General features: G+C 39.3%; 11 protein-coding genes and 1 long non-coding RNA gene across 17 annotated transcripts; 5 read left to right on the plus strand and 7 right to left on the minus strand.

Moving 5' to 3' along the window:
* The first annotated feature begins 1,798 nt into the window (after positions 1-1,798).
* Positions 1,799-8,354, plus strand: LOC134309191 (coiled-coil-helix-coiled-coil-helix domain-containing protein 5). The gene is made up of 4 exons (XM_062990829.1): positions 1,799-1,850; positions 3,140-3,280; positions 5,384-5,535; positions 7,153-8,354. Coding segments are annotated over exons 1-4 (321 nt in total). The 5' UTR covers positions 1,799-1,848; the 3' UTR covers positions 7,179-8,354.
* Positions 8,355-14,880: 6,526 nt separating this feature from the next.
* lmx1al (LIM homeobox transcription factor 1, alpha-like) lies at positions 14,881-47,303 on the minus strand (the record flags this gene model as incomplete). The annotated part of the gene is made up of 8 exons (XM_062990830.1): positions 14,881-16,123; positions 16,227-16,382; positions 19,157-19,277; positions 19,378-19,455; positions 19,533-19,696; positions 21,148-21,380; positions 44,884-45,064; positions 47,198-47,303. Coding segments are annotated over 8 exons (1,197 nt in total), but the record flags the coding sequence as incomplete, so codon positions are not given.
* A 325-nt stretch (positions 47,304-47,628) lies between these two features.
* On the plus strand, positions 47,629-55,284 carry LOC134309193 (uncharacterized). The gene is made up of 3 exons (XR_010011010.1): positions 47,629-47,707; positions 51,489-51,630; positions 54,965-55,284. It is a non-coding gene; the product is annotated as an uncharacterized LOC134309193 (long non-coding RNA).
* A 4,908-nt stretch (positions 55,285-60,192) lies between these two features.
* Positions 60,193-92,679, minus strand: gmip (GEM interacting protein). Its single transcript, XM_062986347.1, has 22 exons — positions 92,569-92,679; positions 85,382-85,472; positions 83,769-83,844; positions 83,618-83,681; positions 81,883-82,008; positions 77,016-77,080; positions 76,778-76,885; positions 74,151-74,231; positions 73,870-74,031; positions 72,709-72,846; positions 71,492-71,682; positions 71,309-71,379; positions 71,131-71,193; positions 70,747-70,833; positions 70,471-70,631; positions 69,306-69,482; positions 67,763-67,900; positions 67,461-67,663; positions 64,112-64,388; positions 61,720-61,822; positions 60,862-61,038; positions 60,193-60,614 (listed from the first exon to the last, which is right to left on the minus strand). The coding sequence occupies exons 1-22, from the start codon at positions 92,609-92,611 to the stop codon at positions 60,436-60,438; spliced, it is 2,781 nt and encodes a 926-aa protein (XP_062842417.1). The 5' UTR covers positions 92,612-92,679; the 3' UTR covers positions 60,193-60,435.
* An 11,587-nt stretch (positions 92,680-104,266) lies between these two features.
* Positions 104,267-133,291, minus strand: colgalt1a (collagen beta(1-O)galactosyltransferase 1a). Its single transcript, XM_062990831.1, has 12 exons — positions 133,086-133,291; positions 123,999-124,109; positions 123,142-123,259; positions 122,022-122,156; positions 121,717-121,921; positions 116,343-116,462; positions 116,183-116,259; positions 111,374-111,480; positions 110,116-110,248; positions 109,914-110,041; positions 109,619-109,825; positions 104,267-107,034 (listed from the first exon to the last, which is right to left on the minus strand). Exons 1-12 carry the CDS (start codon positions 133,289-133,291, stop codon positions 106,767-106,769), a joined length of 1,815 nt encoding a protein of 604 aa, XP_062846901.1. The 3' UTR covers positions 104,267-106,766.
* A 2,365-nt stretch (positions 133,292-135,656) lies between these two features.
* pgls (6-phosphogluconolactonase) lies at positions 135,657-147,209 on the minus strand. 3 transcript variants are annotated; one of them, XM_062990833.1, is made up of 7 exons: positions 147,151-147,207; positions 143,786-143,929; positions 143,308-143,578; positions 141,539-141,646; positions 141,348-141,449; positions 136,860-137,000; positions 135,657-136,088 (listed from the first exon to the last, which is right to left on the minus strand). In XM_062990833.1, the coding sequence occupies exons 3-7, from the start codon at positions 143,572-143,574 to the stop codon at positions 135,942-135,944; spliced, it is 765 nt and encodes a 254-aa protein (XP_062846903.1). In that variant the 5' UTR covers positions 143,575-143,578; positions 143,786-143,929; positions 147,151-147,207; the 3' UTR covers positions 135,657-135,941. The 3 variants fall into 3 exon arrangements, with proteins under 3 accessions (XP_062846903.1, XP_062846902.1, XP_062846904.1); XM_062990832.1 differs by lacking the exon at positions 143,786-143,929 and having other exon boundaries at positions 147,151-147,209; XM_062990834.1 differs by lacking the exon at positions 143,786-143,929 and having other exon boundaries at positions 147,156-147,196.
* A 1,623-nt stretch (positions 147,210-148,832) lies between these two features.
* On the plus strand, positions 148,833-153,052 carry LOC134333444 (zinc finger protein 239). Its single transcript, XM_063015429.1, has 4 exons — positions 148,833-149,274; positions 150,230-150,305; positions 150,488-150,626; positions 152,055-153,052. Exons 1-4 carry the CDS (start codon positions 148,973-148,975, stop codon positions 152,708-152,710), a joined length of 1,173 nt encoding a protein of 390 aa, XP_062871499.1. The 5' UTR covers positions 148,833-148,972; the 3' UTR covers positions 152,711-153,052.
* Positions 153,053-155,714: 2,662 nt separating this feature from the next.
* Positions 155,715-169,118, plus strand: LOC134333454 (zinc finger protein 8-like). Of its 3 annotated transcripts, XR_010015385.1 has the most exons (6): positions 155,715-156,087; positions 160,884-161,008; positions 161,402-161,519; positions 163,093-163,269; positions 167,217-167,385; positions 168,464-169,118. XR_010015385.1 is itself a non-coding variant. In XM_063015450.1 (5 exons), the coding sequence occupies exons 1-5, from the start codon at positions 155,805-155,807 to the stop codon at positions 168,484-168,486; spliced, it is 726 nt and encodes a 241-aa protein (XP_062871520.1). In that variant the 5' UTR covers positions 155,715-155,804; the 3' UTR covers positions 168,487-169,118. The 3 variants fall into 3 exon arrangements, 2 of the variants coding, with proteins under 2 accessions (XP_062871520.1, XP_062871510.1); XM_063015450.1 differs by lacking the exon at positions 167,217-167,385; XM_063015440.1 differs by lacking the exons at positions 167,217-167,385; positions 168,464-169,118 and having other exon boundaries at positions 163,093-163,931.
* Positions 169,119-174,330: 5,212 nt separating this feature from the next.
* Positions 174,331-179,443, minus strand: LOC134333472 (zinc finger and BTB domain-containing protein 6). Its single transcript, XM_063015462.1, has 4 exons — positions 179,011-179,443; positions 177,049-177,188; positions 176,869-176,947; positions 174,331-175,593 (listed from the first exon to the last, which is right to left on the minus strand). The coding sequence occupies exons 1-4, from the start codon at positions 179,264-179,266 to the stop codon at positions 174,740-174,742; spliced, it is 1,329 nt and encodes a 442-aa protein (XP_062871532.1). The 5' UTR covers positions 179,267-179,443; the 3' UTR covers positions 174,331-174,739.
* Positions 179,444-189,885: 10,442 nt separating this feature from the next.
* On the plus strand, positions 189,886-199,010 carry trim35-13 (tripartite motif containing 35-13). The gene is made up of 6 exons (XM_063015474.1): positions 189,886-190,347; positions 190,874-190,969; positions 193,241-193,471; positions 193,572-193,594; positions 196,064-196,182; positions 198,342-199,010. Exons 1-6 carry the CDS (start codon positions 189,961-189,963, stop codon positions 198,878-198,880), a joined length of 1,395 nt encoding a protein of 464 aa, XP_062871544.1. The 5' UTR covers positions 189,886-189,960; the 3' UTR covers positions 198,881-199,010.
* A 1,416-nt stretch (positions 199,011-200,426) lies between these two features.
* slc27a1a (solute carrier family 27 member 1a) lies at positions 200,427-231,411 on the minus strand. 2 transcript variants are annotated; one of them, XM_063015493.1, is made up of 13 exons: positions 231,258-231,411; positions 230,969-231,124; positions 215,657-216,051; positions 213,053-213,217; positions 212,072-212,141; positions 210,693-210,784; positions 209,972-210,081; positions 206,561-206,770; positions 206,213-206,339; positions 205,980-206,117; positions 204,048-204,212; positions 203,804-203,950; positions 200,427-201,588 (listed from the first exon to the last, which is right to left on the minus strand). In XM_063015493.1, the coding sequence occupies exons 2-13, from the start codon at positions 231,121-231,123 to the stop codon at positions 201,431-201,433; spliced, it is 1,932 nt and encodes a 643-aa protein (XP_062871563.1). In that variant the 5' UTR covers position 231,124; positions 231,258-231,411; the 3' UTR covers positions 200,427-201,430. The 2 variants fall into 2 exon arrangements, with proteins under 2 accessions (XP_062871563.1, XP_062871556.1); XM_063015486.1 differs by lacking the exon at positions 231,258-231,411 and having other exon boundaries at positions 230,969-231,172.
* A 4,445-nt stretch (positions 231,412-235,856) lies between these two features.
* Positions 235,857-242,141, minus strand: ptger1c (prostaglandin E receptor 1c (subtype EP1)). The gene is made up of 2 exons (XM_063015506.1): positions 241,260-242,141; positions 235,857-236,105 (listed from the first exon to the last, which is right to left on the minus strand). The coding sequence occupies exons 1-2, from the start codon at positions 242,139-242,141 to the stop codon at positions 235,857-235,859; spliced, it is 1,131 nt and encodes a 376-aa protein (XP_062871576.1).
* Positions 242,142-245,408: the final 3,267 nt, after the last annotated feature.

Consider the following 245,408-nt stretch of genomic DNA (forward strand, 5'->3'; position numbering starts at 1 on the left):
AAATCAAACAGAAACAAAAGAAGACGAGTGAAAGTGCTGAGTAAATAAGAACGTTTTAAGAAGAGATTTAAACTCGGCGAGAGAGGAAGAGAGACGAAGAGAGAGAGGAAGAGAGTTCCACAGTGTAGGGGCAGCAACACTAAATGATAGGTGAGGTAAAAAAAACATATTCTGATACACAGTTAGCAGCGTAGGGTTTTATAGCAGCAGATATATTAAAAGAGTATACACATTGTACACAATGATTCATTTGTCAGATCAAAAATGTCATTAAAATGAGCTTGATCACGAGTACCCTTGCGCAATCAAAAATCAATAGCAGTACAGTATAGTTCTTCTTCTTCCTCGGCCTTTGTCCCGTTCGGTTGCGGGGTTGGCCCTTGGCGGGTCATGATCCGCATTGATTTGGCACAATTTTTACACCGGATGCCCTTCCAGACACAACCCTGCCTATTTTATCCGGGCTTGGGACCGGCACTACAATGCACTGGTCTTTGTGCATCTAGCGGCTTGAAACTCAACGTCAATTGGTTCTGGGACTGGCGTTGAGTTTCAAGGTATTTTTTCCCATAAGGATGTATGGGAAACCTGTTAATGCGTTCCATGGTCCCGTAGAACTGCATATATTTTAGGCTAATGGAAAATAATGGGGTTGTTTTTGACGCTTATACACTGACAATAACACAAATATAATATAAAAACACTAAAATACAATTAAAAACAGTTAAATATCAATAAAGAATACAATAAAACCTGCTTTTCACCTTTACTTCTTTATTGTTTCCTTATGCTTCTTAATCATGGAGATTATTATTATTAGTATTATGTTCAGTAAAGGCGCATTTACATGAGAAGTGACAAAATAGCTTTTCCGCTGCTGTGCCGTTATTTCCTATGGAGTGTGGCGGTGCACAAAGCTTAACGTGACTTATTGTACTAAAACAGCGAGCGAGGAATTTCGTTAGTGGAGAGAACTTATGAGCAGTAATAATTAAGGAAGGTTTCGTGTTTCTGTGTCGTACTTTTAATACATCAAGTCACGTTAAGCTTTTTTTTCTTACTATAAGTGTTTTAGACTCTCTCTGAAAAGCTTAGATTCTCACAATTTCTCATTTACATTTTCGGCATTTAGCAGACGCCTTTATCCATTTCAGTTACATTATACAGTCTGAGCAACTGAGGGTTAAGGGCCCAACAGCATCAACCTAGCAGTGGTGGGGCTTGAACCAGCAACCTTTGGATTACAGTCCTGTGCCTTAACCACTTGCCCGAGCTATAAAACGAGTTTAAAAGTGAAACAGGAGGAAAATCCAGCTAAACACAGATACATGTGGAGCTTTCAGAATGAATTTGTTATTCCACACAAATGCAGATTCGTCTCATATTCGCACTTTGACGTTTTACTGCACAACTCAAGCCAAGCGCTGAACAAAACGGCTGTCCATTGTTAATTTTAAATTAAATAAAGAAATCATTTTAAAAAACAAGCTGAACACGTTGAGTTTAAGGGTAACCATTTCTCGACAAAGGGCGTTGAGTTTCAAAGATTCTGACTTTGAGGACGTTGAGTTACAAGGTACCACTACTGTACTATTAGGTGCTGTTTCTCTGATGAGGGCAAGTTTCAAGGGCACATTCGGCTCCTTTAAGTAAACGCGTTACTTTTTAAAGACCCGCCTTAGTGCTCGAGTGACAATCTATCCGCCAATAGAATTCCAAGTTGTTGCAATATTGACCAATCAGAAACGTCGCTAGAGAAGCCGACCTCAGCCGGCTGAGTTAGCATGTGAGGATTCCTTACACCATTCAACCTTCATAAGTGCTGGTCTTAAACTGACTGTGTTAAACATGTAAGTTTCTTTACACATGAACATTGTGGATTTATCAGAAATCTTTGTATATACTGTGTTGTTTATACTATGAAAAAACAGCACTTATTAGCCACGCTTTGCCATTTCTGTATGTTAAAGATGTGCAGTTGTTCTTTTAGGAAACGTTACCTAAAACCAAACACGTGTTCACTATATAATGGACAGTGTAATTAGGGAGGTCAGTTTGTTTGTGAATTCGTGTATTATGTAAACATTTCAGAAATCATAATATATAAAAATGCACTTCTCTGGGTTAGTGTGTTACTGATGAGAGAACATGCTAAACTCCGAAGACAGTATGGGAATTGGCTCGAACCTAAGCCACCACATTTCCAGCTGAAGAAACAGGTTCCAGAAACACTACAATTGTTGCAATGTAACTACAACGCTGATTTAAATCAATCGTGCAACCCACTACAGTGCACAACAATGTAGCGGGTTCATATGGAGACCTGTATTGTGCATGGAGAGTTATGCCCTGATCGCCATTATCTACAGTCTCTGCAAGCAGAGGTCGTAATTGCAGCATGGGTATTTGGATACCCATCATTTGTGGTTAAGGTACTGTACCAGTAATCAGATGGTTGCCTGTTCAAGCCCCACCACTGCCATGTAGCCACTGTTGGGCTCTTGATCAAGGCCCTTAACCCTTAATTGTTTACAAAAGTGTAAGTCGCTTATTTTTAGTGTTTATTTATTGCTACAAACCGATTGATTCAAATCACCGCTGTAGTTTCACCGGACGCAGGGCAGGAGTTCAGCCTAAGCAAGGTGCTAATCACAGAGCACCACACGCACAGTACATGATTATAATATTTCTGTTTTATTTCATTTGCATTTTCCAATTTGGATATGCTCAATTTCCCAGTGCACTGTGGCGACTACTTATTCTACCTCCACCTACGTTGGTGCATCGACCAGTTTATAGGAGTCTCTGTTGCTGTGGCTTGGAGGTGATTCCACATCCAACTGTGACTGTTGAGAACCCGGCTAGGCTGGGGACCGTACCTAGATTTGAGAGTTAAGCAACAGTGGTGGGCAAGTCTTTTAGACTGCTTCACCACCGGAACACCCAACCTCAGTGTTTTTTACATTAGAAAGTCCACTTACTGGCATGCCTTAGGAGATAAGATGGAACAATAGTATCCAAGACAAACCCACATGCCAAACTTCACAAAGTGGGTAAACAGAGGAAAAATAAACCTATTTTGGTCACAGTAACCAGAGACAATAATCCATCATTCATGTATTTTTTCCCTTCTTTTTAGGCAGGCAGCAATGGACATTACCGCCAAATTTTGCCCAAAGGAAATGGAGGAGTATGGTGCATGTGTGTCCTCCAATCCATCAACATGGCAAGAACACTGTCATCACCTAAAAGTGAAGGTGGCGCAGTGCACCTCCTCTCAGTATGTTAATACGTTTATAATTCCCAAACATGAACAACTGCAAATTGTTGCCCAAAGTGAACGATTAATGTTCATTGTCTATTGTATATCATGATTCACCTCTATTGCTGCTGACCTTCACTCCTTTTTGAGGAGGGCCATGTCTAACACCTAGGGCTGGGCGATTTTGAAAAAAAAAAAAAAATCTTGATTATTTTAATATTATTACAGATTGTTGATTACGATTTCGATTTTTTTGTTCTTGTATAATGCAATTGAAAAAAGACTCAAATTTCTTTCTTTTTTTTTTTTTTTTTTGCATTTTAATTTAAAAGACTGCAGAAGTGAAAAATAGTAACAGCACCACCTATAATTATCATTTCAAGAGACTCAAACTTTATAACGATAACGATATAACAATAATTGAAACAAAATAGAAATCTTAATTAGCTATATCCTTTATAAGAATAGCTCACGAACAACCCTTATTTGAAATATTGTGCAGCAGAACCTCCTTACATTAGGAAAAGTGCAAAGCTACAAAAAGTTCTTTACAGGTTTCTTAAAAGGAACACGAGCCTGTGAAGTGAAGTGAGTCTGTATCAGTATCTAGACTTAAGGATTAAAGTCGAGACTGCCGGGACAACGATGCTGCTCCTGTCAGATGTGACGGGTCTGGAGTAATTGCAACGACAAGAAATCACTACAGACTTTATTGAAGACTAGAGCGGATAACAACTCTATTATTATTTAATTGTTTATTTATCTATTTATTACCAGTTATGACTTTTAGATCATTTAATTCTGTGTTCGTATGATTTGTGTAAATCGTGTATTCATTTAAAGTATCCTCCAGGCCACCCAAGAAGGATGGGCCCTGCTGAGTCTGGTTCCTCTCAAGGTTTCTTCCTGTAATTTTCAGGTAGTTTTTCCTTGCCACAGTCGCCCTCGGCTTGCTCAACAGGGGTTTTTGTATCTGTTGGTCCTGGATTTTGTAAAGTTGCTTTGAGACAATGTATATTGTAAAAAGCGCTATATAAATAAAGTTGACTTGACTTGACTAGGCTGGGGGGGGGGGGGGCATCAAGTAATCACTCAACTCAGCTTTGATTTTGTCCTCTTGTGACTCTGGGGGGTGGATGGAGGTCTTAAGTTCTGCTTCTAACAATATAGACTACAATTCCCATGCTCCCACGGACTGTCACGTGACTAGCACATGTCCCCGGTCAGTCAATCCTGATCGCACTCATCGGCTCCGGAGTTGTGATTCAGTTCGGCTGTGTTTGATTCAGTGACTCTTATTTGAACTCTGTTCGTGTGTCTCGTTTTGCCGATCGTGTTTGTGCTCCTTATTTCTGAATCTAACCATTACCGTGTATAATCCTTGTTGTCTTCCGTTTACTGTTTTAGTTTTCGCTGGTTTTGGACTCTACCTGATTTTGTACACTGTTTTTGCCCTTTTGATAATAAACTTTCCCTAATTTATATTCCGCGAGCGTCTGCTCAGTTTCTGCCTTGTGACATGTTGGTATTTTAATTAAAATATAAAGTATGTAAACAATCGCGATTGTCACATTTCTAACATCGGGTGAAAACGTTCATGCGAAATTAATCGTGAAAATCGCCCAGCCCTACTAACACCCCCTCCGACATGTGTGCGGTATCCACCCGCTTTTTTTAACCTGCACCAAACAGGTTCATATGGAGACCCGTATTGTGCATGGAGAATTATGCCCAGAGCTTTATTATCCACTGTCTCTGCCAGCAGAGGTCGTAATTGCAGCAGTTGTAAGGAATCCCTCTGGCCCTCCCTCCATTGGAAAAGCCAATTATTTCTCCTATAGGCACCTACTGTAGTAGCTGAAATGGCTATTGAGTCAAAAAAAGAACAAGATTGGCATACATAATAAGCTATAAAGCAGTTGTTGTGTGTAGCAATAATCACTGAACACCATCTGACATGTTTATCTGTATTGTGTATTTCTACAGTTAATTACCACTCTACAATGCACTTTTCTTACTTTTTACAAGTCATACCTCTGTTTCACTGTGTGCTTTGCATAATTCATATGCTTACACTCGTCTTCACTTATCTTCTTTTGTTTCTCCTTAATTCTGATGCAGTCCGGTGATCAGGAAGATCCGAGCAGACTGTGCCGGGGAGTTTGCAGAGTTTGAACGCTGCCTGCGAGAGAACCAGGCCTCGTCTCAGACGTGTTCATCACACGTTGTACGCTTTCTGACCTGTGCCAACGCTGTCGACATTACAGGATTAAGTAAGCATACGCATTTAATTCCATTTCACATTTAGTTGACTATTTATTACTCACATTGGCCTGGAAATGACACTTACCGATCGTTTGGTGGGGTTCTTCTGTTGATACGTGATGAGGAAGGTGGGGGGCTGATAGATGTGTTACAATCAGATGTGTAACAGTCAGAAATTGCTGGTCCAAAATGGCACTTCTATCGGAGGTGGACAGAACATCAGAATATATATTTTAAGGAGCTAATAGGGAAGTATTGGTAGCGTTTTTCTGACAGAATAGCTTTAACCTTTCTTGTAATGCCAAGAAATGGTAGGATGCTAAAGCATTCTTCAAAAGAAAGATCTTTCAGTTCTTTGAGGAATGAAAAAGCTGGAGATCTACTGTACAGTATGTAAAAACACCATTAATTATGTTGGTGGTTGTCAGGCCCTGCAAAACATCACAACAGTCATTATCCTAAGAATTTCTACTAGTTGGTGCCCATACTATAATGGTTTGGCAGCAGACATCTGTCAGCTGGAAACATATTTCAGCTTCTTTCAAACATTAGTTGCTTAGTGGTCCAGTTTTTGTGCCTCTTACACCATACAAATTATACATTTTTGTACATTATTATGTGGTACAGATTTTTTTCAAATAGTGGCCAGCCATCAATTCCTTTCAAAATATACCGTGGTACCTTGTAACTCAACGTCCCCTAAACTCAAAATCTTTAAAACTCTAATTTGTAAACTTAAACTCAACGTGTGTGCGACTGCTGCTTTGCTCAGCGCTCGGCTTGAGCTGTGCGGTACAACGTCATGCGAACACGAGACGAATCTGCATTTGTGTGGAATAACGTCAAATTTACTCTGAAAGCTCTACATGTATCTGTGTTTAGCTGGATTTTTCTCCTGTTTCACTTTTAAACTTGTGTTATAGTTCAAGGTTCTGGGAAATTGTAAGAATCAGCTTTTCCGAGAGAGTCTAAAACGCTCATCTTTAATAAAAAAATAATGTAACTTAATGTATTAAAAGAATGACATAGAAACACTAAACCTCTCTTAATTATAACTGCTTATTTGTTCTCTCCACTAATTAAGAAGCATAAGAAAACAATAAGGTCGTGCAAGGCAAGTGAAGGTAAAGTGCAGGATTTTTATAGATTTTTTTAATTGTATTTCAGTGTTTTTATATTGTATTTGTGTTATTTTCAGTGTATAAGTGTCCAAAACAACCCCATTATTTTACATTAGCCTAAAATATATGCAGTTCCACAGGACCATGGAACGCATTAACAGGTTTCCCATACATCCTTATTGGAAAAAATACTTTGAAGCTCAGCGCCTTTTAAACTCAACGCCACTCCCAGAACCAATTGATGTTGAGTTTCAAGGTACCACTAAAATCTATAAATTTTGATATTGTGTGTTTTCTAATGTTGTTTCCATTATTTTGTCCACCTGAACATTGCACCTATAAAAAGGTCGATGTGAATAATAAATTGACTTTACTTTGTGTTGGCAGAACAGGGTAGATTAAAATGCACAGGCTGTTTGAAATTAGCCGGACCCATGCACGAATGCTGATTTTGTGTAACTTTAATAATTTTGAACAAACAATGATCCACTTTTCTCTCTGCAGCAAATCCAGCGCCTCAGCCAACATGAAACATGACCTGCCATCAGAACTCTGCACAAGCCAACGGACCTTTATGGCTTCATTCGATCACAGAAAGAAGTGAACTGCTGCATTGTACAGAAACAGGACACGGCAACGTTAAATGTTTGCTCACCTCATATTTCAATTTGTATTTGGAATGAACTGTGGACTGTATGAACACTCTAATACGTTTGGACACCTGTGGTCAAATTTCATGAAAATAAGTTAGCACATCGTCTACAGTTCATATTGTGAAAGAAATATTTTATTTTATTTTACCACTGCATTATGCTGCTCAGGGTCACGGTGGGTCAGTCAGATAATCATGTCTGTATGTAGACGCTTAGTCAGCCGATGACACATTTACATTAGGGGCATTTAGCAGACGCTTTTATCTAAATCAACTTAAAATTATTACATTTTGAGCAATTGAGGGTTAGGGGCCCAACAGTGGCAACTTGTGTATTGACAGGACAGGACCTCATTGGCAACTTAAACCAGCAACCTTCTGATTACTAGTCCAGTACCTTAACCGCCGAGTTACCACTGCTCTAGGGGGTGGCACGGTGGCTCGGTGGGTAGCACTGTCGCCTCACAGCAAGAAGGTCCTGGGTTCAATCCCCAGGTGGGGCGGTCTGGGTCCTTTCTGTGTGGAGTTTGCATGTTCTCCCCGTGTCTGCGTGGGTTTTCTCCAGGAGCTCCGGTTTTCTCCCACAATCCAAAGACATGCAAGTGAGGTGAATTGGAGACACTAAATTGTCCATGACTGTGTTTGATATAATCTTGTGCACTGATGAACCTTGTGTAATGAGTAACTACTGTTCCTGTCATGAATGTAACCAAAGTGTGAAACATGACGTTAAAAATCCAAATAAACAAACAAACCACTGCTCTAGGGATTTAAATCCTGGATCCCATTGGTATTGGGCTAGTGTAATTTACCTCTGTGCCACCTAAACATCAGTGAAATAAAGATATATATTTTTTAAAAGTCAATAGATCTGGCAAATCTAATTGTTTATTTCAGTATGTTTCCTCAATTTTGCAAATAAATGAAAATTGTCTAGTACAATTACCCAAACAAAAGCTTTATTTAGGTTTGTTACCAGCAAAGGATGTGTTAACTTATTGGAATACATATTGGAATTTGACCAGGAGTGTTCGAACTTGTGGATAAGTGGAAATGTGATATTAAAATAAAATCTATTGTTTTGTCATAATCTATAGTTTTGTGTTACTTAAATATGATTCCTAATTTTACTGCTGTTTTTTAATTAGCCTGATATGGGCTGCAGTGCTTAGAGCAGTCTGAGTGTGAGTATTTCAGATATAAAAACATTTATGGATGTCCCACTAATTAAATGTAAGTGCTTAGTCTTGTTTCTGGTTGCAGTGGAGAGCCAATCCTGCAACCACTAGGCACAAGGTGGATACTGCTGGCAATTTAAGTGTATCCAGTTCACATCTTGTCATGCTCTTGTAGAAGGTGGGAGGAAACTGAAGTACCTCGAGAAAACCCTTGTAATGGGGGCTGTGCGTGCCCCATTCATATACACCGATCAACCATAACATTAAAACCACCTCCTTGTTTTTACACTCACTGTCTATTTTATCAGCTCCACTTACCATATAGGAGCACTTTGTAGTTCTACAATTACTGACTGTAGTCCAACTGTTTCTCTGCATGCTTTGTTAGCCCCTTTTCATGCTGTTCTTCAATGGTCAGGACTCTCCCAGGACCACTACAGAGCAGGTATTATTTGGGTGGTGGATCATTCTCAGCACTGCAGTGACTCTGACATGGTGGTCGTGTGTTAGTGTGTGTTGTGCTGGAATGAGTGGATCAGACACAGCAGTGCTGCTGGAGTTTTTAAACACCTCACTCTCACTGCTGGTCTGAGGATAGTCCACCAACCAAAAATATCTAGCCAAAGAGCAGCAATAGATAAGCGATCGCCTCTGACTTTACATCTACAAGGTGGACCAACTAGGTAGGAGTGTTTAATAAAGTGGACAGTGAGTGGACACGGCATTTAAAAACTCCACCAGCATCGCTGTGTCTGATCCACTCATACCAGCACAACACACACTAACACACCACCACCATGTCGGTGTCACTGCAGTGCTCAGAATCATCCACCACCTAAATAATTCCTAATCTGTGGGGGTCCTGACTATTGAAGAACAGGGTGAAAGCAGATAGAATGGACAGTAAGTGTAGAAACAAGGAGGTGGTTTTAATGTTATGGCTGATGTGTATTTATTTACTGCGGCCAATGGGTGTAATGTTAACTGACCTGATGCTGATAGTGCCCATGCAATCAACTCCAGGTCTTCAAGACCCATGTTGCTGTGCAGCATCCACTCTTCTTGGAAAAACATGGAAACCTTGCATCAGATGTTTAAAAATGTTCCATGACAAGAGATTCAATGCATAAAATACTGAATTAATTACATTTTAAGTTCACATAGGGAAAGTATGAGATATATTAAATTCAATATAGCTCCTATACATATTGTAATCATACAGTTCATGTGATATAAGTAATGTTTGTGTAAGGATTTAGACTAGATAAAGACCAGATTTGCTATTCAGATAATACATTTATGTCCTGACGTTAAAGACGTGACAGTTAATCACTTATGAGCTACAGATAATATTTCTCTATATCTGAGCATGTCAAAGAAAATTTCCCTTAGCTCCTTCTGGATTCTTCGTCCTGCTGAATCACTGTTTAATATTAAACTAAGGAATGTGCGCTGTCTCTCCCTCATATCACATCCAGCTACCCACTGGCATGAGGATCAAAAGAGCAAAGGGGGATCTGCTGAGTTACACTGCCTTTGACTACTGATGGGATGAGTGGGAGGACAGAAACACTTTGACTGCCATGCCAGACCAGCTTGTTTGGGTTTTCTCTTAATATTTGATCAGTCACTAGGACAAAAGAGCAGTCGAATGCAAAGTTCTTTCCTGATGCCAATCCCATATAAAGAGCCACTATAAAAGCAGACATGGTATCAACAGCTGGAACCACTGTTTATATTGTAAAACTAAAACGCAAGACACAAAAACATTATACTTTAGATAGATCACAGAACAGAAGAAAACCAAAAATATGTGCCTTAAATTGCCTGTTTAAGCAGTTGTTCTTAAATATGAGAGGGTACTTCAAAAAGTTTCCACACTCTGTTTATTAAGAATTTCAGAAACAAATTACACCACTTTTCTACATAATCATCTTCTGATGCATTTTTTTTTCAGCATCATACCAACTTTTTAATCCCATCAGCAAAAAATTTTTTTGGTTAAGTGAGTAGGCGCTGCTGCACCGCTGCTTTCACATCATCATCACATGAAAATCTTTTTCCCCTTAAAACTTCTTTGAGCGTCCAAAAAGGTGGAAATCAGATGGCGCTAAATTCGGACTATAAGTTCTCTTAGCCATGACCAATTACTACTCCTCCCACCCTCACTGCTTCCAACCAAAATATAAAAGTGTGGAAACTTTTTAAAGATCCTTTGTACTACACAGCCAAATGTTTGTTAATGCGTTGTTAGTGACTTTGATTGATTATAACTCAAATAAGTTATGGCAAGTTTAAGTGCACTTGAATTTGTAAAAGCTATTTTCTATTTTTTTATTTCTATTATTTTAAAAACTGTAAACAAAGTACTGCGTGAAAAAAATTAGACTGTGAACTCAAAATGGACTAATAATGAAAGTCTATGTGCATCCGTTTCCCCTAATCAGTCCAAATGATTCTTGATGATGTGGTTATCAACCATTCACTACAGATGTGGTGTATATGAAGAGCCACTACAAAAGCAGACATGGTATCAACAGCTGGAACCACTGTTTATATTGTAAGTAAAACACAAGACACAAAAACATTATTTACTCAGATAGATCACAGAACAGAAGAAAACCAAAAATATGTGCCTTAAATAGTCTGTTTCAGCAGTTGTTCTTAAATTTATAAGGGTTCTTCAAAAAGTTTCCACACTTTTTAAAACTCTATTTATTAAGAATTTCAGAAACAATATACATCACTTTTCTACACCTACGTCACCTTCTGATGCATTTTTTCTAGTGTCGTACCAACTTTTTAATCCCATCAGCAAAAAAGTTTTGGTTGAACATGTAGCCACTGATGCACCGCTGCTTTCACATCATCATCATCACATGAAAATCTTCCCCTTAAAACTTCTTTGAGCATCCAAAAAGGTGGAAATCAGATGGCGCTAAATCCGGACTATAAGCTCTCTATACTGCTCCTCCAACCCTCACCGCTTCTAACCAAAATATAAAAGTGTGGCAACTTTTTGAAGATCCCTTGTACTACACAGCCAAATGTTTGTTAATGCGTTGTTAGTGATTTTGATTGATTATAACCCAAATACGTTATGGCAAGTTTGGGTGCACTTGAATTTGTAAAAGCTATTTTCAAATTTTTGATTGAAAAACTGTGTATGAATGATTTAATGACAAAACTACATGAAAAAATCACTTTGTGTACTCGAAACACACATGAAAGTCTACGTGTGTCCGTTTTCCTTCTTTAGAAAATAATAAGTCAGGATTATTCTCTGTGGTTATCGACCATTCACTGCAGATGTGGTGTATATGAAGAGCCTCTACAAAAGCAGACATGGTATCAACAGCTGGAACCACTGTTTATATTGTAAAAGTAAAACACAAGACACAAAAACATTATTTACTCAGCTAGATCACAGAACAGAAGAAAACCAAAAATATGTGCCTTAAATCACCTGTTTCAGCAGTTGTTCTTAAATATACTACATAGCCAAATGCTTGTTAATAGCACATTATTATTAAAGGATTCACCTGTTTTAGCCACAATGATTTAAAACAAGTGCAGACAATAAGGTACCCGGTCAGACAACTCTACAGATAAAAACTGACCCTGGAATGGGTCATACTGAAGAGCTTAGTATTTTTCAATGTGGCACAGTTACAGCATGCCAGTCAGCGCTAAAGCTTCCTATTGTGACTGTATGTGCTACGTGCAGTAAAAATCTCTAGTTGTATATTTAAAAATCAGCTATTCTCAGTTGTAAAACTCAGTTCATAAAGTTCTAAACTCCTAGTATAGCTTAAGTTTCATGGACATGCAGGTGCACACAAGCTTGAGGTTATCATGTGCAAGGCCAAGATGTGCACCATCCAGAGTGGCGTAAAAAGTACATTCTACTGGACTGAAGTCAGTGAAATGATATTTTCTGGAATGATTAATGCTCTGGAATGATTAGGTTTATTATTAAGAAGCTTAACAGATAACTCTGGTTTCAGTGGCTGCCAGATCGCCAGCTCTAACATTTGGTGGAAGTAAAATTAATAGTCTAAACTCCTTAGTTCCAGGAAAGAAAAATCATAATGCTAGAGCGAATAATGACATGGTTTCAGCTTTGTGGCAAGCGTAGGGAATGTCATTTCCTGTTTCATCAAGTTCTATGATGAAATGGTTTGCCAGGTTTGGTGTGGAGGGACTAGACTGGTCTACACCCTAGACACATCTTAATTATAAAATGAGATGCAAAACTGTGGGCCAGATCTTATCATCCAACATCTGTTCCTTGACTGTAGTAAGATTCTTGATGCTAAATAGAGGTAACTACGTAGATTCCAAAATCTTAATATTTATGCACATGATGTTGGGTATCCAAAACATTTGGCCATGTAGTGTATTACTAAAATCCTCCTAAAATAGATCAGAATCACAAAGCTGTCCAGTATATTTTCCTTATGATACTTGTTGTGTCCATGGCGGTTTGTGGTTACTCAGTCCAACGTTAGTACATTAGAGATCAGGATAATATTTGACAGTCGTTCCCGGTGAAACAATAAGTGCTCTGTACATTCATACATTTTAAATAAGAAATGCCTTACATATACACTGTATCATGCTGCAACATAAATAATCCAATACTGAAGTTCTGGCACACAGTAGAGGCTACAAAACATCCCACGATATCATACAGATAGACAGTAGTGCTAATTGCAACCATAGTCATGATACAAACACATTAAGCGCAGTACATTACAGCACAGTAACATTTAGCATCACTTTGCCAAGTGCTGCACCCCCAAACACTGAGGCGCCATTTTTCTGTATTAAACACTTGTATTAAAGATACTGCAGATGCTATAATAATGTACCTCTACCCTGTAAACACAAGACCCTAAAAATGACCCTGTTCGCTGTGTAACGACCCTGAACAGTTTCTAACGCTAAGAAAACGGCTTAACATCATTTGGCAATTAGTACACTTAAAGCATACATTTAAAATTCCTTAAATGTGGCCTGACAGAAAGAAAGCTAAACTATCCTTAAAGCATTTCACTTAGACCTGAACTTTTGAAAAGTGTACTATTAAAATCATTTCAAAACTACCCTGTATGCCCTGTATTCTGAGGGTACGAAATTTGGGTCCTGTTGGTCAAAGTCCAGCAAAGTTTGGTAGCTCGTGATTTCCTATATTAGTTGATTAACTTGGTAAGTAGCCGTGATAAATGGGTTCCAGCCCCTGTTGTGCACCTCAGCTGTAAGATAAGTGTTGATTCATGCGTTCGTGTTCTGTCATTTTAAATAATTGATCATTCTCGATTTTATTACCCTGTTCAAGTGTACTAATTTACAGTTGTTTACAAAAATCTAGATGCCGGTCAGATGAAGAGATTTCTGCGACTTTTCTTTTTCTATGACTGATAAGAATTTCATTAGTTTTCTAGATTAGTTTTCTGTTTACTTAATTTTTATTCCTAATTCCACTGCTGTTTTTTAATTAGCCTGATATGGGCTGCAGTGCTGAGAGCAGTCTGTGTGTGAGTGTTTTAGATATAAAAACATTTATAGATGTCCCACTAATGAAATGTGACTGGTATTGGACCAGCAACTGCTTAGTCTTGTTTCTGGCTATGGTGGAGAGCCAATCCTGCAAACATTAGGCACAAGGTAGGTGCGCTAGACAGTGCGCTATACAGTCGCTCATTTATTCCTGATGGCAATTTAAGTATCCAGTTCACTTCTTGCCATGCTCTTGTAGAAGGTGGGAGGACACTGAAGTACCATGAGGAAACCCTCGAAATGAGGGCTGTGGGTGCACAATCCATGTATTTATTTACTGCTGCCAATAGGTGTAATGTTAACTGACCTGACACTGATGGTGCCCATCCAATCAAGTCCCATATTGCTGTGCAGCACTCACTATACCAGCCACCCTGCCATACAGTTTTTGTTTGGAAAAACATGGAAACTTTGCATCAGATGTTTGAATCGCTGCCAATGGGTGTAATGTTCACTGACCGACACTGATGGCTGATGACTGATAAGAATTTCATTACTTTTCTAGATTAGTTTTCTGTTTACTGAAAATAACAGCTACTTAGATTATCCGTTTGATGGTGAATAATCACTGTACGCCATTCAGCTTTGTGACACAGCCTCCTTATTTGTGGTTAGTCATTTTAATTGATTATAGCCCAAATAACTTAAGGTGAGTTTGGCTGCACTTGAAAAACTTGTAAAAGTTATTTTCTATTTTTTTTTAAGAATGACAGAAGAATTACAATTTTAGAAATCACTGAAGTCTGCTTCCATTAAGACTGCTCTGTGCAAGTGTTTGACTTCATCTATAGTTAATAAACAGTATAGAAATTCAACTAGAAAAAAATTTTAAATGTTCACTCAAAACGCACCTATAATTAAAGTCTACGTGCGTCCGTTTTCCCTCTTACAAAATAATTAGTCTGAATTATTCTTTGTGGTAATCAGCCATTCACTACAGATGCGGTATACAGAGATTAGACTTAAAAACTCTGGAGTATTCCTTTAATCATTTAACCCTACACAAGGCCACCTTATGGTGGACGTCCCCCTGACCTGTATCATCGGGTGGATTTGTGTTTGCCTTGTCTTAATCACTCTGGTATGCCTTTTTACTTTGCTCTCTGATGTCTACCAAGACTCCCTAAGTCAGTGGTGCACAGCTGCAGAGGAGGAAAACCACAGTTTAGCCTTTTTATTTACTGGTGTTTTTTCTTGAAGTGCCAGGTCATTAGCTTGTAATTAAGTAAGGCATTAGTAGGGAAGACACTGAGCTATGAATATCTAAAAATGGATTTCTAAAAATTCTAGAGATTCTTAAGCACAGTTTCATTTGTTGGCCATAACAGGATTAAATGTATTTTAATGAATTTATAATGAACGAAATCCTAGGCACCATTTATTTTAGTTTAATAGTTTATACAGTAATTATTCATTTTTTTCCATCTTCATATCTAAGTTTGGTTAGAAAATACATATTTTTAAATGACTTATGCTCTGGCTGTCTCCCTGGCCGCTTCATAATTGCTAAACCTTTTATTTTGAGCTGTTTTCGTCAGTAAAATGGACAGACAGTGAGGTAATAAGTCAGTAATCAGCTGCCTATTCCTATTCAAAATGTGCCTATGACTTTAAAATGTTAAGATGTATGTGCATGCTACCATCATACACAATCATTTCAACATTGGTTAAGCATGAGGGTACAATTGTCATGTTCCTAATCTACCTGTATAATTGACTGTATAATTTTCTCCTCACTCTCTACATCAATAGATTAATTTACTCCATCTGGTTCATGATTGGCACAGCTTAAGTGTGATTGTTGGATGTGAGATTCTCCGGCTGGGTGGGCAAACGTCTGGTTTAGAGCAGGACTTTATCTGTTTGTTTGCTGCTTCTCTTGAGGGCTGAAGTGGAATTAGTCTGGGGTCGGAGGTGAAGAGGGGTCACGAGGTGAAGTAGGAGTTTTGCATCGAATAAAGACGATCAATCGGATTTCCCACGCGCCCTGCCAACACCCCTCCCTCTGCCGTCGTCAGGAGACAATCGCCGAGATGACCCAGACTTCCATCGCTGTCCAAGTCATGGAAAACTGTTTCTGACTCTGAGAGAATGGGAATCAAGAGGAATCAGACAGAGATATAACTATAAGAGCTGAAAGTGACAGGCTAGTGTAATCATGCTGTGTTGTAGCTCTTATTTCTTACCGTAAGTGTGCATCTGCTCAGGACCTAACTGAGGAGGTGTGAGGCCATGCCGGAATTGTTCACCCCCATATAAGTTTGGGTCAAGTGCCAAAAGCTGCTGTCTGGGCATTGAAGAGTAAGTGAGCATGCCGTCTAATCCATGACTGCTGGAACCGTCTGTGAAGAGAGAGTGTGAATAGAGCACAAAGATACTTGAGAAAAAGAAAGATTCAGAAGGAGGTCCTTCACCAGCTGCTCACATGTGTGAAAATGCTCTTGAATTTGGAAATCAGTAGGTATTTAAAACTCTTAAGATGTTCAGAGCAGGTCTCTGATACTCAGGACTCAGGATTTCTGTTTGGCACCAACAGAAAATAATTTAGACAGAGTTGAGTTTACTATAATCAATGCCTTTTTCACTCTCTTACTCACACATCAGTGCTTGGTTTCTTGAGATTCTCTGTAGTGGTGCCTCATATCACCTAAACCAACCTGGATGTTTTAACCTTTTTGTAAGTAGTTTCATTTTGTTTTACCATCATTTTATCCTGTTCAGGGTTGCAGTAGGCAGCAGGTCCGGTTTCCCTGAATTCACTGAGCGCAATGCAGACACCGTTTGAGTGTCCATATCTGTATGTGGACACTCAAACGGCTAATAGCACTGCTGTGTTCCAAGGTTCGAATCCCCAGTGGTGCTATCAGCTAGTACGCTAGAGTAATTTACATCTGTGCCACCCGAGCATGCTAGATAGGTTCAGTTTGTTTTCCTATTTTTCTCCCCTAATCTAGTCGTACCCAATTACCCTAATTGCGTTACGCTTCACCTCTACCGATACAACCCTCCACTGCTAACTGAGGAGCTTCGCAACTGACACACGCCCCCCCAACACGTGAGCAGTACCGACTGCCTCTTTTCTTCTGCACGAGGTGAGTTCATATGCAGACCAGCCTTGTGCACAATCAAGGCAAGGCAAGGCAAGGCAAATTTATTTGTATAGCACCTTTCATACACAGTGGCAATTCAAAGTGCTTTACATAAGGAAAAATTAAAAGCATTAAAACATTCCTGAGATCTAGAACCTCAGAAAGACTTCTTGCAAACATTTAGTTACAATTAAGAGATCATGAAATTCAAACAAGAGAGATAAAAAATTAAGAACATGAAAAACTAAAAGAAAATATAGTAAAATATACCCTACAATTTAGGGAATATGAAATTAAAACAAGAGAGATAAGCAATTAAGAACATGAAAACTAAAGGAAAATATAGTAAAATATACCCTACAGTTTAGAGAATATGAAATTAAAACAAGAGAGATACACGTTATTATAAGGGTTAATTATACATATTAACAGGTAAATTACAGTACTAAATACTAAGACTATCCCACAGACTGACAGCAGACAAAGTAACTTATACTACCGGTCGTCACCAATAGTACAGTGTTCCAGTTCTACTGCCACACAATGATGCTCCTATAGCGATTTCGTCCATGGTGATATCTCTGTCTTACATAGACAGGCGTCCCAGACGTCTTTACTGTTTATCCTTAAACTACGGGTCAGGTGGAACACACAGTGTCACCTTTTCTAGTACTATGGGCCAGACGGTATCACACAGCGTCGTCTGATTCCCACCGGGGTGGAACACACAGCATCACCTAGTACTGATACAACACAGGTACTATGGGGCAGACGGTATCACACAGCCTCGTCTGATTCCCACCGAGGTGGAACACACAGCATTACCTAGCATCACCTCAGCATTATTCCCCAACCCTGCGCAGGCCCCATCAATCCGCCAGCAGAGGTCGCAATTGCACCAGTTATGAGGAACCCTGATCCGGCTTTCCCGTCCCTGAACAACAGCCAATCGTTGTTCATGTGGCCGCCCAGCCAAGATACGATGTATTCGAGATCCCAGCTCTGGTGTGCTAGCATATTTTACCACTGCACCACCTGAGCGGCCAGGTAGGTTCAGTTTTGAATAAAAATCTTTATGCATTTATTAGCTTAATTCTGGGAGGCTAATTATCAAAATTTTCAGGCCAATCAAAGATGCCTAGCAATCCTAAAGACAGCAAGGTGTTCGAAAACCACATACTCATGTATACTTAAGATGTCTTAATCTTGACACAGTTTGCAATAAGTGTAAAATGATGCAGAATGAATAAAGCTAATCTAAAAGCTTCACATACTTACATACATCAGCATCATTGCTTCAGTGCCACACTGAAGAGACTAACAACATAGACTAAACATCGTAGCTGATCGACTACACTTGGTGTAATAGGGAAATAGAATTATTTCATTTTTGGCTGAAGTATCACTCCAAGTTTCCTAACTTAATTTTCACTACAGCAACAACTGGCAATGTTCACATTGATGTTATTATAGTGTCTAGCCACTGGATATGAGACTGTTTCATCTCTATTTCCTATTCTACCCATATGTAGCTATCACTATGAAAATACAAGGTAGCACACAAACATCTTAAAAAACAGACATTGTAATGAAGCCTACACACTTGTGTAGACGAAGTGCTTCTCAATTTGTAGGAGATGAGTCAAGATAATATTTGTGTCTCAAGAAAATCAGAATTAGGGTACTTGTGTGGCACAGCAGTCTATTACTCTAGCCTAGTCTATTACAGTGGTGCCATCAGCCAGCCGGGCATCTACACGGACATGGTTGGCTATGCCTGTAATGGATTGGCACCCTATGTGGGGTACACCTGCTTTGCACCCAGTGTTTCCCAGTGGAACCAGACCACCATGACCTTGACCCTAAATATTATACGTGAAATAAGTTTTTCAGAATTTTCCCCCTGCATATGTGCATTGTGGTTATGCTGTGTGTCTGCGATCCAAATATGTCAATACAAAACAGTAAAAATCCACAATTTAATGAGCATTTGATTGTAGCGCTAAGTATCCGAGTTCACATCTTACCTTCACTGTCATCATTACTCAGTCGGCCTCCTCTGCTCGGGCCCCTCCGGCTCCCACCGATCTGCTCCTGCTCTTGTTGCTGCTGCTGCTGTTGCTGCTGCCTGCGAGCAATCTTCTTCATCTTAACACATATAATTAGCACATGCATGTACTGACTTCATTAAAGCAATGCATACAGACACAATCAAAATTGTAAACACGAGAAGTACATATTGGTGTACCTTTGCTCTCTGGTTTTGGAACCAGACCTGCACGACTCGTACCGTCAACCCTGTCTCAGCTGCCAGCGTCTCTCTCACCTACAAAAACGGAAGCATTAGGCAATTCTTCAAAGAAAAGTCGCTGTGTGTGTAAGATGGATATGGGTTTTGCTCACCTTGCGGCAGGGTTTGGACGACACCTCGAACGAGGCCTTGAAGGCGCGCCGTTGCTGCGTGGTCAAGATGGTGCGCGGCCGCTTTGATCTCTTATGTTCTTTACTGTCATCACCAGCCTTTCCGCCAACTGAGCTACTGCCACCCTCCTCATCCTCACTTTTTACTGCACGGGGAAAAGCAGCTTGTTTAATGGTATTATAATAAATCGTACTGACCCTACTAGTTTTTGTAGGAGTTGTATTGTAAAACTATTTGATTTGTCCATAATCATGAAATGTAGCATATAAATAAACAGGCTTGCTTGCTTTGTCTATTATCAGTATCAGACAAACTCGATTTCGCAAGTGATGCTTAAATATCAAATTAATGAAAAAAAACAAAACATTGCAACCTAATAATCCTTTAATAATTTGACCGCTCAGTTGGAATTAAGTAAACCAACGTGGCCAGTGTTATTTATTCTACTAAGCTGTATAATGGAAGGTATTTTATACTGAGGGCTCTTCAAGAAGTTTCCGCACTTTTATATTTTGGTTGAAAACGATGAGAGCAGGAGGAGTAGTGATTGGTTGTGTCTGAGAGACTGAGAGAGAGCTTATAGTTCAGATTTAGCACAATCTGATTTCCACCTTTTTGAATGCTCAAAGAAGCTTTAAGGGGAAGAAGAGTTTCATGTGATGATAATGTGAAAGCAGCGGTGCATCAGTGGCTACACGCACAACCAAAAACATTTTTGCTGATGCCATTAAATGGTATGGTATGGTATGGGAATGGTATGACGATGGGAAAAATTCTTAATAAATAGAATTAAAACAGGTGTGGAAACTTTTTGAAGAACCCTCGTATAATGAATCAAAACTTGCCAAATAAAATGAGGGTAATGGTGAACAATGCATTTATTACCTCAGTAAAGAACAATAACTATTAAATCAAATAAATTTAAACAAAACAATGTTCCTCATACAAATTATACAACATTTTGAATGGAGGCTGAATAACCATTTCTCATGAAGCTAAATAATGTAGGACAGTTTTTTTGGTTTGTCCATTTTCATTTAAATATATATCTAACTATACTTAAGATACAAGTAAGGTGAATAAAAAAGTTAAGGGAATGTGTAAATCATTTATTCAAATAAGCAACAACTATAAATTAATCATACAAAAGGCCCTTAAAATAAACCCCTTGTTTATTCTTTATCCCTGAAACACCACTAACATTCAGAATAATAGTGTTTCATATATTGATCCTAAATGCAGTGCGGCATCACGGTGGCTCAGTGGTTAGCACAGTTGCCTTGGAGCATGAAGGTCCTGAGTAAAGAGGTACTATTCCTTAATGTGTGGAGTTTGCATGTTCTCCCCATGTCTGTGTGGGTTTCCTCCGGGAGCTCTGGTTTCCTCCCACAGTCCAAAGACACGCAAGTGAGGTGAATTATCCATGACTGTGTTTGACATTAAAGAATTGAACTGATGAATCTTGAGTAACGAGTAACTACCGATCCTGTCATGAATGTAACCAAAGTGTGTACAACATGAAATTAAAATCCTAATAAATAAATAAAGTAAATGCAGTGCATTTTGTTCCACTCTATACAAGGACTTTACTTTTACCTGACTCAGTGGGAGCTGGGCTGATGGCAGCGAGCATCTCTCGTTCCTTCTCATAATCTCCACGGCAGAGCAGCTGGCCTTCCTTGAGCACAAACTCATCACCTCGCTGGAGTCGGCGCTCACACTCGCAACAGCTAAAGCAGCCCAGATGGTACACCTGACCCAGCACCCGCATGATCAGCTCTGAACGCCCAATCACCTGGAGGCATGCACTGCACTTCCTAACAAAGAGCCTAATACACATACACACAGAGAAAAAAGCACTTTTAGATAACCTAAGCCAGCATGGTGGTGCAGCAGGTGGATTTGGAGTGTATTTCTGTTTTGTCCCTAAACCAGATAAAAGGTTATTAATGCAGGATAGTACATTTTAAGACTGAATTAAATGACATAAAATCAGTCAATACTATTCACCTACATAAAGGCTCTTACTGGAAAGGCTATGCAGTGTTATTGTTAGACACTGGGAGGCAGCACTTGACAACAGACAAACTGGTACTTAGCTGACAGTAATGTATTAATTCAACCTAACAGTTGACAGTCCAGAATTGGTTTTAAATAATAACAGTCCACAGGGAATCCCAAATACGTACATGCTGCTGACCCATCATTTGTCTGGACATATTAATATACCGTGCAGCCTGCAAATATTTCCCTTCTAAATCCCCTTCCCAACAAGTCAGGTCTTTTTAGGGGCACTTTGCATTCCCTCGTAAATTCTTCCCAAATCCCCTATTCTTTCCCTTTCTGTGCCCTCCCTCCTTTATTGGTATTTTCTGGCAGTATTGCTTGTCCTGCTTCACTCCCTCCCTCTTTCCCTGCACAGCTCAGCGAAACTAATAAAGATGGGATTAATTAGATTGTTGTTTAAACAGTGCAATGCCCAGACAGATGCTATAAACTCATAAATGAGGATTGAGAATAGCATGGGGTTAATCTCTCGTCTCTCTTTTTTCACACACTCAAATAAACACAGATTACTCACTCACTCACACAAACAAACAAACACATGCACAGGAGCGCATTTATACGCTCAAATGCATGCAGGTATATGCAGCTGTGCTTGTTTGCAGCCAGAGAGGGCAATGCCAATCTAGGTGCATGTGCAATTACCTTTCATTATTGATGCCCTTTAATACAGACAGTAAACTTTGCACAAGCCAGAGCATCAGGCGGTATACTGGGCACCATTCACAAGACCATGTAAAGTCCACAATAAGGTCAAGCAGAATTATACTACCGTACATTTGACATTAAATTAGAGTATACATTGCTCTACAGGACATTGCCTTAGGTGCAGGCGGAAGCAGACACGACTGAGTACATTTTAAACAAGAAAGTTGCGAGAGCACAAATTTGAAAGCAATAAGAAACACCACAGAGAGTTTGTGAATGTGGGGTGAAGGAAAGAACGAGAGATGAAAGCAGAAAAGGCAATAATGTAAGGGAGCAACATAAAGCGCAGAGCGATGAAAAACATTTTTACTAAAATAGATCCTACTTACAGAGAGGCACAAGTAGATTTGTGTTGTTATACATGAGTATGTGTCTCTGTGTGTGTGTTCCAGAACCCCTGCTGAATTAGTAAGAAGGTGTTAGTCCCTAAATCTGGTGAAGGGAAAAGCAGCCAGGTCTGCACATAAAGGCGTCTGATCTGCACGAATGTGATGATCCTGTCCGAAAGGCAGCTGCTACAGCTAATCTGTCTCAATCCATCTGTCGAACGTGCCAAAAAAAATTACAACACCACCTACTTAACACACCCATACCAAGGAGGCTGAGCCCTCTTCACTTTCACCCAGAGCAACATATCCTAGGACCAGGATCACCATACCAAATGAGCGTACTTGAGAGTGCCGATGGTGAGATAGATGACAATTGCACCTTACAGCTGATCTTGTCTTTACCTGTTTGTTTGTGGGAGTGTTTTAAGATGTAAATGATATATTTCATTTTATTTTCCACATGAGTCAGGGTTTTAGTGGGTCTAATTCCCTTTGGAAATTCTGGACAGGGAACCAATCCATTGCAGGTCTGCGGACACCCCCCAGGTCCGCAGACACAACCAATCATGTCTGTATAGACACCCAGCTGACCGATAGCACCACAAACCTGTATTTTTGCAGTGGAGGGCTAGCGTCATAGTTTGTTGCGCAATCTAGAGCCACCTAAATTATGAACAGAATGTCCTAATGGTATTAAAACAGGCATTTACTGATATTTATTCAATTCAGTGGTACTCCAATAAAATAATTATTACAAATATATAAACAAATAAACAAATTCAATTTATGTAACAGCCAACAGTACAAACAGTAATTAGATATTAGCCATCCTCAAATAGCTTATATACTCCGGGCAGTCAGAAGCACTCAAACAGAGCTAAGCAGTAGAGTTTTTTTTTAATGCTTTTTCCCCCTTTTTAGCGCGTCCAATTGCCCGATTGCGTCATGCTTCCTCTCCACCAATGCCGATCCCTGCTCTGACTGAGGAGAACGAAGCTAACCCACGCCCCCTCCGACATGTGGGCAGCATGCCGTATGCATCTTATCACCTACACTTTTTAACGAGTGCAGTGCAGCTCAGCGTTGTGTACAGAGAGACACACCCTGAGAGCACTCTTTTCTCATCTCTGTGCAGGCGCCATCAATCAGCCAGCAGAGGTCGTAATTGCACCAGTCATGGGAGAGAGATCCCATCCGGCTTAGTCCCGCCCATATCTGAACAACAGGCCAATCGTTGTTCATGTAGCCGCTCAGCCTTAGCCGGCAGGCAGAGCTGAGATTCGGTAGGATGTATTCGAGATCCACTGTACCACTGCACCACCTGAGCGGCCATCAGTAGAGTTTTTGAAAGTAAATCTGATCTGATCTATCTGATTGTACAGCAGCCAGGTAAACTTCAATAAGATTCACATAACAGTCAGAAGTCCTCAAAAAGCAAGTAAATAGCAGGCAGTAGTACTAAAGTAGCATTTATATAGCAGTCTATAGTCCTCAGCCTGGACAGGCCATTCACTCCCTCAGACACAGCCAACTGTGTCTAGCCAATAGGCTGGCTGATAGCGAGCTGATAGTGTCTGGTTCCTCTCAATGATTCTTCCTTGTAATTTTAAGGGAGTGTTTTTCTTGCCACTGCCCACAGATTGCTCAACAGGGGTTTTTGGTTTTCGATCCCTGATTATGTAAAGTTGCTTTGAGACAATAGCGGGTTCAAATAGTAGTGTGTGTGTGGGTACAACAATTACATTAACATACTTAAATTTGTTTCAAAAAGTGGTTTGCTATAGCAGCCAGTAGTAAATGTAATGCATTTGCCTGTCAGTAGTACCCAAAAACAAACATAGAAGTCCACTGTCCTTAAATAGCATGTAAATATAGTACTATAGTACTTAAATGGCATTTGACACTACTCACATAGCACAGTAATATTATAACCACATACAATTTAAAATAAATTCTAATTGTTAAATAACATTCAAATAGAAGCCAGTAGTACTCAGCATTCATTAAGCAGTCAATAGTACTAACATAGCATTCATAGTCGATATAATGCTCAAGTAGCTTTACTCAAGAAGTATTCATATAACAGACAGTAGTGCTCAAACAGAATTCAAGTAAAGCCAATGGTACTCAGTCAGCATTTGTATAGCAGTAAACAGCACTCAATGATGGTTCATAAAGCAGGAAACAGGTATTTAAATAGGATTTAAAAATCTGTGTTAAAGATCTGTGTTGGTCTTTATTGTGTAATTAATCTGAGAAGGGAGGTGCTGGTGCACGTGAACCAACAAATCAGCTGTATAGAAATATTTAATGTTGTTATATTGTAATTTATGTAAATGATTCTGTAATGAAAGAACTGGGAATTTGCTAGTTTGTTTCATGTTTATTTAACTCACATAAATGAATGAATAAATAAATATGCTAATAGAATTGAAAAGCAAAGATTTCCTCTTAATATTCTGGTGTTAATTTAAAACTAGTTGGAAAATGTTATATGCCATGCATAAATCAAGTCAACCAACCTTATTTTTTTAAGGTCTATATTGACAGGTAAAGCACTTACGATTACCAGCTACACACCAACCTAACATCTTAAACCAATTTACTCTTCCAGTTGTTGGGTTAACCAAAATAAACTTGATAAGCACTTACATGTTACATACAGTATATCACATATATTATTTAAAAATATTTTAAAAGCATCAATACATTGATGTTACTGAACTGTATCTGGCATGCAGAATGCTGTGTTTACCCTCACACAGTAAAATTCTTACTGAACCTGAGTAAATGAACTACCTTGTCATCATGCTGGACTTCAATCACTCCTAGAGCTTTGATCTCTCAGATGTAAAGGGGTTAACCGTGTTTATGACCTCTGGGAAAATGGGACCAAAGCTCACTTTACCAGACACTATGTAGGCACACATCTGACATACTGTCATTCTGATCAATCCTAACATTAATCTAGAATTAATCATTCTGAATCTTGGTGTGTTTGGTGTGTGCTGCTTTTACAACTTCAGGGCATTTTTCAGACCTTTCTGCATTGTCAGAAATATTGTCGGCTTTTGTGCTGGTGCGTTTGTGTTTATATTAGGAATCAATATGTAAATCATGCATGTAAATATAATTGCATGGTTTATATGTGTGTGCGTGTATAAAAGACAGTTTGTATGTGTGTGTGAGCGGATATTGCTGTGAAGCAAGGTGGCTCAGCGCCAGGGTTCAGTAATCACATCATCTCCTTTTATTAAATCTCACTGCACTGCTTCTGCGTTATTAAAATCTCCCAGCATTCCCCACGCTCGCCTGCTACACCCCCAACACACACACACGCGCACACGCCCACAGAAACGCAAATATCCTCAAAAGACAATATGCAAACACCAACAGGTAGGTGATAAATGTATATATCATTCCACTCACTGTCAAATAACAGGTCAGAGAGAATGACAGAGTGTGCTCTGCCATGACATATTTTATATAGATGCATAAATAATAATAAATAGAAAATAATAATAATCAAAATATTTTTCTTTTATTTTTTGAATATAAAAAACCAAATTATGTTGATTCTCATATATATATACACGGTATATGCGTGTTTGTGTGTATATACACTGATCAGCCATAACATTAAAACCACCTTGTTTCTACACTCATTGTCCATTTTATCAGCTCCACTTACCATATAGAAGCACTTTGTAGTTCTACAATTACTGACTGTAGTCCATCTGTTTCTTTACATACCTTTGTAGCCTGCTTTCACCCTGTTCTTCAATGGTCAGGACCCCCACAGGACCACCACAGAGCAGGTATTGTTTAGGTGGTGGGTCATTCTCAGCACTGCAGTGACAATGACATGGTGGTGGTGTGTTAGTGTGGATCAGACACAGCAGTGCTGTTGGAGTTTTTAAATACCGTGTCCACTCACTGTCCACTTTATTAGACACTCCTACCTAGTTGGTCCACCTTGTAGATGTAAAGTCAGAGACGATCGCTCATCTATTGCTGCTGTTTGAGTTGGTCATCTTCTAGACCTTCATTAGTGGTCACAGTCCACTGCCCACGGGGCACTGTTGGCTGGATATTTTTGGTTGGTGGACTATTTTCAAATTTTACAAAATCTTTTTAGTCCAGCAGTGACAGTTAGGTGTTTAAAAACTCTATCAGCGCTGCTGTGTCTTATCCAATCATACAAGCACAACACACACTAATGTGTGTGTGTGTGTGTATATATATACAGTATATATACAGTATATATATATATATATATACAGTGTATCACAAAAGTGAGTACACCCCTCACATTTCTGCAGATATTTAAGTATATCTTTTCATGGGACAACACTGACAAAATGACACTTTGACACAATGAAAAGTAGTCTGTGTGCAGCTTATATAACAGTGTAAATTTATTCTTCCCTCAAAATAACTCAATATACAGCCATTAATGTCTAAACCACCGGCAACAAAAGTGAGTACACCCCTTAGTGAAAGTTCCTGAAGTGTCAATATTTTGTGTGGCCACCATTATTTCCCAGAACTGCCTTAACTCTCCTGGGCATGGAGTTTACCAGAGCTTCACAGGTTGCCACTGGAATGCTTTTCCACTCCTCCATGACGACATCACGGAGCTGGCGGATATTCGAGACTTTGCGCTCCTCCACCTTCCGCTTGAGGATGCCCCAAAGATGTTCTATTGGGTTTAGGTCTGGAGACATGCTTGGCCAGTCCATCACCTTTACCCTCAGCCTCTTCAATAAAGCAGTGGTCGTCTTAGAGGTGTGTTTGGGGTCATTATCATGCTGGAACACTGCCCTGCGACCCAGTTTCCGGAGGGAGGGGATCATGCTCTGCTTCAGTATTTCACAGTACATATTGGAGTTCATGTGTCCCTCAATGAAATGTAACTCCCCAACACCTGCTGCACTCATGCAGCCCCAGACCATGGCATTCCCACCACCATGCTTGACTGTAGGCATGACACACTTATCTTTGTACTCCTCACCTGATTGCCGCCACACATGCTTGAGACCATCTGAACCAAACAAATTAATCTTGGTCTCATCAGACCATAGGACATGGTTCCAGTAATCCATGTCCTTTGTTGACATGTCTTCAGCAAACTGTTTGCGGGCTTTCTTGTGTAGAGACTTCAGGAGAGGCTTCCTTCTGGGGTGACAGCCATGCAGACCAATTTGATGTAGTGTGCGGCGTATGGTCTGAGCACTGACAGGCTGACCCCCCACCTTTTCAATCTCTGCAGCAATGCTGACAGCACTCCTGCGCCTATCTTTCAAAGACAGCAGTTGGATGTGATGCTGAGCACGTGCACTCAGCTTCTTTGGACGACCAACGCGAGGTCTGTTCTGAGTGGACCCTGCTCTTTTAAAATGCTGGATGATCTTGGCCACTGTGCTGCAGCTCAGTTTCAGGGTGTTGGCAATCTTCTTGTAGCCTTGGCCATCTTCATGTAGCGCAACAATTCGTCTTTTAAGATCCTCAGAGAGTTCTTTGCCATGAGGTGCCATGTTGGAACTTTCAGTGACCAGTATGAGAGAGTGTGAGAGCTGTACTACTAAATTGAACACACCTGCTCCCTATGCACACCTGAGACCTAGTAACACTAACAAATCACATGACATTTTGGAGGGAAAATGACAGGCAGTGCTCAATTTGGACATTTAGGGGTGTAGTCTCTTAGGGGTGTACTCACTTTTGTTGCCGGTGGTTTAGACATTAATGGCTGTATATTGAGTTATTTTGAGGGAAGAATAAATTTACACTGTTATATAAGCTGCAAACAGACTACTTTTCATTGTGTCAAAGTGTCATTTTGTCAGTGTTGTCCCATGAAAAGATATACTTAAATATCTGCAGAAATGTGAGGGGTGTACTCACTTTTGTGATACACTGTATATATATATATATATATACTGTATATATATATATATATATATATATATATATATATATAAGTTATGTGGTTGTAAGCAATCGTATAGGTCCTTTCATAAATACTGGCACCCCTGAAACAGAATAGGCTGAAATAGGACTGCAGAACACATGGCACACAATTGTTCTATGTATAGGTGAGGGGACTGAGTTGGCACCTTAATTCTGTGGTCAGTGAACCATTTTAATTAGTGTTAATTTTGAGAACTGTTCAAATCAACAAGGCCAATATTGAGCAGAGAAGGCTGCTTCTCAAATTTGCCTCAAGGTGTGTGTGAATGTGAATTTATTGTATTCCTGCCTTGTGGCTAGTGTTTAATAATAATATTATAATAAAAAAGATGATACAAATAAGATCAAGAATAGCTGAGAGTAGCTACCACACAGAAACAAGGGTTTGATATGGTACATGCCTCTGCGGTCACTGTTTGTGAAAAGCTGATTTCTCCATGTCAGAGTGAGTTCTCTTCTGGTTCTTTGTGGTCCCCACTTAATTGTGTCTAGGTGTAAATGGGTCAGTAAATGGGTCAGTGTGTTGCACCTAAATTGCGGATGTCCTGTCAAGGGTGTATTTTAACTATGACCAGGATAAGTGGTTAGTAACGATGAATTAATGAATATGAGTTGTCATAAGGTTCTTTTATTTTTGCAGTCAAAATCAATTAAAAACTCAAAGTCCTTGACACAAGTGCATAAGAGAGAGTCAGATGGAAGAACAAAAAATACAAAATAAGAGATAGGGACAGACAGTTTTTCTCTTCATTGTTTTTATCAGAAAATCCACGTTTGTCTGTAAAGGTGGGAATTTGAAAGCTACAAAACACTATAAAATACCTGCTGTCATAGTAAATATTACTAAGCACACTTCAGACTATGGGTTCAATTGTAAAAAAATTTAAGGAATGTATTGGAGAGTTCAGCCACCACCTTTTTCCCCAAAACCTCATCATAACACAGTCTAAAAACCTGGCCAATGTACTTTCAACATAAAACAATGAATGATGTGTCTTACTTAAACAAAAAAAAAATCATTTGAACATAGTAGGGGTTATTTCTTAAGAAGGGGACTCATTAAGTCAGTGTAAATGTTTCAAGGACAACTATAAATGAAATCTTACTTATACTGAGATTTATACATGAGAGTTACTATATGTTTAATAAGATAAAAGAGAAAAATGAATAGGCCAGATTAGAGAAGTGAGTTTTTAATCTGATTGGTAAAAACACATATAAAGCTGGATCTCCTGGTGTAATCTGCAAAACTACATACAAGTTTAAGGGCTAATATGAGAAATAAATCATTCAACATCTGAGTGGCTTTGAGGCAGCCATTCATACGTAACTGGATTAATCCAATTTGATACCTAATTATTGTGGTTTATCCGATAACTGAGTGCTAATGTAAATACTCCAGTCTCTTAAATCACACTAAATCCCTAATCTGTTTTTAATCTGACAAAGCCACTAGATGTTCAGTGCCTGTCCTGTATATCTGTAATCAGATATTTTCTATTTGTACAACTGTGTACAACTTAATCATCACAGAAAAACTAATCCACATCCCAAACTGCCTAATAAATAATCACCAGTTTGTAAGACTGCAATCAGGCCATCAATAATGAGACAGTTTTTCATACTATCCCTACTACTTAGTGGAGCAGTATGCAGTACAGAAAACTTTCCTTGTCCCTGTCTGTGGCAGCACTGTGAGCAATATGCAATCAGTCACACTCTGAAATGAATATTTCCCAGTACAGCAGACTAAGAATTGCTGTCAAACATTAAATGCATAACAACAAAATAAAATGATTTAATTAATAAACAAAATACAATAGAAATTCATATTAATTATTGCTTTAATTGATAAATTTATATTGCATATGTCAAGATAATTAAATAAAGTATTGTTCATCAAAGCTTCATTCACTATTCTGGTACTTGGTCAACAAAATCTTTAATTTATTATATTAAATATAAAGTAGCTTCTATATAAAAATATGAATATGTACAGAATCTGTACTCATGTACTCACTTTTACATGTTTTTGCATTAAAGATTGAATTAGTTAACATAATATATTATACGTTATTTTATAATATGATATATTATATATCATATTATATATCATTTTATATATAATATATATTACTTAATTTCCTTAAGGGATCAATAAAGTCTTATCTTATCTTATAATTAAATTGTACATTTTATGGGCGTATTGTACAGTCCATTTGAGCAAGTGTTTTCATTGTGGCAGGCATGGCATTGTCAGCACATATAAATCAGTTAAGGTGCATTAGTTTAAAAGCTGCATGAAAGAAATCACAATAATGTCAAAATAATTAACACTGGGTACTTTCATTTAATTTACGTTTGCTCAATTAACATAGCAGGCTGAGCATACTGAGCTCTTTAAATCTATGCCAAGTCACCCTTTTGTGTGACACACACTCACACACGTAGACAAGCAGTGGTATAGATTTGTTTGTAGGAAAGACCAAAGTATCCAAAACCATCCGGCAAAGAAACATCTAGAAAATTCTCTGGCCAAGCATGAACAGTTTTTAATTGTTTTAACATAGGTGGTTGCTAAACGATTTGTACCAGGCATTTAGACACAGCCATCTATACATATATATATATATATATACACCGATCAGCCATAACATTAAATCCTTGTTTCCACACTCACTGTCCATTTCATCAGCTCCACTTACCATATAGAAGCACTTTGTAGTTCTACAATTACTGACATGGTGGTGGTGTGTTAGTGTGTGTTGTGCTGGTATGAGTGGATAAGACACAGCAATGCTGATGGAGTTTTAAAACACATCACTGTCACTGCTGGACTGAAAATAGTCCACCAACCAAAACTATCCAGCCAACAGCACCCTGTGACCCCTGATGAAGACCTCAAAGATGACCAAACAGCAGCAATAGATGAGCAATCGTCTCTGACTTTACATCTACAAGGTGGACCAACTAGGTAGGAGTGTCTAATAGAGTGGACAGTGAGTGGGCACAGTATTTAAAAACTCCAGCAGCGCTGCTGTGTCTGATCCACACATACCTGCACAACACACACTAACACACCACCACCATGTCATTGTGACTGCAGTGCTGAGAATCATCCACCACCCAAATAATACCTACTCTGTGGTGGTCCTGACCATTGACAAACAGCATGAAAGGGGGATAACAAAGCATGCAGAGAAATGGATGGACTACAGTCAGTAATTGTAGAACTACAAAGTGCTTCTATATGGTAAGTGGAGCTGATAAAATGGACAGTGAGTGTAGAAACAAGGAGGTGGTATAAATATATATATATATAAAATATTAAAATAATAATAGTTTTAATGATATAGTGGATATATATAGATATAGATATAAATAAAAATAGAGCATCTGCTTTATTTAGATTTTAAAAAGTAGCTGCACTAACACCGTACCTGGAAAGTAATTAAACACTGCGGTAATCACTGCTTTCCTATCATCAGATCATGTAATACCATTGATTTAATTACATACCCAGATTATATTAGACACATATTAGTCCAATAATGTGGACACTCGCTGTAACCTTTTCGATTTGAATGTTATTTTTTGTTTTATTTGTCTAGTTGTTAAGTAAGAAAAAAACAGTGCACAAAATACAGTTTCTAAATGGCAGCCAATGGACACAAAGCCATAAGGGACACAGAGCTGTGTCAGTTGCATTATGCATGTTGTGAATGATATATAGCATTATTGTCCTATCAGACTGTCCCTGTTTATGCCCTCTGGACATTTTAATTTTTCAGGGTATAAGAAATCATCTCTAAACACATTACTGTTGTGATAATAACATCAAAACAGTGAGGACCTTTCTCTTGATTAATTGATGTAGAAGAGATGACAGGCGTCACTGAGGACAACAGGACTGTAGTTAGGTTGTGTGTACATGTGAAATGTTGCATGAGTAATACTATAACCTGCTCGTGATTTACACAAGCCAAATCACCCGTGCAAGGTTGTTTATGTAGCGTAAAAGATAGTCGTAGGTGTACAGATTAAATATGACAACAATGGAGGGGTGTGTCTGTGTGATGTGTGCGTAAACCTATGTGTGTGTGTATGTGTGTACACGCGTATGTGTTTGGATAAGGCAGCTAATCCCCAGGCCACCAGAACGCAATATCCTGTCGGCCGGATTCTCATTTCCTGTGTCTCCCTGGCAGAGCAAGACGAGGGGGGAGAGGAGCGAGGGGGGACCCGTTGCCCCAGAAACAGAAGATACGGAGGCCCTGTTTGAGAATGTCTATGTCGTTCTCCATATCTCCTTCCTTCTACCCCCTCCTGCTCTCGATTTCTCCTTTTATTATCTCAGATTTAATAAAGCGGAGGCGAGCAGCTTGTTCTGCCATGAAACATTTATTAGCCGCCTGTAATGAAATTGTTGTGGGGGAGCCGAGATGATGAGAACTCATCACGCATTATGCAAAAACAGCGGCAATATCGCAGGAGACACCTCAGAGTCATCCTGGCCACCTCCGCTCTGTCTCTACTCTCTGCTCCTCTGCAGTCTCTCCTGACCTGGATGCTCTGCCCTCCTGGCCTCCTGAGCTCTACTTTATCCCCGTACTTTATCTTTTTCCCTTTTCACTCCATCTCAGCCTGCCAATCTCAATAGTAGATTTCTAGAAAAGTTGGGACACTTTTTAAAATGTAATTAAACTGAAATCTGTAATTTGTTAATTAACTTTAACCTTAATTTAACAAACAAAAGGACAAAAAAAAGATTTTCTGTGTTTTCAATGACAAACTCACTGTCCATTTTATCAGCCCCACTTACCATATAGAAGCACTTTGTAGTTCTACAATTACTGACGTGTGGTGTGTTAGTGTGTGTTGTGCTGGTATGAGTGGTTTAGACACAGCAGCGCTGATGGAGTTTTTAAACACCTCACTGTCCCTACTGGGCTAAGAATAGTCCACCAACCAAAAATATATCCAACCAACAGCGCCCTGTGGGCAGCGTCCTGTGACCACTGATGAAGATCTCAAAGATGACCAACTCAAACAGCAGCAATAGATGAGCGATCGTCTCTGACTTCACATCTACAAAGTGGACCAACTAGGTAGGCGTGTCTAATAGAGTGGACAGTGAGTGGACACGGTATTTAATAACTCCAGCAGCGGTGCTGTGTCTAATCCACTCATACCAGCATAACACACACTAACACACCACCACCATGTCAGTGTCACTGCAGTGCTGAGAATGATCCACCACCTAAATAATACCTGCTCTGTGGTGGTCCTGGGAGAGTCCTGACCATTGAAGAACAACATGTTTTAATGTTATGGCTGATCGATGTATAAACACACAAACAAAAACACTCAAAAAAGCTGGGCAACAGGCATGTATACCACTGGGTCACATCACTTTTTCTTTTAATTATACTTTTTAATTGTTTGGGAATTAAAGGTACTAATTGTTGTAGTTTTGCAAGACTTGTATACAAGACTTGAGCTGCTCAACAGTCCATGGTTCCTATTGTCTAATTCTTCTCCTTATCATGCACCATATGTTTTTATTAGGGGACAGATCTGGACTGCAGGCAGGTCAGTAAAGCACGCACACTCTATGTCTATTGAGCCACGCTACTGTAACTCTTGCAGAATGAGGCCTGGTATTGTTCTGCTGAAACAGATAAGTTCCAAGATCAATGGTACCTTATATGCAGATCACCCATGCTGTGGGCACTGATGCATCTCTATGCCATTATACATGCTGTTTTTTTAGAATTTTAAAACCAAGGTGAACCATTAACTCATCTGGCCAGGGAACATGTTTTCACTTTCTGTCAGTCCATCTCTGATTACTTAAGACCCAAAAAAACAGTTTCATGTTGCATTTCTTTATGCAGCGACGGACTGTGTTAAGTAACAATGATCTTCCAAAGTACTCCTGAGCCTTTGTGGCTGCGTCCATCATGGTAGCATGACAGTTTCTCAAACAATGCCGCCTGAGGGCTCAATGGTCACATAGATGATATTGATATGACTAATATAAATATTGTTGTATGTGTTTAATAACAGCATGTAAACCTTATATCATTCATCAATCCAATAAGGGTAGAGACCCTACTAAAACATTAGGTGCAATGCAGGAACCTTTCCTTGGACAGGGTGATCCATTGCATTGCATCAACCACTCATCTCATACACTGATCAGCCATAACATTAAAACCACCTCCTTGTTTCTACACTCACAATATAGGAGCACTTTGTAGTTCTACAATTACTGACTGTAGTACATCTATTTCTCTACATACTTTTTAGGCCTGCTTTCAGCCTGTTCCTCAATGGTCAGGACTCCAACAAGACCACCACAGAGCAGGTATTATTTAGGTGGTGGGTCATTCTCAGCACTGCAGTGACAATGACATGGTGGTGGTGTGATAGTGTGTGTTGTGCTGGTATGAGTGGATCAGACACAGCAGCGCTGCTGAAGTTTTTGAATACCGTGTCCACTCACTGTCCACTCTATTAGACAATCCTACCTAGTTGGTCCACTTTGTAGATGTAAAGTCAGAGACGATCGCTCATCTATTGCTGCTGTTTGAGTTGGTCATCTTCTAGACCTTCATCAGTTGGCTGGATATTTTTGGTTGGTGGACTATGCTCAGTCCAGCAGGAACAGTAAGGTGTTTAAAAACTCCATCAGCATTGCTGTGTCTGATCCACTCATACCAGCACAACACACACTAACACACCACCACCATGTCAGTGTCACTGCAGTGCTGAGAATGATCCACCACCCAAATAATACCTATTCTGTAGTGGTCCTGGGAGAGTCCTGACCATTGAAGAACAGGGTGAAAGGGGGCTAACAAAGCATGCAAAGAAACATATGGACTACAGTCAGTAATTGTAGAACTACAAAGTGCTTCTATGTTACAGAATGTGCAATGTGTTTTTTATACATTCCTCTGTAAAGGTCATATACATTAAATATAGCCCCACAACTTTCAGGCTCAAGGCTTTCTATGCGTAAAAATATGAACAGCCTGATAAAACTAAACGGGTCAATAAAGGTTTGTGTCTCTCAAACAACATGACAATTTTAGAGGTTTGCTGCAAACACTTGCTTCAAAAAATCTAAAATTGTACTTAAATGTGCAAAATAATGCATTTAGGTGCATAAACCACAGACAATGCCAAGGCTAATCAGTTAATGTTGACCACTTTCACACAGTTGTTTTATGAGCTAATTAATTTGGTAGTGTAGATAGTTATATTATTTTTACCTTTGCTGTATGGCCTCCTAGGTGACTATGTTTGGCTACAACTGTTGAACTATCTTTTAATAATCATAGAACCACAACTCCTTTGAGACGATCCCCCCTGAACCCTTAAACAGCCCACTAGGGTGCCCTCATTATCATGAGCATACCAAAACCCTAAACTAGAATTTTTTTGTAGATCTGCCTCATTATTGGTAGATTTTGGACCAATAACACACAACTAGTTTAGCTAGCTACATGTAGAATTTAAAGGTGTCTGTTAACTTGAGAGGTGTATGTATTGCTGTACCCTCAGCACAGCAAGAAGACTTGTCTGAGACCATAATTAGCATTGTTCCCATAATCAAGGCAGCCACCCCCCACTTCCCTAGACACCCAGAGCCACAGAGAGGGGAGATGATTAAGAGAAAACGGGCAATAAACGGCGAGATAAACTGATTGGTGTCATGACTGCTATCAATCTCAACAAGCGCACAATGAGGTTTGGTACAAAGAAATATTATTAGAAACCAGACAGTGATGAATGGGTAATGGTGAAAACCACTGGAGATGGGAAAAGAGAGAAAAACATCTCAGTCTCAATCTCATGCTTAGAAAAATCTTATTAATGCAAGGTGAATACAGATGTGCAATCATGAGAATATTTCACCACTAATCCTTGATGGTTAGAAAACTTAACAGGCAGCGGCATAACTAAAGACAGAAGTATACTGTGCTTTTATTCCAGCTTTGACCTCCAGCATAGCTGAACCTGATTTAATCTGGAGGGGGGGTGTTGGCACCCTCCACCCGACACAGAGTGTCCCAAATATCTGCTCAGATCTTCCTGGATGGACAGCGCTGATGCTGTGGGCTGTAAAGGGGCCTGCTGGGCCTCCAAGCCCCTCACTCTGACTCATTTTCACCAGGGTCCCAGGCGCCATGCCCCAGGGCTCGCTGCCTTTATTGATGTGGGACTGGATTGTGCAGGAAGGGCTGGGTGACTAACTGTCTGCTGCATACAGGGAAGCACAAGGGTATGACAGAGATGGAGTATGTCTGTTTAGCTCTGTGACACTGTACAGGTATGAAAGACGGAGTGTATGTTTCAAATGTGTTAAGGGTTTGCTGCAACAGTTTAAAGATAACCACGGATAAAAGAAAACACAATGCAAAAACACTGATGAAGGGATAAAAAAGTAATGTATGAGATGTCACTCCTGAAATCACAATTCAAAATCTGGATTGGCTGCTCTGAAATGGCCAACAGATGCAAGATGCCACTGAATTTGGTTCTGACCTATGCCTATATGGAAGAGTTTTGTGGTTTGTCCACACCGACCAAAAGTGTGTTTGGAGCAGAAACCTTGAGGCATTCAAATCCAACAACACTTTACCTACTGTCAAGCATAGTGGTGGTAGTATCATGCTCTGGGTATGTTTTGCTGCCAGTGAAAGTGGAACGTTGCAAACAGTGTATGGAAAAAAGAAGAAAGCTTTCTGGATGCAGTAAATAAGTGTAAGTAAACTTTTGACTTCAACTATAGTATTCTTATAAAAGCCAATTCATTGGCATGTGACACAAATTAGGTTAAGCATAAAAATGATTATACTTAAATTCCTAAATTCCTTTTATCTTCAATGTCAAGGGTTCATTGGCATCCCTTAAATGAAACACACACCTGCTGGTTTTGAGGGATGGAGGAGGAGTAGGGGGGTTAAAAGGTGCTAGGTGCTGATGGACAGACCGTAGGGAAAACAAGGAGTTATTGTTGCTAATCCACTCAAGGTCATCAGCACCGGCGTGAGCCAAGTCTCCTCTGAGGATACATTCCTCTGTATACAACTCATATACTGAAGACACACTCAAATGCAACCTCACCATAACCTCTATTGATCAGTGTGTACTAAGTCTGCCTTTATAATCTATGTGTGTTATACCATGGCTTACCTCTCTATAACATACGTACAAAGCATACAATGACTTTCATATTTGAAAAAAATAAGTTATTAACTTTTTGTTTTTGTTTCTTAATATATGAGCAGTAAATGTATCAATTTCGTACCTAGAAATATGAAATATATGTATTTGTAAGCATAAATGTTAAGAAACAGGAGAAAAATTTTACTATATTAAATGTATGTGTGCAAAGGTTTCTTAAATACATCAAGGTTTAAATATTAATGCTGCTGATAAAAAAAAACATAATTTCATTGCACTCTGATCCATTACAAAAGATGTTTCCACTGGCTGGAAAAAAATCCACTCAGAGTAGCAATTATAGGTAAGATGATGGGGCTTCTTAAGTTTGATTGGGTAGCAAGCAAGATTTCACTACATACTCAGGCTAATAATTCGGAAAGTACGAGTTTAGCTGTCAGTTACTCGAAAACAGAACTCTTTGGTAGTAATTTAGCTTGTCATGTTTGTGGAAAGAAGGGTTACCAAACCCACAGTGAAGTATGAGGAGAGAAATTCTTGATATGATGCTGCTTCTCTGTAAATAGTAACTTAAAAAAAACTTAATTTGGATATTCCAACAAGACATCAATGCCAAACATGATACATAAAAAGCCAAAATAATCCAGGACTAGTGTCTATAAAAGATGGTATGGGTGCCAGGATTCTTGGCTCGGATCACACTAAAACTAATAGAGGATTTTGATTTTACTAGTTCATTAAAAGACTCTTGTAACATGGACAGAACCACAATGCTACAAAAATCTAAGTATCTATTACCCTAAAATGTTAATATTATTAATTTCAACAATTTTTTTTACATACAACGTATAACCACACTGTTGTGCATATATTCAAAAGAACACTGGACATGTGTAATAAAAATGCACCAAAAGTATGTTAAATAACAAAATGTAGTTACAAATCTTCCCCTTACAATATTAGCATTATATACTAATACTGTTAGAAATATATACAGTATAACAACTCTTACAATTGTCACTCACATCTTGGCATGTCTGGCAGATATCTCATCATGGATGTCATCTCATTGTCTTAAACTTAACCCCAGCAAAACTGCTATACATTCCAGGATCTTGTTATACCTGCTAACATAACCTGACCATGTAGGTTCTTTTTATGCAACATCAGAGAGATTCAACTTCTGTTCATGGAAGCCACTCAGATTCTTGTCATAACGAGACTAGACTACTGCAACTCCCTTTTGTCAGGTCTTTCCATGTTCACTGTCAAGCTGCACATCTGGTTTGAAATCTAACCAAACACTGCCACATCACCCAACTGCTGCATTGTCACTGGCTGCCTGTATCTGTCCACATTTAACTGAAAACAATGAAGTTTGCCTACAAAGCCAAAAACAAACCAAGTCAGACCTATTTTAACACACTTCTCGAACCCCAATCTGTACCTCATCACCTTTAAACCACAATCAATGTGTTTATTCACATAGACGTATTTGACAAGACAACTCTGGGTCTGTAAGGCTGGTTAAAGGGTAAATAGTGCATGTCTGACTTCCTTTGCTATTCCATATTTTAACACTAAATAAATGTCTGATAATTCAACAGTCAACCAGGTACAACCTGTTACTAATTAAAAGGAGGAATAGTTTTTAATAAGCATGTTAGATAACCTTCTTCCTTAAATAAATTAAAACATATTTTACAGTGTGTTCCTTGTGTGCAATATAATGATTTGTTTAATGACTTTAATGATCATTTGAAGTAGTTTCATGTGACAAATAAGCAATAACAGGGGCAATCAGATACAAGAGCAATTACTGTTCACTGCACTGTACATACATCATTTGTTAATGACATTGTCTTTATTACCACAACATATGCACCTCCACCGCAGATTTACAACCCAACAATAAACCCACTGGAGAAGAAGGACTTCACATAAAATTCAAATTTCCTGTCCCACCCCAACACACACACATATAGGTTATAAACTGGCAAATATAAATGTAGGAGTTAATTGGCTGAAAATTGTCTCTAAAGCAACAAGAAAATCAAAATGAAGTCTATACATGACCTTAATACACAGGATACTGGATTGGAATACCTTTTGGACAAAATGCCAAACCATCACTGGGCATCACAACCTCAGCATTTATGCATATTTTGACTATTTGTATTGGGCAGTTCTTCTACTTAGTGTGGGTGCCACACAGCTCCAAGAGTCATTTATAATAAAGGAATCGTTACTTTTAATAAAGTATGAGTATTGAATGCTTTAAACAACATGAGATCTTGATTTTGACTCAGTCCAGTTGATGACTGTATGACCTCTCAGCTATGATATGTAACTCAAGCATTTGACTGTAAAAAAATATCACTCTGTAAATGCTTTAATCCCTGCACATTGAGGGACAAAAGCTGCTTTTTTTTACTAATAATTAACTAATAATTTTACTGCTTTTTGCTGCATAGCATAAAGATGCAGCAATCTGATTAGTAAGACGGCAAAGTAAAAAATGTTGGATTAGTGACTGATCTTACCATGCTAGAATATATTAAAGGTATACTAAATATTTTCAGCTAAATATTCTCATTTGTGTCTATTTTTATTTCACAGTCAGACCAAAATGATGCATGTGCATTAATCGTTCCACCCCACTGCTGCTATCTGTAGTTCCACTGAGAACTGTGCCAGGCCACATATCAAAGAAGCATGTATTATATAGCTAATTTATTTAAATTCAAATGATGACTGAGGACCCATCTTTTCACTAAGTACCTACGTGCACACTAACCTAATTATGTGAAGACGAATATAAAAACCTTTCCCATTCTTTCTAAAAAAAATTACAATACAGATGAAAATGTACATACACTGTCTGGCCAAAAACAAAAAGGCACAGTGTAATATTTTGTAGGACTGTGTTTAGCTTTGATTATGGCGCACATTTGCCGTGGCATTGTTCCAAAAAACTTATGCAACATCCCACATTTATTTCTGTCCAAAGCTGCATTAAATTTCGGCTGAGCTTTTGTACTGCCAAAGGGAGATCCTAACCACTCTTATCCAGCACATCCCATAGACTTTTAACATGTGTAACGTCAGGATTCCAGTTGTGGTGGCCAATACATTTGGAAATGATTCCTCGTGCTTCCTGAACCAGTCTTTCACATTGTATTTTGGCATTGTCATCCTGGAATCTGCCCATGCCATCAAGGAAAAAAAAAACTCCATTGATGGGATAAACCTGGCCATTCAGTACATTTAGGTAATCAGCTGACATTTTATAATGTTCCTAAACCTCAACCTGACTAATTAAAGCAATTTCAGATCATAACATGGCCTCCAAAGGCTTGTACAGTGGCCATTATGCATGATGGGTGCATCGCTTCGGTGCTTTTTTTTTTACCCTGATGTGCTATAACTCTGAAATGGGGTAAATCTAAACTCCAACCACATGACCATTTTCATTTCCCTAGAGTCTACTCATTATGCTTCCTAGCCTTTTCCCCACTCTTAGCCACACTAACAAGTAACCTTCTCTATCAAACATAGCCATGAGTTTAGATGTTGATTCATTTTTATGGTCTTTAATTACACATACATTCTTGCTTTTGCAGGAAAAATGGGACAAAATAACACCTGAAACAATTCATCGCTTGGTATCCTCTGTGCCACAATGTCTTATAAGTGTTGTGAAAAAGAATGACAACATCATAATGTGTTTTGTAAAGTTGTGTAAAGGGATTGTGTTTGACTTATGTGCATCTTAATACAGTAATTCATTCTAATGAATGAATGAATGAATGGATTGATTGATTGATTGATTAAATACATTTATTATCTTTTCAAGAACTGGTTTATAAAGGTCCAAAAGCAGATTTCAAAAATGATGGGTAAAAGGCAGACATCCATCTTGAACAGGCAGCCAATCAATGCAAGGCAATTTCTATTACATATTCACTTAATTCACTTTCGCTTATTACCAACACTACCTACTGATTTGGCTCGGTGGGTAGCACTGTCGCCTCACAGCAAGAAGGTCCTGGGTTTGATTCTTTGGTGGGCCGGTCCGGGTCCTTTCTGTGTGGAGTTTGCATGTTCTCCCCGTGTCTGGGTGGGTTTCCTCCGGGTGCTCCGGTTTCCTCCCACAGTCCAAAGACATGCAAGTGAGGTGAATTGGAGATACTAAATTGTCCAGGACTGTGTTCGATATAACCTTGTGAACTTAAGAACCTTGTGTAATGAGTAACTACCGTTCCTGTCATGAATGTAAACAAAAGTGTAAAACATGTTGTTAAAATCCTAATGAACAAACAAACAAACCTACTGAGTATTATGCCATCTTGCAAGGCAGTTATTATAAAAGATGATGTGAAATTCTCCTCATATTTCTTCTTGTTCCCCTGTATCTCATCTTCTTCTTTTGCCTTTGTCCCACCATTCACTTTCCTTTCCTCCCCTGTTTACTCTCTTTCTCTTTCACTTGACTCCAGTCCAGATGTCAGTTGCTAAAGGGAGTGCTGCTGTCCACCACTGTCTGACACTCTTCACAACAGTGATAGCGGTCAGCAGGTCTGGCCTTCAGATCTCTGTGAAGACTGTACTTGTATATGGACCTTTTTTAAAAGTCACACTTTTTGTCCATTTAACAGATGACAACAATCACATGTGAATCAGTATGCCAGGCAGCTGTGACTTAAATAAATGCAGGGGTAGTGATGATATTTTAAATAGTTAATAATAATAATAATAATGTAAGTGTTAAATACAACGATCACCCTCACAGCCAGTACTGTGCTTGTATCTAGGAAAGAATAAACCCAGAAGACAAATAAGTCTCCTGTTTACCCTTTTACTTAATATTATTACAGTCATCAAGGTGTTTTGGTCTTAAATGAGAGATGAGGATTTATGTTCCTCTTGATTAGCAGTGTTTTCTAAAGCCCTGCAATTCTTTAATAAATGGCAGTTTGCCCAGTCTCTTTCTAATGGTGGCATTATTAAAGCTGCTTTTATTGGAAGCAAGCAAGGCCAGCAGTCCCTTCGAGATTTGTCTAGTTTTTTGTGACTCAATGTGCTTTTGAGGAATCTAGGTTGGTCATCCAGTGTTAGCTAAATTTACCACTGTTCTAAGTTTTATCTATTTGGAGATAAAGCCATCGTTGTTTGCTGAAGTTCCATGAACATTATAACCCTTTTCTGACTGATATATTTCATACATCTTTTCTTAAGTATATTTCAATCTTTCTATAGTTTTAGCATATTAGCCTACTTTACATTGCTGAAATGGTTCACTTTATGTAACGTTTAGATTAGTAGCAGTGGCAGCCATTAAACTGGGAGTGTGTGGCGTAAGTGAACCTAATTACTAATTTAATTTACTTTGTTGGTTAATTGAGCAGCTAAGTGAATAATTACTTTTTTCTTTCAATAAATGACTTTATCTGTTTTTCTTTTGTGTGTTTACTAAGATTGTCTGTCAGTTTTTGTCTGAATATTTGAATCAATTAATATGACATGCAAAAATCTAGCTATTGCACTGTATGGATATGAAAAAATTGTGTATGTTATATATTTAGTTTTCAATGTGTATATTATATATTTTATTTAATTTTTAATTTAATTCCTGACCGGCCGATAGCACTGCTAGGGATTGGAACCCTGGATCCCAGTGGTACTGGGTTAGTGCAATTTACTAGTTTATTAGGATTTAACGTCATGTTTTACACACTTTGGCTACATTCATGACAGGAACGGTAGTTACTCATTACACAAGGTTCATCAATTCACAAGGTTATATCAAACATAGTCTTGGACAATTTAGTGTCTCCAATTCACCTCACTTGCATGTCTTTGGACTGTGGGAGGAAACCAGAGCACCCAGAGGAAACCCAAACAGACACACCCAATCAATGTATATTATTATTATTATATAGTTTTAGCAAACCTTTTTGCACCCCTGGCTGAATTACATATACATACTGATCCATGAAGGGTTAAGTCCAACTGTATGTTGCTTTGGATAAAAGCGCATGTTAAATGCTATAAATAGAAATGGAAATTGCCTCACAATGTGTCAAATTTAACTTTGTAAGTAAGTTTGTATTGCACATGTGACACTCGGGAATAAATATATTGCATCATAAAATACAGAAGTCTGTTGTGTTTCAATGTGGAGTGGACACAAGTAGGTTTGGGGGCATATTAGCAGCCAGTCTGCATATTCATAGAATTTGTTTGAGTTAGGGAATGTGCTAATGACATTTATGAAACTGCCACATTATGCAGTGCATATCATTTACAGCATTTACTAGATGCTTTTAACCAAAGTGAATTACAATTGTGACAGAATAAAGTGCAAGCAACTGAAGGTTTAGCAAATTGATGGCCCTTATACATGGTTGCACTTGTGTAAAAGCCCAGACCTGGTGTAAACTGAACCATTTATCAAGGTGAAAGAACAATAATTTTGCATCAAAGATGATAATAATAAGCACCAGTATAAAGATGTGTGTAATTGTTTTGACGTTACATAAAGAGGAAAACACTATTATTGGACCCATATGATTGTAAAACAAAATCAGTGTCATTGACTTAATAAGAAACTTAAGCTTTCCAACAACCTTATTTGATACATTAGTACAACAGTCTAAACTGGTGCTGAAAATGCACTTCACATTAAATACAATGCCTAAACTATATGATCCAAAGACTTAGAGAAATAACATTTTTTAAATCTAATTATGCTTTCAATTCAGTCCAAGCCACTAGAATGTTCTAGATATCTCCTGATCGCTACTAACCTGGAGGGACACATAAAGCAACAGCCACTATTTTCCTTTCTTCAGCGTACACATAATATTATTTTGATAGACCTGATATAAATTACAGATTGATTTCCTAAAATCCAAATCACCCTCAAACAGAGATGTTTATAATTTAGTTTTATAAAAGCATTGCTGAATTTACACAAAGATGATACTAAGTAGTAATGACAGGCATGAAAAGTCTTAAAGTATTGATGTGTGTGAATTAAACTGAGATTTTGACTTACTTCTCATAGTCGTGTTTGCAGTAGAGCAGACGGTCACGACAGTAGCATGTCCCACTGAGAGTGCTCAAACACACTGCACACTTCACACACGTCTCATGCCAGGACTGTTCATTCACACGCAGGAGGAATCTGTCTGCGATGGGCGACTCGCAACCTGCACACACCTCACCTCCACCCACATCTGTGAAAACACATTGCATATACTGAGATTTATTATGATTATAAACAAAAATGCACGTGTAAAAGTCTTCAAAATGAATGCAATGAATGAATACATCATGATCAGACTAAACATAATCTGCTTTTCAAACACAAGGAAAAAGAACTGCAGGTTACCAAAATCACTAAGCTGTAAAAAAGTAATAGTCTTCCTTCTGATTGCTTTTGTCATTGCATATTTGTCACACTGAATTACTTCAGACAGTAAAACAAATCACACAAAAACGGTTGACTTTGTTGATTATGTTTTTTTATGCTGCATTGGCTTTTGATCAGGTGAGATACTTGGTGTCCAAAAATTTTTTAGTAGTTGTCAAAAAACATCCAGGCTTTTTGTGCAAATGTCATACTGATGTTTTCTTTGTTAGACATTTTTCTTCATGCATCTGTACTTGCTTTTGTGACACAAAATTCATTGGCCCCTAGAGAAAAAAAAAAAAAAACTGGCAACCCTTGTTCCATGTTTAATATATTATAACACAATGACTCTCAATGGAGTCTTTGAGCCTAAGACAGGTGAGTTTTTTTCTCAGCTTCTAAGAATTTCTACAGATTTTCCTTCTACTTAGGACATGGCAAAGTGTTCCTATAGAAACTATAATGTGACTAATTTACTCTGTGGCTCAGTGTGAACCAAGTTGAAGTTGTGTCATTCTGCATTGCCATTTTTGGCAGGCAGATGGGGCACTAAGGTGCAGATGATACAGTAGGTTCTTTTTAATTAACAGTCAACTGTGCCTTGTTAGCATCAATTCGCTTCACAATTACTCTTTCACAGATTTGCCAGTTTCTCTGTCTGGTATACTTGCTTTTCTCTAGAATCATGATTCTGAGCTTGTTCTGGTGTGGGCAGCAAAACTAAAGCAAAAAACCAACTACCATCAACTGTCGCAGCCCACGCCCAGTGTGATTCTACGTTATACAGCCTCTAGGGCAGCTTGCCTATTGAGGGCAGTTCCAAACATGACATCCCCAAACTGCCCTGACTCCAGATCAGTTAACTGAAATTAAATGCCTTGTATGCTAGCAGAAAACCGGGCTCAGACAGACATCACGGTTCTATGGTATTTTACCCTTCATAAATCATGAAATAGCAACATATCTGAAAATGTCCATATCCACTGTTAGGACAATTATGGAAAGGCATTAATGGAATAATGTTTTTATTCCATTTCATGGAATTTAATTTACATAATTTACAAAAGTACATTTTTGAGTCTTCAAATCCATAGATTTCGTATCTAATCACAATATATAGACACCTATAGTGCCTATATATTATCCTACTGGAACTTTAACTAGAACTGGACGTTTTGGTCAAACATGAAGCTTGGCACAATATACTCAAGGTGGGCTCAGATGTTTTAGCAGGACAGTGATCAAAAAGATATGACCAAATTCACAGAAAATGGTTTAGTGTCCAAAGAATCAAAGCTTTTTTTTCATTCTGACATTTCTTGGTCTGTATTCTCTAATTGTATTAAGCATTAAAGTGCAGCTATGTTGGTAATAGAAGTTTTACAAACTGTGATGGTAAATCTATATACAAGTCCAGTCCAGTTCAGTGATTCAGTGAATGCACCTGAGATATGGTTTCATAGAAACCTAACACATGGAACACAGTAAGGCTTCCTAGTATATAATTACCACCCGAGTAAACAAATAGTTTGTTGCAAAATCAAAGTTAAGCATGTTCTACTTTCCCAGACTGTATAAGTTTAAACTGATATATTTTCTGTTTACAGTTAGTTTTTTGTATCATTAAAAAAGCTTATTGTAAAATAGAGGGAACAGTTACAAATTCAATTTTAAAAATAAACCATTTTTAGCAATTCTCTTCTGAGGACGAGGGCAGAATGTCAAGTTATGCTATACTTGCCATGTTGTGATTATCTACAAAATTGTGATTTGAAGCTGGTATCTGTACATTAATTTGAACAATTACTAATAACCCATTTTAAATACTGGAGAGCAGCAAGTCTTGGCTGATGGACTATTAGCCTATTTGGTGCTTTCTCTAAATTGTTGCTCTTATTTTGTTAACAAAATAAACAATGAAATGTTGTTAATGATCTCTGGTCATGCTTGTTCTCACCAAAAGGAGTGGAAGATGGAGCCTGTTGGAGACATGACTGGTTTTCCTCTGTTTTCATACCGGTTTTGCCTCCCTTCGAGTGCTGGCTGAAATGAAAACATAATAACAACGATTACACGTAAATGTGAGAAGTAGCAGGTTGTATTAGTGATTAACAAAGAGGCAATGAATATGTGGACAGTGTTTTTCATCTATCAAAGCAATAATAGAAGGTACGTCTTCGAAGTACTTTAAAACGGGTATTATGGGATGTGGTAACATTTAACCGTTAAAATACAACCACGTTGTTATAGTGAAAACGTCATTATCATGTCCAAATAAAATAGAACCATATTATTTACACCCGACACAATAAAATGGGCATCCTCCCAATGACCAGACAGGATTTCTGAGCAGTTGGCAGCAAAGAAACTCTGTAAACAAGGAAAGCTCCGAAGGGAAGAGGGCCATCAGGACTGGGTAACCCAAAAATCCCTGGCATACTACTTTATCAAGTGGTATGTTAAAATAGTAAGAAACTACTGTATATATATATATAACGATATATTGACGTCCGACACTATAATAAAGTAGCCTATGAACTATTTCCTAATTTTGTATTAAACAAAACGTCAAAATAGCGCTAACAAACGCGGATTGGGATGCGACTGTAGATCACTTCAGGAGTGGACCGTTACAATTTAAATTTAAATAAGAAGTAAGTAGCACGCGCGCGCACACCGTGTTTATTTATATCCGTCTGTCTTATTGTAAAGTAATAATGTTTTTATTCAGACTGACTCTCCCACTGTAAATATAAAGTAAATATAGAGCTCTGTTAGTTTAGCCCGGTAGAAATGTGATATAGAAGCGGTAAAGGTGCCAGTATAGAAGAAAGACGTGAAACTACATAAATAACTTTATAATCGTTTTAATCGCTTATATTAAATATGTATTTTGGCCTATACAAATAGGTATCCAGGAAGCAGTGTCGTTTCTTCCTTAGTAGGTGATAACCAAGGTGGGTAGTAGCCTAATCTTTTTTTTTTAAAGAAATATTCAATATATTTTTTAAATTTTAAATACATAATTTGACCACGCCTATAAGTGGAAGCAAATGCAATTTATTAATGTTAATTATTATTAATTCTTATTATTAACGTCTATAGCATACACGATTTTTAGGGGAAACATCAGGCAGTAATTGAGACTTTCAGAAGCTGAAGACTGTATTAGGACCAGTGTAAAAAGGGAGAAGTAAGTTCTTGTTATAGAAAATAAATAAACTAATTGCTTCCCTACTGAATGGGTGTAACGCGTGTTAGAAGTTACTTAAACGCAGGCGCAAAAGCTAACCGACTATTTCATTTACAATACCTGATGTTCTAAACCTTATTATTACCAACACAATAAACATTATTATTGTTGTTGTTATTATTATTATTGTTGTTGTATTGTTAAACCTAACATCGTACTTGTATTTCCTTTTTGTTTCATGCTCATCCAATAAAATAATTGTAATTTTATTATGAATAAAAACGTTACAAACACATTTTTCTCAATCCAGCCTTAAGTCAGATTTTGTCTGTTTTTTTTTTTAAAACAGTGAATGTTATAACCAGACAGCCGCCTGCTATTTTTTCCTTTAGTCGCAGATCTGGAGCTGCATTAACGGCCCGAAGACTCGGCAACAAAAACATCTGTTACAAGCAAAATGGACTTGCTTGCCTTTTTTTTCTTTCGTTTAATATTAATTACACATATTTTTAAAAATACATTTAAGTATTTTTTATTTTAATTCCCTGATAAAACTAAAGAAATTTTTCTTGATAATTTTTAAACAATAAACACGTATTTACATTAAAATTTTACTTGGTTTGTGAATTTTGGTGTTTAAAATAATATATCTAAATAAAAAATAGATGACAGTTTCCAAATTTGGAGATTAGTAAACGTAAATTCCATGTAAAGTGCTATGTTGCATTTTAAAAATATATCACAAATATATTTTTATAATAAAAAAACGAATACTTTTTTAGACTCAATATGAACAGTTGCCACAAATAAAGGCACATATTGCTCAGAATCTAATAATATATAGCTTGAGGGCATTATGTTAGATGTGGCTTAATTTAATTTAAAAGATAAATCATCTAAAAAAAATTTATGTGAACATTAGCTTCGATTTATGGATTTTTTAATGACAGTGCTACTATTTCTACAAATCAAACAAACGGCTTGAAGTAAATAAAGTTAAGTTGGAAAACATAAACCTTCATTGTGCTACAAATGTATTAAATTAAAAAGAACTAAACTTAAAAATGTACAAGCCTTTTTAGACTTAGATTTTCAGACGCAGTTTTGTCTAAAAAACGTTATAATGTGTTAAATTGTCTAATTACATTGAACCAAGATTACAGAATTTTTGTTTTATATTTTTATGGTAGACTATTCTTCATATTTAGTTTTTAGATTGGCGCTTGTCAGGGTAACCCGTTAATTCTGAATTCTTGTTTGAATGCAAATGAAAAATAACAACCAGTTGAAAACTATGACGGGTCATCTGTCATTAGATTGTTTGCATTTTATTGTCTGATTACACTGACCTAAATCTGCATGATTTAAATTCCAAAAGAAGTCAATTTATAAACATTTTTGTTCGGTTTTATACAGATCATATACCGACTTACGTAATGATTGATAATTTTTAGTTTTTGTAGGTATTCCAAGTTGTTTTTAATAACGTCCGTTCATCCTGTACAAACAATAACACAAACAGTCAGCGGTAAATCGTTTAGGTGGATTTGCCATCACCACGGCCACTTCTAGAAAGAGAAAATGTAATAAAGTCCATCTGACAGAATGGCTATTTAGCAGAAGGCGTTTGTCGGTTAAGTAAACAGACGATATTTTAAATCATCATCATTATTATAATCCAGGTCATAAAATAATAACACAGTATATTTCCAGATTTAAATCTAGTTCAGTTAGTGTTGGATTAAAATTATATTAACTTACTTGATGTTTTACATAAATACGATTAATTGCCCAAATGAACTGGAATATAAAATAATGATGCAGGTTTGGTCATATGGAAATAATGTACTTCTTTAAATTTAAAGCATTAAATGTTGCGTTATATGGTGTAAATACCACCAACCAAGAATCATCATTACTGGAAATTTTGCAGTAATAAAAAATACATTGAATATTCAGAATAGCCAATCAGAAAAAAATGAGGGGTTAAGGAGTTAGCAAAGCGTCCACAACCAAGTCAAATGACATTAAGTTAAACTGCATTAAGTAAAATAACATTTTGAAGTTTAATAAACAGATGTAGTGTTAAATTTGTCATCTATAACACCGAATTGTGCTGAAGTTCGATTAAAGTTTATTCTACCTTATTAAAACATCCCAGCAAACATTACTATGATGTCACATTGTGAATTTCCCTACTGTGGGACGAATAAAGGATTATCTTATCTTACACCATTGGTGTAATACGCTGCTATTTTTAACATTTGCAACGTTGTATGTATGTAGTTGTTTATGGGTTTTAATCATGTTCTGCAATTGTATATACAGTGGTAACCATCTAACAACTGTCTGCCAACATATCAGGCTGCTTTGCTTCTTTAGCTCAACATTGTAAAAACATTATGCTTATTTCTTTTTGTTACCTGTTATTTTGTTATTAATTTGTCAGTAATTTTAGTTTATCGTTGGTGCATTTTATTCAATAACAGGTAAAGAAATAAATGTAACAGAGAATATGTGGAATGTTAGTACCCACCTGTCCGACATACTTATATCATTACTTATAACAATCTCTACTTAACTATAACATAAAATGTTTTCTAATAGCCTAACAGCTCAATAAAAACATTGTTATATTTAATAACATTACAATGACAAATTGATTATAACGTTTCAATTGATTTTAATAGCTTTTAACTTGAAATAAATGACAGACAAATCTGCCAAACTGTAAAATTTACATTTAACATGCTGATTTAAAAATACTGGAATTTACCATACAGGTGAACACAGAGTTAAAAGTAAAGCAGAAAAGGTTGTCAGAACGCCATTTTTGGTTAACGTTTGCACCAACATTAAAAACAACATAAATACAACCTTGCGCGGTGATTGTATATTTGCAAAGGTGCACATATGGTTTCAACCTAACCGAGTCAGTTAAGCAGAATGTGTCAGTTTAGCATCAGATGTCAGTTCTGGTAAGTTCTGCTATGTATGCTGCACGTACTGTGTGTGACAGTGTTGTTACCTGACGGTGAAACACACTCCTCCCGAGCTTTCTGTAGGTAACATCAAAACCACTGGGGATCAGGTTCTCTCCTGATGATGAGGATGATGACTGTGGTGAAGATGAGGAACAACGGTGGCGGGTTCAACTCCACACACTGACACCAAATATGGCTGAACGGGAGTTGTAGGTAAATCCCACACTCCTCTGTCCAAGAGTCGAGATCCACAATGGAGACAGAGACAGCTGGAGGTGCTCATATATCTCTCCTCCCTCTACTCTTACTCTCTCTCACTCTCTCTCTCCCTCCCTCTCTCTCTCTCTCTCTCCCTTTCTCACCCATGCAATTTCTTCTTTACTCACTTATGGCTTTTAGAACACATTTGTAATAACAATAATAATAATAATACGTTTAATGTATATAGCACCAGCATTAGGAGATATTTTTATCTAAAGCAAATGACATTTGTGACTGAGTACAATGCAGACAATTGATGGATAAGGACCTTGCTCAGTGGCAACAGTGGCATCTTGGTGGTGGGACTTTATCCAGCAACCTTTCGATTACTTGTTCAGTACCTTAACCAATGAGCTTCTATTGCCCTCAATTGCTTGGATTGGACTCAATCACCCCCTTCCCCCCCACACACTCACTCCATAAAATCAGTGAAATGTACTTGAATTATTTGGCTTAGATGCCAGACCGTGCCCCTAAGTACAAAACAAGGTCCATAAAACATGGTTTGGAAAAACAGGTGTGGAGGACTTCCAGTAGTCTGTGCAGAGCCCTGCCATAATGCTTTGTACACCTTTGGGATGAAATGGAATGTTGATTGTGAGTCAGGTCTTCTCACCCAGAATTAGTGCCTGACCTGACAAATGCTTGACTAAATGGGTGCAAATATTTTTGGAAAGTCTTCTCAAAAGAGTGGAGGCAGTTACGGACAAAAAGGTGCCGGAAATACTCCATACTAATGCCCATGGTTTTCAAATGGGATGTCCAACAGGTACTATGCCTTCATCGTAGCTTTGTCCAGTTCACTCTCTACCTCACTCTGCCTTTCCCTTCTCCTCTCTCCAGCTCACTCTCTACCTAACTCTGCCTTCCTCTCTCCTCTCTCCAGCTCACTTTTTACCTCATACTGCCTTTCCTTTCTCCTCTCTCCAGCTCACTCTCTACCTCACTCTGCCTTTCTTTCTCCTCTCTCCAGCTCACTCTCTACCTCACTCTGCCTTCCTCTCTCCTCTCTCCAGCTCACTCTCTACCTCACTCTGCCTTCCTCTCTTATCTCTCCAGCTCACTCTCTACCTCACTGTGCCTTTCCTTTCTCCTCTCTCCAGCTCACTCTCTACCTCACTCTGCCTTCCTCTCTCCTCTCTCCAGCTCACTTTTTGCCTCATACTGCCTTTCCTTTCTCCTCTCTCCAGCTCACTCTCTACCTCACTCTGCCTTTCTTTCTCCTCTCTCCAGCTCACTCTCTACCTCACTCTGCCTTCCTCTCTCCTCTCTCCAGCTCACTCTCTACCTCACTCTGCCTTCCTCTCTTATCTCTCCAGCTCACTCTCTACCTCACTCTGCCTTCCTCTCTCCTCTCTCCAGCTCACTTTTTACCTCATACTGCCTTTCCTTTCTCCTCTCTCCAGCTCACTCTCTACCTCACTCTGCCTCCCTCTCTCCTCTCTCCAACTCACTCTCTACCTCACTCTGCCTTCCTCTCTCCAGCTCACTTTTTACCTCATACTGCCTTTCCTTTCTCCTCTCTCCAGCTCACTCTCTACCTCACTCTGCCTTCCTCTCTCCTCTCTCAAGCTCACTTTCTACCTCATACTGCCTTTCCTTTCTCCTCTCTCCAGCTCACTCTCTACCTCACTCTGCCTTCCTCTCTCCTCTCTCCAGCTCATTTTCTACCTCATACTGCCTTTCCTTTCTCCTCTCTCCAGCTCACTCTCTACCTCACTCTGCCTTCCTCTCTCCTCTCTCCAGCTCACTCTCTACCTCACTGCCTTCCTCTCTTATCTCTCCAACTCACTTTTTACCTTACCACCTTTCTTTCTCATCTCTCCAACTCACTCTCTGTCTGACTGCCCTTTTCTCATCTCTCCAACTCACTATCTACCACACACTGCCTTCCTTTCTCCTCTCTGTAGCTCACTCTCTACCTGACTATGCCTTTTTCTCATTTTCTAGCTCACTCTGTACCTGACTTTGCCTTCCTTTCTCATATTTCCAGCTCACTCTCTACCTCACACTGCCTTCCTTTATCCCCTCTCCAGCTCACTTTCTACCTCATACTGCCTTTCCTTTCTCCTCTCTCCAGCTCACTCTCTACCTCACTCTGCCTTCCTTTCTCCTCTCTCCAGCTCACTTTCTACCTCATACTGCCTTTCCTTTCTCCTCTCTCCAGCTCACTCTCTACCTCACACTGCCTTTTTTATCCTCTCTCCAGCTCACTCTCTACCTCACTCTGCCTTCCTCTCTTACCTCTCCAACTCACTTTTTACCTCATACTGCCTTCCTCTGTTCTCTCTCAAACTCACTCTTTACCTTACTCTGCCTTCCTCTTTTATCTCTTCAACTCACTCTCTACCCCACATTGCCTTCCTTTCTCCTCTCTCTAGCTCACTCTGTCAACTCACTTTCTACCTCACACTGCCACCTCTCTCCAGCTCACTTTCTACCTGCCAGTTCAATTTCTCCTCACCCAGCCACACTCGTTCTCTCTAGCTCATACTATCTTATGATTTCTTTTTTTCTGTAGCAACTTTACTCTTTCTCCCTCAGTTTTGAATTTCTGAATTTCTTCTTGTCTTTCTACTTCTCTCTTTTCGTACCTATTTATAATGCACTCTCTCTGCTCTCTCTCATCCTCACTCTCTCTTCCAGTCTCTTATTGCCCATCTTAACATAATCTCTTCTCTTTTTTGCTATTCTGTTTTTTCTTTCATATTGCACATTTATCTTCTCCTTGATGTGCCTCTTTCTTTTTCATCACTTTCCTTCTTCTACCACCTTCATCCCTAGCTTCTATGTATTTCAACCCAGTTATTTTTTCATTTTCATTCCTTTTCTGCCTCTCTTCTTATTATCTTGTCTTCTGTTCGTTCTTCCATTATTCTTGCCTTCCTGGTCTCTCTTTCTCATAGTTCCCACCCTCCTCAAACCTTACTAATAGTTGAAAGATTCCGAACGCCCCCATTAACTATATTTTCTGTATTTGTGGTCACTCTTTCCCTTTCCATCTTCTACCATCTTCATCCCTAGCTTCTCTGTATTTCAACCCAGTTATTTTCTCATTTTCATTCCTTTTCTGCCTCTCTTGTTATTATCTTGTCTTTTTTTCCATCTTTCATTATTCTTTCTTTCCTGGTCTCTCCTTCTCATAGTTCCCACCCTCTTTCTACCTTACTAATATTTGATTCCTAACACCCCCATTAACTATATTTTCTGTATTTGTGGTCACTCTCTTCCTTTCCTTCTTCTATCTTCCTTTTGCCTTAATCTGTGTCTTTTCTCTCTTGTGTAGCCTCGTGGCACAACACAGCAGGATAGATCTTGGGGACCTGTCTTCAATCAGCACCTCTTGTCAACCTGTAAGGAGTTTGGTATGTTCTTACTATGTCTACATGGGTTCCCATTCATCTCTCAAGACATGCAGAAAGTGGATTTGCTACTTTAAACCGCAGATAGGTGTAAGTCAGCATGAATGAGTGTGATGCCCTGTGATGAATCTTCATTTGATCCATTTTATTCCTGTCTTGTGCTCAGTGACACAGATGGTGCTGGACTTGGTGGTGGTGCAACCCTGACCAGAATAAAGCACTTAAACAAATGGCTTGACTTTCTCTTCTTTTTCTTATCTAGATGAATCTTTATCATTCATTGTAATTAAATTCACATTGATCTTACTTTTCTTTCTATTTTTTCTTGTTTTGCCCCTATACGTGTATCTCTCTTATTTCTCTCTGCTTGACCTTTATCTAACCTTTTATATATTTTTTTTCTTCTCTCTCTAATTCTCCTCTCTTTCTTATGCTTTTTCTCATTTTTAACGTGACTCTGGAATCCTAGCGGGACAAGATCTCAGTCTCTCATATCTCATATCTTGATCAACTGACCACAAAACACAGACTGTCAAGGGAGAGTTGCCTGCAGACAACAACTTTAAATCAATACATTTCCTCACTTCTGATTACAGTCTTTCAGTTTCAAGCTATTGGTTTTGGACCTTTGTTCCCAAACAAGTTTATTTACACATGCCATCATATTATCTGAATAGAGTTGACCAGACATAGTTATTACAGCTACTGTTGGCATGGTGTGGATGTTCTACACTGAAGTTATGAGAGCTTCATTATTACATCAGGGGCTGTGGCAGTTCAGTTTAGTCCTGTACTAAAGGTTGTAGGTTCAAATACCAGGAGTGCCAGACACTCACGGTTGGTCACTACCTTTAAAAGCTCAGTGGACTGAGTATTTCCTGTTTAATATGGTCATTAGGAAAGCTTTGTAATCAAATGTATTGCTAATGTTTTCTAGATAGTTAGCTAAAATTTGTGTCAGTTCCTAACACATTACTCACCTGACCATAAACTCATCCTATGTCATCCTAATTAATCATCCTATGTCAAAACTAAGACATTTATGTAAATTATGATAAGGAGGTTCACAAGTACATCACAAGCAGTTCACAAGAAATTTTGGTCAGGCACTGATGTTGGATGAGAAGGCCTGGCTTGCAATCACTGTTACAATTTATCCAAAAGGTGTTTGTTGGGGTTGAAGTCAGGGCTTTGAGCAGGCTAACAGAGTTTCTCAGCAGCACTCCATGTCTTCATTGACCTTACTTCATACGCAGGGCCAGATTTATGCTAGGACATGGAAAAAAAACTGTTGTGTTTAAATACACAAAATATTTATGTTATGACAAAATGTGTGAGTGATTTGGGCCTTGTTTAAAAACCCAACAGTTGAAGCTTCATATAGGTTTTAGTTGGTTTCATGTGTCTTGGAGGAAGCACATATACTGGCCCCAACATTTTTTTATTGGTAGCTGTTGGAGATAAATTATATCTATATCTGTAACTGTTGGAGATAAAATATATCTGCATATAATTAATATATCTTTTATTAATATACTAATATATAAGTACTTTCATTTTGATGTTTGCACAGCATGTTCATATCAATCATGTCTGTGTAGGTGCTCAACCAGCCAATAGCATCGCTGCAGATTTTAACCTTGGTCCCCAGTGGTAGTGGGTTAGAGTAATATACATTTACATTTACATTTTCAGCATTTAGCAGACGCCTTTATCCAAAGCGACTTACATTACAGTTACAGTATACAGTCTAAGCAATTGAGGGTTAAGGGCCTTGCTCAAGGGCCCAACAGCAGCAACCTGGCAGTAGTGGGGCTTGAACCAGCAACCCTCTGATCACTGGTCCAGTACCTTAACCACTAGGCTACAGCTGGCCCACAGCAATATACTGCTGTGCCAGCTGATTGTCTTCCTGACATAGTCATAACAAAATAATCTGGAACATACTAAATGCAAACTAAATGCAGCAAAAGATTCAACAACACACTCTCATTTTCACCTAATAAATAAATAGTAGTCAAATGTGTTAATTATAATAATTCGCTTTCAACATACAATAAGCCATTACAACCCAATGAATTACTTTTTCACTTAAAATATGAGTAATGCTGTAAATGCAGTTTTTTTTTAATGAGTTTACAGTTGTATGTAAAAGCTTAAAGTAAAATGTAAACACTACTTTAAAAATACCATTTAAATTCTTTCTGCAAAAGAAATCTTCATTCAAAAAAGCATGTGCAAAAATGTGAACATTCTACTAAGCCAATGCCTAACACATCCCCGTTTGGCAAATGACACAGCATGCATTTACACATGCTTTTTGTTTAAGCCCTATTTGAACCCTCTTTCCCGTACATAATGCTTCTAATTTAAGATATTCTTTGTTTACAGTTCAATGTTTTAGCATTAGTTACTTGGCTGAAGTGCCAGTTGATTCTGGAATTAAAGTATAATTCATATAACCCATTCATCCATCTACCTGTGTAGTATTTCCTGTGCCACTGGCTGCCACACAATCCCAAAATAAAATTGATCCAGTCCTACAATAGGCAAGCAGTTTGGTGTGAATAAATCAACTGTGGGAGCAATTGTAAGAAAATGGAAGACATACAAGACCATTGATAATCTCCCTCGATCCCGTGGGGTCAAAATGATCATGAGAACGGTGAGCAAAATATCCCAGAACTACACGGAGGGACCTGATGAATGACCTGCAGAGAGCTGGGGCCAAAGTAACAAGGCTACCATCAGTAACACACTACGCCGAGAGGGACTCAAATCCTGCAGTGTCCCCCTGCTTAAGCCAGTACATGTCCAGGCCCGTCTGAAGTTTGCCAGAGAGCTTATGGATGATCCAGAAGAGGATTAGGAGAATATCATGTGGTCAGATGAAACCAAAATGGAACTTTTTGGTAAAAACTCAACTCGTCGTGTTTGGAGGAAGAAGAATGCTGAGTTACACCATATCTACTGTGAAGCATGGGGGTGGAAACATCATGCTTTGGGGCTGTTTTTCTGCAAAGAGGACAGGACGACGAGATTTTAGCCAAAACCTCCTTCCATCAGTGAGAGCATTGAAGATGGAACGTGGCTGGGTCTTCCAGCATGACAATGATCCCAAACACACCGCTCGGGCAACAAAGGAGTGGCTCCGTAAAAAGCATTTGAAGGTCCTGGAGTGGCCTAGCCAGTCTCCAGACCTCAACCCCAGAGAAAATTTGTGGAGTCCGTGTAGCCCAGCAACAGCCCCAAAACATCACTGCTCTAGAGGAGATCTGCATGGAGGAATGGGCCAAAATACCAGCTACAGTGTGTGCAAACCTGGTGAAGACTTACAGGAAACGCTTCACCTCTGTCATTGCCAACAAAGGTTATGTTACAAAGTATTGAGTTGAACTTTTGTTATTGACCAAATACTTATTTTCCACCATAATTTACAAAAAAAATTCTTTAAAAATCCTACAATGTGATTTCCTGGATTTTTTTTTCTCATTTTGTCTCTCATAGTTGAAGTGTACCTATGATGAAAATTACAGACCTCTCTCATCTTTCTAAGTAGGAGAACTTGCACAATCAGTGGCTGACTAAATACTTTTTGGCCCCACTGTATATTCTCATTGTAATTTCCTGCTTTGTAAAAACCTGTAAGCTTTATTTTCATATCCCTGCTTTGAGGAGCCCTATTGTTGTTAACACAGAGATTCAAGAGTTAGAAGAATAATTGGGTTTTGTTATTGTCATCAGATATCAGCTGACACATCCTAACAATTCTTAATTTGACCAATAAGCTTAATTAAAGTTTTAAAACTTTATAAATGGAAGGATGTGTATGGTCAAATTTAAATAGTTGTGCATTAAGATTAGCCTGGTGTTAGGCTAGGTGTGCTTTGCAAACAACGACAACTGTACCTTTAACCTGCTTTATGTGCTTTAACAAATCCTGACTGTTACAATGTTTTACCAGTGTTATTGACCTCAGTTTTAGTCTTACACAGATTTATGTATATCTATGTCATTTTTGATTATTTATCATGTTTACTGGCTGGCCAATATTCAATATTTACTGATAATCTATATCTGGATCCAGCGCATTTAAACGATAAGATACTTTTAAATGTAATGGCACATCTGCCCTCTAGTGGTAAACATTAATATCTTCTTTTTCAGTTTCATTTATTCATTCACTTCTTCAATGATTCATTTATTGTCTGATTTAAAACAGTTTTATCCTGATGGTACTGATAGATTGGGTGAAATAGTATGTTATTGATAATTGATAATGATTATTATCATTATTTCTTTTATCCATGAAACTATACTTCATTTATTCTGGTGAAAGTGGTAATTCTTGGATAGATAAATCTTAATTTTTTAACGTTGTGAAACAACATACATGGATATGTTTTAAGGTAAGTATGGCTTTGGGGTAGCATACATGCTGTTTTTAATAAACGTTAATAGGCATTAATTTATTAAATACTTTATTTGAAATAGACTTTTGTTATGTTAAAACAGATTGTGTAAATGATAGAATAAAATTATACACAGCAATTTGTCCAAGATCATCTGCTGTACCACCTATAGGGGTGTTTTGTGTGCCACAAGTACCACAAAACAAGTGATCATGTGGGAGCTGATGGTGCTATGGAAAGAGAACATGGAGGAAGCTCATGAGAGAAAGCTGGCCAAGGCTGGCGGGCTCTTTGCATGCCAATTGAGGTGGGCTGTCAGGGGTTTGCTGGGCACTCACTCTGTAAAGCTCTGTCAGGTCTAGGACTAACTGGAGCAGCGAAGTTAAGGGCCATTCGTTCCACCACAGAAGCCGCAGAGAAAGCCACACGGTGGCTTTCGATAAAGAGGGCAAGCTCGTGGACCGCTGCTGCTGGGGTGCAAATCGGGATTTGATCAACCCCGGATGGGTCACCTGGGCAAGGGGGTCTGATGTTGAAAGACCCAAAACCCCCTGTGACCCCAGGAACATCACTGATGATGCATCCCAGCGCATCCAAGAGATGTATCTTGCAACCTACCACTAGAGCCACTTGTTTAAAGCTAGGAAATGAAACATACATAAAAATATGCAAGTTTTAAACGATTTATTGCTGACATTTGCCTTGAATGTATAGTTATAAAAATATATTTGATATCACCCATGAATATCAGCATTTGTTTTTGTATTATGTTCTAAAATACAGCTAGAACGAATTTAACACAAAAGTCAACATAGCAATTTAACATACATTACACAAACCTTTATAAAAAACTGTACATGCTGAGCTGCACTTGATAATTTACACAAATAAAGCTAAGCATAATAAGTAAAAATCATATTCCAGTCAGTGCTCATACATAGTATATTAACTATGAGCCCACTTGAGTTCTGCACCATTCAGTCTCACACAAAATAGAGCTGTTCAACTTTCCCTAAGTTACTGCGTCTCAGTTTTAGTCCAGACAAAGCCACTTGGATGTTTCTGTCCATTGCAGGGGGTCTCTGGATCCATTTGGTCAACTCACCCTCATTTGGTGTGTTATTGGTTGTTCTTTTTATGAACCATATTGCCTCCTTTGTTCCTTATTTCCGTACTGATGACAACTTGAGAATTAGGATTGGACATAACAGATTCTGACAGGTGGACTGCTCTGTCCAGTTGGGTCCCTGGTTTAGATTCACATGTAGATGGATGAGCCTGAGAGGCGTAACTAGTACTGTCCAAGCTACCAGACTGTGACATGTTTATTTTTGGGGGTGTCTGTATAAGGATTTCTGTTGAGACACTGGAATTACAATATGCACTTTCTTCTAGAATTCCTATTTCACCCACAGTGACGTACTTGTTCCCCACTGGCTGGTAGTCTGCCATGTGCACCTTTGTTGTTGAATGCCTGAAATGCTTTACAGTCTGTCTGCTGAAATGACTCCTTTGAGTGGGCACATAAGCATCTAATTCATCCAAGTGATCTAGTGGAGCAGCCACTACATTTCTTATAGCCAGGACTGAGAAAGAAAGACAGAAATTACATGAAATAATAGCTGCTTAATCATTTTTATCAGTTTCTTTACTGTATTTCTCAGAAATAATGATAGTTTGTACATTTGGTATTAATTAATTGAGTAATTAATACATAAATTTACTCAGATACATTTATAACAAATATACTTAGATTAAAACATTAACATTAATATTCTTCTTTTATTATTATTATTATTATTATTTGTAGTAGTACTAAATACATTCATTTTTATCATAGCAATACTTTATCATAATAGTACTATTATAAATATACATTCTAAATTTATAAATTTACATAAGTAAAATGCAATAAAAATTATTATTTATTGAAAGCAATCTAAAGAGTAGCATTAGTGATTTTCTGATCATATTAACTTTGCATTATCAGTCTGGGTGCTAAGCCATAAAGAACTAAATTTGATGTTTATTTAAAACCATGTATTTATTATGTGTGTTTAAGGGCAGTCAGTGTAGATAAGCAAAGCAGTGGAGTTTATGAGAAGTAAATAGTTTACTGAATTAGAAAACTAAAGCATGAGAGCAGGAAGAATAGGCAGAACAATAAAGAACCACATGAAGCACATGGAACTAGTCAACTGCAGTCTAAGTAGTAAAATACTACTAACTAATAACTGTCTATCAGAAAATGTCTATCAGCGTCCTACCTGTCTGGTCATTGAATTTAGGGATCAGCTGGTCCACTGCCTCACCGAACGATGTTGTACCAGAAATATAACCCTCATTTGAGACTCGCTTGAATGTGCGACTCTGTTAAAATGATGCAAATTCTAAATAAGGGCTCAGACTACTGAGCTGTTAATAGGGATATACAGTAGTTGGGGAAGGTGGTTGCTTAGATTACTGGACTTCTGATTGTAAATTTGGGGGTTTAAGTCCCACCTGTGCAAACTGCTAGGGAGAAATTAGGGAGAAAATGGTGTTCCCCTTCGGCATTGAGACTAATAAGATAATACCATGGTAGTAATGTGATGTTCTGGTATGAGTGTATCAGGTGCAGCAGTGTTGCTGGGATTTTAAATACTGTTTGAACATACTGGCCTCTTCATTAGGATCACATGCCAGCATGTATCTTAATCTTCCTCTGGTCTTTTACCAGTGAACACTTTCTAATCACAGGACGATTAAAATCCCAACAACATTTCTGCACCTGCTACACTTATACAAGTACAACACATTATCATATAATCACCATGCTAGTGTCATTTCAGTGCTGAGAACCACACAAACAACATTCGGTCAGTGGGGGTCTCTTCATTTTGGGTTGTGTGTTTCACAGGTGAAGCCAAACCCACTGCAGCCTGGTTTATGATGAATTTGTTATTTAGAAGAATAGATGACTTTCATTTATTCATTTCAAGTGCTTCCTTCTGGTCAGGGTCAAGATGGATTTGGTGGCACTTGGGAACACCTGGTTCAAGACAGGAATACACTCTGGGTAGGGCACTAATCCACTGCAGGCCACACACACTTACAAACAGGGGGAACTTAGGAATCAGAAGGAAGAATAAGTAAATAGTACTCATAGATAGTGACTATATGATCAACCGCAGGTCCCCAGGATCCAGGCTGTTGTGAGGCTGTGCCAACATACTGCCCTTACTCTGCCATATTATAATATACGCTATTTATATACACGTGTGTGATGTAGGCTTTAGTGTGAACTAAGGGCTGTAAGGTTTTTGTACCGAGCCTCATTAATGGTGCAGTACTGGCATCCCTACTTGCATTCTGACTGTCTAGCACTAGCATAGACTTAATTCAGTACAAGCAGTTGCAGCAGCCAGGATCAAGCAAAAGCAGTGCACTCACACAACCATGCTGCCAACATGCTTAAGCAGGTAGAGAAAGAGGTCAAACCACTCAGCTCAGAACAGTTCAATGGAAGCAAATCAGAGCATAATAACCATCCACGTTAAATCAAATTTGAAACTGAAAGGTTCAGCAAAAAAAATAAAAAATAAAAAATGGTTCAGCAATGGTTTAGCAAAAAAAAGCAAAAATTTTCCACTTATCTCAAATTTAGTTGATTAACTAAGGTGCGTTTTGTCCAACATAACAGCTTGGACTTTGTATTTATTTAAAAATGAACGAAAAGTATGTATTTGTAAGCATAAATAAAAAAACTTTTCTCAAATTAATAGGCGAAAAGGATCTGCTTTGGATGAGTGAGTGAACCCAGAGATGGTGTGATGACCACTTTTTTTCCTAAGCAGTCCACACAAATGGAGCCATGCTTGGTGTGAGTTGGTGCTGTTGGCTTACTGCTTGTGTTTTGTTGGCCCCAGCTTGGGTTCCTTAGCTTGGGTATTTCTTCCGAGGGCTGGTTTGTTGGGGACAGCTGGGATGCACTGTCCCTGTTCTGTCCTTTTTTCCTTTGTGGGCTTGCGGAGGTGTTTTTAATTTTTTACTTAGTTTCCAATTATGTTGTCCACACCCCTTACTTTTAGTTAGTGCATTTAAGCCACAGTATTATTCTACCCTAGTTATACATCTGCAAATGAGTTCTATCTTCTTTTCTACCAGGTGTGTGCATATTAGCCTTGCCCTCTCCAGAATGAGTGTGCCCAGCATCGTTACATTTTCCTTAATGCCATGTAAAGTCTTTGTACTATTTAAAGAGAAGAAACCCAATCATGATGATCTCAAGAACACCATTCTCGTTGTAACGTATAGAGGTGGGGACATGAATGTAACCCTTCTTTCTTTGATTGTGACAAGCTGAATTTTTGAGTTCCACTTCCCCCAGCATTATTCCACCCACAACCTTAAAATATATTCCTTTCTTGAGTAATTTTACACAGACCTGACAGTTTAATCAGTACAAATAGAACAAAAATGACCATGTAGTTACTATTTACAGAACTGTATTTACCCCAGTTGGTTTTAAACAATGTCAATAACTGTTTAAAACACAATTTGTTGTGCTTTATACAAGAAGGAAATAGGGGGACTGAGTGTTTTACAACACACCCAATTTCTTTGCTGAACCCTTTAAGTCAAACTAAAATGTTAATTTTAGCAAGTGAACTGTCCTACCTCTAGAGACCGTGGCCGTTCTCGTGTGTTGGCTTCATGCTCATCAACAGTATCAGGCTCCTGTGCAGGTGAAGGTTTCTCACTTTGTCTCTGTACAGGGCTAAATATGTGATCGTAGTTGGAGATCATGAACTCTACCAAGAGAGCCTGGTAGCTGCTTTCCAGAAGAGCTATCATGGAAATATCACCAGACACCAGGGGGCGCAGAAGAGTAGGTCCAAACACAATACCCAGGTTCCCTGGGGACATCTTATTCTCGTCAAAACACTCGGATATCCTGAGGAGAAAGAGGAGAAATGCAGAGCCATGATAAAAGCACAGATATAACTGTATGTACAGTGTATAGTGGTATCAGTCTACAAAGAGGGTACAGTCAAACAACACCGTACATTCCAAAGTGTGTTTACCAAAACTAGGCTATCCTCTCTGTAGCTCTTGTAGCAGGTGATACAGAGGGGTCAAAAAGTATTTAGTCAGCCACTGATTGTGCAAGTTCTCCTACTTAGAAAGATGAGAGAGGTCTGTAATTTTCATCATAGGTACACTTCAACTATGAGAGACAAAATGAGAAAAAAAAATCCAGGAAATCACATTGTAGGATTTTTAAAGAATTTTTTTTGTAAATTATGGTGGAAAATAAGTATTTGGTCAATAACAAACAAGCAAGATTTCTGGCTCTCACAGACCTGTAACTTCTTCTTTAAGAAGCTCTTTTGTCCTCCACTCATTACCTGTATTAATGGCACCTGTTTGACCTCGTTATCTGTATAAAAGACACCTGTCCACAGCCTCAAACAGTCAGACTCCAAACTCAACCATGGCCAAGACTAAAGAGCTGTCGAAGGACACCAGGAAGAAAATTGTAGGCTGGGAAGAGTGAATCTACAATAGGCAAGCAGGTTGGTGTGAATAAATCAACTGTGGGAGCAATTGTAAGAAAATGGAAGACATACAAGACCATTGATAATCTCCCTTGGGGTCAAGATCTCATCCCGTGGGGTCAAAATGATCATGAGAACGGTGAGCAAAAATCCCAGAACTACACGGAGGGACCTGATGAATGACCTGCAGAGAGCTTGGACCAAAGTACAAAGGCTACCATCAGTAACACACTACGCCGAGAGGGACTCAAATCCTGCAGTGCCAGGTGTGTCCCCCTGCTTAAGCCAGTACATGTCCAGGCCCGTCTGAAGTTTGCCAGAGAGCATATGGATGATCCAGAAGAGGATTGGGAGAATATCATGTGGTCAGATGAAACCAAAATGGAACTTTTTGGTAAAAACTCAACTCGTCATGTTTGGAGGAAGAAGAAGAACCCAAGAACACCATACCTACTGTGAAGCATGGGGGTGGAAACATCATGCTTTGGGGCTGTTTTTCTGCAAAGGGGACAGGACGACTGATCCGTGTTAAGGGAAGAATGAACGGGGCCATGTATCGTGAGATTTTAAGCCAAAACCTCTTTCCATCAGTGAGAGCATTGAAGATGGAACATGGCTGGGTCTTCCAGCATGACAATGATCCCAAACACACCGCTCGGGCAACGAAGGAGTGGCTCCGTAAAAAGCATTTCAAGGTCCTGGAGTGGCCTAGCCAGTCTCCAGACCCCAACCCCATAGAAAATTTGTGGTGTCCGTGTAGCCCAGCAACAGCCCCAAAACATCACTGCTCTAGAGGAGATCTGCATGGAGGAATGGGCCAAAATACCAGCTACAGTGTGTGCAAACCTGGTGAAGACTTACAGGAAATGTTTGAACAACAAAGGTTATGTTACAAAGTATTGAGTTGAACTTTTGTTATTGACCAAATACTTATTTTCCACCATAATTTACAAATAAATTCTTTTTTCTCATTTTGTCTCTCATAGTTGAAGTGTACCTATGATGAAAATTACAGACCTCTCTCATCTTTCTAAGTAGGAGAACCTGCACAATCAGTGGCTGACTAAATACTTTTTGACACACTGTATCAAACCTTTAATGCTACAGCCATATAAGACAATAAATAACTGCTAGATTGTAATAACCAAGTAGTTTTTAACAAGCTGGCATTTGTCCTCATATATTTATATCAGTCTCGATTCATTAGACCTAGTAGGTGTGATTATCATAAGTAACGAAATGTACAGGCCATATGATTTTAAATATCTTAATTAAAAGTGATACAATCAGGGCAAAATAAAGATAATACAATACTACCAGAGGTTACGAATAGTCTAAATATGTATTACTATATATGTACATTTTTGTATTATTTCATAAAACATTTATGCTTATATGCTAGGATTATTGATCAAAGCAAGAGCTATGTCAGATTTAATATTTGTAAGTAACTTGTCTATTTAGACATAATATGGGAGTTTTGAATGTAACTGTCTTATTACAGTCCTATTTTTTATATGAAAACTAAATAAATAATAAATAAATAACATACATTTTATCAGCTTTAACAATTTAACAATTGATTACATTAATATTAAACCAAGCTCTTTCTGTTTTAAACCTTAAATAAAAAATAAATACTTTTAAAATTTAAAGCACATTTCGAGTAGCTAAACAATCACATTCGTAAGTACTGTAGTTTACTTTGAAAAATGCCTAAATACTGTAAATTCAGTAGCAGAGCATCTTTATTAATGCCACATGGCTTTTAATAGCCTTATATTATGAGAGCACATATAAACATTGATTGTAATCTGCTATTACTATTTTTATATTACTATTTTTATTATAATACTATTAATATTGTACAGTATATTAATATTTTACATTAGGATTTATTATTATTATTATTATGCTTAAAGTTCCTTAACCACAAAAGTAATTTTCACCACTAAGGGGTATTTTATATTTGAATACACTAATTTACTCAGATATATTTATAATAAATATACTTAGTGTGATTAAAAACATGTAAAAACGTTTAATTTAGACTAGATTATTATTATTATATTATTATTATTATTATTTTTGTAGTAGTACTGAATTAATTCATTTTTATTATTTACTCTATCATAACAGTACTATTATAATGATAATCTTTATTTTTATAAGTAAAATAGCCTAGCAAATAATCTTTATTTAACCTTTAGTATAAATGAGAAAATGCACACTGGGTACATAAATGACACATTTAATATTCAGCACTTCACCATCAGCCTCTCCTGACTCATAGTGTTTCTCATGTAGGTTTCCAATTGATTCTAATCATACTCGATATGAGACATTTCTTGAATTTAAAAAATCAACAGGTAGTAACTGGGATTTGATACAGTAATGACAGAAAATTACTACTCTTTATTTGATAAAAAATAACAAATGATAAAAATTTTTTAAAACTAATCTGATACCTGTTCAGGTGGGCCATCATATACTGCAGTGTGCTGTAATTGCACAGAGGCAGTCTTGCAAGAACCTGTTTGAGATTGGTCACTACACTCTCCACTATTTGAGCCGCCGCATCTGAATGATTCTTCTCACTGAGACGCTGAATCTCTTTGCCAATTCCGATAAAGTTGTTATAAAGGTCAAAGGTCATTAACGGTTCTGGAAGCTGTAAAGATATCATGGGAGAATTATTCACATGGGTGAAACACTACATTATTTTAATGCCTTGTTTACCAAACCAAAGTTAAAAATCTGCAGGACATACGTCTTTGAAGAAGAGCTTGAGAACAGAGGTGATGTCATGAGGAGAAAGATCAGAAAGTTCAACCTGGTCCCTTTGGGTCTCAAACGCATGACACAGCTTTAGTATTCGAGGTTTGGACCCGCTAACCCGATAAATACCCTGTAAGACAGAGAGAACAGGATTTTTGAAGTTTATTTGAAGGAATTTTATTTGTCCATTTACCATTAAAACTGAAACCAAGAAAAACAGACGTGTTCATTATGTTGCTATTGACCATTCTTGATTTTTAATAAATACTTATATTTTTTATCAACGTTTAACTATAGCCTATGTGCAAATACAAACCCAATTCTCAGAAAAGGTGGGACACTTTGTAAAATGCAATAAAAAAGAGAATTGTTAATTCTCTTGAACCTTTATTCAAGAACCCTGACAAAAATACACAGGAGAAATGTCAATGTTTTCATGATCAACTTAATTGTATTTTGTAAATATAAACAAATTTAGAAATTGAGGTATGACACACATATGACACATCATATTTTCTATTTTTCTATTTATACACTAAGGACACTAAGCGTCACAGTTTTGCAAATTGATTTTTTGCCCATTTTTGCTTTAGCTGCTAAACAAGCTAATGGTTTTGAGTGTCTAATTATCCTCTTTGTGTTGTGCCATATACAGTATTTTTAACAGAAGACAGATCTGGACTGCAGGCAGGCCAATGTAGCAAACATACACTGTTATAGCACAGAATAATGCCTAGCATTGTCTTGCTAAAATAACCATGGACTTCCTGGGAAAACATGTCACCTTAATAGCCATATGTGTTGCTGTAAAATCCTAATAAATGCTAGTAACGGTTTGGGTCTGGGTGGTCATTTTCATTTTTGGCACAGAGAAAGCAACATCCATTGTTCCCAAAACAGGCTGAAATCTGACCGCAGCACATGTTTCCATTGTCTTTTGGTTTACCTGAGGTAAGCTTGGGCTCAAAAACTAGAATTAGATTATGGCTTTCTCGTAATATAGTTTCAGGTTGTGATTCTTGATGCAGTGGTAGATTGTGTTTAGTGACAACGGTTTTCTAAAGTAGTCCCTAGGCCATGTGGCTATATTTAGCACAGCAGCATGATGGCTTTTCATGCAGGACTCAGGAGCTCAAATTTAATAGTGGTTTCTGACCTTGTCTTACACAGAGTAAGATTTCTTGGGTTTCCTAAATCTTTTCACAATATTTTGTATGCCAGATGGTAAAAGACCAAAATAATTTGCAATGTTGCATTAAGAAATGTTTTTAAAAAATGACTGATGATTCTCTCATGCAGTTCTACACATACTTGTAAGCCCCAGCCCATCTTTGCTTACAAGAATTAAGCCTTAAACACACATCATGACTATCATGATACCAATGTTCATGAATACCCACTATTGTATCAGTGAAACAGCTTCCATTTGCAGTATTCAGTTAATATTCACTTGTGAAGAAATGTAACAACTTTCAGTAAATAAATTTGATCAGTGTGTAGTTTTTCATAATCATGTTATTTTCTGTATACAGTACCTGCACTTTAAGCGCTCGGCTCTCGAGCTCATCCGTACAGAGCTGTACGACGAAGGGAATGTCCTGTGGTTGCTCTCTGGGTAGCATGGAGAACTCTATCCCAAACACATAACCCCTCCTGCGCTCACACTCCGTCTGGCACAAATCCAGGCACTTCCTGTGCACTGTAAGGCCACACTGCAGAAACATATAATACATCAGTCCAACAAAAACTCACTACAAGTATAACTGAACAAAGCAAAGTAAAAACGGGTACATTTCTTCTTACTATAATAATCTATTTTAATATTGATGAAATGATATTGTTTTATTAACAATAAGTTATTGCAGATCTAGTTCATTTTCACAACAGCACAATAAAAGTGAGGGATCCACTTTAGTATTATTCACCCATTGTATGTTACTTTATAAAACAATTATTAGCTACAGTAGCATTGATATCCTTCATAATCTGTCATAAAAATAAAACTATGTTAGTCAGCAACTGTAATAGTAACAAATTATGATTCTATGCAACTATAGTAATAATGCCATATTAACTGTAAATATTGCTAAACACTGGTATAGGTATGTGGCAAAAAAAACTATTTTACATTTAAATAAACAGTGCTATAAGTAAATAACAGAACTATTTCTTTAAAAAACATTTCTAGACTTGTAGGCTTGCAATTGTTGTCTGTAGTCAGTTAATCTTTATTGTCGGAATACCTTACTTCAATTGCTATTGGGAATTATCTTTATGGTTCTACAAAGCACCATTATATATATTTAAAGTGTTTGTAAGCATAGCATAACACAGCATGATATACCACAGACTAGTTGGTAGCAAGTCTGTAATTTCAAGTTTTTTTTACATTTTTGGCATTAAGCAGATGCTTTTTTTTTTTTTTTTTTTATAAATCCAAAGCGACTTACAGTACTGTGACAGTATATTGTCTAAGCAATTGAGGGTTAAGGGCCTTGCTCAAGGGCCCAACAGTGGCAGTCCAGTTACTAGTCCAGTACCTTAAGTACATTAAGGAGGGTATATTGCTGCTAACGGAACTCTTTTCCACTCATGCACTCTGCACAGGCGCCTCTATCCGCCAATTAGGCTCCTTACAACAGCATTTGACCAACCCCACACACACATACACACATATTGGTGGTTCAGATTTTGTCTCACCTCCTCACACTCGATGCCGCTGACCAGGATAAAGTTGTCACACTGTTTGCACTTAGACATTTTGCTCTTGGTTTTCTTGAGCCTGTGAGTGAGGGCAGCACGTGAGGTGGTGCGCACTTTAGAGTAACCTCCATTGCTATCATTTAAAGGATCAGAACACTCTGGATAGAAAAAAGGAGAGTTTAGAGATTTTTTTAGATTGATACCAAAACAGCCAGGTATGTGTGATGAGAGGGAAGAATGATATGTGTATTGTATTAGATTGTTTTCTCTCACCAGCTTCAGTACTTATGTCTTTCTCGTCCAGGTCATCAGAGGAAACAGTTCCAGTAGAGGGAGCTTTCAAAAGCTTATTCCCATGAGCTTCAGGACAGAGTACAAAAAGTAATAAAATAAAACAAATTTTACTTGTTTAATTAGTATTCCAGTACAGTTGAAATCTAATGCCACTATGAGGCCATCTCTAATAATTTATTTCATTTAGTAATCTTTAGTGAATACTTTTTCTGATGATGGTTATAAATAAGGCCCTACCTAATTCACAGCCATGAAACTGGCATTTTCCTGTGAATGTAGGCCCTATTTATAAGTGATGCTGAGTGGATTGAGACATTGAACTATACTATACTGCACAGAGAAGAATAAATAAAGTAATCTCACCTGGACTGGACAGAGACTCCAGGCTCCCTCCAATACTGTCACTGTCACTGCAGCCTGTGCGCTCTGTTAATTAACAGACCATAAAATGAGTCATTTCAAAGGTCTGGTTTTTATAATTTCATAATGTATGAATTATTTTTAATAATATGTTTACAGCAGCAGTGCTGCGACTACATACTTCCATCACTGAGTGAGTCTTGAAGAACCATCAATGGGTTACTCACTTTACGCCGACCCAAAGTTGGTGATCTGTAAAAAATAACACTGTTACTTGTCTCTAGGCTTTTATTAATTTATTAATATGTGGACAAGCTTTAGCAATCAGAGATTATTTGTAGCTGAGCATTAGCATGTAGCTTACCTCTTGCACTGTGGGATGAACTCTTGGAACGTATAGGTCGGGAGGGGCTGTTCGTGACCGCAGTTCTTGAAGACATAGCGGAGATAGGGCTCACCAGGTTCACTTGGCCTGCAGGTCTGCTCCAGGTTTTGGTAGCTCTGAGGAATTAGTTCCATCTGTTGTCTTTGGTAAAAAAACATGTTCACGGTCACCTGTGTGGAGAGGCAAAAAACAGAAGGATAAGAAAAATGGCTGAAGGCTGAAGATTAACATTGCAATAGAAAAAGCTTTGGTGGTCCTTGGATGTATCTGAACACGTACAAGTTTATTCTCCTAGAATTACAGTTTTAGCTTATTTTTAACCTTGTCAAAGAGACCACTGTTTCATGTACTTCCATGTAGTTTTGAACAGTTGTACAGATGATCTTGTAACCTGAGGTTGTTTAGAAATTACACTATTTATTGAATCACAGAGAATTTAGCAACAGTCGATTATAAACACTATTAATGGCAGGAGCTTCAGTAAAATATGTCTATATATGTGATATTTGACCATTTTGTTATTCTATGTGCTATAAATAGTGTTTTTCTTTCAGAAATGATTGACTGCAGCTGGAGTCCTTAAACTTATAGTTTATACACTGTGTGATTTTTGGACATCTGCTAATTCTAATGTTCATACAATAAAGAGATAGCTATAGGCTAAACAGGTACTCACACACTTACTTTTTTAACCGCTTTAACCCAATTAGGGTCGCAGGGGGGTGCTGGAGCCTATCCCAGCTTTTCAATGGGCGCAAGGCACACAGAAACACCATGGATGGGTCGCCAGTCCATTGCAGGGCAGACACACATGCGCACACATACACACACCCTTTCACCTATAGGGCAATTCAGTGTCTCCAATTAACCTGACTGGATGTTTTCGGACTGTGGGAGGAAACCGGAGCTCCCGGAGGAAACCCACGCAGACATGGGGAGAACATGAAAACACTGCACAGAAAGGACCCGGACTGCCCTGCCTGGGGATCGAACCCAGGACCTTCTTGCTGTGAGGCGACAGTGCTACCCACCAAGCCACCGTGCCGCCTAAACAGGTACTCCTGTGTTTAGTTAATAACCTACTGCATCTCACAAGTGTAATAAAAGTGTAGTGTGGATAAATAATAGTAGCAATGTAGTATAACCTGCTACACAAATTATACAAATAAATATGTGTGTGTGTGTTTATTTCCCACCTCTTTTAGTACAGTGTCTCCTTGGCAGATAAGCTTACGCATGTGCACAATAATCATCTCCTTCACTTTCTCTAGTTCATCCTGATGGACTTTGGCTTCATGCACACACTGCCTGTATAACGATTCAGCCTCTGTAACCTACAGTAAGAAAAAATACAGACAAAAAAGATGTTTACTTTAATGTTAACCAATAAATTCATTGTTGTTACTATTTTTGTTATTGTTTTTTGTTTATTGTATTTAAAAAGACTGGTAAGGTAGATGGCTGGTGTTGCCTTTGCCTTCTTAAAATCCAAATAGGACGGTACATCTCTGTACATTGGTGGATTAAGTAGCTGCTGTGCTACTCCACTTCTGTTTTTTTCTTCTTAGCCCTTACCTGAATATTCATAATTTGTTTGATTTTCCCCACGCAAACAATCTCGCCTCTTGCCTTTTTCCTTCGTGATTTGCTGTTGGCTACTTGTTTGCTCTGATTCTGTTCAGGTCACTGCACTTCAGGTGGCGAGTTGCTGCTCTTAGCTTAATATTAACATCAAAAAGCTCAACATCAAAAACTAGCTTCATTATTTTGGAGCAACAAATTACATGTACGAATTAAATTAGTACATTTACCTCACAGGCTCAACTGTGTTACTAAAAGTAAATTGTAACTTTGCAGAGTGAGCAAATTTTACACTGTTTGTGTCTGAATTAAAATCTAATTAGATGTGTACACACACAAACATTTCCAGAGTGTCCGGGTCCTTTCTGTGTGGAGTTTGCATGTTCTCCCTGTGTCCGTGTGGGTTTCCTCTGGGTGCTCCGGTTTCCTCCCACAGTCCAAAGACATGCAAGTGAGGTGAATTGGAGACACTAAATTGTCCATGACTGTGTGTGATATAACCTTGAGAAGTGATTAACCTTGTGTAATGAGTAACTACCGTTTCTGTCATGAATGTAACCAAATTGTAAAACATGACGTTAAAATCCTAATAAACATAAACATATAATACTTGCTCATCAACTATGTGTTGTTTATGCCTTCCTTTTTTAATGTCAGTGTTATGAACCAAATGTAAATTTTCAGATGGCCCATCATACTTACAGACCACTATGCTTATGCTGTAGCCTTTACAAGCTAATGTAAAGTAAAAATTTAGGTTTTGAACCTTTACTTGCCTTCGTCTGTGCATCATCTTGAGACTTCCTTCTCTTGTCAATTGTCTTTGATCCACTTGCCTCGTCCACTCCTTTTGCGGTCATGGCTTTGGCCTTTTCCAGATCCTCACAGCGCTGCACATACTGCTGGCGAGCTCGCTTCAGTGCTGCCACCACATCATTCTACAACACACAAAACACATGACAACCGGGGTATTTAATCATGATGATCACATTATAGTAAATGTTATATAATGTATTAGGGTTACGGTTTGTTTAGTTGTAAATGTAAAACTGCTAACCATTTTCTTCTGCTCTTTTGTCCATTGCTCCTTGAACTCGCGCCGCCACTTATCAATCTCATTCCGCTTGGCAGACAAATACTTAAGAAAAAACAGCAGTGATTGTAAAACCATCACAAATCAATCAACTATCAATTACTTATGTACTTAACTATGAATTTCTTATTTACATTTAATGTGCAAAGAGTAGAATTTACAACCTCCAATCAAAAAAGTTGGGACAGCATGGAAAATGCAAATAATAAAAAACACAAGAGTAAGAGTTTCTTACATTTACTTTGACTTTTATTTGATAGCAGACAGGATGAACCTGAGATATTTCATATTTTATCTGCTCAGCTTCATTTCATTTATTAACAAACATCCATTCAAATTACCACTTTGTAATTTTGCTATTTCTTTTCACCACACTTAAAAGCCGTTTTGGCACCGAGGATACCAAGCGATTTAGTGTTTCAGCTTTTATTTTGTCTCATTCTTCCTGCAAACACGTCTTAAGATGTGCAACAGTACGGGGTCGTCGTTGTTGCATTTTTCATTTCAAAATTCTCCACACATTCTGTATTGAGGACAGGTCAGGACTGCAGGCAGGCAGGCCAGTCCAGTACCCGTACCCTCTTCTTCCACACCCATGCCTTTGTAATGTGTGCAGCATGTGGTTTTGCATTGTCTTGTTGAAAAATGCATGGACGTCCCTGGAAAAGATGAGGTCTGGAATGATGATTCATCTGACCACAATACATGTTTCCACTGTGTGATGGTCCATCCTAGATGCCGCCAAGCCCAGAGAAGTCGACTCTGCTTCTGGACATGGTTAACATAAGGCTTCTTTTTTGCAAGGTACAATCACCTGTTGACATCACATCATCATCGTCTGTTTGGAATCACATCATTATTTAGTTTTTTCACCTAATTACTAGCCCTAAATTGCCCCTGTCCCAACTTTTTTTGGAATGTGTTGCAGGCCTGAAATGCAGGAATATATGTCTATTAACAAATGAAATGAAGTTGAGCAGATAAAACATGAAATATCTTGGGTTCAACCTGTCTGCAATCAAATAAAAGTCAAAGTAAATGTAAGGAACATTTTTTTTTTATTTGCATTTTCCATACTGTCCCAACTTTTTCTGAGTTGGGGTTGTAGAATGAATGGTTACAGGATGAACTAAAGCAACAGATTTATATTGTTCTTACATTACAATCATAATAACATGCTGACCATTAAGTAAGGGCGTTGGCCATAGTTTCATTTGTAAACAGTAAAGATTGTGTAGGCCTCTAGTAGGCATGTTGATAAAGTGGTGATAAAGTGGCTAGTAAGAGAAAGGTAAACCATATGCCTATTGTTTTGTGTCATATGGCACTCTTGCTTTAATTAAATTGTTTCCACAATTTTATATTATTGTGCTCTTTAGATATTTAAAATTATTTGCAATAGTTTAAGGAATCTTTTAAATGCTTGCTCAATGTGGACAATATTCACCTTACAACAAATGCAGTCAATCAGCAAACAGATTACTGCATTACCTGAACACCCTCTCTCTCTATTATGTTTTATATTTATTTCAAATTTTTCTTAAGAAAGTTTTATTTTGATTAATTCATCAATTGCAATTAGGGCAGTGACAGCTCAGTGGTTAAGGTACTGGACTAGTAATTAGAAGGTTGCCGGTTAAAGCCCCAACACTGCAACGTTGCCACTTAACCCTCAACTGCTAAAAAAAAAATCATGTTCAGCCATAATTTTATGTCACTTTGGATAAAAGCATCTGCTAAATGCTGAAAATGTAAATATGTATATATATAAATATACATATATATAAATAAAATTTTAAATAAAAAACGAATATCTGTAGGCACTAGGCCCCAGTGGTCCTATCAGATGTTTGGGTGTCTACATACAGAAATTATTGGCTTATTTTTGTGCAGTAAACTTCATTTGCAGGCTGTTTTGAGCAGGCATTGGGGATATTAGGCAGCAATTTGGACACATTTAGGTATTAGGCAGAATTTTTTTAACCTCACTTAATTATTAGGGTGAAAAAAGAGAATCTCTCATCAACATTTTTTTTCTATTTTATTTATGCATTTTCTCCCATTTTTCCCAATTTAGGTTAGTCAATATGTCTTCCGCTGCTGGGGGATCCATGATTGCAGTTGAGGTGGGTATATTGCTGCTCACGCCTCCTCCAACTCGCGCACAGCCCTTAGCGGAACCCTTTATCACCTATGCATTCTGCACAGGCTCTCTATCTGCTAATCAGGGTCCTTACACAGCGTTTGAAGACCCCACCCACGTAGTCCGGGCATCCCGCCCTAGCAGAAATGCGTCTGCTGCAAGCACTGCCAATTATGCCCGCTAGATGGCGCCCAGCCTACCGGTGGCAACGCTGAGTTTCGAACCGAGGAGTTCAGAATCTCTGCGCTGGTGTGCTAGCGGGATATCCCGCTGCACCACCTGGGCGCCCTCATCAACATTTTAAATAAAAAATGGCTAAAGTGTGTTTTTTGAGTTGTTATCATTTTCAAGCATTGTAAATACATTTAAAATTTATTTTACATTCAATTTATTTCCTGTCCGATTAGAAAGGCATAATTTATCTTTAGGCTTTAATCTGATGAAATACCTGGTAGCAGCGCTGCTGCAGTAACTCCATGGTGTGTTTGGCAGATTTGCTGCTCTTTATATCCTCCTCTAAGGCCAAGCTATAGATAGAGTGCAGCGGCATCAGGTCCTGAACACACATTAAACAGGCTTTACCAAACAGTCAACAGCTTCTTATGATGTGAGAATTTCAACTACATACTGAATGAGGCAAACTGTGTGCTTCTGTATAGTTTCTGGACAAATATGTGCACTAATACCTGATGAGCAATACTGGACTTTGCTGTGTCAGCTGCCTTCATGATATTCTTGGCGAATTCTTGCTCTATGAAGAAACCAACATTAGACGTTAGGTGCAAATATACAGGTCATGGACAAAATAATGGAAATCTGTATCAGTATATTAACACTGCTTACAATACAATAATTATTTAAAAAAATGTTTTCATACATGACCTCAGTCATTTGTGGTGAAAGGTTGCCAAATTTTTTGAATGTTTTGAAATAAAAAATGGAATTTATATTACAGTATGCATTTCACAATATCATATAAATTCAATTACACTTAAACCTGGTGATTGAAGCCGCTCAGGTGGCGCAGCGGTAAAATACGCTAGTACACCAGAGCTGGGATTTCGAATACATCGTATCGAATCTCAGCTCTGCCATCCTGCTGGGCTGGGTGGCTACATGAACAACGTTTGGCTGTTGTTCATCCAGCTAGATAGAGACCTCATAACTGATGCAGTTAGAACCTCTGCTGGCTGATTGATGGCGTCTGCACAGAGTTGAGGAATAATCATGCGTTGATCAGAGTGTGGCTCTCCGTGGACAAGGCTGATCTGCATATGAACTCGCCTTATGTAGGTGAAAAAATGCAGTTGGCTACTGTGCATGTGTTGGAGGAGGCGTGTGTCAGTTCGCTCTCCTCAGCACCAGTAGAGAGGAAGCATAACACAATTGGGTAAAAATTGGATGCGCTAAAAGTCAGGAGAAAAAGGGAGAAAATGCATTTAAAAAAATGTGGTGATTGGAAAATCTGTGGAAAGGACTTTTTCCTTGACATGTATGGAAACACAGCAAATAATCATATTTGTAAAAGTATAACTTGCTGTAAATGTTTGAATTTCCTTGCATACTCTGGAGGTGGTGTTGGGTTTTTTCGGAGGACAATGGGTTTTAATCCATAACCTCTAATAGTAAGTAAGTAAGTAGGTACATTTTATTTACAAAGCACTCTTAAAACAACTTACGTTGACCAAAGTGCTGTACATCGAACAAGCATACATAAGACAACATTATGTTAAAAAAGTAAAACCACATAAAAATACAGAGTAAGAGACAAAATAAAACAGATAAAAATAGACTAAACAATTATAATTACCACGGCTCCTCACTGTTCAAATGCCAGCTTATAAAGGTATGTTTTTAAGAGTGATTTTAAAACAGCGGCCGAAGGTGCTTGTCGAATATTAGGAGGTAGAGTGTTCCATAGCCTCGGAGCATAAACTGCAAATGCACGATCACCTTTTAGCTTCAAACAAGCCCTAGGAACAGTCAACAAATTCTGAGTGGCTGATCTTAAAGATCGCTGTGTGGTTGCGGGAGAAAGCATACCACAGATAAGCCGGGGCTTGACCATTAAGCGCTTTAAAAACAAATAAAAGCACTTTAAAATGAATCCTGTGCTGAACAGGCAGCCAATGTAGTGAGGCAAGGACGGGTGTAATATGGTTTCTTTTCTTGGTATTAGTCAGTAACCTTGCTACTGCATTCTGGACTACCTGTAAGCGCCGCAACAGAGACTGATTAATCCCAATATACAGAGAATTACAGTAGTCAATTCTTGCAGAAATGAATGCATGAATAACTTTTTCCAGGTCAGAATAGCAGAGAAAAGGCTTAATCTTCACAATATTTCTGAGCTGGAAGAAGCTATTTCTTACCACAGAGTTGATTTGTTTATCAAATCTGAGGTCAGAGTCAAAGATAACACCAAGATTTCTCACAGATGTTTTTACACATGTAGACAAGTGACCAAGGTTATTGGAGACACTACTGATGTGATGAGGACCCCCAAAAATGATAACCTCTGACTTGCTTTCATTCAGCTGAAGGAAATTGTCAGCCATCCACCTCCCTATGTCCTCAAGACAACTGCTAAGAGACGTTAACGAGCCATTGTCATTCGGTCTAATGGGAAGATAAAGCTGTATGTCATCAGCATACAGGTGAAAGCTGACATTGTGCTTCCTAATTATTTGACCTAATGGCAGCATATAGAGGGAAAAAAGGAGGGGTCCTAGTATGGACCCTTGTGGAACACCACAAGAGACATCAGCAGAAGAAGAGAAATAGCTGCTAATATTCACTGAAAAGGTTCTATTCTTAAAATAAGATATGCACCAATTCAGGGCCTCTCCCTGTATCCCCACCCACTTTTCCAGGCGACCAACAAGTATGTCATGGTCAACAGTATCAAAAGCAGAACTAAGGTCCAATAAAATGAGGATGGCACAATTACCCTCATCAACAGTAAGTAGCAAGTCATTTGTCACCTTCAGAAGAATATATATACAGTACATATGTAGCAGCCATCAAATTATACAAACCCTTTCTTTCCATAAACAAATAACATAAAATACATCATCAACTGTGAATGTTTATCAACCACTGCTTATTTTATTTGCATTTTACCTACTGTCCCAACTGTTCCTGAGTTTTTTTTTAAATTTTCTATTAAACATAATCATAAACAACCTTTGGTGAATTGTTTTTCTATTCGTTCTATTCAGCAGTTAAATTTTCCTATCTGGTGCTGTTTTACCTTTTTTCTATTTTTCAAACATGAACAACTTTCACTAATTTCAACATTAACAAATACACAAGTAAACAATAAAAATTATTATCTGATTGATACTAAACAAAGAAGATTTTTTCTCATTTTGCGGAAATGTTTATTAGTTATATTGATCTATATATGACTGCACAGAGCACTGTACAAATGATGCCACCTTTTATTACATTTCTTTGTAAATATCCTTTACATGCCTAAATAATTTTTTGTTTTGATTAAGCTGTTTTTTGTTTAAATTTTTTGTTAAAATTTTTCTGTTGATTAAATATTTTCAGCACTTTTCGAGCCCAACACTGATTACACAGCCTTGTAATCTGAAATCTATGCCAACCTCTGTTTAGAACTTCTAGTTCTGGTAGTAGGATGACTGTACTGGATGCTGTTATTATCATTAGCTTATGTACCATGTGCAGTTTGAGCACCTCAGTGTCAGTTAAACATGCCACATCTTCTACACATCATGTACTGCAGGGGTTAGAGGATTATCTTTCTTTTATAGTGAACTAAATCAGGCAATACAAAACTATCTTGACCGGCAAAACCTGCATCAGAAATGGACAGGAAATGTGGTTGGGTGGTATTTACTATTTGAAATTTTAATACTTTGGCACTAGGTGGTCCTGTGAAGGATGACGTGTAATTGCTGACGTCACCATTTAGAAGGAACTTCTACTCAAATAGAGGAACTTCTAAAACAGGCCTGCTTTTTGTGTTACCCCAAATATGAAGTTACACCTACTGTATATGTACCCTGTACATTAGTATGTATCTATATGTTCTTTGATTTATAGTAATACAAAAATATATTAATAAAGTGGTTGCATTATGTTAATAATTATAGAAATATTGTAGTTATACAGTTATTAATTTTTTAAGGTTCTGATGAGTAAAATAATGATTAAAATATCTATGCAAATATGCATTTTTTTCTTTCTGCTGTTCCCGTATTTAGGGGTCATCACAGCAGATGATCCTGGGTCACATAACTGATTTTACATCAAGTGCCTTTCCTGGCACAACCCTCTTTATTTTTATTCCGGCTTGGACTGGCACACTGACAAGTGCATCTCCAAATGGCTAGGCCTTTCGACCATCTCCCTTCCTCAGCCAATTTTGTTCATACAAAAATGAAAAAAGCAATTTTAAAATAAAAATCATCCACATACTTCAAAATTGTATTTTTGATCAAGGCTGACCCTAGCACATTTTGCTCTCTATGCAAGGTTCAACTGGCCTTACCTCTAGTCCGTTTACCCTCTATAACCCTGGCAAGAGATTAACCTCACAGCAGAGCTAAAATCCTAGAGGACAGACCTGAACCTGACCAGCCCCTCCTATGACATGGTGTAAATGGCGGAACCTTACAGATAATTGTGTCCTGTTTAATAAGTTATTTTATTATTATATTTATAGTTCACAGTCCTGCATCAGTTTTTCTTTTGCTTTACCCACGGAACTGGAAAAACCTTCATTCAAGCTTTAAGGTGCCGATTTATATGCATATGCCTTATGGAGGTATAAAGTTTGGGGTCTGGCAAAAGTCCACTGTTCCATGATCAGTCAAACTAGATCTATTTAAATGGGCACAAAGATTTCCCCAACTTTAGTGGAGAAATTATAATAAGAAATTACAAATGACAACCTTAATTTGTACTGGAAGTGATTCTCATTTATTGTGTTAAATTAAGTTACTTTGTGACAGAGATAATAGGTAAACAAAAAGTTGAATAATTACTTTTTTTGATACACTAATTTCACAATATTCATTAATATTAATAATTTCAAAAATAATTTCACACTCTTTTTTTTTATCTCCTGTTGCTTATTCTTAAGCCATTAGTACTTAAAACAAAACAATTTACCTGCATCTAATGATTTATCAGCATTTTTTTCTACACTGTTTATTTGTTCTGACATTACTGTCTTTATTTTAAATTAATAATAGTTTTTTTATTAATTAATTATTTTTTTCAACATTAAACATTTATATAATTAATGTTTTTATTCTGTGCATTAATACAAAGGGCAATTAGAAGATTGTAATTTGGTAGAAAGTGTAATTAGGTACAGCTTTAGTAAATGTAGTCAATTACAGCATACACAATGTGAGCAATTATAAGAAGTAAACAATTTTAATTAAATCAAAATTGATGATTATTCATGATATAAATGACGTTTCTTGAAATAGAATTATTTCATGCTTGTCCAGTCAGAAGAAAGCCACACAGAGATGAAAGTGCCTACTAAGAAAAATATAATTCCACTCTTACCCAGGCTGATTCTCTTGTCCATCCAGGTGAGGAGATCCTTGGCATAGCGGCACCACATCTTGGCGTACTGTAACGCAAGTTCCACGCCACCCTCGCTTCTACACAAGGCCACATCAGCGTCCTGAGCTGAGAGTGAATAAATTGGCATCACTCCTGTTCCATCTGTCCTACTCAAACTAACACAGTAAAATAACACAGTGCCTAATACACCCCAATGGTACCACCATCAAATCAAATCAAATCATTGACCATTGACCCCTTTCACTGCCTACTGATATAAAAAATCTGCAAAGCTTTATCCAGCATGGAATAATAGATACAAATAAAACATAAGAAGAAAACAGAGGGAAAAATGGCAGGAAAGAAGTGGCACAAAATCACTTCGGTCCAATCTTTGTCTTCAGTCCAGAATGTACATTTTGAGCCTGATAATAAAACTCATCTTATCCAAATGATAATCCCAGTGATTGGAGCAAAACCAGAACAGAATTACAGTCATTTCTTGTGTGGGACAGTCTGGGATTGTAGCTAAATATTGTAAACAACCACCAAGTGCCTGTTGGTTTAATCTCCCTTTCTACCTTTATCCTGAACTAATCCTATTAGTGTGCCAGTTTGCCCACGTGACTAATTACATGTAAACAAAAGAAGTTTAGGAGAGGGAATGAAATGCTGTGCTTATCATAGCTCTCATTAAATTCCATCTCAATATAAAATAATAGTCTCTAACAAGTTCATACATTTAGCTTCATTCACCGTATTGTCCTGGTTAGGGTTACAAGACTAAAAGGCACAAAAGGCAGGAATAGACAGCAGAAATGGCTTTATTTAACATGGCTTCACAAATGCACTTAGTGTATTTTTTGGGGAAGGGATTTTTTTAGAAGCATTTTTTTGGAATGTGGAAGAAAACCAGGAGACAGAGGACAGAGGAAGGACAGACATAAGACAGAATGTCTTTAAGAAAGACCTACTGAAGAAACAGACAGCCATAAAAAGTTTGGAACAGGGAGTTCCAAAGCTTGTGAGCTGTAGCACCCATTGAGGATAGTCTAGTATGAGGAACAATGAGAAACCTTCCACCCGAAGACCTAAGGGTGCAAAGGGGTATGTAGGAACTAAAGTTCCTGGGCTTAGAATACGATTTTTAGGCCAATCTTCCTTGGCTGAAGATCCTCAGGTTGTAATTTTTTGCTATTTTTTTCTGGCCTTTGTTTTCTTGGCTATAATTTCTGGAATTCTTGGCCAAAGTTGCTGGACGCTAAACATCATGTATTAATGTTTCTGGGTTTAGAGTTCTTGTTCTTAGGATGCTTGGGTGTGTTAACTAATGTACCTGGGCTTAATGTATTTGGCTAAAATCTGAGAGCAAATGTTCATTGGTTTACATTAATTCAAGGTCAAGTTTCCGGGCTACAGAACTGGCTTTGGTTTTGGGTTTTTAAATTTAGAGCATAGCTGTCTTGGCTTAGGTTTTAGGACTTAGGTTTAAGGGCTAATATTACATGATTCAAATACCAGGGTTAAACTGGGCTTAAGCTTCTGGTCTTAGACTTTAGACCATACTGAGTCTCAAGTTCAAATCTTGATAATACAAGGCCTGATGGAAGGAAAGGCCGGATGAGAAATCACTCCCGCTGTCTGGTTGTGGTGTGGCAGAGAAATGTAAAGAGAGCAGTGGGGTCCTTCTGATACAGTGAAGCTAAAAATATTCATTTTAAAGTTTGAAAGATACCTGACATGCCACCTTCTTTTTCCTCCCCATCATGGCACACCAGTGTGTTTTCCACATCTTCACTCTGCAAAAAGCCACGTAATGTTTTTATATTCCAAGAATGTTTGTAAGAGGCGTATTTAAAAAAAAAGAGCATTAAGTTCTCTCTTACTGCCAAATAATCCAAAGTGGTGTCAGGGGTATCTGTGGACTGACAATCCATGTCTGGAAGCAGCTCATCTACAGACCTAAACCAGTAATACAGAACAGTAACACATGTAGTAAATATGTCATATGATGATCCTGAATAAGCAAAAACAAAACACCAAATTTATATGCACCTGTTTCACTAGACTGCATATATTATTTAATAAAGATCTGAATTAGTTTATGCTTTTATCACTTTGAGCACGCTGGGACATTTCTTTAATTGCAGTTGTTTGATACTGGACTAGTAAGCAGAAGGTTGCTTGTTTAAAACCCACCACTGGTTGCCACTGTTGTGGCATTGAGTAAAGCCCTTAACCCTCAGTTGCTTAGACCGTATACTGTAAGTCACTTTGGATAAAAGCGTCTGCTAAATGTCGAAAATGTAAATGCTTATTAAACAAAAATACAACTTAATCATTAAAAAAAGTGTTTTAGCAAAGCAGCTGATTTTAATAATAAAAATATGTTGGATATCTGTTCCAGACAGTCTAATCTGTTACAGATGAATATGTAATATAATATAATACATGTAATGCAATAATAATTAAACTTGTGATGATAAAAATATAAAAAAAATAGCAATGATAATGAATTGCACAGTATGACTTGTCTAATTACAGGCTAGATAATGGAACAGCAGATAGTGTGAGCTCAGTGATGCTCCAAGAACCGTTCCTCCGTTCACTGTCAGTGTGAACTCCCTTAGTTCAAGTTTCTTTTGGTACACTGGTTTCCCTTCGCCTTCTAAAATGTCAGTAGGTAGATTGGCTAAACTCTAAATTGCCACTTGGTGTATTAGACAGAAGTGGCTACTGATGGTAAATGAATAAAGTAATGATAACAGTAGTACAGTCTTGTTAAACTGCACTAATAGCACCAAGGAAAACATATCTGGCAGATATAACTCTGTTAAGTATATCATATTAAAATAGAAAAAGAAGAAGAAACTTTATTTGTCATTAACTTGCGTGCAACAAAATTTAGTTTCACACTCTCCAAAAAGATAAAAAGAAAGAAGAAGAAAAAGTATTTACATAAACATGTGGGTATTTACACAGGATGAACCATTACATAGGATAACCAGTACAATTTAAGTACGGATTTCGGTGGGTGTGTATATACTGTATGTAAAGTGACTGTGCTCAGATTAGGGTCTGTAATGCTGCTGAAAGAATTGCAAGATGAGAGATTAAAAGTGTGTGTGTGTGTATGTAGAAAGTGATTTTGTGCATGTGTGCAAAATGCAAAGAGATCCTGATTGCCAAAAATGGTTTTATGCTTATAGTATTTCATATTAAAATGGCTGTACTCTGTGATCACTTTAATCTTGGTCCTGTACATTTTGGTCTTGGCCTTTTTTATTTTGAATAGTATGCGTGTTGTACTTGGGCTGACTGAGATGGTCTTGACTACAACGCTGTTGAAAAATACTACCTGGACAAATACTTTCCAAATTATCCAATGTCAAAGTGTCTAATAATAATAATAATTATTATAATATAATTCAACACATGATTATTTATCACTAGCTTTAAATGTCATTTTAAGTAACAGACAGACAACAGGTTTACATACGTGTTCACTAAGGACAGCTCCAAGTTATCAAAATCCCGTAAAATCTCACTGTAGCGTTTAGTCGACGAGTATCTGGTTGAGGTACCATCTTCTGAAAAAGAAAGCAATTAGAAAAAACATGTGACAGATAAATCCTTAAAGCAATAAGGTCCTGGGTTCAATTCCCAGGTGGAGCGGTCTGGGTCTTTTCTGTGTTGAGTTTGCATGTTCTTCCCGTATTTGTGTGGGTTTCCTCCAGGAGCTCCTGTTTCCTCCCACAGTCCAAAGACATGCAATCAGGTTAACCGTTAAAGGTTAACTAAAATTGCCCTTAGATGTGTGTGTATGTGTGTTAAGGTGTTAATGTGTTTGTGTGTATGTCTGCCTTGCAATGGACTTGCGCCCTGTCCAGGGTGTTTGTGTGCCTTGTGCCCACTAAGAGGTGGGATAGGCTCCAGCCACCCCCCCCCCCCCCCCCCAAACCTTATTTAGGAGAGCGGCTTAGAAAGAGGGTGAATCCTGTGTGGATTTTCTGCAACTGTAATATTACTGTGACTAAATGATTAAAATACATACTTTTTTTTGTCAAAAGGGTTTACTTACAAAAGAGTTTTTAATGATGACAAAATCTTTTTGGTCAATAACAGAAACCCCATTTCTGGATAAACTGGGAATTTATGAAAAAATCTATGACTTGGTAATTTTCTTGAATCTTTATTTAATTTCTTGAAATGTATTTAATATTCCCAATGTTTCTACTGACCAACTTAATTGTATTTTGTTAATGTAAACATATGTATACTTTAACGCATATAACATGCTCAAAATAAAGTTGGGATAGGGCATGTTTACCACTGTTATATCACATTTACTATTAATGACCTTTTAATGGTTTGAGAAATGATGATACTATTTGTTGCAATTTTACAAGTGGAATTTTTGCCCATTCTTGCTCAATACAGGACTTCAGCTGCACAGTCTGTCTTTGACTGATTCTCCTCCTCATGATATGTCATACACTGCATACGAGACTGCAGGCAGGTCAGTCAAGCACTCTGTGTTATAAAGCCATGCTTTTATAGCACATGCAGATTGAGGTTTGGCATTGTTTTGATGAAATAAATATGGACTTCCCAGGATAACTCATCTGACCAAAGCCCTCATTTCCACTTTCTTTCAGTCCATCTGAGATTAGTTTGACAGCAATTTGCCTAGAATTGATGTATGTCAGTTCTTGATGCAGCAGCAGACCGTGTTCAATATCAACAGTTTACCAAAGCACTCCTGAGCCCATGTGGATATTTTTATCTCAGTAACATGGTGATTTCTCATGCAGTGCCACCTGAGGGCTTAAAGGTCAAGCACATTTAACAGTTGTTATCGGCCTGCCAGTTCAGGATTTCTCCAGATTCCCTGATTCATTTTTTTTTTTTTTACAATATTATGAACAGTAGATGGTAAAAGACAAACGTACTAAACCTACTAATAAAAATATAGCAAATCATTTCTTTTTTACTGATGTTTTTCACAAGTTTGACTCAATGCTTGCAAAAAGACTGAGCTTTTGGTTTGTGTTCCTGTTATACCCACATCTCCTACCATTTGTTAAATAGTTAAATGCTTACTCGCTTATAGTACTTTAAAAGCCAAATTGGCAGCAGGACATATTCCTTTAGGTTTCCTTCCTCTTTTTATGGAACAGGTAGATTGCCTGCACTTAATTGGCCCTAGTTTGTCAGTGGCTAAATGTGTGATTTCCTGCGACAAAATAACACACTGTACAGTACAATCTGTTTCTGCACTGTGACCAGTGTGTCTCTGTTTAAAATGAATTCGTTATTTAAAATGAATAATTGATAAATGTATGGGAAATGCAATAGGAAATAAGTAATGTTATTAAGGTATTTATTTATTTATTGTTTATTAGGATTTTAACATCATGTTTTAAACAATTTAGTTACATTCATTAGTTAACAAGTTTACTGTCAAACACAGTCATGGACAATTTTGTATCTTCAATTCACCTCACTTGCATGTATTTGGACTGTGGGAGAAAACCAGAGCTCTGGGAGGAAACCCACGCAGATAAAGGGAGAACATGCAAACTCCACACAGAAAGGACCCAGACTGCTCCACCTGGGGATCGAACCCAGGGCCTTCTCGCTGTAAGGGCCCACTGAGCCACCGTGTCTCCCCGATCAAGGTACTTACTTCTGGCTGTAAATGCACTAGATTGATTACTGTCATTAATATGAAATTGTAATTGTTGGAATTGCACAAACCAAGGCTGAAATGCAGCGAAGACCCTACTCTCTATGTTTAAGTTTGTTGGTTTGGCTGTTGTTGTCAAGCTGATATGTAGTTGCAAAAAAACAATAAATGCACTACAATGCAACAAATAGTACTCTGATGAAAGTAATGTTATATAGTGATATATTACTTTGCTGCATGTTGCTAAATATAGTAAAATAAAGAGCCAGGTTTGGACAAAAGACCATCATTTGGTCTTGACTTATCTAGTGGAACATTGTGCACTACAGCACAATTGTACTACCTTTATTGCACTATATTTCAGTAAAATACACTTACAAGATTCCTTCTTATGTTTATATCTATATTTTGTACACATGCACATGCATTAGCAGAGTAGAAACAAACATTATATGGCATATTTAATCAACCTCAACAGTGAACTCCTGTGATACACTATAAACACCTGAAAAACTGACTATTTCTCTCTCTTTCATTGCCTTGCTCCATTTTGGTCAACCACATCCGTAGTGCAGTCAGAGACATGCTGTGCTGCAGGAGCACACGAGGCTTGTTTTCCCATAAAGAGATTTCATTTCAACTTAGTGCCAAAATGATTCAGTCATTTGTGTTTAGTAGTGCCAGACTTTAGACCTGGGGGGTACAGTCCTACATTTCTAGTTCCTTTTAGAATAGCACATAGAGGACTAAAGACCACTGTGATTTGGCTGGAAAATCCCCTACCCTAACTTTGTGAAGTGCCGTCAACCAGGTGAGGTGAATAGCGCCAGTGCCCTCTGCTATTTAAAGTGAATATCGATTCATCTTAAATAAATAACCGATTCGAATTGTGGCACATGTGCACCGATTTTTAACTGTCTTGTGGTGCATCGTTACATTCCTAATAAAAGCTCAACAATTTTGTAATTCACATAAAGAAATCAGTGATTGACAGATTAAATAATAAATAATACATGAAATAGCTGATTATTGATATAAGCTGGTTTATATTTACCTTATACAGTTTAATTAGGTTAGCATATGATATTCTTTTTAAAAGTTAGTTAGCTAGTATTGTTAACTTGTGTATGGAAATACATAAAATAAATATGCCTCCACTTTTGTGGCAACTGTTTGGTAAAAGCCATTTCCTGTTCCAGAATGACACCGAATGAAATAAGTAAGTAAACCATTTACATGGTTTAATGGGGTTGGTTGAGTGACCTGCACAATGCCCTGACCTCAACTCTGTCAAACTACTTTGGGATGAAATTGAACATTGATAGCAAGCCAGGCATTTTGCCCATAATCAATGACTGTGGTTTTCACTGGATGGACCCAAATTCCCATAAAAACACTGCAAAATCTTGTCAAAAGAGCAGTGGAGACTGGTATTGTCACGAAATTGAGATGTAACAAACTCAGTAAATTTCAGGTTTATTCTGGTCTTCTAATATATTTGGGTACTGTTTAATAAATCACATATACACCAATTAGGCATAACATTATGACCATTATTCTAACTGACTGGTCTGGGGTTATGCAGCCCCATACACAACCTACTGTAATGCACTGTGTATTCTGACACCTTTTTATCAGAACCAGCATTAACTTCCTCAGCAATTTGAGCTAAAGTAGCTCGTCTGCCATCACAATTTGGTCCTTGTCAAACTCACTCAAATCCTTACACTTGTCCATTTTTCCTGCTTCTAACACATCAACTTCGAGGATAAAATGTTCACTTGCTGCCTAATATATCCCACCCACTAACATGTGCCGTGATGAAGAGATAATCAGTGTCACTCACTTCACCTGTCAGTGGTCATAGTGTCATGCCTGGTTGGTGTACAATATATTATAAAATACTGTAAAACTGTAATTGCAAAATTTTCTGTACGATAAAGACAGTAAATAAATGAGGATGGGAAATCTACACAGCGGGCCAATCAAAAATCTGAAAGATTTATACTATGGTCTTCTCTGTGGTTCTTTATGGATAAACCATAGATGGTAAACAGTAAAAACAAATGTATCCCCAATCAAATCAAACCTAACCTTTCACCAAATTGGATCCAATTCATTGGAAAAGACCATTATACTTGGAAGAGTGGAGGATAAACAACAAAGAGGAGGGGCAGCAACAAGATAGATGGATAAAATTAGGGGAACAATGAATGAGCCATTAGGAAGCCTCAATATCCTAACAGACAACAGAATAGTCTGGAGAAACACTATCCATATAGTCACCATTAGTTGGAAATGACTTGACAGCAATAATAACAACAATAATAAAGCCAGATTTAGGTTTATGACTCATTTTAGAAAACTGACTAACCAAGGTGTGTTTAAAAGTACAAGCATGTGTGTAACATGTAAAACTGGCTTTTTGCCACTGTTGTGGCTCTATATGGACCAGCTGACAAAAAGGTCGAGAGGCACATTTATGGTTTTACTGATATGTGTATAGAGAAAATGTAGGCCAATAAGCAGATTTGAATAAGCAGGTTGTTTTAAAGGCTGTTTTAATATTTAATTTTTAGCATTTTGCAGTATAGTATTATACAAAATTAACTGCAGATTATTATGATATCTTCTGCACCCGCTATTTAAAAGCATTGTTACACAATGGTACACATGTGCATATGTATTATGACAAGGCCTCCCCACAGTCAGCATTCCAATTTATCCCAATGGTTTTAAATGATGTTGAAGTCAGTGATGCCAGTGAAGTTCATCTACACCAAACTCAAACATTTCAGCATACGCTTTTATCCAAAGCAACTTACACAATGAGCAGAACACGATGAGCAATTGAGGGTTAAGGGTCTTGCTCAGGGACCCAACAGTGGCAACTTGGTGGTGGCGGGGCTTGAACCGGCAACCTTCTGTTTACTAGTCCAGTACCTTAACCACTGAGCTATCACTGGCCCCAAACCAAAAGCCAACAGCAGCTTTATGAAGGCTGTTCTGTACAGAGGGGCACTGTGGTGCTGGAACTGGACAGGACATTTTCCACATTGGATTTATTTATTGTCACTAACTGCTTCATACCAGTCTGGGCCGCAGTAGGTCCAGTGCTACCTGGGTACAACTAAATCACATGGTACTTCACGTCTACCCATTCAACCCCCAAGGGGAAATCAAATAGACGTTTTCTCTTCTGCATGGTTTTGAAAGACAGAGGGGAAACTAGAGAACCCAGGGAAAAGCCACACGGATATGGGGAGAGCAAGCAAACTACCTACAGTGACCCAAGTCAAGGATTAAAGCCAGGTTTTCAGGTACAATGCTGCTGTACCATTGGGTGCCTGTTGAATGTCCCTGTATGCAGTGTTACTGTCCATTTTATCAGCTCCACTTACCATATAGAAGCACTTTGTAGTTCTACCATTACTCACTGTATTCCATCTGTTTCTTTGTATGCTTTTTTTAGCCTTTCATGCTGTTCTTCAATGATCAGGACCCCCATGGGACCACTACATAGCAGTTATTTTTTATGTGGTGGATCATTCTCAGCACTGCAGTGACAATGACATAGTGGTGGTGTGTTAGTGTGTGTTGTGCTGGTATGAGTGGATCAGACACAGCAGCGCTGCTGTCCACTCTATTAGACACTCCTACCTAGTTGGTTCACCTTATAGATGTAAAGTCAGAGACGATCGCTCATCTATTGCTGCTGTTTGAGTTGGTCATCTTCTAGACCTTCATCAGTGGTCACAGGACGCTGCCCATGGGGCACTGCTGGCTGGATGTTTTTGGCTGGTGGACTATCCTCAGTCCAGCAGTGACAGTGAGGTGTTTAAAAACTCCATCAGCGCTGCTGTGTCTGATCCACTCATACCAGCACAACACACACTAACACACCACCACCATGTCAGTGTCACTGCAGTGCTGAGAATAATCCACCACCCAAATAATACCTGCTATGTAGTGGTCCTGGGAGAGTCCTGACCATTCAAGAACAGCATGTAAGGGGGCTAATAAAGCATGCAGAGAAACAGATGGACTATAGTCAGTAATTGTAGAACTACAAAGTGCTTCTTTATGGTAAGTGGAGCTGATAAAATGGACAGTGAGTGTAGAAACAGGGAGGTGGTTTTAATGTTATGGCTGATCGGTGTACATACAATTAGTGCTCTAATGGCATCTGCCAAAACTAGATTCATTTTTACTGCTCAATGCTGGTGTGCATTACATAATTCCTGTTAACACCTAGCAAAAGCATGTTGTCCTTGTTTGCAGCTTGTGTGCAGCTGCTTGGCCAAGAAAACTCAGTCCACAAATCTCCTGATAAAAAGCTGATGTGCTAATGTTGCTTCTACAGTAAATGCAAAAAATAGACAAGCTACTTTTTACTTCCTGTTTTGTGAGCCTGTGTGTCAAATGCATTGTGTCCGAGCTGTTGCTGCTGCTTTACAATAAACTTGTTGGCAGTAGATGTTGATTAAATTGTTGAATTTAGTTGATTTTCGCCATGCAAACGTATCATTTGGAAAATATTTACTAAATAATGGCCATAATTTTCGAAGATATTTGTAGAATAATTGTAATAAGTTCTAGAACTTCTGCTTACTGGAACAAAAATAAAAACACATATTTGCTTTGCTTTTTATATTGTGTGTAAGTAAAAAAAAATGAACCAAAGATTGCTTGTACCCTTGACTATTTCTGTACAAGCAGCTGGTACAGTCTATTCTTAGGTGCAGCTTAAATACAATGTCAAAATGCAACAAGACAGGAAGTGCCAGAACTGATCATGCACTGGTTAAGATGCAGTGTGCTTGCATTCAACACACACACACACACACACACACACACAAACACACACACACACACACACACACACACAAAGAAACAATGACACACAAGACAGTTAATCAGAACATTGATTGAAGGCCACTATTTGTCCAGCTTGGCTTAACATTGTTCGTCTTCACCTCTTGTCTGATTAAACTCACCTTTGGGTTGCCTTAAAGGTGCGGCCCCTTCTGTCTCCTCCATCTAGTCCTCTATCACCACGGTAAACCCTGGCCGACAACAGAGCGTACAGTATCCTCCCTCACTGGTTACTCCATCCACCGTACAGAAGATGCTGAAGGTCACTTCAGACCCAGGAGAACCGGGTCAGATGGGTTAGATTTCTGCGATCATTAAATCAGTCGGATAGTCAGGCTCAAAGTCAAACATGTGACCATTTCTCTTGTCACACATTTGCTCTAAGCACGCTGAGCTTCCTCTGTGCTTCCTCTAAAGCGGAGGTTGGCCAACGCTGTTTCACCATAGTGTAAAGAGGAAGTGTGTCTCGCTGTCACTCTGAGACACACCTAACACCCAGAACTAATGCTGAGCACAGAAGTAAATATGAGCGGCTGCTGCTGCTGGATGAACAGGCTCCATCAGTGGTTGCTGATATTACGAATAAACTGACGTTAAGCATGGAATGAATGAACAACCCCATGTTTACATTTGCTGCATTTAGCAGACGCTCTTATTATTCTCATCCTATCTTATTAAAAGTGACTTACAGTTATGACTGAATACAACTCGAGCAATTGAGGGTTAAGGGCCTTGCTCAGGGGCCCAATAGTGGCACCTTGACGGTGGTGAGGCTTGAACCAGCAACCTTCTGATTACTAGTCCAGTCTTTTAATAGCTAAGATACCCTAGCCTTATGTTTAAGATACACTAATGTTGTATGTACATGTAATTACACACATGGATGAGAAATTCATTCATTTATTTTACCACTTTTTTATCCTACTCAGGGTCAAGGTGGGCCTGATTCACAGGGCGGACAGGTCGCTAGTCCTTTACAGGGCAAACACACACACACACACACACACTCATACCAAGCCCGATTTTAGTACCACCAATTAACCTGACTGTATGTGTTTGGACTTTAGAAGAAAACCGGAGCACCTGGAGGAAACCCACACAAACACAGGGAGAACATGCAAACTTCACACAGAATGGACCCGGACCACCACACCTGGAAATTGAACATTCTTGCTGTAAGGCAAGAGTGCTACCCACTGAGCCACCATGCCATCGGATGAGGAACTAAAGGGAATACAATTTAGTGTCGTATTGTGGCGGAGCTATTTACCAAGAGCTATTTAGGACAGCTTTAATGTGCCTGGTAGATTCTTGGTAAAAGTCTTTGTAACTAGAAGATCCTACTACAAGTATTTGTTTCAATGGGGCATTGATCTTGGGTAATAAATCCTGGCTGTAGTCAGCATTCCAATTAATGTTAAATGTGTTAGATTCAGGTCAAGGCTCTATGTAGGTCGCCACTCAGGTGGAGCAGCGGTAAAGTACGCTAGCTCACCAGAGTTGGGGTTTCGAATACATCGTATCGAATCTCAGCTCTGCCTTTCCGACTAGGCTGGGTGGCTGCATGAATCATAGGTCCTCATAACTGGTGCGACTGCAGCCCCTGCTGGCTGACTGATGGCGCCTGCACAGGGTTGAGGAATAATGCTGATGGGGGTGTGGCCCTCCGTACACAGTGCCCGTCAAGTGTATGAACTCGACTCGTGCAGGTGAAAAATGCAGTCTGTACTGACTGTGCGTACCGAGAGAGGCGTATGTCAGTTGAGAGGCGTCCTCAGTCAGCAGTGCAGGGTCGAATCAGTATAGAGGACGCAGTCAGGGTAATTGGACACAACTAGACTGGGGGATAAAAATGGAGGGGGGGGGAATACATATATATATATATATATATATACATATATATATATATAAAGGCTCTATGTTGGTCGGTAAAGTTCTTCTTCACCACACTCAAAGAGAAGGGGTAAAAGATCAGCAGATAAGTTTCTGGACTATTCATCAGAAGGATGCTGGTTCATGCACCACCATTGCTAAGTTGCCACTGTTGGGCTCCTGAGCAAGGTACCCTCAACTGCTTGCACTGTATTCAGTAACAACTGTAACTGGCTTGGATAAAATCTTAAGTCCATAAACATAAAAAACACTTACATTGTACACAGAAGCATTATTACACTGGAACTATAAAGGGCATTCCCCAAACTGTTCTTTCATTTATTTAATTAGTTTTACTAATGACTTCATTCTTAGATTTACAGTGGTCCTGCGCTCCCCCCCCAAAAAAACAGCAATCATCAGGGTGGCAATCATCCACTCACTCTCCTACTCAGTAAAAAATTTAAAGTAGCCAATCCACCTTCTGCAAGACAAGAGCAGCCACAGAGAAGAGATGCTGTAACATGAAGAACAAGCCTAACACCTAAAAGCCAGTGACTGAAGACAAGGATTAAACCCACATTTCCAGAACCCATGTTTCTGTGTGGCACCAACTCTATCAGCTGTGCCACTGTACTGCCCGCTTTCATGTAATATTCCACTGACCAATGTTAGTGATAATTCTGGGTTTGGTGGAGTTGGCACCTTCACAGCCCATGTGCCACAGGTTATGAGTCCCTGCCCAAAGAGGATAACTGAACCCAAACCATGACAGCTAAATGCCAGGGAGTCAAGAATTCAGACCTATACTGTTCTCTTGGTACATGCCACCCATGTACTACTTACTTCTTGAGAATATGGTGAAGGAGATTCATATTTTTATCACTGTACTGAAGGGTTTCGGGTCAGGGGTTTTGTTCCTGTTTCAGCATTATTGTGCCCTCTGCACAGAGCAAGTTGTCAGACATCACTGCCTGATTTACATTTTTTTTTGTAATGGGTAAAAATTCCCACAGGCACACTCTTGGAAAAGAGTAATCTTGGAAGTGGAGATGTAATAGCCAAAAGTTGGGGTGGGTGGTTTTAACTCCACAATAATGCCCATGGTTTTGGAATGGTGTGTACTAAAAGCTCATGGTCAGGTGTCCATTTACTTTTAGTCATATAGAGCTCTTTCTCTTTCTATGTTGCTTTTCTTGTCAGTGACCTGAAAAGCACATTGTTTTGTTCCCGTCACCTATTTATATCAGTGATATGATTCTGTTTTGATTAATTTCCTTATCCACACTAATGTTTCAGTCTTGTTTTAGTCATGCTTTCTGATGTTTGCATTTATTATGCATTTAGGTGCATTATTAACAGACACAAATTGTAATTACAGTTTTTCTCAATTGCTAATACACAATTTCTGAAACCTTGCTCCATTTTCTTAAAACATTAAACACAAAACCTCAGCAGCATTTACAAAACCTCTGACTCCTCTTGCAAAATCAAACTTTCGCCTCAAAACAGATTTACCTGTGCTCAAAACCAAACACTGCTCTCAAATCAAAAACAAAGCCATCAAAATGATATACACTATCAAGCAGTCAGTAAACAATACACCAAAAAATAGAAAACACACTGTTCAAAACATATAGTTATAGAGAAGTAAATTTTTAATCTCAAAACAAATTTCATATTTTTCCGTCATTGTCTTTTGATGAACGAAAACATGTTCTATCATAGTAGCTCAACTGCAATTCTTGTTCTTTGTTGATATGAACCTGCAACCAGTCAAAATCTATTGAGCAGTCAGTACTGTAAACAAATGGAAAGCACAATGTTCAGGGTCATATAATTTGTTTATTGTACAGTATACAGCCTACAATGCACTGTACTACGTACAGTATACAATACATATATACAAAGGGACAAAAATCAAAGGACTAAACAGCTGATCAATGTGCTTATTCTTGTCTTTGGGCTGGGTCAGGCCAGAGCACTTCGTCGACATCACAAGCAATATTTTCCCTCTTGAGGCAACGGGGGAAGAAGCCTCTTGTGTGCCGTATCCAGCCCTGACATGATTCCTCACCTATATCACCACAGGCTAAAGCCATGGCTTGCAGCAGATTTTTTCTGGTGTAGGGTTGTCGATCATATACTTTCCATCTCCAAGAGGAGAAAAACTCCTCAATAGGATTCAGGAAAGGCGAGTATGGAGGGAGGTACAAGTTCATAAACTGCCCATTGATGTTAAACCATTCCCTTACCCGAGCAGCTCGGTGGAAACTGACATTGTCCCACACTATCACATAGGTGGGAATGGGATTCTCATTTAGCTCTTGACCCTGCAGCTCTTGACCCTGCTGCACAAATAAAATATCTCTTACAGTGGCAAGAAATCTTAGAAGGTGCTGGGTGTTATATGGCCCGAGTATAACATGGTGATGTAGAACACCATGGTTGCTGATAGCAGCACAGATTGTGACATTGCCACCTCGTTAACCAGGGATTTCAACAATGGCCCGCTGTCCAATCACGTTTCGGCCTCTCCTTCTCCTCTTTGTTAGATTGAAGCCTGCTTTATCGACAAAGATTAACTCATGGGGTCTGTCCAAGGATTCCAAGTCAAATATTGTCTGTGTAGAAATACAATATATTGTATGCAGAATTTTGTAAGTCGTACAGAGACAGTGCTATATTGTACAATTAGGCCTACTGTATGCACTTCTGATTCAAATACATTGTATGTACTGAAAAGTAATGTCATTCACATAGTATGTGGCAGTACTGTAGACAATCTGGATTACAGAAAATGTGTCTGAATGAACACTTACTTGCACATCTTGAGCTCGCAGTTCTTTCACCCTTGGTGAGTTGCGCTCAAAAGGTACTCTGTATACTTGTTTCATTCGCATCCTGTTACGATGGAGGACATGGTCAATTGTGGAAATGCTCACACTGTCAATTCACTGGAAGTGTGTGTTGTCTTGTATCACTTGTTTCTGGATTTCTCTAAGTCGTATTGTATTATCTTGAAGGACCATGCCCACTATAACGGCCTCTTGCTACTGACTGGAATATAGCTGTCCTTCCACCTGCATGTGGCAGCCTTGCAATTCTACAAGAAGTAGATGTGCAGTTACAAAAAATATTCATTTAGTACAATACATACAGTGATGAACTTTACAAATGTCTATTGAACAGCTGCATATACTGTAGTACAGTAAATTTGCAATTACAAAAATACAGTTGTATACTGTACCTGTTCTCTTCTCTGAATGTCCTTACTATGGTGGACACAGAAAATCGGCTCAAATTGGGTTGCACTCTAAGTCCTGCTTCCCTCATTGTCAGTCCATGGACAAGAACATGGTCTATGACTGTTGCTCGAATTTCATTGGATATTTCCAATCTTTGTCTTCCTTTTCCTCTTCGTCCTCCTCTTCCTCTTTCTTGCCCTCCTCCTCTTGATCCTCGTCCCCACCTCGCATACGCACTCGTCCTCGTCCTCTCACATAATTTCTTCTATCCATTCTCAGACTTTCTCATTCCCACCTTCAACAACCTGTTTGCTCTCTCAACTGGCTTATATTGATTGTGTCACATCATTTGAAACAAGTGAAATCAATTTTGAGTGGTCGTGTTTAATCAATGACATGTGCACTTCATTTGTATTTACTTGTTGCCACTTGTATTTAGCAGTATGGATGACATGTGCATTAGAGTGAAGAATGTGTTTTGAGAATGAGAATGTGTTTAGAGTTTTGCTGAAAAATGTGAGATCTGCAAGGTTTTACCATGTGAAATGGTTTAATGTATTGACAACAGACTGAACAATTAGCTAAATGAGTTTAGGCAACTGGGAACTCTGTTCAGCCAATAGGATTTAGTGTTTTAGCAATTGAGAAAAACTGTAAAACACCACAAGACACATAACGGCTATCACATTACAGGATACTACCGCTGTTATGCCCTCTTGTGGCTATAATATGAATTACAAGGCTTAAAGGAACAGTTTTACCAAATTTGACAAATTCCTACATCGTGATCTCAAGAAACAATGTTTATCATCATGTTATTCTGAGATTACATTAGTTATTTATTAGGTTTTTAACGTCTTGTTTACACACTTTGGTTACATTCATAACAGAAACGCTAGGTACTCGATACACAAGATTTATCAGTTCACAAGTTTGTCAAACACAATCACGAACAATTTTGTATGTCCAATTCACCTGACAGCATGTTTTTGGACTGTGGGAGGAAACCAGAGCACCCGGAGGAAACCCACACAGACACGGGGAGAACATGCAGACCACACAGAAAGGACCCGGACCGCCCCACCTAGGGATCGAACCCAGGACATTATTGCTGTGAGGCGACAGTGCTACCCACTGAGCCACGGTGGCCCTATCTTGAGACTACAAGATTAAAAAAAAGAAAACACATGGCCTTTGGCCTTTCTGGACTTCTGTACCAATCAGCCTAAAGGGTATCTCTTTAATTTGATGTTCTCCTAAACTGAAAATGAAATAAACAAGTAATGATTAAGGAAACTGCTTTTGTTATTTTGAGATCATGAGAAAAATAAGTCGTGATCTCAAGGAAACAACTTTTGTTTTCTTGAGATCACAAGATAAAAAAATAACTTCCATACCAACCGCCCTAATAATATTCCTTTATTTATTAGGATTTTAATGTCATGTTTCACACACTTTGGTTACATTCATGACAGAGTTCAAGTTTTTAATGTCAAGCAGTCATGGACAATGTTGTGTCTCCAATTCACCTCACTTGCATGTTTTTGGACTGTGGGAGGAAACCGGAGCCCCCGGAAGACACCCACGCAGAGAACAAGGAGAACATGCAAACTCCACACATAAAGGATCTGGACCGTGGGAATCGAACCCAGGACCTTCTTGCTGTGAGATGACAGTGCTACCCACCGAGCCACCGTGCTGACTGGTATTTCTTTAATTTGTTGTTCTTTTTATCTGAAAAGGAAATAAATAAATCATAATTTCAAGGAAACAGGTTTTGTAATTTTGATAGTAGTAAATTGTAAAGTAAAGTAAATTGGTGCTTTCTTTAACTGAAAATGAAATAAATGTGGAAAGTGGTGCCTTTAAGGTGACAGCTTTTGTTATTTTGAGATCAAGAGATAAATAAGTCAAGAAAACGATTGTTATCTTGAAATCATGAGATAAGTTGTGATCTAAAAAAAAACATTTTTATTCTGAGATCACAAATAAAATAAAATAAAAAATAACACATGGCCTTTCTGGACTTCCATACCAATCAGCCAAAAGGGTATCTGTTTAATTTGGTGCTCCTTAAACTGAAAATAGTTTTAATTGTTTCGTCATGAGATTAGAAATAGAACTTTAAAAAGAAATGCTCAAGTGACAGTGACTCAAGTCCAGCAAATCTGGCAAAAAGGTCAAGCCAGTTTCTGGAGAACTAGAAAGAAGTCAGAGGCACATTAGTACAAATATACACTGATCAGCCATAACATTAAAACCTGCTTCTTGTTTCTAATCTCACTGTCAATTTTATCAGCTCCACTTACCATATAGAAGCACTTTGTAGTTCTACAATTACTGACTGTAGTCCATCTGTTTCTCTGCATGCTTTGTTAGCCCCCTTTCATGCTGTTCTTCAATGGTCAGGACTCTCACAGGACCACCACAGAGCAGGTAGTCTTTGGGTGGTGGATCATTCTCAGCTGGTATGAGTGTATCAGACACAGCAGCGCTGATGGAGTTTTTAAATACCGTGTCCACTCACTGTCCACTCTATTAGGCACTCCTACCTAGTAGATGTAAAGTCAGAGACGATCGCTCATCTATTGCTGCTGTTTGAGTTGGTCATCTTCTAGACCTTCATCAGAGGTCACAGGACACTGCCCACAGGGCGCTGTTGTCTGGATATTTTTGGTTGGTGGACTATTCTCAGTCCAGCAGTGACAGTGAGGTGTTTAAAACTCCAGCAGCGCTGCTGTGTCTTATCCACTCATACCGGCACAACACACACTAACACACCACCACCATGTCAGTGTTACTGCAGTGCTGAGAATGATCCACCACCTAAATAATACCTGCTCTGTAGTGGTCCTGGAAGAATCCTGACCATTGAAGAACAGCATGAAAGGGAGCTAACAAAGCATGCAGAGAAACAGATGGACTACAGTCAGTAATTGTAGAACTACAAAGTGCTCCTATATGGTAAGTGGAGCTGATAAAATGGACAGTGAGTGTAGAAACAAGGAGGTGGTTTTAATGTTATGGCTGATCAGTGTAAGATGAACCACCAACATCTTATTTGTAAATACGTATAGAAGAATAGAACACTGAACTCTGTTATTACAGATCAGGCACTTAATAATAATACACATGAATCTTAATTGTTTGGTTGTTGTTCTAGAGGTGATAGTAATTATAACAGGTTTCTTTTTTATTTTTCCAGTTTAACTGAGTGATTAGGAACTCTTTATAGTCATTGTTCACTTCTTGTTTCACTAGAATTTAAATATGATATGACTCAGAGTCCTAATTCTCTTAGCCATTTATAAACATGGGGAAGTGTGTTGACTTTCAGAACTCATGCAATTGATATTAAAATGATATTTTAAATAGCTGCATGCTTGAAAATACAATGAATAAGAAGTAACTAAAAACAGCTGTATAAACCTAGACAAGTTAGATAGGTACCTGTAAGTAATCTTTACCCCCATATACAGGAGGGAGGGTAAAATCAAGTTTTAGGCAGGAAGCTAAAAGTGTGTCATGGTTCAGCCTTACATCAGGACAAAGATTCAAGACATATGTCCGAATTACCAGTCCTATGACCTGAACCCAATTAAAAACCAGTTCAGTGATAGGAGATTGAGAATCCACAAGAGAGGATATACACCGACTAGGCATAACATGACCACTGACAGGTGAAGTGAATAACACTGATTATCTCTTCATCACGGCACCTGTTAGTAGGTGGGATATATTAGGCAGCAAGTGAACATTTTATCCTCAAAGTTGATATGTTAGAAGCAGGAAAAATGGGTGAGCGTAAGGATTTGAGCAAGGGCCAAACTGTGATGGCTAGACGACTGGGTCAGAGCATCTCCAAAACTGCAGCTCTTGTGGTGTGTTCCCGGTCTGCAGTGGTCAGTATCTAAAAAAAGTGGTCCAAGGAAGGAACAGTGGTAAACCGGCGACAGGGTCATGGGCGGCCAAGGCTCACTTGATGCACGTAGGGAGCGAAGGTTGGCCCGTGTGGTCTGATCCAACTACTGTAGCTCACATTGCTGAAGAAGTTAATGCTGGTTCTGATAGAAAGGTGAAAGAATACAGTGCATCAGAGTTTGTTGCGTATGGGGCTGCACAGCAGCAGACCAGTCAGGGTGCCCATGCTGAACCATGTCCACTGCCGAAAGCACCAACAATGGACCACGGAACAATGGAAAAAGGTGGCCTGGTCTGATGAACCACGTTTTCTTTTACATCAGGTGGATGGCCGGGTGTGTGTGCGTTGCTTACCTGGGGAACACATGGCACCAGGATGCACTATGGGAAGAAGGCATGCCAGCGGAGGCAGTGTGATGCTTTGGGAAATGTTCTGCTGGGAAACCTTGGGTCCTGCCATCCATGTGGATGTTACTTTGACACGTACCACCTACCTAAGCATTGTTGCAGACCATGTACACCTGGCATGCTAGCGGGTAGTGTTGCCTCAGCTCATTGGCTTAAATGGCCTGAGGCTAACTGTGTTAGCTCAGTAAGCTAAAACTAAGGTGACATAATCGCTGTCTAAGTAGTGTATGTGAATAATCTGCATTATAAGTCAATGTCTCATTAGAATCCTCTCAACTTAGGCAGCTGCCTAGGTAGGCAGTAGACAAGGGAGCTCACTAGGTTTTCGAACAGACCCATTGACCCATTACTCACACAAAGGGGCAATTTACGTATTGTATTTTTTTTATATTTTTATAAAGGAAGGAAGAAAGACCATTCTGTACTTCATGCAGACAGTAAGCAAATTTAAGAATTAAACTCAGGACAAACATTAGCACTAACCTCAAAAGTGCTCTTTTGACAAAATGAGCACAAATTCCCACAGACTTACAATTAAACATAGAGAAAAGCCTTCCCAAAAGAGTGGAGGCAATTTTAAGTAAATGCCCATGTTTTGTTAAACATGATAACACATCATGATGTGCACATAAACACTACAGACAGCAGTTTGGGGTACAAAAAAAACTGAGATACCACCAGCTAAGTCCATCACTTCCTTTCTAGTTAGTAGTTTTGCACAGCAAACTCAAGAGTTTGGTTTATTGTGTTAGTGTACTTTTAAACCCCACAGAAGCTTTAAAACCTTAGCAAAAAGACATTATTTTTGTAACTTACTGATATATACATACGATTTAAAATTTTAAGGTGTTCATTGGCAGTTATTACAGATAGTAAGGCAGCAAAAACAAAACATAAAGCCTAAAGCAAATCTAATCAGTCTTGATTCTTTTTGACCCATTTGCTGCTATTGATATACTGTAGTAAATCCTTCCCTCTTCAACACTGGAATCAACATCAGAACTGATTCAGTATGACACAGGATGGCTTCTTACATGGAATGGAGTTCTGTTCCCAGTTCTGAAGTTCAGAAACCCAGTTCTGTTCCATGGACAAATCAAGCCACAAGTCTAGCTCATCCTGATCAACCAATCACAACTTGAGAAAGATAGGCATCAAGACTGTTCTGTACCAGCACCCAGATGGTTGAATGAACTTCCGCTGTCTGTTCGAACAGTCCGAGTCTCTCGCCATCTTCAAAAGACAAACATCTTCATCACCTCTACTAAACACTAGTGGGAAAACTTATCTGCGCTTACTAATCTTCTATCCTTCTTAAAATATACTTTTCTACCCAGTCATTTGTTCTAACATGGTTTCAGCAAATTTGTGTTCTTAACCTGTTGTTTGTTTGTACAAAAGTAGGGAACTGATTACTAAGGAAGCACTTCTGTAAGTCACTCTGAATTTTGCCGAATGGCAAAATATGGCAACACATTCTCCTTGAAGTAGCTGTAAATTTCACGAGTAACTGTCCAGGGGGGCGCAACATTACGAGAATTTTACTTCTAAAATAAAAAAGCAAATCATTTTTCACCCACAGGAGACATATTTGATTAATCACGCTGACCACGCACACAGGCATGGTTAATGTTATCCAGCTCAGTCTGAAAAAAGGACCATTGGCTGGCAAAACTTAAAAATACGGCTTAAAAAATAAAACAGTGAAGATAAATCTGTGACAAAAGCAGTGACTGCTGTTATAGGACAGGAGTGTGTGTGTGTGTGTGTGTCTTTAAGAGAGGTGTATAGTGGGAGACACTCTGTTCACTATATCGCTATTAAGTGATTCAGGAGTCGATTAGTATGAAGCGAATCTTGTGCATGTTCTGAGTTTCTCTCATCAGTCAGTTCTCTGTTTTTACTGTTATTAATGAATGCTGCAGTTTTGAATAAACACCAGCTACTGGAACATTTTGTGTGACTCGCTTTCCTTACTGGTCAGAGGCTTAATTAAACTGGATATTACCACAGAGTGGTGCAAGTTCAAGGTCGGCACATGTCCAAAAAGTTTGAAAACCCATGGCCTAGTGGGTAGAGCTTTGGGCTATCAATCGGAAGACTGTCGGTTTAAATCCAGCCACTGTTGGGCCCTTAAGCAAGGCCCTTAACCTTGTCTGCTCCAGGGTTGCCGTACAGTAATCCTGCACTCTGATCCAGCTTCCAAACAAGCTGGGATGTGCGAAAAAAGAATTTAATTGTACTGTATATGTGTATATATGACATATATACTTCTAAAACTGTATCCGAGAAGATAAAACTCTGGCTGGATGTTCTATCAGGACAAAAATTTCACATGCATCCAAATTTAAGTGAAATAAGATTTAAGAGCAAGTTGCAATGGTTTTATGAACAAGGGTTTCACACCCTGCATTGAGCACCAGCCCATTGCAGAGTAGCACACAAACGTATTTTTACTTGTTTTTACATAAAGCCTATTTAAAAAAGCCAATGTTTTTGAGGTGCGAGAAAAAAATAATACACACCACAAATCCACACAGATAGGAAACGAAGGTTAAACCCAGAAACCTACAGCTGTATACTACCAAGGGGCTAAGAATTGTATTCATTATAACAAGAGACAACATCTCACATTATTTAGGATTGTATTTCATCTACATTTTTAAGGCACATTAGGTACAAAACATTTATAGTTTGACAATTAGGGGTTTTTTTTATCACAGAGCAAAAAAACAAACAAACCAAAAAACAGAGACGCTACAAAAACTAAATCTAAATCTGAACTAAATCTTTGAGGATATTTTATGATTTTTCTTATAATGTAGCCACTAATAATGAGCTTAGTGAGCTTAGTTTGGACTGGGTGATATGGCAATATTTTAATTATATGTTATTTTTATTTTAAGAGTACTTTGGGGCCTTGCAGCTACTTATGCTCTAAATTATTATAATGTAACTTAATGCAAAATATAACTGCCTGTACTAACTGGATCAAAAACAATGGAAAGCAATCGTGTCTTTTTGCAAAGATCCTTAAATTCCCACCCACTTTAGAAGCCACGAGACACTTTATTGCAGCTTGGACCAGTTTTAAAAGTGGCCATATGCCATACCAAGGCACATCACTCACTCACTCACTCACTCACTCACTCACTCACTCACTCACTCACTCACTCACTCACTCACTCACTCACTCACTCACTCACTCACTCACTCACTCACTCACTCACTCACTCACTCACTCACTCACTCACTCACTCACTCAATTAGGAAACCCACGCAGAAACGGGGAGAACATGCAGACTCCACACAGAAAGGACCCGGTCTGCGCCGCCTGGGGATCAAACCCAGGACCTTCTTGCTGTGAGGCGACAGTGCTACCCACTGAGCCACTGTGCTGCCCCCAAGGCATATTATTTTTTTTTAAATGCATTTTGCCCAATTTTCCTCCCAATCTAGTCCAATCCAATCACTCAATCACATCTCGCTTTCTCTACTGCTGCTGACTTCCACTCCTAAATGAAAAGGGTCATGAGTATCGCACGCGACCTCCACATGTGGAGCAGCCGACCGATTCTTCTGCACGAGGTGAGCTCATATAGAGATCCATATTGCACAGACATGCACCAATCTCGATTATCTCCTGTCTCATTGTGCAGGCATCATCAATCAGTCAGCAGATGTTGTCATTGTAGCGGTCATCCTCGGACGAGCCAATCATCGTCCGTATAGGTGTCACAACCTGCCAGTAGCCGAGCTGAGATTAAAACTTGCGAGTTCGAGATATCAGCCCTGGTGTGCTAGTGTGCTTTACTGCTGTGCCACCTGATGTGGCTAAAACACCTTAATCTTTAATTAGGAGATGTATCCACACACATACAAAAAAAAAAAAAACTTTGTGCAAAGAGAGCCACACCCTGATCAGCATTATTCCCCAACTCTGCACAGGCAGCATCAATTGGCCAGCAGAGGTAGTAATTGCACCAGTTATGAGGAATCCTGATCCCTGAACAACAGCCAATCATTGTCCATGTGGCCACCCAGCCCAGCCGGATGGCGGAGCTGAGATTCGATACCCCATCTAGCGTTTTTTACCATTGCGCCACCTGAGCGGCCTTAAGACACTTTAATTTTAAAACACTTCTGTTAAAAGATTAGCAAGATTAAATTCAGTTGTATTAGTTAAACATTGCTTGGGTGCTACATACACTTGTTAGTTCATTAGAATGATTTATTTAAACTCATCATCACTGCTGTTCAAAAAACATGATTGGCTGGTGTTACCTTAATAAGGGTGACAAGTGTGTCATTACTTTAAAATCAGTGCCAATTGGGCTCTCTTGGATTCCCATCCCCAGCTTGCAATGGCACTGAAAAGGCAAACACCACTGGGAATACTGGCTATTAGCTAAACCTTACAGATTTTAATAAGGTCTTTCAAACTGCACTGTGATATTTCTGCCATATCACCCAGCTCTAAGCTCAACAGGCTGAATTGGGACACCTGGCATCTGGGACCTAAGAAAGTGAACTATGTTATGTTTTTGCTCCCTCCTTAATACATAACCATGCCACATGGTTGAATAGATAGGCAATATAATGTTCAAAAACTTTACCATCATGCAAAAAAACAAGGAAAAACACTAATAGTGCCAAATTAAAACATTCTATGACTACTTTATCAGCAGCCAAAGAATGTCACAAAAAAATGGAGTGCTCTTTCTGATACTGCTAATCAAACGCTCATATGATCATCTAGCGGGACAAACACTTAGGTTTAACACAATAAACACATGAAAAGTCATTATTTGGTCAGTCAAAAGTCCCAAAATGTGTGGCAGTGTTTATAAAATGTCTCCACAGGTGTCATGTCAGAGCTCATCCCTGGCAGTGCTGTCTAAAGGTGACTGCAGCACGTCCGAATTCTGCGCCTCTGTGCTGATCTTATCCTGCTCGTGAGTCTTGCGTGACCGTTTCCTGTCCCAGTCTGTGCGTACCGTATCGTTGTCCCAGACGGTGGACGTCTCCGTGTCGCTGACGTAGCCCGGCTCGCCAGTGTAGTGAGTCGGGTAGACCAGCAGCGGCTCGGCAGAGAACGCCTTCAGATCTCTCGTCTCAAACTGCTCCATGTAATCTGAGCTGCAAACACGATGATTAAAGATCAGACGTGTTAGTATTAAATAAGCAGCTTCACCCAACACTAAACACACACAATTTCCACCTTAATCCAAAAGTAGTTTATCAGCTTGGACATGTTTGATGTTACAATAGTTTTTTCTTTGATGCTGGACAGGAGCTGAATCAGTCAGCTCTATAAAAATACTCCAGTCAAATAATACCAGCAACCAGAATAATTTTTATGGCTAAAACACTACATGCAAGGCGTGAAAACACCCTAAACAGGACGCACATCCATCATAAGGAACGTCACCCCTATATATAATTAAATAAAGTATAATTTGAAGATAACACTACGTTAGAGGTGAACATATGATTTTGGGTTTTTCTTTTAGAAAACTGTTTATGCACAATCAGGGGTGCAGCTGGTAGAACGAATACAACACAAACAGTTCTTTGTGTCCGGGACTCGATGTTCAAGTCTAGATTGAAAACATATTTATTTACTCAGGTTTTTGATTAGTCTTGTCAAACTACACAAGCAAACTTAGTTATGCTGTAATAATTAGGGGTGCCGGAGTCTAAAGCTACTCTTTGTAAAACTGACATTTTACTCTTAACGATTTCACATTGTAACTACATCTTCTGTTGTTTTACAACGAGGTGGTTCTGATGGAAACCTGTTTACCCTCTCGAGGTTAAAGACCGCAGGTCGAGACTGCAGTGCCAACAGTGCTGCTCCTACTAGATGGGATGGACCCCTGGCATGTTTGCACCAAAAATGTCCAGAACTTACAACGGACTTTATCACAGGCTGGACTGAATAATGAAGAACTCCAATTATTTTTTGCTAGTTAAAACTTTCAGTTCAATTTAATTTTGAGTTTGTATAATTTGTGTAAATCCTATTTATTTAAAGTATCCTCCAGGCCACTTAAAGAGGATGGGGGTCCCTGCTGAGTCTGGTTCCTCTCAAGGTTTCTTCCTGTAATTTTAAGGGAGTGCCACTGTCATCCTCGGCTTGCTCAATAGGGTTTTTTTGTCTGGTGGTCCTGGATTCTGTACAGTTGCTTTAAGACAATGTTCATTGTAAAAAGCGCTATACAAATAAATTTGACTTGACTTTAGGCTATACATTTACATTTTTGGCATTTCACAACACTTTCTATCCTAAAGCGATTTACAGTTGTGACAGTATACAATCTAAGCAATTGAGGGTTAAAGGCCTTGCTCAAGGGCCCAACAGTGGCAACCTGGCAGTGGAGGGAGTTGAACCGGGAACCTTCTGATTACTAGTCCCGTACCTTATCCACTAGGCTACAGCTGCCCTTGATTCAATTCTTACATCTTGTCATGTCCTGTCACGTTTCTTCCATATTCAAGTCATTTTTGTCCTTTAGGCACTTTCAAAAACATGAAGGTTAGCTGACTATTCTACCTCTACCAATACAATTTTTCACTGCTGACTAAGGAGCTCAGCTTCCCCCCTCCAACACGTGTATAGTACTGGCTGCATCTTTTCACCTGCACAAGGTGAGTTCATATGCGGATCAGCCTGGTGTCGGAGAGCCACACCCTGATCAGCATTATTTCTCAACTCTGCGCAGGCGCCATCAATCAGCCAGCAGAGGTTGTAATTGCACCAGTTATGAGGAACCCTGGTCCGGCTTTCCCATCCCTGAACAACAGCCAATCGTTGTTCATGTGGCCGCCCAGGCCAGCTGGATGGCAGAGCTGAGATTCAATATGATGTATTCGAAAGCCCAGCTCTGGTGTGCTAGTGTATTTTACCGCTGCGCCACCTGAGCGACTTTGAGGTAAGTGTTGATTGCACCTATAGTCGCTTAGTTGTGAATATTTATTTTTACAGTGGTACCGTGAAACTCGACGTCAATTGGTTCTCGGAGTTGCGTTGAGTTTTAATTGTATTGGTGTATTTTTTTTCCCATAAGGATGTATGGAAAACCTGTTAATGTGTTCCATGGTCTGTGGAACTGCATATATTTTAAGCTAGTATAAAATAATGGTGTTCTTTTTGACACATACACACTGAAAATAACACAAATATAATAATATAATAAAAAAAACACAAATACAATTGAAAAAAATAAAAAACGTGGTAAAATTGCGCAGTGTGCGCCGCTTAGGAAAGCACAGGGGCAAGCTAAGCAGCATTGCCACACTTCACAGGAAACAACGGCACAGCAGCGCAAAAGAGGTTTGCTGCTTCTCATGTGAATGCGCCCTAATGCTGACCCCTTAGTTTAGCTCGCGAGTTTAAGGAAAACGTCGAGTTTAAAGGGTACACATTTCTCAACAAAGGGTGTCGTATTTCAAAGATTTCGAGTTTAAGGGACGTCGAGTTATAATATATAATATAAATAATGAGAATAGGCACTTGGCTGGTGCAGCAGTAAATAGTGTTAAAGTTTCTGGGAAAGCTGGTCCAGGCATGACCCTGACCAGACTAAAGTGGTAGTAAAACATTAAAATGTAAAGTCAGCTATGCAAGTTAATTGTTTTGACTGTATGTCTCCAAAAAAGGTAGAGTGTGCAGCACTGCTGTAGATGTGTGTGTGTGTTCTTCTCCAGCTGTGAAACTCACACAGGATGTTTATTGTACATGACAGGAAGGAATTCATCCACAGGCAGCATTTTGCTAAGTGGCTCTACGTTCAGCAGCTTTTTAGCTCCCTGTAACGACATCATATATCCCAGGGTCCAATAGGAATAATCCGCTACCACTAGGTTGTGTATGTTGGGAACAGATTTTTCTGGGTGGTCCACCTGCATCCTCTTTCTGCCAATATAACTGTAAAAGACCACAAAAAAGAAACATTTCAGCCACAAATAAACACATCTGGCTGCTCTAAGTACGTTCGGGACAAAAGCATACTTACATCAGGTCCCAGTCAAGCCCCTCTTTCTCCACCTCGCTCATCAGGTTCTGCAGTCGCCGCTTGAAGAAGATCTCAAACCTCAGGTCGTCTTCGATCACCAGTGAGCTTTTAAGACCACGATCCACAATCTGTGAAGCAAAGCTTAGCCAATCAGCACCTTCCACACACAGTCAGATGAAGAGGGTTTGGGTGTAAAACCTACCTCTTTCCATATCTTGTAGTGAGAAAGGAAGCATCCCAGCTCCCCTTTCGTTAAAGGTCTGCCATGGTAGGGGTCACTGTAGCCCGGCAGCATGTGGATCCCCATATCATGGATCTCAGTCACATTCATGGCTCTAATGAAAAATACAGCAATTATGTAAAATCAGTTTGGGAAAGTGCAACCAACTGATTTTGTAAATGCTGGGTTATAAGATATAAAAAGTTATTTTTATTTCTAATAGCCTCTCTTATAGCCTTTTTATATTTCTCACTGGGACTAAAACATCTTCTAGCAGAAAAAAAAATTAGATTGTTATTGGAATGAATGATCAGTAATTCAGTAATTTAAGTCTATTCCATGGATTTTGCCAATTAACTGGGTCAAAATTTTACATAAACAGCACTAAATTATTAATATGGTGACATAAAATGTTACATAATTGTAACCATTTGTTTGTGGTTCTTGGATTACATTTGATCATTTCCATGGATGTCTTTCCAAACTTGTTGAAAGACCACTTTTCCATGTATTTTTCCAATTGGTACAATCCCACTAGAGTTACACTATCTGGCCAAAAGTATTTGGACACATGACTATAAGTTTGCTGGACCTCCTATTTCGAAAACAAATGGTATTAAAATAGTGTGACCTTTATGTGATCTTTTCTGCTATAACAGCAGCCATGTGTCTGAAATTTGTGCCCATTCAGTCATAGGAGCATTTGTAAGGCTGGGCACTGATGTTGGTCAAGTGTCAACTGATGTCCCTGTTCATTCCAAAGCTGTTCAGTGGGGCCGAAGTCAGGGCTCAGTGAAGGCCACTGGAGATTCTTTAAACCAAACTTTTCTTCATAGACATTGCTTTGTACACAGGGAACAATCATGCTGGAACAGGAATGGGCCTTCCCTAAACTGTTGCTGCATAGTTGGAGGCATATAATTACTTTATACAATTGATTCATTACACCTGTTAGCAATCACCGTGGCTGAAACGCATTAAAACGCACATTAAAGATTTTTCTACATCACCAGGTAAATAATCTAAAGTACTGTATGTAAATTAATACCCCAGCATAAATAACATTTTATTCCCTTTTTGGACAATTTTGGATATTATGTGATCCAATCATTCAGTCATGGAAAGAGAATGCTTAAATCCATTACTGAACTACAAACATTGCAATTACCTGCATGTTCTTTACAAGTATATGAAAACTTTTGACTTTAACAAAACACATAGGAAAGAAAAATGAACTTACTTGCCATCGACAGCAGGTATGATTTTGAACTCAATCTCCTGCTCGTGTAGCGCCCTGAGCATCCGTTCCCTCCTATCAGTCCGACGCTCCAGGTTTATCATGAACACCTGCACCCATTCACAATAAACACACACTTGTACAGTCACTGCATACTGTAGTCTACATATGGTACTTGAAACTCTTCTTCTTAAATCCTGCAGAATGTGGGTTGGCTACTGTAAATTGCCCCAAGGTGTAAGTAGGTGCACAAGTATGTCAACGTATATCACATGGCCTGTTCAGGATTTATTAATGCTTTGCTCCTGCATTTGTTTGGATGAAACAATGGTTAATTAATAGTTAAATACTTGGACCCCCCAAAAAGTAGTAAAAACAACAGTTGGGTGGTAGGGGGTTGTTAGTTAGCTAAACTGTAACTTCAGTCAAAACTTAGAAACTAGCTGATGTTAGCATTCATGAATATGCAGTTGCCTAATCTAATGCCTTCTGTGGCTCTGTTGACTCTCTCAATTGTTACTTTATAATTCACACTCTGGGCGAAACCAGACCCACGCCGACCCTGACCTCACTTCTACATACTTCACTCATATACAGAATAAAACATAGAAATATACCAACAACAATCACATTGATACTCTGGATGGTTGGTGAGGACCACTCTCCTAGCTTCAAAACTTGCAAGAGGCAACATAAGAGCAGCAAGACACAAACTGGCATAAAGTTTGCCAAAAACATCTACAGACTAACCCCAACCCCCACCATATGTGGTAGAGCATATGATCAGCTAAAAAAAACATACACAATTCTAGATGTGTGCTACCACCCATGACTTCCTGCCTGAACACATCTTACATTGCACATTTGAAAATCAATAACCTGAAGCCACAGTCATCTCACAGGTTATCTGACCATGCAGAGAAAAGCAGTTTGTCTAGAGCAGGGGTCACCAACCTTTTCCAGACCGAGAGCTACTTCAAGACTACTGAATAATACGAAGGGCTACTTGGTGATACAAACTTCCTGAAAAACATAAAGTTGCACGGTTCACCTTTAATGATATTATTATTATTATTATTATTATCAATATTCATATATATGTAGAGACTGTCTGATCATATGTTAATGATTCCTCAGAAAAATTATTAACAACAATTTACCATGGTAGGAAACATATATTTCAACATGTAACATTATTTATCTCTATTAATCTAAATCGGTTTCAATATTTGAAAGTCACATTTTTAATATTTTTGTAAATATCTTTCTTGACAGTTTTGTATGAATGAGCACATTTGTAGCATTTTGATCAAAATCACATGTTTTTTTTTTTTACAAATGATCATCACACTTATTTTGGATTTACTGATCTTTATTATATTTTAATATAAATTAAATATAAAATATTAAAAAAAAAAAAGCTTTGTAGGAGGTAAGGGACATTAATTTTGTATATAAAAATAGTTTGACATTAATTAATGAAATTATACAAGATTTTAATAGATGTATTTATTTGCACAATAAAATTATTAGAAAACAAATATAAAAACAAGGTTTGTAGTAGGTGAGAAACATTGATTGTTTGTATATAAAAATGCTAAAAAAAAATTATATCTAAATCTTTATAGATGTATTCATCTCCATTATAAATGTTTGACTTTTTTTTCATACTTTATTGAAACTTTAAAATTCATGGAAAATAAATACAAAAGTTATTAAAAAAAAATATGATTTGTAGTATTTAATGTGTTTGTATAAAAATAGTTTGACATTAATCCTTCAAATCATTAAAATACTTTAATGGATTTATTTGTCTGTAATAAGTGCAGAGTAAATGTTTCCGACGTTTCCCTGTTAGTTTGATGACGCTCCTTTAGTGACACGTACTGAAGCGTCTCTCCACGTTCCTCTCAATCATTGTGAAAATATTACGTTTTTTTTCGCTTTTCTTGTGTGTTTTTTTATTATTATTTTTCGGGGTAAAACTCCAGTCGGGTGTCTACATACAGACATAAATGACTATGCATGAGGAAGAAGGGGGGATGGCCAAGGACTTATGTTGGACTGGCATCCTGTCTGGGTAGTGTTACTGCATTGTGCCCGTAATTGTTGTGCCAACACTGACTCCTACTGCCCGCTTGAAGCGTCGGCATGAGCGGTGGAGGAGTACAGAGGGCATAAATGTATTAATGAAAGTGCATACATTAAAAAAAGTTTATATCTGTCTGAAGCTTGAACACTCTGGCAGATCTATCACAAGCTATCACCCCTGCCACACTGCGCCATCCACTCCACCTTGCCTACACTCTCTTTTAAAAGATGTAGTAGCAGTGACAAAAAAGAACCAAAATATTTCTTGTTAGAAAATGTTGTTACATTAGAATGTAAAACTTTAGGGATTCACACCTCTTTTTATAATAACATTGGTACACATACAAGTTAAATGCACCTCCACTCAGAGCTGCAGGTGAGGAGCTGGGCTATGCAGGCATCTTAAAACGTGGCACAAGCTACTTCACCCACCTGCTTCAAAATCACCACAATTATACCTGTTTCTAAAAAAATCTGTTAACACATGTCTAAATACCTACCATCCCTCTACACTCATGCCCATCATAATGAAGTGCTTTGGGAGGCTTATCATGGCACACATCAAAGCCAGAATCCCAGACACCATAGATCTATCTCTGTGTGCTGACTGGGCCAAGTGCTCCAAAACATGCAATTTAAACAAGCTACTCACATTGCAGGAGCCCACCTTAAAATTATTTATTTTATATTTTAGCTTAACTCTGAGCTCCTTGTCTATAAACAAACCTAATTCCAAAAAGTATTGGAAAGTAATCAAAAATGTAAATCACAACAGACAGACAAATCATTTTAGACCTGGATTAACAAACCCTATTTCCAGTTAGGTACGTTAGGATATTCTGTGAAAGGCAATAAAAGGAATGAATATAAGCACATGCAGAATTTAATTGACTCCAATAAAAGAAAAATTCACCAAAGGCTCAGTCTGTACAAACAATGATGGGTCTTGGCTCACCACTTTGTTCCAAACCCTGTGAAAGACTTTATTGTGTGTTGTAGGCATCAAATTTCAAATGTTTCTATTAACAAAATACAATAAAGTTAATCAGTGAAAACATTGGACATATTTTCTTTCTTCTTGTCAGTTAAATCAAGGTTCAAGTGAATGAATAAACCATAGATTTTTCTTTTAATTGCATTTTACAAAATGTCCCAATTGTTTTTCTGGAAAATGGGGTGTATAACTGAAAACAATGCAAGGTTTGATACTTACTGTTTCAATATTTGTATGTGTGTATATACACGGATCAGCACTGTCCATTTTACCAGCTCCACTTACCATATAGAAGCACTTTGAAGATCTACAATTACTGACTGTAGTCCATCTGTTTCTCTACATACCTGCTTTCACCCTGTTCTTCAATGGTCAGGACTCTCCCAGGACCACCACAGAGCAGGTATTATTTGGGTGGTGGATCATTCTCAGCACTGCAGTGACACTGACATGGTGGTGGTGTGTTAGTGTGTGTTGTGCTGGTATTAGTGGATCAGACACAGCAGCACTGCTGGAGTTTTTAAATACAGTGTCCACTCACTGTCCACTCTATTAGACACTCCTACCTAGTTGGTCCACCTTGTAGATGTAAAGTCAGAGACGATCGCTCATCTATTGCTGCTGTTTGAGTTGGTCATCTTTGAGATCTTCATCAGTGGACATAGGACGCTGCCCACAGGGTGCTGTTGGCTGGATATATTTTTGGTTGGTGGATTATTATCAGTCCAGCAGTGACAGTGAGGTGTTTAAAAACTCCATCAGCATTGCTGTGTCTTAACACAACACACTAACATACCACTACAATGTCAGTGTCACTGCAGTGCTCAAAATGATCCACCATTTGGGGGTAACAAAGCATGCAGAGAAACAGATGGATAAAATGAACAATGCGTGTAGAAACAAGGAGGTGGTTTTAATGTTATGACTAATCTGTGTATATACAACCCCAAATCAGAAAAAGTTGGGACAGTATTGAAAATGCTATTAAAACGCAGTGTTTATTAAATTTACTTTCATTGCAGACAGTATGAACCAAATATATTTGGTCAACTTCATTTTATTTGGCAATATACCTCCATTCCTGCATTTCAGGCCTGCAACACATTCCAAAAAGTCAGGATTTCTTGCTAATTTACGGCAACTAATGAGGTAAAAAATAAATAACATAATTTGAAACAGATGATGTCAACAGGTAATCATAATCTTGAGGAGCAAAGATGGGCAGATAATCTCCAGTTTTTCAACAAATGCATGAGAAAATGTTTGAAATGCTTAAATACAACAATAGAAGGATTTGCAAATTTCTTCATCTATAGTGCATAATATCATTAAACAATTCAAGGAATATGGAGGAGTTTCAGTGTGTAAAGGCCAAGGGAGCAAACCTAAACACCACCTGTGACCCATGTGTATATTTTTTTCGTTTCAGAATAATAAAGATTGGCTAAGTGCCCAATGCCATCAGACTGCATAACAATAGAAGAATACACAGGCTGTCCCTCACAATGGATAAATAGTACACACTTATGTATATACATAGTATATATAGTGTTTGTTTATATTGTTGTAGTTTGTCAAACTGCTGTATAATAGTAATTGCCATTACATAGTCAATATTTTTATTTCATTCTATTTTATTTACTCTAACTGTATTTAAACTTAAATTGAAGCCTACTGAGTATTAAAGCCTGATGCATTGTCAGTCCATAAAATGTACTACATCATACCTCATCAAAGCCCATCTTATCAGGTTGTTTGACAGGAGGGAGGAGAAATTTGGAGGGCTCCACAGGAGGATGTCGCACTACGTATGACAGAAGACAGAAGGTTAGGTATGACAGAGTAGGCCTCCAATTACATAAACATGCTTTTAGCCAGATGACTTACCATTGACCTCCAGCACCGTGTGTAGAAAGCTGTCTGCCTCATCCTGAAGACTGTTGTGGGAGCGCAAGGGGACGGGCAAAAAGCCATAAGTCTCTTTGTTACACACGAACATCTGCACATCTGAACATGCAGAAAACAAAACAAGTAGTATTTTAGTTTTGACACTCTGCTCAGGTTTGTATATTATAAGGACATTTCACAAAATGCAGACATCCAGAGATCATTACATCACTTTAAAAGGGTTAGCTTTAACTGAATGTCTGATTCTGATTGGTTTGGTTTAAATAAGCCATTACTCTGCAAAAGCAAAAAAAATCCCTGAAGGTTAATGTGATTACTGGTTTAATTTCATTACATATATATTTTATCAGTTGCATTTTTTGATAAATAGCGTTTGACTCTTTTGCAGAGACATTTGACATTTGCAGAGAATCTACAGAGAATAAACTCTTGGTGTTTATTAAACACAGTAGCCAATGATTTACATGTTTGCAAAAGTTTTCAAGGCCATGCGGATAGAATAAGAATTCGGTGGTCAGGGTTGTAATGGTATAGTAAATATTGGGTGATCAAGGTCTTAATGGTGGGAACAAGACACTTGGATGATACAGGATGTAAACCAAATTTGGTAAAGGATAGTAGGTGATGCTATGTTAAATTGTAGCCAATCATATGCTTTATTCTACAGTATGTTTTTTAGGATAAGGATAAGGAACAGTGGTAGTCTAGTGGGTAGAGCTTTCAGGACAAGGATAAGGAACAGTGGTAGTCTAGTGGGTAGAGCTTTCAGGACAAGGATAAGACACAGTGGTAGTCTAGTGGGTAGAGCTTTCAGGACAAGGATAAGGGACAGTGGTAGTCTAGTGGGTAGAGCTTTCAGGACAAGGATAAGGGACAGTGGTAGTCTAGTGGGTAGAGCTTTCAGGACAAGGATAAGGAACAGTGGTAGTCTAGTGGGTAGAGCTTTCAGGACAAGGATAAGGAACAGTGGCAGTCTAGTGGGTAGAGCTTTCAGGACAAGGATAAGGAACAGTGGTAGTCTAGTGGGTAGAGCTTTCAGGACAAGGATAAGGAACAGTGGTAGTCTAGTGGGTAGAGCTTTCAGGACAAGGATAAGGAACAGTGGTAGTCTAGTGGGTAGAGCTTTCAGGACAAGGATAAGGGACAGTGGTAGTCTAGTGGGTAGAGCTTTCAGGACAAGGATAAGGGACAGTGGTAGTCTAGTGGGTAGAGCTTTCAGGACAAGGATAAGGAACAGTGGTAGTCTAGTGGGTAGAGCTTTCAGGACAAGGATAAGGGACAGTGGTAGTCTAGTGGGTAGAGCTTTCAGGACAAGGATAAGGGACAGTGGTAGTCTAGTGGGTAGAGCTTTCAGGACAAGGATAAGGAACAGTGGTAGTCTAGTGGGTAGAGCTTTCAGGACAAGGATAAGGGACAGTGGTAGTCTAGTGGGTAGAGCTTTCAGGACAAGGATAAGGGACAGTGGTAGTCTAGTGGGTAGAGCTTTCAGGACAAGGATAAGAGGCAGTGGTAGTCTAGTGGGTAGAGCTTTCAGGACAAGGATAAGGAACAGTGGTAGTCTAGTGGGTAGAGCTTTCAGGACAAGGATAAGGAACAGTGGTAGTCTAGTGGGTAGAGCTTTCAGGACAAGGATAAGGAACAGTGGTAGTCTAGTGGGTAGAGCTTTCAGGACAAGGATAAGGAACAGTGGTAGTCTAGTGGGTAGAGCTTTCAGGACAAGGATAAGGGACAGTGGTAGTCTAGTGGGTAGAGCTTTCAGGACAAGGATAAGGGACAGTGGTAGTCTAGTGGGTAGAGCTTTCAGGACAAGGATAAGGAACAGTGGTAGTCTAGTGGGTAGAGCTTTCAGGACAAGGATAAGGAACAGTGGTAGTCTAGTGGGTAGAGCTTTCAGGACAAGGATAAGGGACAGTGGTAGTCTAGTGGGTAGAGCTTTCAGGACAAGGATAAGGGACAGTGGTAGTCTAGTGGGTAGAGCTTTCAGGACAAGGATAAGGGACAGTGGTAGTCTAGTGGGTAGACCTTTCAGGACAAGGATAAGGAACAATGGTAGTCTAGTGGGTAGAGCTTTAAGGACAAGGATAAGGGACAGTGGTAGTCTAGTGGGTAGAGCTTTCAGGACAAGGATAAGGGACAGTGGTAGTCTAGTGGGTAGAGCTTTCAGGACAAGGATAAGGAACAGTGGTAGTCTAGTGGGTAGAGCTTTCAGGACAAGGATAAGAGGCAGTGGTAGTCTAGTGGGTAGAGCTTTCAGGACAAGGATAAGGAACAGTGGTAGTCTAGTGGGTAGAGCTTTCAGGACAAGGATAAGGAACAGTGGTAGTCTAGTGGGTAGAGCTTTCAGGACAAGGATAAGGAACAGTGGTAGTCTAGTGGGTAGAGCTTTCAGGACAAGGATAAGGGACAGTGGTAGTCTAGTGGGTAGAGCTTTCAGGACAAGGATAAGGGACAGTGGTAGTCTAGTGGGTAGAGCTTTCAGGACAAGGATAAGGAACAGTGGTAGTCTAGTGGGTAGACCTTTCAGGACAAGGATAAGGGACAGTGGTAGTCTAGTGGGTAGAGCTTTCAGGACAAGGATAAGGGACAGTGGTAGTCTAGTGGGTAGAGCTTTCAGGACAAGGATAAGGGACAGTGGTAGTCTAGTGGGTAGACCTTTCAGGACAAGGATAAGGGACAGTGGTAGTCTAGTGGGTAGAGCTTTCAGGACAAGGATAAGGGACAGTGGTAGTCTAGTGGGTAGAGCTTTCAGGACAAGAATAAGGGACAGTGGTAGTCTAGTGGGTAGAGCTTTCAGGACAAGGATAAGGGACAGTGGTAGTCTAGTGGGTAGACCTTTCAGGACAAGGATAAGGGACAGTGGTAGTCTAGTGGGTAGAGCTTTCAGGACAAGGATAAGGGACAGTGGTAGTCTAGTGGGTAGACCTTTCAGGACAAGGATAAGGGACAGTGGTAGTCTGGTGGGTAGAGCTTTCAGGACAAGGATAAGAGACAGTGGTAGTCTAGTGGGTAGAGCTTTCAGGACAAGGATAAGGAACAGTGGTAGTCTAGTGGGTAGACCTTTCAGGACAAGGATAAGGGGCAGTGGTAGTCTAGTGGGTTGACCTTTCAGGACAAGGATAAGAGACAGTGGTAGTCTAGTGGGTAGAGCTTTCAGGACAAGGATAAGAGACAGTGGTAGTCTAGTGGGTAGAGCTTTCAGGACAAGGATAAGAGACAGTGGTAGTCTAGTGGGTAGAGCTTTCAGGACAAGGATAAGAGACAGTGGTAGTCTAGTGGGTAGAGCTTTCAGGACAAGGATAAGAGACAGTGGTAGTCTAGTGGGTAGAGCTTTCAGGACAAGGATAAGGAACAGTGGTAGTCTAGTGGGTAGAGCTTTCAGGACAAGGATAAGACACAGTGGTAGTCTAGTGGGTAGAGCTTTCAGGACAAGGATAAGGGACAGTGGTAGTCTAGTGGGTAGAGCTTTCAGGACAAGGATAAGGAACAGTGGTAGTCTAGTGGGTAGAGCTTTCAGGACAAGGATAAGAGACAGTGGTAGTCTAGTGGGTAGAGCTTTCAGGACTAGGATAAGGAACAGTGGTAGTCTAGTGGGTAGAGCTTTCAGGACAAGGATAAGGAACAGTGGTAGTCTAGTGGGTAGAGCTTTCAGGACAAGGATAAGGAACAGTGGTAGTCTAGTGGGTAGAGCTTTCAGGACAAGGATAAGGGACAGTGGTAGTCTAGTGGGTAGAGCTTTCAGGACAAGGATAAGGGACAGTGGTAGTCTAGTGGGTAGAGCTTTCAGGACAAGGATAAGGGACAGTGGTAGTCTAGTGGGTAGAGCTTTCAGGACAAGGATAAGGGACAGTGGTAGTCTAGTGGGTAGAGCTTTCAGGACAAGGATAAGGGACAGTGGTAGTCTAGTGGGTAGAGCTTTCAGGACAAGGATAAGGGACAGTGGTAGTCTAGTGGGTAGAGCTTTCAGGACAAGGATAAGGGACAGTGGTAGTCTAGTGGGTAGAGCTTTCAGGACAAGGATAAGGGACAGTGGTAGTCTAGTGGGTAGAGCTTTCAGGACAAGGATAAGGGACAGTGGTAGTCTAGTGGGTAGACCTTTCAGGACAAGGATAAGGAACAGTGGTAGTCTAGTGGGTAGAGCTTTCAGGACAAGGATAAGGGACAGTGGTAGTCTAGTGGGTAGAGCTTTCAGGACAAGGATAAGGGACAGTGGTAGTCTAGTGGGTAGAGCTTTCAGGACAAGGATAAGGGACAGTGGTAGTCTAGTGGGTAGAGCTTTCAGGACAAGGATAAGGGACAGTGGTAGTCTAGTGGGTAGACCTTTCAGGACAAGGATAAGGGACAGTGGTAGTCTAGTGGGTAGAGCTTTCAGGACAAGGATAAGGGACAGTGGTAGTCTAGTGGGTAGAGCTTTCAGGACAAGAATAAGGGACAGTGGTAGTCTAGTGGGTAGAGCTTTCAGGACAAGGATAAGGGACAGTGGTAGTCTAGTGGGTAGACCTTTCAGGACAAGGATAAGAGACAGTGGTAGTCTAGTGGGTAGAGCTTTCAGGACAAGGATAAGAGACAGTGGTAGTCTAGTGGGTAGAGCTTTCAGGACAAGGATAAGGAACAGTGGTAGTCTAGTGGGTAGAGCTTTCAGGACAAGGATAAGGAACAGTGGTAGTCTAGTGGGTAGAGCTTTCAGGACAAGGATAAGAGACAGTGGTAGTCTAGTGGGTAGACCTTTCAGGACAAGGATAAGGAACAGTGGTAGTCTAGTGGGTAGAGCTTTCAGGACAAGGATAAGAGACAGTGGTAGTCTAGTGGGTAGACCTTTCAGGACAAGGATAAGGGACAGTGGTAGTCTAGTGGGTTTGAATCCAGGCTCTGCCTTGCTGCCACTGTTGCACACTTAAGCAAGACCCTTAACCCTCTCGGCTCAAGAAACGCCGTACAATGGCTGACCCTGCGCTCTGACCCCAGCTTCCAAACAAGCTGGGATATGCAAAAGAAAAAAAATTGTTGTACTGTACACTGAATATGTATATTTGACAAACAAAGGCATACTCATACACATACTGTGTTTTCATGTCTGAATTTGTAGCACTCTGAAGTAGAGTATGATATGATACTGGTAAGAGTGAGTACCCCAGGCTCGTGAATGCCAAATGATATTCTGAGTGAGTAATAAAATATATGCTTGAGTACATTCAAGTTTTCAAGTAAAATTTCCACAGTCACTAAAATCCCACTGTTTTACACTCAAGTCATTCATTAGTGGCTAAATAGCTTGTTTGCAAATGCTATATGTGATGTTAAAATGTTAAAAATACTACAATATAATATTTATTACTATTTTTATACAGGCACTCACCTGCCATTCGTGCTGAAAAGGCAAAGACAATGATGTCATCAAAGGCCCAGGTATAGTCGGGATGAGGTGGGTGAAACGCAAGAAGTCTTGATGCTTCTTTGCGAAGGTCTATCAGGAACGTGGAGTGCACCATGGGGACTGCAAAGCAACCCTTCCTGACCTGTTTGCGCATGGGTATGTAGGCAGGTGTCCGCTTATAGTAACCCTTGAGCAAAAGCAAGGTACAAACGTTATTACAGTTCTAAATACACATACATTCTTGCATATTCATGCTCAGTGTAAAACCCAGAGTGTTTATATTTTACCTGACTGGTCATGCCGCACCAGAAATTGGAATAGGCTGCTCGAGACTCTAGCATTGGCGCAATGATGGTCTTATTCTCTTTGATCAGCTCCCACAGCACGTTTGGGTTAGTCAGGAGGTTGTCACAGTCAACCATCTGATGCACACATCACAAGACATTTGACATTAATAAATAAATAATGAGACAGAAGAGAATGTACATGTTCAGCAGGGATGCACAATAAACCCTATTTTTATCAAAAGCATGACTTTTAGTAAATTTAGCATGAGCAATGTAACATAGATCAGCTTAGATACAGTTAGGTAGTTGACCAATACATCAGAAACTGACTTTGGTTTATTGAATCCTGGTGCCACCCAAAAACCATGTGCTTGAGGCAGGAACACACCCTGGACAGGACGCCAATTTATTGCACAACATGCACTTACTTATTTACTTATTCACTTCCAGCTAGAAGAATTTTAGAGCAGAAAATCTGGGAAAGAAGTATGGGAAAGAAACTGTGAAGATCAAACTCAGGTCCCTAGGACCCATGCTCAACCAGCTGTGCCACTATAATGGTGATTTATGAGCTTGTTTTCAAAATGTTTAAGAGGACAGGTGATAAAGAGTGGGTGCTGCATATCAAGATGGGTCCTGAGGACCTTCCCCTATCAGGGTCAGTCTCTGTGAGATGTTCTGTCGGATGCTCTCACCATGTTGGTGTGCATTACCCTGGGTAATCAGGCTTTCTTTCACTTTTCAAAACATCCAAAAGAGAAGTTGACAGCTGTGAACCGCCCCCTGGTGTGTGTGAGTAATTAAATGTGCCGGTGCATGATACCCTGTAATGAACTGATCCAGGGTGTATTCCTGCATTGTGCCCAGTGTTTCTGGTATGCATGGTGTACACTTAGTAGATGGATGAATGGCTGGATAGATAGATAGCTACTGTAGAGGCTGCTGCTCACGACAAGTGCTAGACTGGACTTACTAAAAAATTTTAATTAAATGGAAGTGGTCAGAATGGCATCTAGAATCCAGAGACTTGTAAAATTTACCCCAGTGTAGACTGTTCATGATTCTCTCACCCATCTACATATGCAGTATACTCATACTCATGGATCTATAAAATACAAACCATTAAATAATCAGCCCACATCTCTCGGGCAGATTCAAGCACGGCCTGGCGCAGCTTCATCACGTGAGCGTATCTGTGATTGGTCCAGTGCTTGGGTCCTTCCTCATCATCATACGCCCTGGAAACATGTGAATGGAAAGTGCAAAAGAAGTCAGTACTTCCTTTAATCCTTCATACATGATTCCACAGGAAAAAGTTACTACATTTTACATTAACGTCATTTGTTTGTTTGTTTGTTTTTACGTCATGTTACGATTTTAACGCCATGTTTTACATTTTGGTTACATTCATGACAGAAACGATAGTTACCCGACACACAAGGTTCATCAGTTTAAGTTAACGCCAAACAGAGTCATGGACAATTTTGTATCTCCAATTCACCTCACTTGCACTTGCATGTGGAGAACAGGCAAACTCCACACAGAAAGGACCCGGACCCCACCTGGGGATCAAACCCAGGACCTTCTTGCTGTGAAGTGACAGTGCTAGCCACTGAGCCACCGTGCCATTACGTCATTTAGCTTTTATCCAAAGTGACAAAGTTATGACTGAAGAATTTTGAACAATTATGTGTGCTTGGGTGGTAAAACACTATAATGATTCACCAATTGAGCTCTTTGTGAGAGCTGCGTAATCTCATATCAGCATCGGTTTAAATCAGCATGTGTTTTTAAGTTTAGAGATGCCTTTAATCAGTTTAGCATGTCTTTCCTCACAGAAACAATTTGGTGCAAACAAGGGCAGATTTTTTTGGGAGCAAAGACATGCTAAATTTATCAGAGACAATAACCAGCATTCAGTATCAGACTGCAGACCCATGGCTTTGACATCAAGTTTAGAATCTGAGTTTTACAAACCTAGGTTGTTCCTTGGGCCTCCACTCCACATAGTGGTACAGTTTCTGCACATTGATGAGCCAGTCTCGAAGCATATATGTTGTGTTATCGTCATTATGGTCTGTAGCAACCCTGTTAAACACAAAATCAAATACACCATGACATTAACTTTATTTGTTTTGCATAGTAATTAAAAATAATTTACACAATTATTTTCAATTCATCAGTTCAAATTTAATTTCATACACAGTCATGGACAAATTTGTGTCTCCTATTCACCTCACTTGCATGTCTTTGGACTGTGGGAGGAAACCATAGCTCCTGGAGAAAACCAACGCAGACACGAGGAGAACATGCAAACTCCACACAGGAAGGACCTGGACCGCTTCACCTGGGAATCGAACCCTGGACCTTCTTGCTGTGAGGCGACAGTGCTACCCACTGAGCTTTATTATGTGCCGAACATTTTCACGGGGAGACAGGTCTGGACTGCAGGCAGGACAATCTAGCAACTGGACTCTCTTACTGCAAAGTCACACTGTTGTAACATGCAATATGTGGCTTGGCATGGTTTTGGATGTCCATGAAAAAGACATTGTCTAGTCGGAAGCCTTTGTTGCACCAAATTGTGGATGTAACCTTCAGCATTAATTATGCTTTCAGAGATGTGCCAGTTATCCATGACATTGGCACCAACACACACCCAACTCACTGCATTGCTCCAACAATATAATTGGTCCTTTTTCGCTTTGGCCCTTAACAATATAATGACCAAGATCTAAGTGTTTCAACTTGCGGTGGGTTCAAAAGTTCAAATGCTTGAACTTTTTAAAAGGCCCAAAATTCATAGTGGCATCCCTCACTGTCAAAAACCACATACATTTCCTATAAGAAAACATTACAAGCATAAATGTTTGTAATGACTTTAATATTCAGTTTGAATGATGCTAAATATCAGTTTCTCAGTTTCTTGTGTTTGTTAATTACATTTGAAGAAGTACAGAAGCTAAAAAAAGCTAACCTTGGTCTCCAACATCTCTTGGCTGGGTTAAGAGAAATATTGTATTGCAAAAACAACGGCAATTTAGCTTTAGTTAATCTTAAAACCAACATTAAATGAAGCCACTTGTTATAAACATAGTTTTAATATACCATGAAGAACCCAAATACAGTGGTACCTTGAAACTTAACGTCAATTGGTTCTGAGACTTGGTTCTGGTGTTGAGTTTAAAAAGCATTCAGTTTCAAGGTATTTTTTTCCCATAAGGATGTATGGGAAACCTGTTAATGTGTTCCATGGTCCTATGGAACTGCATATATTTTAGGCGTATGTAAAATAAAGGGGTTGTTTTTGACACATACACTAAAATAACACGAATATAATATAAAAAACACTGAAATAAAAAGCTGATTCTTACAATTTCTCAGAACCTTGAGCTGTAACACAAGTTTTAAAGTGAAGCATTGAGGAGAATCCAGCTAAACACACAGATACATGTGAAGCTTTCAGAGTGAATCTGATGGTTATTCCACACAAATGCAGATTCGTCTCCTATGCGCACTTTGATTACGTTTTACCGCACTGCTCAAGCCAAGTGCTGAACAAAGCGACTGTTCATTGTTAATTTGAAATTAAATAAACACGTTGAGTTTATGGATACAAATTTATCAACTAAGGGCATTGAGTTTCAAAGATTATGAGTTTAGGGGACGTTGAGTTACAAGGTACCACTGTAACAACATTAACAATGTCATTTTTATCATTACCTGTTTTATCTCTTGCAAAGCTTAGTGATTGATCCTCATTATTTTGTAAGATAAAGAAAGAGCAAATACAGACAGGTCTTACTAATGGTATATGATATTATGCTTGTGTTTAATCTAATATTAAACACTTCTTGTCCTTTACTGTTTCAGTTCACTTTTTCAGCCAATAAAAAAAAACTTAAGCAACATTAACATAAGGGGTAGTGAGATGTCTCAGTAAACTGGCTATGCTATAAGACACATATTTGTCTCCCTTATCGAACAGGAAATCAAAAATGTTAACATTAAAGAAACAACAAGCCACAGTGTAAGGACTACTGATGAATAAAATGGCCAACACATTTTAATAATGCCTCACAGGTCACCATTATATAAGCAGCAGGTGTTACATTTCAGCATGATCCAGTTTCTTTATAAAGGTATAAAATACCAAGATAACATCTTGAGGTGTTCTCCAAATCCAAGCTTTTGGATTTTTGAGAGAAGCAGCTCACACACAGATATACAGAGAGGAAGTCTTCTTCTTAAATAAACTCTTTGTAATGGGTAACAAAAGTGTAACTGGCACCACATGAGAAGTGAAACCGCAAACCCTTCAGTATGATAATCAGGATAGGAGGAAAAGCAAAAACAGTGCAGATGGTTTTAAACAGTCAGTGCTTATGGGTATGTACACCACATTTTTTTTATCAGAGCTAGCTAAAAACAGAGAAAAGCAGGACGAACAGCCTATTCATTAGGAGGTGCAACTGTCAGTGCACTCTCAGTGCTGATCCCAAGCCTAGATAAAAATAAGAAGTGTTGCATCAGGAAGGGCGTTTGGCATAAAACTCTGCCAATCGGGTATGAGGACCATTTTCTTTCTGTGCTACCTATATAGACAACAGTTAAGGAACACAAATCTGCTGAAACCCTTTCAGAAAACAATACACATATGAGAACAGAAAGTCAATTTTTCTGCTTAAACATCAAGTTCAAGTTCAGTTTCACTTCATAGTTTGAAGGCAGCAAGAGACTCAGCAGTTCAAACATAAAGGAGAAGTCTATTTCATCACCTGGGTGCTAGTATAGAGAAGAGCCTTGACAACTGTCTTCCTTACAGTACAGGAACAGTAATCTGAAAGTCGCTGATTCAAGCACACATCCACTGTTGGGCCTTTGAGCAAGACCCTTAACCCTTAACAATTGCTTGGATTGTATAAAGTCACAATTCTAAGTCGCTCATTCATTCATTCATTTTCTTATCCGCTATTTTTTTTATGGGGGGGCTGGAGTCTATCCCAGCTTTTCAATGAGCGCAAGGCACACAGTAACACCCTGGACGGGACGCCAGTCCATCGCAGGGCAGACACATATACACACATACACACACACACACACACTCACTTTATGGCAATTCAGTGTCTCCAATTAACCTGACTGCATGTTTTTGGACTGTGGGAGGAAACCAGAGCACCCGGAGGGACCCCACGCAGACACAGGGAACGTGCAAACTTTGCACAGAAAGGACCCGGACCACCCCGCCTGGGAATTGAACCCAGGACTAAGCCACCGTGCCGCTCTAAATGCTGAAAATGTAAAAAATAAACCAGAAACCATGTGGCTTGTATGATACAATGTACAGAATGGGGTTGGACAAATGCTTTTAGGTAAGTGGGGACTAGCACATTTTTCACTTTGTACACAAGCCTTGTTGTTTTAAATTTAACCTGGACAACTACAGGGAGTCAATGGAAGCAGTTAGGCAATTGACAAGTGTACCTGCCAATAGCCAGGCTGTTACAGCCAGCACATCTAGAAATAGCCAATCATCTCTGCGTAGGTTGACTGTCCAACCGTCCGCACTGCTGAGGTTTGAACCCCTATATCTCAGTGGTAGTGAGCTAGCATATTTTACCCCGTGCCACCCGAGCGCCCTTAAAATGATCATAACTTGTTACTTACTTGTCACAACTCCACTTACCATATAGAAGCACTTTGTAGTTCTACAATTACAGACTGTAGTCCATCTATATCTCTACTTAGCTTTGTTAGCCTGCTTTCACCCTGTTCTTCAATGGTCAGGACCCTCACAGGACCACCACAGAGCAGGTATTATTTAGGTGGTGGATCATTCTCAGCACTGCAGTGACAATGACATGGTGGTGGTATGAGTGGATCAGTGCTGTGTCAGCAGCGCTGATGGAATTTTTAATTACCATGTCCACTCACTGTCCACTATATTAGACACTCCTACCTAGTTGGTCCACCTTGTAGATGTAAAGTCAGAGACGCTGCTGTTTAAGTTGGTCATCTTCTAGACCTTCATCAGTGGTCACAGGACGCTGTCCATGGGGCGCTGTTGGCTGGATATTTCTGGTTGGTGGACTATTCTCAGTCCAGCAGTGACACTGAGGTGTTTAAAAACTCCATCAGCGTTGCTGTGTGTCATCCACACATACCAGCACAACACACACTAACACACCACCACCATGTCAGTGTCACTGCAGTGCTGAGAATGATCCACCACCTAAATAACACAAGCTCTGTGGTGGTCCTGGGAAAGTGCTGACCATTAAAGAACAGCATGAAAGGGGGCTAACAAAGCATACAGAGAAACAGATGGACTACAGTCAGTAATTGTGGAACTACAAAGTGCTTCTATATGGTAAGTGAAGCTGATATGATGGACTGTAAGGGTCTTTATTAATGTGAACAGACTAAATTTTACATATCCCTTTTTTATTCGGTTGAAACCCACCTAAGACTGGCAGCATTTGTAATAAAACTGTTCTGTGTAACAGGCAGCACAGAGAAAATGTCTTGAAATGATTTTTCATTTGGACAAACATAAAAAGAGCATCACATGGGTTCTTCATGCAGAAAGCAATTCCAAAAATGCATTTACCAGATGAGTTACATACACATATTCTAATGATGAACTGCACTGATTGCTTCTTCAACCAATCAGACTGATACATTCTTTCAGTAATTTGTTATTTTATTATTTACACTATGCTTCTAATGGCATAGACTAATGTGCAAGATTAGCCAATTATGATATCAATATTTAGTTATTAGTTCATGCCTGAGCAGGCCTGGTGATAGGGCAGAACTCTGCATCGACAGGCTGCTTTTTAGATTTAGCGACCCATTTCTTTCTTTCCTTTCTCTTTTTTTTAGATACACAGCTGCTGCAAGACAGATGTTTGTAATCCTTAGCACCCCGTTTTCCATCTCTTCTGGGTACGGACACACCTCCAAATGAGGAGGGCCAAAAATGGGTTCTGATACATCTGGCATTAAGCCAACTCAACATTTCAGCAAAAGAACATCATACTATCAGATAGATATGATGAAGGTAGGGTGATGTGGGGATGTTTTTCTGCTTCAGGGCCTGGGTGACTGGCTATAATTAATGGGGTAATTCTGTCTGACAAAAATGCAAACACAGAACTAACCTAAAAGGAAGCAAATACTTTTTCATGGTAGTGTGTTATCCAACGTGACTTACAACTGAGTTAAGCAACTGAGGGTTAAAAGCCATGCTTGAAGGGCCAATCCAATTAGTAGTCCAAGGCCCTTACCAATAACCACCTTGTTTTAGATCATGTCTTGTTAATTTTTAGTCCAGTGCTAAAACAACAATGAATATATGAATACCATAAAACTATTAAAAAAGTAATCAAAACTGGCTGGTCTCGAGAAGTTCTTTTGTAGTTTGTATTCCACATGCTAAGCCTAGCCTTAAGAAACCTCTTGAGTGTAATGAAAACAGGCCTATACCTGTACTGTCTGCACCCAAACTAGTACAAATGCTATGCATACTTTTCCACATCAGCACAGGCACTTAGTGTTTTTTGTTTCACAAGAGCTGAAGCTGATAATGTTTACCCATCTTAGGATATTCAAACTGCGCTGTCAGTGTGGGTGCCCAGGTAAAAATAAAAAGGTTGTATTAAAAAGGACATCTGGCGTAAAAACTGGTTTACAGTCTGGTATACAGACCAGATCTGCTGTGGTGATATCTAATATTTACCTAATATTTTTACTGTGCTTTATTTATTTATTTATTAGTTTTTTGTTTTTTTTTTACGCCATGTTAAACACGTGTGTCATTTAATGGCAGAACTGGGTACTATATACCTGTCTTCTTTATCTTGTCTTTATCCTTCGATCCATTTTATATTTTCATTTTTGTGGTTGCGAGTTAGGTTAATACTGTTCTTGTGTTGTCTTGTTATAAGGATTTCTTTTATGGTTTCAGGCATGTGCACTTGTTGTCTTTCCTTTGTGTATTTAGGGCATTCTATCAAAATGTGTTTTATTGTTATAAGTGGTTTGGCAGGTTTTACAGGTTGGTGGGTTTTATCCTTTTACCAAGTATTGGTGAGTTACTCTGGTGTGGCCAATTCTGTATCTTGTGTATATGGCTTGGACTATGCGTCAGCCCTGGTGAGTTCTTGGTTTAGCATTTATGTTTGGGCGTATTTCTCGGAGTTTGTTGTTTTACTGTGCTTTAACTTTCTTTTAAAATCAAAAGTTAAATCCACTTGTAAGGGGCATGTCTTGTGAGTTCAATGACATCTGTGACCCTGAGTGACAAAACAACTGTACCACTTTTTGTTCAGAAGGCCAAAAATGCAAATGTAATGTAACTGTAAATAGAACATGTGCATCATGAATTGGAGAGTGAGACATATGAGTCAGTGTCCACAGTTCCCAAAGCTGTAATTACAACTGTGATTAAATAGGAAAGGTGATTTAACACAGTGGTTTGTTAATTAGGATTTTAACGTCATGTTTTTACACTCTTTGGTTACATTCATGACAGGAACGGTAGTTACTCATTACACAAGATTCATCAGTTCACAAGGTTATATCGAACACAGTCTTGGAAATTTTTTTTATCTTCAATTCACCTCACTTGCATGTCTTTGGACTGTGGGAGGAAACTGGAGCACCCAAAGAAAACCCACGTGGACACAGGGAGAACATGCAAACTCCACACAGAAAGGACTCTGACCGCCCCAACTAGGGATTGAACCCAGGACATTCTTGCTGTGCGGCAACAGTGCTACCCACTTAGCCACCGTGCCACTCCTAATGACATCTGTGACCCTGAGTGACTAGAACTGTACCACTTTTTATTCAGAAGGCCAAAAATGCAAATGTAATGTAACTGTAAATAGAACATGTATGGTGCATCATGAATGGCAGAGTCAGACATGGACTGTTGAGCAGCTGAAGTTTTGTATCAAGCAAGAATGAGCAAAATTCTACTTAGAAAACTGCAGCAATTAGTGTCCACATTTCCCAAAGCATGCATTACAACTGTGGATAAAAAGGAAAAGTGATTTAACACAGTGGTTTGTTTATTGTTTGTTTATTAGGATTTTACCGTTTTACACTCTTTGGTTACATTCATGACAGAAATGGTAGTTACTCATTACACAAGATTCAGCAGTTCACAAGGTTATATCGAACACAGTCATTGACAATTTAGCATCACCTCACTTGTATGTCTTTGGACTGTGGGAGGAAATCGGAGTACCCAGAGGAAACCCACACAATCATGGGGAGAACATGCAAACCACATAGAAAGGACCCAGACTGCCCCATCTGGGGATCAAACCCAGGACCTTCTTGCTGTGAGGCAACAGCGTTACCCACTTAGCCACGTACCACCAACACAGTGGTAAACATGCCCAACTTAAACTTGCAATTAAATTCTAGATTTGTTTATATTTACATAATATAAATAAATTGGTCCATAGAAACATTGTAAAACTTTATTTCTACTTTTATCAGTTAAAAAAGGATAAAAAGAATGAACAAATAAGAAATATTAGTTGTTTATAGCATGGCCTCTTAATTCCTTGTCTGTGTTAAAGGGTGGATGGGGTCGGCATGGTGGCTCGGTGGGTAGCAATGACGTCTCGCAGCAAGAAAATCCTGGATTCGATCCCAGATGAATCGGTCTGGGTCCTTTCTGTGTAAAGTTTGCATGTTCTCCCTGTGTCTGTGTGGGTTTCCTTCAGGAGCTCCGGTTTCCTCCCACAGTCCAAAGAAGTGCAAGTGAGGTGAACTGGAGATACAAAATTGTCTGTGACTGTGTTTGATATTAAACTTGAACTAATGAATCTTGTGTAACCAGTAAAAAAGTTGTGTAAAAAATAAAATAAATCATGGGTGAATGGTGATGTTGACATGTACACTGATGAGGCATAACATTATGATTACCTCCTTGTTTCTACACTCACTGTCCATTTTATCAGCTCCATTTACCATATAGAAGCACTTTGTAGTTCTACAATTACTGACTGTAGTCCATCTGTTTCTCTACATCCTTTTTAGCCTGCTTTCACCCGGTTCTTCAGTGGTCAGGACCCCCACAGAGCAGGTATTATTTAGGTGGTGGATCATTCTCAGCACTGCAGTGACACTGACATGGTGGTGGTGTGTTAGTGTGTGTTGTGCTGGTATGAGTGGATAAGACACAGCAGCGCTGCTGGAGTTTTTTTAAATACCGTGTCCACTCACTGTCCACTCTATTAGACACTCCTACCTAGCTGATCCACCTTGTAGATGTACAGTCAGAGACGATCGCTCATCTATTGCTGCTGTTTGAGTTGGTCATCTTCTAGACCTTCATCAGTGGTCAAAGGACGCTGCCCACGGGGTTCTGTCAGCTGGAGAGTATATCACCAGTGAGGTGTTTAAAAACTCCAGCAGCACTGCTGTGTCTGATCCACTCATACCAGCACAACACACACTAACACCACCACCATGTCAGTGTCAGTGCAGTGCTGAGAATGATCCACCACCTAAATAATACCTGCTCTGTGGTGGTCCTGTGGGGGTCCTGACCATTGAAGAACAGGGTGAAAGGGGGCTAACAAAGCATGCAGAGAAACAGATGGACTACAGTCAGTAATTGTAGAACTACAAAGTGCTTCTATGTGGTAAGTGGAGCTGATAAAATGGACAGTGAGTGTAGAAACAATGCCTTATCGGTGTATGTGCCAGATGCGAACAAAGCTCTGCTATTAATATGAAGCTGCTGGAACATGTGTAAGTGTCCTCAGTCAAGCAAGCTTTACATAACCATTGACTTTCTGTCCAGCTTTAAGCTGGTAATTTTGGAGCACTTATTTCTTGCACTCAAATAAATACACGTGTGTTGCAGTCATTTAATTATAAAAAGTACAAATGCATAAATAATTAAAAGCCAACTCTGGAACAGAACTGTGCGTTAGTACCGCCAATGCGTGCAGTATCGTGATAACGGTTAGTGAATGATGAATCGCGTTACTCTGATTTGTATCCCCCAGTGGAGGCGTGTTGGAAAAAGTGACTTACCAGATTGCAATCCTCTCTTTGGGATAGTTGAGTCTCTCTATAGCTCCGAGGAAATACGGTAGAGAATGAGCAGAGTTTCTGCAGATTAAACCCAGAAGAACCCGGGGGGCGAGCAGAGCAGATTCAGCACTCCAGCGCTCCTCAGGAAAATACCCCCAAACCTGTCCATACAACAAGCTATACACACTCAGCACCAAGCCAAACATCGCCCAGAACAACTCAGAGCCTCCACACTGTAGCCTTAAAACGCTCTTAACACTAAATCTCTACACACACCAGCGAAATATCTCAGTCACGCTGCTTTAAGTTCGGGTCGAATATGTCGACCGACAGAAAAAAAGTTCCAGTGACAACGCTGCAGTTAGCAACTTAAAGGGGAGGTTACGTCAACGCTTAAAGGGAAAGTACTGGCATTTAAGGGCCGCCTCTTAAATCGCATACTGAAGTGATCATTACATTCTCATCATTTAGCAGACGCCTTTATGCAAAGCGACTTACAATACAGTATACAGTTTGAGCAATTGAGGGTGAAGGGCCTTGCTCAAGGGCCCAACAGTGGCAACCTGGCAGTGGTGGGGCTTGAACCAGGAACCCTCTGTTCCTGTCCAGTACCTTAACCACTAGGTTACAACTGGCCCCACATCAGCATCAACAAACCCTAATACTTCCCAAGAGTACACGCTGTGTACACTTCCCTAAACTCTCTTGGGGTTGAAACTCTCTGAAAATGTTGTTGACAGTCATATTTCATTCAGATAGGGTGACCATAGTTTGGACAGCACGGTGACTGAGTGGGTAGCACTGTCACCTCACAGCAAGAAGGTCCTGGATCCTTTCTGTGTGGAGTTTGCATGTTCTCCCCTTGTCTGCGTGGGTTTCCTCCCACAGACCAAAAACATACAGCCAGGCTAATTGGAGACACTGAATTGTCCTATAGGTACCTAGTCGCTAGGATGCATAAACCGGTGCATTGTAGTGCCGGTCCCAGGCCCGGATAAATAGAGAGGGTTGTGTCAGGAAGGGCATCCAGATAGGGTTGGCAACTTTCAGAACTGGAAATAAGGAATACCCTGGGCTGGCAGGTTGGCGAAAGGCATAGGGTGGAGGGTGGGTTGGCGGGTGTTTACCTGAGCAGGGGTGTGGGGGGGTAGGCGGTTAGGGTTGCACCTATAAAAAATATAACGGGTCTTACACCGTCATAGGAACATTATCAAAATGTTTTATTTAGGCTGTTTAACATATATTATTTTCACTCTTTATAATAATAAATCAGAACCATATTTTAGGCAAAACAACATGTATAAAGAACATCATGTAACATTTTTTCTGAATAGTGCAAACAACATTTTTACATAATCCATCTTCACACTGACATGCAGCCCCGGTTCTTGACTGCGTTGCTTATGGGGGCAGTGAGAAAATCTGGGGGGTCAGTGAGAAAATCTGGGGGGGCAGTGAGAAAATCTGGGGGGGCAATGCCCACCCCCACGCCCCTATAGCACCAGCCCTGCTTGTGTTACTTTAATTTCGCCCTAAGCCGGATTCGAACCCATAGGGCAGAAAAATATGCACGCTGCGCTCTGCCCACTGCGCTACTCAAACATCCGAGTATTATACAGGTTGTAATGCTGATAAGCCTGCGCACACACAGCGATACTAAGACTAAAAGTGAAAACTACTTAAAATAATAACCAAACGCTTTCTAATTCCCACGGTAGCAGTAGTTTCCTTCTGTTTCATACATATCGCCATGTCTCAGTCTAATCTGCAGCATTTCTCTCCCATTGATAAAAATACAGAACAAAGCACGTCCCATATCAGTTCAATACGGAACACCATGTTAAGTTTCCAAATAAGGAACGATTCTGTATTTTACAGGACGGTTGGCAACCCTACATCCAGAGTAAAAACTGTGCCAAATCAATAAGGCGGATCACGATCTGCCGGTGACCCTAACGGAAGCAGCCGAGGAAAGAGAGAGAGGGTGACCATATTTTGTTTTTTTTTAAAAGAGGACACTTGGCTTTGAGGGGTTGGATTGGCAAATTAATTTGATGTAATTGGAGGCACCATGGCAATGTGTATAAAGTTGGGTTTAAATACTTGACAAATGCATCAGCAAACAGCTACTTTTTAACAAGACAACTAACAAATGCATTTATGGTCAGATAATCTTATTCCATTTCATTCAGCGTTTGGTCCTAAACAATAAAAACAAATAAAATAGTTTGTCAGTAGAGCTATTTCACTAGAATGTGGTGCTATCATGGCATTGTATTTGGTCACTTTAAGCTTAAATTTTGCTACACCTAACAATTGTTTAATATTCTGTAAACTTTACCCACACTAACCACGATCAATGTCTTTCCTTTCACTCATGAGATGCTTTTTCTTAATAAAACTAAACAGTTTGCACAATACCTAATCTCAACGTATCCCAACAACCATACCAAGTTAAGATTTAACTAACTTGTTCATTTAAGTACTTTATACAAAACACTTAAATTTGGTTTGATACATTTTTCTCAGTTAAAACAAGAAGTGTTTAGTCAAGAGCTTAAACAAATGACGCAATTAGCTGGCACATTTATTTATTTTTCTGTGTTTAACCCATTATAGTCAAATACCGTATATACAATGATCTCTCAGACATATAACATAAGACATATGTCCTCTTTACCAACATACAGTTTATGTGCCTGTAAAAAAGTACAATCAGTCTACACATTACATTCTAGACACTCATTCTTGTAATTAGCAGCTTGTCAAAGTCAAAGATTTAACCGCTGATTCGAAAAACTTCAACACTGTGGACCAAATACGAGTAATCTGTCTCTCTCCAGGTTATTTGTGAGCTCACAGTTTAGCCCCAGGTCCTGGTCTTTCCACCTCCCGTGTTAAAGAGGCTGCTGCTGGTTCATCCACCAGCCAGAAGAGTTCACCCTGAGTCGGAGTGACAAGGGCTGCAGGCAGGACCGGTCCTTCTCCCCCTTCCAGTACATGCTGTAGAAGATGAGAGAAAAACAAAGATGAAAACAAGTGAGTAAAAAACTAGTTATATAAATAAGTATAATGCACAGTTCACAACGACCACTTCTATATTCCACATTTATTCCTGTCATACATACTAAAAATAAATGAAAATAAATGTTCCTAATATAAATCTTTACATGGATATTACATATGAAACAGTTGTATCATTTGATAAAATAACTGTTAAAAACTTGAAATTAACCTTCATTCACCTCATTGCTTTAAATCACAAAATAAACAATTTTCTACTTTACATTAAGGCAGTGCTGACTTTCAAACAAACATTGTGTCAGAAATGCCAACCTCTATAAAAACTATACAGTACCTACAGCTCCCCCTTGTGACTCAACTTCTGCTGGCTAAACAGAAGCAAAGTTTAAGATAATGTTATTTATCTAAAAAAAGAATACACTGACGTGAGGCACACAAGAAGTACAGCCTCCCTTGTAGAGATAACGTCTGCTCACCATTATCCACCTGCTAAAAGTTACCTAGGAATTAAGTGCAGGGTAAATGGATGAGAGCGTGAGATCAATACGTGTCCATTAGATTGGACAAGGACACATTGATATTGACGCAAAGCACATGCAAACCCATATGGGGTCTAGTCCACATGCAAGGTGGATTTACTGTTTCTTTTTCGGCACAATTCTATTTTCTTAAACACAATTATATTTTCTTTTTTAAACCTAAACCTTTCATTTTACAAATGAAAGTCAATTAAAAAAAACATATACATACCTTAAGCACAGGGGCTTTGCTGCCTCCAGTGGACACGAACACCACACAACGGGCAGCGTTCACCATGGGCAGTGTGAGGGTGACCCTCTGAGGAGGTGGTTTCGGGGAGTCACTGATAGGAGCCACTGTCTTCTGCTTTTCCTGTAAAAACAGAACAAATCATAATTCTACAAGCAGTAAACGTCCATGAAAAGGGCACCAAAACATCACACATTCACTAACTCATGCACACCTAGAGGTAAATCGGAGCAGCTACTCCGTCTTTGCATGATTGGGGTTGAAAAAACAGAAAGAACCTGAACAAAACTCACAAAAATGTTTAAATGCAATAAAGTACTTCAACACAATAGAAAAATAAGTGTGTAATTATTTATGTATATTCTTTGCAAATGTTAATGTGTTACCAAATTAACTTAAAGGACCATTACAACAAATTGTGCATTTGTCTGTTGTATTACAAACATAGTAAGTTTACACATTAAAACCACCTCCTTGTTTCTACACTCACTGTCCATTATATCAGATCCACTTACCATATAGAAGCACTTTGTAGTTCTACAATTACTGACTGTAGTCCATCTGTTTCTCTGTATTCTTTGTTAGCCCCCTCTCATGCTGTTCTTCAGTGGTCAGAACTCTCACAGGACCACTACAGAGCAGGTATTATTTGGGTGGTGAAGCATTCTCAGCACTGCCGTGACACGACATGGTGGTGGTGTGTTAGTGTGTGTTGTGCTGGTATGCGTGGATAAGACACAGCAGTGCTGCTGGAGTTTTTAAACACCTCACTGTCCCTGCTGGACTGAGAATAGTCCACCAACCAAAAATATCCAGCCAACAACCCCCACATGGGCAGCATCCTATGACCACTGATGAAGGTCTAGAAGATGACCAACTCAAACGGCAGCAATAGGTGAGTGATCGTCTCTGACTTTACATCTACAAGGTGGACCAGCTAGATAGGAGTGTCTAATAGAGCGGACACGGTATTTAAAAACTCCATCAGCATTGCTGTGTCTGATCCACTCATACCAGCACAACACACACTAACACACCACCACCATGTCAGTGTCACTGCAGTGCTGAGAATGATCCACCACCTAAATAATACCTGCTCTGTGGTGGTCCTGTGGGGGTCCTGACCATTAAAGAACAGGGCTAAAAAAAAGTATGTAGACAAACAGATGGACTACAGTCAGTAACTGTAAAAGTACAGAGTGCTTCTATATGGTAAGTGGAGCTGATAAAATGGACAGTGAGTGTAGAAACAAGGAGGTGGTTTTAAATGTTAAGGCTGATCAGTGTAAGTCTATGGCCTAACGTGTCCCAATTTATCTAATTCCACCTAAGTTAATGCATCTTTATCAGATGGTAGATGCTAAAACAGTTATTCTGAACACCAACTATGTACTTCCAGCACCCTGAGACAGTAACATTACCAAACCAAAGGAACAGTTTTACCAGCATATGCTACATGTAAAGGCATGCACAATGATATCATCTTCAAAGGCTAAAACTATATTTGCACCCGCTTAGCCAAATGCTAAACTGGTTCTAAACATGGTAAGCATCAGTTTATGCACATGTAGCCTCTAATAACCAGCTTCCTTTTTAAATCATAACATTTAAAGTAGCAGCCTGAGACTGTAACTGCTGTACAGTACAGCTGTGATTAATGGCTGGATTTCAGCAACAGCTCACATAATACAAGGGCTTTGTTTAAACTTTAAAGTGGAAGAGAAGCTTAAAATGAACCTGAATAATCACACAGGAAAGAGAGTTCAGGACGTGTGTGTTTTTTAATGACACATTGTTTCCAATGACTGGTGTTAAATTTAGACTTCCTTACTGTTCTTCTCAGGAACGAGACTTAATAAATATGACTTAGCATGTAAAGCATCACTCAAAGTATTAAACACACTAGTTTTATTCTATTTATTTAACCAATGCTTGTAATTACCATTTACACAGATCAGGCTTAACAGTATGACCACCTTCCTAATATTGTGACTCCACTAGACCCCTGAAGATTTGCTGTGGTATATGGCACCAAGATGTTAGCAGAAGATCCTTTAACTCCTTTAACTCCTGTAAGTTGTGAGGTGGGGCCTCCATGGATCGGAACATTGCCCAAAGCATCACACTGCCTCCGCCGGCTTTCCTTCTTCCCATAGTGCATCCTGGTGCCATGTGTTCCCCAGGTAAGTGACACAAACGCACCCAGTCATCCACGTTATGTAAAAGAAAACATGATTCATCAGACCAGGCCACCTTCTTCCATTGCTCCGTGGTCCAGTTCTGATGCTCACGTGCCCATTGTTGGCGCTTTCGGCGGTGGACAGGGGTCAGCATGGGCACCCTCACCCGCTTAAATCCTTACACTTGCCCATTTTTCCTGCTTCTGACACATCAACTTTGAGGATAAAATGTTCACTTGCTGCCTAATATATCCCACCCACTAACAGGTGTCATGATGAAGAGATAATCAGTGTTATTCACTTCACCTGTCAGTGGTCATAATGTTGTACCTCGTTAGTGTATATAACCCAACAGTGTAGGGTAATATTTCCTATATGAATATATCTGACATGATCAGGCTGCTCTTTAATTACACTTACAGAGAGTGTCATTAAAATGGAATATACACAAGAATAATACATAAATAGATAGAATAATGACCATTCATTCATTCATTTATTTGGAAAAATAAATGGATGTAAAAGAGTAAGTAAATAGATGAAGTAGAAATTAATGAATAGATGCAAATAAATTAATAAATTGGGATGAGTTTTATTGTCATGTACAATGAAATCCCCATAACTAATGCTTACCTACAATCATAGTATTACAAAACTGTCACTAGCTACAAGTATTATTTTCTCTTATGGTTGCTCCTGTATTTTTAGGGGTCACCACAGCAGATCATTCTAGTCCGCATACCCAATTTGGCACAGTTTTTATGCCGGATGCTATTCCGAATTCAACCCTCCTTATTTTTATGCGGGCTCGGGGCCGGCAATAAGAGCGCACTGCTAAGTATAATATAATAAGTTAATATCCAAGCCATATCTAATAATAAGTCCTATAACCAAGAGAGGCTGATTCCCAGCTTGTGCAATTTGGAGATCAGCATGTCAGGAATGATGAAGTTAAATCCAGAACTACAGTCTACAAATAAAATCCTGACATATGTGTTATGTCCATCCAAGTGTTTGAGGACAGTGTGTAATGCTTTACAATTAGCATCATCCATGGATCGGTTTGCTCTGTATGCATACCGACTGCTAATGTACAAAAAGGATGGATAAATCAGTATTTCTATATTTATTTATTTGAATTTTAACATCATGTTTTACACTTTAGTTAATTCATGACAGGACAGGACAGTGCAGGTTACACATGATTTATCAGTTCAGGTTCAATATTAAACACAGTCATGGGCAATTTTGTATCTCCAATTAACCCAACCTAGATGTCTTTAGACTGTGGCAGGAAATCTAAGCAAACTCCACACAAAAAGGACCTGGATGATGGATATGAATAAATGAATGAGAATTGATGGATGGATAAATAAAGATGGACTTGAACTCGATAAATAAATGAATTATGGATTTAGATAACAGATAAATGAATGTCAATGGATGTTAATATGTAAACAGATGGATAAAAATAAAATGAAATAAATAGTCGTGTCCAATTACCCTGAATGCGTCCTCTATACTGATTCGACCCTCAACTGACATGCACCCCCTCCGGCACATACAGTCAGTACAGACTGCATTGTTCACCTGCACGAGTCGAGTTCATACACCGACGGGCACTGTGTACGGAGCGCCACACCCCCATCAGCATTATTCCTCAGCCCTGTGCAGGCGCCATCAGTCAGCCAGCAGGGGCCGCAGTTGCACCAGTTGAGATTCGATACGATGTATTCGAGACCCAACTCTGGTGCGCTAGCGTACTTTACCGCTGCACCACCTGAGCGGCCAGAGGGACGGTTAAGTAGATTAATAGATGGCTGATTATATGGTTAAAAATAGACAAATAGGTACAAATAAACAAATGTTAATAGACAGATTAATGGATAGCAGGTGAATGGACAGATGTAAATAGACAGACGTAAAAATATGTCGAAATAAATAAATTAATGAATAATAAATTTATAAAAATAAACTAATAAATGTAAACACAATCATGCAAATAAATAAATGGGTAGACAAAGTATAAATGATAAGTGATGAATGTAAACAAATGTATGAAGGAATATAGAGGAAGGAACATGAATAAATAAACGTGGATAGATAAATGAAGAATTTATGAATAAAAGTCATGTAAATAGATAAATAAATAAATGTAAAAAAAATAAAATAAACAAATGTGGCTGGTATGTTTTCATGAATGGGAAGCTTGTAATGTACCAGTCAATAAAAGCTATAACTAGCGTTTGTAATCAGAACATTAATCCTAATCTCTGCATTACAATCTTACCTGTAATAGGGGATGATCTGGGAAAAGAGAGCATGTGTGTCCATCCGGTCCCATGCCCAGCAACAACATATCAAATACTGGCGTTTTTTCAGTATTGAATGCCTACAAATGCATCAGTAATAAGAAAAAAACAATCAGATTAATGAGTGTTTAAATATTTTAAATGAGATTTTAATGTGTAATTTGTTTACCTTACTAAGCTTTCTGGCGTAGTCATCTGCACACTCATCTACTGGTAACGAAGGATTTATTGCTAGCACCCGGTCCTCTGAAATGTTCACTTTTGAGAACAACTGATTCTAAATGAAGATCAAAACAAAAACAACGAATAAAAATCTCATTTTAACACATTTCTTCTTACCCCAAGCTCAATCAGCCAAGACAAGTCTTGTGATAGAGAGATTGCATATTCATCAACCACTTTTTTCTAGTCAGGGTCATGGCAGGTCTAGCTAGGTCCACCTAGAAACACTGGATGCAAGGCAGGAATACCCTAAACAGGACACCAATCCATTACAAAGCTTTGAACACCCTCTTCGACATAGCCCGCTACACCTGTGCAAATACCCGACCGGATTATAGCATCACTAAGATTCAAACCTGGATCTTAGTAGTAATCGACTAGCATGATAGACCCCTGCACCAGACACGTGCCTTGGGATGCTAAGATTTAATGTTAAATATTGGTAGAATCAGAATCAGATAATTTTGACATTTTCCATTCTGATTCACATACCAGTTTTATGCCATTAATATACACTGATCAGCCATAACATTAAAACCACCTCCTTGTTTCTACACTCACTGTCCATTTTATCAGCTCCACTTACCATATAGAAGCACTTTGTAGTTCTACAATTACTGACTGTAGTCCATCTGTTTCTCTGCATGCTTTGTTACCCCCTTTCTTGCTGTTATTCAATAGTCAGGACTCTCCCAGGACCACCACAGAGCAGGTATTATTTAGGTGGCGGATCATTCTCAGCACTGCAGTGACACTGACATGGTGGTGGTGTGTTAGTGTGTGTTGTGCTGGTTTGAGTGGATAAGACACAGCAGCGCTGATGGAGTTTTTAAACACCTCACTGTCACTGCTGGACTGAGAATAGTCCACCAACCAAAAACGTCCAGCCAACAGCGCCCCGTGGGCAGCGTCCTGTGACCACTGATGAAGGTCTAGAAGATGACCAAATCAAACAGCAGCAATAGATGAGCGATCGTCTCTGACTTTACATCTACAAGGTGGACCAACTAGGTAGGAGTGTCTAATAGAGTGGACAGTGAGTGGACACGGTATTTAAAAACTCCAGCAGTGCTGCTGTGTCTGATCCACTCATACCAGCACAACACACACTAACACACCACCACCATGTCAGTGTCACTGCAGTGCTGAGAATGATCCACCACTTAAATAATACCTTCTCTGTGGTGGTCCTGGGAGAGTCCTGACCATTGAAGAACATTGTTGGGGGATAACAAAGCATGCAGAGAAACAGATGGACTACAGTCAGTAATTGTAAAACTACAAAGTGCTTCTATATGGTAAGTGGAGCTGATAAAATGGACAGCGAGTGTACAAGGAGGTGGTCATAATGTTATGGCTGATCAGTGTATGGGATAAAAAGCATTTGCTTAATTTGCTGTCAGTCAGATCAGTAACCACTAATGAATTATAATTTGAGAATAGTATAGAATTGTTAACAAAAATGGAATTGGGAATTTCTAGTATTTGATCTTAGATTGACACGGTCATCTATAAAAATCACCAATACTTTACATTGTAAGTGAACACTGTTAAACTGGACAGCAAAATTACTTATATAATATTATATATATAATTTTAGTTTGAAAATGTGATGTGAAAGGGCACCAGATTTTTACTAATGGACTCTGGCATTTGGGGTAAGAGGAAAACTATTCTCCTAAACAAATCATTGCCTATGATCTCAGTTCCAGTTACCTTGTAAAGTCCATATGTGCTCTCAGGATCATCAAAAGGAACCAGGCGCTCATCACAGAACCCCACCAGCCACTGGCTGCAGTCCAGGTTCGGTACAGCAGGCAGCTCCTTACTTAGAATGGACACCAGACTTCCTCCTGAGAGACCCAGGGAAAAGGTGCTAGCACCACTGCTCAGGGTCTTCTCAGCTCGAGAGGCTACAAGCTGGGCCAGAGCTGGGCCGAGTTCTGCTGCTGAAACAAACACCACCACTCTCCGGCCTGACATTGTCCTGGAGTAACAGTAAAGAGAGAGGTTTTATATATAGTTTTAATATCTGGGGTTGGGTATCTGTGGAATACTATATGAGATAGGCTAGTCCTAACATGCTGTGATTTTTCATAACAGTTGAATCATTAAACCAAATTAATTAGCTGACATATATATATATATATTATACCAACTGTTTTACAGCAAAATTAGTACAAAGCCTACCTACTGGATGTTATGCAGAAAAAACTAAGGCTGCACTTTCAACCTCTGACTGCTTGGACGACACCCGTGCCAATCAAGGAGGACTGCAGGCTAGCATACCCATTCAATGACGTGTGCAGCAACAGACCGCTTTCACATCAGTGGTTTTCTACAAACAGTGTAAACAAGCTATGCCTTATATTTCTTATATATATTCCTCTCAACCAGTATTGTGTAGATTTTGCAGCAGCAAGGTGGTGATGTTGCTCAATGTTAATGTTGAGATGCAGTTATATTGTAAGAATATCAGTATTTGTATCCTTGTTGTAATATGCTTTGAAATTATTTAAAGTGATAATTATGCAATATAAATGCAGTAAAAACTGGTCCAAAAGGCTGCCAAGAGGCCTACAGCAACATTAATGGAGCTGCAGGAATTTCTGGCAAGAACTGGTTGTGCACTGCATGTGACAACAATCTTCTGTAATCTTCACATATACTATATTGCCAAAAGTATTCGCTCATCTGCCTTCACATGCATATGAAATTGAGTGACATCCCATTCTTAATCCATGGGGTTTAATATGATGTCGGCCCACCCTTTGCAGCTATAACAGCTTCAACTCTTCTGGGAAGGCTTTCCACAAGGTTTAGAAGTGTGTTTATGTGAATTTTTGACCATTCTTCCAGAAGTGCATTTGTGAGGTCAGACACTGATGTTGGACGAGAAGGCCTGGCTCTCAGTCTTTGTTCTAATTCATCCCAAAGGTGTTCTGTCGGGTTGAGGTCAGGACTGTGCTGGCCAGTCAAGTTCCTCCACACGAAACTCGTTCATCCATGTATTTATGGATCTTGCTTTGTGCATTGGTGCGCAGTCATGTTGGAACAGGAAGGGGCCATCCCCAAACTGTTCCCACAAAGTTGGGTGCATGAAATTGACCAAAATCTCTTGGTATGCTGAAGCATTAAGAGTTCCTTTCACTGGAACTAAGGGGCCGAGCCCAACTCCTGAAAATCAACCCCACATAATCCCCCCTCCACCAAACTTTACACTCGGCACAATGCAGTCAGACAAGTAACGTTCTCCTGGCAACCACCAAACCCAGACTCGTCCATTGGATTGCCAGATGGAGAAGCATGATTCGTCACTCCAGAGAACACGTCTCCACTGCTCTTGAGTCCAGTGGCGGCATGCTTTACACCACTAAATCCGACGCTTTGCATTGTGCTTGATTGGAACACCTGAATTAAATGATTTGGATGGGTGAGTGAATACTTTCGGCAATATAGTGTATCTGGGCTGTGGTGTGGGTGGAAAGAAAAACATCCATGCATGGCTACATTTTGCAAAAATCTACCAATCAAAGTCTTCCAAAAGCACGTGGGAAATGTGTTGTGGACTTATGAGACCAAGGTTGAACTTTCTGGCCATAATTCCAAAAGGTTTCTTTGGTGCATAAACATTGCACCATACCCACAGTGAAGTATGGTGGTAGCAGCATTATGCTTTGGGTCCGTTTTTCTTCGGCTGAAACCAGGGCTCTAGACAAGGTGAAGACAATTATTACTAGTTCCAAATATCAACCGCTTTTGGAATGGCTCAGCTACTGTGTGTAGTGTTGTGTATATGAGACTCTTTGAATGCACCATGTTTAATTATCTGGAAAACATTTCACTTTTTAGTACAATGCTAAGAACCTAGGGGGCAGAATGTGCTAAGGATAAAACATATTATGATTTAAAGAGACAGCTGGACCCAAAAAAATTTTTCCCATAGAAAGGTCTGTGTGATGTTACTTAAGAACTGGATTTTGTTTGAGACTAGTCGGTAAGCATGATACTACTGAAAATGTTTTCCCAAATTCCTTCATCATCAAATCATTGGGTAAAATATGATAATATTGCATTTTCCACCTAGAATAATCTAATGCTTGCAAGTATCACAGCAATACATCAAGTACAATGGTACCTTGTAACTCAAAATCTTTGAAACCTTTCCCTTAAACTCAACGTATTCCGTTTTTTTTTATTATTATTTAATTTTAAATTAACAATAAACAGTCGTTTTGTTCAGCACTTGGCTTGAGCAGTGCGGTAAAACGTCATCAAAGTGTGAATATGAGACGAATCTGCATTTGTGTGGAATAACCATCAGATTCACTCTGAAAGCTTCACATGTATCTGTGTGTTTAGCTGGATATTCCTCCTGTTTCACTTTTAAACTTGTGTTACAACTCGGGGCTCTGAGAAATTGTAAGAATCAGCTTTTTATTTCAGTGTTTTATATTATATTTGTGTTATTTTCAGTGTATAAGTGTCAAAAACAACCCCTTTATTTTACATTAGCCTAAAATATATGCAAGTCTATGAGACCATGGAACACTAACAGGTTTCCCATACATCCTTATGCGAAAAAAATACCTTGAAACTCAACGCCTTTTAAACTCGACGCAACTCCCAGAACCAATTGACGTTGAGCCTCAAGGTATCACTGTAATAGCTATAGTTATGACATGAAATAAATGTACAAACAGTAGTCCAGGCACTAAGGAAAAACAGATTTTCTGTCTAAATTGTCAGTGTTTGATTTGACATGCAAAACATTGTTTTTGTAAGTATGTGACTGGTATTCAGGTATTTGCGGCAAAAGAATAAAAAATGGCATATACTTATATTCGCAGACAGTGCCAAAGGTTTAGTCTTACAGTAAACAACACCATATCCCAGTATCCCAGTACAGTGGTACCTTGTGTCAAAAACAACCCCATTATTTTACAATAGCCTAAAATATATGCAGTTCCACAGAACCATGGAACGCATTTACAGGTTTCCCATACATCCTTATGGAAGTAAATACCTTAAAACTCAACATCTTTTAAACTCGACACCTGTCCCAGAACCAACTGACGTCGAGTTTCAAAGTACCACTGTACACCCAAAGGCTCATGCAACCCAGCTCTGCAAATACATGACAATAAGTGTGCTTTTTATAATAATCAGGGAAGGGATTATGGTGCTGTTTGAAACAATGCATCTCAACAGATAACTGGACCTGTGCACTGGCAAAGCAGAAGCCACCTATTCAGGATTAAGCAATGACTGAAACCAGTCACTTTTTCGGTGATCATTTGATCCTGATCAGGGTCGCGGTATGTTCGGCGACACCGACATGTTTGTTCAAATGTGGGTTATACATGGTGAAGTGTATTTATAAAAAGTATAATGAGCCATTAAGAACCTGGAAATGAATTAGAAACCTAGAAGGTAGCCAAAACATTATATTTACACATCAGATACAAGCTGAAAAAAAATATAAACTTAAACATCAATCAGTAGCATCTTACAAGAGACTTTCAGTAAATAATAATAATGTTTATATTTCATTATTACCCTACAGTAAGCGTGCAGTTCTCAGCCTGTGACACAAGTTTACTGCTGCTCCTCCTGCCTCTCGCTTCCTCATTCAACCTGATTCAAACCAATCAGCTACATGGGAGTGCAGCACTTAAGCTTTCTTCAAGTACTTCTCAGATTTACTGTAAATAGCAGTTACACAGCATGTACTCAGATCTGTCAGCACCCGTTCATCATTTTAATTATGATAGTACTTTTAGTAACTTTGATATACCTTGTGTATGCAGTTGTGCTATCTATCTATCTATCTATCTATCTATCTATCTATCTATCTATCTATCTATCTATCTATCTATCTATCTATCTATCTATCTATCTATCTATCTATCTATCTATCTATCTATCTATCTATCTATCTATCTATCTATCTAATCTATCTATCTATCTATGTCCATTTATCAGCTCCACTTACCATATAGAAGCACTTTGTAGTTCTATACTTACTGACTGTAGTCCATCTGTTTCTCTACATGCTTTGTTAGCCCCCTTTCAGCCTGTTCTTCAATGGTCAGGACCACAACTGGACCACCACAGAGCAGGTATTATTTAGGTGGTGAATGATTCTCAGCACTGCAGTGACACTGACATGGTGGTGGTGTGTTAGTGTGTGTTGTGCTGGTATGAGTGGATAAGACACAGCAGCACTGCTGGAGTTTTTAAATACTGTGTCCACTCACTGTCCACTCTATTAGACACTCCTACCTAGTTGGTCCACCTTGTAGATGTAAAGTCAGAGACGATCGCTCATCTATTGCTGCTGTTTGAGTTGGTCATCTTCTAGACCTTCATCAGTGGTCACAGGACGCTGCCCACAGGGCGCTATTGACTGGATATATTTTTGGTTGATGGACTATTCTCAGTCCAGCAGTGACACTGAGGTGTTTAAAAACTCCAGCAGCACTGCTGTATCTTATCCACTCGTACCAGCACAACACACACTAACACACCACCACCATGTCAGTGTCAGTGCAGTGCTGAGAATCATCCACCACCCAAATAATACCTGCTCTGTGGTGGTTCTGTGGGGGTCCTGACCTTTGAAGAACAGCATGAAAGGGGGCTAACAAAGCATGTAGAGAAATAGATGGACTACAGTCAGTAATTGTAGAACTACAAAGTGCTTCTATATGGTAAGTGGAGCTGATATGCTGAAATGGACAGTGAACGTAGAAACAAGGATATATATGTTAAATGTCATTCTTAAATTGCTACAAGCACAGCTTAGATTAAAACCTGTATTTTAGCTGTGGCGGGCCAATCCTTTCAGTGTGAAGTTCCTACAGGTGCTCCGGTTTCCCCCCACAAGTACAAAAACATGCAGTTAGGCCAGTTTAAACTACTTAAAATTGTGTGTGTGTGTCTGCATTGTAATGGACTGGCAACTTGTTCAGGGTTTTTCCTGTCTTTAACCCAATAAATAGGACCCACCGCGATCCTGAACAGGACAAAGTGGTGTAAAAACAAACAATGACTAAATGAATGAATAATAGAAGTCAACGTTAGATTATTACCGAACGATTTATTACAAGCACTTGAAGGGAGCGTTGTTTCTGTTGCATTATGGGAATTGTAGTATTTGAATGGGTGGCTTCAGCTCCACTTCAATAGATGGCAGTAATAATGTCAACATGTGCACTTACCCTCGGGTTTAACTTTTAACCGTTTGATCATTGCTTACAAGAGGCTTTTATTGTTTTTAAATGGACTCAGTTGTACAGTAGCTGCAGATAAGCAAGAGAGTGATAAAAGCGCAGGGTTTCTACTATCTGTTTGTATTAGACTTTTGAAGGATCAAGCCATGTTGACTCCTCTTACAGGCTTTCAGACTCAGATAGCTGCCATCATGGACACACTGAGTAAAACAGCAGTGTTAGAGATCAGTAAACTAGTAGAAATCGAGTGTAAAGTTTTGATATCGGAGTTAAACAGCAGTAAGCAGGAAGCAGAGTTTCTGAGGAAGAGACTGCAGCTGATGGAGAAACACATGCAGCTGAATACCATACACAACCAGGAGTTTATAAACACTGCATCTGCACCAGTACCATCACTACATGATGCTGAAGTTTCACCCAGAACAGAGACTCGATCAGCTGTTAAAAGGTAAGTGTGCTTTTTCATGTATCTGATGCTCAGGTTAAACACCAGTCACTAGAAAGCAAATACACTTGAATTACCAATGTGTTAAATACACCTACTACAGGTGCATTATCTGTATACAATCACTGGGGGTGGCATGGTGGGTAGCACACTGTTGCCTCACAGCAAGAAGGTTCTGGGTTCTGAGTTTTACATGTTCTCCCTGTGTCTGTGTGGGTTTCCTCTGGGAGCTTTGGTTTCCTCCCACAGTCCAAAGACATGCAAGTGAGGTTAACTGGAGATACAAAATTGTCCATGACTGTGTTTGACATTAAAGACTTCAACTGATGTATCTTGTCTAACCAGTAACTACTGTTCCTGTCATAAATGTAACCAAAGTGTAAAACATGACATTAAAATCCTAATAAAGACATAAATCAATGTATACAATCACTGACTGATGATTGTGAACATGTCAAGTATGCTTGTAGTATATTAAAAAAAAAAAAAAAAATTTAAAAATACACTAATAGGCCGCTCAGGTGGCGCAGCGGTAAAATATGCTAGCACACCAGAGCTGGGATGTCGAATACAACGTATCAAATCTCAGCTCTGCCATCCGGGTGGCCTGGGCGGCCACATGAACGACGATATAACTGGTGCAATTATGACCTCTGCGGGCTGATTGATGGCGCCTGCACAGAGTTGGGGAATAATGCACAAGGCTGATCCGCATATGAACTCTCCTCGTGCAGGTGAAAAAAGGCAGTCGGTACTGCACACATGGCAGAGGGGGCGTGTGTCAGTTGCGAAGCTCCTCAGTCAGCAGTGGGGGGTTGTGTTGGAAGAGGTGAAGCATTACACAATCAGGGTAATTTGATACGACTAGATTATGGGAGAAAATTTGGGGGAATATGTTGGAGAAAAAGAGAAAAGACATTTTCCCTACGATTGTTTTTTTTTTTTGTTTTTTTCCTAGAGAGACTGACCTGCAGCAGTTGGATGGATGTGATGCAGCTTTAGCAGACACTCACGTGGCTGCTAAAAAGGATCAAGTTGGTATTTTCTATGTTTTATGAACCTTTTAACCAGAAATGTATTTTGTATAGGTAATTAATGTAAACATTTTGCTTATAGGGGTCTCATTACAGAACCAATTTTTTGCAACATTATGCTGTAAAACGTTTGTCTAAATAAAATCTGAACAAATATTGAAGGTAATATCTTTCTCATACAGCCTGACAGAGACAAGCTGCATGACAGTCTACCACAGCATCAACTGGAAAAACAGTCTACTGTAGTAATTATCAAACAGGAGCTGAATGGAGTGGATTCACTGAATAGCAAAACAGCAAGGCAAAATACACAGGAGCAAGGTAAGTTTATGTTAATATGTTACAGATAGTACTAGTATGTCCTAAAGGAATTGGTATAATAGTGTTTTATAATACAAATTAATGAATACATTTAAAAAAATGTATTAATTGTACAACCACAAATCAGAAAAAGTTGGGACAGTATGGAGAATGCAAAAAAAAAATGCAGTTTCTAACTTTGACTTTTATTACAGTATGAACCCAAGATATACACTGATCAGCCATAACATTAAATCTTTGTTTCTACACTCACTGTCCATTTTATCAGCTCCACTTACCATATAGAAGCACTTTGTAGTTCTACAATTACTGACTGTAGTCCATCTGTTTCTCTACATACTCTTTTAGCCTGCTTTTACCCTGTTCTTCAATGGTCAGGACCCCCACAGAGCAGGTATTATTTGGGTGGTGGATCATTCTCAGCACTGCAGTGACAATGACATGGTGGTGGTGTGTTAGTGTGTGTTGTGCTGGTATGAGTGGATCAGACACAGCAGCGCTGCTGGAGTTTTTAAATACTGTGTCCACTCACTGTCCACTCTATTAGACACTCCTACCTGGTTGGTCCACCTTGTAGATGTAAAGTCAGAGACGATCGCTCATCTATTGCTGCTGTTTGAGTTGGTCATCTTCTAGACCTTCATCAGTGGTCACAGGACGCTGCCCACGGGGTACTGTTGGCTGGATATTTTTGGTTGGTGGACTATTCTCAGTCCAGCAGTGACAGTGAGGTGTTTAAAAACTCCAGCAGCGCTGCTGTCTGATCCACTCATGCCAGCACAACACACACTAACACACCACCACCATGTCGGTGTCACTGCAGTGCTGAGAATGATCCACCACCTAAATAATACCTGCTCTGTAGTGGTCCTGGGAGAGTCCTGACTATTGAATAACAGCATGAAAGGGGGGCTAACAAAGCATGCAGAGAAATAGATGGACTACAGTCAGTAATTGTAGAACTACAAAGTGTTTCTATATGGTAAATGGAGCTGATGGACAGTGAGTGTAGAAAGGAGGTGGTTTTATTGTTATGGCTGATCAGTGTATACAGCAAAGCACTTTAAAAAAAGACATCAAGTACTACAGTATTCAAGCTTTAGGGTCATTGTGTGACATATATCTATTACATGCCACATGTGGGTACACATGATGCTTATGTGTATCACAGTGTGTCATATTACCCATGGTAAAAAAGTAAGAATTTTTGAAGTGTGTGTATGGCCACAACTATACTACTGTCAAGAAGGGCTAGCACAGTTATATGTATACGTGTTGAACAAAATGTATGTAAAAGCTTTTGCTTCTAGATTACAACCTAAGGTCTGATAACTTCTTTAACTATATTGTTTGCTATTTAACCTCTAACCCACAAACAGTTAAAATAACCGGTTTTCCTTAATGTTATTTTTTTTTTTATTACTTTAGCTTGTGTAACTGGCTCCACTACTGCTAAAGAAATACCCATCAAGCCTCGAATGAATAAACCTGCTGATACAAGAACCCAAGCAGTGAAGAGCACTTCAGTTCAACCACTGGACAGAACCTCATCTGGAAAGAAACTGGATGCATCCAATGGACCTGCTGTACAAGTACAATCAAGCTCAAACACCAAAATAAGTTACAGTACTGCTGCACCTAATCATCTTTCACCAAAACCAGTTAAAAGTAGCACCAGCTCCAGATTTCTGGGTGAAAAACGGTTTATTTGCCCACTTTGTGGAAAATGCTTTAAGTGTTCCAGTCAGCTAGAAATACATAAGCGGAGTCACACCGGGGAGAAACCGTACCGGTGCTCACTGTGTGGGAAGAGATATGCACAGAAGGGACATCTGTACACCCACCAGCGCACACATACTGGAGAGAAGCCATATCGCTGCGGCCTCTGCGGGAAAGGTTTTATCCAGAAGTGTTCACTGGACATGCACCAGCTCACCCACACTGGAGAAAAACCCTTCGTCTGTGTCAAATGTGGCAAAGGGTTTACGAAAAAATTCAATCTGAACAAACACTTAGCTTTACATTTTGATCCCACTGGAAGTCTGCATGTGGATTCAGGTCTGTATGAGCGTAACACCAGATAACGGCTGGAAAAAAAAACCTAGACTTTGTGGTACTGACATTTATAAATGGTTTACTTGCAGCCAAGTAAGAACAGGTAAAGGTAAATGTAGTCATTTCTGGAATAAAAAATGTGAGCCATAATTAACTGTGGTTAGGCAGTAATCATAATTAGAAAATGAATTTTTAGAAAAGTTGATTAGCAGGTCTACTGAGATGTCAAACGTCAGCACATAGGATTTATGTTGTTTGTACACAAGATTTTTAATTAAATACAAATATGCCTCAAAAGGTCCAACTGTGTATTATTTGTTTGTGGTTCATGAGAAGGTGGGTGAGGCCCACTAGGGGTCCCACTGTATTATATTTGGAATAAGCTAAACCTAATGTACAACCCCAAATGAGAATAAGTTGGGACAGCATTAAAATGCAAAAAAAAAAAAAAAACACAGAGTTTCTTACATTTACTTTGACTTTTATTTCACTGCAGTCCTGAACCTGAGATATTTAGATAGTTTTGTCTGCTCAACTTAACATTTTATTTATTAATAAACATCCATTCCTGCATTTCAGACCTGCAACACATTCCAGTAAAGCAGTAAAGTATTTACCACTTTGTAATGTTGCTATTCCTTTTCACCACACTTAGACGTTTTACTAGCATAAAATGTTCTAGGATCAACTTAGACAAAAACAGCAATGACCAACTGATGTAAGCTGGTTTCTGTTGCCAAACACTGATCTATTTCTGATGTTTAAGCTGGTTGGTGATCTTCCAGCCTAAAAATAACAAATGTTTGTTACAACTAAGATCCCAAACAAACGTAAAGTACGTAAATGTAAGTTTTTAGCCCTGCTGTTCTGGATTGGGAACAGGATTGGGTAAGACACACAGAGTCGGTATGTCATTCTTGAGGTTATAATTACTCATTTTATTTATTAGTACATACACAAACCTGTGCATAACTGTTTACTGTTTACAAATTTACTGTTTGAGGCGAGTGTGAAAGATATAAAATGCTTGCAGGGTTCACCCAAGTGCAACTTAAGTGTGGTAAACACTGGTATAGATGTTAAATGTTGTTGTTGTTTTTTTTATTTAGCCAAAATGCAATACAGCTTAACTTTGTTTGGTGTGATGGGTCAGTTTGTTTACATTTTACATTTGTTTTACATTTACAGCATTTAGCAGCGATTTTATTCAAAGTGACTTACAGTACTGTGTCATTATATTGTTCAAGCAATTAAGGGTTAAGGGCCTTGCTCAAGGGCCCAAAATTGGCAACCTGGCAGTAGTGGGGCTTAAAGCAGTGACCAATTACTAGTCCAGTACCTTAACCGCGAGGCTACAACTGCCCTGGCAAACCCAAGTTGTTTACATATTTACTGTTTGAGGCAAGTCTGAAATATATAAAATGCTTGCAGGGTTCACCCAAGTATAACGTTAGTGTGGTAAACACTGGGGTGGATCTTAAAAGTCTCTGTTGATTTAGCCAAAATGCAATACAACTTAGCTTTGTTTGGTGTGATGGGTCAGTTTGTTGAATTCACACTTCACAGCAAGCCATGAGTTAATTATTCATTTAATTATTAGGTTAAATGTTGTTGTAATATGTTGTAAGTATTTGTATTTATCAATAAACAATATTCAAATGATTACCATTATATCACTACATAAACTTACAGTTACACCGATTAGGCATAACATTATGACCACCTCCTTGTTTCTACACTCACTGTTCATTTTATCAGCTCCACTTACCATATAGAAGCACTTTGTAGTTCTACAATTACTGACTGTAGTCCATCAGTTTCTCTGCATACTCTGTTAACCTGCTTTTACCCTGTTCTTCAATGGTCAGGACCTCCACAGGGCCACCACAGAGCAGGTATTATTTAGGTGGTGGATCATTCTCAGCACTGCAGTGACACTGACATGGTGGTGGTGTGTTAGTGTGTGTTGTGCTGGTATGAGTGGATCACAGACACAGCAGTGCTGCGGGAGTTTTTAAATACTGTGTCCACTCACTCTCCACTATTAGACACTCCTACCTAGTTGGTCCACCTTGTAGATGTAAAGTCAGAGACGATCGCTCATCTATTGCTGCTGTTTGAGTTGGTTATTTTCTAGACCTTCATCAGTGGTCACAGTACGCTGCCCACGGGGCGCTGTTGCCTGGATGTTTTTGGTTGGTGGACTATTCTCAGTCCAGCAGTGACAGTGAGGTGTTTAAAAACTCCAGCAGTGTCTGCTGCTGTGTCTGATCCACTCATGCCAGCACAACACACACTAACACACCACCACCATGTCAGTGTCACTGCAGTGCTGAGAATGATCCACCACCCGAATAATACCTACTCTGTAGTGGTCCTGTGAGGGTCCTGACCATTGAAGAACAAGGTGAAAGCAGGCTAAAAAAGCATGTAGAGAAACTGTAGTTCTACAATTACTGACTGTAGTCCATCAAAGTGTTTCTATATGATAAGTGGAGCTGATAAAATGGACAGTGAGTGTAGAGACAAGGTGGTCATAATGTTATGCCTGATCGGTGTATGTATGTACTGCATAAAATGTTCTAAGATCAACTTAGACAACTGGTGTAAGCTGGTTTCTGTTGCCAAACCCTGATCTATTGCTGGAGTTTAAGCTGGTCACTGCTGGTTGGTGATCATACAGCTTAAAAATAAAAAATGTTGGTTACAACTAAGATCCCAAACATACATTTAAGGTAAATGTGTCCATTTAAATCCAGCATAAACATCTTCAGGACAACAAAACGTGGAAACATAAGCTTCCGAATATTAATCTAAGCTAAATGAGATTATTCAGCTCTGGTGTTATGGTGTAAACCAGCTCTTTAATGGAGGAGCAGTACTGGGAGAGACAGACTGGGGTTATAATTACACTGTCCAGTTTTGGAAGCCACACCGGACCAGCTGTTCTATTCTAACAGTTACGGTAATCAATCCCATGATACCTTTCGGCTGTTCAGAGCACAATAAAGTAGTAAAATAGCGATAAGAAGCAGGTAAAGCCAGTGAAACAAAACACTGATAATATAGAAGTGTCGCTTCACTTTACATCTGCTGGTTTGTTTCACAGCGCTGTAGATTAAAATGGTGGAAACCATGGTGAGCAGCTCGCATTTTCAGAGCCAGTTAGCGTCCATTATGGAGATGTTAGCCAAGACGGCGGTGCTGGAGATAGGGAAGCTGGTGGAGGAGAGCCATGCTGTGTTTAAAAGAGAGCTTTCTCGGAGGATAAGTGAAAACGAAAGTCTGAAGAATAAGTGTGATTTACTGGAGAGTGAGCTGAGAGCCAGCAGGAGGAGTGCTCAGAAGATAGCCGAACTACTACAGAATGCTAAAACTGCTGCTACCGCTGCTGCTGCTAATAAAGGTGACATTATCTACTAAACATACAGCATATGTTATCATTTCTACCTTATATAACATGTATTGCACGTGTATTACTGCTTTCCCCTAAGTACCAACATTTACTGACAAGAGTCATAGCCACAGGCAGCTGTAGCCTAGTGGTTAAGTTACTGGACTAGTAATCGAAAGGTCGCTGGATCAAGCCCCACCACTGCCAGGTTATCACTGTTGGACCCTTGAGCAAGGTCCTTAACCCTCAATTGCTTAGGCAGTATACTGTCACAGTACAGTACTGTACAGTAATGTAAATATCCTTATATGTAGGGGGTGGCTTAGTGGGTAGCACTGTCGCCTCACAGCAAGAAGGTCCTGGGTTCGATCCCCAGGTGGGCTGGTCCGGGTCCTTTCTGTGTGGAGTTTGCATGTTCTCCCCGTGTCCGTGTGGGTTTCCTCCGGGAGCTCCGGTTTCCTCCCACAGTCCAAAGACATGCAAGTGATGTGAACTGGAGATACAAAATTGTCCATGACTGTGTTTGACATTACTATACTTATGAACTGATGAATCTTGTGTAACGAGTAACTACCGTTCCTGTCATGAATGTAACCAAAGTGTAAAACATGACGGTAAAATCCTAATAAACAAACAAAATTAAGCACGCAACATTTGTCAGTTTTACCTTATATAACATTTATTGCACGTATATAACTGCTTTCCCCTAATTACCAGCATTTATTTTAGCAAAGATGCGCTTTTAAATGCACTGACAAGAGTCATGTCCTTATATGTACCCAGGTACCATGTTCGGTGGGTAGCACTGTTGCCTCACAGCAAGAAGGTCCTGGGTTCGATCCCCAGGTGGGCCGGTCCGGGTTATTTCTGTGTAGAGTTTGCATGTTCTCTTCATGTCTGCGTGGGTTTCCTCCGGTTGCTCTGGTTTCCTTCAACAGTCTAAAGACATGCAAGTGATGTGAACTGGAGATACAAAATTGTCCATGAGTGTGTGTGTTTGACATTAAACGTGTGAACTGATGAATCTTGTGTAACGAGTAACTGCCGTTCCTGTCATGAATGTAACCAAAGTGTAAAACATGACGGTAAAATCCTAATAAATAAATAAGTAAATAAATGTTCTTGGGTACACCTTCTTAGTATTGAAACTTAAAAGGTGCACTTGTCAGTATTTCTGAACAAATCGAGACATCATAAAACTAATAAAATGATTACATACGAATGCCTTAAAACACAGTAATGTAAACCAATCTTGGCTGTTTTGTTTACATTCTTAATTGTGTCAAGTTTTTAGACTGTCCTTCAATAGCCCATCCCTCCACCATGATCTTTATCTCAAGCCAAGTCAAATGTATTTGTATAGCACGTCTTACAATAGACATTGTCTCAAAGCAACTTTACACAATCCAGGACCGACAGACCAAACCCCCTGTTGAGCAAGCCGAAAGCAAAAATGACAAGAAAATAAACTCCCCTTAAAATTATAGGAAGAAACCTTGAGAAGAACCAGACCCAGCAGGGGCCTCCATCCTCCTTGTGTGGTCTGGAGAATAATTTGAATGAACAGGATTTACACAAATCAGAAACACACAAAGTTAACCTAAACTAAAAGGTATTGCTAGCAAAAAATAAACAAGCAATTCTGCTCGGGAGTACTTCGGAATACAATTTTTCACTTAACAGTCTGCCGCTGCATCAAGAAAATAACCTGAAACTCAATTACACAAAGAGAAGTCCATATGTCAGCTATAGGTCAAATGCTGTAGAGTTCTCTGGGCCAATGTCTAGAAGTTCCACGAGTCCACATTTCAGCAAAAAAAAAAAGAACATTGGGTTCACCATGCCAAAGATAAAAAGGACCATCCAGACTGTTGTCAGTGTAAAATGCAGAAGCCAAAATCTGTCAATGTATGGTGCATCAAGACCCACAGCATGGGTTCAAACCTCCTCACAGTATACTTAATAATCAAGTGTGTCTATATACGAATAAACAAGAATTACTAATGTTTACAAAATATTTTGTTCATTAATTAGCAATAATTGTTGAGATGAAGGAGCTTCCTAAAATTCTAAATGGAAACCTTGGCTAACAAGCCAAAGCAAGGCGGCACGGTGGCTAAGTGGGTAGCACTGTCGCCTCACAGCAAAAAGGTTCTGGGTTCGATCACCAGGTGGGGTGGTCCGGGTCCTTTCTGTGTGGAGTTTGCATGTTCTCCCCATGTTCTCGTGGGTTTCCTTTGGGTGCTCCGGTTTCCTCCCACAGTCCAAAGACATGCTAGTGAGATGAATTGCAGATACTAAATTGTCCATGGCTGTGTTTGATATAACCTTGTGTGAAATGATGAACCTTGTGTAATGAGTAACTACCGTTTCGATCATGAATGTAACCAAAGTGTAAAACATGACGTTAAAATCCTAATAAACAATAAACAAGCCAAAGCGAAACACAAGTTATTGTCAAATTATTGTCAGTACCAGTTTCATCATTGGTTTGATAATCTGCATGTAAAAGGTTGATGAAACCACAAGTTGTCCCCAGACACGTGCAGGATTTTACAGTTGTTTTTTTTTTTTTTTTTTTTGCTAAGAAAGAATTAGAAACGTTTCCTAAAATATGACTCACAACCACCAAGACAAATTAGAAGAATAAACAGATAAAACAAAAATAGAACTTGTGTGCAATATCTCAGCTGGTCCTGTTTAAATAAAGAAGGGTTTGGACATGTGATCTCAGGCATCATACCCAGATTTAAGCCTGGAGGTGGGACTCTGATCATGATATGAGGTTGCTTTTCCACAAATGGTACTTGGCATTACATGGCGTTTAAGGAGAACATAAATAGTGTGATATACTAGGGTATATTGGAGTAGGATTTAATATTACATGCCAAACTAGAAACTAAATCTGGACATTTCAACAAGACAAAAAACCCAGCATGGGATTCAAACCCCTGGAATTTAGGCACTACTGATTCCTTTAAAAAGAGGTTTAAGCAAAAAAATAGGTTTAATGTAAAATTTCCATGACCAAAAGTCTGATATATGGACACCCCCTCTATATTAAGTTCAGGTGTTTTAGGTACAACCTATGCTGACAAGTATAAAATCAGTGGAGCAACAGTTTAAGAAACACCCTTTACAGTTCCAGCATGTCTGCTACGCAGATGATACCCAACTCTACCTTGCCTTCAAACCATCCATCTCTTTTCCTCCCACCTCGCTTACCTCATGTATCCAGGAACTTAAATCCTGGCTGCATTCAAATTTCTTGCTGCTTAATCCCCTTAAGACTGAGCTTCTTTACGTGGGCACTAAAACTACACTTTCTTCTTTCACAAACTCTCCCCTCCTCATTGGGAATGTTTCCATCACACCTTCCAACTGTGTATGCAATCTTGGTGTTCTGTTTGACCCTCTGCTTTCATTCGGTCCTCATGTGAAATCACTATCCAAATCAGCCTATCTTCAGCTTCGCAATATTACTCGTCTCCGTCCCTATCTTTCATTTGAGGTGGCGGAAACACTGATGCACGCTTTTGTCACCAGCCGTTTGGACTACTGCAATTCCTTATTGCACGGACTTCCCGCCAAAACCCTCCGTCCCCTGCAAACTATACAAAATGCAGCTGCTCGGGTCCTGACATTTACCCGAAAGTTTGACCACATCACCCCTGTTTTGGAAGAACTACATTGGCTGCCAATTTCCATGCGCATTAAATATAAAATTCTGGTCTTGACTTTTAAAGCACTTCATGGTCTTGCTCCCGCCTATCTTACTAAACTCCTCACACATCACACACCATCACGCAAACTAAGGTCGTCAGACACGAATCAACTATCTGTTCCTAGATTTAGGATGTCCACTATGGGCGGCAGATCCTTCAGCGTTGCCGCCCCAACACTGGAACTCTCTGCCCTCGACTCTTCGCTCTATTTCTTCTCTTTCTGCTTTCAAGGTGTCTCTAAAAACCCATCTCTTCTCACAACATTTTCATTCTACTTCTTGAACTTATATCTCTAACCTATCCTTACTCACTGTCGGTTTGTTTTTGTTTTGTTTTGCCTTGTCTTGTTTTGCGTGTTGTCGTTTGTTTTCACTTTTTATTACTGTACAGCGACCTTGAGCTTGGTGAAAGGCGCTATATAAGTTGAACTTATTATTATTATTATTATTATTAACTATGACTTTGCCATATTGTACTTTTCTTGTCCACTGTATATTTTTAATGCATCATGTTTGCAAAAAGATGCAGCAATATGTTATGCTTGCCCACCACAGCTGAAATCCGGGTTTAAATGTCAGTGGTGCTGTTGGCTTGCCATGTTTCTACAAAAAGACATGATTGGCTATGTCTCAGGGGGATGGTTGAAGCCTTGTGATGGATTTGCATCCTTACCAGGGTATTCTTAATATTGTTGTATAAGCACTGTGGATGTATATTTAATGTAATTATAAAAGATGTTTAAGGGTAATAATAGGTTTAATGTAATGTAATCTATTAGTTATTTCTCATTTACATTTTCAGCATTTAGCAGACGCTTTTTTCCAAAGCGACTTACACAATGAGCGGAACATGATGAGCAATTGAGGGTTAAGGGCCTTGCTCAGGGACCCAACAGTGGCAACTTGGTGGTGGCGGGGCTTAAACCGGCAACCTTCTGTTTACTAGTCCAGTACCTTAACCACTGAGCTATCACTGACCCCTGAACTCATGATTTCTCATGACTTTTATTCTATATAAGACTAATACTGAATGTAATTCAGTCCCAATTTACCAGTAACATTTGTATGACATTTTATTGAACAGAAGTTGTACATCGGCCCACCATCGATGGTGTGTTTGGGAAAGAATGGTGTATGGACTTATGGAAAGAGAAAGAACCTGTGGCGGCCCAGCTGAGTCAGAGCCAAGTGGACCCCTGTGTCATAGAGGTGTGTGTGTAAATACTAATAACAATATTATAAACAGATGATATACAGTCATATGCATATGCTTTTAGCCATGTAGTGTATAAAAGAAAGAAAGGAACAACAATGATGACAAGAACCTGTTGCTAAGTGTTGATTTATTATAAGGGTTTGTCACCAAGTACTGACTTCATAGGGTGTTGTATCATTTGCACATGCTGCTAAAATGAGGCTGTTAACATGTCATAGTAATACTAAAATAGATTACTAATGATCTGGCTATGATGCGTGTTCTAAATTAGAACAGAACACAAAACATGGTCAGTTATTTGTACTAGATGTTCTAAGAGCTTTTGTGAGCTTTTATAAGTGTGATATTTTGTGGAATCTACTAATTATTCTATTTCTACTTATTAGTCAATTGATCTGATGGATGACGATGGACCTGAGATGATTATCATCAATGACGAAATACTGAAAAAAACCTCCAGCAAACACAAGCCACAAGCAGACACAATGAGAAACAATGAGAAAGGTGTGTTGAATGGAAACAGAAGTGAATGATCTTATAAGTGCACTTGGTGGGAGAACATCATATTAAAGCAGTTGCTTGTACAGTACCCAACTGTACCTACCCAACTTCACTCACTGTCTGTGAGGAGTTTCACAAGGTTTCCCGTGTCCATGTGGGTATTCACACAGGCTACTCCGGCTTTCTTTACCTCCCAAATACATCCATATATTTAGTACTATATGTACTGTATAGTACTTTAGTACTATAGCATGTTTTTATACACTGATAAGCCTGAACATTAGAACCGGTCCACAAAAATGTGCATTGCATGCCATATTTTGTATCAGTTTTGCTAACTGTGGTCAGGAATATACACCGATCAGCCATAACATTATGCGACCTCCTTGTTTCCACACTCAATGTCCATTTTATCAGCTCAAATTACCATATAGAAGCACTTTGTAGTTTTACGATTACTGACTGTAGTCCATCTGTTTCTCTGCATGATTTTTAGCCTGCAAATAAGGGTCGGGGCTCAACATCACTTAGTTCTTTTTAGTTTGAAAAGAACATTTCTAAGTACAGGATTGCAAATAATTTAGGGCTTTTCCATCTATCGTGCATATAATATTATTAGAAGATTCAGGGAATCCATAGAACCTGTTACATGTGTGTGGATTTTGAGCTCTCAGATGGCACTGCATCAGAAACTGTCATGCTACTGTGTTAAATATAGCCACATAGGCTCAGGATTACCTCAGAAAATCGTTGTCACTTAACACAGTCTACCGCTGCATCAAGAAATGGCCTGGCAAAGCCTGGCATTAAGTTACACTGTTTTGTAATATGTAATTTGTTTTGTTTAATGATCTGAAATAATTTTATGTGAAATTAATGCAATATCAATGGCAATCAGAAAGAGGGCAAATTCTTTTTTAAGCCAATGTAGAATTGTTTTGTTAATGCATTTTCTCCCTTTTCTCCCGACTTTTAGCACGTCCAATTGCCCAATTGTCACGCTTTCTCTCCACTAATGCCGATCCTGCTCTGATTTTGAGTAGAACGAAGCTAACCCATGCCCCCTCTGACACGTGGGCAGCAGCCGTATGCATTTTGTCACCCACACTAGGCGAGTGCATATATGCGAATCAGCACTGTGTATGGAGAGACACACCCTGATCTGCACTCTTTCCCCGTCTCTGTGCAGCAACCATCAATCAGCCAGCAGAGGTCATAGTGCATCAGTTACGAGGAGTCCCTATCCGGCTTAATACCCACCCCTGTATGAACAACAGGCCAATCGTTGTTCATGTGGCCACTCAGCCCAGCCGGATGGCAGAGCTGAGATTCGATATGATGTATTCGAAATTCCAGCTTTGGTGTGCTAGCATGTGTTTTTACCGCTGCGCCACCTGAGCGGTGTGTACCAAATTCTTAATCTTAGTCAGTAACATTGTGTCACAATGTAGTGTTTACATGGGCATTATCACTAGTTTTATAGCAGTGATTATAATTAAATAGTTTGTGATCAATATTATATTGCCCAGCCGTATGGTTCCGTTGGTATTATATATTTTATTGTGTTGATTTGTAGGACCTGCCGTGTCCAGTATGGACAGCAGTGTGAACCAAAGCGGTGACGATTTCATCACCTACACAGTACCTACAGACAACATGCCACAGAGGAGTGCTGCCGATCCAACTATTGACCCCAGACCATCTACGCTCGAAGATGCTTCGACTTCATCGAATATGACAGCCGAGGAGTTCGGTGGGTTTTACCCTGCTAACGTACACATAAACCCGTCCACAAACCTCACCAGCATTACAGAGCAGAAGAAGTTTGAGTGTGTTTTCTGTGGGAAGAACTTTAATTACCTAAGCTATCTGAAAGTGCACTTACGGACACACTCCGGCGAGAAGCCTTTTGCTTGTACGGTGTGCGGCAAGCGTTTTGCCCAGAAGCCGTATTTAAAAATACATATGCGCACACACTCTGGAGAGAGACCCTATTCGTGCATGGAGTGTTCCAAGAGCTTTTCACAGAAGAGTTCACTCAATATACACCTCCGTAGTCACACCGGAGAGAAACCGTACAGCTGTGTGGACTGCGGTAAACGCTACACCTATAAACACGGTTTTAACATCCATCAGTGTAACAGCTAAACCTGCATCAGTGTTACAGCTGGTACTGTACATGAGGTTAAAAGTTAGAATACACATTAAAAAGACATGTATGTCGTGGCGTTCCTGGGATAACTAAGACCTTTGCGACTGTTCTTTTGCTGTGACCTGAACGACTGAAAAACGTACTACAAGCCCAAATCAGAAAAAGTTGGGACAGTATGGAAAATGCTGGAGTGTGAGTGTTTTTTTTTCATTTACTTTGACTTTTATTTCATTGCAGACAGTATAAACCAAGATGTTACATGTTTTGTTTGGTCATCTTCATTTCATTTGATAATATACAGTGTATCACAAAAGTGAGTACACCCCTCACATTTCTGCAGATATTTAAGTATATCTTTTCATGGGACAACACTGACAAAATGACACTTTGACACAATGAAAAGTAGTCTGTGTGCAGCTTATATAACAGTGTAAATTTATTCTTCCCTCAAAATAACTCAATATACAGCCATTAATGTCTAAACCACCGGCAACAAAAGTGAGTACACCCCTTAGTGAAAGTTCCTGAAGTGTCAATATTTTGTGTGGCCACCATTATTTTCCAGAACTGCCTTAACTCTCCTTGGCATGGAGTTTACCAGAGCTTCACAGGTTGCCACTGGAATGCTTTTCCACTCCTCCATGATGACATCACGGAGCTGGCGGATATTCGAGACTTTGCGCTCCTCCACCTTCCGCTTGAGGATGCCCCAAAGATGTTCTATTGGGTTTAGGTCTGGAGACATGCTTGGCCAGTCCATCACCTTTACCCTCAGCCTCTTCAATAAAGCAGTGGTCGTCTTAGAGGTGTGTTTGGGGTCATTATCATGCTGGAACACTGCCCTGCGACCCAGTTTCCGGAGGGAGGGGATCATGCTCTGCTTCAGTATTTCACAGTACATATTGGAGTTCATGTGTCCCTCAATGAAATGTAACTCCCCAACACCTGCTGCACTCATGCAGCCCCAGACCATGGCATTCCCACCACCATGCTTGACTGTAGGCATGACACACTTATCTTTGTACTCCTCACCTGATTGCCGCCACACATGCTTGAGACCATCTGAACCAAACAAATTAAACTTGGTCTCATCAGACCATAGGACATGGTTCCAGTAATCCATGTCCTTTGTTGACATGTCTTCAGCAAACTGTTTGCGGGCTTTCTTGTGTAGAGACTTCAGAAGAGGCTTCCTTCTGGGGTGACAGCCATGCAGACCAATTTGATGTAGTGTGCGGCGTATGGTCTGAGCACTGACAGGCTGACCCCCCACCTTTTCAATCTCTGCAGCAATGCTAACAGCACTCCTGCGCCTATCTTTCAAAGACAGCAGTTGGATGTGATGCTGAGCACGTGCACTCAGCTTCTTTGGACGACCAACGCGAGGTCTGTTCTGAGTGGACCCTGCTCTTTTAAAACGCTGGATGATCTTGGCCACTGTGCTGCAGCTCAGTTTCAGGGTGTTGGCAATCTTCTTGTAGCCTTGGCCATCTTCATATAGCGCAACAATTCGTCTTTTAAGATCCTCAGAGAGTTCTTTGCCATGAGGTGCCATGTTGGAACTTTCAGTGACCAGTATGAGAGAGTGTGAGAGCTGTACTACTAAATTGAACACACCTGCTCCCTATGCACACCTGAGACCTAGTAACACTAACAAATCACATGACATTTTGGAGGGAAAATGACAAGCAGTGCTCAATTTGGACATTTAGGGGTGTAGTCTCTTAGGGGTGTACTCACTTTTGTTGCCGGTTGTTTAGACATTAATGGCTGTATATTGAGTTATTTTGAGGGAAGAATAAATTTACGCTGTTATATAAGCTGCACACAGACTACTTTTCATTGTGTCAAAGTGTCATTTTGTCAGTGTTGTCCCATGAAAAGATATACTTAAATATCTGCAGAAATGTGAGGGGTGTACTCACTTTTGTGATACACTGTACATCCATTCCTGCATATCAGGCCTGCAACACACTTTAGAAAAGGGCTAGAAGTGAAGTAAACAGGTGATTGTAATTATTATTTGGTACAAACGCAGTATCCACAAAAGGCTGAGTCTTTGAGAGTATAATTGAAATATTTAAAAACGTGGACCAAAGACTAAAGACCATCCAGACTGTTATCAGCAATAAGTCCAAAAGTCAGGGTCTGTCATGGTATGGGGCTGTGTTAGTTAGTGCTCTTGGAACAGTTAATTTACACTTCTGTAATTGCAGTATTAATGAACAAAAGTAATCGAGAAGAGGGTACGGGTACTGGACTGGCCTGCCTGCAGTCCTGACATGTCCCCTATAGAGAATGTGTGGAGAATTTTGAAACCAAAAACAAGACAACTGTTGGACAATTACACCTGAAACATTTCATTGCTTGGTATCCTTGATGCTAAAACATCTTATGAGTGTTGTGAGAAGGAATGGCAACATTACAAAGTGGTAAATGCATTACCGTTCCATTCTTTTGGAATGTGTTGCAGGCCTGAAATGCAGGAACGTATGTTTATTAATAAATAGGGATGTAACGATACACTCTACCCATGATGCGATGCGATTCACGATACTGGGTTTTACGATACGATTTTTTTTTTTACGAAATTCGTGGAATTTTTGAATTGGTTATTAACTGTCTTGTGGTGCATCGTTACATCCCTATTAATAAATGTACTGAAATTGAGAAAATGGTGAATATCTTGGGCTCATACTTTCTGCAGTGTAATAAAAGGCAGAGTAAATAGCGGAAACACTGGACTGTCCCAAATTCTTCTAATTTAGGGTTGTGCTTTGCCCAAACAAGGTGAATTAGTATAGAGAAAAAAAGTGAACCGGTATGAGAGCCAGGAAGCCAAAGTTTATCAGTATTGCTGATAAACAAAGGCAAAAGCATTTAAAAGGGAAATTTCAAAAAGCTCTGTACACCTCTCAGAATTGAACCGTGGATTGGAATGTCAGGAACTTCACTTGGGTCCCACCATCCAAGCATCCCTAAGTAATCTGTACAAGCAATTGTTTGGATAAAACACTTAAGCTGACCTTATACTAAGAGAAAATGTGTCTGAAAGCTTTGTCAGAAGTTTAAAGCTGCTGAAACATGGGTGAAACAAGCCTTACAATGTCATCGGCCGGGAAGCTGCCACCCAACAAAGAAACCTGCTTCTGATTCAAGGACAAAGAAAGGGTTGTCTGGACAAAATGTATCTGGTCATGAAGAAAGGATTGAGTTCTTTGTGCCCAGACCTTAATTTTCTCAACACTATGTGCACTGTGTTGAAAATGCAAAGTCTGTGCCAGAAAATTAAGAACATTTTTCTTTTTTAAATCCTGACAAGAGGTCAAAAACTCAGAGCTGTGCAAAAAGCTTGTTGATGGCTATGAACACCAGCAGATACACATGACCAATATTAGTTTTACTGTACGTACACTGATCACCCATAACATTAAAACCACCTTGTTTCTACACTCACTGTCCATTTTATCAGCTCCACCATATACAAGCACTTTGTAGTTCTACAATTACTGACTGTAGTCCATCTGTTTCTCTGCATGCTTTTTTAGCCCCTTTCATGCTGTTCTTCAATGGTCAGGACCACTACAGAGCAGGTATTATTTAGGTGGTGGATTATTCTCAGCACTGCAGTGACACTGACATGGTGCTGGTATGAGTGGATCAGACACAGCAGCGCTGCTGGACTTTTTTCAAATCAGAATCACTTTATTTCACCAGGTATGTTACACATACAAGGAATTTGCTTTGGTGATTTACATAATAGTCCACATAGTAGTACACACAATACACATAATAGTACAGATAATTACACATGTATGACATGTAACGTAACATATTTAACAGACCCGACAGCACACTGACTGTTAACCAGTATTTACCAACATTTAACCAAGAGAACAACTGTGGTTAAGAAGTGTTACAGCTCTGGGGAAAAAGCTGTTAGCAGTAATACAGTGTTAGCGAAATACCGTGTCCACTCTATTAGACACTCCTACCTAGTTGGTCCACCTTGTAGAGTCAGAGACGATCGCTCATCTATTGCTGCTGTCTGAGTTGGTCATCTTCTAGACCTTCATCAGTGGTCACAGGTAGCTGTCTACGGGGCGCTGTTGGCTGGATATTTTTGGTTGGTGGACTATTCTCAGTCCAGCAGTGACAGTGTGGTGTTTAAAAACTCCATCAGCATTGCTGTGTCTTATCCACTCATACCAGCACAACACACTCAAACTCAACTCAACTCAAAAGAAGCTTTATTGGCATGGCAAAATAGGACAGTCGTATTGCCAAAGCTCAGTTACAGAGAAATAAAAGAATAAAAATAACAGTAAGAACAAATATATACAAAACAGTTACAATAGGTGCAAAAATATAAAATAGAATAAAATAATAATAAAAACAGTGCAAATAATAACATTTAAAAAGGTGACATTTATAATATTGAGGTAGTAAAAAAAAGTTTGTTGTGTGTGTGTTTGAGACATGGTCACCCACTGTCCCTCACACACTAACACACTACCACCATGTCAGAGTCACTGCAGTGCTGAGAAATAATACCTACTCTGTAGTGGCCCTGTGGGGGTCCTGACCATTGAAGAACTGCATGAAAGGGACTACAGTCAGTAATTGTAGAACTACAAAGTGCTTCTATATGGTAAGTGGAGCTGATAAAATGGACAGTAAGTGTAGAAACAAGGAGGTGGTTTTAATGTTATGGCTGATCAGTGTGTATGTTAAACCCAACAGATTTGTTGTTTTATTTTATTTTCATGTTTTTCCACCCCTTTATTCTGGACAGGGTTGTGTTGGGTCCAGTTTTGACGTAATCTCTGGGCGCAATTCAGTAACACTCCATAAACAAGACGAGAACTCTATTGCAGCCTGGTCTCAAACACAGCCAATCAGGTCAGTCCGTAGACTGGCCAATTGCACTCCTGAAGATTTGAACTGTGGATCCCAGCAGTAGTGGGTTAGCGCAGTTTACCACTGCACCACTCAAGCGCCCAGATTTGGTCTTATTTTTTGGGGGGGAAACTTAGTCAGTTTCTAAATGAAGTATTGTTTGGATAAAGTATGTGTTCCAATGATTCACTGCTGTACATGTTTTTTACAGGTGTATGTAAACTTTTGACTTTAGATGTAGAATTAATTTTAGACACGTACACTGTGCATTGTGCAAACTGGCACATTAAAGTCATATCAAAGAACACGAATGAATTTTGCGCATGGAAGTGTTTTTGTAGCATCAGCTGTATTATTCATGTATTCGAATTTTTACATCATACATCTATTTTTTTGCAAATGCCATCCAAGAGTATATTAGGAATGTGTGATAAATTACTATTATTATTTATTATTTTTGTATATCCAACGGATGTTTGTTACTAGACTAAGTGAAGTTACTGTCAGCAACATTTGTATTTTATACGTTTGTGTTTTCATTTTACCAGGTTTATACTAATATTTCTTCCTTTATTAATAAATTGTTCTTTAAAGATTCATGCAATTGTTTATTCTTTTTTTTTTTTTTAATGCATTTTCTCCCCATCTTCCTCCCGATTTAGCACACTCAATTTTTTTGGTCTCCCACTGCTGAGAGATACCAGATTGCATCCAAGGAGAGCACGTCACTGTACACGCCTCTTCTGACACGTGTACAGCCCTCCTCTTCTCGCCCGTGCACTCTGCACAGGTGTCTCTTACACCAATCAGGGTCCTTACACAGCGTATGACCCACCCACCCACACATAGTCCGGCCCCCACCCTGCAGATACGGTGGCCAATTAGTATCTGCTGCAGGCTTACATTTTTTAAGGAGACTTTTAAGGTGACAAGCTGAGTTTTAATTATTATAAAGCCATCTTCATCATTCATTTATTTATTGTTTGTTTTACCACTGCTGTTCACTGGGCGAAAGGCAGGATACACCCCGGGCAGGTCGCCAGTCCATCAGTAGCTTCAGTTGGCCTGACTGCATGTTTTCGGACTTGTGAATGTCCCAAATACACTGTGATTCAATAGCAAATTAAAAAGCAGATAATTGCATTTAACAGCATGTTCAACCCTGTCTTAAAATACATCTTTTCTATTTAATATCTTCCAAAAAAGTAATCGGTGTTTACAGCAGACCATAGCACTTAGGTCAGCTGACTCAAGATTGTTGTCCTAGGTCTTGATCCTAATCTTGATTTTGACACAGTGGACCACAACCTTTTGAACCACTTCATGTCTATAGTGTAAACATATTCATAGCAGTTGGATCGCTTATGGAGTGGACGTAATTTTGGTCCCTATTTACCTTTTTCCACTTTTCCTGTTTACAGTGTCAACAATAATTAAGTAGCAAGCATCTTCTTGTAACTGAAATTACTGGAGCATTAACTTCACATTACCCGGCACAGACAATTACACTGTAGTCGGTGACTTCTATAATATGTGTATTCTAAATGTAATCGTAATTTTTTTACAGCTCAGACTGACCAAACTAAAGACATGCTTCAGTAAAAGTGTCCATGTTTTCCCAATGTGTATCTTTAACAATTGGTTGTAAATGATGTTTTGGGTTCTTATTTTCCACTCACACAGCAAAAATGGCCTTCTATATATAAACTGAATGACCAATAGCCTTTAACTTCAACTTTTAAATGGTCTGCATTTTAAATGTAGATTTCCCCTTTTTTCCATCCATCTAAAACATTTTTATTCTCTTGCCCTTGAAAGGCACCAATTGTACTAACTAGCAAAACATATTATTCAATATCATTTGCTGTACTTTGCTTATTCACTTTTTTTTCTTAAATCTATTCATTACCAGCTATTGATCACATTAGTTTCAGTTTGCCTATGCTAGGGACCCCCTTTGACAGATTTATTAGCATTAATGTAAAGCAATTTAATCATGCAAAGCAGACCACCCAATTATTAATAGTATACAAAGATCCACCCATAGACTAACAAATGAATTACAACAAAAAACTGCTGGGTTCTGGGACACAGTGGAATAAGTGGAAATGGAAAGGCAGATAAATTAGCCAGATAGAAATGCAAAATATAACAAACACAAAAATCCCTGCAACAGATATCAAGCCATCAATAAATAAACACATTAAGGCAAAATGGCAAACTGAGTGGGCCACACAGACAACAAACAAACTACACGAGATTCATCCAAATATAAGCCATGAGCCAAGAATACACCAAGGAAGATGAGTGGACCAAGTTACATACACAAGATGTAGAATAGGTCATACTAAAATCACTCACTAATACTTAATAAAAGGAGACAATCCCCCAACATGTGAAAGATGTCAAATACAACTCACAATAAAACACATCTTAATCGAATGCCCCAAATACACCAGAGAGAGACAAGAGCTACACATACCTGGAACTATTAAAGAAACCCTCAACCAAGAAAACACAAGAACAATCCTAAACAAAAATGAAAACAAAAATGGACATACTAAAAACAAGAAAAAATGATTTAAACATAACACTGATCATGCCATAAATAACACAAGTGTATAAAGTGGCATAAAAATAAATAAATTAGCATTAATGTGTTGACTATTGTTTGACTATAAATAGTCCACCAACCAAAAATACAACACTATAATGTTATACTATGTCTTTTTTTACTATTGTAAAATGCCACTGTTTGTAAACAGCAACAAAAAACTCCAGTAACATTCACACTACCATGTCAAAGCCACTGCGATGCTATAAATAATCCAACCACCCAAATAACATCTACTCAGTGATGGGAACAGGAGGGTGACATAACTGCTAAATACAACATATAACACAATCAATAATTGCATTTACACTATATGGCCAAAAGTACACACAAACCACATTTCCAGAAGGTTGGGACATTTTTTAAATGCAATAAAATAAAAGATTTACTTAACTGATAAAAGTAGAAAGTAAAAAAGACTTCAACAGTTTTCACTGACCATGTTCTGGAGGGTTCTTGATTTCCATTAAGAGTAAACTCCTTGATAACATTTTGAACTGCTGAAGCTGGCATGCTAAGTTCTTTGGAGATAGTCTTGTACCCTAGACTGCTTGTGCTTGGTGATTATAGCATTTCTGGTCTGCTCAGACAGCTCTTTTGTCTTTGCCATTGTGAACAAGGAACAGGGAATTAAGCATCAAAGCTAATTAGAGTCGTGAGCACTGACAAGGTGGGGACAGGTGAGTCTGATTTGTAATTAATCACAGGTTAGTCTTATTTTGTCCTTTATTTTAAACTGAACAAAGGGTGCAATTAATCGTTTCCTGGCATCCTATCTTTTTTCCCTTGTATCCTACGTTTTTTTAATGTTTGTATCAAACATACAACCCCAATTCAGAAAAAGTTGGGACAGTATGGAAAATGCAAATAAAATAACAATGTAGTGTTCCTTACATTTACTTTAGAAGATGATCAGTGGATCTCTAGTTTGTCAACAAATGCGTGAGAAAATTATTGAAATGTTTAAAAACAATGTACCACAAAGAAAGATTGGAAGGAATTTGCATATCTCTCCCTCTACAGTGCATAATATCATTAAATGATTCAAGGAATCAGGAGGAATTTCAGTGCATAAAGGCCAAGGGTGAAAGCTTAAGCTGATTGCCCGTGATCTTTGATCCCTCAAGACGGCACTGCATCAAGAACCACCACTCAACAATAGCTGATATAACCACATGGGTGAGGGATTACTTTGGCAAACCTTTGTCAAGCACTACAATACAGAGTTACATGCACAAATGCCACTTAATACTTTACCGTGCAAAAAAGAAGTCTTATGTTAACCATGTCCAGAAGCAGCGTCGACTTCTCTGGCCTCGGAGGCATCTAGGATGGACCATCACACAGTGGAAACGTGTATTGTGGTCAGATGAATCAGCATTCCAGGTCTTTTTTGGAAATAATGGACACCGTGTGCTCCGGACCAAAGATAAAAAGAACCATCCAGACTGTTATCAGCAACAAGTCCAAAAGCCAGCCCTTTTGCATAGCTGTTTGCCAACAGATGTTCAAAAGGGTGTCAGAAAAGTCACTCTTTACACCACAATTGGCCACAATTTCAACTCAACTCTCCACTGATTGTTTTTGTGAATGTGTGTAGGCCAGCAATTCTTAAACTTTTATCCATGATTTACCATGACCCAGGCAATACAAACATTGCATCAAAACGAAACCCAAAACAAAATATACTTAATTAATATAAATAGTGGCAATTTGGTCCCACTGCGGTTTACAATATGTAATGTAAAGCCTCCACAAGGGGGCACACGTGTACAAGTTAAAATTCGGTTATTTTATAATTTTTTATTCTCTGCGACCCATTTTTTGGCTCACAGCCCACCCAAGGGTCACGACCCAGTGTTTAAAAAACCCTGGTGTAGGCTGTTCAGGCTATGCATGAAAGTATTAGAAGCAGATACAGTGTCCTAAATCATACTACTTTATTAAATAATACACAAAAATAGTACTTAGTGATGTAACTACATTAAAATACCAGTTAGTACAGTAACATACAGTTTGGGACTGGCATCTAGCATTGATCAGGAGTAAGCTTAATTTCCAGGTCTTTAAATTAACTTGTAACACATTTGAAAAAATAGCTTGTGTGGCTGTGCAGCTGGTGCTTTCTTAACATACATGAGTTATATTTAACCCATCCATCCATCATGTTGTGTATTTTTGGTCAAAGAGAAATGTATTAAGAGCAGGCAGCAGTTACATTGTAACATGGCTTCATGTAGTAAACCTGTGACAAAGAGTTATTCTGTAGGCTATTTATACCCATGTTAAGCCGTCAATTGACACATAGGAGGTGCATTTTCACTTATTACTACTATTTCTACCTGCACCTTTTTGGACAGTGAGGAACCTGTGACAGTTCTGAGTAACAAAGCTTTATGCTACACCGATCAGCCATAACATTAAAACCACCTCCTTGTTTCTACACTCACTGTCCATTTTATCAGCTCCACTTACCATATAGAAGCACTTTGTAGTTCTACAATTACTGACTGTAGTCCATCTGTTTCTCTGAATGCTTTGTTAGCCCCCTTTCATGCTGTTATTCAATGATCAGGACTCTCCCAGGACCACTACAGAGCAGGTATTATTTAGGTGGTGGATCATTCTCAGCACTGCAGTGACACTGACATGGTGGTGGTGTGTTAGTGTGTGTTGTGCTGGTATGAGTGGATCAGACACAGCAGCGCTGATGGAGTTTTTAAACACCTCACCGTCCCTGCTGGACTTAGAATAGTCCACCAAACAAAAAAATCCATTCAACAGCACCCCGTGGGCAGCATCCTGTGACCACTGATGAAGGTCTAGAAGATGACCAACTCAAACAGCAGATAGATGAGTGATCATCTCTGACTTTACATCTACAAGGTGGACCAACTAGGTAGGAGTGTCTAATAGAGTGGACTCCAGCAGTGCTGCTGTGTCTGATCCACTCAAACCAGCACAACACACACTAACACCATGTCAGTGTCACTGACAGAATGATGAATGATCCACCATCTAAATAATACCTGATCTGTGGTGGTCCTGTGGGGGTCCTGTCCATTGAACAACAGGGTGAAAGCAGGCTAAAAAAGTATGTAGAGAAACAGATGGACTACAGTCAGTAATTGTAGAACTTCAAAGTGCTTCTATATGGTAAGTGAAGCTGCTAAAATGACACAGGAGGTGGTTTTAATGTTATGGCTGATCAGTGTATATCTCAAGACACTTCAAAGAAAGCTTATTGCAGCTTTTAGAATCAAACTGTGTGCTACCCAGAGGGGGTGCAACAATGGCATTACTGTGGTACTGTAGAAAACACATGCTGTATTGTACTTGTGTGTGACGGGGGTACATTCTTAAAATTGTTAGTTAAAATGAAAGGCAGAACAACAGCTTTCTCTATTTCTCTACTCTGCTTTAGTCTCAATTCAAATATTACAAATTTAAACCTTAAAACTGACACTGAAGAGTATTTATTTGTCAGTGTTCTGCTAATCAGGTTTGTGTTTCTATAGATAGTTCTAGATATTAAAACAGCTCTAGCAATACTTATTTTTATGTGACCCTCTTTATTCTAATTTTGGTGTGAATAGCCAGGTGTTGAGTCAAGTTCCCTTTCTGAGTGAAACCTTTTCCACACGTAATGCAGACGTAGGGTCTTTCTCCCCGGTGGATGCGCTCATGGGAGTTTAAGTTTCCTTTCTGAGTGAACCCTCGTCCGCAGAAGCTGCAGCTGTACGGCCTCTCGCCTGTGTGCACGCTGTAATGAACCCTCAAGGTGGCTTTCGAATGCAACAGCTTTCCACAGATCTCACATGTAAACCCTTTTTTAGGCTTTTCTGTCGTCTTTTCCTGGCGCAAAATCTTCTGCACTTTGAGTAACGTCTTTTTGCGACACGCAGTTGCTTTCTTCCTTCTGTGAGATTTCATGTGTAATGTAAGACCATTTTGGCGAAGGAATGCTTTTCCACACTCAGGACAGACGTACTTAATCTTGGCTGGTTGGTTACACATGCTAAATGTATTACAGTAATGAGAATCAGCGGAGCTGACCATGTGTTCTATACCCATTACAAGGTTCTGTGAGTCATCGTGCTGTTCCTTAAATGCCACAGTTTGTGTGTTCTCTCCCTCCATAAAATCAATAGGCATGCAATACTCGTTTAACACAGACTGATCATGATTTGGAAATACTACATCCTGAACTGTGCCATCCATACATATAAACTTTGTAGTGGTTGCAGCTGGGACATCACATGGCATTGACCGGGTATCATGTGTCTTGAATCCTGAAGATACGAAATATAAGTCGTCATCATTGTCATCAGCCAGATTTTCCGGACTACAACAACGCACTGATGGAACAGACGACATTTTCCTTTTGGCAGCTCCTTCAATCTTTTTTGTTGCTAAGGAAGAACAGAAAAATCGAACAATGTTAGACTTCAACCACTGTTCATTTACCCAAGTTAACATTGTTTCAACACTTAATAAAGCACTGAAAAACTAGTATTGTGGTATTGTTTGTTTGTTTATTAAGATTTTAATGTCATGTTTTACACTTACAGTCATGACAGAAATGGTAGTTTCTACAGTAGTTAATATCAAACACAGTCATGGAAAATTTAGTGTCTCCAATTCATCTCACTTGCATGTCTTTGAACTGTGGAAGGAAACCGGAGCACTTATTTAGGTGGTGGATCTCAGCACTGCAGTTACAATGACATGGTGGTGGTGTGTTAGTGTGTGTTGTGCTGGTATGAGTGGTCCACCTTGTAGATGTAAAGTCAGAGACGATCGCTCATCTATTGCTGCTGTTTGAGTTGGTCATCTTCTAGATCTTCATCAGTGGTCACAGGACGCTGCCCACGGGGCGCTGTTGGCTGGACATATTTTTGGTTGGTGGACTATTCTTAGTCCAGCAGTGACAGTGAGGTGTTTAAAAACTCCAGCAGCATTGCTGTGTCTGATCCACTCATACCAGCAGAACACACACTAACACACCACCACCATGTCAGTGTCACTGCAGTGCTGAGAATGATCCACCACCTAAATAATACCTGCTCTGTAGTGGTCCTGGGAGAGTCCTGACCATTGAAGAACAGCATGAAAGGGGGCTAACAAAGCATGCAGAGAAACAGATGGACTACATTCAGTAATTGTAGAACTACAAAGTGCTCCTATATGGTAAGTGGAGCTGATAAAATGGACAGTGAGGTGGATTTAATGTTATGGCTGATCGGTGTATGTACAACAAACATTGTACAACATCAGTCTGTACTGACCTTTATCAGTATAACATGTTTACATTAATTAATTCACTCTCACATATTGCTTTATTCTCATCACACATATGCATATTCTCACATGCACATGTAAATATATGTGTATTTTTTCAACAAAAATGCACTATGCCCCAGCATAAGACTGATCTTGCAGTCGTTAAACTGTTTTTATGCAATAAAGCATAAATCTTTAGTTTATATGTTGACGAGTTGCTATAAACATGTTGCTTGAACGGTCACCTAATGATGGCCAGTTATCATTTTAAAAAATGAGGAAAAAATTATAAAATTATAGTTTAACATTTACATCATGTGACAAAGTATTACTTTTAACAGGAAAACGCCACATATTTAATTAAAATCATTAAAAATTTCAATATTAGAAAATAAATATCTTACTTGTACAAACAGAGCGAATGTCAAGTTCAGGTTGCTCAATTTTAATAGATTGAACTTCGCAGTGGTCGTTGTTTTCAGGCTGCATTAAACAAAATATATCCAGTTAAAACTGAACTGCTTCAAATAACCACAAATTATGAGCAAAAAATATATAGATAAATTAATATCAGGAAGTATAACCTCTTCTTCGTCCTCCTTCTCCTCAGTCATGACAGGGTCCATGTCAACTTTGTTCTCCTCCTGTCTGGATTTTCTGCCATCCCACAGACTGGTGCACCATTCCTTATCAAAGACTTCAGTGATGGATGGTGAGTCTGATGCTGTTGTAAACATAGACTGGATTAGTATCACAGTTGCAAATAAACACAATTGCAAATAAAATAGTACTACCTTAACATCAATTTGACCCTCCGCTTAGAATACAAAAATGTACTTGTAATTGGGGTTTGGGAGGTAGGAAGCATCTGTGTGCATATACTGTTTTATATATTTTATTATACAAAATGATTGGCACCTTAAAACTGGATTTTAATGATGTGAGGCTCCTTTCATATGGCAAGTAACAGATGCTGGCAATATAGAAATCACACTTGTAACCAGCAACTGTCAAGAGATGTAATTGCGCAAAAGCATGTACAATCTCACGGACAAGTTAATCTACAGAAAACTTATTGTTCTCTCATCCAGGGTGCACAGTGAGATTAAAAAGTTTACAGCCCATGGCAGAGGAGCATAAGCCGGTTATTATTGAATGTCAGGGGCAGTCAAGTCAAGTCAAATTTATTTATATAGCGCTTTTTACAATGGACATTGTCTCAAAGCAACTTTACAGAATCCAGGACCAACAGACAAAAAACCCCTATTGAGCAAGCTGAGGGTGACAGTGGCAAGGAAAAACTCCCTTACAATTACAGGAAGAAACCTTGAGAGGAACCAGACTCAGCAGGGACCCATCCTCTTTGGCAGGCCTGGGCAGGACTTTGTAGTCAAATCAATAATAAAATGTGATATCAGTCAAGGTAAACTAAATAACACAGATCAGATTTTGTTTTTCTGATCTGATCTGTGTACTAGATTTGGCACAGTTGTTACACTGGATGACCATCTTGACGCTACCCTCCTATTTTTATCCGGGCATGGGATCAGCCTTCAGTATACACTGACAAGTGCACCTCCCAATGCTGTTTCGGCCATCCTCCCCAGACATTAGCTAATCATGTCTTTGCAGATGCCCGACTGGCCAATGGCACCACTGAGATTCAAACCCCAGCTCCCTGAATCTCGACAGTAGTGGGCTAGTGTACTTTGCTACTGCACTATACAAGCGCATTGCAGACATCTCTCTATTTCCCTGGCTGCTCCCGTTAGGGGTCGTCGTCGGATCGTGATCCACATTATTGATTTGGCACAGTTTTTTATGCCGGATGCCCTTCCTGACACATCCCTCCCTATTCATCCGGGCTTGGGACCGGCACTACAATGCACTGGTTTATGCATCCTAGCGGCTAGGTACCTATAGGACAATTCAGTGTCTCCAGTTAGCCTGGCTGCATATTTTTGGACTGTGGGAGGACATCGGAGCACCCGGAGGAAACCCACGCAGACACAGGGAGAACATGCAAACAAGGACCCGGACCGGCCCACCTGGGGATCGAACCCAGGACCTTCTTGCTGTGAGGCGACAGTGCTACCCACTTACATTTACATTTTCGGCGTTTAGCAGACGCCTTTATCCAAAGCGACTTATGTTACAGTTACAGTATACAGTCTGAGCAATTGAGGGTTAAGGGCCTTGGTCAAGGGCCCAACAGCAGCAACCTGGTAGTGGTGGGGCTTGAACCAGCTACCTTCTGATTACTTGTCCAGTACCGCTGAAGCACATTGCATACATCTATTTTTCAATTTTATTATCAGCTACACAATTAGCACAAATGAATTCTCTGACCTTAAATGTATACGGAAGGAAATCAACCTATGAATGAGCTTTTAGTCAACAAGGACTTTTCTTCATTTCTCAGTACAGGGAAGTGTGTCCAAATTGTTGTTCATTTCATGTAAAGGACAGAGGTTATTAAAAAACAACCCAATCACACAGGAGTATCCCATTCATAAGCATAAAGAACCAGAAAGAAATGATGATACCCTCTGTTTGTATACAGACAGAATGACAGTCTTTGCGCGCTCCCGCTTTTTTGGCGACGCGCAGCACCTCCACTTCGTTCTCGAGCACGCGCATTTTGTCCCCGAGAGCGGCGTTGTGTCTGCGCGCGCGCTCCAGTTCCTTCTTCAATCCCACAACGTCTGATTCCACAAGAGTGCAGATCTGTTTCACCACCGCCCGGGTCATAATGTCCATTATAGAGTTTATCTGTGTCTGAAAACGACGAGAATCCGCCATCCTGTTCCACCACAACACCCTCAGTCCTGCACCAAACACCGTTTATTACACACTCACCCCCCAAACACAGCAGAACCCGTGTGTACCAGCACCTCCACTTTACCTCAGCAACCTCACTGAGGTACCAAACTCATCACAGAGTCCTGAACTGATACTACAGGAATAAAGAGATGCATTCAGCTCTACAACAACTACAGGGAAAACTCACTGCTTTACTTCCGAGGAAATTTCAGGTTCTTTTTGCAAAATAAAAGTCTCGATTCAATAAAACATAATTCCTTTTTTTTCTTTTTAAGAATCGTTATTAAACACTTTTTAAAATGCATGTTTTGTGATAACACTCTTAAAAGTAAGGTTCCAATTGTACGACGGCGTATTAGGGCCACTTTAAAGAAGTTTAAAGTTTACTTTAAAGTTTCGATTTCGAGATTAAAGTCGAAATTATTTTGAGATTAAAGTCAAAATGGTTTCGAGAATAAAGTCGTACAAGTTTTGATTTCGAGAATAAAGTCAAACTGATTTAGAGAATAAAGTCTAAATGATTTCGAGATTAAAGTCGTATACGTTTAAATTTTGCTTATAAATAAAATTTTATTATTATTATTATATAAAAGTAATCACGGGTTACTGGATATCCGCAGTAACGTGCATTGGAGGCTGCCCTCAGCGCTTGCATGCCAATCCAGGTACTGAGACCCGTGCTTTTCTGAACTGACGAGCCTACGACAGCTGCACACTCTTTGGCCATAATATTTCAACTTTATTCTCATAATCATTTCAACTTTAATCTCGAAATAATTTCAACTTTACTCTCGAAATAATTTCAACTTTAATCTCGAAATAATTTCGACTATATTCTCATAATATTTTGACTTTATTCTCATAATATTTCGACCCTAATCCGCCGTCATACAGTTGCAACCAAGAATGTTATTGATATTATCACCTTGTTCATATGGGGTTTCTATGGGTTTCCTTCTACCTCCCAAAAATATAGAGATGGTAAATTGGCTACAGGGCAGCACAGTAGCACTGTTGCCTTACAGCAAGAAGGACCTGAGTTCAATTCCCAGTTGAAGTGGTCCAAGTCCTTTCTGTGTGGAGTTTGTATGTTCTCCTTGTGTCTGTGTGGGTTTTCTCCAGAAGCTTTGGTTTCCTCCCACAGTCATACAGTCAGGTTAACTGGAGATACCAAAATTGCCCCCAGAAATGTGTGTGTGTGTGTGTGTGTGTGTGTGTGTGTGTGTTTGTCCTGTGATGGACTGGTGACCTGTCTAGAGTGTTTCCTACCTTTTGCTTGGTGGATTGTACCCACCGTGACCCTGAATAGAATAAAGCAGTGGTAAAACAAATAATTAATGAATGAATATAATACAATCAAATAGAATTTTTATTGTCACTATACACAGACAAAACGAAATTTCGAATGGCATCTCTCCAATAGAGGTAGTAGCAGCAGAAAAATATAGGAGTAGTAAAATCACAAAAAATTATTTCCATTCTAAAAAAATAAAATACATTTTTACACTCTGCTTAAGTAAATTTACACTGTAGTTGTAAATATTAAATACTGAATACATCAATCAGCCATAACATTTAAACCACCTCCTTGTTTCTACATTCACTGTCCATTTTATCAGCTCCACTTACCATATAGAAACACTTTGTAGTTCTACAATTACTGACTGTAGTCCAGTTTCTCTACATGCTTTGTTAGCCACCTTTTATGTTGTTCTTCAATGGTCAGGACCCCCACAGGACCACCACAGAGCAGGTATTATTTAGGTGGTGGATCATTCTCAGCACTGCAGTGACACTGTCATGGTGGTGGTGTGTTAGTGTGTGTTGTGCTGGTATGAGTGGATCAGACACAGCAATGCTGCTGTAGTTTTTAAACACCTCACTGTCACTGCTGGACTGAGAATAGTTCACCAACCAAATATACCCAGCCAACAGCACCCTGTGGGCAGCGTCCTGTGTCCACTGATGAAGGTCTAGAAGATAACCAACACAGACAGCAGCAATAGATGAGCAATCGTCTCGGACTTTACATCTACACGGTGGACCAACTAGGTAGGAGTGTCTAATAGAGTGGACAGTGAGTGGACACGGTATTTAAAAACTCCAGCAGCACTGCTGTGTCTAATACAGTCATTCCAGCACAATACACACTAACACACCAACACCTAAATAATACCTGCTCTGTAGTGGTCCTGTGGGGGTCCTGACCATTGAAGAACGGTAAAAGCAGGCTAAAACAGTATGTAGAGAAACAGATGGACTACAGTCAGTAATTGTAGAACTACAAAGTGCTTCTATATGGTAAGTGGAGCTGATAAAATGGATAGTGAGTTTACAAACAAGGAGGTGGTTTCAATGCCCGATCAGTGTATATCACAGTAGCATGACGGTTTCTCATAAAATGCCGTCTGAGAGCTCAAAGGTCACGCGCATTCAACAAAGATTTTTGTATTTGCCCTACACAGACTGAGATCTCTCAAGATTTCCTGAATCTTTTCACAATATTATGAACAGTAGATGGTGTAATATGAGCCATGACCCACCATTGCTTGTAAAACTGATCCTAGTGGATGCTCCTATTATACCCAGTCATGACTCCTTCACCTGTTACCAATTCACTGGCTTATGTGATATTCTGTATATATACAAACCCCATTCATAAAATACAACTCAAGCATATTTTAAAGGTATAGCCAAAACCAAATAAAAAACCAAATCAAAAAGACATGTAGAGAAACAGATGGACTACAGTCAGTAATTGTAGAACTACAAAGTGCTCCTATATGGTAAGTGGAGCTGATAGAATGGACAGTGAGTGTAGAAACAAGGAGGTGGTTTTAATGTTATGGCTGATCAGTGTATGAGTTAGTATTATTTGAATATGTGTTTATATGTGGGTGGTATTTCTAAGTACATTACAATTTATTATTAACTAATTACCAAAAAAATGGAGCACTGCTACATGTTCAGACATTTTTACACACAGAAGTAGTGACATCATGCACCAGATGAATGATTTGTAGTGACGGCTCCTGTAACAAAATCTGCTGATACGTAACATGCACATGAGTGCAAAGAACAGACAGTACATGTTGTGCAGATCAGAAGAGACAGGAGACATTAGCACTTGCAGCACTAATATACATGACCAGAGACAGAGTACATCACAGAGCAAGCAATGGAGGTGGAAACCATTTTCCTAGATGATGAGCCCTCTTGCATGGCATGTGGAGAGGTCTTTAAAGACCCTCTGGTTCTCTGCTGCACGTTGTGTGACTGCAGCTTTTGCAAATCATGTCTGTCCAAATTTTGGAAGATCTTGGGCTCTCAGGAATGTCCCAACTGTCAAGAAAAAAGACTTGTGGCTTCATCAAGAATGTGCGAAGAACACAATGTGAAACTAACTCTTTTCTGCATTGAGGAATTGCATCCTATATGTACAAGATGCCAGCAGTCAGAAATTCATAAGAATCACAGGGTATACCCGCTGAAAGAAAGCATGGAGGATTGCAAGGTAGGAAAAATCATGTCAGTTATTATTATTATTACATGGCAAAGTGTTGCTTATCCCAAATACAGTGTTGTAGTATATGTTTTTCCCATTTTTAGATAGTATGTAGTATTTACTATTATTATGAACCCACAGTCAACAGTACACTATGAATTAAAAGCTATTCATCCAAGTGAGGGATCAAATTAGCATTAGACTATTTAAACCATAATTGAATAAAATAAATTCATTAATACCTAGTTCTCACTGCTCTTAAATTTTACTTTGTTTTTCTTATTGTAGAATCTTTTGAATAATTCTGAGAATAATATGTCCCCTCTTATGCATTTCTTAACCTAACTTTCTTTAAAACGTGACAGTTAGTATCAATTACATACACCAATCAGCCATAACATTAAAACCACCTCCTTGTTTCTACACTCATCTGTCCATCTGAGTTTTTAAATACCGTGTCCACTCACTGTCCACTCTATTAGACACGCCTACCTAGTTGGTCCACCTTGTAGATGTAAAGTCAGAGACGATCGCTTATCTATTGCTGCTGTTTGAGCTGGTCATCTTCTAGACCTTCATCAGTGGTCACAGGACGCTGCCTACGGGGCGCCGTTGGCTGGATAATTTTGGTTGGTGTACTATTCTCAGTCCAGCAGTGACAGTGCGCTGCAGTGCTGAGAATGATCCACCACCTAAATAATACCTGCTCTGCAGTGGTCCTGGGAGAGTCCTGACCATTGAAGAACAGCATTTAAGGGGGATAACAAAGCATGCAGAGAAACAGATGGACTACAGTCAGTAATTGTAGAACTACAAAGTGCTTCTATATGGTAAGTGGAGCTGATAAAATGGACAGTGAGTGTAGAAACAAGGAGGTGGTTTTAACGTTATGGCGGGCTGTTATGCCCAAAATAAAGCCAGTTTAATAAAGCCAATCATTCAGCTCTGGATTGTTGGGATGGTGGTTGGTGTGCTGGTTCCTGCTGAGACCCACTTCAGCTTTTGAACTTTAGTCCGTGGACTGATATTCATTAGCAATTGCAACCAATCACATCTTATCAATTCACTTAAATTTTGTGCTTTGTTTTTGGTCTTAAATTTGTAATCAAATAAGGGCCACACAGACACTTTCAAAATACAAATGTGAAGAAGAACTTATGACTTGCTCTTTTTCTCTCTCTCTATTTCTTCACAGTAAAAGCAACATCCCTCAAAGGTTTCAGCCATTAGGAAATTTTGTTTTACTGGTACCTAGTATATAATCAATAAGCAGTAACCTAAGACTAATAACTCTTGGCGTCATTTTATAACACCAGCTACTTAAATGTATTTACAAATGCCATCAAACAAAACAGTGCCTGTGACACATCACGCCAATGACACTTGTATTGGAAGTGACTTTAAATAAGTGTTATGCACATTGCTACACATTGTTAATTTTAATTCTTATTTTAAAACCTATTTATCACTAACCACAGCTTATACAGTTTTAAGCATGTTTACCATTTTGACATTCATGAATAACTGGCAAAGCTAAAAGGGTCAAATAACTAGCCACTTGAGCCTTAAGGTTATGCAGCATGACATTGTAACTCAATCGCCCTTTACAGATGGTCATAGAGGCCTCTGGTTCACAAGGGTTCTGGCAAAATGAAGCCTGAAGGCTTATGTCCAAGTTTACAATATGTGGACACATTTGGTGCAGTGTTGCTATGCTAAGGGGTAACTGACTATCACATGTTTCTAGACTTCATTCTCAACTGGTGTCTACCATGATATTGAAGGAAGGTATCCAAAATGAGGTGTTTTGAATGTATAAACCAGTAATGACCTGCCCATTGAACATGAAAATTTGACCCCCTGTTATAAATATATAACAATAATATAGACTGATCAGCCATAACATTAAAACCACCACCTTGTTTCTACACTCATTGTCCATTTTATCAGCTCCACTTACCATATAGAAGCACTTTGCAGTTCTACAATTACTGACTGTAGTCCATCTATTTCTCTACATACGTTTTTAGCCTGCTTTCACCCTGTTCTTCAATGGTCAGGACCCCCACAGGACCACTACAGAGCAGGTATTATTTACATTTACATTTTCTGCATTTAGCAGATGCTCTTATCCAGAGCGACTTACAGAAGTGCTTCCATAGTAAACATTACATTTCTCAAGTTTAAGTAAACAACAGTCGAAGAACACAAATCTGCTGAAACCTGTTAGAACCAATTTTTTTTTTTTTTTCTGGAAATGGAAAAATGTTAGTAAATAAGTACAAGTCAGCTTAAGTGCTTAGTAAAAAGGTGAGTTTTTAATCATTTTTTAAAGACAGCAAGAGACTCAGATGTTCGGACAGACAGAGGAAGTTATATTTAGGTGGTGGATCATTCTCAGCACTGCAGTGACACTGACATGGTGGTGGTGTGTTAGTGTGTGTTGTGCTGGTATGAGTGGATCAGACACAGCAGCACTGCTGTCCACCCACTGTCCACTCTATTATACACTACTACCTAGTTGGTCCACCTTGTAGATGTAAAGTCAGAGACGATTGCTCATCTATTGCTGCTGTTTGAGTTCGTCATCTTCTAGACCTTCATTAGTGGTCACAGGACACTGCCCACAGGGCGCTGTTGGCTGGATATATTTTTGGTTGGTGAACTATTCTCAGTCCAGCAGTGACAGTGAGGTATTTAAAAACTCCATCAGCATTGCTGTGTCTAATCCACTCATACCAGCACAACACACACTAACACACCACCACCATGTCAGTGTCACTGCAGTGCTGAGAATGATCCACCACCTAAATAATACCTGCTCTGCAGTGGTCCTGGGAGAGTCCTGACCATTGAAGAACAGCATTTAAGGGGGATAACAAAGCATGCAGAGAAACAGATGGACTACAGTCAGTAATTGTAGAACTACAAAGTGCTTCTATATGGTAAGTGGAGCTGATAAAATGGACAGTGAGTGTAGAAACAAGGAGGTGGTTTTAACGTTATGGCGGGCTGTTATGCCCAAAATAAAGCCAGTTTAATAAAGCCAATCATTCAGCTCTGGATTGTTGGGATGGTGGTTGGTGTGCTGGTTCCTGCTGAGACCCACTTCAGCTTTTGAACTTTAGTCCGTGGACTGATATTCATTAGCAGTTGCAACCAATCACATCTTATCAATTCACTTAAATTTTGTGCTTTGTTTTTGGTCTTAAATTTGTAATCAAATAAGGGCCACACAGACACTTTCAAAATACAAATGTGAAGAAGAACTTATGACTTGCTCTTTTTCTCTCTCTCTATTTCTTCACAGTAAAAGCAACATCCCTCAAAGGTTTCAGCCATTAGGAAATTTTGTTTTACTGGTACCTAGTATATAATCAATAAGCAGTAACCTAAGACTAATAACTCTTGGCGTCATTTTATAACACCAGCTACTTAAATGTATTTACAAATGCCATCAAACAAAACAGTGCCTGTGACACATCACGCCAATGACACTTGTATTGGAAGTGGCTTTAAATAAGTGTTATGCACATTGCTACACATTGTTAATTTTAATTCTTATTTTAAAACCTATTTATCACTAACCACAGCTTATACAGTTTTAAGCATGTTTACCATTTTGACATTCATGAATAACCGGCAAAGCTAAAAGGGTCAAATAACTAGCCACTTGAGCCTTAAGGTTATGCAGCATGACATTGTAACTCAATCGCCCTTTACAGATGGTCATAGAGGCCTCTGGTTCACAAGGGTTCTGGCAAAATGAAGCCTGAAGGCTTATGTCCAAGTTTACAATATGTGGACACATTTGGTGCAGTGTTGCTATGCTAAGGGGTAACTGACTATCACATGTTTCTAGACTTCATTCTCAACTGGTGTCTACCATGATATTGAAGGAAGGTATCCAAAATGAGGTGTTTTGAATGTATAAACCAGTAATGACCTGCCCATTGAACATGAAAATTTGACCCCCTGTTATAAATATATAACAATAATATAGATTGATCAGCCATAACATTAAAACCACCACCTTGTTTCTACACTCATTGTCCATTTTATCAGCTCCACTTACCATATAGAAGCACTTTGCAGTTCTACAATTACTGACTGTAGTCCATCTATTTCTCTACATACGTTTTTAGCCTGCTTTCCCCCACAGAGCAGGTATTATTTACATTTACATTTACATTTTTTGCATTTAGCAGATGTTCTTATCCAGAGCGACTTACAGAAGTGCTTCCATAGTAAACATTACATTTCTCAAGTTTAAGTAAACAACAGTCAAAGAACACACATCTGCTGAAACCTGTTAGAACAAAAGTGGGTATTTTTTTTTCTGGAAATAGAAAAATTCAGCTCAAGTGCTTAGTAAAAAGGTGGGTTTTTAATCATTTTTTAAAGACAGCAAGAGACTCAGATGTTCGGACAGACAGAGGAAGTTATATTTAGGTGGTGGATCATTCTCAGCACTGCAGTGGCACTGACATGGTGGTGGTGTGTTAGTGTGTGTTGTGCTGGTATGAGTGGATCAGAAACAGCAGCACTGCTGTCCACCCACTGTCCACTCTATTATACACTACTACCTAGTTGGTCCACCTTGTAGATGTAAAGTCAGAGACGATTGCTCATCTATTGCTGCTGTTTGAGTTCGTCATCTTCTAGACCTTCATTAGTGGTCACAGGACACTGCCCACGGGGCGCTGTTGGCTGGATATATTTTTGGTTGGTGAACTATTCTCAGTCCAGCAGTGACAGTGAGGTATTTAAAAACTCCATCAGCATTGCTGTGTCTAATCCACTCATACCAGCACAACACACACAAACACACCACCACCATGTCAGTGTCACTGCAGTGCTGAGAATGATCCACCACCCAAATAACACCTGCTCTGTAGTGGTCCTGGAATAGTCCTGACCATTGAAGAACAGCATGTAAGGGGGCTAACAAAGTATGCAGCAGCAATAGATGAGCGATCGTCTCTGACTTTACATCTACAAGGTGAACCAACTAGGTAGGAGTGTCTGATAGAGTGGACAGTGAGTGGACATGGTATTTAAAACCTCCAGCAGCGCTGCTGTATCTGGTCCACTCATACCAGCACAACACACACTAACACACCACCACCATGTCAGTGTCACTGCAGTGCTGAGAATGATCCACCACCTAAATAATACCTGCTCTGTGGTGGTCCCATGGGGGTCCTGACCATTGAAGAACAGGGTGAAAGCAGGCTAAAAGAAGTATGTAGAGAAACAGATGGACTACAGTCAGTAATTGTAGAACTACAAAGTGCTTCTATATGGTAAGTGGAGCTGATAAAATGGACAGTGAGTGTAGAAACAAGGAGGTGGTTTTAATGTTATGGCTGATCGGTGTATAGTTTCATCCACAAAGATTTAAAATCTGCATCTTACTTAAAGGAGCTTCACCAATACAAATGCTCAGTAATTTTAAAGACCAAATGATTAAACGAGAAATAAAGTAAAGCTCCTCCTTGGTTGTTAGGAATATTTGTAACTATTATGAAGCTTGACTTATTTCTATGGTCAGATGAGACAAAAATAACATATCTTTGGCACTTAAAGTGGTTTTCCAAGGCTGAGCCAGTATGTGGCAATCATGTGAAGTCGACAGTGTATACATAACCTAGTCAACGTTGGCTCACCGGTGGCACTACTATGTCACTACCACGTGACATGAAATTACACTTTACATGGAACACTTTTCATTATGACCATGCCAACGCTAGGTCAGTACTGGCTTATTGAGACAACCAATGACAATGGAATGGCTTTTATTATAACCCAGACCAGGGCTGCCCTCCCAGATTCTCTCACTGCTCCCCCAAGCAATTTTTTTTTTAAATGATCTCTGAACCAATCACAAAACCGCATTTTGCTGTTCAGTGTGAAGTTATTTCTTTGCTTATTTCTGATTGGCTCGCTGAGTCATATAAAACAGGCAGACTGCTTCGAGCGGATCAGTAGAGCAGACAGGTTCTGTCAGTGTGAACAGAAGAGGCGATTACACATCAGGGCAATTAAAAACACTTCTTCGAGTTTAAACTCACTTCCACATGGTAATGTTTGCTTAATGTGGTGATTCGTTGCTTAATATTACTTACTTTTAATATTCTTAAAATTATTTTATTAGCAGTTACCTGCTGGTTAGTAGCAGCTAATATTGGTTAGTAGCAGCTAATCTGTCAGACTTTACTTTATACTTTCTGTATGTTTTTTTGTGAATTTAACATTTAATAAACATACATTGGGCCGTTCAGGTGACACAGTGGTAAAAACACACGCTGGAACCAGAGCTGAGGATCTCAAATACATCGTATTGAATCTAAGCTCTGCCTGCCGGCTAGGTTGAGCGGCCACATGAACTACGATTGGCCTGTTGTTCAGATAGGGGTGGGATTAAGCCGGATAGAGTCTCTCTCTCATAACTAATGCAATTACGACCTCTGCCCCCCCCCCCCCCCCCAAGTAAAGCAGTCCAGAACTGACAATGCTGAGTTATAACAAATGTTGGCAGTTAATTACTCTTCATTAGAATTTTGTTAATGTTGGCAAAAAAGATTTAAAAGTTGCTAAAAGTATGACAGTCAAATATTTGGCACAGTGACAGTTGGAATAGTAATGACACCACTGCTAATGCGCTAATTTGATAGTTTGGGATGTGGACAGTAGCAATATTTGGGCTAAATTCCAGCTGCGACAAATACCTGTGACAATTACAAGCTAGAAGAGGACATTAGCAGTAGGACAGCTGAATGGTAATCTGAAATTTCTACATCTTTGTATGTTTTAGGTAATTGTATAACTTCCTTGGATATAGACATTAGTTTAAAAATATGAAATATTTGATAAATGTATAAATGTATCTAATTACATATTTTATATTTTTAATGAAATTAAATCATGTTCTGGCAAAGTCATTACAATCTTTTCCTGCATCTTCTGTACATCATCTGTAAACCTAATTAGGTCCATCAGGCACTATGATACATGAGTTTGTTAGCAGTGAGTGTATCCAGTGTCAAATAGGAAGTCCAAGAAAAAGTAGAGCCACAGGGTAGCACTACAGGGGTGGGTGGAGCACGGTAACCCTATTTTAACCTCATCACTTACCTCCACACTTACTTCCACTCTCAAAGAAGCAATGTCCACCAGGCGCCTTGAAGAGGACCTTTCCTGTCCATTATGCGGGAAGATTTTCCAGCAGCCGGTGGTTCTCTTTTGCAGACACAGATTCTGTAAACCATGCCTGGAAAGCAGCTGGAGCGGTGGAGGGGATTGTGAATGCCCTCTCTGCTGCCAGCCATCGTCCAAGGCCGAGCTAATGGTCAATGCTTCGCTTGAGAGGTCTTGTCAGGGTTTTCTGATGGAACAGCGCAAGAATAACCCTTTTGCTTGTAAGGAGCATGGTGAAACACTGAGTCTATTCTGTCTGGAGGATCTACAACCAGCATGTGCTTCATGCAAGTCATCAGGGGGCCATAAAGGGCACAGGCTATACTCTTTGGAGGAGGCGTCTCAGGACTGTAAGGTATGTTTGGAAGAAAGAAAGCCAGCGAGAGTTTAAGACGTCATAACTGAATGATGATGTAATAAGTAACATTAAATAATAACAATTATAGACTGATCATTGCTTTGATTCAGTGACTCAGAAACTAGTTTGTACGTCCTAAAAGTCTATACTTTTAACATCTACTAAGAATATCCTGACATGTTCAGGCTCTGGCAGAGAGCCTTCTGAAAAATCTGAAACCAGACTCCGCACTGCATTCTCAAGTGTTTGCCACACTCCATTCCAGTCGACTGCACCTGCCCTCTTTGACTTAGGTTGAGGTGAAACTCCAACTGAGCTTGCATCATCATAACATTTCTCTTCTTGGCTTACACAAAAGTTATGAAAGAAATTCTCGAGTCTCTAATACCCTACCGGTGACCTTTTTCAGCCTGGAAAAAGTGTGTTCTGATAGCTAAACATTGACATCAATAAATGTTGTGTCTAAAGAACTAAATGCATGTTTGTGGAGCATATTACCCATTGTTATTGTGCTTTGTTTCAGGCTGAACTGAACACTGCGCTGAAGCCTTTGCAGGAAAAGCTGAAGCTCTTCAGGGATAAAAAACTTACATACGATCAAACAGCAGAGCACATTAAAGTACTTTCTTTAATTATTATATGTTTATTTACAATTTATAGCATGTATTATAAATTCTTAATGTTTTTTCAGCTCCACTTACCATATTGAAGCACTTTGTAGTTCTACAATTACTGACTGTAGTCCATCTGTTTCTCTGCATGCTTTGTTAGCCCCCTTTCATGCTGTTCATCAGTGGTCAGGACCCCCACAGGACCACTACATAGCAGGTATTATTTAGGTGGTGGATCATTCTCAGCATGGTGGTGGTGTGTTAGTGTGTGTTGTGCTGGTATGAGTGGATCAGACACAGCAGCGCTGCTGGAGTTTTTAAACACCTCACTGTCACTGCTGGACTGAGAATAGTCCACCAACCAAAAATGTCCTGTGACCACTGATGACGGTCTAGAAGATGACCAACTCAAACAGCAGCAATAGCTGAGCGATCGTCTCTGACTTTACATCTACAAGGTGGACCAACTAGGTAGGAGTGTCTGATAGAGTGGACAGTGAGTGAACATGGTATTTAAAACCTCCAGCAGCGCTGCTGTGTCTGATCCACTCATACCAGCACAACACACACTAACACACCATCACCATGACATTGTCACTGCAGGGCTGAGAATGATCCACCACCTAAATAATTCCTGCTCTGTGGTGGTCCCATGGGGGTCCTGACCATTGAAGAACAGGGTGAAAGCAGGCTAAAAAAAAGTATGTAGAGAAACAGATGGACTACAGCCAGTAATTGTAGAACTACAAAGTGCTTCTATATGGTAAGTGGAGCTGATAAAATGGACAGTGAGTGTAGAAACAAGGAGGTGGTTTTAATGTTATGGCTGATCAGTGTATATAATATGTAATAATGTCACCAATCTACATTGACATTGTTTTGACAACCTTATGCAATGTTACACAATTAAGTTTCATCTAGAGTTGCATTCATTTTTAGCCGAGATCTTGTACTGATGATGGAAGATTTGAACCACCCCAAATGAGTCTACTCCAGCACACCCCAAAGCCTTTTCACTTATTTGGATTTTAACGTCATGTTTTACACACTTTGGTTACATTAATGACAGGACAGGTAGTTACTGGTTACACAAGATTCATCAGTTTAATGTCAAACACAGTCTCCAATCTCTAATTTACCTCACTTGCATGTATTTGGACTGTGGGAGGAAACCAGAGCTCCTGGAGGAAACCCACCGCAGACACAGGAAGAACATGCAAACTCCACACAGAAAGGACCCAGACCGCTCCACCTGGGAATCAAACCCAGGACCTTCTTGCTGTGAGCCACCGTGCTGCCTTTCATGGAAATAATCCCTCATGCTCCTTCAATTACTCTTTGGCTAGGATACGAGGGGGACATTCAGGCACCACTTTGCTCACTGCTTGCTTAAGGTGAAACATCATTAAAACACGCTCACTGTGGATTACCACTGTGAAAGCATCCACTTGTACTTTATTTAGTGTAGCTGTGTTCTTCTTGCATTGTGGTACACTTTAAAAGTCTGCTTGGGGTGCTGAGAAATGGTGAAAATCAGCTTCTTCTCCGTGTTGGTACTGATTGAGTCTCTTTTACCACATTATAAAAGGTCAGTGGCAAACTGAGTCAAACTTTTTTCCATGTATCATGTGAACGTCCCCTTCAGGTCACTGACCTGATGTCAATCCAGTGTTGTTTTGATGGTATACCTGATGTCATTGCTGTGTTGAAAGTTGTTTGTTTGTTTGTTTATTAGCATTTTAACGTCATGTTTTACACTTTGGTTACATTCATGACAGGAACGGTAGTTACTCATTACACAAGGTTCATCAGTTCACAAGGTTATATTTGTATCTCCAATTTACCTCACTTGCATGTCTTTGGACTGAAAACCGGAGCTCCCGGAGTAAACCCACGCAAACACAGGGAGAACATGCAAACTCCACACAGAAAGGACCTGGATCACCCCACCTGGGGATTGAACCCAGGACCTTCTTGCTGTGAGGCAACAGTGCTACCCACTTAGCCACCGTGCCGACTTGTTAAAAGTTGTATTGTAATCCATGAATGAGTTTGCATGCTCTTTGGTTTTGGAATAAGATGTACATAAAGCTCATGGCCAGGTGTGATATTGTATTAATGTTATAAAACATTATGTAAATATTATGGATTATATTGTATAACTATCCCAGAAGTGGAAGCTAATATCATGCTTGCAGATTACTTAGTTTAATTCTGCCTGGTGAATTGATGTTCACTGAAGTATAAACCATTATGGAAATGTATTATCTTCATTACAGAGGCAGGCCGAACATGCGGAAACTAAGATCCGAGAGGAGTTTGAAGCAATCCACCAGTTCCTTCGAGATGAAGAGGCCACCAGACTCTCTGAACTGAAGCAAGAGGAGGAGGAAAAGAGCCAAACTATAAGGCAGAAGATTGATGAGATGGAAGATGAGCTCACATCCCTCACCAACACTATTAAATTTATCGAAAAAGAGATGAGCTCTCAGGATATCCCATTCCTCCAGGTACAATAATCCGTACAGGGTTTGGAGTTTTAGATAACTTACTTCTTACATCCATCATTAGTAATGCTTCTCCATGTTCTCATTTTTATTTCTTTCCTAGAATTACAAGGAAACCATGAAGAGGTATGTTAACCTATCAGCAGTTTCTCTTATTTTATACACTGACAGGGCATAACATTATGACCACTGCCAGGTGAAGTGAATAACACTGATTATTTCTTCATCACGGCACCTGTTAGTGGGTGGAATAAATGAGGCAGCAAGTGAACATTTTATCCTTAAATTTATGGCAGGAAAATGGGCGAGTGTAAGGATTTGAGTGAGTTTGACAAGGGCCAAATTGTGATGGCTAGATAACTGGATCAGAGCATCTCCAAAACTGCAGCTTTTGTGGGGTGTTCCCGGTCTGCAGTGGTCAGCATCTATCAAAAGTGGTCCAAGAAAGGAATAGTGGTGAACCAGCGACAGGGTTATGGGCGGCCAAGGCTCATTGATGCACGTGGGGAGCGAAGGCTGACAGACGACCTACTGTAGCTCATATTGCTGAAGAAGTTAATGCTGGTTCTGATAGAAAGGTGTCAGAATACACAGTGCATCACAGTTTGTAGCGTATGGGGCAGCAAAAGGAGGACCAACACAATATTAGGAAGGTGGACATGATGTTATGCCTGATCGGTGTAGATACATAGTTATTTAACCCTCAATAATCCAAATACAGCATAAGGTAAAAGGGATGTGAACACCTGACCATGACCATGCCGAGTCATGAAACTGAAACTAAAACATACATTGTGCTGTCATGAGGTACACCTGCCCATGATCCTTTTGGACATCTTATTCTAAAACCATGGGCAATAATGTAAATATAAAGTTGTCGACAGTTATTACCATTAACTTTCTGGAAAGTCCACCAGATTTTGTAATGTACATAAGGGAATTTGTACAGAAAAGACTTTCCCCAAACTGTTACTACAAATTAGAATTAGAATGCCTTTATTTGTCATATATACATATACAGATGTAGAGTACAACTACATTCTTTCTTCACATATCCCAGCTTGTTTATTTTTGGAAGCTGGGGTCAGAGCGCAGGGTCAGACATTGTACGCCACCCCTGGAGCAGAGAGGGTTAAGGGCCTTGCTCAAGGGTCCAACAGTGGCTGCATGGTCGTGGTGGTAAATTCGGTTCATTTTATGGACTCGGGTTAATCTGAGTCACTCAGTAATGTGATCCGGTTCACTTGAGTCACTTGATTCCCCCCACCCATCCATCTAATATTTAAAATAAATTACAACTGTAAGGACCCACAGACACATTATTAGGTTACAGATGTTTATTTTACATTTTTATTTAAATTCCACACACCAAAAAATGGATCTTGGGGGATAGGGACAAGGAAGGGGGGGAACACACCTACCAATCAGATGGGTATATTAATGGATCAAGGGTTCAAGGGGGATGATCAACAACAAATTGCCATGGTAGCTTGACCCAGTCAGGCAGCCACAGTGGCACCAAAACAAACAGTCAATACATTTCCATGGGGGAAGGGCTATGATACTCCTTAAGTGGTACAGTACTAAAGTAGCCTGTAAGCATTTGCATTTTAATAATAATATAACTATATTTTGTAGTAATATGCTGCATTACTACATCTATACCACTACTACTGATTAATAATAATAATAATAATAATAATAATAATTGCATGTGCATAAAATCAGCCACATAACGAACACCAGTGTGTTTAACTGCACGTTTATTGGAAAATGTATTATTACTTATATTTACCAAATGGAGTAAAGCTGGTTCAGCCAGATCATGAGTCTGCACACTCGCCTTGTGTACTTAGCAGCAGCCAGTCAGAGGACTCATAGGATCTTGGTTAATTGAGACCTCGGACTCATGATTCCTGATTCAGTATGAAGATTCAAATCATTAACCCTGATGATTCAGGAACCGTCCAGCTCTACTGCATGGCAGAGCTGGGACTCAAACTCAATTGATTTGATTAGATTTATGTACCTGTTGGCAATCATTTTGGTTTAAAGACCTCAACTCAATAATAAGAGGGGGTGTCCAAATATTTTTGGCAACACACACTAGCCAAGCCTTTTTCATATTATGCCCAAACCTTTATTCTGATTATTGTTACACACAGAAATGGCATTTTAATACATTTTCTAGACAGAAAACCTGCCATCCGTCAGACCTCTGAGACTTGCTCTTCAGATCTTACACTCTTTTGACAATTAATAGGGCTTTATTTTCTTGTGTTTGAGTATTGTATTTTTCAGAAAGCAGTCATCCCTGCATAATGACTTGGGCCTCCCACATTCTTATTGAACAATTTTAATCACTAGTTTTGTGTACAAGCAGACTATCTAAATTACCTTTCAGGTTCCATGAGTTTTTACTAAACAATGAATTGTCACATCTCTGTGGTGGCCCAGTGTATTTGATACTTTCTTGCTTTTTTACTGACTAATGATTTATTGGTAAAACCATCATCAGTTTTAGAACTCTGAGCTAGGCTAACTTTCTCTAGACTTAACATAAAGTTTGTGTAACACTCTGTTTGACTATGTCAGGACTTGGCGGGTACCCCCAGATCCAGAGATGATATCAGGAGCTTTGGTTGATGTAGCCAAACACATAGGATCATTAAAGTTTAACATCTGGGAGAAGATGAAGAATATCATCCAATATAGTAAGTATCCAAGCAGCATTTCAAAATAAATTATACTGATTGTTTTTTATTTATTACACGACTAAATTCTTTATTGGTATTTACAATACATTGTGTACTTAATGTCATTTGGCCAACATCTTCATCCATAGTGCCTTACAATGACAGTTGCTTTAATTGAGTCCTGTGAGAGATGAGACTAGTGGTCCCTAAGCATCAGCTTTGTGATGGTTGGGGGTTGGACCCTCCAAAACCACTAAGCCACACTGCTCACACAGCAACAGATTCAAAAACACTACATAAAACATGACTGTGGGGATTCACTTTCATTCGTCAAGGTATCCCTTATTAAGACTGGGCATTCATGTTTACATTTACAGCATTTAGTGTTACATTTAGCATCTTGTGTACTCCAGAGTAACCTAAAGAAGTGCTTCCACATTAAGCATTTAATCTAATTTAAGGAAACAAGTCTGCTGAAACCCTGTTAGAACCGAGGTATAGGTAGAAGATTTTTTGACCGATTGTATAGAAGATTAATGAATGCATGTTAGATCTCAAGTGCTTAGTAAAGAGGTGATGAAGATCTTTAATCATCTTTTAAAGATGGTGCGATTCAGTTGTTCAGACAGACAGGGGAAGTTCATTCCATCACATGGGTGCTAGTACAGAGAAGTGCCTTGATATCTGTCTTTATCGAGTTCTGGGCGAAAAATTAAGACGATTATGAGCTGGGTTTTTGTTGGGTGCTAAGTCATACTTCAGTTTACCCCACAAGACAATGGATGGGGTAACAAATGAGTTCTTTATGGACCTTGTTTATTTTTATCTGAGCCTGATCAGAATCACTACGGGACTGCCATAACCAGTAAACACACAGCAATCAAAGTAGTGCCTAGTATCTAATAGCAAAATGTTTTTAGGATTAGCCACCTTTTATTAAACCATCTTAGGTCAATCACCAAACCATGTCGTAGGCACACAATTCATTAAAATGTCATTGTGTGCTGTGATATTAGGAATTTTTTTCTCTAGCAATACGGGGCTCAGTACATACCAGTAAAGACAACCCAGATACTTACACCTCCTCTACCAAACATTACCGTTGGCACTGTGTATTCTAGCAGGCAATGTTCTCCTGGTATTCACCAAATTAAAAGTAATTTATCAGACTGCCACATGAGAAAGAAAAATTAATCCCTTCAAAAAACACACCTTGACTTAAGTCCGACTGGAGCTTGGCATTGCACATGGTAAACTTGTGAGGGTTTGTGGCGCTTGTGTGTTGCACTGGTCTACTGTGCTAGTCCCTCAACACCAAGATCTTGAGCTCTTGAGTTTGAACCCCAGGTCAGGCATCCAAACAGGCACAACTGGATGTGAAATTGCAGCTTTACCTTTTTATTTGATTAGGATTTTAATGTCATGTTTTACACTTTGGTTACTATTATGACAGACCAGGGAGTTACTGGTTACACAAGATTCATCAGTTCAAGTTTAATGTCAAACACAATGTTTTGAACAATTCTGTGTATCCAATTCACCTCACTTGCATGTCTTTGGACTGTGGGAGGAAACCAGAGCTCCTAGAGAAAAACCCACGCAGACACGGGGAGAACATGCAAACTCCACACAGAAAGGACCCGAACAACTCAAACACAGGACTTTCTTGCTGTAAGGCAACTGCGTTACCCACCGAGCCACCGTGCCACCGAGCTGTACCATTTCAATCGTTGCTGACTGGTCAAGGCATCTGCACTACCCCACACTAGTTGTGGGGTATCCATGGAGTGCACAGTGTCTCTTCATGAGCTCTCTGTGGGACTCAAAATACAAAAAAACTATCCAACTTATCCAAAGTGACATACAGTACTGCGACAGTATACAATCTAAGCAATTGAGGGTTAAGGGCCTTGCTCAAGGGCCCAACAGTGGCGGGCCTTGAACCAGCAAACTTCTGATTACTAATCCAGTACCCTAACCACTAGGCTACAGCAAGTTCCTGACTATAATCCTGCATAGCACATACCCAATAATATGTAATTGTAGTAAAGATAGTGTACTAATGTAATATAGCAATATAGTAATTTAGTATGCTAGGATGTGGTCTGAAAAAAAAATGTATTTTAAAAGCTGTATTCCCACTTTGGTAACAATTTATTAAAATTTCTATTGCATAGCACCAGTGATTCTGGACCCAAACACAGCAGCCAGCTGTTTTCAGCTGTCAGAGGACCTGACGACACTGCAGTGCTGTCCCCAGATCTTCAAGCTTCCAAACAACCCAGAGCGCTTCGACGTCAGCGCAGAGATGCTGGGCTCCGAGGGTTTCAGCTCAGGCAGACACAGCTGGGAGGTCGAAGTCAGAGGCAACACTTACTGGGTTATCGGAGTAGCCAGCCACTCAGTAAAAAGGAAAGGCAAAAACGTACTGACCCCCGCAGAGGGTTTCTGGACCATCAGGCTGCGGAACGGCGAGTACAAGGCCTGCTCGGCACCGTGGGAGCCACTGACCATGAGCAGACAGCCGGAGGTGGTGAGGGTCGTGCTGGATATGGACAGGGCGAAGGTCACTTTCTTTGACCCAAAAGAAAGGACGCCACTGTACACGTTTACGGACATCATCACTACGCAGGTGTTTCCGTACTTCTGTAGCGCCTGCAAAGATTACCCACTTAAAGTGCTTCCAGCGACTGTGCTGGTTAAAGTGGACCGCTAGATCTTCTCATAATTAATCGTTATATTTACAGGGTCAGACTGGGATGGTGACCACAAATCCACCTGCTAGACATTCTGGGTTAACATGACATAAATAAATAATTCAATAAAATAAATCTATGTAATGTTACTAATGATATTTTGATATGTGTCATCTAGTGTTTTGAATTATGGAGGAATTACGTACAATTATTTCAGTGAGGTACTTACTAACTTACTTGTGTTTTGCCCTCTAAGACTCTCAAACATAATTTTTGTGAAGGGAAAGACCTCACAGTCATGTGACATCTCATGTTAGATATGTTGGCTGGCTGATGGCATAATGTGACAGCCAAAAAAACACTTCTTTCTATGCTTTCTTTTTTTGCTATTTTATTTATGTACTTTTAGGGTCGCCAATTAGTCCTTCAGTGCTGGGGGACCCTGGTCGCGTCCGGAGGGTATATTTGCTTGACATATGCTCCCTCCGACACATGCCATACTTCAGTGGATTGCGTGAGGCCAGTCTCATGCACAGGTGCCTCTGGCTACTAACCAAGGTCCTTACACAGTGTTTAAGACCACACCCCACATTAAACCTTTATTGCATAAATAACAACTGATATATTTCCAGGTAAAAGGACATGAGTGAATAAGTCCCAAGTTGGCTCAATTTATTTACATCTAATGCCTAGTTCACACCACGATTTTTGCCCTGATTTTCGCTCGCCGACTGGTCGGCGCTAGATTTGCCGGCTTGAGAGCAACTCGGTGTTCGCTCGGCGATCGAAACTCTCAATCGCTATGTGGGAACTGCTCAACAACTCCATCTGAGCGGTTTGCCGAAGAGAGATATCTAGCTTGTCAAGTATCTGATAAAGTCTAAAGCAAGTATCCGAGTCAAGTATCAAGTATCCGAGTTGCCCAACTGGCAATGAGTGCTATATGTCGAACAGTCAATGAGAACGCAAGATACAGGGTGAGGGAAAATGCAGGGGAGGAGTGTAAAAAGGTGGGACAGGGGCATAATATAGTTTATATCAGAATATATCGGCACACACACAAGTATTACAGTATTTCTGACCTTATCATTCTCTACAAAATAACACCACCGTTGCATTACAAAAAATATTTATTAACCTCAAACTCACTATAGAACAATCCATGCTGTTCCTGTTTTTCCTATTTGATTTTACGCTGCACATCAGCGCACAAACTTTGTTCGCTCGCTACTTGTTGACGTGCATTTTTGGACGTGGTATCGTTTAACCCCTCGTCACTTCTCGCGTTTGTTTTCGTGACAAAGCGTAGTTTGGGAGAACAGAGAAGCTCACCTGCGATTCCAGTTAGATACATAGATCGCGTAGTGTGAAAGCCACACCGACTTGAAAGACTCCCAATAACAAGAGATCCAGTTGTGTATTGTGAATTGTACAGCGACCTGATGACTTGGAAAGTGGTGTAGTGTGAACTTGGCATAAGCAGCCAGAAAAATGTACCATACTGGTCATTCGACATATCAGCATTTCATCACATTTACTTTCAAAGTAAAAAAACAAAGTCAAGAATGAAGAGTTTTAATTACATTTTTAATTAGCTTGATTTACATTGACACCAGGTTAGAAAAGGGGCAATGTCAGCATTCACAGTAATATAAAATTCTGTTTCCTAACTGCTGTCTAAATTAAATTACAACCTTGCATAAATGCTTAATTATAATCTTTAATTTTAATCTAGACATTAGCCTATTCCATTAATAGAATATGGATCGGGGAAACATAATTAAGGCACATTGTTTTACTGAGTGGTTTTAAAAATATACATCTATAACCAATAAAATACATTTTATAAGAGGTCAGGGTTTAGAGTAACAACAATTTTAGTGTTTAGCAACCTGAAGAAGAATGACTTACTAGAAAAGTAAACTACACACTCGTTTAAAAGTTTTAGGTATTGCTAAAATGTGTTTTACTATATAATAATGTTTAATACTGCTTTAGACTCTCTCAGGATGGGCCAACAAAACTGGATAGAGAGAGAGAGGAGAGAGAGGAGAGAGAGAGAGAGAGAGAGGAGAGGAGAGAGAGAGAGAGAGAGAGAGAAACTAAAACATTTAGAAAAACACTGTTAGAGAACTTGTCACTTACTTTCCATGTATCTACACTCATTAGCCATTTGATTGGCTAATAAGGGCAGCTACAAGTTGCATATCCAGCATAAAATAATTACTTAAATCATTAAAATCTTTTAGCAAGCACATCTTGACCTCATTCTAAACGTAACATGCCTCTTTGAACAAAAAACATCCATATCAGACAGTACTTTTGGCTGGTAACTCAACACCCTAGTAAAAAACCCCTTAATCCTAATGTGCGTCTCATAACCAAGGCACAGCATACACTCTGTAAAACCTTTTTAAATGTAGTGCTACTCCATTAATCAGTGCTATTCAATTAAACAGTGTGCTATGTAACATCTGTTGTAACATGAGCAGAACGGAACACACCTGAAACCTTCTGCATCTCTGTAACTGATCCCTGAAGTGCCACAGCTCGTCAGACCTGACCTCTACTTACAGAGACACCTTACTGTCCATTAAGGCATTATACATCTCCTCATTAACTACCTCATATCGTCCTGCTCTGGAGTTTAGAAAGTAGATCTGGTCGGTTGTTACACGAGGGTCGAATCCTTCCTTCTGTAACTTGGTTTTCTGAATTTTAAACGTACCTAGAGTGGTAGGAAATAATTCGATAAATTAACCAACATATAACTAGATAAGCAGACAGACACAATACAGTCATTCTTACAGTATATAGAACTCCATTTACTTTGCTTTATTGGTACTATTTTAGAGGTGCTTGGGTGGCACAGCTGTCTATTACTCTAGCCCACTGCTATTGGCTGACCAGACATCTATACAGACATGATAGGCTATGTCTGAGTGGGATGTTCAACGCCCTGCGATTTATTGGTGCCCTGTCCAAGGTATTCCTGCCTTGCACCCAGTGTTCACCTGTGAAATTGGGCCCACCGCAACCCTGACCAGGATAAAGTGGTGGATAGAATAAAAGCAAAAAAGACAGTACTATTTGGAGCATTCATTTATTCAAGGTCACAGATGTTTAGTGCAGGAAAAGTAACTGATCCTGAATCCTGAAGAGCTCTAAGTAATGCAATTCCAGTGCTTCACCAGTGGATAGATTGTCTACTGAATTTAACTAGACTAGTGTTATTCACTTTTGGACTGGTTTCTATTCTCATAAGTCCTTGTATGTTCCTTTTTTATTGCACAGTACCCAATGGTACGGTACATTTTAAAATCTATGATCCCACATTTAGTAGTTTCCATTGCCAAGTGACCTGTGCTAGGGACAGTGGTAGCCTAGTGGGTAGTGCTTTGGGCTATCAACTGAAAGGTTAAAAGTTCAAATCCCAGCTCTGCCATGCAGTCATTGTTGGGCCCTTGAGCAAGGCCCTTAACCCTCTCTGCTCCAGGGGCCCCGTACATTGGCTGACCCTGTGCTTTGACCCCAGCTTCCAAACAAGCTGGGATATGCGAAGAAAGAATTTCGTTGTACTGTACACCTGTAGATGTATATATCACAAATTCAATATCTCAGTAGCCATGATAAATTTGACAACCCTTCTTGACCAGAGACCAACTGTACCAAAGTGGGCCGTATGGGTGGTACAAGAAACCGATAAAAAACCAACAATGCAGACCGATAATTACTCAAATTACATGTTCATCACTTACAACTACTTGTGGGCTCAAAAGATTAGAAAGCCACATGGGCTCAGGAGTACTTTGGAAAATCATTATCAATTAACACAGTACGTCATTGCATCAAGAAATGCAACCTAAAACTATGCAAAGAGGAAATCATAATAATAGTTCATAAAAGACAAATTTATTTAAGATGGACCGAAAGACTGCAGAAACGTGTTCTGTGTTGAGTCAAGTCCACATTTCAGCTAGCTTTTGGAAAAAACAAACGTCAGATTCTATGTGCCAAAGAATAAATAGACCATCTAGACTGTTGCCAATGAAAAGTGCAAACCAGAAGCTGTGAAAGCATGGGGGTGCATCAGTGGCCATGGCATGGGCGATCTAACAAGCCTGAACTTACAAATAAAATGACACTTGTACACCTTTATACAAAATAAAAATCAATAATAATTTATTTACATTTGAAAAGAACTCAGTTTGTTACTCTGCATTCGTCTGCCATATTTGTAATATATTCTGAGAAAAGTTGTGCTGCACTAAATGCTGGGATTGCCTTTACCGCTAAGGAAGTTAAATTATCCCTTAGAATTAAGGCACCTCAGTATGCAGCATTGTAAGGTATTTAAGAATTTAGACAGCCTTCTTCTCGGGAGCGCACATAGGATGACGTAAAATGTGACTATGTAGAGAGCTCACTATGTTTTCAGACAGACCCAATGTCTGTTTTAGCAGGACAATGTCAGGCCTCATTCTGCACGAGTTACAACAGCAAGACTTTGTAGACATAAAGTGTGTGTGCCTGACTGGCCTGCCTGCAGTCCAGATCTGTCTTCTATTCATAATATCTGGCACATCATAAAGAAGAGAATCAGACAGTGCTGACCACGGACTGTTAAACAGTCTTGTGGTCAGTCTTAAAAAGTCTTGTGTACAGCAAAAATAAAAATTGCAAAAACATGTTCAATTCCCAATCAATTAAAAAATTATAATAAAAAAAAATAGATAATGTGACCCAGAGAATTAATTAATTATTTTGGAATAATTTCTAAATGTGTTTATATTTAACAAATAGAATTAAGTACATCTTTGAAAACGCTGAAAATCTTTTCTTTGAACTTTTGTCTGTAAATTACGGCTGAAGTTTCCTTGTTTTGTTTTGTAATTTTCTGGGGATCAAGAAAAGGTATTGTGACTTTTGGCAACACTACTCACCTGTAGTGTCTACATGAGGGGAGATGCGGAGAAAGACTGGCCGGGCGTATGGAGGCAGCACCTTCTGTATTTCTTTCAGGAAACATTCACAGTTAAAGTTCCCCTTCATATCGGCAATGGCTGCCATTCCAGCTTTTCCCTCCACACCTGAAATTCACATATTAACATGCAAGCAGTCCTCACAGGTTAAAAAAGCATTACTAAGACATGAGTTCCATTTCCAAAAGAATCTAATTTTGCCGACCTGGCACAGCTACTCCGTACACAGCCACATCTGTCTGGCCCAACAGGCTGCTCAGTGTTCCTTCCACTTCAGTGGTGGAGACATTTTCCCCTTTCCAGCGAAACGTGTCACCACTGCGGTCCCGGAAGTACATGTAGCCCAGCTCGTCCATCACCAGAACATCACCTGAAGGAGACCAGATGAATGCAAAAAGAACTGTAACATTTACACAATACAATTACATTTTAGGCATTTTAGTGGACACTTTTATCCAAAGCGACTTACAGTGAAAGTATACAGTCTAAGCATTTGAGGGTTAAGGGTCTTGCTCAAGGGCCCAACAGTGGCAACATGGCAGTACCTAAACCACTAAGCTACAACTGCCCTCAATTACACTGGTCATTAACAGAAATCAATAGGCTAGTGGTTTTCCATCTACTCTCTATGGATTATGATCATCACAGACAAGAATGGACATTTTCTATCGAAACCTGCTCAAAACACACTTATACTGTAGGCCCAAATGCATTTGTCAGGACGGTCATGTATATGCTTTCATAAATGTGTAAATTCATCCATACATGGAACAAATGAGGAGGAATTTGTGTATGATTTACTAGGGCTGCCACTAACTACTATTTTTCTATAGATTAATCTATAGACTATTTTTATCGATTAGTCGATTAATCTAAACGATTAATTTTCCATTTTAATGTAATTTAGAATCTCATTTAAGCTTCTTTTATTTTAACAACAAACTGTATGGCATAATAATATGGCACAAAACTAAATGTAAACAGGGTTTATGTCCATATTATCAAATTAACAAAGTACTCCATATTAAACAAGGTGCAACGTGTGTTTATGGCATTCTGTACACAAAGCAATGTGCCTAAACTTATAGCAGAAATAAAATAGAGTTCTCATTAAGTTCAATGTACAGTAACGACAGAATGAGCCCAGATTGTAACCTACACATTCACTCAAAACTTACTTCATATTCTAAGCAATGTAAACAATGTGGTAAGTGTTTCACATAAGAAGCTTTTTGCGCTTTGAGCACCGCGGCAACCGCAAAAATCATGAACCCAACACAGCAAAGTGCATCGACTTAAAATATTGACATTGACGCTTTTGACTAGGTTGACCAATCGCGGCAGCCCTATGATTTAGTAACTACTAAATAATTATATAGATCTGATCATGCATAACACAAAAAAAACCTAAATTTGTTGGCATGGTATTGCTCCAGTGATGGTTAGCCAAATCAAACTAATATACAATCACTGAGCACTTTATTAGGTACATCTATCTGGTCTGTACATTCTTCAATTATTTTATAAACTACACCCATTTTATAAACTACACCCATACAGATTAACTTTGTGGGTATACAATTACTGACACAATACAACATGATACAGCCAATATGTTGCTCTGTATCACCTTCTTTATCACCTTCTGTACCTTATTTTTCAACTTAAGGGAACCCCCATAAGACCCCAATTCAACATGTTATTTGGTTGGTGGAACATTCTCTGCACTGCAATGACCCTAACGGTGTGTGTGATACTGCTATAAAAGTGTCCGCTAATAAAAGACTGGAGAAAGATTAGCATGCATGTTTTATACTACCTCAAAAAAGAATACTAAGTAAAATACTACCCCCATTTCCAAAAATAAAGTTGAGCAGCTGAAGTCTCATGTCAAGCAATAATGGAGAAATATTACACTTGCAAAACTGCAACAACCGGTATCCCAATCAGTTTCCAAACCATTAAAAAGTGTCATTTACAGGAAAGGTGATGTAATGGTGAACATGCCTCTAAATATGCCTCAAAATCAAATATTTACAAAATACAATCAAGTTTGTCAGCCAAAACATTAAAAGAAATTTTTGGTACTTTCATCAGTTAAATATAGTAAAACTTTTAGACGTCAACAAGGGCATACCTGATAAGTAGGCTGAGTCATTTTTCTTGAAAACGTTATAGGCAATCTTCTTCCTGGTGGCTTCTTGATTAGCATAGCCGTCAAAGCGACGCAGAGGGTCCTTCTGGTTGATTTTACCCACCAGCAGCCCCGGTTCCCCTGTAGCCAAAATGGCACACAAGTATTTGTGGGTTTTCACTTTATAAACCAACGCCGAGAGTAATCATGCAGATCTTTTAGGATGGAGAACTCACCAGGTTGACATGGAACACAAAGCCCATCCTTATTTCTAACCAGCTCCATGGTTTCCTCGTTTACCTTCACTAGCCGGATAGGGTAGACACTGGGCAGGATCCTGCTGTTAAATCCACACGCTCCCACCTACAGTGCAGCAGCAATTCATTTAAGTAGCAATTCATAATATAACATAATATAACTTGGTTAAGACTGACTGTTCTTGTTTAATAAATTATGTTAACTTATAAAGAAGAATGTGTATAAAAACTAAATGGAGAATTTGTGCAAATGAAATTTGTACCTAAAGCACTCATTCTTTATCTAGAATTATGCTTATTATGTACCCATTAATTACTAATCCTAACCTTGCCGTCCATGTTGGCAATGCTGCAGTTACATTCTGTAGCTCCATAGAACTCTCCGATTTGTTTGATGCCAAAGCGCTGGGTGAAAGCCTCCCAAACGCTGGGTCTGAGCCCATTTCCCACAGCCAGCCTCACACGGTGGCCACGTTCTGACGGACGCACTGGTTGGGACAGCAGGTAGCGGCAAATCTCCCCAATATACTGCACAACCTAGAGGAACACACAGAATATTAAAAAAGCTTTAAACACATTAAGAATTCTGTGTGAGTCTTGTATAACCAAAACAACAATAATAATAATACTAATAAAGAGGGACCAGATATGCAGATACTGCAAGATATTTACAGCAAAAGGTGTGATTATGCTCTTGTTACCCCAAGGTTAATTTTCTTATAAATGAATGTCCCCATATTAAATAACGTGTCTACATTTATATGAGCAATAAACAGTGCACAAGGCCATCAGATAAATCCAAAAAGGGGAAAAATCCAAACCCGTGGCTAAACCACATATATTTATGATTTTTTAAAAGTGAAGACCTAACCTTTGCAACAAACCATAAAAATATTTTACAGAAACGTTAATTCACAGTTACATTAAATTTAATAAACTTTTAATAAATGTTTCCTCAAACCTTGTGCCAACACTTAACAACCATGGGCTCCTGCGAGCAGCTGACTGATGATGTGAGAATAAATTTAATGAATGTCTACAAACCCCGTTAGACTATAAAAAATATTCCAAAGGTCTGAAATGCCTTAAAGAAATGGCAGTTAAATAAAATTGTGAATGGCATGACAAGATCTGGAAGACCAAGAACTCTCAGGAATATTTTCTTGTATGTTGGCCAAAAAAGCAAAGCGATTTCCCATATGGTAGCAAAGCATCTGCAAAAAGGTTTAGCAGACAAATGCTTGGTGGTGCACTGCTCTACTGTGCAGAATTAACTGCACATACATAATCTGCATGGATGACACGAGAGAAGAAAACCTTAATGCAACCTCATCACCAAAGTTAAAGCAGTGATGGGTGGTATGACGGTACATTCGGTATACCATCTTTGCTTCCTCATACCGTATAGACTTTTCAAATACCGCCATACCGTAGCATAGTTAATACAACAGCTGTAAGCTTCAATAGGCAACAAATCATTATAATATTGTTCGCTGCTTAAAGTGCTATGGAGCGCTGTGCAGATTATATAAGCTTACGAGTTAGCCAGGTAGCGTTAGCTTAACAGTGTTTACAGATGAGAGAGGCTTCCTCGATATTGTGAAGAAAAAAAAAAAAAAACAGATGGAGGATGAAGAGAGGTGGACCAAATATGCACCAGAGGACCCTGACAAAGAAATGAGCCGTGTCGGCAGTTTAGAACAAACTACAGTATATACACTATATACTGCATGGTTTGTTGAGCCACGCCTGTTGCAAACAACAATGTTACAAACGCAGTAACAATCCACATATGCAAGGACACGATTCCTCTATAGACAGTCGAGCAATAATTAAAATAGTGGATTGCGGGTATGTCTTACACAACAAAAATACTTCAGGTCAGTTGCTAAATAAAACTGGCAAACTCCACTGTACAACATGACTGGTCTGTTGCAGAAAATGGGATGACTTATCTCCGCTTATATCTCCGCTTCCAATTCGCTTATAACGTTATAAGCAAATTGGAAGCGGAGATATAAGCGGAGATAAGTCGTCCCATTTTCTGCAACAGACCAGTCATGTTGTACAGTGGAGTTTGCCAGTTTTATTGGTTAAAGGGAGAGCTGAAAGTAATTGTATAATACTTAAATTATAAATAAAATAAAAAAATCATATATACATATATTGCAGCTGTTTCACGTGTACTGATTCCATCAGATATTGTGTCATTTTGTGGGGCCGAGCAAATCTTATAGTACTCAAAACCTTCATTATGTACATGGTGAAATTAAAACATTTTATATTCTATGTACTTATGACAGTACAATAAGTCACAGACATATATAACGTCCCCTGGACCGTGCATTGGCTAAGCAAAAACAGGGGTTAGTGGAAAAAGAATTAAGAAAAAAAGTGAATCAAAATAACAAAAAAAAAAAAGCTGGCTAAGTGGCAAAAACGAGAAAGGTGGACCAAGTCCAATAGTGAGTGAGCAGGGGATGCAACTCCTAAACAGAGTCGAAAGGACAAAAAACTAAATCTAGATAAACCAGATGGCTTAACATAAATGTGTTGTGGACGGAAGAAGTCAAAATCACTCAATCTGGTCATAAATACCAAAACAAAAATGGGAGCATGGGAGAAAAGGCATTATGCTTTGGAGTTGCTTCATGATGCTTTGTGGTTGTTCCATAGCACAGGACGATAGGAAAATATAATTCTGATGCTAGAGATCCAAGCAGGAGACTGGAGGGACCACAGTGACTAAGTAATGCCAAGTTCACACTACACAGCTTTCCAGTTGTTCAGGTCGCTGTACAGGTCACACTACACAACTGGATCTCTTGTAATCGGGAATCTTTAAAGTCGTTGTGGAATTTAGACTATACGACTGATCGGCGATAGGGGGTCACACACTACACGATCTACCATGAGGAATCGCAGATGAGTCTGTCTGGTCTCCCAAACTACGAAAACACACACGAGAAGTGACGAGGGGTTTAATGATACCATGTCCAAAAATGCACGTCAACAATAAGCGAGCGATCAAAGTTGTTTGTGCGCTGATATGCAGCGTTAAAGCAAGCAGGAAAATAAATAAATCGGAGTGCAGGGAGTGTCTGTTCTGTACTGAGTTGGTATTATGGTTTGGCGTGGACGATAAGATCACAAATTCTGCAAAGCTTGTGTGTGTGCTGATGTATTCTGATAGAAACTATATTATGCCCCTGAACCACACATTTACAACTCCTCCCCCGGGTTTCCCCTCACCCCGTATCCAGCGTTCTCATTGGCTGTATTTCCACATAGCGCTCGCTACCACTCGCAACCTGCTCGCAACGCCTTTCACAGTACATGATTTTGAGTTGTAGACTGGTCCAGATATTTAAAATGCTAGATATTTTTTTAGTCAGCGAGCGCTCAGCGAGCCGCTCAGATCGAGTAGTTGAACAGTCCACACATAGCGATCAAGAGCCGAGTTTCGATCCCCGAGCGAACGCCGAGTTGCTCCCAAGCTGCCACATCTAGCGGCGACCAGTCGGCGAGTGAAAATCAGGGCAAAAACTGTGTAGTGTGAACTAAGCATAAAGCACTTTATAGTTCTGAAAATGGGTCTAAACACAAAGCATACTGTTTAATAAGGAATATGGACTCAAGATCACTACAGTCTGACCTCCCTGACTTAGAAATGTGTCTCAGTTTTGTGAAGAGCACCTGTTCCTGTATTAGTCACTGAGAGAACAATAATTAACTCACAGTGCAGTTGTATTTGATGCAGTCTTCCCAGAAGCGACTGGCTGAAAATTTCTTCTTCACTACTACAGTCAGTCCGTTGAGTAAACACTGGCCAACACCCATTATATTACCTGAGGAAATGTAGAGCATCAACACTCATCATAGTATTTAGAGACAACATACATTTACATAATATAACCAACATGACTAATACACTATATGTACTTTATGAAAGCATTGGGACACCCCCTTCTGATTTTTGAATTCATGTGTTCCAGCCACAACAGTTGCTTGCAGGTGTAATAAATCAATTACATACAGGATAGTATATGTTTCCAACAGCAACAGTTCAGGGAAGGCAATTTCCTGTTCCAGCATGACTGTGCCCTTGTGCATGAAGCAAGCACAATACAGACACAATAAAAACTTGGAGAAACTCCAGGGACCTGTTTAGAGCCCTGACCTTAGCCCCACTGAACAGCTTTAGAATGAACTGGAACATCGATTGATGCAGTCTTGAGCAACATCAGTGCCCGGCCATACACATGCTCTTTTGACTGAATGAGCACAAGCCTTCTCACAAGTTATGACTGTTGTTACAGCTAAAAGGATCACATAAAGGTCACTCCATGAATTGGGATATCCAAGAGGATCATAGGCTGGTGTCCAAATACTTTGGGCCATATTTTTATATTATAATTCTACTTTTGTTTTTATGTTTTATAAAGGATGTACTGAATACCTGCTGAATGGTAGAGGGGCAAGCAGTCATAGATGATATCATCTGGAGTCATGCGGAAAGCATAATAGCCAAAAGCAGTTATTCTATAATACCTAGAAAAAACCCATAAACATCATGTATGAGAAACCAAAGTTAAGCTAGAGTGTGTAATTTGTGTGTTGTACATGCACTGATCAGCCACAACCAAACCACTGACAGGTGAAGAGAAAAACATTGATTATTTACATTTTCGGCATTTAGCAGACACGTTTATACAAAGCGACTTACAGTACTGTGACAGTATATTGTCTTAGCAATTAAGGGTTAAGGGCCTTGCTCAAGGGCCCAAAAGTGGCAACCTGGCAGTAGTGGGGCTTAAAACAGCAACCTTTCGATACTAGTCCAGTACCTTAACTGCTAGGCTACAACTGAAAATGACACCTGTCAATGGGAGGGATGTGTAGGTATCACATGAACAATCAGGCTAGAATGGGTAAACAACTGGGTAGGACCATTTTCAAAACAGCAATTTTGAGGATTGTTTTACTGGTATGCAATGATCAGTAACAACCAAAAGTGGCAACTGGTAACCCATCAACAGGGTCATGAGCATCTAAAGCTCATTAATGAGGGTTGGAAGCAAAGGCGAGCCCACCTGGTCCAATCCAACAAAAGAGCACAAATTGCTGAAAAGGTTTATGCAGAATAGGACGAAGATATGAGAACACACAGGACATGATCTATTGCTCACGTCTTGGTGCCAGATACCACAAGACGCAATCAGAGGTTTTGTGGAGTCCATGACTCAATAGGTCAGAACTAGGGCTGACCAAAAAAATAAAACTCATGTAGAAGTCATAGTTTGCTTAATGCTGTTGGTTAAAATGTTGTTTCAATTAATTGAACAGCTAATGCTTTACTCCAAATGAGATGGATTTACTCCCCCTCAGTTTGCAGCACCAGCTCTGTGTAGTCACATAAGTTTCTAATCTGAACTTTCTTATGCATTTATAAGATTTAATATATATGATGTGGATATTTTGCATTATGCCCCAGTATCTTGTACTAACACTAATGTTGTCAGGATGAGCTTTAATAAACCCACTGAACCCCTACTCATTCTAAATAGCATGTTTGTTTACTAATGACTCTGTATAAAATTTACATTGGGACTACATATCTTACTGTTATACATTACTGCCACGTTTACTATGTTATGCTGTTTTTTTAATCAAAAAAGCAGGTGTAATTTGTTAATATAAAGACTGAAGATCAGTGAAGTGTTTTATATTTTGATGGGATGCTTTAAGCTTGTTGGTTAAACCGTATAAACAGCATAAGACAATATAATGGTTTTAATGTTGTGGCTCAACAGTGAATACAAGTGTAGGATGACTTACCGACTGTGTACCACAATAGCAGCTTTGGGGAGTCCTGTGGTACCAGAGGTGTAGATATAGAACAAGCGATCTACAAATACAACACATAAGACAGCGTTCTTAAATACTGAGTCTTTTTCTTTTCTGTGTTACTGTCTTAAGTCAGTCTTGAGTCAGGACTCACAAAATGAAGCAAATCCAAACTAGCACTTTATCAGAAACACTGGGCATCAGAAACATTATCAATCATGCCAGTGTGGATGCGGGCGAAACTATGGCTCAGTGGGTAGCACTGTCGCCTTAAAACAAGAAGGTCCTGGGTTCGATCCTCCAGATCCCTTCTGTGTGGAGTTTGCATGTTCCCCCCGTGTCTGTGTGGGTTTCCTCCGGAAGCTCCAGTTTCCTCCCACAGTAAACATGAAAGTGAGGTGAGTTGAAGATACAAAATTGTCTGTGACTGTGTTTGACATTACACTTGGGAACTGATGAATCTTGTGTAACAAGTAACTACTGTTTCGGTCATGAATGTAACCAAAATGTGTAAAACAAGACATTAAAATCCTAATAAATAAATAAATAGTGTAGATGCCCAGCCAGCCGATAGCACCGCTAACATTCGAACCTGGATCTTATTGGTGGTGGGCTAGCGCCATATAATTATAATTATAATGTGTAATGTTCATTTTTATGGGAACAGCCTAGTCACAAAAAAAGAGGTTTTACTATCTTCATTCCCTATAAAAATGTATTTTGCTAAAAATTTTGTTTGATTTGTTAAAACATCCCTCAAATATTTGTGTTTAAAGTTTTTCCTTCCACTAATTATTTCAATTAGATTTAAATCATTTGTAATGTCAGAAATACACGAGCCTGTAAAGCCAGACGACCTGAACTTGACTAGCATTATAAAGACACACACAGATTACAACACGAATATTGCTAAACATCAGTTCAGTGACTTTTATAAAAGTTTGGAAATGCTGCCGAAATGTCACTCCTTACCACTGAAACCCTTCGAATGGGTGCAAGGTGGAGGATGACGTGGGGTCGAAGCCAGCACAGAGTCCAAAGACTGAGCACAGAGAGTTGCCATCTGATCAGGACTGAGGTCACCGGTGCAGAAACGAATCATGGAGTCATTCAGTGAAGTGTTCACCTCTGACACAGCTATAGAGACACCACAGAAAACAAACAAAATGAACAGGGACCCCACTGACTTTCTAATATTGCCCTATAATTTAATAATTCTGGTGTTTTGTGTCCACACACAATGCTTAACTGTTACTTGATGTCATTATAGCTGTCTACAGACTTACTGGTGTGTAGACATCTAACTTGCTGCCATCGACATGTAACCTTGTAGGCTACAATCAACTAGACCAGAGTTTTTTCCAAGCGACCCACATTCTGTCCATGATTGTTACCGCGACGCAAACAATGCATTTAAACTTAACACAAAACAAAATATACTTCATTAATAAAAATGCCAATCTGATCCTACTGTGGTTTACAAGATGTAACGTAAAGCCTCTACATAAGGGCATACATGGACAAGTTATTATTTTGTTTTTTAATGGACCTGCTAAAATTTGTTTATTTAATTATAATTTTTGGTACCCGACCCAGGGTTTAAAAAACCCTAAACTAGACTAATGTAAATATTACAGATCTCAGTCAACTCTACTTTTCCACAACTTTCAAATGACATGACTTGCCCTGAAAGACTATTTACACTCTGTGGCTGCTGTTTTTACAACAGTTGTTTTTACAAGACAACATTAAAGTTGCTCTTTCTTTACAAATGTATTCTTTTTTTCATTTTAAAACGTCAATTTAATGTCTTGCTGAGTACAAAATCAACCTTTTGGAATGATCATTCCAGTCCCCCAAACTAAACCCATTAAAAATCTGTGTGGTGAGCTGAACAGGAGATTCCACAAGAGAGAACCTAGGAGACCGGGGGATCTGGGGGGTGTCAGCATTGAGCATTGAGTGCTCTCAGCTGACTTGCTATGTATTGTCCAATCTCATTATGTATTATAGGAAAGGACTCAGTGCTGTTACGCTGACAAAAGAAAAAAGAAGAAAATTGGGACAGTGGTAGCCTAGTGGGTAGAGCTGTAGGTTACCAAATTGAAGGTTGTGGGTTTAAATCCTGGTCTGAATCCTGGCTCTGCCATGCAGCCACTGTTGGGCCGTACAATGGCTGCCCCTGGGCTCTGATCACAGCTTCCAAAGAAGCATTTCATGCGGAAAGAGCATTACAATGTGTATATATAGTATATACACGCACTGATCAGCCATAACACCACCTCCTTGTTTCTACACTCACTGTCCATTTTATCAGCTCCACTTACCATATAGAAGCACTTTGTAGTTCTACAATTACTGACTGTAGTCCATCTGTTTCTCTGCATGCTTTGTTAGCCCCCTTTCATGTCACTGCAGTGCTGAGAATAATCCACCACCTAAATAATACCTGCTCTGTGGTGGTCCTGTGGGGGTCCTGACTATTGAAGAACAGCACTTTTGAGAAGCCCTATTGGTAGCAATGTCAGCTTTTTGTCTTCTTGGATACATCTCTACATTTTGCACACATTAATATGAGCAGTTTATCCCATGCTTCATGGTAGATCCTCTTAAGCTTAGTCAGATTAGCGGTCTAACCACATATGTGCGATGAGAATTAAGTCTAGGCTTTAGATAAATGCTATGGCAATATTAAACATGCCCAAACTGCAAAACCTAAACCGCCTCTGGTAAACTCTAACCATAACACAGTCCAGCTTGTACCAGTATACAGAACTTAGCTCAGTTGTATAGTGTCATTGTATAGAGGGAGGACGAAGGGGTGTTTTATGTGTACAGACAGAGACGTGCTTCACAAGAGTGATGACAATGAATCTACAGAGCCAATCACTGCTTCTATACATCTCTGTGTGGAAAACATTCTAACCCCAGCCTACAGATAATCAACAAAGAAATTATTGTTTGATTAATGCTGTTGGTTAAACGTAATGTAATTTACAATATGTACAGACAGTGATGATTTAAAACGCACACTCGCCCACCCTCAGTGTGTATGTGGCAGCTTTGTGTACAGCTACAATCTAAGATTTTAATCCGAACAGAAAACCTTTTTTAGGCATTTTTATTGTTTTAACGGTGAAGCTGTTTTGATGCAAAACTGTGTGTAATACATTTTGCAAAAAGAATTAAGGTATTTTGCATCATTCCCTCGCATAAGAAAACTCTCCTTATAAATACTAATGCTGTCAAAAATTTAATTAACATGATATAAAATAAAATATATAGGTTATGTTTTTGCTGCAGATGTTTCACGCCAGGCTAAACATTTACTGTCTTCTTTATTTTAGCCGTCCACAATTTGTTGGGTGCCAGAGCAAAGGGTCTGAACACTTTTGAGATTTCAGTTGTGGATTTTTTAATTAATATTTAAAAAAACTCTAAAGGGGTCTGAATACTTTCTCATATCACTGTATATTTATGTTATTTGCAATACTTGACTGCAGGATTAAGAATCAGAAAATGTTCACATTCTACTTAAGAACATAAAAAAGTTTAGCTCAATACAACAAGACTTACCATCAGCTAGCTCCGCTCCGAACACTAATGCCCGGGCCCCAGACACACCCAGGCAGTGCATAAGGGAGTCGCGCCTCAGGTTAAAGTTGATGAGTGCCGACTCGACACCGATTTTGGCCAGGCCGAGCCAAAGCGCCACTTGCAGAGGCCTGCTTTCCATCAACAGGGCCACCACGTCCCCCGAGCCCCAGCCCTGGCTCAGAGCCCAGTGAGCCACTGCGTTGCATAGCTGATCGAGCTCGGAAAAGGTCCAGGTCTCCCCGGTGGCCTCGTACACCAGAGCAGGCTTATCGGGGTGGCGAGCCACCGTCTCGGCGAAGATGGAAGGGATCGTGCTTCCATTATGCATGTATCGCCAAAGTGCCAGCTTCACACGCAAGAGCACATACAGACCACTGTAGTCCAAAAAGAAGAAGAGAAACATCATTACAGATTAACACTTCACATTTTAAACTAAAACGTTTAATTATTTGCATGGAAAACATATAGTATTAAGTAAAAGTTTATATATTAATGAGACTCTTTTTAAAAAGCAACTACTTAAATGCTTCTCTAAAAGTGACTGGGTTAAAAAGAATCCATAGGTATTTTTTGCTCCCGTTTGCATTGACCCATCTTGGTTGTCCTCACTTCCTCTGTGCACTCATGTAACCTCTGTCAGTTGCACAACACTTGCTGGCACATTGTCCCAGTGGCCAGCGTGAACCCACTGGGCATATCCTTACACAAGCGGCAGATTCTTACAGAGAGAGCTGGCATGTACAGATAACCAAACTCTGTATTCCTTTATTGCAGGTGCTTCAAGGTGCAAGAAGGTGCCGATTTGCTAGCATGTACGACTGCTGGACCACATGAGCATCACAATATGGGTTGCTATAAACCTCACAGCTGAGTAAACACTGGACAGAACAAAAGTTATCTAGCAAGTCAAACCAGGTTCTAAGATCTAAGCAAAAATGCAAATAACTTGGGCATGGATCACGGAAAAGAGGTGGTATGGTGGCGCAGCAAATAGTGTTGGTGGTACATGACATGAAACCAAACCCTTCCATGTGGTTACTTGGCATGTCCTTCGTGTGTCTATGTGGATTTCCGCTGGGTGGTCTGGCTTTCCTTCACCGCACAAAAACATACAGAAGGAATACTGGCCGCTCTAAATTGCCCCAGTCTGTAATGCCCTGCAGAATTTATTCCCAAATGTTAAAAGGGAATGGAATTTTCGCAAAGTTGACTGGAAGAAAGAAATCCAATCAGAAGGTCATAAATGTTTAAAATGCCAATCATTTTCGGAGTTAAAGTATGTGAACTTCATTGTCATTCAGACTATACAACTAGGAGTGCACAGCTGAACGAGATTGCGTTTCTCAAACTCCAATGTGCAAAATATGAAAAAAAGAGCATTTAAAAGACAAAATATATGTTAAGTTTAAAAAAATATACATTAAGTAAAAATATTGCACAGACATTGTAGACATTTATAAACATAAAATCCAGAAATCAGTGTTTGTCTTGAAAACCTGAGCTGAAATAAGCCTGAAGTAATAATGTAGCTCATTAGCATGTTAGCTAACTGATAAGAATTTTATTGAAAAATATAAAAGACAAACTGTAAGTCATGACAAATAATATCAAATTTATATCCTTTCAAAGAATAGTTCAACCTAAAATCACATCACACATAAGACTGTTTTAGCTCCTACCAGTAACTCGAACTATATGGAAACCAGTGGCGGCTGCTGGTCTTTCAAAGAGGGGAAGCTCATTGTTGGCTTACATCATAAAATGTGTCAATTTATTTATACATAAATTCTGCCCTCTGTTCCTTTTCAAGAAAATGGCCTGAAATGGGTTGCAGTTTGTCTTTCGACTTCACTCGCAAAATCCGCAATGGGACTGAAGCTCCCAGTGATTAAGTGATGGTGTAGAGCTCAAAATAGCTGTCAATCAAAACGGGATTCAGTCTTTCTAATCATCTTGCAGAAGCTCTGCGTCCAGACCCGCCCACAGCTCCATTCACCCCCAGAGACACTCAGCGTCCGGGGGCGGGACAAAATCGTGGCATTTATCCAATGACCAGCGAGTTTCGAAGCAATGAAAAAAACTCTTCCATGCAGCCCCATTGAAGTGAAGAGACGCTCAGCTTCTATGGGCAAATGCATTGACGCGACGGGAATGTATGAGAAGTTCGAGTCAGTCGATTTGTGATAAGTAGCTGATTCTGAACGAACTCGTCTTCGAGATGAACGTGTTCTAATGCATTTGTGGTCAATGAAATGTTAACACAACTGTACATATTTGACAATTTAATTTTTGACATTTTAGGGAAAGCTGAGCTTCCCTTGCAGTCTTAGAGAAATCGCCATTGATGGAAACACATCAGTAAATATACCGAGTAGCATTCACACGCTTAAATCTGTTAAAACCATATTAAGAATATTTAACACTGGCATTATACAGTAGACATCAAATTTAGCAATCGGCTTTACTAAAATGCGTTATACGCAGAGCTTATAAAATAAATAGAAATATCAACACTACAATAAAAAAAGGACCTGAGGTAAGCATGAAGCAACAACACAGCTTATTATAATGTTAGCTAAATGACAGAGAATGTTATCAATGAACAATATAAAGACAAACTGTAAGTCATGACAAATTATATAATTTATATTATTTAAAATCATGTCAAAGAATAGTTCAACACAAAATCACATCACACAAAGAGACTTTGTTTTAGCTTCTTCCAGTAACTAGAACTATAAGGAAACACACCAATAGATACTGAGGAGCATTCACACATGTTTAAAACTGTTCAAACCAGAATAATTAAAAAAAATAATGTAACATTTGCATGTATGGACATCAAATCCAGCAGTCAGCTTGACCAAAATGCATTATACACTGTGCTAATCAAAGGAATAGAAATATCAGCACTACATTAAGAAAGCCTGAGCTGAGGTAAGCCTGAAGCAACACCACAGCTAATTAGCATGTTAGCTAAATAACAGAGAATGTTATTATTAATGAAAAATATAAAGACAAACTGTAAAAGTCATGACAAATAATATCAGTTATATCATGTCAAATCAGCACTTCAGTCATGCATTATTTGTTACTGAAGACAGAAATATCAGCACTACATTAAGAAAATCCGAGCTAAGGTAAGCCTGAAGCAACAACACAGCTAATTAGCATGTTAGCTAAATGACTGAGAATGTTATTATTGAAAAAAAATAAAAACAAACTGTAAGTCATGACAAATGATATCAGTTCAACTCAAAATCACATCAGACTTGTTTAAGCTCCTACCAGTAACCCTAACTAACTATAAAGGAAACACACCAGTAGATACACTGAGGAGCATTCACGCGTTTAAACAAGAATAATTAAAAAAATAATAATTAAAAAAAAAATTTACATTTGCATTTACAGACATCGAATACCGCAATCAGCACTCGTCATGTATTATATGTTACTAAAAATTAGGGCTGTCGAAGTTAACGCGATCTCAATTTAACGCGATTAAAAAAAATAGTGTCGTTAACGCAAATTCTATACAGGAAAAATGTACCTATACAGGCAGTGAGTGCCATGTAGAATGACATCACGAAGACCCACATTGTTATGTTTTGTACTTAACCACGAATACAAATGATACTAGTTATGTGGAGAACGTGTTGTCTTTATTGCTTAATCCACAACTTGGAGCATCACACTTAAACATAACACGCCGTTACCCGCTGCTCACCTGATACACATATCAGCTCAGTGACGTACAACACACAGTGGTAACGTGATACGCAGATCACGTAAATGATATATATCACACGCATGATAATAATAAGCTTTTTTCCCTGACAAGTGAAAAACCAAAATATAGCAACCTTAACATTATGAGGAAGAATTTCAAAGATATTCCTTTGCAATACTTTATCATTTCAAGAATATGATTGACTGACCAACACTATTAAGCCAAATCAGCATTGAAAATTGACTTTACTTTTAATATTCTTTTACAATGCTGGTGCTTCTTAAAACTGAATATTTTCTTTTAAACAGAAGTGTTATTTAAATGCTATTAAATTGTTTTCCAACAAAATCCGCCCAATTTGGCGGATAACCGCCCAATCTGGCAACACTGGAACGCGTTATTATTATCACGTTAACTTCGACAGCCCTAATAAAAACGTATTCTGACATCCAGTTAGCAGCGTAGGGTTTATATAGCAGCAGGTAGAATAAGGTGAGAATAAGGTGCAAAACAATGCAATATTGTGCAAAGATGCAAGTAATATAGTCACTAGTATGAGTTGTCAGAACCCAGGGAACAAGACTGTGTTGATTGTGAATGAGTTTTTGTGTATGTTAGTGTATGTACGCCGATCAGCCATAACATTAAAACCACCTCCTTTAAAAAAAAAAAAAAAAAAAAAAAAAAAAGATTAATCGCGATTAACTATATGAAATTCTGAGATTAATCGCGATTAAAAATTTTAATCGTTTGACAGCCCTACTAAAAATAGATAGAAATATTAGCACTACATTAGAAAACTCGACCTGAGGTACGCTTGGAGTATTAGCTAATTAGCATGTAAGCTAACTGACTGACAGTGTTATTAGGAAAATATAAGAACAAACTTTAAGTCATGTTAAATTATTTATGTTAGATATCAATGGTACTTCAGCTATTAACACTATTAACACAGCTATTAACAAACACTGCTGGTTATGTTGCCATGCTGGTTGTTGGGAGTTCTTAGTCTATGTATTTGCTTTCATTTTAAGTCTTATCATTATTTAAATATTGACAGTATTTAAAAAGCAATGGTGACAGCTGTCTGGTGGGATGCTCACCAGACACAACTGGTCTGAGTATGAGGAAGGGAATGTGGGGTGGGGAATCCCTTCCTTGCTGCTGTAACAGCAGCTCTTGCTGTTTTATCAAGGCCCTGGCACGAGTGGCACAGAAATACAAGAGAATAAAGTAACCCCATTGTGTTAGAGCTCTTCGTAAGAATGTGGTGCTATCCGGTGTAAAGAAGTAACCAGTGCCTTCACACGTGTCGGAGGAGACATGTGCAGGCCTGCAGCCCTCTTGGGCCAGGAAGGGTGTTGTGCAAGTGGCAGGCAGTGCAAGAGTATGTCATCTGGGATGAAGCAAAAGGGGGGATAAGGCCATAGTGCAATATTGTATGCTTCAGCTGGATCTACATTTCAATACATTTCAGGTACAAACACCTGGCAGTAGGGAAAGAGAAGAGAAGGGACAGTCATTTCCATTTCCACTCTCACTAAAATCATCACAATTACTGTGTAAAAGAAATCCACAAATAAATAACACAAATAAATCACAAACCAAAAGAGAATAAATATTAAAATCACAGAGCGGAACAGAATTGAACTAAATTACATGAAATCGCCCTTAAAGCTACGCAAATCTCAGAGCTCAATTACAAAATTAAGAAATGAAGAGGATATGAAACTGCAGCCATGGTACAAAGGTCAGGCATCCTAAACTTCCAACGTCCAAACAAACTATAAGGGCACTTGTTAAATTAGTTACTGCCTCTCCAACCTGCTAATGCTGCAGAAGTCAGTGGCTGCTTCTGGAGGTAATAATTATGAAAATCATATTCACACTGTTACAAAACAGGGCTTTTATGGCAGAATTACAAGTAAGAAGCCCATATAGAGGCGTTTTTATTTTATTTTATCTATTTCCCCCCTAATTTTTATCCCCTAATCTAGTCGTGTCCAATTACCCTGAATGCGTCCTCTATACTGATTCGACCCCTCACCGCTGACTGAGGACGCCACTCAACTGACTTGCGCCCCCTCCGGTATCTATTATCTATTTCCCCCCTAATTTTTATCCCCTAATCTAGTCGTGTCCAATTACCCTGAATGCGTCCTCTATACTGATTCGACCCCTCACCGCTGACTGAGGACGCCACTCAACTGACTTGCGCCCCCTCCGGTACGCAGTCAGTACAGCCTGCATTTTTCACCTGCACGAGCTGAGTTCATACACCGAGAGACACTGCGCACGGAGGGTCACACCCCCCTCAATGTTATTCCTCAGCCCTGTGCAGGCGCCGTCAGTCAACCAGCAGGGGCCGCAGTCGTACCAGTTATGAGGACCTACGCTCCGACCTACGCTTTCTCCAATTTTCCCCCCTAATCTAGTCATATCCAATTACCCCAATTGCGTTACGCTTCACCTCTACCGATACAACCCTGACTGAGGAGCTTCGCAACTGACACACGCCCCCTCCTAAACATGTGCATTATACTGCATGTTTTCACCTGCACGAAGCAAGTTCATGTGCGGATCAGCTTTGTGCACGGAGAGCCACACCCTGATCAGCATTATTCCTCAACCTTGCGCAGTTTTGAGAAACCCGGTCCGGCTTTCCCCACCCTGTGAACAACAGCCAATCATTGTTCATGCAGGCTCCTATTTACATTTTCAGCATTTAGCAGACGCTTTTATCCAAAGCGACTTACATTATACAGTCTAAGCAATTGAGGGTTAAGGGCCTTGCTCAAGGGCCCAACAGTGGCAACCTGGCAGTGGTGGGTTTGAACCAGCAACCTTCTGCCCAGTACTCTAACTGCTAGGCTACAACTGCCTACAACCAGTTTGGTTTTAACGTAACTTTATTCTTTCATGAGTTTTTTACAAGTTTCTGACCACTTATAAAATGTGTTCAAAGTGCTGCCCATTGTGTTGGATTGTCAATGCAACCCTCTTCTCCCACTCTTCACACACTGATAGCAACACCGCAGAAGAAATGCTAGCACAGGCTTCCAGTATCCGTAGTTTCAGGTGCTGCACATCTCGTATCTTCACAGCATAGACAATTGCCTTCAGATGACCCCAAAGATAAAAGTCTAAGGGGGTCAGATCGGGAGACCTTGGGGGCCATTCAACTGGCCCACGACGACCAATCCACTTTCCAGGAAACTGTTCATCTAGGAATGCTCGGACCTGACACCCATAATGTGGTGGTGCACCATCTTGCTGGAAAAACTCAGGGAACGTGCCAGCTTCAGTGCATAAAGAGGGAAACACATCATCATGTAGCAATTTCAAATATCCAGTGGCCTTGAGGTTTCCATTGATGAAGAATGGCCCCACTATCTTTGTACCCCATATACCACACCATACCATCGATTTTTGTGTTCCAACAGTCTTGGAGGGATCTATCCAATGTGGGTTAGTGTCAGACCAATAGCGGTGGTTTTGTTTGTTAACTTCACCATTCACATTAAAGTTTGCCTCATCACTGAACAAAATGTTCTGTGTAAACTGAGGGTCCTGTTCCAATTTTTGTTTTGCCCATTCTGCAAATTCAGTGCGCCGATCTGGGTCATCCTCGGTGAGATGCTGCAGCAGCTGGAGTTTGTAAGGGTGCCATTTGTGAGTAGCTAATATCCGCCGAAGGGATGTTCGACTGATGCCACTCTCCAGTGACATGCGGCGAGTGCTACGCTGTGGGCTCTTGCTGAATGAAGCTAGGACAGCCACTGATGTTTCTTCATTAGTGACAGTTTTCATGCGTCCACATTTTGGCAAATCCAACACTGAACCAGTTTCACGAAACTTGGCAAGCAGTTTGCTAACTGTAGCATGGGAGATGGGTGGTCTCGTAGGGTGTCTTGCATTGAAATCTGCTGCAATGACCCGGGTACTGCGTTCACCAGACATCAACACAATTTCTATCCGCTCCTCACGTGTTAACCTCTGCGACATGTCAATGGCTGTAAACAAAGAGAAGCTTGTAAATAACTCATGAAAGAATAAAGTTACGTTAAAACCAAGCAAGTTTGATGTGTCACATGACCCTCTTCCCATTGAAAAAACTAAAGTTGGATCCAAAATGGCCGACTTCAAAATGGCCACCATGGTCACCACCCATCTTGAAAAGTTTCCCCCCTCCCATATACTAATGTGCCACAAACAGGAAGTTAATATCACCAACCATTCCCATTTTATTTAGGTGTATCCATATAAATGGCCCACCCTGTATAGTATACAGGGATCTTGGATAGAAAAAACTTGCTTTTATCTAAAATGTTGAGGGCTAACTACTTTTTCAATGCACTTTGTTTTGCTCAGAACGATATTTGCTTGGGGAAACACTTTATTAGAAACATCTGAAAAACAAAAAGCAACATCATTGTGTAAGCTTTAAATCATCTGGGTCGATAAACCATCTATTAGTAGCAAGTCTAGAGAGTGAGACCTGTTTCCAGATGTTTCTCTAGTCATTCAAGAGGAAGTGACAGTGTAGAAAAAAAGTTAACAAGTCAGCACAAGCGCATTCAGCATACCAGCTGCAACACACAGCATATGCACATCCATCCTACATTACTGAAAAAAAATCACAGTTCAACCTGACAGACAGCATTATAAAGATTAAAATAGCTAATTATGACTTAATAAGATCAAGACAAGGGATCAGTTTTTTCAAGCTGTGTATGTAAAATAATTATTACTTCATTTTCTCATTTCCAAACTATTAATCACTTGATGAAAATGATAAATGAGGGAGTGAAAGTAGATTGTTCAGAAAGCAGTACGATTAGAGACAAAGTAATAACAAATGAACTACAAGCTTTACTTCATTTGAGTTTAAAAGTCATGACATCATGAGCTTAGTTTTATTAATTAGGCTGGACAGTTCATTTCTGGTTGTGTATGGTCAGAACAACATTCATGTTGGTGACTGAGACAATTCATATTCAAGTTAGAAAGTATGTTAGACCCTGGCTTGTTCTTTCCACTTTTTCTAAGTATTACAGTTACTGAGAGTTACAATTCGCTATCTACTTTCTCTGTGAATGTTTTGTGCCTGTCTTTTGTTACTTCATTTTAGGATTATAATAAGCTTAACCCTAAATTTGCAGCTTGAAGTAGACAATGCAATGTTAGACATTGTCTAATAAAGTCCTGTTTGGTGCCAACCTGCATCCTACCTCACAGTTTAAAGATGGTCAATATAATGCATGGGGTAGGCTTTATTATTTTTTTATTTTATAGTAATAAAATTAGTAGTAGTCGTCGTAGTAGTAATTAGAAATAAAATATATCAACACAAGGAACAGCAAGATCTGCCCCTGCTGACCATCACACCCTGATCCACATTCATACACACATCTATACTCTAATAATATTTTCTGCATTTGGTTATAAATCAGTAACCTTTTTATTACTAGAATAGAAGACTAAAATGCCATTCTGTTGAATTTCAAAAAGCCCTTTGTCATGAGCCACATCAAAGAAAGCTATTTTAAACAAGGCTTGTGGTTTATTTGCTTTATTCTTTGCTTCACAATGGTGCAGGATAAAAGCAACAGTGCACTGAATTACTGCTAATAGATTATACAACTCTTAAAATGTATTATTAGTCTACTGGTATAGATGAGACCTACGAGGCTTACTTAAGCCTTTCAATAATAAATCATTTCTCTTAATTAGTTTATAGTGTATAATGTTTGAATTTATGAGCATGTGTGAGATTAGATTTTGACCTTAGCAGCCTACTATTATAATTTTATATTACTCCTTTAATAAAGGTAAAAGGAAATTGGAATGAGTAACAGTGGGAAATCACCACTACTGTTTTAGAACGAATACAAAAAACACTTCATATGAATTTACCATGGCAAGTCAGCACAAAACATTCAGTCTACCTGCAACAGCATGCAACATACACACACACATTTATTCACTCAGCCATTTATATTACTCTACAGAAAAGGGCTATACACAAAATTCTAGTTAATGAGCTTATAAACAATAGCAATACAAAAATGCACTTCTGAGACCTGTGCCGCCGTTTGCTCAAGAAGGGAGGGCTGGAAGGAAACAGGGAAATTCACTTGAAATTCTTGTATGCAAAGATAAATGAATGAAAAGATGTACAACTCAAACTAACATACACTCCCGGGCAAAAAATGGGCCAACTCAAAAATTGCACCAATCAAAATTGCACTAAAAAGAAAGCCAGCAAGATATTTTGGAATATTTCAAACAACCAATGTAACAAGCACTTTTTAGAGTGGTGGTGATTACAAACAAAATATCTTCCGTACGTAAAATGTATTTATTTATTTAACATCACGTTTTAACGCCTGTCCGGGACTCGGACACAGTCTCAATGTTCAAGTCTTTTGATTAGCCTTGTCAAACTAATGCTGTAATAATTAGGGGTGCTGGAGTCTTAAGCTACTCTCTGTAAAACTGACATTTTACTCTTTTTACGATTTCACATTGTAACTACATCTTCTGTTGTTTTACAACGAGGTGGTTCTGATGGAAACCTGTTTAAGACTGCAAGTCAAGACTGCAGTGCCAACAATGCTGCTCCTACTAGATGGGACGGGAACCTGCCGTGTTTGCACCGAAGTGTCCAGAACTCACAACAGACAGGCATCACAGGCTAGACTGAATAGTGAAGAACTTTAATTAGTTTTTGCTAGTTACAACTTTCAGTTCAATTTAATTTTTTTGTATGTTTGTATGAATTGTGTAAATCCTATTTATTTAAAGTATCCTCCAGGCCACCCAAAGAGGATGGGTCCCTGCTGAGTCTGGTTCTTCTCAAGGTTTCTTCCTGTAATTTTAAGGGAGTTTTCTCAGCTGTGCAACAACTTCACAGTTCTACCCAAAGACAGAAAAAGCACTAAAAATTAAAGACTAAGTCATGACTGTCAACTTTTTGGTTTAGAATATACAGTATAATTATATCCTAATAATTAATAGTTGAATAGCTGAAACTGAAAACACCTAAAAATCTGCTTCACTTCCACCCAATACAGCCTTACTGTTCTCCCAGCCAACACAGCTACAGTGTTTTTCCTGCCACCTTTTATCCACCATTAGCTTCTGCCGATTTTTTTTCAGTGACAGAAAACATGCCCTTTACAAACCACAAAACAACATTGTTTCAGATTGTTGCTATATCCAGAATTAATTACTGCATCATTTCACTTACTGGTCTGGCTTTTTGTTCCATATCTACAGTACAGCATTAAAATTCCTTCTGCTTGCCTGCATTACAGCCTACCAAAGTTCTTTTCATTGGCTTCATGTTACAGTCAGGATCAAGTTTAAAACTCCTGCCTGTGCTTCTGAAACCACAAAGGGCTTTACTCAACATTATCTACCCCTCACAAGTCAAAACTACACACCTGCTCAGCTCTTCAGCTTCTGAGTGCCTGGTTTGTCCTTTTCTGAAATCTGAGCATGCCTGTAAGATAGAATCTGACTGATACAGTGCCCTGGCTCCCCAGTGGTGGAATTAGCTTGCACATATAGTTAGAAATGCCCAGTTTTTCTTTCCTTCAATTTTTTACATTGTACTGATCATGTATTGAAAAAACTATATATTTTTTTCTAAACTATGTTGTACTGTATTGTAACTATTTTTGTATTACCACTCAAACTGTTGTATTCGTTGCTTTTGCAATGAATTGTTCCTTTTGTCTAATTTCTTTCCTAGATAGCATTAGCCTCTGAGAAGTTATTCTACATACTTTGTAGTGTTGTAAACAAAGTGGCACAGCAGTAAACTATACTGAGTCACTACTGCTGAAATCCAGGGTTCGAAACCCCAACTTTGCTATCGGCCGGTCAGGTGTCTACATAGAGTTATGACTGGTTGTGTCTGAAAAGAAGGAGATTGCAGAGGCCCCATGATGGATTGTCGCCCTGTCCAGGGTGTGTTATTGCACTGGGTCCAGTGATTCCAGGGAAACCAGACCCACTGCGACCCTGACCAGGACCAAGTGGTGGTAAAATATTTCAAAAATATTAGATTTCTAGTCACTATGAATCGAGTTGCCATTGCTTATAGATGCATGTTGAATGGACAGTTAAAAGTCTTCCATTAATAAACTGTTGGTCAAACTTTAAAATTACAACTAAATAATAATAAAAAAACAAAAAAAAAACAGGGTCAGTGGTGTGATACAGGTACGATTAAAAAGCTAAAGATTGCATTTTAGATTGTGCAGTCAGAATTACCTCTTTATGGGAAACCCTAGGGTTTATAGGAGACAGTAATGGTATATGGTCTTGTTAAGAATTTGTAGTAAAAATGCTTATTTTCCACTATATCTAGTTTAAAAAGCAAAAAACTAAGAACTGAAACACACTTCTCATACAGTAGTTTATACAGCTTACTACAATACATAGCATAAACAAAAGTATGTGGACACCATTCTTTATTACCAAGCCCAGGTGATTCAACCAGTCATTGATAATGGATGTATAAAATGTGGCAACAATTCCTGTTCCAAAATAAAGCAATAGCAACAAAGACATGATTTAACAAGCTTGGTGTGAGGAACTTTAGTGGCTGGCAAAGAGCCCAGCCCCAGCACTAAGAACATAAGGTATCAAATGGAAAGTACATCGGGGGCCAAGTGTTCCAACATCATTGATTGACCTCTTAACACACAGACACACCCCAAAATCAAAGAAAATGGAGGAGACAATTCCATATTAATGCCCATGACTATGGTATGTCCAACAACTTCATGCCTAGGTGTTCAATACTTCCGATGTACGTATAGGTGGTTCTCAGGATGTTCTGTAGAGTTGTATGTGCTTTATTCAGGCCAAATTCAGGTTGACCTGCTTGATTTCTTATAAATATTAATGGTACAATCGATACATACAATACAGAGATTAAGGACCAGAAAGAACTATACTGGTGGCTGCTGACATATTTTTTACAATAAAAGTCTGATGGCTTTTGACCTAGATAATAAGAGTGCCCTATAATAAGTATGGTGCTTTTTCAGTTCACCCACCTTTCAAGCTCAGCTGTCAAACTCTACACTACCCAAACTCTTTTCCCATGATTTGCCAAATTCATGGTAACTTGCTTGATTTCTTGTCAATGTTAATGGTACATACACTACAGATTGTGGACAAAGAGCAGAATTTACATTCACATTTTCAGCATTTAGTGGACACTTATATCCAAAGCGCCTTACAGTTGTGACTGTATACAGTCTAAGCAGTTGAGGGTTAAGGGCCTTGCTCAAGGGCCCAACAGTGGCAACCTTCTGATTACTAGTACAGTACCTTAACCACTAATCACTGGATATAATCTGAGCAATTATGGGTCTTGCTCAATGGCCCAAACAGTGGCAATTTGGTCATGGTGAGGCTTGAACTGGCAACCTTCTGATTACTAGTCCAGTCAGTACCTTAACCACTAATCACTGTAAACAATCTGAGCCATTACAGGTTAAGGGTCTTGCTCAATGGCCCAAACTGTAGCAACTTAGTGATGGTGAGGCTTGAACTGGCAACCTTCTGATTACTAGTCCAGTATCTTAACCACTAATCAGTGAATACAATCTGAGCAATTGTGGACCTTCTCAATGGCCCAAACAGTAGCAACTTGGTGATGGTGAGGCTTGAACTGCAACCTTATGATTACTAGTCAAGTACCTTACCACTGAGTTACCATAGACCACTGAAGTCGTGTCGTCATTTTGTAGGCCAGGCCATGCCATGTTGTTATGCCCATATTTGGTAACCCGGGTCTAAGAGAAATTTTGAATGGAAAATATGAATGGAGATTTCGCAAATTGCCTCTCTCGCATCCTGTAGTCATAAAAAATTTTCCAAAGCTGTTACGTTTTGTTTTATGGAGATTCTTCTGTCTATTATCACTGGATCCTCTGAATTATGAAGTAGTTAAAGAGTGAAAATATATATATTGCTACATGTAAGCTAATGCTACTGCGCACTGAATTGATGTCACTAAACTGGAAGCCTCCTAATGTTTTCTTTTTTTTCTTGTATAAGCCTCTTAAATAACCACACGAAGTAGCGCGATTCACCAGTGTAACAGTGGAGTGATATTCACAAGTTTTGGTTGATATTTTCAGTGGGTAGCTACATTAAAGTAGACAGCAAGGATGGTTGGGTGTTACGCCTTTGGTTGTACTCACCAAAAGCGAGCCGCTCGTTCCGTTGATTTGATTGGTGTAGTTCAGTGACATCTAATTAATGTGCAGTAGCATTAGCTTTCATGTAGCATTATTAGTATTACGACCCTTTAACAACCTCGTAATTCAGAGGATCCAGTGATGTACAGGAGAAAAATGTACATAGGACAAAACGTACAGGGTTCTGAACATGTTTATTTAGCACAGGATGCGTTAGAGTCGATTTTTTTAAAACCCCGTTCATTTTTCCCATAGGCAATCTGAGTTAGACCCGGGTCTCCAAATATGGGCATAACGGGGACTACAGAATGACGCACGACTTCAGTGGTCTATTGCCCCAGAAATAACTACAGTGGACCCTTGAGTTACGAATGGTTTACCATACGAACATTTCGGGTTACGAATGATCTTTTTCAACTTAACGTATGAACAAATTTCGGATTACGAACAGAAATTCGCTAAACACATGACATCACGAACAAGTTGACTCCAACCGTCTCTCTCTCTATATATATATACAGTGAGTGAACATTCGGACAGCGGACGATGTTTTCTTTATATTTTGTAAAATTCAATTTTAAAATGGCCCCAAAGAAGGTGCAGAGAAAGTGCAGCGGTGAGAAAATGAAAAAAAAAATCACTATTTGTTGTGTTGTATAATTACTCCTGCCAGTAGCTGTCACTGTGTATCAGGCAGTGGGGACAGTGAGTGAGAGAGAAGGAAATAGTCTGGGTAAAGTATTCTTTCTTTCGTGCAATTACAAAACATAACACTATTGAAATATAGAAGGAAATAATAGAGAAATATGAGAGTTATTGTTGTTTCTGGTAGATACATTTTATATAAAAAAGAAGGACATGTATTATGGTGTATGGTACAGCACATGTACTGTACTGAAATGTGATGTGTGTTTTATGTACGGTATTACTGTGTATTGTTGTTTATTATTGGTTGTTACAGTAAGGTACAGCTATAATTTAAGATTTAAGGGAAAATATAGTTTGAATTTATAACAAAAAAGACCATTTAAAACATAAGACATTCGAAAGGTTGGGTAAGGGGGGGTTTGGGAGGTCTGGCACAGATGAATTCTATTTACATTATTTCTTATGGTAAAAATAGGTTTAACTAACGAACATTTTGACTTAAGAACAGCCCTTCAGAACCAATTAAATTAAAGTCAAGGGTCTACTGTATACTGGAGTATACTCTCCTAATGATGATGGCATTCGTGGATCAAGCTGGTAAAACATATTTAAGATCATACTACTGGTCCAGGCGCACTGGGAACAGTGATTAATGTTAATAATAGTAGTTTAGCACCGATGACTTACTTGATGTCTCTTTTGGCGGTGCGTACAGCCACATACAGGTACCTCCAGCCCCCCGAACCCAGGTACACCCCGAGACCGGCTGCCACACTCCAGGACCAGGACGCTCCCAGCAGCCGGAGCAGGCCGATGGAGCCGAGAGATGCAGCATATTGCATCCTAAAATACATAAACAAATCCAGTAACATCGCTCCCTGTAACCCGTAAACTCAGAGAGACGCGTGTAACAACAACAGCACGGCCATGAAGTGCGGTCGAGCTAAAGAAGAGGGCGGGAGTAACAGTTACTTACCTATGAAGGAGTGAGGGCAGGTGAAGAGTGAGTAAGTGAGCGAGTGAACGAGTGAGTATGGAGGTCAGGCTGCGGGAAACATCAACACAAACAGCTCTTCCGTTAACAGCCCGGTTTAGGGGTTGCGGTCGACATGAGCGACCTTGTTTATGCTTCAAGTGTTGCTGAAGTTTGCTACAACCCCCCAAACTCTCTCTCATTCACTCAAACTGTGGTGAAGTCAGGTTATTTATAAAAAATAAAAATAAAATACAGCTTAAATAATGTTTATTAATGTCTTAAAAGTGTTAGTGACACTATTTTAACTGTTTAAAACTTTTGTGTAATTTACATTAAAAGCAAAAGTCCACATTTATTAGTGCAGGGGTCGTTTAAAACTGCAGCGTGATCCCGACGTGGTCCAAATGTCTTGTACGTCACTATACTAGTGCACTACATAGTGTACAAAGCAATAGCCTTTACACACCGTCCTAGTGACCATATTTCCACTATTGTTCGGTTTGGGATTTAACCTCAGTTAGTGAGAGTTTAAAATGGTGGCTGTCAGCATATTTTTTACAATAAAAGTCCGATGGCTTTTGACCTAGATAATGAGCTGAGAAGTTGGGTAATTTGGAAGATTCACTGACTCCTAAATAGGAATATGCGCACAAAGATTATCACATTTATTTTTGCTACATATTTTTTTAAAAGTATGGCCCTTTATGATATACGGGCCGCTCAGGTGGCGCAGCGGTAAAAACCCACGCTGTTCACCAGAGCTGGGATCTCTAATACATCTTATCGAATCTCGGCTCTGCCTGCCGGCCACATGAACAACGATCGGCCTGTTGTTCAGATAGGGGCGGGATTAAGCCGGATGAGGACATGCTTTACATTAGCAGTACAGCAAATAATAAATAATTATAATAATAATGTGAAAAAACAACTATAAGACAAAAAGGACTGAAATACTGATAAAAAAATGAAATGTGTTCAAAATAGACTTAAATGAGAAAAAAGACCTACAGTCCCAAAAAGGCAAAGAAGCCCAAAGCCTGGGGGCTGCAGCATTAAAAGATGTGCCAGCTATTGAAGAGAGTTTAGTTTAAGGAACAGTAAGAAACCTGCCATCAGAGGACCCAGGGTTGTGAAAAAAGCAGAAACTCCACAAGATATGCCAGGTCCAGACCACAAACAGCTTGTGACCATAAAGCACTATGTGGTCACAATTTTTTGTCTCTGCAGAGTTGTAGAAATGTGGTTATAAATAAGTTAAAAATAAACACTATTTGGGTTAATAATTAGGGGTGCCGGAGTCTAAAGCTACTCTCTGTAAAACTGACATTTTACTCTTTTTACGATTTTACATTGTAACTACATCTTCTGTTGTTTTACAACGAGGTGGTTCTGACGGAAACCTGTTTACCCTCTCGAGGTTAAAGACTGCAAATTCGAGACTGCAGTGCCAACAATGCTGCTCTTACTAGATGGGACGGGGACCTGGCGTGTTTGCACCAAAAATGTCCAGAACTTACAACGGACTTTATCACAGACTGGACTGAATAATGAAGAACTCCAATTATTTTTTTGCTAGTTACAACTTTCAGTTCAATTTAATTTTTGTCTGTATGAATTGTGTAAATCCCTCTATTTAAAGTATCCTCCAGGCCACCCAAAGAGGATGGGTCCCTTCTAAGTCTGGTTCCTCTCAAGGTTTCTTCCTTGAGAGCAACCATGGCCAACATACATATTAAGTACATAACACTAAAACCACCTCCTTGTTCCTACACTCACTGTCCATTTTATCAGCTCCACTTAACATATAGAAGCACTTGGTAGATCTACAATTACTGACTGTAGTCCATCTGTTTCTCTGCATGCTTTGTTAGCCCCCTTACATGCTGTTCTTCAATGGTCAGGACCACTACAGAGCGGGTATTATTTGGTGGTGGATGATTCTCAGCACTGCAGTGACATGGTGGTGGTGTGTTAGTGTGTGTTGTGCTGGTATGAGTGGATAAGACACAATAGTCATGATGGAGTTTTTAAACACCTCACTGTCACTGCTGGACTGAGAATAGTCCACCATCCAAAAATATCCAGCGAACAGCGCCCTGTAGGCAGCGTCCTGTGACCACTGATGAAAGTCTAGAAGATGACCAACTCAAAGAGCAGCAATAGATGAGCGATCGTCTCTGAATTTACATCTACAAGGTGGACCAACTAGGTAGGAGTGTCTAATAGAGTGGACAGTGAGTGGACATGGTATCCAAAAACTCCAGCAGCGCTGCTGTGTCTGATCCACTCATACCAGCACAACACACACTAACACACCACCACCATGTCAGTGTCACTGCAGTGCTGAGAATGATCCACCACCTAAATAATACCTGCTCTGTGGGGGTCATGTGGAGAGCCTGACCATTGAAGAACAGGGTGAAAGCAGGTTAAAAAGATATGTAGAGAAACAGATGGACTACAGTCAGTAATTGTATAACCATAAAGTGCTTCTGTATGGTAAGTAGAGCTGATAAAATGGACAGTGAGTGTAGAAACAAGGAGTAAGTAAACACAACCACCAAGATGAAATACTAAAAAATAAATTTTTTGCAAACGTTTCTTTACTTTTTATTATATAAAAAAACTTTTTATTCTTTATTTAATGTACTTAAAATAATAAAAACAAAAATGTTTGGATGCTCTTACAGTTGTAAAGTCAGAACATTATAAACTTAGGAATTTTTAGGCAGGTCAAGACATATCACATTTTCTGCTGGGCTTAAATTAAGGCCGGCAATGAGCAATTTACACGCATGAAAAAATGTCGAATAAAGTAAAAAACACATTCAGGTTTAGTTTTAAATGACAATTTTACATCAACTATCTAACAATCTACATACCACTTGTTATTATAACAGTACAAAGAGACAATTAGGGCTAGATGATATGACAATACATTATCAGTATATTAACATGACACACTTTTCTGGATATTGTGTGTACCATCAGGCATCAGTGCGTTTACAAATTTATAATTATTTACCGTAACAAATGACAAACTGCATGTTAAAGCTTTTTTTTTTATTTACTGTAAATGCTACCTCTCAGGAAACCTGAATATTTCGATAGATATTGTGTATTATGGCTACACTTGTAAAGGGGCAGGTTGCACCTCAAGAGAGGCACACCAGGTGAAGCCCCCACACCCACAGGATCACAATGGTAGAACACTGGAGCTAAAAAACCACAAACAAAAAAGGACAAAACTACTAACAAAATACAAGTGGTCTAAATAATGGAAACTGAAAGTAAAAGAAAACCAAATCAAAAATTTGCAGTCCGGGGCCGGTCAGGTGGCGCAGTGGTAAAAACACACGCTGGAACCAGAGCTGGGATCTCAAATACATCGTATCGAATCTCAGCTCTGCCTGCCGGCTAAGGCTGAGCGGCCACATGAACAACGATTGGCCTGTTGTTCAGATATGGGCGGGACTAATCTGGATGGGGTCTCTCTCCCATGACTGGTGCAATTACGACCTCTGCTGGCTGATTGATGGCACCTGCACAGAGATGAGAAAAGAGCGCTCTCAGGGTGTGTCTCTCCGTACACAACGCTGAGCTGCACTGCACTCGTTTAAGTGTAGGTGACAAGATTCATATGGCATGCTGCCCACGTGTCAGAGGAGGCGTGGTTAGCGTCGTTCTCCTCAATCAGAGCAAGGATCAGCATTGGTGGAGAGGAAGCATGACGCAATCGGGCAATTGGACACGCTAAAAGGGAGAAACGGGAGAAAATGCATAAACAACAACAACAAAAAATCTGCAGTCCAAACACTCTACACACACCACAAAAGCCCACAGTGAGGCTGGTATATAAAGGGCTCTCCCAGCTGCAGCAAATTAACGCTGATGAGACGCAGAGATTAACTGATTAAAGGGGACACTGCTGTCATTCTGCTCCATGCAAACCATAATGGCATGGCAGGTCGGCAAGATTCTGTAACCTGCGCCTTTTGCTGGTTTCTATGATATTTCTATGATATTTTTGCCATATCCCTCAACCTTACATCCCTCCCATTTATAATAATTATTTTGTCTGGCTCAAAGAGGTTGTTTCGACTAGTCTGGTGTAACCTTAAACTCCAAATAGGCAAACAATGTAAAAATGTTTTTAAAAAATCATGTTTCTCCATAGACTGACAGCACAGATTTCTCAAGCAATCCCAAGTACAACATTCAGGTTTAGAGTGTTTTATTAGAGCAATTGTTTTACCTTTGTTTTATGGCCCATTAAATAAAAAAAATTAAATAGGTAGAAGGAAACTTTTAACTGAAAATTAGTCCAGGGCCTGGTGCACCAGGTAGCAAATCCCAATGTAATAAATATAGTGTAATGCCAATAACTCTTTTATGATTCCAGCTCTTATGATTACCTCATTACAAACATTATAAACCCATTTTACTCAAAGTCATATATTCTGGAGTGGACTGTATCAGACTCATTAGACATGCATTGTATACAGGAACATAAATCCAGTGGATGAATTTAATTGCATTAACCATGATTCTGTTTAATGACCACCGCTTGGTCTGCTATACACTGTGTGGGCACTTATGTTAGTGTAAATGGATTTCCTGTCTTTCTGAGCCAGTACATGAGCTACTCTGGGTTAAAATGTTCCTGTTGGGCTGAAGAAGGCCACACACACGGCGAAGCACGGCCCGTCTCAGGAGGATGTACACCCATGGGTCCAGGATCTGGTTCCAGGATGCCATCCTCAAGCCTAGCAGAAGCTGCTGCTCATAATGTTGATCTGGCTTGCTGTAGCCTTTGTAGAACTGTCTCACTGATGTGGAGATGCAAATCTGAGTAAAGGAAAATGAACAATGCCCAGTTAGAACTGTACCTGTTACGTTTCTTTAATCATTGTTAGAATATCCATAAGGTCAAGTCAAGTCAAATTTATTTGTATATTGTGTTTTAGAATAGACTTTGTCTCTTTGTCTTCTTTGTAATTTTTTATGTCTAGTAACAACTACTAAAATGACACTGGAAGATTCAACATACCTTTAGACTCATTTAAAATAAAATCATAATAATTAATAATTCATTCATACAGCACCTTTCACAAACTCAATGCTGCTTTACAACAGCAGTGGAGTAAATAATAAATAATAATTGTAATAAATGTAAAAAAACAGCTATAAGACAAAAAGGACAGAAATACTGATTAAAAAGAAATGTCTTCAAAAGAGACTTAAATGGGGGCTGCAGCACAAAAAAAGATTTGCCACCCATTGTGGAAAGTCAAGGAACATCAGAGGACCCCAAGTTGTGAAAAAAGCAGGAACTTCACAAGATATACCGGGGCCAGAACATAAACAGCTTGTTGTTTGTTGCACATGAGCATTCTTGAGAATTACAATAATCAATACAGCAGAATATACCAGCATGAACGAATGTTTTAGCATCACTGGTGGTGAGTAATGACTGCAGATGGACAATGTTACAACGATGGAAAAATATAGATTGGGTTACTGACTTAATGTGAGTCCTAAAGGTGAGTGGGGAATCAAACAGTACAAGGTTTCTCGCAGTAGGCGAGGACTTCCTAAAAACATCATTAATGTCAATAGAGATGTTGGAAATTTTATTAATGAGGTTCTTAGGCCCACCTTACATGAGATCGATTTTGTCTATATTAAATAATAAATTTTAAATACTTTTGTTTCATAATTTTTAATATACTTCCAGCTCATGTGTCCACTTTAAATTTACACTAATTGTTTCCTTTTTTGCATTTAGCAGACGCTCTTATCCAGAGCGACTTACAGAAGTGCTTCCATAGTGAACATTACCTTACTCTAGTTTAAGTGGACAAATACAGTGGACCCTTGAGTTATGAACAATTAACCATACAAATATTTTGAGTTATGAACGATCTTTTTCAACTTAACGTACAAACTAATTTCAGATTACAAACAGAAATTCGCGAAACACGTGATGTCACGAACAAGTTTACTCCAACCGTCTCTCTCTCTCTCTCTCTCTCTCTCTCTCTCTCTCTCTCTCTATATATATATATATATATATATATATATATACAGTGAGCGAACATTCGGACAGTGGACAGTGTTTTTCTGGTGTAAAATTCAATATTAAAATGTCCCCAAAAAATGTGCAGAGAAAGTGCAGTGGTGAGAAAATGAAAAAAAAAAAAATCACTATTTGGTGTGTTGTATAATTACTCCTGCCAGTAGCTGTCACTGTGTATCAGACAGAGGGGACAGTGAGTGCGAGAGAATAAGGAAATCACTGAGTAAAGTATTCTTTCTTTCATGCAATTACACCTACAAAACACAACACTACTGAAATAAAGAAGGAAATAATAGAGAAATATGAGAGTTATTGTTATTTCTGGTAGATACATTTTATAAAACAAGGAAAGTTATTATGGTGTATGGTACAGCACACGTACTGTACTGAAATGTGATGTGTGTTTATGTACAGTACAGTACTACTGTGTATTGTTGTTTATTATTGTTTACTACAGGAATGCCTATTCTATAATTTAAGATTTAAGGGAAAATATAGTTTGAATTTATAACAAAAAAGACCATTTAAGACATAAGACATTAGAAAGGTTAGGTAAGGGGGTGGTTTGGGGGGTCTGGCACGGATTAATTCTGTTTACATTATTTCTTATGGGAAAAACAGGTTTAACTAACGAACATTTTGACTTAAGAACAGCCCTTTGGAACCAATTAAATTCGTAAGTCAAGGGTCTACTGTATAATATAAAGCTCATAGTAACAAATATTTGGACACAACAAATTTGTATATTTTGTTGCAAAACCTTGTGTAATGAGTAACTACTAGAGCTGGGCGGTTCCTGAATCACCCAGGTTAATGATTCAAATCTTTGTACTGAATCAGGAATAATGAGTCCGAAATCTTAATTAACCCAGGTCCTATAAGTCATCTGAATGGCTGCTGGCTGCCTCCTCCTTGAACCCTTGACCCATTAATATACCCATCTGATTGGTAGGTGAGTCCACCCCCCCTCTCCCCTATGATAAAGATTCCACTTAGAAAAAGTGTCAACTTGTCACTGACAAGAGAAGTGTGAGGTCACAAGAGAATTAAGAGAGAAGGATTTATTTACAGAAGATGAGTGCACGAGAACAAGTGATATTTGGATGCATTTTCATGCAGTAAATCAATCGCAATCAAGATGTCAGTACAAGTGACTCAAGTGAACCGGATCACATTAATGAGTGACTCAGATTAACCTGAGTCAGTAAAATGAACCAAATTTACCACCACTAGTAACTATTTACTAACCCTAGTAACTACCGTTTCTGTCATGAATGTAACCAAAGTGTAAACATGACATTATAATCTTAATAAACAAACAAACATCTTCATCATTACTAAGACCATGCAGTTGGAGTAAATATCGCTAAAGGAATCGGCAGCTGTAAGTGTCATCATAAAGAAATAATGCAAGAACTACATCAGTGCATTGAAAGCATTTAAGAGAACACCAAATCAGATGGTGAACGTATTTCTTAAACAGTCTTTTAAAAAAATCAATTAAAGTTGAAAAAATGATGTTGCTTGTGGTATTAAAACTGTTGTGGTATTGTTTGAAATGATTTTTCCACACCATTAAAGATCCTGGCTGGCTTAGCGAGACTATAACTGAGGCAATCAGAAGCAAGAAATGAGTTTTTTCTGCAATGCAATGTTTTTTTTGTTCAGACAAATATGTATAATAATGTGGTTTGAAAAACACTGAGGTAATAATTTAAAGTACAAGTGAGAACCACTCAAGTTTTGGTGTGGGATGTGGCTGCACTGAAGTAAGTTAAGCCTGACGTTTGAGAGTAAGATTTACCCTTGAGACTACTTGAGACTGAAAAAAAAATGAGGATAACAGCCTTCCAATTTATATCACTGTGTGAGACCACACTCAATGAAAATGAAAATGTAACAGATCCTTGAGGGACCTTTAAGTTCAGGAGGCTTTGTTGTCATTTCAGCTGTACATATTGAAATGAAACAATGTTCCTCCAGGACCAGGGTGCAACACAGAAGACAAGTGCAAAACAATACAACAAACACAATGCAAATAAAAAACTGTACAATAAATACAAAGACCTACAATAAATACAAGAGACTATTGAGGGGGATGGAACCAAAGACAAAGTAGCGTTGGCCAGTACATGGTACTGTGTAAATGATAAGTCAGGTAAAAAACATAAACTGTTATACAGTTAGCAGTGTAGGGTTTATATAGCAGCAGAGTTGGGACAGTATGGAAAATAAACAGAGTTTCTTACATTTACTTTGACTTTTATTTGATTGCAGACAGGATGAACCTGAGATATTTTATATTTTATCTGCTCAACTTCATTTCATTTATTAATAAACATCCATTCCTGCATTTCAGGCCTGCAACACATTCCAAAAAAAGTTGGGACAGCAAAGTATTTACCACTTTGTAATGTTGCCATTCCTTTTCACCACACTTAAAAGACGTTTTAGCACCGAGGATACCAAGTGATTTAGTGTTTCAGCTTTTATTTTGTCCCATTCTTCCTGCAAACACGTCTTAAATATGTGCAACAGTACAGGGTCGTCGTTGTCACATTTTTCATTTCAAAATTCTCCACACATTCTCTATTGGGGAGAGGTCAGGACTGCAGGCAGGCCAGTCAAGTACCTGCACCCTCTTCTTCCGCACCCATGCCTTTGTAATGTGTGCAGCATGTGGTTTTGCATTGTGTTGTTGAAAAATACATGAACGTCCCTGGAAAAGATGACGTTTTGAAGGCGGCATATGTTGCTCTAAGATCTCAATGTACTTTTCTGCATTAATGCTGCATCACAGAAGTGTAAATGACCTTTGCCAAGGACACTGACACAGCCCCATACCATGACAGAACCTGGCTTTTGGACTTGTTGCTGATAACAGTCTGGATGGTCCTTTTTGTCTTTGGTCCAGAGCACACAAGGTCCATTTTTTCCAAAAAAGACCTGGAATGCTGATTCATTTGACCACAATACATGTTTCCACTGTGTGATGGTCCATCCTAGATGCCTCCAAGCCCAGAGAAGTTGACGCCGCTTCTGGACATGGTTAACATAAGGCTTCTTTTTTGCACAGTAAAGATTTAAGTGGCATTTGTGCATGTAACTCCGTATTGTAGTGCTTGACAAAAGTTTGCCAAAGTAATCCCTCACCCATGTGGTTATATCAGCTATTGTTGAGTGGCGGTTCTTGATGCAGTGCCGTCTGACGGATCGAAGATCACAGGCGTTCAGCTTAAGCTTGCACTCTTGGCCTTTACGCACTGAAATTCCTCCTGATTCCTTGAATGGTTTAGTGATATTATGCACTGTAGAGGGATAAACATGCAAATCCCTTCCAATCTTTCTTTGAGGTACATTGTTTTTAAACATTTCAATCATTTTCTCATGCATTTGTTGACAAAATGGAGATCTGATCATCTTTGCTCATCAAAGACTCATCCTTTCCTGGATGCTGCTTTTGTACCAAACCATGATTATAATCACCTGTTTGAAATCACATAATTATTTAGTTTTTTCACCTCATTACCAGCCCTAAATTGCCCCCATCCCAACTTTTTTTGGAATGTGTTGCAGGCCTGAAATGCAGGAATGGAGGTATATTAATAAATGAAATGAAGTTGAACAGATAAAACATAAAATATCTTGGGTTCAAACTGTCTGCAATCAAATAAAAGTCAAAGTAAATGTAAGGAACACTGTGTTTTCATTTTATTAGCATTTTCCATACTGTCCCAACTTTTTCTGATTTGGGGTTGTAATATAGTCACTAAGTAGTAGTATGTATTGGAGTTGCCAGAGTCCAGGAAGCAAGACTGTTGGTTGTCTGTGTGACTGTATATGTGTGTGGGCGTTAATGAGTTTTTCGGATGGTGACTATGGCAGACAGGCACAAATCTATTTTACAACTCATAAGTACTTACAAGAAATGGACTCCAGGACACACAGGAAACTATAGTTATCACCACAAGCTGCACCATCATCTCCACATCCAGAGAATGCAGTGAAGATGATGTAGATGATCTGTGTCTCCTAGAAGAAGTTGGTTTTTGTCCTTGGTTGCTGAACCTGGCTTGCAAAAGTGTCAGCCAACTCACAGTGTTACAGAGAAGAGAGACCGTGAGGGCTGCAAGGCCCAGGCTTGAGAAGACCAATGCCAGGCTGGCATCAGCATGTGAGAGTTTACCATGTATGGGTAAGAAACACCAAGTACCAGGGAATTGAGGTTTATAGGTGCCCACATTGAGTAGGGGCAGCATTGCTATTATAAAGGCTACAGCTATGAGCAGAATTACAGCTACGCGAACATGGGCTATGGTGGCCATAGTGGAGTGCTGAAGGGGCTGAGTTATGCCCACACACCTCTCCACAGCCATGGCACTGCCAAGCAAGAGAGGACATAATCCAAAGTAGACCATACAGGCACCAAAAAGGTTGCATAAACCCTGAGGGGGTTCAGTCCTGGTTGCCTCAAGTGGCCTCCTGACTTTTCCCAAATGCAGGTGCAAAGCAAAAGCGCCAGTGACCAACTGACCCGCCAGATCAGTCAGAAGCAGAGAGGTGGCTAGTAGCAGAAATGATGTCTTTGCTCGGCGGTGGAAGCGGGCATAAGAGCTAGAAAGGATGGCCAGGCCTGTTAGATTTGAGAGGATCCCGAACGTCATGGTGAAGTAGGAAAGCCCAAAGTTTGCTGAGCTGGGAGATGAAGCTGTCGAGTTTAAATCCTGCTGACAGGGACAGGACAGGTTGAAGTCTGCAAACGGTTGTATTATAGTAGGAACAGGAGGGGTGAAGAGAAAATCCATGATGAGGTAATTGTCACACAGGCACCATCTGTAAAACATATTTCAAAGTTAATTATGTCAGCATATGCTTGTCCCTAATAGGTAATGACAATCATTACATAGAAAACAAAATCTAATTCAATTTAATGAGCACAAATTGAAATTTCACAGGCCCTATAAAGGAACCTTGAGGGACCATGCAGGAGGTTATTGTGCAGTTCAATTATTAAATTGTAATTTTAAACCTTTCAATAAATCTTTGTAGAATAATAAGTAGTTTAGTATGTTATGTATATATGTATATATACACTGATCAGCTCTACTATCTATCAGTTCTACAATTACTGACTGTAGTCTATCTACAGTACTTCAAAACATACTTTTTAAGCCTACTTTCACCCTGTTGTTCAATGGTCAGGACCCCCACAGGACCACCACAGAGCAGGTATCATTTAGGTGGTGGATCATTCTCAGCAATGCAGTGACACTGACATGGTGGTGGTGTGTTAGTGTGTGTTGTGCTGGTATGAGTGGATCAGACACAGCAGTGCTGCTGGAGTTTTTTTTTTATACCGTGTCTACTCACTGTCCACTCTATTGGACACTTCTACCTAGTTGGTCCACCTTGTAGATGTAAAGTCAGAGACGATCGCTCATCTATTGCTGCTGTTTGAGTTGGTCATCTTCTAGACCTTCATCAGTGGTCACAGGACGCTGCCTACAGGGCGCTGTTGGTGGGATATTTTTGGTTGGTGGACTATTCTCAGTCCAGCAGCGCCAGTGAGGTGTTTTAAAACTCCAGCAGCATTGCTGTGTCTTGTCCACTCATACCAGCACAACACACACTAACACACCACCACCATGTCAGTGTCACTGCAGTGCTGAGAATGATCCACCACCCAAATAATACCTGCTCTGTGGTGGTCCTGGGAGAGTCCTGACCATTGAAGAACAGCATAAAAGGGGGTTAACAAAGCATGCAGAGAAACAGATGGACTACAGTCAGTAATTGTAGAACTTCAAAGTGCTCCTATATGGTAAGTGGAGCTGATAAAATGGACAGTGATTGTGAAAACAAGGAGGTGGTTTTAATGTTATGACCCAATTTAATGTAGCCAATCCACTGCTGGGGACCCCAACGTTGTCCAAGGACATGTGTGTCTAACGTGTGTGCAGTTTTACTAATCCCTCCTAACATTTTGGTGTTTTTTGGTGAATTTGTTCATGAGGTTGGCTTTGCGCACTGAGAGCCACGCCCTGACTGCTGCGCTCCTCCACCTGCGCAGGCGCCCTGGGCAACCAGGGTCCTTTCACAGCCCCACCCCTCTTTTAATCCGGTAATTTCCCACTCGGCAGCCAAGACTCGAACCTGGGTGTTCAGAATCTCTGTGTTGGTGTGCTAGCGAAATATCCTGCTGCGCCACCTGAGTGCCTGTGTTGCTGTTTTACTGACATAACACCTTAAGATGCAATACATATTCACCTCCCCAAACTGTATTGATAAATTTAACACAACAACCTACTCTTTGTCATTAGAATCAGCCAAATTTAAATGATTTTCCCAATTTTTCTCCCATTGTAGTCGTATCCAATTATTCAATCGCATTTCACTTCTTCTACTGCTGCTGATCTCCACTCCTGACCGAGGAGAGCCGTGACTAACACACCCCTGTGTGCAGTCGTAGACCGCTTAGTTTCACCTGCACAAGGTGGGTTCATACGGAAATCCGTACTGCGCATAGAGAGTCACACACCGGTCTCTGTGCAGGCACCATCGATCAGCCAGCAGAGGTTTTAATTGCAGAATCCTTCAGGCATTCCTACCCTCGAACAGGCCAATCATTGTCTACATAGGTGCCAGCCTGCCGGTAACAGAGCTGAGATTTGAACTCAAAAGTTAGAGATGTCAGCTCTGGTGTGCTAGCATGTTTACCACTGTGCCTCCTGGCTCCAACCAAGAGGTCTCAACCATTTTTTTTTTTTAATTGAAAGGCACTTTAAGTCCAGTCAATAAAACACACATTTAACTCTCATTATGATGCATGCAGCGTATAGTTATTACAAAGTAATTTTCTTTTGTCTTTGGTTTTCTAGTGCAATTACACATTTCCAGCCAGGTGGACAAAATCGCTTCTCTATTTTAATTGTCAAGCTGATTTAGTTAGTAATACTCTCTGCTTGGCTTGTGACCTGTCTCTAATGTGAATTTGCATAAAATTTGCATTTATAAAGAATCCTTTACCATAATTCAGTCATAATTCATTCATGGTCTGTTTTACCACTGCTTCATTCTATTCAGTGTCGAGGTGGATGCAATTCAACAAGTGAAACAGTCCACCACAGGGCAAACACGCACACACACGATCATACCCACATTCACATCCACATCCACATTCATACACACACACACACACACACACACACACACACACAATCACTCCTAGGGCAATTTTAATAGTTTCAATTAACCTGACTGCATGTCTTTGGACTGTGGGAGGAAACCGGAGCTCCCGGAGGAAACCCACACAGACACTGGGAGAAAATGCAAACTCCATACAGAAAGGATCCACACAGTTCCATCTGGGATATGAACCCAGGCCCTTTCTGCGGTGAGGCGACAGTGCTACCCACTGAGAAAATCAGTCATATATTTGTAAATTAAAATCCAAATCCATCATTGTCTTAGTAGATCTTATTAAATCAAAGTCATAAGCACAGGAGGATAACAGCATTTTCAGAGAAGATAATAATGTCAGATTTTTACTCCATCACATGAATACTGAAATTATTAATACTGTTATTAATTTGTTTTGTGTCCAAGCTGCTTCCTGTTCATCTTTCTACTCTGAAATGTCCCTTAATCTTTAATTGCACCAAATGACTTTGGGCGACTCATTTATTTTCATCCCTCAAACAGCATATCTTAAATTCTCAGTTTAGTTTGTCTCTTTTCTCATTACATGTGTCATATTCTGACAGCTATTAAGAACTGCACTTTATCTTATGTATTGTAATCTTTTTATTTCTTTAAAATGTAAGTTCCTATTCCATTTTATTACACACATTTACCTATAATTGTTTGAAACTTGGCAAAATTCTGACATGCTTCACTGGTTTTGTTATACAGTATTACAATGTTCACATTACAATAAACTTCAAGTTCTTATTTCAGATCAGTTAGTAGGTCACTAAAAACAAACTACTTCTACCATAGACTAAACAGTATAGATCTAGGCTGTTTACCCAGCAGACCCAGCACAAAGACCTGAGGGACTTTGATCACTCACA

This window comes from Trichomycterus rosablanca, chromosome 2 (genome assembly GCF_030014385.1).
Source record: "Trichomycterus rosablanca isolate fTriRos1 chromosome 2, fTriRos1.hap1, whole genome shotgun sequence".
Lineage (NCBI taxonomy): Eukaryota > Metazoa > Chordata > Actinopteri > Siluriformes > Trichomycteridae > Trichomycterus > Trichomycterus rosablanca.

Coding starts and splice junctions, on each gene's coding strand:
- trim35-13 (XM_063015474.1), top strand. CDS start 189,961: ATGTCCACCAGGCGCCTTGAAGAGGACCTTTCCTGTCCATTATGCGGG. Junction 193,595..196,063: donor TACAAGGAAACCATGAAGAG/GTATGTTAACCT, acceptor TGACTATGTCAG/GACTTGGCGGGTACCCCCAG. Junction 196,183..198,341: donor GAAGAATATCATCCAATATA/GTAAGTATCCAA, acceptor TCTATTGCATAG/CACCAGTGATTCTGGACCCA.
- colgalt1a (XM_062990831.1), bottom strand. CDS start 133,291: ATGTTTGGCTTGGTGCTGAGTGTGTATAGCTTGTTGTATGGACAGGTT. Junction 116,260..116,342: donor CACGGTGCTGGAGGTCAATG/GTAAGTCATCTG, acceptor TGTCATACGTAG/TGCGACATCCTCCTGTGGAG. Junction 110,042..110,115: donor ACTACAAGATATGGAAAGAG/GTAGGTTTTACA, acceptor TTTGCTTCACAG/ATTGTGGATCGTGGTCTTAA.
- LOC134333472 (XM_063015462.1), bottom strand. CDS start 179,266: ATGGCGGATTCTCGTCGTTTTCAGACACAGATAAACTCTATAATGGAC. Junction 177,189..179,010: donor TGTCTGTATACAAACAGAGG/GTATCATCATTT, acceptor TGTTTACAACAG/CATCAGACTCACCATCCATC. Junction 176,948..177,048: donor AGAAGGAGGACGAAGAAGAG/GTTATACTTCCT, acceptor TGTTTAATGCAG/CCTGAAAACAACGACCACTG.
- slc27a1a (XM_063015486.1), bottom strand. CDS start 231,153: ATGTTACTGGATTTGTTTATGTATTTTAGGATGCAATATGCTGCATCT. Junction 216,052..230,968: donor ACCGCCAAAAGAGACATCAA/GTAAGTCATCGG, acceptor TTTGGACTACAG/TGGTCTGTATGTGCTCTTGC. Junction 213,218..215,656: donor CGGAGCGGAGCTAGCTGATG/GTAAGTCTTGTT, acceptor GTGTCTCTATAG/CTGTGTCAGAGGTGAACACT.
- LOC134333444 (XM_063015429.1), top strand. CDS start 148,973: ATGTTGACTCCTCTTACAGGCTTTCAGACTCAGATAGCTGCCATCATG. Junction 150,306..150,487: donor TGGCTGCTAAAAAGGATCAA/GTTGGTATTTTC, acceptor TTTCTCATACAG/CCTGACAGAGACAAGCTGCA. Junction 150,627..152,054: donor GCAAAATACACAGGAGCAAG/GTAAGTTTATGT, acceptor TTATTACTTTAG/CTTGTGTAACTGGCTCCACT.
- pgls (XM_062990832.1), bottom strand. CDS start 143,574: ATGTCAGGCCGGAGAGTGGTGGTGTTTGTTTCAGCAGCAGAACTCGGC. Junction 141,647..143,307: donor GCACATATGGACTTTACAAG/GTAACTGGAACT, acceptor ATCTTCATTTAG/AATCAGTTGTTCTCAAAAGT. Junction 141,450..141,538: donor ACGCCAGAAAGCTTAGTAAG/GTAAACAAATTA, acceptor ATGCATTTGTAG/GCATTCAATACTGAAAAAAC.
- gmip (XM_062986347.1), bottom strand. CDS start 92,611: ATGGAGGAGACAGAAGGGGCCGCACCTTTAAGGCAACCCAAAG. Junction 76,886..77,015: donor AGTCCAGTATTGCTCATCAG/GTATTAGTGCAC, acceptor ATGTGTGTTCAG/GACCTGATGCCGCTGCACTC. Junction 67,664..67,762: donor TCAAGCTCTTCTTCAAAGAC/GTATGTCCTGCA, acceptor ATATCTTTACAG/CTTCCAGAACCGTTAATGAC.
- LOC134309191 (XM_062990829.1), top strand. Junction 3,281..5,383: donor GCGCAGTGCACCTCCTCTCA/GTATGTTAATAC, acceptor ATTCTGATGCAG/TCCGGTGATCAGGAAGATCC. Junction 5,536..7,152: donor TGTCGACATTACAGGATTAA/GTAAGCATACGC, acceptor TTCTCTCTGCAG/CAAATCCAGCGCCTCAGCCA.
- LOC134333454 (XM_063015440.1), top strand. CDS start 155,805: ATGGTGGAAACCATGGTGAGCAGCTCGCATTTTCAGAGCCAGTTAGCG. Junction 156,088..160,883: donor CGCTGCTGCTGCTAATAAAG/GTGACATTATCT, acceptor TTTATTGAACAG/AAGTTGTACATCGGCCCACC. Junction 161,009..161,401: donor TGGACCCCTGTGTCATAGAG/GTGTGTGTGTAA, acceptor TCTACTTATTAG/TCAATTGATCTGATGGATGA.
- ptger1c (XM_063015506.1), bottom strand. CDS start 242,141: ATGGATTTTCTCTTCACCCCTCCTGTTCCTACTATAATACAACCGTTT. Junction 236,106..241,259: donor TGTCCTGGAGTCCATTTCTT/GTAAGTACTTAT, acceptor TCCTTTACTCAG/ATTTGCATCTCCACATCAGT.